The 288358-nt window shown below is 38.9% G+C and overlaps 3 protein-coding genes and 3 long non-coding RNA genes across 11 annotated transcripts; 3 read left to right on the top strand and 3 right to left on the bottom strand.

The window, feature by feature from the left end:
- Positions 1-55653: 55653 nt before the first annotated feature.
- gabra1 (gamma-aminobutyric acid type A receptor subunit alpha1) lies at positions 55654-87971 on the bottom strand. Of its 5 annotated transcripts, none has more exons than XM_078930999.1 (12): positions 87674-87971; positions 86902-87139; positions 85916-86004; positions 85475-85577; positions 81832-81944; positions 80921-80988; positions 75680-75900; positions 74598-74680; positions 73471-73614; positions 71741-71893; positions 60126-60328; positions 55654-59578 (listed from the first exon to the last, which is right to left on the bottom strand). In XM_078930999.1, the coding sequence occupies exons 4-12, from the start codon at positions 85552-85554 to the stop codon at positions 59258-59260; spliced, it is 1386 nt and encodes a 461-aa protein (XP_078787125.1). In that variant the 5' UTR covers positions 85555-85577; positions 85916-86004; positions 86902-87139; positions 87674-87971; the 3' UTR covers positions 55654-59257. The 5 variants fall into 5 exon arrangements, with proteins under 5 accessions (XP_078787125.1, XP_078787126.1, XP_020555276.1 ...); XM_078931000.1 differs by having other exon boundaries at positions 86902-86969; XM_020699617.3 differs by lacking the exon at positions 85916-86004 and having other exon boundaries at positions 87674-87969.
- A 31418-nt stretch (positions 87972-119389) lies between these two features.
- On the bottom strand, positions 119390-120431 carry LOC144983749 (uncharacterized). Its single transcript, XR_013647540.1, has 2 exons — positions 120283-120431; positions 119390-119585 (listed from the first exon to the last, which is right to left on the bottom strand). It is a non-coding gene; the product is annotated as an uncharacterized LOC144983749 (long non-coding RNA).
- Positions 119621-121331, top strand: LOC144983746 (uncharacterized). The gene is made up of 3 exons (XR_013647537.1): positions 119621-120059; positions 120442-120495; positions 121136-121331. It is a non-coding gene; the product is annotated as an uncharacterized LOC144983746 (long non-coding RNA).
- Positions 121332-127944: 6613 nt separating this feature from the next.
- gabra6b (gamma-aminobutyric acid type A receptor subunit alpha6b) lies at positions 127945-171209 on the bottom strand. Of its 2 annotated transcripts, XM_023962604.2 has the most exons (10): positions 170651-171209; positions 170366-170490; positions 169916-169983; positions 168883-169103; positions 160904-160986; positions 160396-160539; positions 159971-160123; positions 150862-151133; positions 138381-138637; positions 127945-133710 (listed from the first exon to the last, which is right to left on the bottom strand). In XM_023962604.2, exons 1-10 carry the CDS (start codon positions 170737-170739, stop codon positions 133698-133700), a joined length of 1425 nt encoding a protein of 474 aa, XP_023818372.1. In that variant the 5' UTR covers positions 170740-171209; the 3' UTR covers positions 127945-133697. The 2 variants fall into 2 exon arrangements, with proteins under 2 accessions (XP_023818372.1, XP_023818373.1); XM_023962605.2 differs by lacking the exon at positions 169916-169983 and having other exon boundaries at positions 170651-171207.
- A 3471-nt stretch (positions 171210-174680) lies between these two features.
- Positions 174681-188425, top strand: LOC144983748 (uncharacterized). Its single transcript, XR_013647539.1, has 3 exons — positions 174681-175085; positions 184494-184607; positions 186452-188425. It is a non-coding gene; the product is annotated as an uncharacterized LOC144983748 (long non-coding RNA).
- Positions 188426-193009: 4584 nt separating this feature from the next.
- On the top strand, positions 193010-251561 carry gabrb2b (gamma-aminobutyric acid type A receptor subunit beta2b). Its single transcript, XM_004084208.5, has 10 exons — positions 193010-193473; positions 193607-193704; positions 194218-194285; positions 224485-224705; positions 235328-235410; positions 241413-241550; positions 242640-242792; positions 243674-243918; positions 245334-245474; positions 245745-251561. The coding sequence occupies exons 1-10, from the start codon at positions 193415-193417 to the stop codon at positions 246090-246092; spliced, it is 1554 nt and encodes a 517-aa protein (XP_004084256.1). The 5' UTR covers positions 193010-193414; the 3' UTR covers positions 246093-251561.
- Positions 251562-288358: the final 36797 nt, after the last annotated feature.

Below are 288358 nucleotides of genomic sequence, written 5' to 3'. Positions count from 1 at the left end.
GACGAGAATGGCTCGAGCAGGGCGTTGTTATGGGGCGGTCGCTCGTGCCATGCGGTCGCACGTGCTCGGGCCCGCTAAATGCTACTTGTAGCTTTAATTATTCTTTTTCTTCCGACGGAAGAGTCGCCTTTTTGAGGCCTTTAACATACCCCAAAACTCACCAAATTTGGCACACACATCAAGAGTCGCGAAAAATTTCGTATTTTACAGGAGATTGGCATGGGCGCACAAAAACGGCTCGACAGCGCCACCTACAGTGACATTTGTCCCGAGCCCCCGCATATGCTTTGACATACAAGCTTGATTTTTTCAGGGCATGTTCATCAGATGGAAACCTACAAAAAAGTCTGTAGGTACCAAGCTGTCAGTCGCACAGGAAGTCTGCTATATTGATGTCAATATGTCATTTTTGCTCTATTTTGGACATTTGCAGGCCTCCTTCTAGAACGAACTCCTCCTAGAGATTTGTGAATAATGACTCCAAACTTTGGTTTTGTAAACTAGACACATGTCCGATGTTAAATTGCAAAGCTTTTAAGTTTTTACAGAAGTTTGTGACCGTGGCGGCGCGTAGAAATTCGACCTTGTTTCGAAAACACGCCATGAAAAGAAAAATGGATATTACTCAGCCATGCATAATCCAATCTGATCAAAAATTGATATGCATGATTGTAGTCTGACTCTGAACACATCTGCAGTGAGAAAATCTGGAAAAAGTGTAGCGCCACCTGCTGGCAAGAGGAAATGACATGTTTTACTTGGAGCATCACTGCTCCGAGTAGGATGAGCCGACACACCTGAAAATGACGTCCACCTGTTGAAAAGCCATTGAAGTTTACCCTGACAAAAAACCATAACTTTCAATGCGGGGGTGTGGTCGTGACAGAGCGGCAAAGTTGGGCGTCTCGCCATGCACACAAAAGTTGCTCTCACGTGCACATTCCTTGTCCAATCTCACTGAAATTCAATGGATATGATGAAGCTTCTATTATGAACCCATGGATATGACAATCTTGGACGAGCTCTATAGCGCCACCTAGTTATTGCATTGGGCACATTCTGCCCTGTATTTTCTCTTTGCTTTGTCCGATGTGCATGAAATTAAAACTGGAGATACTCAGAAGGGTCCTCTCTCATAATCTGAAGTTTCATGGGTGTACACCTGACAGTGCCTGCGTAACAGGAAGTGGTCGATTATGTGCACCCAAATAATAGAAATTTATTATAAATCAGCCGTTTGTCTCAGGAAGCTGAGATTTCAGAATTAGATGCCTTTAATAACCTCCAGCTTTGATATGTAACACAATAGGGTCTATGAGAAACTTCATACCTCTTTTTTTCCTATGCAATTTTGGACTGAACAAAGATTTTTAGCATAAATTCTGTTTAGGTTATCAGCACCAAAGACTACACTTTAATAGGCATTTATGTGCTCCACCTCTTCCTAATTTTTTTCAGAATGATTGAAGTTACAGGTGACATCTTAGAGAGCATTACATCCAAAAAGGTCCGAAAACGTCTTTTTAGGCAAAACTACAAACACCTATTTTTTTTCATAACTTAATCATCATATATCAACACCATTTATTTTTTTAAATGTAGGGATCTGTGTTTGCTGCCTTCCATATTTTTTTCAGAAGTCCAGGTGAAACAGATGATTTTAAAAAAATCCTGATTCATCCCAAAACCTGTGCTTTTTCCGTCTGGACTCCAAACAAGTGTGTTTTAAAATTACTTATGCTTCAATTATCCACACCAAGTTTCACACGCATATAGCTGAACATGTCTAAATGCTTCTTGAATATTCTTTACAGATATAAAATGAACTGGTCAACTGTAGGATGTCATTTCCTCTTACATGCTTCAGTCTTTTCCTCATGCTGCAGCCTGCTCCTCAATCTGCCCTGTTGCTGGAGCCAAATTTCACCCCCCCCCCCCCCCCCCACACACACACACACCAGCTGCCTGTTCATATGCTAACTAACCCAGAGGTGAGGTGACAAGAGTTTAGACACAAGAGGGAGGGCAGACTGCTTTTTCATTTGTTTTGTATGTCTTTCATAGATTTTTATGAATAATCATTGCTTTTCTAGTCATGTAAAATGCAATTAACTTAATATTTTATCTTTTTTTTTTTACAAACAAAACATATGAATGTGCTCCAAAACAAAACCCAACTCTCAGTACAGTTCTACAGATGTAACATAAGACTTAGACAGTAAATGTCTCTTTTATCCTTTTTTAATCAATGCTGCAACTTCTTTTCCTTAATATAAATCCAATGAAATTAAACTACAAAACCAAAAAACACAACGTATAGCAAATTTCTCTAAATAAATTATGTGTATAAACAATATGTAGCACTTTTAAACAAAATAATAACAAATCCTTCCAATACAAGCACAGAAAAATGGAACACAAAATTTAAAACCCAAATTTGAAATGGCAATTTTAAAAAGATAATTTTTTCAGCCTGCTAAAAGTGCACAATTGTAAAAGCTGTTTTATATAGACAACTGTTTGGTTGCTTAGAGCTCTAAATATAAAAACAATGCCTTTATGGACGTGGCACGGATGGCACGGATGTTCAGCAGGGTAAACCCCAGGAAAGCGGCGGGACCTGATGGAGTTCCCGGAAAGGTTCTGCGGGCCTGCGCCGATCAACTCTCCCAGGTCTTCACAAAAATCTTCAACCTGTCGCTAGCTCAGGCTTTCATCCCTGCTTGCCTGAAGTCATCCACTATCATCCCGATACCCAAAAAGTCCTCATCCACAGCCTTCCTCATGGACTTCCGCCCAGTTGCACTCACTGCTGTCATCACAAAGTGTCTGGAGCGGCTGCTCCTGGGACACATCAAAGACTCCCTCCCTCCAATCTTCGTCCCCCACCAGTTTGCTTACAAAGCAAACAGATCAACGGATGATGCCATTTCCATCACCCTCCACACTGCGCTGAGCCACCTGGAACACAGAAACACCTACGCCAGGATGCTCTTTGTGGACTATAGCTCAGCCTTTAACACAATCATTCCTGACATTCTGGTCAACAAACTGTCTGAACTAGGACTCCACCCACTCACCTGCACGTGGATCAAGGACTTCCTGACAAACAGACCACAGACATTCAAACTTGACCCCCACCTCTCCTCCACCCGGACGCTGAGCACAGGCTCCACACAGGGATGTGTGCTGAGTCCTCTGCTGTACACACTGTACACAGCAGACTGCAGACCAGCCCACACCAGCAACACCGTGGTGAAGTTTGCAGACGACACTACTGTGGTGGGGCTGATCTCTGGGGACGACGAGACGGCCTACAGAGACGAAGTCCTGAAACTCTCAAGGTGGTGTCAGGCTAATAACCTCATCCTGAACACCACCAAGACCAAGGAGATCATCCTGGACTTCAGAAAAAACAGAACAGATCCACCCCCACTCTACATCGATGGAAACTGTGTGGAGAGGGTCCACAGCTTCACCCTCCTGGGCACCACCATCTCTGCTGACCTCACATGGTCTAACAACACCATGACTGTCATCAGGAAGGCCCAGCAACGCCTGCACTTCCTGAGAAAACTTAGGAGGAACGACGTCAGCCAGGAGCTGCTGGTAACGTTCTACCGCTCAACCATTGAGAGCATTCTGTCCTATGGCATCACAGTGTGGTTTTCCCACTGCACTGAAGCAGAACGGCAGAGTCTCCAGAGAATGGTAAAGACAGCGCAGAGGATCATCAGCTGCCCCCTCCCCTCACTGAAGGACATTTACCAGTCTCGCTGCCTCAGCAGAGTGACTAGCATCACCACTAACTCCACCCATTCTGCTTTCCCTCTGTTTGAACTGCTGCCCTCTGGAAGGAGGTACAGGTCCATCAGAACCAGGACAAACAGACTAAGAAACAGCTTTTTTCCACAGGCAATTATCATACGGAATGCACATACGTCCACCAACCACACCTCACTCTAATTTTACTACAATGCGTGCAATATCCTGACTGTCTAACCGGGTCACTGTGCAATAACTTGATATTTATTAAGCTGTGCTCACAGCAACTCATGTAATTCCATTCTATTTTATTCACAAATATTTAATATTTAACAGTTTGTGTCCATATTGTTCATTTTTTGTTAAGAGTTGTAAATACAGTATTTCTTTTTCTATTCTATTTATATTTTTATTTTATGTAACTCCTTCACTCCAAGGCTGCTGCAATTTCATTGTATCCCCATGTACAATGACAATAAACGATTCTGATTCTGATTTTATCACTTAGACACAGATGGAGAACCATATCAACTGGATTGGTAACAGCAACAACCACCGACCAAGCCGGCAAGCCCTGGCAGAAAAGATCCCCACAAGAAACACTGCAGGCTGTTCCATAAAAAATATAGTTTTACCATTGCCTTGCAAATCACAGTTGAAGTGGTTTAGTTTTCCTAAAAAAATTCAGAATGATTGAAGTTACAGGTGAACTTTTAGACAACATTTGATCCAAAAAGGTCCGAAAACGTCTTTTTAGGCAAAACTGCAAACACCTATTTTTTTGCATAACTTATCTTTCAAATATCAGCACAAAAAAATTAAAAACGGTAGGGATCTGTGTTTGCTGCCTTCCGTATTTTTTTCAGACTTAAAAGTGTAACAGATGATTTATAAAAAATCCTTTTTCATCCAAAAACCTGTGTTAAATCTGTCTAGACTCCAAACAAACATTTTTTTATGGTAACTTATGTTTCAACAATCGACACCAATTTTCACAGACCTATAGCTGAACATGTCCCATAGCTCCCTGAATATTTTCATAGATATAAAATGAACTGGTCATTCTAACATCTGGCATTCTAACATCTAACATCTTACATGTCAAAGCCTCTCTCAGCCTGGCTCTGCTGAAGGAGTCGTGTTACAACCCCGCCCCCTCCTGCTGGGACCCCTGCTATGTAAATTAGCAAGCAGTGAACAGAGAGATGAGGAGTAAGAATGGCCATTACTCAGGCATGCATAATCCAAAGACAGCCAGTTAAACACTGAAAGACATATTTTTTCGGTATGTCTTTCATACATCTTTAGTATTAAAAACTCTCCAAGATGAATGTGCCTGACTCCACCTGCAGGTGGATCACAGACTTCCTGACGGACAGACAGCAGTATGTGAGGCTGGGGAAGCTCGTCTCAGATACTCGGACCACAAGCACCGGATCCCCCCAGGGCTGTGTCCTTTCACCCCTGTTACTCTCCCTGTACACAAACAGCTGCACAGCTGGTCACCTGTCTGTCAAACTCCTGAAGTTTGCTGACGACACCACACTCATCGGCCTCATCTCTGACGGAGATGAGTCGGCCTACAGGAGTGAAATAGCCAGGCTGGTGTCATAGTGCAGCGCTAACAACCTAGAGCTTAATGCTCTGAAGACAGTGGAGATGACAGTGGACTTCAGGATGGCCCCAGCCCCCCTCCCCCCTGTCATCCTCTGTGACTCCCCGGTGACCTCTGTGGAGTCCTTCTGCTTCCTGGGAACCATCATCAGCCAGGACCTCAAGTGGGAGCAGAACATCAGCTCCATCACTAAGAAGGTCCAGCAGAGGATGTACTTCCTGAGGCAGCTGAAGAAGTTTCACCTCCCTGAAAAGATGCTGGTAGAATTTTACACCGCCATCATCGAATCCACCCTCACGTCCTCCATCACAGTCTGGTTCGCTGCGGCCACGGCCAGAGACAAGGCCAAGCTGCAACGCGTCATCCACTCAGCAGAGAAGGTGATCGGCTGCCACCTCCCGTCTCTCCAGGAGCTGCACATCTCCAGGACCTGGAGGCGGGCAGCCAGGATTGTAGCCAACCCCTCTCATCCAGGACATAATCTCTTTCGGCCCCTCCCTTCTGGCAAGAGGCTCCGGTCCATCAGGACCAGGACCTCGCGCCACAAGAACAGCTTCTTCCCCACTGCAGCCAGCCTGCTGAACAGTACCCCAACTCCCCCAGGTGACCCCCCTCCCCCCCCCGCCCACCAAAGGACTGTCGGTGCCACTTACAGGCCCCACCATCCCAGCCCATCTGTGCTCCCACTTTATTTACCTTACTCTACTGTATATAGTGTGTTGTTGTTGTTAACTTAATTTTTAACTTATTCTTAATTGCACTATACACCAAGTCAAATTCCTCGTTTTGTAAAGTGCGCTCTACTGAACCTGGCAATAAAACTTTTTCTGATTTCTGATTCTGATTCTGATTCTATTAATCATTGTTTTTTATTCATTCAAAATGCAATTAAATCAATATTTTATCTTTTTTCTTTTCCTTTTTCTTTTTTTTTATCTCTTATATCCTTTTTTATAATCAATGTTTGAACTTCTTTTCCTTTCTATTGTCATGGTTTCAGTTTGTTGTCTTGTTTTTCGCTTTAGTTCTTGTTCTGCCTTGTTTGGTTCTGTTTCCTGTTTTATTTTGAAAGGTTTCCTGTCTTGTCATGTTTCTTGAGTTTTACTTCCTTTGGTCCCCATCTGCCCTAATCGTGTTCACCTGTGTCTTGTCTGCCCTGTCTGTATATAAGTCTTGTCTCTGCCTTCCTCCTGTGCTGGTCCATTAACTTCTGCTCATGTTGATCACGTCTTCTTGTCTGGCGTCCATGTCCCTTGCCATGCCACAGTAAGTTTTTGTTTTTAGTTTTGTCATCCTGCTCTGCAGCGCTTTTTGTTAGTTAAATAAACCCACTTGCCCTGAACCCGTTTGCCTCCCGTCTCTGCGCCTGGGTCCTACCTGCTCTCGAGCCTCCCCCCCACACGACATCTATACATCCAATGAAATTAAACTACAAATCAACAAACACAACTGATAAATGTCTCTAAAAAATGATGTGTATATTTGCAGAACCTTAAAAACACCAAACAAATAACAAATGCTTCCCAATTAAAGCACAAAAAATGGAACACAAAATGTAAAACCCAAGTTAGAAATTGCAATTTGAAAAAGATACTTTTTTCAGCAGCTTTTCAAAATCAATCACCAATTCTACTCTTCTGTGGATGAAACAAAGAACTCCAGAACAATGAAGCCATTTCTCTAAGTCTCTCTCACCTTCAGTTTTAAACAAGGTCTGTGAAAATCCACCATACATTGGTCACATGAACTCAGAGACCTGCTAAAAGTGCACAATTGTAAAAGCTCTTTTATATAGACAACTGTTTGTTTGCTTAGAGCTCTAAATATAAAAAAAATGCTTTTCTATCACCTAGACACAGATGGAGAACCATATCAACTGGATTAATAACAGGGTGGCATGTTTAGGTTTAAACTTACATCAATAGACAACATGAAGCTGTCCATCACATTTTTGACCTAAACATGTAAACACACCCTTGGCTCTGCGGTTAGGAAATGGTATTTGGGAATGTCTTTATACCAGGAGCCAGCCTGGCCATTGAAACATCGCCACAGTGCCCATCCAGACTGGGACAGCAACGGGGTCCACTTCAGAGCCGTGAGCTGCTGTGTTTAACTCCAGCTGTCCCAGCAAGGGAGACAACTGCAGCAACATCCACTGACCAAGCTGACAAGCCCTGGCAGAAAAGATCCCCACAAGAAAAACACTGGCTCAGGCAGGCTGGTCAAAAAAAAATAGTTTTGCCATTGTCTTGCAGCTCGCAGATCAAGTGGTTTAGTTTTCCAGTAATGTCAGTCAAGAATGCAAGTTCAGATTCACAATGTTCATATTCACCATATTCAACAGACATCTCCTCCAATAGCACCTTAAAAATCCTGTGCTGTTTTGCTTTGCAGCTGAGGTTGTTTACGATTTTCAGAATAAGAGTCATTATATGTCCAGAGCCAATCACTTCTGCACATAAGGCCTGCTGGTGAATGACGCAGCAGTAATGCAGACATTTTGGAAAGTCTGGGTCAGCTTTACAGTGAGTGATGAAACCTGTTTGTCTATTGATCATAGCAGGAGTCCCATCTGCAGTCACTGCTACCAGCTTTTCTAATTGTACCTTTTTCTGCACAAAAACTCCTTCACCGTGTTATACATTTCAACTCCTCTTGTAGTTGTCTGTTAGGGCAGATGTGTCAGGAGTTCTTCTCTTGTGGAAACCAAAAGCTATGCTGTACTGTTGCCGTCCACAGACTCATTACACTGGACGTTAACCACCTGCACTTTGCAAGATCCCGGTCCAGCTAATTGGCCAAGTTATCAGACATAGCTGACACTCATCCAGACATTGTAGTGGAAATTGAATGAGTTCTATTGTTCTCATCCTTAGGGACAGTGATAGCAATTATCATCATTGCTTGAATTTTTTTCATGCTATATGCAAAAGTCTTTGTCCCTTAAGGCAACAGATTACAGCCCCCCCCCCCCCCCCCCCCCCCCAGGCTGCTGTCGTATTAATATTAGCTTGGAGCTCCAGAATGGACAAGAAAAAACGACGAGAATGGCTCGAGCAGGGCGTTGCTCACGGGGCGGTCGCTCGTGCCAGGCGGTCGCACGTGCTCGGGCCCGCTAAATGCTACTTGTAGCTTTAATTATTATTATTATTATTCTTCCGACTTTTCCGTCGCCTTTTTGAGGCCTTTAACATACCCCAAAACTCACCAAATTTTGTATACACATCAGGAGTCACGAAAAATTTCATATTTTATAGGAGAACGGCATAGGTAAACAAAAATGGCTCGATAGCGCCACCTGCAAAATTTGTTTTCGCGAGCACCTCCATATGCTTTAAAGTACAAACCTGATTTTAACAGGGCATGTTCATCGGATAGAAACCTACAAAAAAGTCTCTTGGGACCAAGCTGTCAGTCGCACAGGAAGTCTGATATTTTGATGACAATATGTCATTTTTGCTGTATTTTGGTCATTCGCAGGCCTCGCTCTAGAACGAACTCCTCCTAGAGATTTGAGAGTAATGACTCCAAACTTTGGTTTTGTAAACTAGGCACATGTCCGATGTTAAATTGCAAAGCTTTTAAGTTTTTATGGATGTTTGTGACCATGGCGGCGCGTCAAAATTGGAGGTCGTTTCGAAAACACGCCATGAAAAGAAAAATGGCCATTACTCAGCCATGCATAATCCAATCTGATCCAAAATTGATGTGCATGATTGTAGTCTGACTCTGAACACATCTGCAGTGAAAAAATCTGGAAAAAGTGTAGCGCCACCTGCTGGCAAGAGGAAATGACATGTTTTACTTGGAGCATCACTACTCCGAGTAGGATGAGCCGACACACCTGAAAATGACGTCCACCTGTTGAAAAGCCATTGAAGTTTACTCTGACAAAAAAACCATAACTTTCAATGCGGGGGTGTGGTCGTGACAGAGCGGCAAAGTTGGGCATCTCGCCATGCACACAAAAGTTGCTCTCACGTGCACATTCCTTGTCCAATCTCACTGAAATTCAATGTATATGATGAAGCTTCTATTCTGAACCCATGGATATGACAATCTTGGACGAGCTCTATAGCGCCACCTAGTTATTGCATTGGGCACATTCTGCCCTGTATTTTCTCTTTGCTATGTCCGATGTGCATGAAATTAAAACTGGAGATACTCAGAAGGGTCCTCTCTCATCATGTAAAGTTTCATGGGTGTACACCTGACGGTGCCTGCGTAACAGGAAGTGGTCGATTATGTGCACCCAAATAATAGAAATTTATTATAAATCGGCCGTTTGTCTCAGGAAGCTGAGATTTCAGAATTAGATGCCTTTAATAACCTCCAGCTTTGATATGTAACACTATAGGGTCTACGAGAAACTTCATCACTTGATTTTTTTTAATGAAATTTTGGACTGAACAAAGATTTTTAGCATAAATTCTGTTTAGGTTATCAGCACCAAGAATTCAACTTTCATAGGCATTTATGTGCTACTGCTTCCTAAAAAAATTCAGAATGATTGAAGTTACAGGTGAACTTTTAGACAACATTTCATCCAAAAAGGTCCGAAAACGTCTTTTTAGGCAAAACTACAAACACCTATTTTTTTTCATAACTTAATCATCATATATCAACACCATTTATTTTTTTAAATGTAGGGATCTGTGTTTGCTGCCTTCCATATTTTTTTCAGAAGTCCAGGTGAAACAGATGATTTTAAAAAAATCCTGATTCATCCCAAAACCTGTGCTTTTTCCGTCTGGACTCCAAACAAGTGTGTTTTAAAATTACTTATGCTTCAAATATCCACACCAAGTTTAACACGCATATAGCTGAACATGTCTAAATGCTTCTTGAATATTCTTTACAGATATAAAATGAACTGGTCAACTGTAGGATGTCATTTCCTCTTACATGCTTCAGTCTTTTCCTCATGCTGCAGCCTGCTCCTCAATCTGCCCTGTTGCTGGAGTCAAATTCCACCCCCCCCCCCCCCCCCACACACACACCAGCTGCCTGTTCATATGCTAACTAACCCAGAAGTGAGGTGACAATAGTTTAGACACAAGAGGGAGGGCAGACTGCTTTTTCATTTGTTTTGTATGTCTTTCATAGATTTTTATGAATAATCATTGCTTTTCTAGTCATGTAAAATGCAATTAACTTAATATTTTATATTTTTTTTTTTTACAAACAAAACATATGAATGTGCTCCAAAACAAAACCCAACTCTCAGTACAGTTCTACAGATGTAACATAAGACTTAGACAGTAAATGTCTCTTTTATCCTTTTTTAATCAATGCTGCAACTTCTTTTCCTTAATATAAATCCAATGAAATTAAACTACAAAACCAAAAAACACAACCTATAGCAAATTTCTCTAAACAAATTATGTGTATATACAATATGTAGCACTTTTAAACAAAATAATAACAAATCCTTCCAATACAAGCACAGAAAAATGGAACACAAAATTTAAAACCCAAATTTGAAATGGCAATTTTAAAAAGATAATTTTTTCAGCCTGCTAAAAGTGCACAATTGTAAAAGTAATTGTAAAACAACTGTTTGGTTGCTTAGAGCTCTAAATATAAAAACAATGCCTTTATGGACGTGGCACGGATGGCACGGATGTTCAGCAGGGTAAACCCCAGGAAAGCGGCGGGACCTGATGGAGTTCCCGGAAAGGTTCTGCGGGCCTGCGCCGATCAACTCTCCCAGGTCTTCACAAAAATCTTCAACCTGTCGCTAGCTCAGGCTTTCATCCCTGCTTGCCTGAAGTCATCCACTATCATCCCGATACCCAAAAAGTCCTCATCCACAGCCTTCCTCATGGACTTCCGCCCAGTTGCACTCACTGCTGTCATCACAAAGTGTCTGGAGCGGCTGCTCCTGGGACACATCAAAGACTCCCTCCCTCCAATCTTCGTCCCCCACCAGTTTGCTTACAAAGCAAACAGATCAACGGATGATGCCATTTCCATCACCCTCCACACTGCGCTGAGCCACCTGGAACACAGAGACACCTACGCCAGGATGCTCTTTGTGGACTATAGCTCAGCCTTTAACACAATCATTCCTGACATTCTGGTCAACAAACTGTCTGAACTAGGACTCCACCCACTCACCTGCACGTGGATCAAGGACTTCCTGACAAACAGACCACAGACAGTCAAACTTGACCCCCACCTCTCCTCCACCCGGACGCTGAGCACAGGCTCCACACAGGGATGTGTGCTGAGTCCTCTGCTGTACACACTGTACACAGCAGACTGCAGACCAGCCCACACCAGCAACACCGTGGTGAAGTTTGCAGACGACACTACTGTGGTGGGGCTGATCTCTGGGGACGACGAGACGGCCTACAGAGACGAAGTCCTGAAACTCTCAAGGTGGTGTCAGGCTAATAACCTCATCCTGAACACCACCAAGACCAAGGAGATCATCCTGGACTTCAGAAAAAACAGAACAGATCCACCCCCACTCTACATCGATGGAAACTGTGTGGAGAGGGTCCACAGCTTCACCCTCCTGGGCACCACCATCTCTGCTGACCTCACATGGTCTAACAACACCATGACTGTCATCAGGAAGGCCCAGCAACGCCTGCACTTCCTGAGAAAACTTAGGAGGAACGACGTCAGCCAGGAGCTGCTGGTAACGTTCTACCGCTCAACCATTGAGAGCATTCTGTCCTATGGCATCACAGTGTGGTTTTCCCACTGCACTGAAGCAGAACGGCAGAGTCTCCAGAGAGTGGTAAAGACAGCGCAGAGGATCATCGGCTGCCCCCTCCCCTCACTGAAGGACATTTACCAGTCTCGCTGCATCAGCAGAGTGACTAGCATCACCACTAACTCCACCCATTCTGCTTTCCCTCTGTTTGAACTGCTGCCCTCTGGAAGGAGGTACAGGTCCATCAGAACCAGGACAAACAGACTAAGAAACAGCTTTTTTCCACAGGCAATTATCATACGGAATGCACATACGTCCACCAACCACACCTCACTCTAATTTTACTACAATGCGTGCAATATCCTGACTGTCTAACCGGGTCACTGTGCAATAACTTGATATTTATTAAGCTGTGCTCACAGCAACTCATGTAATTCCATTCTATTTTATTCACAAATATTTAATATTTAACAGTTTGTGTCCATATTGTTCATTTTTTGTTAAGAGTTGTAAATACAGTATTTCTTTTTCTATTCTATTTTTATTTTATGTAACTCCTTCACTCCAAGGCTGCTGCAATTTCATTGTATCCCCATGTACAATGACAATAAACGATTCTGATTCTGATTATATCACTTAGACACAGATGGAGAACCATATCAACTGGATTGGTAACAGCAACAACCACCGACCAAGCCGGCAAGCCCTGGCAGAAAAGATCCCCACAAGAAACACTGCAGGCTGTTCCATAAAAAATATAGTTTTACCATTGCCTTGCAGATTACAGTTGAAGTGGTTTAGTTTTCCTAAAAAAAATCAGAATGATTGAAGTTACAGGTGAACTTTTAGACAACATTTGATCCAAAAAGGTCCGAAAACGTCTTTTTAGGCAAAACTGCAAACACCTATTTTTTTGCATAACTTATCTTTCAAATATCAGCACAAAAAATTAAAAACGGTAGGGATCTGTGTTTGCTGCCTTCCATATTTTTTTCAGACTTAAAAGTGTAACAGATGATTTATAAAAAATCCTTTTTCATCCAAAAACCTGTGTTAAATCTGTCTAGACTCCAAACAAACATTTTTTTATGGTAACTTATGTTTCAACAATCGACACCAATTTTCACAGACCTATAGCTGAACATGTCCCATAGCTCCCTGAATATTTTCATAGATATAAAATGAACTGGTCATTCTAACATCTGGCATTCTAACATCTAACATCTTACATGTCAAAGCCTCTCTCAGCCTGGCTCTGCTGAAGGAGTCGTGTTACAACCCCGCCCCCTCCTGCTGGGACCCCTGCTATGTAAATTAGCAAGCAGTGAACAGAGAGATGAGGAGTAAGAATGGCCATTACTCAGGCATGCATAATCCAAAGACAGCCAGTTAAACACTGAAAGACATATTTTTTCGGTATGTCTTTCATACATCTTTAGTATTAAAAACTCTCCAAGATGAATGTGCCTGACTCCACCTGCAGGTGGATCACAGACTTCCTGACGGACAGACAGCAGTATGTGAGGCTGGGGAAGCTCGTCTCAGATACTCGGACCACAAGCACCGGATCCCCCCAGGGCTGTGTCCTTTCACCCCTGTTACTCTCCCTGTACACAAACAGCTGCACAGCTGGTCACCTGTCTGTCAAACTCCTGAAGTTTGCTGACGACACCACACTCATCGGCCTCATCTCTGACGGAGATGAGTCGGCCTACAGGAGTGAAATAGCCAGGCTGGTGTCATAGTGCAGCGCTAACAACCTGGAGCTTAATGCTCTGAAGACAGTGGAGATGACAGTGGACTTCAGGAAGGCCCCAGCCCCCCTCCCCCCTGTCATCCTCTGTGACTCCCCGGTGACCTCTGTGGAGTCCTTCTGCTTCCTGGGAACCATCATCAGCCAGGACCTCAAGTGGGAGCAGAACATCAGCTCCATCACTAAGAAGGTCCAGCAGAGGATGTACTTCCTGAGGCAGCTGAAGAAGTTTCACCTCCCTGAAAAGATGCTGGTAGACTTCTACGATGCCATCATCGAATCCACCCTCACGTCCTCCATCACAGTCTGGTTCGCTGCGGCCACGGCCAGAGACAAGGCCAAGCTGCAACGCGTCATCCACTCAGCAGAGAAGGTGATCGGCTGCCACCTCCCGTCTCTCCAGGAGCTGCACATCTCCAGGACCTGGAGGCGGGCAGCCAGGATTGTAGCCAACCCCTCTCATCCAGGACATAATCTCTTTCGGCCCCTCCCTTCTGGCAAGAGGTTCCGGTCCATCAGGACCAGGACCTCGCGCCACAAGAACAGCTTCTTCCCCACTGCAGTCAGCCTGCTGAACAGTACCCCAACTCCCCCAGGTGACCCCCCCTCCCCCCCCGCCCACCAAAGGACTGTCGGTGCCACTTACAGGCCCCACCATCCCAGCCCATCTGTGCTCCCACTTTAATTCACCTTACTCTACTGTATATAGTGTGTTGTTGTTGTTAACTTAATTTTTAACTTATTCTTAATTGCACTATACACCAAGTCAAATTCCTCGTTTTGTAAAGTGCGCTCTACTGAACCTGGCAATAAAACTTTTTCTGATTTCTGATTCTGATTCTGATTCTATTAATCATTGTTTTTTATTCATTCAAAATGCAATTAAATCAATATTTAATCTTTTTTCTTTTCCTTTTTCTTTTTTTTTATCTCTTATATCCTTTTTTATAATCAATGTTTGAACTTCTTTTCCTTTCTATTGTCATGGTTTCAGTTTGTTGTCTTGTTTTTCGCTTTAGTTCTTGTTCTGCCTTGTTTGGTTCTGTTTCCTGTTTTATTTTGAAAGGTTTCCTGTCTTGTCATGTTTCTTGAGTTTTACTTCCTTTGGTCCCCATCTGCCCTAATCGTGTTCACCTGTGTCTTGTCTGCCCTGTCTGTATATAAGTCTTGACTCTGCCTTCCTCCTGTGCTGGTCCATTAACTTCTGCTCATGTTGATCACGTCTTCTTGTCTGGCGTCCATGTCCCTTGCCATGCCACAGTAAGTTTTTGTTTTTAGTTTTGTCATCCTGCTCTGCAGCGCTTTTTGTTAGTTAAATAAACCCACTTGCCCTGAACCCGTTTGCCTCCCGTCTCTGCGCCTGGGTCCTACCTGCTCTCGAGCCTCCCCCCCACACGACATCTATACATCCAATGAAATTAAACTACAAATCAACAAACACAACTGATAACAAATGTCTCTAAAAAATGATGTGTATATTTGCAGAACCTTAAAAACACCAAACAAATAACAAATGCTTCCCAAATAAAGCACAAAAAATGGAACACAAAATGTAAAACCCAAGTTAGAAATTGCAATTTGAAAAAGATACTTTTTTCAGCAGCTTTTCAAAATCAATCACCAATTCTACTCTTCTGTGGATGAAACAAAGAACTCCAGAACAATGAAGCCATTTCTCTAAGTCTCTCTCACCTTCAGTTTTAAACAAGGTCTGTGAAAAGCCACCATACATTGGTCACATGAACTCAGAGACCTGCTAAAAGTGCACAATTGTAAAAGCTCTTTTATATAGACAACTGTTTGTTTGCTTAGAGCTCTAAATATAAAAAAAAAATGCTTTTCTATCACCTAGACACAGATGGAGAACCATATCAACTGGATTAATAACAGGGTGGCATGTTTAGGTTTAAACTTACATCAATAAACAACATGAAGCTGTCCATCACATTTTTGACCTAAACATGTAAACACATCCTTGGCTCTGCGGTTAGGAAATGGTATTTGGGAATCTCTTTATACCAGGAGCCAGCCTGGCCATTGGAACATCGCCACAGTGCCCATCCAGACTGGGACAGCAACGGGGTCCACTTCAGAGCCGTGAGCTGCTGTGTTTAACTCCAGCTGTCCCAGCAAGGGAGACAACTGCAGCAACATCCACTGACCAAGCTGACAAGCCCTGGCAGAAAAGATCCCCACAAGAAAAACACTGGCTCAGGCAGGCTGGTCAAAAAAAATAGTTTTGCCATTGTCTTGCAGCTCGCAGATCAAGTGGTTTAGTTTTCCAGTAATGTCAGTCAAGAATGCAAGTTCAGATTCACAATGTTCATATTCACCATATTCAACAGACATCTCCTCCAATAGCACCTTAAAAATCCTGTGCTGTTTTGCTTTGCAGCTGAGGTTGTTTACGATTTTCAGAATAAGAGTCATTATATGTCCAGAGCCAATCACTTCTGCACATAAGGCCTGCTGGTGAATGAAGCAGCAGTAATGCAGACATTTTGGAAAGTCTGGGTCAGCTTTACAGTGAGTGATGAAACCTGTTTGTCTATTGATCATAGCAGGAGTCCCATCTGCAGTCACTGCTACCAGCTTTTCTAATTGTACCTTTTTCTGCACAAAAACTCCTTCACCGTGTTATACATTTCAACTCCTCTTGTAGTTGTCTGTTAGGGCAGATGTGTCAGGAGTTCTTCTCTTGTGGAAACCAAAAGCTATGCTGTACTGTTGCCGTCCACAGACTCATCACACTGGACGTTAACCACCTGCACTTTGCAAGATCCCGGTCCAGCTAATTGGCCAAGTTATCAGACATAGCTGACACTCATCTAGACATTGTAGTGGAAATTGAATGAGTTCTATTGTTCTCATCCTTAGGGACAGTGATAGCAATTATCATCATTGCTTGAAATTTTTTCATGCTATATGCAAAAGTCTTTGTCCCTTAAGGCAACAGATTACAGCCCCCCCCCCCCCCCCCCCCCCCCAGGCTGCTGTCGTATTAACAATAGCTTGGAGCTCCAGAATGGACAAAAAAAAACGACGAGAATGGCTCGAGCAGGGCGTTGCTCACGGGGCGGTCGCTCGTGCCATGCGGTCGCACGTGCTCGGGCCCGCTAAATGCTACTTGTAGCTTTAATTATTATTATTCTTTTTCTTCCGACGGAAGAGTCGCCTTTTTGAGGCCTTTAACATACCCCAAAACTCACCAAATTTGGCACACACATCAGGAGTCGCGAAAAATTTCGTATTTTACAGGAGATTGGCATGGGCGCACAAAAACGGCTCGACAGCGCCACCTACAGTGACATTTGTCCCGACCCCCCGCATATGCTTTGACATACAAGCTTGATTTTTTCAGGACATGTTCATCAGATGGAAACCTACAAAAAAGTCTCTTGGTACCAAGCTGTCAGTCGCACAGGAAGTCTGCTATATTGGTGTCAATATGTCATTTTTGCTCTATTTTGGACATTTGTAGGCCTCCTTCTAGAACGAACTCCTCCTAGAGATTTATGAATAATGACTCCAAACTTTGGTTTTGTAAACTAGACCCATGTCCGATGTTAAATTGCGAAGCTTTAAAGGTATTACGGATGTTTGTGACCGTGGCGGCGCGTCGAACTTGGAGGTCATTTTGAAAACACGCCATGAAAAGAAAAATGGCCATTACTCAGCCATGCAAAATCCAATCTGATCCAAAGTTGATATGCATGATTGTAGTCTGACTCTGAACACATCTGCAGTGGAAGAATCTGGAACAAGTGTAGCGCCACCTGCTGGCAGCAGGAAATGACATGTTTGACTTGGAGCATCACTGCTCCAAGTAGGATGAGCCGACACACCTCAAAATGATGTCCACCTGTTGAAAAGCCATTGAAGTTTACTCTGATAAAAAGCCATAACTTTCAACGCAGGGGTGTGGTCGTGACAGAGCGGCGAAGTTGGGCGTCTCGCCGTGCACACAAAAGTTGCTCTCACGTGCACATTCCTTGTCCAATCTCACTGAAATTCAATGGAGGTAATGAGGCTTCCATTCTGAACCAATGGATATGACAATCTTGGACGAACTCCACAGCGCCACCTAGATATTGACAAATACATTTTATGTCACATTCTGACCTATCTTTTCTCTGCGCTTCGTCCGACGTGCATGAAATTAAAACTGGAGATACTCAGAAAGGTCCTCTCTCATCATCTAAAATTTCATGGGTGTACATCTGACTGTGCCTTCATAAGGCCCCCCCAAACAGGAAGTGGTCAATTGCACTAACTCATAAAACAAAGCTTCATAGCAAATCAGCCGTTTGTCTCAGGAAGCTGAGATTTCAGAGTTAGATGCCTCTTACAAATCTCCAACTTTGATAGATAGCACTATAGGGTCTACGAGAAACTTCATACCGGTGTTTTTCCTATGCAATTTTGGACTGAACAAAGATTTTTAGCATAAATTCTGTTTAGGTTATCAGCACCAAGAATTCAACTTTCATAGGCATTTATGTGCTACTGCTTCCTAAAAAAATTCAGAATGATTGAAGTTACAGGTGAACTTTTAGACAGCATTTCATCCAAAAAGGTCCGAAAACGTCTTTTTAGGCAAAACTGCAAACATCTATTTTTTTGCATAACTTATCTTTCAAATATCAACACAAAAAAATTAAAAACGGTAGGGATCTGTGTTTGCTGCCTTCCATATTTTTTTTCAGACTTAAAAGTGTAACAGATGATTTATAAAAAATCCTTTTTCATCCAAAAACCTGTGTTAAATCTGTCTAGACTCCAAACAAACATTTTTTTATGGTAACTTATGTTTCAACAATCGACACCAATTTTCACAAACCTATAGCTGAACATGTCCCATAGGTCCCTGAATATTTTCATAGATATAAAATGAACTGGTCATTGTAACATTTAGCATTCTAACATCTAACATCTTACATGTCAAAGCCTCTCTCAGCCTGGCTCTGCTGAAGGAGTCGTGTTACAACCCCGCCCCCTCCTGCTGGGACCCCATCTCCTATGTAAATTAGCAAGCAGTGAACAGAGAGATGAGGAGTAAGAATGGCCATTACTCAGGCATGCATAATCCAAAGACAGCCAGTTAAACACTGAAAGACATATTTTTTCGGTATGTATTTCATACATCTTTAGTATTAAAAACTCTCCCAGATGAATGTGCCTGACTCCACCTGCAGGTGGATCACAGACTTCCTGACGGACAGACAGCAGTATGTGAGGCTGGGGAAGCTCGTCTCAGATACTCGGACCACAAGCACCGGATCCCCCCAGGGCTGTGTCCTTTCACCCCTGTTACTCTCCCTGTACACAAACAGCTGCGCAGCTGGTCACCTGTCTGTCAAACTCCTGAAGTTTGCTGACGACACCACACTCATCGGCCTCATCTCTGACGGAGATGAGTCGGCCTACAGGAGTGAAATAGCCAGGCTGGTGTCATAGTGCAGCGCTAACAACCTGGAGCTTAATGCTCTGAAGACAGTGGAGATGACAGTGGACTTCAGGAAGGCCCCAGCCCCCCTCCCCCCTGTCATCCTCTGTGACTCCCCGGTGACCTCTGTGGAGTCCTTCTGCTTCCTGGGAACCATCATCAGCCAGGACCTCAAGTGGGAGCAGAACATCAGCTCCATCACTAAGAAGGTCCAGCAGAGGATGTACTTCCTGAGGCAGCTGAAGAAGTTTCACCTCCCTGAAAAGATGCTGGTAGACTTCTACACTGCCATCATTGAATCCACCCTCACGTCCTCCATCACAGTCTGGTTCGCTGCGGCCACGGCCAGAGACAAGGCCAAGCTGCGACGCGTCATCCACTCAGCAGAGAAGGTGATCGGCTGCCACCTCCCGTCTCTCCAGGAGCTGCACATCTCCAGGACCTGGAGGCGGTCAGCCAGGATTGTAGCCAACCCCTCTCATCCAGGACATAATCTCTTTCGGCCCCTCCCTTCTGGGAAGAGGCTCCGGTCCATCAGGACCAGGACCTCGCGCCACAAGAACAGCTTCTTCCCCACTGCAGTCAGCCTGCTGAACAGTACCCCAACTCCCCCAGGTGACCCCCCCCCCCCCCGCCCACCAAAGGACTGTCGGTGCCACTTACAGGCCCCACCATCCCAGCCCATCTGTGCTCCCACTTTAATTCACCTTACTCTACTGTATATAGTGTGTTGTTGTTGTTAACTTAATTTTTAACTTATTCTTAATTGCACTATACACCAAGTCAAATTCCTCGTTTTGTAAAGTGCGCTCTACTGAACCTGGCAATAAAACTTTTTCTGATTTCTGATTCTATTAATCATTGTTTTTTATTCATTCAAAATGCAATTAAATCAATATTTTATCTTTTTTCTTTTCCTTTTTCTTTTTTTTTATCTCTTATATCCTTTTTTATAATCAATGTTTGAACTTCTTTTCCTTTCTATTGTCATGGTTTCAGTTTGTTGTCTTGTTTTTCGCTTTAATTCTTGTTCTGTCTTGTTTGGTTCTGTTTCCTGTTTTATTTTGAAAGGTTTCCTGTCTTGTCATGTTTCTTGAGTTTTACTTCCTTTGGTCCCCATCTGCCCTAATCGTGTTCACCTGTGTCTTGTCTGCCCTGTCTGTATATAAGTCTTGTCTCTGCCTTCCTCCTGTGCTGGTCCATTAACTTCTGCTCATGTTGATCACGTCTTCTTGTCTGGCGTCCATGTCCCTTGCCATGCCACAGTAAGTTTTTGTTTTTAGTTTTGTCATCCTGCTCTGCAGCGCTTTTTGTTAGTTAAATAAACCCACTTGCCCTGAACCCGTTTGCCTCCCGTCTCTGCGCCTGGGTCCTACCTGCTCTCGAGCCTCCCCCCCACACGACATCTATACATCCAATGAAATTAAACTACAAATCAACAAACACAACTGATAACAAATGTCTCTAAAAAATGATGTGTATATTTGCAGAACCTTAAAAACACCAAACAAATAACAAATGCTTCCCAATTAAAGCACAAAAAATGGAACACAAAATGTAAAACCCAAGTTAGAAATTGCAATTTGAAAAAGATACTTTTTTCAGCAGCTTTTCAAAATCAATCACCAATTCTACTCTTCTGTGGATGAAACAAAGAACTCCAGAACAATGAAGCCATTTCTCTAAGTCTCTCTCACCTTCAGTTTTAAACAAGGTCTGTGAAAAGCCACCATACATTGGTCACATGAACTCAGAGACCTGCTAAAAGTGCACAATTGTAAAAGCTCTTTTATATAGACAACTGTTTGTTTGCTTAGAGCTCTAAATATAAAAAAAAAATGCTTTTCTATCACCTAGACACAGATGGAGAACCATATCAACTGGATTAATAACAGGGTGGCATGTTTAGGTTTAAACTTACATCAATAGACAACATGAAGCTGTCCATCACATTTTTGACCTAAACATGTAAACACATCCTTGGCTCTGCGGTTAGGAAATGGTATTTGGGAATCTCTTTATACCAGGAGCCAGCCTGGCCATTGGAACATCGCCACAGTGCCCATCCAGACTGGGACAGCAACGGGGTCCACTTCAGAGCCGTGAGCTGCTGTGTTTAACTCCAGCTGTCCCAGCAAGGGAGACAACTGCAGCAACATCCACTGACCAAGCTGACAAGCCCTGGCAGAAAAGATCCCCACAAGAAAAACACTGGCTCAGGCAGGCTGGTCAAAAAAAAATAGTTTTGCCATTGTCTTGCAGCTCGCAGATCAAGTGGTTTAGTTTTCCAGTAATGTCAGTCAAGAATGCAAGTTCAGATTCACAATGTTCATATTCACCATATTCAACAGACATCTCCTCCAATAGCACCTTAAAAATCCTGTGCTGTTTTGCTTTGCAGCTGAGGTTGTTTACGATTTTCAGAATAAGAGTCATTATATGTCCAAAACCAATCACTTCTGCACATAAGGCCTGCTGGTGAATGACGCAGCAGTAATGCAGACATTTTGGAAAGTCTGGGTCAGCTTTACAGTGAGTGATGAAACCTGTTTGTCTATTGATCATAGCAGGAGTCCCATCTGCAGTCACTGCTACCAGCTTTTCTAATTGTACCTTTTTCTGCACAAAAACTCCTTCACCGTGTTATACATTTCAACTCCTCTTGTAGTTGTCTGTTAGGGCAGATGTGTCAGGAGTTCTTCTCTTGTGGATACCAAAAGCTATGCTGTACTGTTGCCGTCCACAGACTCATCACACTGGACGTTAACCACCTGCACTTTGCAAGATCCCGGTCCAGCTAATTGGCCAAGTTATCAGACATAGCTGACACTCATCTAGACATTGTAGTGGAAATTGAATGAGTTCTATTGTTCTCATCCTTAGGGACAGTGATAGCAATTATCATCATTGCTTGAATTTTTTTCATGCTATATGCAAAAGTCTTTGTCCCTTAAGGCAACAGATTACAGGCCCCCCCCCCCCCCCCCCAGGCTGCTGTCGTATTAACAATAGCTTGGAGCTCCAGAATGGACAAGAAAAAACGACGAGAATGGCTCGAGCAGGGCGTTGCTCACGGGGCGGTCGCTCGTGCCATGCGGTCGCACGTGCTCGGGCCCGCTAAATGCTACTTGTAGCTTTAATTATTATTATTCTTTTTCTTCCGACGGAAGAGTCGCCTTTTTGAGGCCTTTAACATACCCCAAAACTCACCAAATTTGGCACACACATCAGGAGTCGCGAAAAATTTCGTATTTTACAGGAGATTGGCATGGGCGCACAAAAACGGCTCGACAGCGCCACCTACAGTGACATTTGTCCCGACCCCCCGCATATGCTTTGACATACAAGCTTGATTTTTTCAGGACATGTTCATCAGATGGAAACCTACAAAAAAGTCTCTTGGTACCAAGCTGTCAGTCGCACAGGAAGTCTGCTATATTGGTGTCAATATGTCATTTTTGCTCTATTTTGGACATTTGTAGGCCTCCTTCTAGAACGAACTCCTCCTAGAGATTTATGAATAATGACTCCAAACTTTGGTTTTGTAAACTAGACCCATGTCCGATGTTAAATTGCGAAGCTTTAAAGGTATTACGGATGTTTGTGACCGTGGCGGCGCGTCGAACTTGGAGGTCATTTTGAAAACACGCCATGAAAAGAAAAATGGCCATTACTCAGCCATGCAAAATCCAATCTGATCCAAAGTTGATATGCATGATTGTAGTCTGACTCTGAACACATCTGCAGTGGAAGAATCTGGAACAAGTGTAGCGCCACCTGCTGGCAGCAGGAAATGACATGTTTGACTTGGAGCATCACTGCTCCAAGTAGGATGAGCCGACACACCTCAAAATGATGTCCACCTGTTGAAAAGCCATTGAAGTTTACTCTGATAAAAAGCCATAACTTTCAACGCAGGGGTGTGGTCGTGACAGAGCGGCGAAGTTGGGCGTCTCGCCGTGCACACAAAAGTTGCTCTCACGTGCACATTCCTTGTCCAATCTCACTGAAATTCAATGGAGGTAATGAGGCTTCCATTCTGAACCAATGGATATGACAATCTTGGACGAACTCCACAGCGCCACCTAGATATTGACAAATACATTTTATGTCACATTCTGACCTATCTTTTCTCTGCGCTTCGTCCGACGTGCATGAAATTAAAACTGGAGATACTCAGAAAGGTCCTCTCTCATCATCTAAAATTTCATGGGTGTACATCTGACTGTGCCTTCATAAGGCCCCCCCAAACAGGAAGTGGTCAATTGCACTTACTCATAAAACAAAGCTTCATAGCAAATCAGCCGTTTGTCTCAGGAAGCTGAGATTTCAGAGTTAGATGCCTCTTACAAATCTCCAACTTTGATAGATAGCACTATAGGGTCTACGAGAAACTTCATACCGGTGTTTTTCCTATGCAATTTTGGACTGAACAAAGATTTTTAGCATAAATTCTGTTTAGGTTATCAGCACCAAGAATTCAACTTTCATAGGCATTTATGTGCTACTGCTTCCTAAAAAAATTCAGAATGATTGAAGTTACAGGTGAACTTTTAGACAGCATTTCATCCAAAAAGGTCCGAAAACGTCTTTTTAGGCAAAACTGCAAACATCTATTTTTTTGCATAACTTATCTTTCAAATATCAACACAAAAAAATTAAAAACGGTAGGGATCTGTGTTTGCTGCCTTCCATATTTTTTTCAGACTTAAAAGTGTAACAGATGATTTATAAAAAATCCTTTTTCATCCAAAAACCTGTGTTAAATCTGTCTAGACTCCAAACAAACATTTTTTTATGGTAACTTATGTTTCAACAATCGACACCAATTTTCACAAACCTATAGCTGAACATGTCCCATAGGTCCCTGAATATTTTCATAGATATAAAATGAACTGGTCATTGTAACATTTAGCATTCTAACATCTAACATCTTACATGTCAAAGCCTCTCTCAGCCTGGCTCTGCTGAAGGAGTCGTGTTACAACCCCGCCCCCTCCTGCTGGGACCCCATCTCCTATGTAAATTAGCAAGCAGTGAACAGAGAGATGAGGAGTAAGAATGGCCATTACTCAGGCATGCATAATCCAAAGACAGCCAGTTAAACACTGAAAGACATATTTTTTCGGTATGTATTTCATACATCTTTAGTATTAAAAACTCTCCCAGATGAATGTGCCTGACTCCACCTGCAGGTGGATCACAGACTTCCTGACGGACAGACAGCAGTATGTGAGGCTGGGGAAGCTCGTCTCAGATACTCGGACCACAAGCACCGGATCCCCCCAGGGCTGTGTCCTTTCACCCCTGTTACTCTCCCTGTACACAAACAGCTGCGCAGCTGGTCACCTGTCTGTCAAACTCCTGAAGTTTGCTGACGACACCACACTCATCGGCCTCATCTCTGACGGAGATGAGTCGGCCTACAGGAGTGAAATAGCCAGGCTGGTGTCATAGTGCAGCGCTAACAACCTGGAGCTTAATGCTCTGAAGACAGTGGAGATGACAGTGGACTTCAGGAAGGCCCCAGCCCCCCTCCCCCCTGTCATCCTCTGTGACTCCCCGGTGACCTCTGTGGAGTCCTTCTGCTTCCTGGGAACCATCATCAGCCAGGACCTCAAGTGGGAGCAGAACATCAGCTCCATCACTAAGAAGGTCCAGCAGAGGATGTACTTCCTGAGGCAGCTGAAGAAGTTTCACCTCCCTGAAAAGATGCTGGTAGACTTCTACACTGCCATCATTGAATCCACCCTCACGTCCTCCATCACAGTCTGGTTCGCTGCGGCCACGGCCAGAGACAAGGCCAAGCTGCGACGCGTCATCCACTCAGCAGAGAAGGTGATCGGCTGCCACCTCCCGTCTCTCCAGGAGCTGCACATCTCCAGGACCTGGAGGCGGGCAGCCAGGATTGTAGCCAACCCCTCTCATCCAGGACATAATCTCTTTCGGCCCCTCCCTTCTGGGAAGAGGCTCCGGTCCATCAGGACCAGGACCTCGCGCCACAAGAACAGCTTCTTCCCCACTGCAGTCAGCCTGCTGAACAGTACCCCAACTCCCCCAGGTGACCCCCCCCCCCCCCCCCCCCGCCCACCAAAGGACTGTCGGTGCCACTTACAGGCCCCACCATCCCAGCCCATCTGTGCTCCCACTTTAATTCACCTTACTCTACTGTATATAGTGTGTTGTTGTTGTTAACTTAATTTTTAACTTATTCTTAATTGCACTATACACCAAGTCAAATTCCTCGTTTTGTAAAGTGCGCTCTACTGAACCTGGCAATAAAACTTTTTCTGATTTCTGATTCTATTAATCATTGTTTTTTATTCATTCAAAATGCAATTAAATCAATATTTTATCTTTTTTCTTTTCCTTTTTCTTTTTTTTTATCTCTTATATCCTTTTTTATAATCAATGTTTGAACTTCTTTTCCTTTCTATTGTCATGGTTTCAGTTTGTTGTCTTGTTTTTCGCTTTAGTTCTTGTTCTGTCTTGTTTGGTTCTGTTTCCTGTTTTATTTTGAAAGGTTTCCTGTCTTGTCATGTTTCTTGAGTTTTACTTCCTTTGGTCCCCATCTGCCCTAATCGTGTTCACCTGTGTCTTGTCTGCCCTGTCTGTATATAAGTCTTGTCTCTGCCTTCCTCCTGTGCTGGTCCATTAACTTCTGCTCATGTTGATCACGTCTTCTTGTCTGGCGTCCATGTCCCTTGCCATGCCACAGTAAGTTTTTGTTTTTAGTTTTGTCATCCTGCTCTGCAGCGCTTTTTGTTAGTTAAATAAACCCACTTGCCCTGAACCCGTTTGCCTCCCGTCTCTGCGCCTGGGTCCTACCTGCTCTCGAGCTTCCCCCCCACACGACATCTATACATCCAATGAAATTAAACTACAAATCAACAAACACAACTGATAACAAATGTCTCTAAAAAATGATGTGTATATTTGCAGAACCTTAAAAACACCAAACAAATAACAAATGCTTCCCAAATAAAGCACAAAAAATGGAACACAAAATGTAAAACCCAAGTTAGAAATTGCAATTTGAAAAAGATACTTTTTTCAGCAGCTTTTCAAAATCAATCACCAATTCTACTCTTCTGTGGATGAAACAAAGAACTCCAGAACAATGAAGCCATTTCTCTAAGTCTCTCTCACCTTCAGTTTTAAACAAGGTCTGTGAAAATCCACCATACATTGGTCACATGAACTCAGAGACCTGCTAAAAGTGCACAATTGTAAAAGCTCTTTTATATAGACAACTGTTTGTTTGCTTAGAGCTCTAAATATAAAAAAAATGCTTTTCTATCACCTAGACACAGATGGAGAACCATATCAACTGGATTAATAACAGGGTGGCATGTTTAGGTTTAAACTTACATCAATAGACAACATGAAGCTGTCCATCACATTTTTGACCTAAACATGTAAACACATCCTTGGCTCTGCGGTTAGGAAATGGTATTTGGGAATCTCTTTATACCAGGAGCCAGCCTGGCCATTGGAACCTCGCCACAGTGCCCATCCAGACTGGGACAGCAACGGGGTCCACTTCAGAGCCGTGAGCTGCTGTGTTTAACTCCAGCTGTCCCAGCAAGGGAGACAACTGCAGCAACATCCACTGACCAAGCTGACAAGCCCCGGCAGAAAAGATCCCCACAAGAAAAACACTGGCTCAGGCAGGCTGGTCAAAAAAAAAATAGTTTTGCCATTGTCTTGCAGCTCGCAGATCAAGTGGTTTAGTTTTCCAGTAATGTCAGTCAAGAATGCAAGTTCAGATTCACAATGTTCATATTCACCATATTCAACAGACATCTCCTCCAATAGCACCTTAAAAATCCTGTGCTGTTTTGCTTTGCAGCTGAGGTTGTTTACGATTTTCAGAATAAGAGTCATTATATGTCCAGAGCCAATCACTTCTGCACATAAGGCCTGCTGGTGAATGAAGCAGCAGTAATGCAGACATTTTGGAAAGTCTGGGTCAGCTTTACAGTGAGTGATGAAACCTGTTTGTCTATTGATCATAGCAGGAGTCCCATCTGCAGTCACTGCTACCAGCTTTTCTAATTGTACCTTTTTCTGCACAAAAACTCCTTCACCGTGTTATACATTTCAACTCCTCTTGTAGTTGTCTGTTAGGGCAGATGTGTCAGGAGTTCTTCTCTTGTGGAAACCAAAAGCTATGCTGTACTGTTGCCGTCCACAGACTCATCACACTGGACGTTAACCACCTGCACTTTGCAAGATCCCGGTCCAGCTAATTGGCCAAGTTATCAGACATAGCTGACACTCATCTAGACATTGTAGTGGAAATTGAATGAGTTCTATTGTTCTCATCCTTAGGGACAGTGATAGCAATTATCATCATTGCTTGAATTTTTTTCATGCTATATGCAAAAGTCTTTGTCCCTTAAGGCAACAGATTACAGCCCCCCCCCCCCCCCCCCAGGCTGCTGTCGTATTAACAATAGATTGGAGCTCCAGAATGGACAAGAAAAAACGACGAGAATGGCTCGAGCAGGGCGTTGCTCACGGGGCGGTCGCTCGTGCCATGCGGTCGCACGTGCTCGGGCCCGCTAAATGCTACTTGTAGCTTTAATTATTATTATTCTTTTTCTTCCGACGGAAGAGTCGCCTTTTTGAGGCCTTTAACATACCCCAAAACTCACCAAATTTGGCACACACATCAGGAGTCGCGAAAAATTTCGTATTTTACAGGAGATTGGCATGGGCGCACAAAAACGGCTCGACAGCGCCACCTACAGTGACATTTGTCCCGAGCCCCCGCATATGCTTTGACATACAAGCTTGATTTTTTCAGGACATGTTCATCAGATGGAAACCTACAAAAAAGTCTCTTGGTACCAAGCTGTCAGTCGCACAGGAAGTCTGCTATATTGGTGTCAATATGTCATTTTTGCTCTATTTTGGACATTTGTAGGCCTCCTTCTAGAACGAACTCCTCCTAGAGATTTATGAATAATGACTCCAAACTTTGGTTTTGTAAACTAGACCCATGTCCGATGTTAAATTGCGAAGCTTTAAAGGTATTACGGATGTTTGTGACCGTGGCGGCGCGTCGAACTTGGAGGTCATTTTGAAAACACGCCATGAAAAGAAAAATGGCCATTACTCAGCCATGCAAAATCCAATCTGATCCAAAGTTGATATGCATGATTGTAGTCTGACTCTGAACACATCTGCAGTGGAAGAATCTGGAACAAGTGTAGCGCCACCTGCTGGCAGCAGGAAATGACATGTTTGACTTGGAGCATCACTGCTCCAAGTAGGATGAGCCGACACACCTCAAAATGATGTCCACCTGTTGAAAAGCCATTGAAGTTTACTCTGATAAAAAGCCATAACTTTCAACGCAGGGGTGTGGTCGTGACAGAGCGGCGAAGTTGGGCGTCTCGCCGTGCACACAAAAGTTGCTCTCACGTGCACATTCCTTGTCCAATCTCACTGAAATTCAATGGAGGTAATGAGGCTTCCATTCTGAACCAATGGATATGACAATCTTGGACGAACTCCACAGCGCCACCTAGATATTGACAAATACATTTTATGTCACATTCTGACCTATCTTTTCTCTGCGCTTCGTCCGACGTGCATGAAATTAAAACTGGAGATACTCAGAAAGGTCCTCTCTCATCATCTAAAATTTCATGGGTGTACATCTGACTGTGCCTTCATAAGGCCCCCCCAAACAGGAAGTGGTCAATTGCACTAACTCATAAAACAAAGCTTCATAGCAAATCAGCCGTTTGTCTCAGGAAGCTGAGATTTCAGAGTTAGATGCCTCTTACAAATCTCCAACTTTGATAGATAGCACTATAGGGTCTACGAGAAACTTCATACCGGTGTTTTTCCTATGCAATTTTGGACTGAACAAAGATTTTTAGCATAAATTCTGTTTAGGTTATCAGCACCAAGAATTCAACTTTCATAGGCATTTATGTGCTACTGCTTCCTAAAAAAATTCAGAATGATTGAAGTTACAGGTGAACTTTTAGACAGCATTTCATCCAAAAAGGTCCGAAAACGTCTTTTTAGGCAAAACTGCAAACATCTATTTTTTTGCATAACTTATCTTTCAAATATCAACACAAAAAAATTAAAAACGGTAGGGATCTGTGTTTGCTGCCTTCCATATTTTTTTCAGACTTAAAAGTGTAACAGATGATTTATAAAAAATCCTTTTTCATCCAAAAACCTGTGTTAAATCTGTCTAGACTCCAAACAAACATTTTTTTATGGTAACTTATGTTTCAACAATCGACACCAATTTTCACAAACCTATAGCTGAACATGTCCCATAGGTCCCTGAATATTTTCATAGATATAAAATGAACTGGTCATTGTAACATTTAGCATTCTAACATCTAACATCTTACATGTCAAAGCCTCTCTCAGCCTGGCTCTGCTGAAGGAGTCGTGTTACAACCCCGCCCCCTCCTGCTGGGACCCCATCTCCTATGTAAATTAGCAAGCAGTGAACAGAGAGATGAGGAGTAAGAATGGCCATTACTCAGGCATGCATAATCCAAAGACAGCCAGTTAAACACTGAAAGACATATTTTTTCGGTATGTCTTTCATACATCTTTAGTATTAAAAACTCTCCCAGATGAATGTGCCTGACTCCACCTGCAGGTGGATCACAGACTTCCTGACGGACAGACAGCAGTATGTGAGGCTGGGGAAGCTCGTCTCAGATACTCGGACCACAAGCACCGGATCCCCCCAGGGCTGTGTCCTTTCACCCCTGTTACTCTCCCTGTACACAAACAGCTGCGCAGCTGGTCACCTGTCTGTCAAACTCCTGAAGTTTGCTGACGACACCACACTCATCGGCCTCATCTCTGACGGAGATGAGTCGGCCTACAGGAGTGAAATAGCCAGGCTGGTGTCATAGTGCAGCGCTAACAACCTGGAGCTTAATGCTCTGAAGACAGTGGAGATGACAGTGGACTTCAGGAAGGCCCCAGCCCCCCTCCCCCCTGTCATCCTCTGTGACTCCCCGGTGACCTCTGTGGAGTCCTTCTGCTTCCTGGGAACCATCATCAGCCAGGACCTCAAGTGGGAGCAGAACATCAGCTCCATCACTAAGAAGGTCCAGCAGAGGATGTACTTCCTGAGGCAGCTGAAGAAGTTTCACCTCCCTGAAAAGATGCTGGTAGACTTCTACACTGCCATCATTGAATCCACCCTCACGTCCTCCATCACAGTCTGGTTCGCTGCGGCCACGGCCAGAGACAAGGCCAAGCTGCGACGCGTCATCCACTCAGCAGAGAAGGTGATCGGCTGCCACCTCCCGTCTCTCCAGGAGCTGCACATCTCCAGGACCTGGAGGCGGTCAGCCAGGATTGTAGCCAACCCCTCTCATCCAGGACATAATCTCTTTCGGCCCCTCCCTTCTGGGAAGAGGCTCCGGTCCATCAGGACCAGGACCTCGCGCCACAAGAACAGCTTCTTCCCCACTGCAGTCAGCCTGCTGAACAGTACCCCAACTCCCCCAGGTGACCCCCCCCCCCCCCGCCCACCAAAGGACTGTCGGTGCCACTTACAGGCCCCACCATCCCAGCCCATCTGTGCTCCCACTTTAATTCACCTTACTCTACTGTATATAGTGTGTTGTTGTTGTTAACTTAATTTTTAACTTATTCTTAATTGCACTATACACCAAGTCAAATTCCTCGTTTTGTAAAGTGCGCTCTACTGAACCTGGCAATAAAACTTTTTCTGATTTCTGATTCTATTAATCATTGTTTTTTATTCATTCAAAATGCAATTAAATCAATATTTTATCTTTTTTCTTTTCCTTTTTCTTTTTTTTTATCTCTTATATCCTTTTTTATAATCAATGTTTGAACTTCTTTTCCTTTCTATTGTCATGGTTTCAGTTTGTTGTCTTGTTTTTCGCTTTAATTCTTGTTCTGTCTTGTTTGGTTCTGTTTCCTGTTTTATTTTGAAAGGTTTCCTGTCTTGTCATGTTTCTTGAGTTTTACTTCCTTTGGTCCCCATCTGCCCTAATCGTGTTCACCTGTGTCTTGTCTGCCCTGTCTGTATATAAGTCTTGTCTCTGCCTTCCTCCTGTGCTGGTCCATTAACTTCTGCTCATGTTGATCACGTCTTCTTGTCTGGCGTCCATGTCCCTTGCCATGCCACAGTAAGTTTTTGTTTTTAGTTTTGTCATCCTGCTCTGCAGCGCTTTTTGTTAGTTAAATAAACCCACTTGCCCTGAACCCGTTTGCCTCCCGTCTCTGCGCCTGGGTCCTACCTGCTCTCGAGCCTCCCCCCCACACGACATCTATACATCCAATGAAATTAAACTACAAATCAACAAACACAACTGATAACAAATGTCTCTAAAAAATGATGTGTATATTTGCAGAACCTTAAAAACACCAAACAAATAACAAATGCTTCCCAATTAAAGCACAAAAAATGGAACACAAAATGTAAAACCCAAGTTAGAAATTGCAATTTGAAAAAGATACTTTTTTCAGCAGCTTTTCAAAATCAATCACCAATTCTACTCTTCTGTGGATGAAACAAAGAACTCCAGAACAATGAAGCCATTTCTCTAAGTCTCTCTCACCTTCAGTTTTAAACAAGGTCTGTGAAAAGCCACCATACATTGGTCACATGAACTCAGAGACCTGCTAAAAGTGCACAATTGTAAAAGCTCTTTTATATAGACAACTGTTTGTTTGCTTAGAGCTCTAAATATAAAAAAAAAATGCTTTTCTATCACCTAGACACAGATGGAGAACCATATCAACTGGATTAATAACAGGGTGGCATGTTTAGGTTTAAACTTACATCAATAGACAACATGAAGCTGTCCATCACATTTTTGACCTAAACATGTAAACACATCCTTGGCTCTGCGGTTAGGAAATGGTATTTGGGAATCTCTTTATACCAGGAGCCAGCCTGGCCATTGGAACATCGCCACAGTGCCCATCCAGACTGGGACAGCAACGGGGTCCACTTCAGAGCCGTGAGCTGCTGTGTTTAACTCCAGCTGTCCCAGCAAGGGAGACAACTGCAGCAACATCCACTGACCAAGCTGACAAGCCCTGGCAGAAAAGATCCCCACAAGAAAAACACTGGCTCAGGCAGGCTGGTCAAAAAAAAATAGTTTTGCCATTGTCTTGCAGCTCGCAGATCAAGTGGTTTAGTTTTCCAGTAATGTCAGTCAAGAATGCAAGTTCAGATTCACAATGTTCATATTCACCATATTCAACAGACATCTCCACCAATAGCACCTTAAAAATCCTGTGCTGTTTTGCTTTGCAGCTGAGGTTGTTTACGATTTTCAGAATAAGAGTCATTATATGTCCAAAACCAATCACTTCTGCACATAAGGCCTGCTGGTGAATGACGCAGCAGTAATGCAGACATTTTGGAAAGTCTGGGTCAGCTTTACAGTGAGTGATGAAACCTGTTTGTCTATTGATCATAGCAGGAGTCCCATCTGCAGTCACTGCTACCAGCTTTTCTAATTGTACCTTTTTCTGCACAAAAACTCCTTCACCGTGTTATACATTTCAACTCCTCTTGTAGTTGTCTGTTAGGGCAGATGTGTCAGGAGTTCTTCTCTTGTGGATACCAAAAGCTATGCTGTACTGTTGCCGTCCACAGACTCATCACACTGGACGTTAACCACCTGCACTTTGCAAGATCCCGGTCCAGCTAATTGGCCAAGTTATCAGACATAGCTGACACTCATCTAGACATTGTAGTGGAAATTGAATGAGTTCTATTGTTCTCATCCTTAGGGACAGTGATAGCAATTATCATCATTGCTTGAATTTTTTTCATGCTATATGCAAAAGTCTTTGTCCCTTAAGGCAACAGATTACAGGCCCCCCCCCCCCCCCCCCCCCCCAGGCTGCTGTCGTATTAACAATAGCTTGGAGCTCCAGAATGGACAAGAAAAAACGACGAGAATGGCTCGAGCAGGGCGTTGCTCACGGGGTGGTCGCTCGTGCCATGCGGTCGCACGTGCTCGGGCCCGCTAAATGCTACTTGTAGCTTTAATTATTATTATTATTATTATTCTACCGGAAGAGTCGCCTTTTTGAGGCCTTTAACATACCCCAAAACTCACCAAATTTGGCACACACATCAGGAGTCGCGAAAAATTTCGTATTTTATAGGAGATTGGCATGGGCGCAGAAAAACGGCTTGATAGCGCCACCTACAGTGACTTTTGTCCCGACGCCCCGCATACGCTTTAACGTACAAGCTTGATTTTTACAGGGCATGTTCTTCAGATGGAGACCTACAAAAAAGTCTGAAAGGACCCACCTGTCACTCGCACAGGAAGTCTGATATATTGAGGTCAATATGTCATTTTTGCTTCATTTTGGACATTTGCAGGCCTCACTCTAGAGCGAACTCCTCCTAGAGATTTGTGAATAATGACTCCAAACTTTGGTTTTGTAAACTAAACACATGTCCGATGTTAAATTGCGAAGCTTTTACGTTTTTACGGTTGTTTGTGACCATGGCGGCGCGTCGAAAATGGAGGTCATTTTGAAAACACGCCATGAAAAGAAAAATGGCCATTACTCAGCCATGCAAAATCCAATATTATCCAAAGTTGATATGCATGATTGTAGTCTGACTTTGAACACATCTGCAGTGGAAGAATCTGGAATAGGTGTAGCGCCACCTGCTGGTAAAAGGAAATGACATGTTTTACTTGGAGCATCACTGCTCCAAGTAGGATGAGCCGACACACCTCAAAATGATGTCCACCTGTTGAAAAGCCATTGATGTTTACTCTGATAAAAAGCCATAACTTTCAATGCGGGGGTGTGGTCGTCACAGAGCGGCGAAGTTGGGCGTCTCGCCATGCACACAAAAGTTGCTCTCACGTGCACATTCCTTGTCCAATCTCACTGAAATTCAATAGAGGTGATGAAGCTTCCATTCTGAAACCATGGATATGACAATCTTGGACGAGCTCCATAGCGCCACCTAGATATTGACAAATACATTTTATGTCACATTCTGACCTATCTTTTCTCTGTGCTTTGTCCGACATTCATAAAATTACAACAGGAGATACTCATAAGGGTCTTCTCTCATCGTCTAAAGTTTAATGGGTGTACACCTGACGGTGCCTGCGCAAGCCACCACCAAACAGGAAGTGGTTGATTGCGTTGCAGTCAGATAATTAGAAATTCATAAAAAATCAGCCGTTTGTATCACGAGGCTGAGATTTCAGAATGAGAGGCCTCTTACATATCTCCAACTTAGATACACAGCACTTGCATGGGTGAACAAAAAACGGCTCAATAGCGCCACCTACCATGTTTGTTTTTGAGAGCCCTGCCATGTTCTTTAACATACAAGCTTGATATTTACAGGACATGTTCATCAGATGGAAACCTACAAAAAAGTCTCTTGGGACCAAGCTGTCAGTCGCACAGGAAGTCTGCTATATTGATGTCAATATGTCAGTTTTGCTCTATTTTGGTCCTTTGCAGGCCTCGTTCTAGAACGAACTCCTCCTAGAGATTTTTGAACAATGACTCCAAACTTTGGTTTTGTAAACTAAACACATGTCCGATCTTAAATTGCGAAGCTTTTAAGTTTTTACGGTTGTTTGTGACCGTGGCGGCGCGTCAAAATTTGAGGTTGTTTCGAAATCACGCCATGAAAAGAAAAATGGCCATTACTCAGCCATAAATAATCTAATCTGATCCAAATTTGTTGTGCATGATTGTAGTCTGACTTTGAACACATCTGCAGTGGAAAAATCCGAAACAGGTGTAGCGCCACCTGTTGGCAACAGGAAATGACATGTTTTACTTGGAGCATCACTGCTCCAAGTAGGATGAGCAAACACACCTCAAAATGACGTCCACCTGTTGAAAAACCATTGAAGTTTACTCTGATAAAAAACAAATCTTTCAACGCGGGGGTGTGGTCGTGACAGAGCAGCGAAGTTGGGTATCTCGCCATGCACAAATGTTGCTCTCACGTTCACATTCTTTGTCTGATCTCACTGAAATTAAATAGATTTGATGAAACTTCCATTCTGAACCCATGGATATGACAATTTTGGACGAGCTATATATGTTCATAAATGATCATGAAGCATGATCATATAATCAAGCTTCATAGGAAATCAGCCGTTTGTCTCAGGAAGCTGAGATTTCAAAATTAGATGCGTCTTACAAAGCTCCACGTTTGAAAAGCAGCACTATACGTAGGAGAAACATTTAACCACTTTAATCACCCTATTGTGCTGAAAGCAAATTTTTGGACATTTTGACTCAAGCAAATATTTTTATCATAACATCTGTTTAGTTTATCAGCACCAAAATAAAAAATATTTACATTTATAAAATGAACTGGTCAACTCTAGGATTTTATTTATTCAATCTTACATCCTCAAGCTTTTCATCAGTCTCCCCTGCTGCAGGAGTGGAGTTAGCCCCCCCCCCCCCCGGCTGTGTTCTCACATGTAAATTAGCCACGAGTGGCAGACAGAAAGTAGAACAGTTAGAAAGCCTAGTTCAACACTAAAATACAGCAATTTCCTTGGTTTTGTTTGTCTTTTATACATCCTTAGCACTAATCATTGCTTTTTTATTCATCCAAAATACAATTAACTTTATATTTTATCTTTTTTTTTTTTTTACAAACAAAATATATGAATGTGCTCCAAAACAAAACCCAGTCTCAGTACACTCCTACAGATGTAACATCAGACAGTAAATGTCTCTTTTATGCTTTTTTAATCAATGCTGCAACTTCTTTTCATTTCCTTTCAATACATCCAAAGAAATTAAACTACAACGACAACAAACACAACATATAGCAAATGTCTCTAAGAAGATTGTGTATATACATTATGTACCACCTTTAAACACCAAATAAATAACAAATCTTTCTAATACAATCACAAAAAATGGAACACAAAATGTAAAACCCAAATTAGAAATTGCAATTTTAAAAAGATACATTTTTCAGCAGCTTTTCAAAATCAATCACATATTTTACTCTTCTGTGGATGAAACAAAGAAGTCCAGAGCAATGTAGCCACTTCTCCAAAGTCTCTGTCACCTTCAGTTTTACACAAAGTCTGTGAAAATCCACCATACATTGGTCACATGTATTCAGAGACCTGCTAAAAGTCCACAATTGTAAAAGCTCTTATATAGACAACTGTTTGTTTGCTTGGAGCTCTAAATATAAAAAAAATGCTTTTCTATCACCTAGACACAGATGGAGAACCATATCAACTGGATTAGTAACAGGGAAACATGTTTAGGTTTAAACTTACATCAATAGACAACATGAAGCTGTTCATCACATTTTTGACCTAAACATGTAAACACATCCTTGGCTCTGCGGTTAGGAAATGGTACTTGGGAATCTCTTCATACCAGGAGCCAGCCTGAACATTGGAACATCGCCACAGTGCCCATCCAGACTGGGACAGCAACGGGGTCCACTTCACAGCCGTGAGGCTGCTATGTTTAACTACAGCTGTCCCAGCAAGGGAGACAACTGCAGCAACATCCACTGACCAAGCTGGCAAGCCCTGGCAGAAAAGATCCCCACAAGAAAAACACTGGCTCAGGCAGGCTGGTCAATAAAAAAATATAGTTTTACCAATGTCTTGCAGCTCGCAGATCAAGTGGTTTAGTTTTCCAGTAATGTCAGTGAAGAATACAAGTTCAGATTCACAATGTTCATATTCACCATATTCAGCAGATATCTCCACCAATAGCACCTTAAAAATCCTGTTCTGTTTTGCTTTGCAGCTGAGGTTTTTTATGATTTTCACAATAGGAGTCATTATATGTCCAGAGCCAATCACTTCTGCACATAAGGCCTACTGGTGAAAGAAGCAGCAGTAATGCAGACATTTTGGAAAGTCTGGGTCAGCTTTACAGTGAGTGATGAAACCTGTTTGTCTATTGATCATAGCAGGAGTCCCATCTGCAGTCACTGCTACCAGCTTTTCTAATTGTACCTTTTTCTGCACAAAAACTCCTTCACCGTGTTATACATTTCAACTCCTCTTGTAGTTGTCTGTTAGGGCAGATGTGTCAGGAATTCTTCTCTTGTGGAAACCAAAAGCTATGCTGTACTGTTGCCGTCCACAGACTCATCACACTGGACGTTAAACCACCTGCACTTTGTAAGATCCCGGTCCAGCTAATTGGCCAAGTTATCAGACATAGCTGACACTCATCTAGACATTGTAGTGAAAATTGAATGAGTTCTATTGTTCTCATCCTTAGGGACAGTGATAGCAATTATCATCATTGCTTGTTTCTTAATCTGATAAAAACCTTCTTCTACTTGATGAGAAAATGAGCAGGTCTAAACGAGGCTTAGATTTAAGAATTTTTTTCATGCTATATGCAAAAGTCTTTGTCCTTTAAGGCAACAGATTATAGTCCCCCCCCCCCCCCCCCCCCCCACACAGGCTGCTGTCATATTAACATTAGCTTGGAGCTCCAGAATGGACAAGAAAAAACGAAGAGAATGGCTCGAGCAGGGCGTTGCTCACGGGGCGGTCGCTCGTGCCAGGCGGTGGCACGTGCTCGGGCCCGCTAAATGCTACTTGTAGCTTTAATTTTTACACGTTTTTTTTTATAAACCAATCTTGAATATCCAGGTTTTGCTTTATAATACAAGTTAGGTCAAAACATGAGAGCAGTTAAAGCTAATTAGATTGTTTTTATCCAAAACTATTTAAATCCATACATTTTTTAATCAGCATCCCTGTTCAAACCCACATCAGTGTAGTACGTGTTTTCAAGTAAAGGGGAAGGAGGCGATTTCAGTGACTCAATCTGTCAACTTCAGCAGAAAGAAAATAACAGAAGAAAAAAAAAATCCTGTTCTCACAAAGGCATAAACGTGCACTTTGTTGCTATCATGTAAAGTTTATTTTGCTTCATTTAGCTGATTTGATTTCAGTGGAAAGCAGGACTCTCAGGACAAACAGCGACGTATGAAAAATTGAAATGCATGAGGTTGGTAGGTGACTTCGGGACCTCATTAAGGAACAGGGAAGAACGCAGAGGACCGCCGGTCTGTGAAGAAACTGTTTTTGTGGCTAAATTTGGAATTCATCATTAAATATTCACGAGTAAGGGAAAGTGTTGATGGGGTAAAAGTCTCAAAGCTGAAGGTGAATTGAAAACTATGAGAACCTATGCAGTTAACTTCTGTGTTTACACTCATTTTTTTTTAACACGTGATACAAAGTTGTGTATTTTTGACAAAATATTTATCATAGTTATTACGGCCGTTATGTATCAAATCTGCCACCGAGCTACACCGGCAGTTGCAGATGTTTTTTAATTTTATTTTATCCATCCTGTTGTACGAGGTTCCAAATGTGCATCATCATCAAACGGGGCAAATGATTTTAAACTAACTTGTGAAGGGTCATTTGAATGCGTACTGAGGACTGACTGCTAAGTAAACTGTCATCTTTATGGTTGAAAAACATTTTCTTTTTTTTGCATTTAAAAAAGGTTTCACTGACTGTCTGGTTTGTAAAAGGGAGAATTCAGAGTCACTAGCAAATGAGCATCTGCCAACAGTCACCTATTTACAGTATATCAAAAAAATATTATTTGGAATATTTGTGGCTTTAAACGTGCTCATCTTGTATTATTCCCTCAAAAATATAGTACATGTGCTCATTTATGGCAGCTGATGTTGGGGATACGTTTGCACACATTCATTTCTCCTTTAGTATTGAAGCACAAAGACATGAGGTCAAGTCCTGCACCTTGAAGAATTTTAGGTTAAGCACATTTTTAAGTTCTGCATTGATAGTTTGTTTCTTTGCTGCTGTTTTCCTGCAAACTATTGTTTTTCTGTTTTCCCCATATTGGCACAAACACACCCTATAGGTAAAATGATAAAGTCCTTACATGGACCTGTTTTTTTAATTTTATTTTGTAATGTAACAGCATACATTATTGTTGCTTTGAAACTTTCTTTAATCTTTTGCCCTCCAAACAATTTCAATAATAGTAGCAATAAATATATATAGATCACGCTGTAATCCAACACATTGACTAAACAATGACTCTCTATTTCATGCTTATTTTCTTCAAAATATTAGTTCTAAGTCCAAACCACACTACAGAAAGTATCTGATCTGAATGTCAGGAGAATTGCACCATCTACTTAGCATGACCGTCACTTATGCTTCAGAATGTTAAATCATAGGTCAAGCTTAAAATATCCAGCTGGCTCAGACAAAAAAATAAATAAAAAGAGTGTAAATACTTTTAAAGACTAAATTCCTGACATAACTCCTAAAATTAAAAACATCAGATTCATACATGCGTGTCATAGTCTTTTCATATGTTTTTGATCATTTTAATTTAAAAATAAACATCTTTCCTCTCGTCTGATATTTTTTCTAAAACCTTGTGTTTCTCTTTCACTCTTCAAGACAAACAAAATGTCAGAACGTCCCAAGTGAGGGGAAGCATTTCATGGTTTTGAGCAGCTCTTTCCCTGCTGTGCTCCACGTGTACCTTCCCTCCATCTAAGTGTCTCCTCTCAATTAGACAAAAGGAGAGGAGACACAGAGGAAATCTCACAGGAGACACACAGTAGGAACTATTTTTTAATCTAATAAGAACATTTTCATGGTTGTCATACACACTCTTAGCTCATTAGAAGTCTAAGTAACGTGCTACAGTTGGTGGGCTTTTGCAGCAGTCAGGACGCAACCAATGGGATACTGCAACACCTCCCCCTACTGGATCTGCTGCAGTGAGATGAGCAGATGAATAATGGAGGCGCTGTCTCCCTGTCAAACTCCTCCACCCTGACATTCCCACAGCCTTTAAAACTTCCCGTTTTTTATTTGTGAGTCTGTCTGAGGCGGTGACACCATGTAAAGCGGTGAGATACGGCTGAAAGGGAAAGATGCAGTGCCTGAGGGTGGAGCACGTGTTAACAATAACAAATTGCATCGGTATCAGCAAAGGTGTGCTTGACAGCGAGTGAAAGGAGTTATGTACACAAATAAATAAGTGAGATCAACAATTGTTCCTGAAGGATTGAAGAAACAAATAAACGTTCATCCATGATTCCCATTTTAGTGGGTGTTGAAAATAATTGCCTTCAGTGCACAGTGCACACACGAGCTGCTCCAATTACAGCGTTTGCTGTTCCAACCATCAACATTTTAACTAAGATTTTTTTAAGACTGAGGTTTGGAGGGAAACAGCTGCAGGCGATACCTCATATGATATATGAAATTGCAGTGATAAACATCTGTGTTTTGGTAAAAGGAGAATGTGTTAGCACAAAGTTTTTTATCCACAGACCGCTGTAACTTCACATCTTTGAATGTGGGAACAACTTCAAAGGGAGCAGCCTCTCTGGAGAGCTGGTTGGAAAAGAGAAGCTCATGAAGCTAATGACATGGCATGGAGCTGGAAAGACCAAAGCCTGCTCGCTTTTATTCCAAAAGAAAAAAAAAAAGAGTGAGCATCGTCGGTAGTTTGCACTCAAATACATATTTAAAAATAAACATGTCCATTGTGTAGGAAAACATACTAGATAGATTACCCCTTGGGATCCATTCACACATTTTTCTCTTTGAATAGAGGAGTATAAGGAAGGCTTTTACCTTGAAATAGTCAGCTGCCTGTAGATTTTGAGTGACCATTTTCAGCTCAGGAGGTCGTATGATGTTTGCTTCCCCGTGCTTCCTTTAATCAATGAAATATCTTGCATGCCTCTGGCTGCAGCACTGGCCCAAAGCAGGATCCAATCATCCAGATTTACAGCTGGAGATGTGCTCTTTCTATGCCATTTCAGATCAATTTTCACACCTTCGAGGCTCATATCTCACCTTTTCCAGAGTCTTCCGAAGATTATTCAATTCACAGATCATCTTAGCTGCTCCTTCATTAACCAAAACAACAAAAAAGCCAGAATGTCCACTACTTTATTCTGACTTTTTCATTTCTTACGGGGTCTTTGGTTTTTAAACAAGCTAATGGCAATTTATTTTTTATTGTTTGAGGATTTTAATACATTTTGATTTTGCTATGGTTTTTCCAAATCAGGATTATTATGACACTTAAGTCAAAGAAACTAATAGAAACATTGGAGCAGAAACAAAGTAGGACTACATAGAAGAAAAAAAGAAAATAAAATCTTCATTTTATTATCTTGCCTGTAGAGCAGCTTTAGGGTCTGTAAAAATCCCAGATCATAAATTTTACACACCAAGGACTTTAGTTTTTTTTTTTTATTTCTAACTCTATACTGTTTATTGTTGCATTGTTTTTTATTTAATTTTCTATCAATCCTTCATTATACAAATACGATCTATATGTATGTCAATTCATCAACTTTAAAGGGATAATCTAAAATATTAATTAACTAAGTAACAAAAAAAATGATTGTTTCAGTCAATTCTTTTTTTCTCTTCCCACCATCTTTTTTGAAATAAGCTTATTTCACTTTTGTCAGTTTTGTTGACAGAAAAAGTTAAAGATTTTGGATCTTTAAAAGTATTTAATGTTAATATTTTGAGTGTTTGAGATTATGTTGATTGAGTGTTGAAACCACAGCTCTAAAAAAGTCATTTTGGATTCGAATCAATTAATCCTGGATGTAAAGGAACCATTTATATGTGGCACTTTTTTAAATGAAAAAAAGATTTTATAAACAATGCAGACAAGAAAAACATAGACAAATATACAGAATTTGTCTGACACTTTGTCACCCATGCTAAACAGCTTTTTTTAAAGACACGCAGGAAGTGAGCACAAGGTAATTTGATTAGCTTCATGTCTGATCAGGATGTTTATACTATCCCTGGCGTTTATCCTCAGCTGCTGATAGATACTTTAGTATTCCAAGCATCCCTCAGGAGGTGATGTGAAATGTGATCAGATTCTCTGTGGCATTCTCCACGCAGCAGTTTTTGCCACCTGTCATTCACACAGGCACAGATTTAGAGCTTAACCATAGATTTAAAGATAAAACTAGGACTAAACACAGGTTGGTGATAACAGGTATTGACTCCAGGAGTCATTTTGTTAAAATATGACAGGAAACGCGTCCATATTTGGTTGTTTTCTTTTATTTGTCTAACATATTAAGGATGTATTATTTCAACTATGTGTCTGATTAATGTTCCACGGTGTGCAGGTTTGCTTACACATCATGTTATCCCTCAAGTTCTTTATTGATTTGTGCTTTTAAGGCTGGAACAGGCAGTCTCAAGAGGACAATAGGATTTTTGTTGTTGTCGTGCTTGTACATGTCATTGCATTTATTAAGGTTGCATCTGGCACAGTGTCAGATTTTTTGGAAGTGAGTTTTGTAGAGTAATCCCATGTGAAAAGAGTAAATCTCTTTTAAAAATCCATGAAGCAGTAATGTGGAAAGGCTATGATTGGAAAAAAAGTAGAGGAAAGTTGTTCTCCACTGAAGGATTAGTTTTACTTCTGGAGTAAGTAGTTTGATTTGGACATCGGATGGTAACATAAAACAAATTAATGTCTCAACAGAAGTGAGTTTATTGACTTTTTTAAGTAAACATCTTTGTCACGAAGCATAATGTTGTTGGTCTGATAAAGCTAGCCACATACAAAAAATAAATAAAAATGAAACAGATGGAGGAAGAAGGGAAAAAATGGAAAAATGAACAAGCTAGATTGTTTAAGAATCCCTAAAGGGGGCCAAACTCTGATGTTGAATGAAGTAGAAAGACAAAGAGAAGGTAAAAAAGGTGAGGCTTTCACTGAGCGTGGTAAATATGGGATCACGCGTTGATTTAAAGAAAGAAAAGCGAAGGCAACATAGCTTCAGGCAAGACTCACACAAGCCAGTGCACTTCTACACAAACAAATGTGTGGAGAACATTTGAGAGCTGGCCAGTATAAAGCATCAGATCTACAGCTGCTGTCTGTTATTTGTGCCTGTCTTCTGGCAAATAAATGTGCTTCATGCTCAATAGCCTTTCAGGGTGTGTCAGGTATGGGATTGTGGCAGAACTGGATCAATACTCTTTATGACTTCGACTGTACAACTGAAAACCCATTGACAGTACCCTTTTAATAACTTTGTGTCCACAAACAAAAAGTAGTTCTGAACAGCCCACATGTTGATTTTTAGAAGTATTTATGCTTTGACCTTCAAGGACGTTTACTGATTGTGTTGCCGACCAGCTTACTAAAGCAGAACTGCAGCTCAGGCCATTGTTTGCATGTAATGCAAAACAGCATGCGGTCAGATTTGTTCCACATAAATCCGGTTGTAATACTGCAGAGAGTGAGTTGTTGGCTGCAAACATGCCTACTGAATCCTGCAGCACTTCCTTAGATTTGCTCCAAATAGAAGTCAAGTCTTAATGAAAGGTGGCCACGCTTGAAAAACGTGTGGAAAAAAAACGTTTGCATGTTTTGGTTCTATTAGACATCAGAAAATGTGCTAATTTAAAATGAAACGCTTTTAGCCTTGTCCATGCCAGAGGTCTGTGGAGAATATTCAAACTGGTTCCATCTGATAGAAAGACAACAGTAACTAAAATAACCACGGGTTCCAACTGAGGTCTGCAGAAGAGCATCTCTGAACACACAACACGTCCAACCTTGAGGCAGATTGGCTGCAAAAGCAGCAGACCAATAAAAACAGGAAACTGAGGCTACAATTTGCACAGACTCACCAAAATTGTACATTAGAAGACTAGAAAAATGTTACCTGGTCTGATAAGTCTAGATTTCTGCTATGACGGTAGGGTCAGAATTTGGCTTCAACAACATGAAAGCATGGATCGATCCAGCCTTGTATCAATGGTTCAGGCTGCTGGTGGTGTAATGGTGTGTGGGATCATTTTTTGGAACACTTTGATGACAATGTCATCACACTGGATTCAAATGGCCTCCACCGTCAACAGATCTTAACCCAATAGAGCACATCTGACATCATGAATGTACAGCCGACAAATCTGCAGCAACTGCATGATGCTACTGTGTCAATATGGACCGAATTCTCAGAGGAATGTTTCCAGTACCTTGTTGGATAGATGCTACAAAGGATCAAGGCAGTTCTGAAGGCAAAAGGGGTCCAACGCGGTACTAGCAAGGTGTACCTAAAAAAGTGGCCAGTGGGTGTATGCGTAACCCTTGTGCTATCCTAGGCACTTTAACGTTGGGAGTTGGGTCATCTAGACCCACTAGATAGTGCGCTGATCCTTTTTTCTTCAATGATTTGTGAACCTCACTGGTGTCCATGGATTACTTGAAATCCATTATATATCCATTATTAATTATATAACTCATAAAATTTAGTATTTCACGACTTCTCCCTCCGTCTGGTTCCCCCATCCCTTTTTTACCCTGTTGTCAACTCCCACATCCCTAAAGTCACCTCCACAAAATCCAAGCTTTTGTTCTTCACTTTCCTTTAAAACTGCTCTCTTTTTTCCTCCATCTCTTCTTGTCCTTGTTCTTCAACTTTCTCAGACTTATTCTCCCCCTGGACCCTCTCTCGTTCTTGTTGATCATCTCATCCTTTTCTTTAATCTATCATCTTAAATACTGTTGTGTGCTCTCGTCCTCTTCCACTCCACCTCCCTTCTTCTGAGCTCCAATTCGATTGCCATTCAGTTCAGTTTCTTTTCTGCTTTCACTTTTTCCTGTGCTTGCTCCAAACTGAGAAGAAACTTGACTTTCTCTAAAGAGCTGAGAGACAAAATGTTACCTGCAACATGAACATTAATGTTGATGCAAATAAATGAAAAAAAAGGATTTGAAAACACACAAATTCTGGGGATGAAAACTGATAAGGATCACTTTTTCTATTAAAAAAAGTGAATTTAAACATAAATGATTGAAGGAGTGAAGAAAAAAAGGAAACCTTTGTTGTTTTATGGAAGGTGGAGGGAAGAAAATATGCTGATGTGATGGCCTGCAGTCTCTCTCTTCCATACTTATCCTTACCATTAAACAGTATTTTTTTAGGACTGACAAGTCTTGCCTACAGCTGCTTCCAGCATCATTATCATGGGCCCCTTCCTCAAGACACAACGACAAGCCCATTTAGATAAACCTGTCACTGTGGTGGCTCTCCAAATGTCATGTTATATGACTAACATTATCCTTATTGCCAAAGAACGGCTTGTGGGCTAAAATCTGCTTCCACTAGTAGACGTGACCAAGTTGTGTTTTTTTTAGAAAGAAATTGGAAAAAAAAGAAGTGAGAAATGGTAATGAAATGGTAAGAAAGCCCCAGGAGAGGCTTCCTCTCTCTTTAATATTTCTATCTAAGCACATTTGAGGTTAATGTTGGATACGTGGCTGCTTTGTGTCATGGTAATTTGTGAAAATCTCATGCCGTGAAGTGGAGCGCCTCTGGGAAGTACTGTCATGCCGTCTGAAAATGAACAAATCACAGATGCAGAGTCAAGTCTGAAGTAAAGATCACAAACTCTGCAATCACTCCAGGTATTTTGATAGATGACTTACATGTCACACAACCATTCCCCGACAATGTTTAAAGGGGCATCAAATCAGTAACATCTGTCGGACAAATTGTCCTTGTAAAACAGAGCAGAGTTGGTCACAAAAACAATGCTGTTTCACTGTGAAATTAACTCTGTAGGAGTAGTTCCACTAACTGGGACATTCTAAAAGAAATGATCCACTGCAATCCAGTGGTTCTACCTTTTCAAAGACTAATTTTTTCAATTCACAGTCCAATATGGTTTACATATTTTTGTCGACTGAAAAAGTAGCTTTTCTGAGACAAATTATGAAGCATTAAAAGGCAGGATTATTCACGCAGTTACAAGCTAATTTCTCACCATTCAATTGTGGATTCGATTTTTCATTCTTTTCAGCAAAGTTTATGCAGTTTAAACTTTTTGTGCAATTTTTAGTTGTCTCTATTTTTAACCCTTGTGCTATCTTAGATGACCCCACCCTTACATTGACGTGTTCTCCCTACCATGACAAAGGTGGATAAAGGTGGAAAGATTTCATGGAATCCATGGACACCAGAGAAGATCACAAATCATTGAAGAAAAAAGGTTCAGCGCACTGTCTAGTGGGTCTAGTTGACCCAACTCCCAATGTTCAAATATCTAGGATAGCACAAGGGATGAAAAAGTTAAATCCTTTTGCATGAAGGTTTTTTTCTGTCCGCATTTCTTCTTTTTTGTTGTTGTTTTTGCGTAAAACCTGCAGCACAAGTTTTGCAACTCACATACTTTTTAAAAAGTAGGTCAAGATGTGCTGAATGGATTTCCTATTTAGAGACTTGCAAATCACAGATGATCTGCATCACACATTTGCAGCACATTGTAGTTTGTCTGCATGAACATTTGTTGAAACCCTGAGGCTTCTACATGGAGTTTTCTGTGACAGATGAAAACTGTCCATTTTAAAACTGACACGCAAAACAGTTTTAAAAGGCAGAAAGTTAGGAAAGTTTGCCTCCCGTCTACCATTGCTATACAGATCCACACATCATCCCCATGCTATAAGGCAGCTAAAGCCATGTGATCAGTTACATCTTTTCAGAAATGAAACTACAAGTCACACTGACCTGATTGCCATCTAATGTAGGTAGTCTATTTATATTCTACAATTGTTGTACAAATAATTTAAAAAAAAGTGTATGTATAGCAGATTACATCATAAATTTGATTTTATATCTATAGTCACAGATACCATAGAAAAAGAACAAGAAAAGAAAACATCAGAAGGATGCAAAAAAGCACAAGAAAATAGTAAGAAAGATGATTCTGTGAGTGATCGAAATATGGGTGGTAATGGTAATATGCTAATAACTAAAATTGTTGTGCGTGTGCCTGTGTGTGTTATAGACAAATACGTATTTCAACATTATTCGTTGGACTAGAATATTTAAAAAATATTTAAAATTTCCGATGTAAAATAAGACTTTCAAATATATTAGTCAGTGGTTTCTGGTTCTTTCAGCCTCCGGTGGTCTCTGGTGGAACTGCAACGTTTGCTGCTTCCTGCTTTGTGTTAAATTATGAAAACAGAATCTCAGCTTAAACGTTTACCAGTTTGATTGCCATTCGATTGTTTTTTTTTTATTACAGCCTTTTTTTAAAGTAATGCCACTAGGTGTATACACATACACTACTTGATTAAAAACAAACATTTGCAAAAAACTTAGCAGTTTTCCACACAATGTTCATGCTGGTCACATGTGCCCATTTTCCAGCCTGAACCCATCTGTTAGAGCAAAGGTAACAAACTGCTGTTTCCATAAAAAAGCAGGCAGATGATCGTGAGATTAAAATTCTCAATGCATCTGTTTTGCACGTTCTGCCCCGTTCATAGGGTCTTTTATATCTTTAGCAAAAACCATAAAAAAAAACCTCCATCTAGACTCTTGATTTTTTAATCTTCACATTTCAATAGGATTTCGGATTTCTCTCAAACCTTTTATCTGTTCTTTCCTTGAGAGAGTATAACTGGAATTGAGGACAATGGTAAAGGCAACGCTGGAAAGTATTCAAGTTTTAAAACATAAAAAAAATTAAACCTTCTCCAATTGAATGGTAGCCATGCTGCCTTAATAATAAACAATATATAGTACATTCAAATGATTAGTTTTAGAATATTTCAAATTTGTCATCAACACTAGTTTTGGACCTCATTCAGAAGTGATGGTGAACTTTAGTTAAAGTAAAAGTAGAAAAACACATCACAGATCCAGATATCTGCCCAAGTAATCAATCGAGTCTTTCAACTTGGGATTGGGTAGAGAGACAGAAAGCAATTGAAGGGAACAAATTCCAGAAGATTTGAGTCTGTGATAAGGCTTCTGCTTGAAAATGTGAAGTCTGAAGAGTTGAGTGTGGCACAGCATACATTGGATAAGACCAACAAAGACAAATTGAATTTGTAGCTAGTCTTCCGTCGTTCTCAAGGCAGAATGAAAACTTTCATTAAAAAAAAGAAAGAAAAAACACAGTGTATTTATTGTCAGAAATCTAGAATAACTCTGACATTTGAATTGCTGTGAAACATAAGTAATTGTTTTTTGACATTGTTGTCCGTCCATTAGGCAAGAAAAGTCAGAATTTTCCTTTTGAAAAAGTTGGAATCTACCTATTGGGAGAAGAAAACATTTTAATTCAACATATTAGGTTCTCTTTTCTTTCATGGAAACTCAATTTTAATTTAACCTTATGTGTAATATTTGAAAAAGAAAATGGGAAATTTAATAAATCAATATTACCAATATTGATTAAATAAAAAATAAATGAATAAATTAAAAAATGTAATAAATAAAAAATGCTTAATCAATTATTGATGATGGTTAAATTGATTGATTACTTATTATATTACTTAACTTGTTCCAAAAACTGAAAATTGATTCATGATTTTTCCTAATGAAACATAATTTGCAGATTTTTAACTTTTGATACTTGATAATTTTTTTGAAACAGTGTCTATTTTACTGATATAGTATTATTTTTTAATCATTTACATGATTTTTATAAGGAACATAATCTGCATATATTTTATATAACTGATGTGCATTTACCATTGTGATTTCTAAAATAGTTATTTTTTACATAATAATTAAGTAATTCATCTTTGTCATGTGCTTTATTGCTACCTAAGGATTCTTAATTCTGTCTGATAAAAGTTAGGAACTGGATATTGATAAATCATGTAAAAAAATGGTTATGGTTGCACAGGGGTGGGATTATATAAATTCGCTTCCTTCCACTCCCTTTCAAGCAATATTTAATTTTATGTTTAATTATCCTAAGTTTGATACGTCATTGTATGAATGCATAAATGCTGATTGTAATGTTTTTGTGTATTATTCTTACTTGATTGCTTGAAATAAACCATTCTAAATCAAATTAAATCCCGCTGCAACAGACTGGTGACCTTTCCAGGATGTACCCCTCCTTTGCCCAACAGAAGGCTCCAGCAACCCCTTGACCCCGTATGGGATAAAGTGGGCTAAATAAAATGGATGGATGAATAAAAAAAAAATATTCTACAAATTTGTGTTTATGTAAATTTAATGTAAAATACTCTCATTTGATATGAGTATAGCAGCAAAGAACAAACAAATAAAAATGTTCAAGACGGAAAAAATAAAATCATGTATATAATGGATATATTTCTTAAATACATTTAGCATTTAGTGTCAAAAACATGGAAAGTTAAACAAGTTGCACCAAAATACAAATTACACAACAACTTTTTTTTTTAAAGTTTCCCTTTGATAAAGTATGTTTTTTTGTTGTTGTTTGTTTTGGATTATTGTTTATTTTAACTACAAAATGCCTATTATTTTATCTTCTGGGCCTCCTCCCTTGCATCGATATTCCTGGAAGACCTCCCCAGGGAGGTGTCAATGAGGTATCGGCTCTACTACAAACTTTTCCAGGGTAACTCCTGGGTTCTTACACCCCCTCTAAGATGAGGCCCCCTGCCGAGGAAACCCATTTCTGCCTCTTATATATGGGATCTTATCCTTCTGGTTATATCTCAAAGCTCATTGCCAGCCATAGGGGAAGTGGGGATTCACTAGAAAATTAGCCCAGCTTAACACACCAAGATACTTGAACTCCCTGTCTTGTGGTAGGATATTTTAATCTACATAGAGTGCAAACCTCCTTTACCGGGTTGAGAACAATGGGCTTTGATTTAAAGGTCCAACTTTTTGTACCAGCTTCTTCAAACTTGACTTGCACACAGCATGTCCTGGTCCAATGAAGCCAGAAGAATATTTGAAAAAAAAATAGGGGGGAGACTCGTAACAGAGCAGACAGGAGTACAGGCAAATACAGCACAAAGTAAAGGTGGAGGTGGCAAAAAGCCCAAACAGAGCAACAGAGATGGATGGGGGTGCAGCCGGTTGTGGAGATCAGACGCAGGGATGGAAAAGTGTTGACAAGTTCCACAAGTGTGATGGAAAGAGTACCAGGAAGAACTTGTGAATGAGAAATGTGCTACATAGAGGAGGTGGCTGTTGAGGAGCAGGAAGTAGCAAAGATCAGTAAAGGAGGGCATTGAGGAAGATGAAGAGGGGGAAGGCATTTGGTCCTGACAACAAACTAGTGGAGGTATCAATGCATTTAGGAGAGATTGAGATAGTTTGAGAGGAGGGACAGTGAAGCCGAGGTAGCTACCAGGAATAAAAGTAGACCATAGAGGTCTGGTCAAAGAGGATATGGAGGTGATTGGTTTGAGCAAGGAAAATGGATAAGTTAGAATTAGATAAAGACAGATGAGTGATGAACCCTGACGGGAGATCAAAATACACAGAATATATACTGATTTCCTGTTTTTATTTGTAAATACAATCACATTAATTTGTAAAACAATCAATGTCCACATACTGTAGATTATGAGAATTGCTTTACCTCACCAAACTCAACAGAGATTCCTCGTGATTTTTTCTCATTTTAAAACTCCATTTTATAATGTATTTATTCACAAGAAACATGAAAATGTCAAGATCCAAGGCCATTGCCTGTCTGAGTAAGACTAGAACCTGCAAGTTGAAAACATGAACATTGACCAGGTCAATAGCCAATCGGATGCAGAACCCAGTGTGATGAAAAAAACAAAAACAAACAAAACAGCGCAACAGCAACAGATGAACTGTAAAACTGTATTTACCTGGGGAAATGTGTCACTGTGTCTGCTTTGCCATTTGTCCTCAGACAGAAAACCTTCTCTGGTCATGGAACTTGTTTTTGTCAATTCATGAAGAAAAACTGCATAAGCAAAACATGCTAAAGCTACCCTTTGAATTGGGAATTGATGTAGATGGCCAGGAGTCTGCATAAAAAAATGCTCAGCCTGTGTATTTTCGAAATGTGTTGGTAACAGTGTTGGATGTGTGTGTGCCTGTTTTTAATTACTTTCTACATTCACATTGCTCTTTTAGTTATGTGTGACATAAGTCCCTATACACATTTGGTATGTTTTATTATTTTTATATCTGTTTTATTTTGATTTTTTGGCCAAAACAGGGAAAAAGGCTAATTCACAGCTTTGTATGCAAGTAAAAAAACAAAAACAAACAAAGCTTCTGAATGTTTGAGCCCAAAATCAAAGTGCAAACACTGCATGTTTATAGGAAGCATCCCCAAACCCAAAAAGGTAAAATATTTAGGGTGAGAAATGACAAAGAGAGGTGAAGAGAAGAATCACAAAGAGACGTTGCAATAAGCTCCTGCCAGAGAGAAGCAGCTTTGTTACATAACACTTTGAGGGAATGGAAGCTCACAAGCTTTCTAAAGGAGAAGCACACGTTCCTCAGCACCTGAAGTCTCATGGCACAGTGGGAGAAGACTTGGATAATGTGGATGCTTTTAAAGCAGAAGCAGCCAGAGCACAGTTGGAGGAATATGAGGAAAAATATGAAGCACAAAACACTGTGCAGATTCTAAACCACTTCAATTATTAACACCAGTCAGCACGCAAACACTCATACTATTTTGCCTTTTGATATATACCGTATATGTATATATATATATATATATGTATATATATATATATACATATATATATATATATAAAATCAGGGACTCAGAGAAGAACTGGAGAAAGCCTGGAAAGTGAAGGTGACAGTGGTGCCTGTGGTAATTGGAGCACTCGGGGCAGTAACCCCCAAGCTGGAGGAGTGGCTACAACAGATACCTGGAAAGACCTCAGACCTCTCAGTCCAGAAAAGCGCAGTGCTAGGAACAGCTAAGATACTGCAGGTTATATATATATATATATATATATATATATATATATATATATATATATATATATATATATATATATATATATATATATATATATATGAAACCCGGGTTCGATTCCCAGGGCGGAACGAACACTTGGAAGTGTAGCAATGGAGCAATTACCATAACAAAGACGGGCAATTACATCACCCAGTGAGGGTCCTTGGGCAAGACCCTTAACGTTAATGCCTACCTCACAATACGAGAGACAATGTACCACATGTCATGCCGGCTCAGACGTCGCCCGGCCAAACAAGGTCTGGGTCTACGCACAGTTACGCACTGCCAGTTATCAGATACCCTGCAGGACCATAACTGAAGTGGCTGATATCAAGAAGTCCTACCAATGGCTAGAAAGGGCTGGCCTACAGGACAGTACTGAAGCGCTCATCCTGGCAGCCCAGGAACAAGCCCTGAGCACCAGAGCAATAGAGGCTCAGATCTACCACACCAGACAAGACCCAAGGTGTAGGCTGTGCAAAGAGGCGCCTGAAACAATCCAGCACATAACTGCAGGGTGTAAGATACTGGCAGGGAAAGCATACATGGAGGGCCACAATCAAGTGGCTGGAATAATATACAGGAACATGTGTGCAGAATATGGACTGGAAACCCCAAGGTCAAAATGGGAAACACCTCCGAAGGTGGTAGAGAATGAGAGGGCAAAGATCCTGTGGGACTTCCAGATCCAGACTAATAGGATGGTAATGGTGAACCAACCAGACATTGTAGTGGTGGATAAAGAACAGAGGAAAGCCGTTGTGGTGGATGTGGCAGTGCCAAGCGATGGGAACATCAGGAAGAAGGAACATGAGAAACTGGAGAAATACCAGGGACTCAGAGAAGAACTGGAGAAAGCCTGGAAAGTGAAGGTGACGGTGGTGCCTGTGGTAATTGGAGCACTCGGGGCAGTAACCCCCAAGCTGGAAGAGTGGCTACAACAGATACCTGGAAAGACCTCAGACCTCTCAGTCCAGAAAAGCGCATTGCTAGAAACAGCTAAGAGACTGCGCAGGACCCTCAATCTCCCATGCCTCTGGTAGAGGACCCAAGCCTGGAGGAGAAACCACCCGCGGAGGGTGAGAGGGGCGTTTTATATATATATATATATATATATATATATATATATATATATATATATATATATATTATGTTTGTGTTAAAATATACTTTACTTTGTCTTGATCAATTCCAATAGTTTTGACTTTTGTTATGTTAAGGTTTCAATAAGACAGGTTTTACAGAAGTTTAGTCCCTAATTCTGATAGAATTTTGAAATAAAAAAAAATCCTGAGATTTGGTGATTGTGAGAGATTTAAAGGATCAAGGAGAAATTAATAAAATACCAAAACCCATTAACATGCCATATAAACGGTTCTGTATTGATCGTAGGTTAACCAAAGATATAAATAATAGCCACTGCTCCTAAATGTTACATTTTGCGTCACATTATGGGATTTAACCTAGATAAGAAGAAAATATATTTACTGAATTGTCAAAAAGGGTAACTGTCTAAAAACAAATTAATCTGAAATGGTTTTTTACAGAAAAAGCAGAGAAAACATAAAAAATTGAATGAAAATCAGTGACAACTGAATAATAACAGGGGAGGCAAATAACAAAATGTAGGTGTTGGCAATTAAGAGGGAGCAAACCTAGATACAAATAAACCTCATCACTATAAAGTAAAAAAAAAAAAAAAGCAAAGGCAGAAAAATGTTCTAAAATAAACAGATAAACATGTGCATTTTTAGGAATACATGTCTGTGAAAATATTTATATAATATACTCATTTAGACATGTTAAAAAGATCAAAACATGAAGGGGAGCTCAAATTATTTAGCCCTCTGAATATTTTTGTGAAATGTGCTTTTTTTTTTTACAGGAGGGGCCAGAGTCGCCTTCACCTGCTGAGGAGACTGAGGTCCTTTGGCGTGTGCAGACAGCTGCTGAGGACCTTTTACGACACTGTGGTGGCCTCAGTGGTCCTTTATGGAATTGTGTGCTGGGCGAGGGGCAGTGCAGGCAGAGACTTGAAGAGGCTTAACAAACTGGTTAGGAGGGCCGGCTCTGTCCTGGGCTGCACACTTGAGTCCATCGAGGAGGTGGCGGACAGGAGGATGTTAGCTAAGCTGACATCCATCATGGATAACCCCTCCCACCCCCTGCACCAAACTGTAGAGGCGCTGACCAGCTCCTTCAGCACAAGACTGTTGCACCCTCAGTGTAGGAAGGAGCGCTACCGCAGGTCATTCCTCCCCACAGCCATCAGACTGTACAACACCGTGTCAAAGTGACACTCCACGGTCCCAGGGGTGTTTTTCTGTTTAGTCATTGATTCATTTACTTTTGTTGTAGTTGTTGTTTTTCAATTTTAAATTGTTTTTTGTTCCTGAACAGTTGTTTGTTTTTGTTCTTGGTGTGAACTTCATTAGCTATTTCTGTATTTTGAAAAAAATTGTAATGTTTTTTTACAGTTTACATGTTTTGCAGACCGCATGTTTTTTACACTTTTGCAGCTGTATTTATTTAATATTTATTTCTTTATTTAATAAGAATCTCATTTTTGATAATAATTTTTCATAATAATTTTAGTAATATTTTTAATTATCTAATATAAATGTAATTTGTGATGTCCTTTATTGATGTTATATTATATAGATTATTTCTGAATGTCGTGTTGCTGCCACAGATAAATGAAATTTCCCCATTGTGGGATTAATAAAGTCATCTATCTATCTATCTATCTAGATACATGCTAAAGAACCACTCTGATGACAATCATGTTTTTGGTGATTTTAACATTTTTATGTGGTCTTTTTCTCATAATAACCTTTGTGCTATCTTAGATGACCCCACCCTAACATTGACGTGTTCTTCCTACCATGACAAAGGTGGATAAAGGTGGAAAGATTTCATGTTATCCATGGACACCAGTGAAGATCACAAATCATGGAAGAAAAAAGCGCACTGTCTAGTGCACATGTGTCAAACTCAAGGCCCGCGGGCCAAATGTGGCCTGCCATGTCAATTTATGTAGCCCGCAAGAGCATAAAAGTTTTTAATTTCTTAAAATAAAAGTTGGTGTGTATTTATTCATATCTAGGGGGAATTGGACTTGAAATATTGGATTGGGTAACTAAACATTAGGACTTAAACACTGTCCATATACACCAACCTGACAGAATCAAATTTAAGAGGATTTATGCTAGAGTAACAAGATCTTGTTTCTTTTTCGGCTGAGGTTTTTCTGTTTCTTTCTTTTTTTATTTTCTCTGTTACGTGGGTGTGGTCGGAGTGTTTGGGCATGTTTGTCTGTCTTTGTCTTGTGTATGTAGTGTGTTAACGTTATAATGTTAAATGTTCAATTTTGTTGTTGTCGGTTATGAGTGGTGTTGAGTGGGGGATTGGATTCCTATAAGCATAAGCTTCTTCCAATCCCCTTTCAAATCAAATTTTCAAAGTCTTGTATTGACTTATTTTATTTTATGTAATTTTTTGTTTTGATTTGAAATAAACAATTGAATTGAACTCTGAGGCAAATTTCTGATGAACTCCAGCCGCCCTGCAGAAACTATAGTCCAGAAAGGGTTCTGGCGTGTTCACAAAAAGACGGACACCCGGTTATTTGTTTCCTTTTTATTTAAAGACTAATGCAGAGTCAGATTTTACAGGGATGTTTCATAACCAAAAGAAACAAACAAAAACATTTACAGAAGGTTTACCAGTTCGTCTACATCAATCACAACCCTTGATCATTAAACTACCAGCATTTGAATGTGGATGTGTGAGCTTGTGTAAATTCTGTCTTTTTTTATGTCCATATGTAGGTTTGTTGTTTCTAATTACCTTTTGTGCTTTAGAAAATATTTTTTTTACATTTTTTTCTGTGAAAATCCGAACATCTTGCTTGATAAAAAATACAAGAAAACGCAGGTAGGTACTGTATGTAGGTATAACCAAAGACTCAGAAAGCTTGGAAAGCAAGTGCTGCTGAGAACTGCAATGGACCTCGCGTCAAATGACAGAAAAGACGGATGTGCCTACATATATGATATTTACATGAATGTCCTGCCTATGGGTGTGTGGGTAGAAGGTGGAAGCTCATGATTGCACTGTGCCTCATTTTTCACATTCTCTCTGTGGAGCAACAAATGTAGCAAAACAAGACCTGGCTCAGAAATATTTGGAAATGGTCTTCAGCCTTTGTTTTGTCCTGCTGGAGGTACAAGATAGAAGCTTAGCAAAGATGCTTCCAACAGAAAACTTCAGTACAAAATTCACGATTTCCTTTGTCAAAGTCCAAACTCCCCCGTGAACCCTTTTGTTGTTGTTTTTTTTAGCATCGACGAGCTGTGGAAAGCAAAGACAAAGCAAAACGGTCTTCACAAATTCACATTTTCACCCACCCTTCAATTCTGTAACAGCAAGTAGGTTCAAAACCCGTAGGTGTCCTTGTTACAGTTTTGCTCTTGATTTCTCTGCCTCCATCTCTTTTATTGCATGTCTCTGGTGAAAAAGTGCAGTCCACGATGAATGACATGGTCGCTCAACCTCTGACAATTCAAATAAAAGAGATAATCCACTGTTTTCTATGATGTCACCCTGTATGGCCATGATTGGTCGGGTCGGTGGGATCAGAGGAGGGGGAAGCTAATGGCTGCACGGTTGATACAAAAAGCAAAGCTATTTTTTTTTTCCTATTTTCTGTTTAAAGTAGCTGAATGGTCGGGGTAGGAAGGTCAGTGGCGTGGTTCAAAGCTGTCTTTGCATAGCACAAAGCTGAACTACATAAATGTCATGTTTATTTTCTCCTAAATGTGCAAAATGCATAACAATAGGTTGATAATAAAAACATGTTTATCATAATCTTAGCTAATATCTTTAGTAATAGAATCAAATACAGTATGCATTATGTATTTTACATATATGTTTTTTCTTCATGATAATAAATATAGATACAATAGCTTAAAATTTAAATATCTTTATACATATCTTTACCCTGATCTTTACTGTTCCTTGACCCTCTGCTTTAGGTTATTTGGCTGTAAGCAGTAGACATCTGCTTCTAGGGAATTGACTTTAGTTAAAATGCAAAAAATAAGAATAGCAACAACCGCTAATCTCTATTTCAGTTATCTTGTGTATTTGCCTGATCTTTTTCTACCAGCGCAGAGAATTCTCCATGTTTCTAATAAGCAGTTTGGTCTGCTCTGTGTCCTGTAAAACAGTTAAAAGACAGAAAACCCATGGAGCAGAGCTTTGCATCTCTACTCCTGACTCTGCTGAAGAAGGTCAGAGTGGGAGATGAAGGCTTTAGAAACCAGAATGTTGACATTGTCCTGCCTGTGGTTTTTAAACCACACTAAAAATCCAGGTACAGCACTCCGATGAAACTACAACAGAGGGGTAAGTGCAAAGCTACAATGGATATCGCCCCCAGACTGAGTGTCAGGTTCAGGTCCCAAGAAAAGCCCTTGCTAACTAATGTATATTGCTACATAAACATAATTTAAAATGGACTGTTCAGAAATCTTTACGCGCCACATAAGAGAAGAAGCGTTGCCGAAAAGAGTTTCAAATGAATAGAATAGGAAGCAAGCAATGTTCAAAAACTAACTTTTCTTTGTTGTTTCTGTTGTTTTTTCTCGGAAGAGAGATTGACATCATGCTACAAAAATATATTCATCTTCGTCACTATCATAGAACAAGACATGTCTTCTGTGCGAAACACAGCGCCGGCTAGCATAAGATCCCAGTGCCACTTCAACTCAGCCTCTACCTCCTCTTTGTCTCCTTCCGTCCTTGTCCCTGTCTCTGGCTGTTGCTCACCAACAAGCAGCAACAGATGACTCCAAACGGGCATGTGATACTGAAGGCAGTGTAGCTGGTACTTTCTGAGTGTTATGTCTCAATTTTTCAACCCAGTGAAGATGGGGGTGTTGGCTATGGTGAACACAGTCAGGGGACACAGTGGGATGGACAATATAGATGCGCCGTCAATCAACAAAGTAAGAGCCATCGCAGCTTCAACTCTGAAAATGGAAAAGGCACTTCTCCTTCGTCTCAGTGTGCCCCGCCCCTTTTGTGATGTGAAAGGAACTGAACCCAAACTGAACCTACAAATCTTGATTTGACAAATAAGGGTCCTTCAATAAATACCCATAATGACACAGATGAGGTGTGAATAAAACCAAATAAAATTAGGTAAACTACACTTTTGATTTTGAATTTAAAACTCGCTCCAGGGTTTGAGATAATACCACATTCTTGCTTGCAGCTAGCCAGTCTTAGTATATGTTACACAGCTGTGTAATTTTCAACTTAACATGGACGTGAACTGGGTAAAAAACAGTCACTTAAGCATGACAAAGCCCAATATATACTATTTTTTATGGAAACTATGCTTAAAAAAAGTGTAAGTTTCCATGAATTTAGATATTATACTCGTTAAATACACTTTGCAAAATTTAAACGTAATATAGACATCTCGAACATTGATAATATTTACAATGCAATAAGAGAAATCAATATGTTTTCAATGCTTAGCACGGGGATAATGGAACTTAGTACTCTGTGATCCCTAAATAAACAGTGTCCACGGAGACATGTTTTATTGCTATTGCAGAAACTATAAAACAACTTGAAGTATGAGATAGCTTCATAAAACATCTACAGAGGATGGAAGAGGTCTTGAAATGACTGAGCACTGCTGATCCCAAAGAAATAAAGCCAGCAGTCCATTGTACTTAGATAAATAAATAAATATGAACAAACAAGATGCCCTGCCCATGCATGTACAGAAGTGCCTTTCAACGTGCCAGTGATTCCACATAAAAAAAAGAAAATTAAATAAAAAACAAACCCAGAAATACCCCGCCCCTCCACCTGTTTGGGCTATGTGCAGTTTAGAATAGCATTCTCTTGGCTAGATATTTATGGTGGCATTGTATGGCATCATCTTAGACCTGACAAACCCCTTTCAGACATTTATACTTTTTGTTATCTTTGTTCTTTTTTCTGTATTGTTCTTTTTTTTTTTTCTTTTTTTTTTCAAACCATCAAAATGTAGATAAACACAGAAGCAATTTCAGAAATGGGAATTCAAACCAGCATTGACACGATATTTATCATTAAAAACAAACAAAAAAAAGAGAATAAGAAAAAAAAAGACATTTTGTAAGAAGAATAAGAAATAAGATGGAATTGAAAAGGGAGGAAACATGGATTAGGTTGGATTCATCCCCTGCAATTTGGGCTTCTTATTCAAGTAGGTTGCCCAGTAGACCAAGTTGAAGGTTCCAAAAAGCAGAGGGAAGGCTATTCTGGCAATCCTGTCAATCTTGCTCACACTGTTAAAGGTCTTCTTGGCCTCTGGGGGTTTGGGTTTTGGCTCCTCCTTGGGCTCATCTGGGGGTGGAGGGGCACTTTTGGCAATGGTGGCCAAGCCTGGGTTCCTGGCAGGGTTGGGAGCGAACGGTGTAGCTGTTGCAGGCGGGTAGGCTGTGGTGTTGTTCTTTTTTAGCAGAGACTCCTTCTTTTTCTTTTGCTGATTATATTGTTGGGAGAAAAAGAACATAGGAAAAATAACATTAGTCTACATTTGTAATGAGATTAGATTGGTTATTAAATGAAGTTTGTTACATGATTATTTTAAAGATACCAGTTGGGCTTTTGTGTGATTACGGCAAAAAAATAAAACAATCTTCTTAGGTTTGTTCAAGAAACGACTGTGGAGCTGCTAAGTGCAGCAAAAAGACAGAAAGCACAGATGAACCTCAAACTATTAATGTTTGTGTCATGTTTTTCAAATAGAATTTTCTTCTACATGAGCTGGAGACACCAAGACAATGTATTCTGCGTGATTCGACGTGTTATATATACGAACACAGCTCTGCTGCAGCACCAGCTAACAACATGACAAATGCATTAAAGATTGGAGTTTTGAATAATATTTGGAAAATAATTTTATATAATCTAGAAACATTTTCTTATCTTATTAGAATGTCAGGTTGTTTGGTCTCTCACTTATCAGAAATAGTCAAACTTTAGTACAATATAGCAGAAAGTTAGGACAGAAAATTGGAGAGGGCTACCTTCTCGGGCACAACGCTTTTTCCGTCCCAAGCATAACCTCTCTTGGTGAAATAGTTAACTGTGGCAAACTCGATGAGTGCTGAGAAAACAAAGGCATAGCAAACGGCGATGAACCAGTCCATAGCTGTGGCGTAGGCCACTTTAGGCAGAGAGTTCCTGGCGCTGATACTCAGAGTGGTCATGGTCAGGACAGTGGTCACACCTGCAGGAGGAGACAGATAAAATAGATATGTGATAATTCTTAGAACACTAACTGTGGTATTCATAGTGATAATCCGGAAGTTGATTTTCAGTCAAATGCATTGGAATTCATTAGAAATATAATCCTTTTTGGTTGATTCAAAACTAAAAAGGCAAATCAGCTGAATTTGGGTACCAACATTCATTTATAGTGGTTTAACATCTTTTGCTGCAAAGAAAGAAATTAAAATAAAATAAAAAGTGAAAAAATAAATTAAACATCAGTAAATTCAAATACTTAAAATTGTGGTCAGGACTTTGATGACAAACCACTTTTTGATATTAAATTTGATATTAATTGATGTCTCAACTACTATTTTTCCCCCATACTAGTCACTGATCAGTTGGGAGTGATGACAGAAAATATTGCAAATGCTGTGTGGGATGGTCATCCCACTTGGATCCTCAGAACAAATGCCACCAACCACCCCCACATTTCTGCCTCTTCAACCATCAAGAATGAGTCTGTAATCCATTGTATGGCACATACACTTATGAGAAAATGTATTTATATGCTTTCAATTTTCTAGATCTATTTATTACTGTTAACAGTAAAAAACCTAAATGTTTTCTGGCAAAAATTCTTTAGCTTGTATTTTGGTAATAAGTTACATGTTTTATGACACCAATAATGGGTGAAATTCTCATTTCTAGGTGCTGTAATATCTCACACATACTTCAGACAGTTAGAATCAATATGCTAAGCTAAAAATTTCATTTATTCTCTCAAAAAAACGTTGGTACTAGTACTAAAATTTAACTTTTTTGAATTTTTTTTTCACATGCAAGAGACCTGAGGGGAAAAAAAAAGAAATCTGATTTTTTTCCTTCCAACCCTTTTTAGTGAAGTGATGAGTCACAGAGTTCCTTCCTTTAACGTACATTTATCACTCGCTGCTGACACCAATAATAGGTGAAGTTCTTATTTCTTGGTGCTGTTATTTAACACACACATACTTAAGACGATTAGCATAAATATCCTGAGTTTTTGCTCATGCAATAGTCCTGACAAAAACAAAAACAAAAATCGGAATTTTCACCTCAAACCCTTTTTAGTGAAGTGATGAGTCACAGAGTTTTCTTCCTCCCACTCTTTTTAACCTGCTTTTATCACTTACTGCTAACTTGAACCCCAAATGCTTTTTTTTACTATTACTTTTGTAATAGGCCAATCATTTATGATTAGTTTATTGCAGGAATAAGAAGTCTATTGTCAAGCATTTCTAGTTATTGAGGACTCTAAGGGGAAAACGCTAATATGTGGGTTAAATGTATTTATTCTGAAGTAATTTGGTGTTAAAATTGACTTTTTCTTCTCATTTACAAGCAAAACAAATGCAGTTCTATTGATTTCCATGTCATTTTCATACAATAAACACCCTGATATACCTTTAAAACATAACTGCTTTGCGTGTGTTTCAATTTGGTTACATTATATCGCTGAATGTGTGTTGTGCACTGCAGCAACTGAGAAGTGGGTCATTGCTTGGTTTTTTGATTTATGTGTATAAAAATGTTTTCCAAGGGAGTATATGAAAACATCAGGTGATGATTTTTCACGTGCAAATATCTCTTTCTGAAAGTATTATGCTAAGCCTGGCTTTACAAAGTGCTTGCCTCCTCGGACTGAGAATAAGAATGCAAAAGAGATGAACGTGTTTCATGTTTTGTTTCTAAATTAGTAAACCCATTGTTGTTGTTTTTTAAGGATATACTATAACTATTTTTGTTAGCGTTAGGGAATTACTTGGAGGTACAATACTGAAATCTGACAGGTAAAAAAACAAAGTGACAGCTACTGAGAGCGAATAATGTAACCTTAAAAACAACATCAATCTGCTATATTTTCAACCAAACATCATATTGTGGACATTTGCACAAATTGATGCATCTTTTGTTTCAGACACTACATTTTCCACACCAAAGATCCATGTGAGTTACTGCGCAGCGGTTGTACAATATGTCCTAGAGCTGATCAGCTGTGACCGACAGTTGCACCAGTGTTATCCTAAAACAGCTAGAGAGGAAAAATGAGTAATTAGGAGCGTTATGACATGTTTCTCTTCTTGAGGAGAAAAGAGGTCATCTGTTTCACTACAATGTGATGGTGAGCCAGCTGTTCAGGGCCAGGATATGTTACACAACCACCACGCAAGGATCCCTTTTTTTAGTAAGAAATTCACATGAGCTATGTCAAAATGGCGTGTGCAAGAATTTGGCTTTTAACAGCTCTTTGATCTTATCTGCAATTCTTATTAGCCATCAGCTTTAGTGGTCTATCTGAAAATTGAAGGCAGAAATAAATTGTCTTTAATCTTATTTGTGAGATCATTTGTCTTATAGTGTCTTGTTTGCAAATATATGTCTAAAAACATTAAATTTAAATTCCCCTCTATGATCCTGGGCTTAAGCTTTACAAGACCCACTCCAATGAAAATGGTGCTTTTGGTGTTCCAACATGTTTTTGTGGCATTTTTCTCATGATGGAGGATATATCCCAACAATAAAGATTAAAATTGGGTATAATTGAGTTTTTCTTTATACAAATCGATGTAAATCAGGAGCAGATCAAATATGGCCTTTGAAAAAGCTTACGTACAAACTACATTCCACAAGCTCCCTGCTCCGCTCCATTCCAATGCATCCACTTGTAGAAGACTAGATCATCCTACGTCACTGTTCTCCTCGTCTGAGCTGGCATCTACAGCTGGATAGCTGCAATATTGCTGACCACTTTCGTTGCACCGGTAATGTTAGTTTGCGGTTGTGGGGGCTGGAAGCTAGCAGGCGAGCGTGGGAACAAAGGCATGATGTGAAAATGAGCACATGCCTACTCTGCGCCAATAGCCCCGCCCACAACTCAGACAAATTTCTGATGAACTCCTGTCCCTCTTAAACCTTGCCCAAGAAAACTGTTGTCTAAAAACAGCATAATAATAATTAAAAGACTACTGGGAACACTTTTAGAATAATTCAAGATGTAAGACTCAGAAGAACTTTAATAAAATGCTTTTTTTTCAAATGGATTTAATGTTAAACGAGATTTTTAGCCTTGTGTACCCCATATTGTGCTATCCTAGAGAAATGAATGTGCAACATTGGAAGAGAGACCAGACTTCTGCAAGCCACATATTTTGTTTACCAGTAAATCAGCTTCTTTTTATGGTGGAGGATTGAGGCGCACCACTGGGTATTACACAAGTCCTCGCAAAAACGCTCTGATGCTTGGTATCCCACATATTTACTGTGTTTGACAAGCTCTGTCGTCATGGAAACAGGGCTTCCATCTTCCGCAGTGTGCTAATACCAGAGGAAAACACATAAATTAATAAATAAAAAAAGAACATGTTTTGAGTTGGCTTTTTTTGGATTTAAGATAATGATTCCTGGACTGGATCATCAATGCAAAAGGGAGAGTCTGCATTAGGTGGTGGCATGTGTGTGTTTACACTCATCTGCATTCATGTGTGAAAGTGTAGCAGATGTTGCATTTCTGCTAAAAAAAAATAAAAAAAACTGCCATTTAAATGCAGTTGGGTTTTCCACCTGCAGGGAGCGTAACCCCGCCTCTGTGACTGCTCGGTGATTGGCCCATTTAGGAATCGTTTAGAACACTAGCAAGCTGATTCATTAGAACACGGCTCCGAAGCTGGTTTTAAATGACTTTATTTGACGTGTTGTAAGTAACACACTTGAGGCTTTGAAGGCTGTTAATGAACAAAGCCATTGATCTGGAAAGTTCTAACTGGATTAATAGTGGCGTAACTCAATTCTTGATGGTTGCTTCTACTTCATTAGCTTTGTGTGGACAAGCGCTGACACATGATATATACGTTACATATTGTCTAACGAGATTTTTGCCTTTATTTACCGAGTGACTTATAAACGCTCTCACACACGCGGCGTAATGGGAAAAAAGAACGTCAAGATGTGGAGAAAGATAAAGCACGTTTGGCGAGTTGGATATTAAAAGGAAAAAACTTGGAGGCAAACGGGCAATCTGCGGTTGGAGGGCTGGTGCAGCAGCCTCAGGCAAAGCTAAAGTTTGAAGTGACGTGAACAGCTCAGAAGTACATTTCTGAGAGACACATGAAGCTCACTTTGTTATTAGGTTTATGGGAGAATAAGATAAGAAAAGTGATTTAACGGCAGTCAGAGCCATCATTCTAGTAGGCCGCTGGTTCTCAGCTGACTGCAAAGGGCTATAGATCAGAAAAGAAAGTCCTCCAGGCATGGCTTAAATTATGGGCTTGTTCAGATCAACTTTTTATACAATGGCTTATTCTTTTTTTATGGACTGCAAGGTTACTGTTGCGATCATTTGGTCATCTGCTCTGATGATACAACCCCTGATTGTCAGCTTTTGCAAAATCCAAGCAATCTTAAGAAAAAACAAGTGAAATGATCATCCTTTTATTACAGATAAACCACAGACTAATCCTGCCTGGCGGGGGTGAATTTTCAGGAAAATTGTCTTCTTTCTGACCTGCTCCAGCATTCTAGCCTTCCTAGCATAGTGCACTATAAATTTTTGATGGTGAAATCATACAAAAAAATCTACTTTGGGTCAAATACCTGGAAGATGTGTCAGTTTAGATGATGTAAATGCATGTTCTTCAAAACTTCAAAAAATGATTCGCAGCATGGCATGCTGGGAAACGTGACGTACTGCTGTTGGTAAATGGTAAATGGCGTATACTTATATAGCGCCTTTCTTCCTACAAGGACAAAGCGCTTTACAGTCACAGACCCATTCACCCAGTCACACACACATTCACACACAGTCTCACACTGGTGGTCGCTGTTGTTGTTATGCTACGAGCTAAAGGTAAGTGCTTTAGGCGAAGCAGCCAGCTTAATATGATATTTTTCAGATTTTCATCGAGACAATAACAGATCGACCATTCTTGCTTTTATTTTTACCCCTATTGAATGCTCACAGAGACACGGAAGTAGCGGCAGGAAGCGGCTTTTGCAGCAAGATGACTGAGGGCGTACCACAGATCATCATCATGTGAATGAACGTGAATACGATGGATGCTTTTGTGCTTTTTGAAATAAATAAATCTGTTCTCTAAACATCCTCCGTGTCTTCAATGCAATGTAATGAGACACACACAGACAGAAATGTGAAGGTATCTGCTGTAAATCTATGACGTAAATTAATAACAGGAAATGATCGGCTAGTCAGTTAGCATGTAGCCTAATAGTAGCCTTCGAATGTAATGCGATTGACTGCTAAAGTTAATAAAAGACAAGTCCTGAATATTATTATTCCTATTCGACCCTAAACTATAATATCAGCTGTCTGTCAACAGACCAGCCAGTTGCCCAAATGCTGGCATACATCAAAGAGCTCTGCGGCGGAGCTAGTAGTAGCCTAGCAGGAGCTATCGTATGACAAAGCAGCCTAGTTATCATAAATCTTTTGATATTTTTCTTATATTCATTGAGACGGTAATAAAGTTATCATTTTTGTTTTTCATGTTCCTTTTTTGAACGAATATGGGTCACAGAGACACGGAAGTTACCGCTGAAAGCGGCTTAGTTTTGCCGGCGTACAGAGGGCATATCCGCGTGAATGACTTATGACGTGAATAATTATTGCGTTCGAACGGATTAATTATTGCGTTCGAACGACATAATTATTGCGTTCGCACAAGTTAATCATTTCGAGGGAACGGAATAGTATTTTGAGGGAACGCAATAGTATCTTGTGGGAACGGAATAGTATCTTGTGGGAACGGAATAGTATTTCGTGCGAACGAGATAATAACCTGTGGGAACAAGATATTAATCAGTGGGAACAAGATATATTTTTATATCTTAATGTCAGGACACGGGCTCCGTACATTTGAATGATTTTTGTTAAAAAAAGTATTTTAATTTACTTTTTGCTCATAAACCATCCATGTTTCTATTATCAGAACACAGTGGATTCACAAATAGTTGTCATAAAATGCTCGTGTTTTTAGGTTCTTTCTTTGGAAAATTGGTGACGTCACATTTACTGATTAAAAAAAAAAAAGGGCAGTGGGCACATGTCCAAATTGCTTTTAAAATCCGGGGCAATAGATAGTCCCGTGCTATTTGTTTTAGAGGTTATGGAGGGAATACAGACATAGCCAGAGCCGGTGGAGAGTGTGGCGTCACCACATAGAAAATAAAAGAAGGGGAGAATTTAAGGATGTGGATCCAAGTTTTGATCAAACCTTTTTTTTTTTCTGTCAAAAAGACTTATTTGCTACTGACTTGGCATCTGCACTACTATTTCATTTTAACACATTTAGTGTCCCTAAAGTATGAAATAAAAATTTATATTTTATGTATTACTTAGAGACCAATTCACAAAGGTTCTTAACGTTTCCTGCTTCTGAAAGAATGAAAAAAAGTCAAATATTCAAAGGACCTGGGTTGAGAGACATTGGTATGGATAATTCTGTCAATAACTCAACTAATCCCAAGGGTTGCATTTCTGTCAACATCCCAACTCAGCTGCAAGTACTCATTTATTTATCCCTAACAAAACCCTCAGAGACTCATCGCCTTCAGCATCACTGCATCAATTTCAATTACATTTATTATCAAATAAACAGACATGTTGATTGACAGGTGATTTAACAACCAAAATTAAATACACGGACAGACCATTGCTTACTATGCTGACAACAAATGCCACTTTGGAGTATTTTACCATCCATCCATCTTCTGAGCCCGTTTTGTTGCTTTCGGGGTCACGGGCCTATACCCGCCACCTGTGGCCAAAGGCAGGCTACATCCTGGACAGGTCGCCAGTCTGACACAGGGTCACAATCACACACCCATGCACACTCGTATTCACACCTATGGCTAATTTAAAGTAACCAATGAACCTATGAAGCATGTCTTTGGATGGTGCAGGGAAGCCGGAGTCCCCGGAGAAAACTCAAACATGCACGGTGAAAACATGCAAACTCCACTAAAACCAGAAACAGAAACCACACAGAAAGGTCCTCCACTGGTGATTCTGTTTCAGGTCCCCCAGCTGGGATTTGAAACAAGGCCTTCTTGCTGTGAGGCAAGAGCCCCGTGCAGGGCTATTTAACATAGAACTCGATTAGGTGGGTTTATATAGGAATAAAGTCTTGTTTAGTTTTTTTTTTTTTTTTTATTAAAGAATAAATAAATAAATACTGCAATAGCCTTGCTAAAAATGCCAAAGGGTGTAAACTGCCTTCCACACTTAAACCACTCACCATCCTAACTATGCAGGTCTAACAGGTCATCGGGAACGTCGGTGTACCCACACAACCATTAAGTCACTTGTTGCAGACCAAACACAGACTAACACCTGATGCATACAGGTGTGTAAGCATCAATGTATCTAAGTTCCAGGGCAAACTGTAGCGCAAGGTGTCACTCTTTAACCACCAAAGCCATTAAAAAGCATGAGAGAGCCAACAAATGCCCACTCTATTGGCTTTTAAAATCAAGAACTAATCCTCTGAGTGCCGCTGTCCCCAACTGATCAAAACAGCAAGAGCTGGGGAGGGAGTAACAAGATTAGTAGTTTGGTGTTAGTTCATTTATTTAGTAAGTAAAAATACAAAACAAACATTAGAAATCAACTGTTTTTTTAATTGCAATAAAACAACTAAATTCCTGTGTATTTTTACTTATAGTGTTGTTTCTCTTTCGGCTTTTCCCATCAGGGGTCGCCACAGCGAACGAGTCGCATGGCAAACTTGGCAATGTTTTACGCCAGATGCCCTTCCTGACGCAACCCTCTCAAAGCAACCGGGCTTGGGACCAGCACAGAAGTAGAGAAGGGAACAGGGAGCAGCCCGGATTCCAACCCTGGTTTCACGGACGGAAGGCGCCGCAAACCAGCACGAGCTAAACCGGCTGTATTTTTACTTATAGTGAAGACTTAAAAATTAATATTAAGTGTAGATTATTTTATCTTTTTTATTTCTCTTATTCCTAAGGGTCATTTCATGTTAGCTTTAAATATCACCACCTGTAGCACTTCTTAAGAACAACAGTTAATTTACTATGACTGCTTGATAAGTCATTTTTAGGACTGGAGTCAAACAATTAATTGATGTCAAATTGTTCTTTACTAAGAAGCTTTTATCAAATTCATAAATGTCTCTTAAAGTAACTATTTTCAAGCAAAACATTAAAACTAACTTTATATGTAAGTAGCCTATTCATAATTTTACTAATGAATGTTCCATTTCTCTTTAGTTTACATTCTTAGTTTTGTGTTTTTTAAAACCAAATTAACCTTTTTGTTTTTAGAATGGAAACTTATAAAATAAAGTGATATCCTAAAGAGTTGAACTGTGCGCTACATCAAATTGTGATCTTGCAAATAAAAATATAATAGATTCTTTTTTTTTGGCATTGACACACATGTTTTAAATTTTAAATTAATATACCACATTTACCTTTAGATCCTCTACTTTAAAGAAAGAAAAAAAAAGATTACCCACTCCGATAAATATCGTGCTTTTCATGTTTATAGCATGTCCTTGTGGCATTACTCTGATGGACGACATATATGGGCCTACTGTACAAGATTTACACATAAGAAAATTAAGATCAAAACTGCATTGTTGAGTCTTTATTCAATTCAATTCCTTGTTAATCAGGAACAGATGAAAAAAGCTAAAACTCGCTGCTCCGGTCCATTCTGATGCATCCACTTGCAGACAAATAGATCCATGTACGTCTTTGTTTTCCTCATCTGAGCTGGTATCTGGCTCAAAACTGGATGGTTAGATAGCTTCAATTTTGTTGACTATGTGTTCCACCTGTAATGTTAGGTTGGGGTTGTGAGGGGCTGTAAGCTAGCAGGAGGGCATCTAAACAGATGGAAGACAGGGAGGAGGAGTGAGCTAATGTTGCATCGTCAGTCCCGCCCACAATTCAGAGGCAAATTTCTAATGAACTCTTGCCGCTCTGCAGAAACCATGTCCTAGAAAACAATATTTTTGGCTAAAAACGGCATTATCATAATTAAAAGACCTCTGGGAATGCTCTTAAATTCATAAAAAGATAATCATATCAATACTGTTATAAAGCAGAATCAAGAGAAGGAAAAAACAAATCTCTTATAAAGCTATCTATGCAATGTTTGCACCTCAATTAAGCCATTAAGTTGCTTTGTCCTCACCAAACAAGGCTGAATGATGAATGAATTTACATCAAACTGTTGTTGATTAAAATTCATCTCCCATTTCAGCTTCCTCGACCCCTGCCTGCCCCCCTCTCACTCTCTTATCATGAAGCTTATGATATGCTCATACTTCAACATGATGCTAGCTCCATTTGCTGGCCTCAGCTAGTAATGTCAAGCATCATTTATTTAATGTCTAACAACATCTTATTTGTATGTCGGAAGCACCAGGTGTTGTGATAAATAGCTGGTGCTCAAAGATTTGGGCTTAAAAAGAATACATTGACATAACTTATCTTCTTTGTTGCATCGGAAGCTATGGAAGTCATTAACGTCCTCTACTAACTTGCTGCATGGCTTTTTCTTCAAAATGTAAGGATGTGACTACCCTCAAACAGGAAAATACACAAGGTCAAATGTTATTTGTGCTGCAGAAACATCCGTTTTCAAAGATCGGGGGATTGAGAAAGCGATGACAGATCTCAAATGCTTGCTGTGTCGCCTTAGTGATTTATTTTATGGTGATATTGACATTATAACCTCTTTGAAAACAGGCTCATTCATCTGCTGTCTGATGATGAGCATTAGTCACACGGATGGCGGTACACTTTGATGCGTGTTACGCTGCCTTTTGCTCACAACGGCGAGCATGTGTGCTCATGTGTGTTTGTATCTCTGTGGGAACATGCATGCATGCACCACACATGCATGTAATCTCATAATGCAGGACCAGAAATGATAGCATGAGGGACACACACATGCCCTAGATAGTTTGAATCTAATCTGGGCCATCCTCATTTCCGCTCGACACGTGACAACTCGGCTTACTGCAGGTAGGCAAGCTGTGGGGAACACAACGCTCACACATGCTAATGCGCAATCATGAAAACACTCACAACCACACACCGACGCTCTGCGGGAATAGTGGGAAACCTGCTGGAGCCTTTACAGCTGCAAAATGGGCTGCCTATGTAATAATTCTGGAGGATCTCAAAGTAGCCGACCAGGGGAGACACAGACACGAGGAGAAGATGAAGAGAGCAAGGGAAGGAAAATGAAGAGTCAGAAGGAAGTGTGTAGGGTGAGGTAACTCAAGGACATTCTGCCTGCTGCTGTGCTGTGCTGCTTCCGAGCATGCTGCGGACTCGCAGGAGCTTTCCTTTTGGGTGGCATTATGTAAGAGCGTGACAGACAGACAGAAACGCACACAGCCGCACGCTAACACACAATGTTGCGCATGCTCACACATAACACTGTCATCACGCTCAGACTTAAAGTCTAACATTCAGAGCACGTAATTCTAAATTCACACTGAGCTGTGCTTAAAATTCTGTCGCAGCTGATGAAAGCTCTTGTTCACCTAATTGCTGCAAAGAGAATAGAGTGTGCCATAAGCTTCAGCTCAATGAACAATTGTCCAGTTAGATGTTCAAATGTCTTTAAAATGTCCTTTACATTCTCAAACCCTCCTCCCATCTTGTTCTTTAAAGATAAACAATTCCCATCGATGCTTGTTGTTTTCTGAGCTTTCAAGGTAATTGGCAGACTCCAGGAAAGCATGCTGAAGCTTGTACTTCTTACATCTCAACACATGAATGAGCTTAGGAGTTTATAGAAAGAGTGACCACTTTCCCGGGCTTCCAGTAACCATGTTGTGCCATGCTAATCCAGGCCTGGCTCCAGCGATTCTTGGCAAGACGGAAAAAAGTCACGCTTTCCACAAATGCTTCACTCTTCTTGTGTATTCTCATTTGTTCACATATCAGAGAGCACCATGCATAATAAAATCTGATGATGGTATGGAGTACCACCCCAGCTTTATGAAAACTGAAAAGGGAATTTTTCTGCTTTATTTCGACAAACTTAAATCTGAATAATTTTTTCAGTATTTTACAGAAACTGAGTTTTCAAACCTCACAAACTCATCCTTCATAGAGATAGGAAGTTAATTAAAAAACAAACAAACAAAAAAACGATGATTTAGTACACAGCTGAAGTCTTTTTGTAGGGTTTTGCCCCTTTCATCATACGATAAGTATACCAGCTGGTTTAGTGCCATACTCTCATCTCCTTTAGTTCTGAGCGAGAGCCAAATGTCTCATCATTGTTTCCTCCATGCTGATTTATCTAACAACAGATTTGAAACCTTCTGGTGAGGGGCTCATTTCTGAAGCCACAGATGTTTAGAAAGGAAACGGGTGCACAACTCACCAAAGACAGTTCTGGCAGGGACGGACTCTCTGTTGAGCCAGAAAGACACCTGGGAGAGGATGACTGTCATGATGCAGGGTAGATATGTCTGGATCACAAAGTAACCAATTTTCCTCTTCAGGTGGAAGTGGGTTGTCATCACCACATACTCTCCTGTGGTTTGCAAGATAAAAGTAACCATCAGACCTCAAAGTATTAGCAGATTTAGGAAGCATTTAGAAACCGCCTGGAAAAACTTGAACCTTTTTTAAAACTTTCTGACGAAATGAGAATGAGAAAACTAATATGGAGCTTGGTATGGACAATTTGATTAGTTATGTCAAACACTGTTCAACAACCACTGAATTATTGTTGACCAAAAGATCTAAATAGAAGACTGAAGACCTATAATAGTCAAATTAAAGTCCCACTCCGATCTTTTTTTTAAGCTCTTTTATTTTAAAAGTATTTCCCAGTGGTCTTGTAATTATGATTATTATTTTTAAAATGGTATTTTTTACAACTGCCCCAGATTCACAACAGTCTGAATAAATACATACTCAGAATTGCGATTTTGGGCTCAATTTACTTCATATATGTCCTCTATCATTAGAAAAATGCCACAAGAACATGTTAAAAACACAATTTTCATTGGAGTGGGTCCTTAATAGATTAAAAAAATATATACATGCCAGAGCTTTTTCTGAAAAGTTTATGTTAATTTCAAGTTTAAAGGTTAATTTTTTTCAAACCTAAATTCTATACTACAATTCAAGTAAACAAAGAATCTATCTTTAGCCAACTATAGACTATGGCAATATTTGGAACTACTTTGTTCTTTCTAATGTTCATGATATCAGCATCCAAACCATTGGAATGTCAAGTTGGATCAACATTATGGAAAATAATAGGAAATGCGGCCTTCTTTCCACATTGTTTAAGAAACTCCAGCATCATCCTTGGACCTGTACCAGCTAGACCAGGGGTCCGCAAATAAGGAGCTTCAATGGCAGGTTTGTTGGAAAATATGTCGGAAATCAGCCCTCAAGGCCTGGATTTGGGGACCCCTGAGCTAGACCATATAATACCTACTCATTTTACACGTAAAGAAGTGAGTGTGTTTTAGGCACACAAACATGGCATTCTTGTTTACGAAAATCAACCAAACAAAGAAAAAACGTTGGAAACTTTAAATAAATAATCTCAAAGGTCTAAAGGAGCATTTTGTAAATTTTGGTAAAGTACAGATGACAACAAACGATCCTAAATATCATTGATGGCACAGACTATTCACTGTAGCTTGTTAAAATTAAATATTAACCTGAATTAGCCTTAGTGCCTGATATGTTGAGGGCCTTGTTTTTTGACACCACAGTGAAATTAAGTCCCTGCTGTTTCTGCTGAGCTTTTGGAAAGAATAACATAAAGATTATTTTCATTAACTTAATTTAATTTAGAATCCATTTGGTTTTCTTATTTTAACCCTTTAACATCTAAGCTTTGGCTTCAGTGTTGACATTCTTTGAATTACTGTAACTATTCAGCCATTCACGCAATTAACATAATGTAGCATTGAATCTGTTGGAATTATGTCAGTTGCGTAAATGGCTGAAGAGCGAGTGTTATTTTTTTGTCAGCGACAGTTCCAGTGTTAAACAGTTAAAGCAACAGTAATTACTGTTCCTGTTTGGGGTATAGGAAGGATGTTAGGCCAAAGTAGTACCGTGTGTCATTTGTGAGCTGAAGCTTACCCGTGCTGGACTGAACCACACCAGAATCTACGCTCTGACCCATCAGGTCATACTGGTTCAACCTGGAGCCATCCTCTGCTACCACCACGGACTGAGCTGCCCCTCTAGTCCACACATACACCACCTCTGCTCGGGTGTAGGCATCTGATAAGAAGGAGCATAAAAACAATATTTGGTTGTTAGGGAGTTTTATTGTTTCTAATACTCTGCCACTGAATACAAATAATTTTCTCTGAATTTATGACTTTTGCGTTACCCCATCCTGTTTCATTTCCTCTAGTCTGCCATCATCTCACTTATGTCCAGCTTCATTTGCAAAGAAGCCTTTTATTGTGCCTTATGTGCCTCATATAATATGATTTTTCACTTTCTTTAAAATCCAATTACCTCCTGTCTTTAGCACATTGTATCTTTTCAAACCTTTCTTTTGTACTATAAAGTTCTTCTAAGAAAATCAGCAAACATCCAAACAGGACAACATGACCTTAAAGCCACCAAGTCTGTCTTTCCTCCCTCTGGCCACTCAACCAGTCATAGCTGCAGTGAGGCTCGACCACTGCAGAGGCAAGGATGGCTCAACTGCAGACTGCAGCATGAGGAAGAGAGCTTATCACTAAAATATTTAGCGAGTGAGTTCAGTTTAAAAACACACAGGGTTCGGCCTGTTCGCTCTCGCCGCCACAGCTGTCCTAAGAATTGGGCAGCTGCAGTGTGACACTTCCTCTCACTTTCCTGTTCGCTTAGTTCCCAAACTCCCCCTGCCACCCCAGCCTTATTACTTCTCCCTTCCAGCATTTCTCCCAGTGCCTATCCGTGTCTTCAACTTCTATCATTGGATTTCTTGTTAAGTCGTCTTAAGAATGGCACAGGGTTGTTGCAGCTGTCAGTGGTGAGCAGCTGGTATGATGCCCTGTCGATATTATGGAGAGTGGGCTGCACTTCTGCCTTCGCCTTGAAGGGTTTTTAGAAGGCTGAAAGAGAGGCCATTATAGTTGGAGCTTTTCCTCAGTGTGCCAGCGGAATTAGGCACTGTGACAGCACATAAGATGTGATGCAAACTAGCATTCATATAAATATACATATTTTCAATATTTTTAAAATGACTAAAAAAAGCAAAAGCTACTTACAGCTGCCAAACTTCAGTGGACAAGCATGGGCATCCATTGGAAAGTCTTCTAAATGCATTGGGCACTCTGCTCTTACAGTAAGCCTAGAGGAAATCATATAGACATATATTATACAAACACATTTTGGACTGAAACATTACTCAAGGAAGATTATATTTTTTCTTTTTTTTCTTTTTTTCTTCTCTACGAATGCAACTGCTCGAGTTCCCCAAGCAGAGAACGTCTGTTTCCCTGCAGCTTGGTGGAGAACAGCACGTCAGGCCACCCGTGACACACTAATCTCCCGTCTCTCCCTCATCTCACTCATCTGTGACACCAATATCAGCTCTGCTCCCCCCCCGATCTTCGTGAACATGTTGAAACAAATGTTTTATGAGCTTTACCTTAGACATGTCACGATAGCATCAGTTCTTGGTGGGCAGCAAGGTTTAAAATGATATTTGCTAGAGCATCATTTTCCCTCCACTAACTTTACTATACTAAACGCTTCTCAATTCAGCTCATTTGCAAATGTCAGATATCATTTTCATTGTGAATACCAGTTTTATTGCCAGGGATAAAAGCATGACTGCTTCTAATGAAAGTGGCATATTTAAAGTGTCTAAAAAGTAAACAACCAATAACTCTTTTAGACCTAACGAAATCTTTGTTTCCTGTTTTGCTTGAATCAAACACTTTTTTTAGTCAACCTTGACCAAAAACTTCAATGGTTTAAGTGTATTAAGCTATGATGAGCAAAAAACAAGCTGGAAATAAGCAAACACACCTGTTAAATTAGTTTATGCGGTTTAGCAATGTGGAAATATTAAAAAATATATTTTAAAATACTCAAATACTTCTCTTTTTTTATGTAAAAGTGACGACGAACCTGCTGACTTGCACTGTTTAGCCCAAAATAAATATCATAGATCAAAACCGACTGTTTTATTTTTTTAACCCCAAAACTTGCAAAAATTATTTACTACTGTTATTCCGATTCCTATAGCCACCATTTGATGCATATCCTACTTGTTTAATTACATAAATATATGAAATATTTGTTCTGGAATCTCATGCTGCACTGCCGCAGTACATCTTCCTACCTCATGGTGTACAGCAGCGTGCCTTCCTCTGTGATCCGCAGCAGCTTGTTGGGCATGGTCATGTTGTGGGCCACCGACTTCTTGCCATTGTGGAAAAACGTATCAGGAGTCCAAATCTTGCTGGCCATCAAGTTGTTCAGACGAAGCACGGCCATGGGGCCTTTGAACTTTAACCTTTCATCCTTCCAACTCTGTCTGAAGAAGACGTCAATGGTGTACTCCTACAGGACGGTGGTGACATTAAGAACAAAAACTAAGTAAAACAAGGCCAGACTTTCTTTATTGCAGCAATTTCCTTTGGAAATTTGTACCAACAGCCCAGAAACAAAATGCCTTGTGGATCTATTGTTAATGTTCCTGCATTTCTACATCCTAATTTTTAAGAAATTTAGACTTTTTCAGGGCCCAATTTATTGCTGGTAAATGTCCCTTGAAGTTAAAGGACTTCATGAAGAGGGAACTTCTGTTCAACTGAACGACATAAGTATGTCTGACTTGTCATTTCTTTTGGATGGACAATCCATATTTGTGGAAACTCTTTTTTTACAAAAACATCTTTGTTCCCATATCCATTTTTCCTCCCCTTTTAGTTGCACGTTTAAAGACTTTTCCTTTCAAACGTACGTATGCAGCAAGAGAATGAGTTGCTAGCTAGTAAATTAGCATCACTTTAGTTACAGAAGTGATGAAAAGAATTATTCTTGAAATTTGATTTTTAGTGGAAAAAAATTCTGGGGCACGAAAAAGGAAGAAGAAAAAACAAAATTTTAAAGATCTATCATTTTCAATTAACTTAATGAGTGTGGCTGAAATGAGCTTTTAATTGTTCCATGTGACTGCTAGACAGAGCAAAGACAGCCTGAAAACTAAAGCACAGCGGGAGGTTTTGTGCTTCCACTTTTCTTTATTTCATTTGGTTCTCATACAATAATTAGTGTGAGCTGAAATACAGCTTTAAGGTAACGGAGAAGAATAAGGAAAGTCTACAGTTGGAAGGAAAATAAAAAAATCCTTGTTTTTTTGACCTAACAGAACAGAAAAGTAGTTCAGGCCTCTGTGTCATCCAATGCAATTATCTGAGATTATGTCAAACAGTATGCACATTTTGATGTGCGCATAAAAGCAGGGAATCACTTGAATGAGATTAATTGCTTTCTGGTGCACAGGCCAAAGATCAAATCTTTGTGTTTGAACAGCCGCAAGAGTTTTAGAGTAAATTGTTACAGACATTGTAAAATAAATCATCTGTCTTTTATGGGTTAGGCCGTTAAGACATGGCAGTTTATTTCTACAAACTCAAAAAAGACTGCTGTGCTTGTGTTTATCTACAGCAGGGGGTACCCATGCTTTTTCAGCAGGTGTGCTACTTTTGTGACAAGCAACTCCAAAGGATCTTAAGTAAGGAAGTAAGTACAAGATTTATTAAAAATCAGATCAAAATATACGTAAAATGAAAAATAAGTCTATAGGAATTGGAAGGGGAATGGAAGAAGTTTATGGTTATAAGAATCCAATCCCCCCTCAGCAACACTCGTAACAACAACACAATAAGATTAAGCAATTCTGACATACGAGAAAACACATGACAAAGACAGACAGACGCGCCAACCACATACCACACCCCTTATAAAAAAGGAAGAAGAAAACAAGATGCCTCAGCTGAAAAAAAGAAACAAAAACCAAAACAAACTCAAAAGAAGAATACACACACTCATCATTGTTACATTGTGTCTTGGTACTTATTCATTATGTATCTTTCAAACATACCTTTAAAATGAACAATATTTTCACAAGTTTTCATTTCATCAGACAGATTTTTCCAGAGTATGACACCCTTTACTGAGATAAAACATCCATTTTAGGAATGTCCTTACTTTAGGTTGATAGAATTTGTTGGTTCCTCTCAATTTATATTTATTAACAGCATCTATGTTTTGAAACATAGATTGAATATTAGTTGGCAGAGATTTATTGATGCTTTATACATAATTTGGGGAGTTTTAAAATCTACCAAATCCTTTAATTTTAAATGAAATATATTAATAAAAGGTGGATTGGTGTGCTCATTATATTTAACTTTATGAACGAATCTGGATCCAAATTTGTTTTGTAACAATTTCCCCACACTTCTATACAGTAATTCAAATATGCCATTTTGAAGGAATGATCAAAAATAAATAAAGCAGATTGATTGAGCATCAAGCTACATCTTTTCATCACTCCAACACATTTAGCCACTTTTGAACGCAAATAATGGACATGGGGTTTCCAACAAAGCTTATCATCAATAAATACACTGCAATGAAACGGTTTCTGTATTTGTCAATGAGCCTTCTGCACCTGTCCACAGGTATTATGGCCCACTCTTCATGAGCAAACTGCTCCAGTTTTCTCAGGTTTGACGGGTGTCTTCTCCAAATGGCATGTTTCAGCTTCTTCCACAGATGTTCAATTGGGTTTCAGATCTGGGCTCATAGAAGGCCACTTCAGAATAGTCCAACGCTTTTCTCTTAGCCATTCTTTGGTGTTTTTGGCTGTGTGTTTTGGATGGTTGTCCTGTTGGAAGACCCATGACCTGCGACTGAGACCAAGCTTTCTGACACTAAGCAGCACATTTCTATCCAGAATGCCTTGATAATCTGGAGATTTCACTTGACCTTGAACAACTTCAAGACACCCTGTGGCAGATGCAGCAAAGCAGCCCCAAAACAGAACTGAGCCTCCTCCATGTTTCACAGTAGGGACAGTGTTCTTTTCGTTGGATGCTTCATTTTTGAGTCTACCAACATAGAGCTGATGTGCCTTACCAGAAACTTCAGTTTTGTCTCATCTGTCCAAAGGACATTTTCCCAGAAGCTTTGTGGCTCGTCAACATGCATTTTTGCAAATTCCAGTCTGGCTTTTTGATGATTTCCTTTCAACGGTGGTGTCCTCCTTGGTTGTCTCCCATGAAGTCCACTCTGGCTCAAACAATGAATGGTGCGATCTGACACTGATGTACCTTGATCTAGGAGTTCACCTTTAATGTCTTTGGAGGTTGGGCTCTTTGGATACAGTTCCAACTATCCGTCTCCTCAATTTGTCATCAATTTTCCTTATCCGGCCACGTCCAGGGAGGTTGGCTTCTGTCCCGTGGGTCTTAAACTTCTGAGTAATATGTGCCACTGTGGTCACAGGAACTTCAAGCTGCTTAGAGATTGTTTTATAGCCTTTACCTTTACCGTGTTTTTCCATAATTTTGTTTCTAATGTCCTGGGACAATTCTGTCCTTGGCTTTCTGTTGTCCATGTTCAGTGTGGTTCACACCTTTTCACCAAACAGCAACGGGACTATTTGACTCCCTTTAAATAGGCAGACTGACTGATTATGGGTTTGAAAACAGCTGTGATGTCAATTAAAGGACATACCCGAGTTCATCATGACCCCCTGGACAATTAGTTCTCCGTCTTTTATGGAGGCACATTCATTTTTGTCCAGCCCTATTTCATTAGTTGTTTTTTTTTTAAATTTATGTTAATCAACAACTCAAAAGTAATGGCTGATTTTGATTCTTTAATTTTCAATAAGTTTTAATTTATTGTTACTTTTGAACGTTTCAAGTAATTTCAGTGAGCATTGTGGACTTTCTTTAACTGAGGGGTACCAACAGTTTTTTCCACCGCTGTATTTTTTGCACTTTCTCAATTGGTGTATTATCAATAATTAATTTGCACTGGCACGTCCTTACTCTCTCTCCTAAACAGCACACATTTAGTCTTTTTTAGATTCAATGATAATTTGTTTCTATTAAAATAATATTTTAACTTGTAAAGTTCCTGAGTTATGTCACTTAGAAGTTTCTCTAAGCTTTCCCCTGAACATAAAATGTTAGTATAATCTGCAAAAAGTATGAATTTCATAATTTGCGATAATTTGCAAATATCATTAATATAAATTAAAAACAGCTTTGGTCCAAGAATTGAACCTTGAAGTACACCGCATATAATATTCCTATTTTTAGATATATTTTTTACTAATTTTGTGTTAATCCTCTAATTCCATACTTTACCGATTTATTCAGTAATAAGGGGTTTGATAATAGCTTTAGCAACATTTTGAATTGTTCTCATATCAACACCATCCGCATCCTGGGACTTTTTATTCCTACATGTCCTGATGGTCTCCAATACCTCTTTCTGTGTGAGAGACATTGTATTTGAATTTGTCTCAATCAAATCACATGGTGGTTCATCAACAGTTTCAATTTTTCTGGCTAGTCCAGGTCCAATATTCACATAAAAACAATGAAATCTGCAATTTCTTCTTGGTCACTAATAACCATGCCATCTTCCACAAAATACTCTGGATTAAGGGTTTTTACTACACCCATTTATATTATTCAATGTCTTCCAGATACCCTGAATGTTGATTTTGTTACTGTTTAGTAATTCATAGTAGTACTCTTTTTCCTTTCTCACAAAATATGTATTAATTTCTTTTTGTATTTCTTATACTTCAGTTCAGCCTCAGTGGTCCTGTATTTCAAAAATTGTTTGTATAGATGATTTTTCTTTTTGCATGCATTTACCAGTCCATTTGTTAACCATGGAGTATTTAAAGGTTTGTTCTTTTGACATTTTCTAATAAGACAATTTTTGTCAAAACATGAAATGAATATTTCTATAAAGGAGTTTTAAGCTGTGTTTACATCTGACTCATAGTAAATGGAATCCCAGTTATAAAAGGATAGGTCACTCTTTAAATGTTTTGGTGACTGTTCTAATTTAATCTCCATCTATATAAAGCATATCTTAATATTATACTTTAAAATATTCTTATGTATATTATTTTTCATTTTAACGCTCACATTTAGGTACTTAAAAACACATGAGAAGCATATTTTAAAGTGAATCAGACAAATATTTAAATTTAATTGATACATTTAACATGCAAGATGAAAACATATATTTCCTTGCCTTTTTTTGTTGCAACATTCACCCAAAAATCATTTAGCCAATTAATGAATATACTTTTATGGTGCAACTTGACAATAACTTGAAATAGCAGTGCTGGAACTTACTGCATATACAGTGGGGAGCACTAGCAAATACAGTAGAGATTTGACCGGTATATTTAAGAAAAACAAGAGGATGTAATAAATCATCAACTCCATAAATATTTTTTTTACAGTTTTAAGGCCTGGCAGGTTAGAAAGGTGGGGAGAAGGGCGAGTGACATTTACAGAGGCAGAAAGAGTCTTACCATGTCATGGTCCGACACTGGTCCGATGCTAGTCACAAAAATGTCAGTCTTGACTTCAGTTACACGCTCTGTTGAAGCAGGAAATTGCCAGAGTGAGTGACTATAAGCACCATTCATTAGCTCCAAACTGCTGGTTAACACAAGAACACCTGGCCTTAGCCTCCCATCAGATCACTTTATTTTGCATTTCTTATATTCCAACACAGAAGAAAAAAGGAAGCAAACAAAAATGTTCACTCTGGATGTTAAAGAAACATTTTTAGCTTTTTGGTCTGTAAGTCACAGAACCACAAATTGAATCATTTTAATAATTTAGCATATTTCCAAAAACAAGGCTAGGACAGGAAATGGGGGAATTTATGTCAGCCCATGAGTGTCAGGTTTAGTTTCTCATGACTGTCAAACTGATGATATCTGAATGATACCCATCATAATCCATAATTTCTTTCCTTTGGCTGCTGAACTTAAGGACAACCCAATTTTATTTGCTTGTCTGTTTGACGCCTTCTGCATCGTTCCACATAAAATCCTCTGCTTCCATCACACTGATTTTTTTCCCAGGATCCTTCTTTTTTTCTTATCCTCCATCTTTATAAAATCTTTTTCGTCTCATTCTCCATTTCCTGGATTTGCTTTTGAGCCTGTTTGTCATTTTGCATCTCCCTCAAACAATGGGTTTTCAACAAAAGAATGACTGAAGTATAAAGCGTTTAAAAAAAAAGATGATAACATGAAGCATGACAACAAGAATGCCTTCATATTTAGCGATGTGGATATTATCTATTTGCAATCATATGAGTAGAAAAGCGTTTATATAAGATGGCCTTTGCATTTTAGAAAAGAAAAAGGAAACTAACCAAATGGGGCAAAAAGTCATTATACAAACAATCTCTATGCATCGGTTTACTGACCTCCCAGTCCCGGCCTTAGGCGATTGTCATAGCCATCCAGAAGGCTGTCCAAGATCTTCGTGAACACTGTAGTGTTATCCTTTTGCTCATCTGTCATGCCGTTCTGCCCAGAGCTGGCAAAGAAGGAGGAAGATTTTAAGTCACAGCTAAAGACCAAAAACCACAGCCAAAAGTGCCAGGAGAATAACAACAAACCCTGCAAATGAATCATATGTCACAGAGGGGAAGCAGGGAGGGTGCGCTGATGCGCATGGGTAGCATCATGAATCACATTTGGAAAACATGTAAATTCCACGACACTGAGTAATTTCTGTCCTAATTTACAATTCAGACAATGTGACAGGGAGCTTTTTAAAATTGACTGATATGAGATGTATAAGTAAAATACTCTGTATTCTGAGGTTTTGCTGTGCTGACCTGTCAGAGATGACATAAATTGAAGCGGTTTTATTTTGAAATAATAACTAAATAAACCTACATTTGTACACAATTTGGAGCATATTGAGCAGTTATAATACATTATTCACAGCCTAATATGGTTTTAAACAACAAGGTTCTTGTTGAATATGCTCTTTGAACAACACTAATTGTTTAAAGCAGTGCCATGAACACTGATCAGTAATTATGAGAACAAAAGTTGCATCTCCACAAGCACAGATTTTAATTGATTCTAAACAGGAAAGAATCATGAGTTGGAATAGCATGAAGGCAGCTCGTGATACGAGTAAAACAGCGTGCAGGTTTGAATATCGGAACATTTTCCTGTTCGGAGGCTATGGTCTTGGATAGGAACTGTCTGGTTCTCTAATCGTCGTTCTGGTGGATTTTGGTTTGATTGGATGCAAAATAAACAGAAAATTCTGGAAAATAAGCTTTGCTAGCTGAAAAGCTCCAAGGAGAGGGAAAGGTCACCAAGATTAGTTAGCAGGGATCTGCAACTGGAGGGAAGGAACATTAGCAGCTCGGAGAGGAGTGAAGAAAAAAATGTGTTTATGCCGAAATAAAAAAGCAGGATAAAGAAAGTATAAAATGAAAAAGGGAGAGAAAAAGGCGGCAACGTTTGGGATGGGTGTACATACTGTTTGGACTAACCATTTTGACAGGAGCGGCTCAATATTGCAGCTACAGGGCTGAAGGGGATCCTGCAGATCTGAACATGATCTCTTAAAAGCAGGGCTCTCTAATCATGCACTGCAATCGTTTGCATAAAGGAGTTAATGCACATCTGCCATGTTTCATAAACATTCTCCTCTGTCAAAGCACAATAAAAAAAAGGAACTCTTTAAAACCGGAACTGCAGAAGCAGAAACTTTGATGAGCAATTTTTCAAAAACAGTAATTAATCTCTCTCAGTCGGGTCTGTGAAGCCAATTATGAATGAAAACAGAAAACACAAATTATATCTATGGGGTGCCAGCTACATCTAGTATAAGTTTTGAGTTCTTTTTATTTCCATTTTGGAAATTTAAGTTGGCAATTTTAAAATTGAAAATAAAAGTAGGATAAAAATCCGTCAAAATCCAGCAGCAAGATTGCAGAAGACTTTATGTGCAAGGGTTTCTGGTCATAACTAATAAGACAAGTATGTTGAATAGTCGGTAAAAAAAAAGTCATGCTTTAAAATTCTTAATAGGTGGAGAAACTGCACATTTCAATAAATGAGACAAATAACAGCCAAAGATGGACACACTGCAATTATTTGACTTCGACATAACATACCAATTTCTAGTTTCATGGAGGATAACATCCTGCACACAATAAACAGAGACCTAAGCACATCTGGAAAAATGTGCAGGACTGCAGTTTAGACAATGGATGTACACCAGGCACAAATAAACATTTTGTGTGAAAAAAAGAGGATGATATGGAAGAATGTATGCTTATCATCCAGGGGCTAGTTTCCTTTAAAACCCTGTACACCATCCCCATCTACAGGTCATCTGAACAGCAACAGTGCTGCTTGCACTCGTGCTGCCTGTGTGCCTTGCTCCCACTCCCTCTGTCCATTTCACCGTAAATCTCATCCCCCTCTCTTTTCTGGCTCTCCTTTCAGCCACATATCTAATTATGAGCCCATCTTTTTCTGTTGGCAACGTACTGCAGCCGAGTTCTCTGTCCCCTTGATGGCTGTGTCTCGCAGAAATCCCCAAAGGTGCACACGTGAACGTGTGATATTTGACTTCAAAAAGAGGGGACTGGATTATACAGTAAATCTTTGGGTGATAATTGCCTTGCAGTTTGTGGTGACGGTCCCTCAGTACTGTCACTGCAGCACTTCAATGCCTTCATATTTTCTCTAATGTGTGGCTCATCAGACCAAGTAAATAAGAGCCTCCATTTGCAGCCAGAAAACCCCAAAGCAAAGATACAGTTGTGATTAATGAGTTAGATCCAATCAATCCACAGTAATGAGCAGTGGATCGTATATTTAATGCAGGATGCACGGGGAGGGTTAATCTGACTCATATCTGACATATATTGTGGCGTTTTTTGTTTTTTTTTCCTGAGTGAGGCTGCTGAAAAAGACAAGCTGGATCCTCTCAAGATATCAACATTTAAGTCAAGTGCCTGTGACAGTTCTGCTGAATTATTCAGCTGTGAAGAAAATCCTGATCCGTTCAATCTCCTCAGGGTTCGGAATTCTCCACAAGAACCTCCGGAGGGACGAAAAGCTTGGGCTCCACAGGACGTCGAAGTTTAAAAAAAATAATTTCCCTTTCATTTACCTGTTCTTACCGATTCTTAAGTTACATTTTTCAAATGAATCAAAAATGTGCAACAATTGAAAAGAACATTTTGTATTTGAATAGAGAGCAGTTCTTTTTACATGACAGTGGATCTTTTTTCTGTCATTTTGAATCCAATTTTCTAGTATTTTTTTTTCTCTGTGCTTTTCTGCTTCTGGGTAGCTGACATCCGACATTTCGGTGTTGACACTGAGGAGAAGTGTCTCCACACTGACCCTGCTATCACTTCAGCTGCTGTCAAAAAACACATGCAAAGTAATCTATGGCAAATCTATCAGCACAGCACTGTCACAGCACACGGTCCAGGTCAGAAAACTGAGAATTGAGATGCTTCTCCTCACAGGGAGCGGTACTGACACGGTGAAGGGGATAAAAGCTTTTGTGGCTCGTCATTTCTCCTCCCTGTGATGCATTACTTATTACCTCTGCAATTACAAGCATGCAAGTTTCCTGAGAGGATGCCCCACTTAAACCCACAGTGGATGTTGGCCTGCAAGACTATAACCCAATCAAGAAAGCACCAGGCAGGAAGACAAAGTATCAGCCCGGCAGGTGTATAACTGTTTGCCTCCTTGGCGGGCTTTCAGATATACAGTCAAATTTACTAGCCATCTGAGCACTTGGCAAGGAGCACTGAGAGGTAAGTATCCTTTTTTTTTGACAACACCGCATCAGTAGTTTCACCAATGCCATCCAGTTCTCCCTCTGAGCTCAATAACTAGAGGTACTCAGAAAGAGCTCGATTATATAGGCATAAATAATGCCTATGGTAATGTCACCTGAACATATTTCCTGGGCTACAAAAAAAAAATATTCAGTTTAAGGTTTTCAGCAATGTCCAGGTACATATGAACATGCATTTAGGGCTTGGTATAGAAGTGGAAATTGGATCTTACCTTTTTCCACCCAGTACGCTGTTGGTGGCAAACAAGTAAGCCCACAGATACAGACACACCACCCTGCTCCGTCCACACATAGTTGCAATATGAGGACCTCTTACTGCAGAAGGTTAAGAACAAAGAAAGCGAATATCATCGTCAGAAGTGCAGTTGTGGATCAATATCGGAAATGCTTCATCAGATCAAAGTGTCATCAAGGCAAGACATGCCAAAACGTTGATGAGGAGGCTGGCTGTGTTCTTGTAGGGGGGGGGGTCTTTATGTCAGATATTTGATGCTGGATCTGAACATTTATCAAAGACTTGACTGACAGCTAACTGACTCCAGCCTAATGGTCATGTCACACGTCCGACTTGAGGCAACACGACCATAAATCATTGCACAATCATCATTTCAAATTAGATGTCACTTTGGCAGAGAGATCTTCGGCACCCTCACCATAAGGGAGATCACATCTAAACGACAGCTTTCCATAATGACAGAGGGGTGTGAGACAGCCAGATCACATGCATATGGTGGGGCTGCATCTGAAACGCATAACAATTTGGAAGAAAAGGCAAAGACATATAATGGACTGTGCAGCGCAGTGTGCAAGCTCATGGCACCTGTGAACGCTCCCATCTAATTCCCCACGGAGTTGAGCGTTGGTACCGCAAGATCAAAAGCAAATCCGCCCAATAAAGGATGCTTGCTTCCTCCCCAAAAAGAAGCTATGTCAGCTGGGTCACAAAGTATGCAAGCAACACCCTGCACTGTTTTGCATGCACATCACATATGCAAAAATCCCATCTTATTTGAAAAGCATGATCTGTCTTCCCAATGTAGGACCACTGCTTCAATATACGATATGATGAGTAAAATGTTCAGAACAACAAAGGAAAATCCCCCCCAACACTTGTTTGTGGTTCTTTGACTAGTCTGACATGAAGTGTTCTGTCCAAATAAAACATGAATACAACAAATCCTGTAGATGACAAGGATTAAAAAAAAGCAAGGATGATGCAGATTAAGAGGGGGGAGAGAAAATCCCGCACCAGCACACTTTCCAAGTTATTCAGAGAAAATGTCACCCTCCTCCCTACAACCTATGGACACAACTGAACTCGACAGAAATGTATCATGCAACTGGCATCCCCGCAAGGCTGGTCAAAATGCATCCATGACGATCAAGAACCGTGCTTAGCTGAGTAATTAAGCAAATGTGCGCCGACGCAGGTTCGTTCGGTGCGCTGTCCGTGGTGCTGAATCCCAAGAACGGTCGTCAAATACGCCCACGGAGGGTGATCATTTCTGTCTCCCATAAGCCCCCCAGTAAAACTCGATTCTGTCCACCAACACAAACCATCTCTGTCAATATGCGACCGTTACTCCCCTGTCCTTCTGTAGAATTAAAAATAGGTAAGAGAATGGAGAATAGCACTTACAGCAGATGGGTATGTTAGGTTCCGCTCACTATATCCTCAAACTTTTGCGAATATCCTTTCTGGCCGGGCTGAATGAGAAGAAAATCCACTGTGATCTGAGATCTGGCGATTTTTTTTTTTTAGCTCGAGTCTGGAGAAGCGGCTGGTGACGATATGCGCAGGTCTCTCTCACTGTTCATTGGTGGTTCTGTGGTGAGTTAAACTCTCAGTCTGTCAGCAACAGAAATGTTCTGCTTAACTAAAAAGAAAAAATACATATATATATTAAAAAAATAATATTGTGGACTCTATATAATCTAAAGGTTCCTGTCCATCGATCGTGCCTCTAGATGAAGGTATTGCCAACAGGGCATGTCCAAGCGCAGCCTGTTTAATTTTAGAATAGGCTGTGCCAACGTAACACAAAGACTAGCCCGCCCATTTTATATGCAGCACAATTTAACTTCCACTGCTGTCGCCCTAATCTCTATTCAGTGGCTGCTAAATAAAAATCCGCTTAGATTTTCAACCGGGTTCCCTTGTTTTACCCCCATCGTGCGTTATCCGTCTGCGTCTCCGACTCCTATGTGATGATTACCAAACAGATACAATTCTCCTTCCTTTCATTTGTCATTTCATCTCATCCAAGACATCTAATGCATCATAAGGACGAGAGTACCAGTCATAAAACGCATACTAAGTAGTTGCGACAAGGAGGAAAAACGGATTCAGAGAAGGGAAACGACACCTCCTGAATTTGAAGAAAACCTTAGATCCCTCTGTAAACACTCACCGTCTCCTAAAAGCCCACAGTTCGCATCGAGAATACAGCTTCCCGTCTCACTGTTTACAGCCAAATATTGTGCTGCCACAGCCGCGCCGCTCCAGACTGAGCACAGAACGACGAGGAGAGGAGCGCGGAGCTGCGTGCATCTGCAAGAATGAGAGAGGGGGGAAAGCCGGCGCTGTGATACGCGGCGGAAATTTTTTCTGTAGTCATCTGCGTTTTGCAACTTAAACTACAAATCAGGGGACATTTTAATCACCAAGGACTGAGGATGAGGGTGGACGTGGGCAATAAGGATAGTCTTATTGACAATTTCCACGTCAAATTAAGGGTCGTTTGTCAGCGCGCAATATTTCCATCACGCTTTTGACGGAGGGGAACGTCGTTCTTACGCCCTGAATTTTGACTGCAGGGGGTTAATTTTCATTAGAACAGGCAGAGGCAGAGTGAGCTGGCAGTGAAGTCACGTCAGTCTGGTCTGCAGTGCAACGTTTCCTGGATGAGCCTGTATGCTGCCTCTTCACGCGTGGTTAAAGTAACGCATGTGCGTGATTAGTTATGAGGACGTCACGGACTTCTGTGCCCCGTATCTTCGGAATGCACAGAGGTCCATCTACTGTTCGTGCATATAGATATCGGTTGATGCAGTCAAGTTTCTATGAACCTGATGCTGCTGCAGGCGCGCGCTCACAATTGAATATGAATATTTATGATAAGAGCTGTTTAGATGCAATTAGTATGGTCAGCCTCTTTTCTCTCGAATCCAGTCGCTGCATGTGACTTGATGCCCGTGCGCGCGTGCACGTGCAGCCGTGCACAAACACGTGCCCGTGTATTTATTTATTTATTTGTAATTTTCAATGGAGGTTTCAAAGTAAAAAATAAAAAAAAAGTAAGAGAGACGGTCGTCCCTAACATCGAGCGTTTGGGTAAACTGGAGTCTTTCCGCGCGCGCCACAGACCTCCTTTTCCAAAAACAATGCAGAAGGACAAACTGGTGAATACAGACAGCAAAGCACAGCTGACTTGCCTGCACAGAGCTCCATCTCTGGGTTGATGAAGGAAAGGAATTTGCGTGCGTGTGTAACCGCTTCTCGTTACACGTGCATGCGTGTCGGTGGGTGGGTATGAGGATAATTTAGGTGGGAAATGAGCAGGTTTGGGGAAATTATCACTCGCTGTGACGGGTTCCTCTAAATTTTGAATAATATGATAGAATAATAGGTTTTCCCCTTTTCTGATTGTGAATGCATCACATTTCTACTTGATGTTTTTTTTTGTTTTTCATTTATCACGAACTTGACCTTCTGGGGTAAATTGACTTTTAGAAGCCACGCGTTGCAGCTTTTCATCAGTGGATCCTGCAACCTGCAGTACACCTTGTCATTTTTTGAATTCCACACAGAATAAGTTCATGTGTGCCTGGTTTGTGATATATTTTTTTTAAAAACAGGGATAGTTTTGGCTCACACTTGAACATCACAGACCACCTTTGTAACTATTTCACAAGTTCTTCAATTGTCTTCAGAAGTTCTTGGAACTACAGTCAGATCTGCCTGTTAACCTGAGGGGAGTTATGATTTACTTGAAATAATTAGCTTTTCAGGGCTAGGCGTTTCAGTCAGAGTTTACTTTAATGATAAACATAATGAAAAGAATTTGAGTTTTAACATGTTCTTGTGGCATTTTTCTAATGATGGAGGACATGTCTGAAGAAAATTAAGCTTAAAATTGTATTTCTGAATATTTCTTTATTCAAATCGTAAATCAGGAGCAGACATACAAATGCCATTTTAAAAAGAAAAGATTTGGCGTATATGCTGGGCGGGCCACAAGCTCCCTGCTCTGCTTCAATTTGATGTTAGACGACTAGATCAATGTATGTCTTTGTTTATCTGGCTCCAAACTGTTGTGCTGGTTGGCTTCAATATTACTCGCCTTTTTTGTTACACCGGTAATGTTTGATTGGGGTTGTAAGGGGCTGTAAGCCAGCAGGACAGGATTGAAACAGAGTGCTCAGTTATGGGTGAAGGTCCACGACACTGGTTCTGCCCACAACTCAGAGGCAAATTTCTAAAGAACACCTACCACTCTGCAGAAACTATGTCCTAGAAAAGGACAGTGTTTTGTTTTGGGTTTTTGTTTCTGTTTTTTTGGGCTAAAAATGGCATAACCTAAATAAAACAGCTCTGGGAAAACTTTTAAATTAAAATCAAATTGTTAAAAAAATCAGAGTGGGACTTTAATATATATTTATTTATTTATATATATATATATATATATATATATATATATATATATATATATATATATTTTTTTTTTTTTTTTCTTCCCCTAGATTTTTTCTTTTCTAGCCAGTTGCTCTTGCAGTCCTTAAGTCACAACTCTGTCCAGCCAGTAGGAACATGCATGGCTCCCATCTGATTAACTTTCCAAGTGTCTCCAGCAGAAAAGAATGGAAGAGATAAACCCAAGTACAGTACCTCAGCTTAATTACAGTACTAAAGCTTGGTTCGCACTTGGCTTTTTCACCTCCTAGGCTTTATATTTTCTAGGTGCCACACGACTGAAATTGCACTGGTGTTCCTTGTTCATGGACTGCTTATGCAGCTATACTCTACAGTGTGGAATTCACTTACTAACGCTCCTCTGGTTTCATCTTTCAGCTCTAAAACACTGTCAGTCAAAGTGTTAAAATCCTCAAAGCGCCTGTAAATGAATAAAGAAATCGTTCAAGTGGACTGGAATGCTCAAGCCAGATGTTAATGTCTTGAAACTGCTGGGCACCTGTCGTTTTGAGTTTTCCTAGTGGACGAAAAGCTACTTTGACTGGAGTCTGTAGTTCCCATCCTGCTGAGCATTAGGAGTGACTTGCCTCAATCAGTCATCCTGAGGAAGAAATCGGGCTGCTGCTGCAGAAGACAAAGGCAGGCTCCCCCTCTGCGAGCTGCTCTCTGCAATCAGCTTCTCTGACTCACTCTTTGAGGTCAAGTCCGGTGTATCGCATGCATGCAAAGGTACACACCAAGTCATACACACTTCTTTGTATAAAATGGTATGCACACTGATAAAGGGCGCATATGCTGTCCATATACTGTACTTCTATAGGTGTGTCAAAAATATAGTGTCAAAACCCCTTTATTGTGCAGAAGGAAGCAAACTGCATGTGAACACCAAGGTCGTACATGCTTATGGCAGTTTATTCAAAATCCACCGCATGGAGAATGTTGATCTGCATTGACCTACTTAAAAAAAGGAGGTTGATAAGATTAGCCTGGTTTGTGCTTTGTTTAAATCTGTTTATTTGAAAGGTGTTTTAGGGATTTATGCAGCTACTTTTAGAAAATATTATATACACAGAAGATAAGAGGCTGAGATGAGGTGTGAGCTGGTACTTATGTTGTAGTACAATGAGGCTGGTTAGCATGAAAAATATTGACAGTCATGTAAAGCAATGCATACAAAGCACTAGCATCCATTTGTGGAGCTGTACAATGCAAGTTTTTAACAAAAAACAACAACACAAAAATGTGCATACTGAGCAACAAGGCAGAGGAAATTAGAGAATAGATTAATATTTAGTGGGTCACAATAAATTTATCTTTAGAAATTAACCAAATAGAAGTGTCTGCTTTTGCAAATGCATGGAAGTGCATCCTATGATGTCCTACACATGTCCTCATATGGCAGTATAATACAACATATGAATTCTAAATTAAAGCTTATTAGTCTCCATATTTTCTTGATTAGGAAAATTTATTCCTGGCATTTCGGCACAGAAGCTGAGCTGCAAAAATTGGATTTTGAAACAAATATAATTACATACCTTCCAAGGAGACCATTATTTGTTTACATGCTGTAAAAGGGTGAATATAAAGTACAGAGTTCAGTTCTTAAAATTAGATCATCTATGTGAACCCACCTAAAATACATAATTTATAAGTCTGCTGCTGTGCACCATCAATACATTCATCATTTCCTTCTTACAAATCAGTTAGAGATCCATTTTGTCAGACATGCATAGCAATAAATGCAGGCATGAAGTTTATTGTAGCTTCTGGAAATGTACAAATGAAGCTAATGAACCAGATGCATTTTTAGCTGCCATTTTTGATCATTTTGAACAAATAATATTCAAATTATTGTTCGTTTATGGTATGCATCAGTTTTTGAAGCTCAATGGTTAGCATGTACACATGTGATGATTATCTGGATTCATATTAAAAACAACTTGAATCTTAGGTTCCTTTTTTATTTCGCCATGCGACGCCAGCTTTGAAGATTGTCTCAAAGTTTTCTTAAGTGTATGTTGTATTCAAGTTTAACTGATTGAAATGCGCCCTCCCACTTTATCCAAGAGCTTTATTCAAGTCGTCAAAGAAATTACTTCCTTTGTCTTTTCCCAATGAGAGGTTGATAGAAAATATAATGAGGTCAGTGAAAGATGAGAGCAGGAATTCTCAAGTGCTTTGGAAAAGAAAGCCTTAATGCAAAAGAAATCCATTTGCACAGATCTGCTGGAGTAAAAAAAGTACTTCACAGATGGATACAAAAATTGTTTCTGCAAATGCATCGGAACCAATAGAGCAACAAGAGTTAAAAATGTATAGACAACAATAAAAACATTTTCTTAAATTAGGAATAAATTGTCACACTATTATTCTTTTATAAATGTATATACCCAAGTTAAAGTATTTTTTGAAGAAAAATTGGCTTCTTTTTTTGTTATATTTCTTATCTCTTAAATAAATGTTACTACAATGTCTCACTCATCTGCACCCAATGCAACTTTCTTTAGCCAGCCTCTGGTGGACAATAAAAGAATTGCATTCTATTGCAGTAAAGTGCTCCGCTGCTTCTTTTTTAATATACATGTGAACATATTAATTAAATGACAATTACGTCTCTACCTTCTACCTCTTATTTTTTTCATCATTCCATCTCATTTGGTCTACATCCACAGTGGCTCTCATCTTTCTGTCCTTTACGCGCTCATGAAAACAAACAATCCCCATACAGGCAGGCAGGACTGTGGAAGCAGGCAAGCAATGCCACGGAGCGGAGGCAGACCAGCAGCAGCAGCAGCAGCAGCACCACCACTCACACTCATCAGTTTACATAACACTGATTATAACCCTCAGATTTAGCCAAGCACAGCAACAGTTTAGTTTGGCCTGGGCATTAAAATTTCACCGGCCATCTGTTCAACTGCTTCCTTGCCTTTCTTCAAATACTTTTCTTGGATGATGATGTTTTTAGCAACTGCTGCCAATCATGTCATGCAGAAAGGTCTTACAGTAAATCACCAGTGTGATGCTCCTTCAGTGACCCTTTCACCCATGCTTGTGTATATCAAATTATACACTGTGATGACAGAACTGTATCTATTAAATACATTTTTAAGTATTCATTCCGAGTTCATTTATTTATTTTTAGAGGCATGTTTTGTTTTTAAAGTCAGCTAGTTTCTTTTTTACTTTGTCAATTTGTTTGTTAGTTATTTGTTCCTCTGAACCACTTGCTACCAATTAACAAGCAGTGTTTTGACAGGAACTGCAACTAGAACATTTTCATAATCACTTCTTGCCAATTTCTTTTCTGCCTCTCATTACTATTTTCAGTTTTAGTGCCACACCTGTTGCATCAGATATTTCAGGTGGATTTAATTACAAAAAACAGCTATATTTACAGAGGATGTGAACCGGCCCTGCGACAGACTGCTGACCTGTCCAGGGTGTTCCGCGCCTTCCCCTAACAATAGCCTGGACAGGCTCCGGCGACCCCCTGACCCTAAAATGGATATAGCTGGTTAAGAAAATGAATGGATGTGAACTGAATGATTCATTCTCCAGTGTAACAGTATGTTAAAATATCTGGTAATGTATTAAAGCAACATATTTGATTTCCAGTATTACAGGATAGTGGCGTTTCCAAATTAAGGGTCAAAGATGAGGAATTAGAAATCTGTATTGAATAAAATGGAAGGTAGGTGGAAGGATACTTTTAGAAACTGTCAGTGCTGTGGTTTAAAAAAAAAAAGAGAATGTGGAATGAAAGTGTGTGGGATTAAGTATCACACTTGTGATTTGGATAAAACATTTAGTTTAAGATAATTGAAAAGCTAACAGAAAAACAATCTATATACAAAAATGAAGTAAATGAACTACACTATTAATCTTTTTGAGATAAAGGGAGACTGTACACTACTAAAAAGCTTTTGCTCATTTAAACTTAAAAAAAGAGAAAAATTAAAATTAATCAAAGCAAATCTGTACTGTTTGTTTCTTTAATTGTGTCTTGCTGCATCCTACCAGCATAGTTTTTTTTTTTTTTTGAGTTATTGTCACTGTTACTACATGAACTACTCCTTATTGTTTCTGCCGATACCTTTAGGGGTTGCCAAATCAAATCATCCACCTCCATCAACCTCTTCATCCTCCCACTCACACCAACTACCCCTGTGTCCTGCTTCACCATGAACTTCCTTCTTATTCTTCCTTTAGGCAGTTTTCCACTGCAGCTCTAACCTATTGCAACTGCAACCATCATGGCCTGAGGAGAATCTTGGCCTCATCCGTCAAGAATCAATGTTATAGACGACCAACAGCTGTAAATAAAGCACATACTGTACAGTAGATTGACAACCTTTCCCTTTCTAAAGAAGAACAGTCTGTCTTGTTTAATGCAGCTCCAGCGTAGCTTTTCCACTCCAGTCACTTGTCTGTGCAAAACCAAGCATCTGTATTTCACCACCTTCTCTTCTTGCCCAGGATGGAAGTAGTCTTCGTTTGGCACACCTCACAAGCACAAGGATGTTGACAGCACCTCAAGTTGTTTTGAACATCTGAGATGTTAGTGAGGAAGGTCAGCCAAAGTCCCCTGTTTTTGTTTTTTTTCTTGCCAGACCATCCTGGCTCCTGAGATGCTACTGTGTGTTCACTTCCTGTGTGTGGGCCTGCAACAGTTTGTTCACCATTTTCACAATGTGGGATGTTAGAGCAACTGTCAGTGAGGGAAAAATGACTGAAATAGTTTTAGAATCCAGCCCATGATATGAATAGGAATAAATAGGCAGAGGAACGGAATAAAAATGCTGGTAATCTCCCCTTCCTGGCCCCTTCCTGTCAAACTGTTTTGTAAAAATGCAGCAGAGATGCTAGCTTTGGTCATTAAAACAATTGAATTACTTAACAAAAAAAGAAAACTCAAAGTTCTGACCTGGACATAGTTCATCCTGACACAGTGTCAGTCTGCTTTTTGCCTTCCTCATTCTTGTCTCTCTGTGCAGGTTGGCTGTGGCGCTCCTGGAGGACTCCGCCCCCTCCCTGGTGGCCCTCCGTGGAGTGGTACACAGCTGCCTGCGCTTTAGGTTAATTTGTTTGAGCTGTATTTAAGTGATTTGTTTGAGCTATATTTAAGTGATTCTGTTTCTGCACTCTGTGTCAGAGTGTAGCTTGTTCAATTCTAGCTCTAGCTCTTTTTGATAATTTTGTAATATGGGTTTTGTTATCAAATACCTTAGTTCTCGCTGTGGCATGTCTTCAGGTCCTGCATCTGGGTCATCCTGATACCCCCGTAACATTAAACTCAGACCATGTCAGACCCAGCAGGACAAAACTGTGCTAGCGAGGTCCTTCCTCCAGCTGAGGAAGTGCACAGATTTTTGATTCTATTAAAGACATATTGATAAGAATGACAGTACCGCGATTTAGCCGCAGCTACAGGTGTATCAGGAAAAGTCCCGCCCCTTTAACTGTCTCCACCAATCATTCTTGGAGGCTTGATCACATGTCATCAGTCTGACCAATCAGAAATGGGTAAAGTCTTCACTTCCTTGTTCAGATTCTGCTCATAAAGTCTCTCAGTTCTAACAAAAATACCAGCTAAAGCTCGTCTTTAGCAGTGCAGCTTTCCACAGAATCCGGGATCAGACTGTGGAACAAGTGAACAAAACAATGAAGCTCAGAGAAACGATTCTGTCTGCGTTCAGCGGCTATTCGCACTACATCTCCCATGATGCATTGGGTTTAAGTGACAGCTTCTCAGCGCACAATGAGTCGTCCTTGTTAAACATCTTGAAACCACAACGAAGACACATAAAACAGTTTTTAAATCTTCTAACTTAACTTTTATTACATCTTTTAGAAAAAACAGCTGCAACTTCCAGCTTTTTCTGCCACAATTATCACAAGAGATTGTGGAGGGACTGTAGATCAATACAGACTAAGAGTTTCTTTTTTTTGGATGCTGGTGTGCTGCAGGATTTTTGTCAAGGTTAAAGTGTGCCGTGGCTCAAAAAAGGTTGAAAAACACTGCTCACAGCTTCTTGACTGGAAGAGCAAAAAAGTGGGGGTTGGCTGAATGGGACAGAGGAGCAGCTCACTGTCGCTCTTTCAGAGAATTTTCTGCCCAGTGTCTCCATGTGTTTGACTCTTCTACGCCTCACCGTGCAGCCGCTTCCCGGCTGCTCCAACTCAAGTAAAGAGCACGCAGCGTTTTGGATCATTCGGTGGAGCTGATCGATTTATCCTTCCGGATTGATCGCAGGAGGAATGAGCGGATACGTTAAGGTTGTGACAGTAAGGACGACCCCGTTCCTATCCCAGGGACTAGTCCTTCATCTCATCTCTGCAGCTCTGGCTCCTCATCTTTCATGTTTCCTCCTAGTCCTGCGCAGCTCGTCATGTGTCGTCTTTCTTCTTCAGAACGACAGAGGCGTTTGCAAGATGGTCTGTGCATTTACTGTGGTCAATCTGGCCACTACATCAGAGACTGTATGGTAAAACTCCAAGTTCTAATAAAAGGACCCTTGGTGAGTCGTTCTTCACTTTTTTCATTGCCCTCTCGTCCTTCAGCCCAACTCCTTTTGACTCATGCTCTGGAGAAGGGTGAGTTTGAGACTCTTATAGACTCTGGATCTTATGATAATGTCATCTCCCAGGAGGTTGTTAACAAACTTAAAATTCCTGTTGAGCCTCTATCATCTACACTTCTAATAAATGCTATAAATGGGACAACAATTTATAAGGTCTCAGCAAGAACTGTACCAGTTACTGTGACTGTGTCTGGTAACCATTCTGAACTTATATCTTTTTTTGTTGTAGAAACTATGAATCCTCCTGTTATCTTAGGTTTTCCTTGGCTTTGTAAACACTCTCCACACGTTGACTGGTCCTCAGGGAGAGTGTTGTCCTGGAGTCCCTTTTGTTTGATGAACTGTTTAATTGCTGTTCCTGTTCGTTCTTCAGTTACTCCTCGTCCGCATCCACTTCCGGACCTGAGCAGGGTTCCTCCTGAGTATCACGATTTTGGAGAGGTGTTTTGTAAGGCTCGTGCAAAATCTCTCCCACCTCATCGGCCGTATGACTGTTCTATTGACCTACTCCTAGGGACACAGCCACCTAGAGGACATATTTACCTTTTGTCCTCCCCTGAGCGAAAGGCTATGGAGGAGTACCTACTGGAAGGTCTCCAAGCCGGCATCATTCGACCCTTCTCTTCTCCTGCTGGGGGAGGGTTCTTCTTTGTATTACAGTGCGCAACACCTACCCCCTTCCACTGATGAACACTGCTTTTGATTTACAGAGGGGTGCTAACATTTTTTCTAAGCTGGATCTCCGTAGTACATATCATTTGGTGCGCATCCGAGAGGGAGATGAGTGGAAGACAGCCTTCAATACCCCTAGTGGACACTTTGAATACCTTGTCATGCCCTTTGGTTTAACAAACGCATGTGGTAACTCCGGGTGCCATTCGAATGGATGACTCCAAGTTCAGGCAGTTCTGGAGTGGCGTGTTCCTACTGGCAGAAGGCAACTACAACGCTTTCTGGGTTTTGCCAATTTCTACAGGCGTTTCATCCAGGGCTTTAGTTGCGTGGCTGCACCTCTCCATAGGCTGTCTTCTGAAAAGGTACGTTTTGTCTGGAATGAAGGGGCCAGCAAAGCGTTTTCAGTAGAGTAGACGGTTCTCAACAGCTCCATTCTGGTTCAACTAGACACCTCAAAACAGTTCACTGTGGAGGTGGATGCATCTGACATTGGAGTGGGAGCTGTGTTTGTCACAGAGAGCAGAGCATCTGATAGTAAGATCCATCCCTGTGCGTACTTCTCCCGCAAGCTCACTCCTGTGGAGGGAAACTACGACATGGGGAACAGAGAACTACTGGCGGTAAAATTGGTCCTCGAGGAATGGCGACATTGGCTGGAGGGGGCTGAACACCCCCTCCTAGTTTGGACTGACATCAAGAACTTGGAATATATCCGTACCGCCAAGAGGCTAAACTCCCGGCAGGTGAGATGGTCCCTATTTTTTGACAGATTCAGGTTCCCCCTATCTTACAGACCGGGCAGTAAGAACCTTAAGCCTGATGCACTCTCTCGCTTGTACCAGAAGGAAGAGGTGGAGGATGGAGTGGGTGGCCCCATCATTCCACACTCTATAGTGTTGGGTACCACATGCTGGGGTCTAGAACGCAAAGTTAAGGCATTGGTAAAGGATGTCTCTGCTATTCCTGCTGGATGTCCTGCAGGCTGTCTGTTTGTCCCCTCCACTCTTCCGGTGCTGAAATGGGGACATTCATCTCGTCTGGCTTGTCACCCAGTTGTTATACGGACTGCTTTTTTGATTGCACAGCGATTTTAGTGGCCTTCTATGTCTTCATAAGAACCTTTGTCTCCTCATGTTCTGTATGTGCCAGTGTGAAGGTTCCATGTAGACCGCCAGCAGGTCTTCTAAGGCCTTTACCTGTGCCCTCTCGTCCTTGGTCACACATTGCAATGGACTTCATAACCTGCCTAACTCCAGAGGTAAAACTGTCATCCTGACTATTGTGGATCCGTTTTCCAAGTTGGTCCATGCTATTCCCCTGCAGAGACTCCCTTCAGCTAAGGAGCTTGCTGTTGTGGTGTCCAGACACATTTTCAGCCTGCATAGTCTACCAGAGGACATAGGGTCTGACAGAGATCCTCAGTTTGTGTCCGGATTCTGGAAGGAATTTTACACGTTGTTGGGTGTCACAGTTAGACTGAGCTCTGGATTTCACCCTCAGACAAATGGCCAGGTGGAGCGCTATAACCAGGATCTGGAAACCACTCATCGAACCATGTGCTCCAGGAATCCCAGTACATGGTCTAACCAATTAACCTGGGCCGAGTACGCCCATTACTCATTGGTTAATTCTTCTGGGTTTTCACCTTTCTAGGCTGCTTACAGATACCAGCTTCCTCTCTTCCCCCATCAGGAGCAGCTGGCATCCACAACTGGTCCAGCGGCATTCGTACGCCGTTGTCAGCGCACCTGGAGGACTTTCAGAACACTGCTGTTGAGGAACCAGGAGAGTTGCTGTTGTTGCCAATCGTAGACGGATTCCTGCTCCTGAGTATAAGGTGTGGGACAGAGTCTGGCTCAACTCCATGGACACCCCCCTCAAGGGTCGCTCTAGGAAGCAGCATCCTCGCTTCATCGGTCCGTTCACCATCAGCAAGATCATCAATCCTGCAGCTGTGAAGCTGGACTTACCGCGCACCCTGAGAGTTCATCCGGTGTTCCATGTCTGCAAACTGAAGCCAGAGAGAGTGAGTACTCTCCACTACGGGTCCTCCTCCTCCCTGTCTTGTTGATGGTGACCCTGTCTACACTATCAATAAGCTTCTTGCTTCGCGGAGAGTGGATCGGGTCGTTCAGTACCTGGTGGACTGGAAGGGTTATAGTCCGGGTAATCGTCAATGGGTCCCTGAACGTCACATCCTGGACAAGGACTTGGTTTCCCGGTTCCACCAGGATCATCTGGACCGCCCGTGTCGTCCGTCTGGTAGCTGGACGTAAGGGGGGAGTTCTGACACAGTGTCAGTCTGCTTTTTGCCTTCCTCATTCTTGTGTCTCTGTGCAGGTTGTCTGTGGCTCTCCTGGAGGACTCTGCCCCCTCCCTGGTGGCCCTCCATGGAGTGGTGTACAGCTGCCTGCACTTTAGGTTAATTTGTTTGAGCTGTATTTAAGTGATTTTGTACATGCGCTATGTGTCGGAGTGTAGCTTGTTCAATTCTAGCTCTAGCTCTTCTTGATGATTTTGTAATATGGGTTTTGTTATTTAATACTTTAGTTCTCACTGTGGCATGTCTTCTGGTCCTGCATCTGGGTCATCCTGATACCCCTGTAACACACCCTGTTGTCTTGGCAACAGAAATAGCTTTTGTGAATAATATTAGGTTATCTGTCACAAATAGATGGAATATTTCTGAGATGTTTTGCTTCAGTATATGTACGACAACTAAATTCCTACATCATCTTTTGAACCATGAGTTAACCTTATAAAAAAAATAATAAATTAAGGTTCTTGTTTTTTTTTGTTTTTTCTGACATAAAAACAAAGTCTTTGCCTAAATTTTATCCTGTTAGGATGTTAATCTCTCCTGTTATCATACAAATTATATAAGATTATACTTAATGTGTCCTCGGTTTTTAAAGTTCTGTTTGTCCACTATTTTTTTTTTCTGGATCAAGTTTACAATTTACGGCACCGATCTAAAAACTCCCTTCATGTCCCAGATGTGAAATTACAGCGTAGCACTATCAATTAAAGCAATTATTTCAAACTGGTGTTTTTTTCTCAAACATCCACTAATCCCAAAATAAAAGCGAAGAAGAGCGATGGAGACAGACAGGGAAGGAAAGATGCTCTGTGATTGTTAGCGCAAGGTAATCAAACACCAAAAAGGTGACATTATCAACACGTGGGCTGAGAGATTCACAGAGACTGTTTCTGCCTCTATTTCTGGAGGTGTGGGAGTATTCGTGTATGCGTTTGTGTCCACGTTTGTGTGTGTCTGTGCGATTGAGAGAAACGGATGGTGCTGTAATGTGCCACCGTGCATGAGATAAAGTGTTGGTGTAAAAAGAGGGAATGGAAAAAAAATGAGCGATTTTTCTTCACACATCTCCTAACTCATTAGAGCCCATCATTTAGTAATTCAACAAAACTGTAAATGTGTATGGAGGCGCTATTGTGGCTACAAGATGCCACAATAAAACCAATACTTTTTTTCCCCCATTATTTAATTTGTTTCATTGGAAACTTAGAAACATATCGCGTTTGTCGAAAAGTTCAAGAAACTGTTAAAATTCCTTGAAAATAAAATATGCATGATGTTAGAAAGCTCTAAAAATGTGCCTCCATGAAACATGAGAGTTTAATGTTGGATTGAAATCCGTTCAACATTTTGGGTTTCTTCTGCCAACAACATTTTTTCCAGGGTCAGAGATCAACTAAAGCATATTTTTAAAGCTTAACAAAAACACTGCAGTGATGCTCGAAGTCGACTGCAAGCAGCAACACAAAAATATCCAATACAGCGAGAGAGAGGGAAAAAAAAGCCAACCATAGATTGTTTGAAAATAAAAAACAAAACTTTCATAAATAACATTAAAGTTTACGGTTTTCGATGCATACAGTACACTGTTGTAGCCCAGGAGTAATTAACTTTTACAATCCCAGTAATAAAGTCAGTAAGTAATAAAAACATTTTTAGTTAACCAGGGACTTTTAGAGGTGGATGGTTTGAATGCAACACGCATTTGATGTACTATGGAGGTGAGGTAGCACAGTGCATCATCGCATCATTTTTTAGCAGAAAATGTAAATCCCACCACAAAAAAAAGAAGAAAAAAATGTGGTCAAACATTTGGAAAATATATTTTATAGCTTTCCAGTTTAGTTTGCAAAGGACTAAAATGACAAAATCCAAATCAATTAAACCTGAGGTAAAATATTAAAATTAAACAAATAGGATAGTTGTCAAAAGTAAAATATAAAAGCAAGCGGTTGGGCAGGACAGGTAAAAAAGTCTGTAGTTTGAAATTAGCAGTGCTAATAATAAGAATGAAAATATTTATTATTTTGTAAAAGTTCTAAAAAGTAATGAAAATGAAACAATACCAAAAACAAAAAAAAAGGGGGGGGGGGATTCTTGATTATTTTAAGTAAAGGGAGACTTTATATCCTTATATTTTATTGTGTCAGTTTTTTAGTTCTGTCTCGCACTATATATACATTTTTCTTTTCGGGTTAAAACAGCAATAAACAAAAGCCCAACTCATTTTAATTTACTGTTTATGAAAGCTAGATTTGTAATACAATTAGAACTAAATGAAAAAACAATAAATAACAGATCACTATTATTACACAATCAGGTAACTTCAAAATAAAGTGTAACCCTTGTGCTATCTTAGATGACCCCACCCTTACATTGACGTGTTATTCCTACCATGACAAATGTGGATAAAGGTGGAAAGATTTCATGTAATCCATGGACACCAGTGAAGATCACAAATCATTGAAGAAAAAAGGTTCAAAGCACTGTCTGGTGGGTCTAGATGACCCAACTCCCCATGTTAAAGTGCCTAGGATAGCACGAGGGTTAATACACAAGAAAATAAGTTAAGGGTTCCTGCTCCTAATTTAATGTTGACAAGTGTCACAAAAAGTCTGTCTTTACCCCAAGTGTTAACTGTCCGGAGGCACATGTGGCTCTTTCATCCCTTCATCGTGTTTCAGGCCCAAACGGCTTTGTAAACGTTAAAGGTTGCAGACCCCTGTGTTTGGTGAAAAACATAGGAGTGAAGTAAGACATCCTTCCCATCATCATGAAAAAGGCCATTAGTGGACCATTACAGTCACTCAAACTAACTCAGAAATGACTTTAGCCATCATACTGCAGGTGCATATGTTCACTCCATTGTTCATGTATTTTTTTTTTTTTTTTGCTATACGTAGCTTAGTGTTAAAAAAAAAAGTCAACACTGCTCTCCTTACTTAGTTTTACTGCCCTCATTTGTGCTTCGTCTCATACAGAATTCAAAGGTTTTGCCAGCTTTCACCTGTAGGCTTTGTGTTGACTTTTCCCTCAGGTGAAGTTTTTATTGTTGCTTCCAATTCCCTGGTGTTACTTTTTCATTAAGGGAGGTCAGAAGTCAGATGTTAGTGATCTGCACACACACTGATCGCAGAATGAGCATTGTTGTTGTAGAACTTATATATAGTAAAGTGAGTCAGTAGAGAAACACTCAATTATGAAACGTAATTCCTATCCTACAAAGTTTAAAGAAAAAAAAGAGACCTGTCTGACTTGAAGGTTGAAAATAGACACGCTTCAATTTTGAGTCACTAACAAAGATAAAAGTTCAGAGCTTCCCAACAATGCCACTCCATAACAATGATGTCGGTGGTATGAGGGAAATGAAAAGCAGCCACAGGCTCCATCTTTAGCCACATCATGGAAAAGTCTCAGCAGTTGGCAGGAGGAGTATTGCTTCCTGTCAAAGAAGTTGCCTTCATCCGTGACCCACAGCAGAGTTTTCTTGAAGCGCAAGAGAAAAGAGACTGATGTGACAAGCATGTCTGAAAACAGCTGGAGGATCTGGAGGCACTTAAGTTTCTCTTACTGTGAAGAGCTTGTTTACAAGTTTGATGTGCCACACATCCCCCCCCCCCCCCCCAAAAAAAAAAAAAAAAAACACAAACTACCTTCAAGGTGATACATAGAGATATAATTTCTTAGAAACCCAAGGCCAGAGTGATGCTTAACTTTAGATTCGTATTCTAGTTTATACTAGTCTCCTCACTCCTCACAAGTGTTTCTTTTATGTGTAATCTGATGTAAATGAGGAAATGAATGGATTACACAGATCTTGAGACTTTTTACCTCATTCAAATTTCACTTCATTCACACAGAAACACTTTGACCTTATAGAACCATTCGTGTCGTATTTGGTTCACACATTTCCGAGACCCCCTATCTCATTAACGTGATCCAAACTTACTTTAAAAACCCATTGTATATAACTTGGTCCATGTTTTCTGCCACGTAGTTCATCATCCTAAAACACTTTTGGTGGTTAAAGTTGCTAAATTTGTACTAAGAATGAGTCATCTTTTGTTATTTACTTTTTAAATGACTACTTGTATTGAAATAATGTAAAATTTGTTAATAGTCAATTATTTATGATACAGTTACACTGTGTTAAAAATGTGTGGATCATATTTGAGACAGTGGGTAAGTAAGGTGCTTTTTTCTTGAGCACACATATTTTGGTATCTTAAACTGACATTGTAACCAGCACCATTTCACCCAATGTAACATTATTGAAAAGAAAAAAAAGAAAAAACAATTTGCAAATAATTTTTTGTTGATTTAATCAAGAAAAACAAAAACAACAAAAAATAAATTTCTGTCCATTCTTTGATATCGTGGGCTTTCCTGGGTTAATTACTACAGCAACAGAATTTCATGTCAGCTGGAAATGAGATGTTTAAACTTTGTGATTAGGAAACAAACCACTCAAACAATTGAGCCACAGTTACCAATAATCAGAGCATCGTTTCCTTTTTTGATTCTGTGTGTCACTGTCATCGGTGTCTTGTAAACAAAGTAGGGATCTGTTCATTTGCCATCTAAGAAGCCTTTATATAAATGCTGCCTGTTCCACATGAAAATTCAATATTTGATCATAATAAAAGATGATTTTGTTTGGTGCTAAGTAATGAAAAACAACTCCTACTGAAGACATCCACTTTCAACAACTAGTCTCAGCTCACTGTGTTGGCGAGTGTCATCCACGTTTTAGAGGTGACACCCAAGGTTGGATGCTTAATGAAAATTGATGTTGGTTTGATGCAGATCTAAACTGACAGCATTGACCATGCAACTTGTGGGTGTGTTCGTGCGCAAGGAATGTCTACAAAACAAAGAAAGAAAAATAACGAAGGAAACAAGCTCTGGGAAAGTAGTTTCAAGAAACATTTATGGCGTTTTTGTAAATTTTCTGTCTCTGCTGTCACATATCTGTCATTACTTGTTAAGTGCAGCATGTTCAGGAAACATTAGTTTGTTCCCAAACGCCTTTCAGTCCCCTGGAACCTCAATTCAGTCTCTGCACAGCTAGTTGACCATGATTGATGGACGGCACCAGACCACACTGTCAAGGGAGAGGTGACCACTGGGAATTATAGAGGTAATAAGGCATGATGTTGACCCGGATAGCTGCAGTGGATGCGTTAATGCCACTTGCAGCCGAATGGGTTTCACAAAATCTTGAGCAAGAATCCTATGTTGGAACGGAATTTTGTAAAAACAAAAACACAAAACTAGAGGTTATGGTACCTTTAATTTCTAATATTTAATTAAGAGCTTCTGTCAACTTAACATATATTCTGTAAAAGATTAACCTGATTTGTCAATTTCTTTCATTTTAACCACCAAAGTTTTATTATTTTAATGAAAAAATGTTCCAGGCGTTGTGAGTCAATTTAAAGATTGCATAACCATTACAGAGGGGTTGTTGTGATTGTATATTATAGTATGGAATTTTTTAGGAAAGAAAAAAGAAGAGCTGGACTGTTGTATTAAAAAAAGTTTTTTTCTACTCTATGGCTGTTATTAATGTACTTACTATTGCTGTTTCAGCAACAACATTTAAACCATTTTTTATTAATTTTCCACAAATAGTCTGCTTTTTGGAATACATACAGTATAGATATTAATATTATTTTATCTTAATAACTTTAATCAAAATACTCAAGTACACTCTTCATAAGAGACAATAACTATAAGATTAAACAGGTTTAAACAAAACAATGGAAGAGTTTTCATTTTACAAATCTTTTCAAAAGAGTTGAGTTCTGAGAGTTGACATACAGACAGGAAGTGAATTAGTGCTTCAGAAAGGAGTGAGTTCTTGAGTATGGAAGCAGAAAGACCCAAATAACTCTGCTCCCCATGGTGCCGAGGCGGACAGAGGGCAGAATGAGGTGGATGGAGGACGAGGATCCGAGGGAGTGGGTGGAAGTTGCAATTTGGAGGAGGACAAACAAATATGGATGGCATGGGGGCAAACAGCCTTGGAAGTGTGCAGAAGGATTTTGAATTGAATTCAAAAATGAATAGGGACTCGGTGCAGTTTTTTTTTTGTGTTTTTCTTAGAATGGGTGATGGGATTGTGGTAAGGAGTCATTCTGGGCCACCTGGAGTTTAAAATTGAGTTTTTTTAAATAAATAAATAAATAGATAAATAAATAAGTAATTAAATAAATTATCAGTAATCGATGCAATGGGGTGACAGGGATGTGGACAGGCATAGAGGCAGAATAGAGGATGAGAGGGGGGAATAGATGGCAAATTTTTGAAGGTGGAAAAATGCTGACAGAGGGAGGTTATTGATTTAGGACTGGAATGATTGAGGGCTATAAGAAATGACACCCAGAGAAGACCCTTCAACCTGGTAGGAACATTTAATACTGACTGAGAAATGTTTAACTTTGAAAAGTGTTGATTTAGTGCAGAGTTTAGTTTTTTTGTCATAGCAGTGGGCCCTGAACTACAAGTTTATTTTTTTTAATGAAATTATGGAAATGAATAAAATTTTCCATTAAATTTAAATTTTTTTGGACATGATCTGTTGATTTGATGCTGATTTACAGACAATGTTACCGTGTGGGATGAGGTATATGATGAGTAAAATCTTGTTTTGGCCTGTCCAATTTTAACTGCGCTAATCGACAAAATGTTTGAGTTTTGCTCATAAGAAGAAACCATAAATGGAGGTTATATTAACAGTGATTCATTTTGTCTTGGAGGTGGCATTCCAATATTGGGTGATATGAAGAAGTTTCCAACATGCCATTGCTCTGATGATTGGCCTGCTCTTTGCAGTCAACGTAGATTATCCCAAGGAGCTATAATACACATTTAACCCTTGTGCTATCTTAGATGACCCCCCCTTACATTGATTGACGTGTTCTCCCCACCATGACAAAGGTGGATAAAGGTGGAAAGATTTCATGTAATCCATGGACACCAGTGAAGATCACAAATCATTGAAGAAAAAAGGTTCAGAGCACTGTCTAGTGGGTCTAGATGACCCAACTCCCAATGTTGAAGTGCCTAGGATAGCACAAGGGTTAAAGTCAGTCAAAAGGTCTTCATGAACATTGGTGGGGTACAGTGCTTCTCGTTGATTAATGGTCTGAGAAACAGATTCCTGCAGAAAACTATCTAGATTTTGCTCAATATTACAATCAGTGTAAGAATTGTCTTATTCTTGTCTTATTCTGGCATTTTATTTTCCTGCTCTTGTGGTTCAGATAATGATGTTTTCAAAATATTTAAACTCATGTTGTTAATTACTGAAGTCCTCTTTGAGGTAATTTTTTATTTCCGTAACCTTATAGAAATGAGTTGGAGTGGAAGCAGGAAAAGTCCTTCCTGATGTTATCTTGCTTGGTTCATTACACCATTAAAAGAATTGCACTTGAAATGTATTGTTTTTCTTCAAATCCAGCTTGTTTTGAACATTTCTCATTTTCTCTTTTAAGGAATCTTTTTGTGTTTAAATATCGCAGTTCTAATTTAAGGTGTTTTAAATTATGTCAGTCTACTTTAGGTCTAATCAATTAAATAAATCAATTCTTTTCACTAAAATTTGGAAGTTCATTTGATTGAAACCCATTGCTTTACATAGATACTTAAAAGAGTTTAATAAACATATTTAAGTTCTAACGACCAAACGAAGTCAAAATTACTTTCAAATCTACATTAGATTGATAAACTAGTAACTTGGTTAAACATTAAACTTTAATTCAATACTACAAAAGGTCATGCAAACAGCATGTTTGTCGTTTTGACTTAAAATTTTAAAGCAGCACTTTAAACTCAATTTTATGTTGCAAAATTACGTTTTGTTGCACAGCATTGGGAAGAGGTTGGAAAGTTTTGCAAAACTGGGAAACTGGAAAAGACGTTTTTAAACCAGAGGACGTTCAGATGCAGAGAGAGACGTGGGTACAGGGCAAAGAAGACAGAAAAACACAGTATTAAGACTTTTTCGTGAGAAGAACAACTGAAAAATATATATATATATATAATACATATATATATTAGTTGACATGGTTGTTGTCAACAAGCACGGAGACCTTGGTGCAAAGCAGTCGACCTCTGATTGAAAGATCTCAGGTTTGGTTCCCGCCTTGTTTGCCCATGTATAGAAGTGTCCATGGGAAACCTCACATTGGTCCTGGAGGTTATCAGTTGGTGAGAGTGTTCGACAGTGGAGATGCCAACAGTCTGAATGTGTGTGAGCATGGGTGAATGGAACTGTGACGGTAAAAAGCTCTGGTCCTTCAAAGAAGGGAGTAAAGCACCATATAAGTATACCTTTTTTTGCAAGTTGTTTTATTTTCTTAAAATATGTTTCATTGACTTCGTGGCATAATTTTTTTCTTTTTTAGAAAATACAATATTAGTGTTTTGAGGAAATCAAGATGAGCCTCTGTGGGTTCTGTGAGGATAACGTTTGTTTTAGAAGTTTAAATAATCCTGGTTGTATTTGAAAAAAATCAAATCTTCACTGCACTTAACCCTTGTCTTCTCTTAGACACTTTAACATTGGGAGTGGGGTCATCTAGACCCACTAGACAGTGCGCTGTACCTTTTTTCTTCAATGATTTGTGATCTTCACTGGTGTCCATGGATTACATGAAATCTTTCCACCTTTATCCACCTTTGTCATGGTAGGGAGAACACGTCAATGAAAGGGTGGGGTCATCTAAGACAACACAAGGGTTAAGGCTCTCCCTGGCACAGGTTCTCATCTGAGCACTGTCAGCATAATGGACCAAACTCAAAATTCTCTGATCTAGAACACAGCTGCAAAAGTCATCTGTGTTTTTCGATGCTCAACAAAAGGCTTTAAGGAGTATACACTTTTTTTAGCCAACTTTTTATTCATTTCTTCAATTCCTATGTCGCCCTAAACTATTAACAAAGTAAATCTACGGTGCATGTTACAATGTCAATAGAAGCCCATTATATTCTATTATATATAAAAAAAAATGTTTAGAATGACTTTAATTCCCTGCATGAAGTCATTTTCTTCTGTGACAAATGCTTTTTTAATCATTTCTGTTTAATGAATGTGCTTTTTTATAAATGTTCTCGTTCAGCTTTACCATTAGTTTAATTTTTATTCAGATGTTCAATATTTATACATTTGACTCTCATTTTAAACAAGTTTTTTTTTATTAAAAAATAAATAAACTTGTGATGTTTATGCTCATCATTATGTAATGACTTCCAAAACAGAAAAATCATTTTTCCTGCAACCTAGTTGAGGAATGATTCATAAATCAACACAAAAGACCTGTTACGAAACCGGAGCTGAAAATTGCAGAAACCCCATCAAAAATGTTCCAGCTGTGCCTACATATAAAGCCTGCATACACAGCCCTGCTGCAGTGCAGGAAAAGATTATGAAAGACAATACAAAAATACAAGATGTAAAAATTAAAGCAAAGCAACAAAAAAAGATATAAAACCTTTAGCCATTTATAACAAATCCCTTTTTATTTATTTATTTATTTTCATGTTCAGCTCTTTAAGACCACCCATTAATGGGAAAATAAGGCTTTTACATAAGCTCAACCATCTTTTATAACTTAAAGATGTCTTGACATAAATCTTGGCAGTGCCAAGCGATGGGAACATCGGGAAGAAGGAACATGAGAAACTGGAGAAATACCAGGGACTCAGAGAAGAACTGGAGAAAGCCTGGAAAGTGAAGGTGACAGTGGTGCCTGTGGTAATTGGAGCACTCGGGGCAGTAACCCCCAAGCTGGAAGAGTGGCTACAACAGATACCTGGAAAGACCTCAGACCTCTCAGTCCAGAAAAGCGCAGTGCTAGGAACAGCTAAGATACTGCAGGACCCTCAAGCTCCCAGGCCTCTGGTAGACGACCCGAGCTTGGAGGAGAAACCACCCGCAGGAGGGTGAGAGGGGCGTTTTTTGGCCTTTATGCCAATGCTTGGTGCATTTCAATATGTTTGCAAAGAAAAGCTATTTTTTTATACACATCCTGAGAACCAGTTTTTCTTCTTAACTCACATTATGTATTTTTTTATCAGAAATACTAGTATATCGTGACACACAAGCATTTGAAAAAGCAAACAGCTTTTGTGTGGTGATTACAAATGCTTAACCCTTGTGCTATCCTAGGCACTTTAACATTGGGAGTTGGGTCATCTAGACCCACTAAACAGTGCTCTGAACCTTTTTTCTTCAATGATTTGTGATCTTCACTGGTGTCCATGGATTACATGAAATCTTTCCACCTTTATCCACCTTTGTCATGGTAGGGAGAACACGTCAATCAATGTAAGGGTGGGGTCATCTAAGATAGCACAAGGGTTATAGTGCATTTTTTAGGTTACCGGTAACCTAACATGGATTTCACTTTTTAGCAATTTATAAAGCTTTTTTTTATATATGAACAATGATAATAAGAGTTATTATTTACAAACCTGTTAACAGCATGGTGTTTAATTTTATTCCATGTTTTGAGTCAGATAGCTATAATATAGTTGGTCATCTGTGATGTCTTTAGATTTTTTTTCACTCTGCCAGCCCTCTTTATTTGACCTCTGATTTGTTATCTTCCTCACTTTTTCCTTTTCCCTCCCACTTCATCCGTTCCAAAGCCCATCCATGTTATGAATGTACTGCTCCAGTGAGCTGTGAGGTTTTTTTTTTGTTTTTTTTTCCCAGGGATCTTCAAGGAGCCAACAACCTTGGCAGAAGACTTTATGTAATCAATTCTTTAGGATCTAAACCCCCTAAGCTCATCCGGAAACTCAGAATGTACAATATAGTCATAAAATACTCAGAGAAATATCAATTTGTTGTGCTCGATCAAAGAACCGGATAACACTGTTTTTCTGTCAGACTTTTGCATTGAAAAGAGGAGCAAGCTGGTTTACAACAGAGGTGTGACATCAGTTTAACCCCTTTAAACTTTTATCTTATCAACGAAATGTATTAAATAAACATTTTTTTTGTTAATGGACTCTTAATTCTGTCACTTTTGATGGTTGTTTCAGCGTCCCCTTATATTCCCTCCAGAACTAAGTATGAAAACTTTTCGATCCTCTGCCTATCACCACCCTTGAGAAGAGGATTAATAGATTGCAAGTTGAGTTTTGACAAAATTGATTTTTATGCTAAATAATTGATAATGAGATTTTGCTCTTTCATTGTTGAGAAACAAATTCCAGATTACATTTTGTAATTACCTACCAGTAGAAAAATGGATTATCAACTGCAAAACCAAATAGTTTTTAAAAGCACAAAGAAACAAGCAAAACAAGGGAAAATACACTGAACTGGAATCAACTCAAAAATGTAATTAAAATAAGGACCATAGAACTGTCACTTCAAATATTCAGTTAAACATGCAAAACTCTTTAAATCACATTTGTCTCTTTTTAAAAAGATGTTTTTTGACATAGCACTTTACAGAAATTGCCAATTGTAATTATGATTGACAAAAAAAAAAAAGATTTTGGCAAGTGCAATTCTTTGGATGACGATTAATCTATTGACTTCATAGTCTCTCACTTTAAATTCACATTCCTTTTTAAGGATTGAATGTATTCTGTCGTTGTTAATATTGTGATTTAGCTTTTGCTACTTGGATCCCTCGAGACAAATAATAATAATAAAACATTAATCTTCTTTAAATTGACTTTTTGCAGCCCCCAATAAAGGAGTAAAATTGAAGAAGAACTAAGTAAATAAGACATGGAAGCTTGAAATTCCCAAATTACACAACTGCATCCCTCAGAATCCCATTCTAGAGATGCTCTTTTCCTCAGGATGTTGCTGCTTGAGTGAACACTTGTTTCTTTTATAACGGCAGCTGGTGTGAGGTGTGGGAGAACCAACTCAAAGTTAGCTGAGGAGCAGATGGCCCAGCTGGTCTCTTCTGGTGGGTTACCATGGTAATATGAATTTGACCTTATTTGTGTCAAATAAATTCTGTTGCTCCTGACAGTATCTCAAAACATTTTAAACCAGTTCCGAAATAGATGTACCTCTGTGTGTGGACTTGCGTAGGAAAAAAATAAAATAAATAAATAACCACAATACCTGTCCGTCAAACATCTCGGCTGAGTTTTTCAGTAGAATCACTGGTTGCCTGCTGTGTGAGAAGTCACTGCTGTCTCTTTAGATTCAACCCGTCTTCTAAACCCAAGGGGAGGCCTCCTGTGCTTCTCATTAGCATAGGTTCTTTCTGCAGCACGACCGCTGTCATCAATCTTTCACTTAACATATGCAAACCAAAAAAAGGGGAACAGATCTAACATGGGGGGGGTTATTCCATTATCATTTAACATTTCTTGTCAGTGCACACCTGCACTTGCAATGAATTGCCATGGGCTGAAGGTACACGTGTCATTTTTTTCAAGAACATCCTTTTTCCTAAAGTACTTTTTTTACTATATTTTATATAACCTTTAAAAATCTTTACCTCGGACTGAAAAGCATTGAATCTTATAATTGAAAAAATAGTTTTTCATTGTAATATTTTGAGTTTTTCATGTTAATTGTTTGTCTGTATCCCTTGTGCCATCGTGTGGCGGTCCAGATGACCCCACCCTTACATTGGCATGTTATCCCTCCGATGACAAAGGTGGACAGGATTTCATGTCTGCCATGGACACCAGTGAAAATACCCAAAATATTTTGGGGGAAAAAAAGAGTTCCGGGCACTGCCTAGTGGGTTCCAGATGACCCCACTCCCAACGTTAACGTGGCTTATTTCTATTGGATACAGTGAGTAGGGAGAACAAAGCAGACTGGCGACATTGTGATGAGCACATGTATAAAACGGACACAGATCATGTCTACGACATGGATATATTGTGCCTTTTTAACTTTTAATTCAGGTCTTCTTATAGTTTTCATGAGCAGATTAGGTTACTGCCCAGCCTGTTTGTAGTTCTTTGCTTAAAAGAATGTGCTGAATCAAAAATTATACCGTAGTCGTTTTCTGGGACACAAATAAAGAAGGTGGTGCATCAGGATTGAATACGTTTGCCCAATTATTTTGCCTGACATTCAGAATTTAGGTCTGAAATATGAGATTAAACCACCAAATGGTTCACAAGTACAGCTGGAGCAGCAGCTCAGCGCTCCCTTCTGTGGTGGGTCAAATGCTCAGAATAGGTTTCACACATAATGGGGACTTTACATTTAATGTTTGTTGTTTTTCTTTTTTAAATTACATAAACCAGACTTCTGATTTTTCTTTTGAAAGCCTGACTTGTTTTTTCCTCTGACTCACACTAAAATACCTGTGTGCAGTGAGAGTTCTGTTGAGAAATAGCAGAATAGTAAATGTGCTAAACTCAGTGAGAAAATCAAATATGTTAAATAGGAAATTTTTCCTACCAATAAAGCTTACTTATGTAGTACTTGGAGCCAAGACTTCCCTTTGATATATAGAGATATTAAAGGCAAAAATCATATGCACCTTATGTAATGCTGGATGATGCATTACTGTTTATTATAAATCTTTCTATTGGATGGGTTACAGGATGTTGGAGAATTACCCATAGCTTTTACAAGCTATGTATCTTAATCTCCTTGCACATATGAAAAAGAAATGTGTACTTCCCACACCATTTAGACTAATATCTTATATTCACAAGTGGTATTGGTTCTTCAGAATATGTATGCAGATAGACTTTCCCCTTCAGAGGACAAATGGTTTCTCATACTTCATCTCACTCCGTCACTTTCACTGTTGTTTTTTCACAAGTGATGTCTTTTGTTCAAAGCACTGAATGTAAGTTGTGAAAGTGAACAAAACTATTCTGGACTAGTTTAATAAATGTTTACATTTTGTCCTGTGCATGGCTTTATCAGTGCTTTTATATATATGACTATATATGAAAACATGAGACGACCTTTCACCTGTCAGCGTGGGAAACCCAGCTGTTCAGCAGACTCCAACTTACTTCTCACAACGAGAAAACTTGGTTGCCATGGTATCAAGATGAATTTTAATGATTTGCTTGGAGGTATTGCTATGTGGGGACTTCATGAAAGCCTTTTAATGCTGAAAAAAGGCCAACATGCCTCCATGCCTGCAATAGCAAAGGGATATTCAAGCTGCTTAAGGGGATGATTATAGCATTGTTGAGTCTTGTACAAACTTTTTCTGCAGAGAAGGGTTCAACAGTGTCAAATGAGCTTAAGCTTAGAGATTTGTTTTTCTCCATAATAATTCATAAAATATTTCCATAAATGTAATTTTTGGTTTAGTTATTATTTGGTTATTATTGGTTTGGTTGCAAGTTTTGTTCTCTATCAAAATACTCTTCTAAGTGCAAAATCAAACATGATAATGTAGAGCTACATCAAAAAAGGGGAAAAAAATCCTTTATTTAAAATGTCATTAAATTATCTTTTTTTTTTCCATGTAATATTTAGCAAAGTATAACACTTTTTTTTTGTCTTTCCAAAGTGTAACTAATTAAATCCATTTTTGTGGAGACACAATTTACAAATTGTAGGATCATATTGAAATCTGACATACTGACTCTTTCTGACGTCAAATTGAACTGTTCATTAAAATTAAGCATCTGTTGCTCATTTGTCCAGTGTCATGTTTTGATCCATAAGTGAGTGAGCACTGGAGTCCACAGAAGGAGGTCGTTTGTCACCAGTTCGGCAGTTATTTTTAACCGTCCCCCATGTCCGGGTCTAATCAGAACAGGATGTTCCTCGTCAAATTACCCAGGAAATATATTTTCATAAAATTAGACTACATCTCCACAATTTTCCCCTTTCCATGATGTAGCAAACCAAGTGCAATTTCAGACAGAGGTCACTGGGGCTAAATGCAGTTCAAGGCCTGCTTTTGCAAGATCGTCACTAATTAAATAGATTCAAATGAGTTTAAATATGTTGATTTATTTTCTGTGGTGCACTGATCCCAAACGGAAGTCTTCTAAATCACTTCTATGTCAATGTGCGTATAGTTCAATTACCTTTGCACTGCTTCATTATCATTTTGAATTATAGTTGATTAGTTGTAAAACACATAAATACAAAAATGTGTGTGTTTTTAAGGTCAAAAGCACATGAGTTCTTTGTTAAACAAATATGATCTGTTAGTATATTCTAAAAAATCAAGATGTAAAATTAAAATGGGACAAAACAGTTCAATCCATGGAGCTACATAAATGTAAAAAATCAACAGCAGCTTGTGTTTGCACTCATCCACAAACATATTGTTTAACTATAATTAAAGCACCTTAATTGGAAGCTGTTTTAATTAGCTTATCATGAGAGCAGTGAATGCTCCCAAGCTTGAGTTCTTTGTTTCTTGGTTATTTGTGCAACATCAGACACCGAAAGCATCAGACACCAAAACACAGCTGGTAAACACGTCCTCACTCTCTCCTCTCCTCACTGTGGTTGATCTCTGGGGGAACACGAAACGTGTGACGCTGTGTCTGAAACTGCTGCGTTGAAAAGGCAGATCCATAATGCAAGAACTTCACCAAAAGACAACCAATTTTTAACTCTTGCTGTGTAATATTTGACATACATATTGTGCAACAAACAAAAGCTTCTCGCTGTTTTTAAACAAAATAATGTTATAATGAGCTAATTTATTAAAAGTTATTTTAGAAATTTACAATGTAACCCTTGTGCTATCTTAGATGACCCCACCCTTGCATTGACGTGTTCTCCCCACCATGACAAAGGTGGATAAAGGTGGAAAGATTTCATGTAATCCATGGACACCAGTGAAGATCACAAATCATTGAAGAAAAAAGGTTCAGAGCACTGTCTAGTGGGTCTAGATGACCCAACTCCCAATGGTAAAGTGCCTAGGATAGCGCAAGCGTTAAAAAGTGTCAAGTGCTGTTGTGTAAACTGTAATTACTTGCAAACTGTAACATTATGCAAAAATACAATAAATAAAAGTCATCCCTTACCTAACAATACAACTGCCTCAGAGTTGTCATGCCAGTGTGGGTCCTGGGGCAAGACCCTTGTGCTGCTATGCAGCTACATGGGGGCCAAATTTGAGCCTCCTTGTGCTGGTCCCCAGCCCGAATAAAATACAGGGTTGTGTCAGGAAGAGCATCCAGCGTAAAAATCTCTGCCAAAAACCCACCTGTGTGCATCAGTGAAAGCTGATACGCTGGGGCGACCCCTGAGGGGATAATATGCAGACAGGTGAACAACAACAACCTGAAAAATGAAGGAAAAAATTACTTCCTCTGGCTGGCTTACAACAACAGAACCAACAACTAAATGTGCATTAAAAAAGAAAAAAAGATAAATAAGAAAACTAAAAACACTTATTAAGGTGGAGAACATTTTAAGGTAAAATGTTTGGCTCTATAAAGTGGAACTGTGCATTTAGCAAATCAATTAAGGTTAAAAGGAAAAAGCTTAAAGTGACTGAAAACAGATAGGAAAAGATTTTGTAGGTTAACTTTTTTATTCATTTATTTATTTTTTACTTTGTTAATGTCTCATAATCTCACTGCTTCGAGGAATTATTTTGGGAGTTGAGCTGTTGTGTTACTCAAGTTATGGAAGATGTGATTTATAAAATAGGACAAAAAATCCAATAGCAATTCCTTACACTACTGAGTTACAGCACAAAGTACAATGCGACTGTCACACATTACTTTTTTAATGAGTTACTCCAAGCACTGAGCATGAAACGTTCGACCTTACAAGCAATGGGATGTCTGTTTTTGGGTATGAATTTCTACCTCTCACTGGTAACATGTTATTGCACAGCTGTAGCACAGCTGCTGCATAATCTTTTTTTGTGCTGTTTTTGTAAACAAGACACTGTTAGTACAGAATTTTCTGCTATATTTAGTTACACAATTTTAAAAGTTGAGGGTGATTAAACTTAAAACTAAAAATGAAAATACCTGAAGCACTCCATTGTGATAGAGGAAGAGATGGTGGCTGTGGTGAAGCAGTAGGGCGGTCGACCCATGATCGTAAGGTTGCAGGTTCGATTCCCGCCTTGCATTTATTTTATAAATAAAGTTTGATTTGATTTGATTTGATTTGCATGCCCATGAATCGAAGTGTCCTTGGGCAAGACACTGAACTCCACCTTGCCTCTGGTGGTAGGCGGGTGCCTGTGTTTGGCAGCGGCGCGGCCACCAGTGTGTGAGTGTGTGTGTGACTGGGTGAATGCGTCTGTGACTGTAAAAGCGCTTTGTCCTTGTAGGTAGAAAAGCGCTATACAAGTATATGCCATTTACCAACACAAATTCCTCAATTTACTAGTAAATTTATTTTGATGCCTTCACCTGTGGTGATGGGCTGTGAACTGCGGCCAAGCAATCGTGATAAAAAACAAAAATCAGGGGGCTGTAATGGCTTTCCTTTTCTGTTTGAACATCTGAAGAAAGTGGCAACTGTATCCCATCATGGAAAGGCGGTAAAAGCATGTACATGACCTGCCGCTGGGTGTTGTTTTTGAAAAGCTAGAGGAGGCTGCCGGGGAGAAGGAGGTATGGAAGAACTTGCTGAGACGTTGCATAGGTGGGAAAACATCTCAGGAGAAGTCTACTGCCTACCCAGATAGGAGGTGGGGATCATGGATGGTGCAGGATCATGGATGAGTGAAGATAAAATCATTATTGATAATCATCAATAAATAATATATTATTTAAAATTTGCATATGCACTGGCAAAGATGGCTTATTAATGCCTACTAAATTTGCTGACTGCAGCATGGCTCATGTTGAACCCATTTTGCAGCCAATGTGTTCGCATTTAGTTAATATTAGCACTAATCTGTCCTGAATCACCCAGATAAATGATACTTGTTACAGTAGAAGAAATGACAAGTTGGGGTTTCTTAGCCACTGCTGTAAGATCTGTGGATGAATGAATGAAGCTATGTACACACCGGAAATCTGTGTCACTAAACGTGGGGCTTAAAAACTTGCGTACCAGTGCATGAACGCAACTGTTCTATATGCGGAAGCCTGAAACGCAGGTTTATGCACATTTATATAAAACTTTTTATTGATAGTGGCCACTTGAACGCAAGTCGATGCAGCCGGTGTGAATGTACGTTGAAGCGGTTACTCGTTTCTGAGACCAGCGTGAATGCAGCATGAGGGCGAAGATGGTTTGGTTTAAACTGGAGTTTGAGGACTTACCAAAGCACTTATCAATGATTTAATTTAGAAGAATTATAATAATAATAATAATCAAAACACTCCAAAACTTAGTGTTACTTTACTGCCATTGGCAAAGGGTTGTATTAAATAAGTTTGTCTAAACGTAACAGAAAATCCCTAACCAGCAATGGACTCATTTGTGTTTTTGGAATACATTTTTATAAAGACTAAATTAAAGTCTTTATGACCATTTAAAAGCACAAATTGCAGTGATGGTATTTATTTAGTCACTAAATTATTCTTTTCTCTGTTTCTTTCTTACAATAATCTTTTTTCAACATAGCTCAGCAAAATGTATCCTATTACTTTTCAGATTGCTCTGGATGTAATACCAAGTTTGTTAATGATGCATTAAATAGTAGCAGTAATAAAACCTTCTAAAATCTGGTTTCTCAAAACAATAAAACAAACAAAACAAAACAGAGGACCTTATATTGACAATCGGTAACACTTCCTTTTACAGTACAGTACTTACAGTGTACTTAAGTGGTATTTACATGGTACTTATAGTGTAACTACTGGGTACTTTCAGGGTACTTACATGGTACTTTTTATGGAATTTACTGGGTACTTACAGTGTGTTTACATGGTACTTTCTATGGGACTTTACTAGGTACTTACATGGTACTTTTTGTTGGGACTTTACTAGGTACTTACATGGTACTTTTTGTGTCTACTCTGTACTTACATGGTACATACTGTGTATTTATATGGTACTATTTGGTTCATACCTATGTGGTACATACTGGGCATTTATAATATTCTTACTGGGTATTTACATGTTGTGCAAAGGTGTCTTTTATGGTACTTACCACATGTAAGAACAAGGTAAGTACAAATAAAGTACTTTGACCTTTAGGTCTGCACTCGCTGCATGTTTCATGGTATTTACCATGAATTTACCACAGAAACTACCCCTTAAGTACACTGAAACTGTAACTGTAAAAGAAAGTCAGCCCTATTTCCACTCAGCTACATGGTACTTTCATTACTAAATACCGGGTATGTTCACTTGAATATTACTTGGTACTTACCCCTTAAGTACACTGAAACTGTAACTGTAAAAGAAAGTCAGCCCTATTTCCACTCTATTACATGGTACTTTCAGTAGTAAGTGCTGGGTATGTTCACTTGAATATTACTTGGTACTTACCCCTTAAGTACACTGAAACTGTAACTGTAAAAGAAAGTCAGCCCTATTTCCACTCTATTACATAGTACTTTCAGTAGTAAGTGCTGGGTATGTTCACTTGAATATTACTTGGTACTTACCCCTTAAGTACAATGAAACTGTAACTGTAAAAGAAAGTCAGCCCTATTTCCACTCTATTACATGGTACTTTCAGTAGTAAGTGCTGGGTATGTTCACTTGAATATTACTTGGTACTTACCCCTTAAGTACAATGAAACTGTAACTGTAAAAGAAAGTCAGCCCTATTTCCACTCTATTACATGGTACTTTCAGTAGTAAATGCTGGGTATGTACACGTATTACCTTCCCGTACAGTGTACATACACACTTGGTCTTCTGACCTCACCAAATGAGACAATGCTAACCTGTTGGTAAGGGTAAAGTAACTACATTGTAAAAACATATTCTGGCCTGATTACTTCTTGTAACATGAGGCAAGTTTAAAGAGAAACAAGACAGCAGTGAAAACAACAATCTTTAATATGATACATGTCTGCAGCATACAAAGTGTCATCACAATGAAATAGGTTTTAAGTACAAAACAGTGCAAAGGAGAATTCTAAAAAACACATTATTGGCCTGAGGGTCGTGCTTTTTGTCCGTCAAAATTTCTTCAGCAGAGTTTGGTAACAGTGCAGGACTTCTTCAGGGTTTGTAACTGCAAGAAAATTCACAATATGAGCTCAAGTGAACATAAAAAGCAGAACGACTTTGATGAAGTACAAAATATATTTTACTTATTTAATCATTTCTGTAATGAGTTTGATAAATCTCTATGATTTTTTTATCGCTTTGACTGTAATGCTTGAAATTAATCAATTATCCTCATTTAAAAACATGATAATAAATTATTCAAAACTTAACTTTTTTTTAAATATTGTTCTAAAAATGAACTTGTTTTAATATATATTATATAATGTCAGGAAAATATGTAAAACAACAAGGCTAAATATTTACTTTTAATACTAAAAACACCCCGAGTGTGTGTTTTTGTTAACTAGGTCGGGGCAAGTAACGTTGCAAATTCCCAGCGCACTTGAATGCAGCACAACTACCCCCAAAGTGAACGTGCAGATTAATCCGGAGAGCCTCGAGGCGCGCGCAACAGTTTGAATTTCTCTTCATCTGGCAGGTAAGCCAGTGTTTTTGTATTTTTAAAATATTGGATAAATTACATACAAATATTTAAACTGATCAAACTTTATAAAGAAGCTAACCTCGTGATTTCAAGCCACTATCTCTGTGTTTGAAACGTGACGTAAGAGCATGTCTACCTTACTCCAATAATTTCAGTTATTTCATGTATACATTTTCAAAGTTTGTAATGAAAATCTACAAACATTGTTGTTACTTACCAGGAGAGAGGCACCTGTAAAACAAACACGTAGCCTAAATGATAAAGTCTGTTGTTCTGTGCTCGTTTGACTGAGCGCACGTCTTTCTGGGAAAATCAAAGAAAGGCGTTTATTTAAAATAATGATGACGTACTTCCGTCTTTTTACCGCTTTAGTTAGATCAGCTATGGTGAAGAAGACATTCCAGACGAATCCACAGAAGAGTAAGCTAAAGTAAGTTAAATCCACCAAGTGGACATATTATTTACATTAATGAAGAGTTTAACTGCATTTTCCCCATTTTCTTTTCTTTCGCCGTTTTTATTTTATTTTTATTTATTTATTTTCAAATATGAGAGAGATACAATACCACCCAACACAGTGAATGTAACTGTTTGAAAATTAAAACATATTTTTGTGAATAACTGTGTTGAATTTGAAATTGCCTATTTATTTCTTTTTTCCTTTTCTTTTACACTGCAATGTTTTTCATGCTAATGCAAATAGTAGGTGCGAATAATATTTATAAAGAAGAAATACACACAGCAATTGCCAATTAAAACATTGCTTTTGTCATTCTTTGTCTAAACAAATTAGATTTTTTTATGGCAATTTTGATTTTTTTTCTTTGATTTCTTTTTTGTTGTTCTTGTTTATGTAACTAAAATATAAAGTTGTGAATAATTTATTGTCATGTTCATAAATGAGGATAATTGATTAATTTCAAGCATTACAGTCAAAGCGAAAAATAATTCACAGAAATTTATCAAACTCATTACAGAAATGATTAAATAAGTAAAATATATTTTGTACTTCATCAAAGCCGTTCTGCTTTTTATGTTCACTTGAGCTCATATTGTGAATTTTCTTGCAGTTACAAACCCTGAAGAAGTCCTGCACCGTTACCAAACTCTGCTGAAAGAATTTTGATGGACAAAAAGCACGACCCTCAGGCCAATAATGTGTTTTTTAGAATTCTCCTTTGCACTGTTTTGTACTTAAAACCTATTTCATTGTGATGACACTTTGTATGCTGCAGACATGTATCATATTAAAGATTGTTGTTTTCACTGCTGTCTTGTTTCTCTTTAAACTTGCCTCATGTTACAAGAAGTAATCAGGCCAGAATATGTTTTTACAATGTAGTTACTTTACCTTTACCAACAGGTTAGCATTGTCTCATGTGGTGAGGTCAGAAGACCAAGTGTGTATGTACACTGTACGGGATGGTAATACGTGTACATACCCAGCATTTACTACTGAAAGTACCATGTAATAGAGTGGAAATAGGGCTGACTTTCTTTTACAGTACAGTTTCATTGTACTTAAGGGGTAAGTACCAAGTAATATTCAAGTGAACATACCCAGCATTTACTACTGAATGTACCATGTAATAGAGTGGAAATAGGGCTGACTTTCTTTTACAGTTACAGTTTCATTGTACTTAAGGGGTATGTACCAAGTAATATTCAAGTGAACGTACCCAGCATTTACTACTGAAAGTACCATGTAATAGAGTGGAAATAGGGCTGACTTTCTTTTACAGTTACAGTTTCATTGTACTTAAGGGGTAAGTACCAAGTAATATTCAAGTGAACATACCCAGTATTTAGGAATGAAAGTACCATGTAGTTGAGTGGAAGTAGGGCTGACTTTCTTTTACAGTTACAGTTTCAGTGTACTTAAGGGGTAGTTTCTGTGGTAAATTCATGGTAAATACCATGAAACATGCAGCGAGTGCAGACCTAAAGGTCAAAGTACTTTATTTGTACTTACCTTGTTCTTACATGTGGTAAGTACCATAAAAGACACCTTTGCACAACATGTAAATACCCAGTAAGAATATTATAAATACCCAGTATGTACCACATAGGTATGAACCAAATAGTACCATATAAATACACAGTATGTACCATGTAAGTACAGAGTAGACACAAAAAGTACCATGAAAGTACCCAGTAAAGTACCATAGAAAGTACCATGTAAACACACTGTAAGTACCCAGTAAATTCCATAAAAAGTACCATGTAAGTACCCTGAAAGTACCCAGTAGTTACACTATAAGTACCATGTAAATACCAATTAAGTACACTGTAAGTACTGTACTGTAAAAGGAAGCGTTACCTGACAATCTATGTAACAGTTGAAAAGACCAACCAATCCAAAAGCCAGCCTATCAACACGTATCTCCTGTCAACAGCTATTTTATATAATTTACTGGAGATCTTTGTGCGTGAAACATTACATCCTTCAGGGGGAAAAAAGAGATGGAACAAAATCTGATTCAGCTGCCACATCCACACAAAACAAAGCTGCAGGTGTTTCCATGGCTCTATGAGGTGAGGAAGAGGGAGCCTGGTACTGTTTCTTCTCTGAATGATATTCAATGATCCTGGGTTATTGACTGGAGAGTGCCATTATATTTCTTCTTGAGGACCAGGTTGGCATGTCAGCACGAGAAAGCTGAGGTTTTGCTCGGGTACTCCTGTTATCTATTCATCATTTATCTAAATCCAATGACACCTTCTCCTCTCTGTTTATCATACCACAGTATATCTCACTCCTACTGGGCTCCCCCACTATTCACCTCTCAATTTATACCTAATTTTCCTCTAACCTCCCCATCTTTGTAGCTGACTGCTCACTTTCCTCCTCCTTTTTTATATGCTCCCTTTGTCCCTCTCCTACTTATTCTTTTCCCAGGTTGTCTATGCACTTCTGTAAAAAGTTGATGAATCCTTCTACTTGTCACACTTAGACACTTTGCCGCTCGATCCTCCATTGTGAAACTCTTCACATTGGAGGATCATTTTAAACAGATGCGCATCTTAGAATAATTTGCTCACTCGTGCTACTTCCAATGCGCATGTAAATGCTACCTTGTATGCATAAATCGTTTTAGAAAGTTCCACTCCAGTCATCTTTTGATCAATGTAAAAGAGTTACCAGTGGTCTTTTAATTATGATTATATTGTTTTTAGCCAAAATTAAAAATACTGAGTAAGTTGCATTATCCAGCTAATTACCCGTATATTTTCTGCTGCTAGCTTACAGCCCCTCAAAGTTTGGACACACCTTCCCATTCAAATGAATGGGAAGGTTGGTCCAAACTTTTGTTCTGTACTGTATGTCATTGTTCAAAGACAATGCCACTACTTCCTACAAAGCAATCTTACTGTCTGTCCTAACTTTTTAAGTCATCATTATATGAAAAAGAAAAAAAAACATTGCAGCATACCAGGAATTAGGATACATAACAAAAACATGATTTCTGTTTTCTCATCTGTTGATAAAGTCACGTGCATTTCTAAATTATTATAAATTAGTTTTAAAGAACAGTTAGTTACTAGAAAAATCAAACTTTATTTTTACAGTTTCACTCATGCTATTTCATTTAGCACAATAAATCAGCAAAACTGTTTTTATGAGCCTAACAAATTCTCAGCAGATTCTGCAACACATAGGAAATGACACTATGATCTTCATATGAATCCCTATCAGTGATAGGTGTATGAATGTACACCTATTGTTGCTTATTCCATTATATTGGACATATCTTTGAAATTGGAGGAGGATCAGATGACATGGGTTGCAACATTACAGGCTCAAGTGATCTCTCAAAGTTGTACATTTAATTTACACAGAAGCTTTGAAGTGAAATTTGTGAAACCATTATCACAGTTATGACTGTAATTAAAACACATTTAGGCACTCTCAGAAGGGTCTTCGGCACCTAAATGTTTTTCGATAATTTGAGACAATTTCATTCAGAACCAACAGAGGACACTGAGGAAGAACCTCTTTGTCATTCTACTTTTTATTTTCTGAAGCAGCAACAAGATACTATTAAAAATAGAGACGACTAAAAATTGCACAAAAAGTTTAAGCTGCATAAACTTTGCTGAAAAGAATGAAAAATCGAATCCACAACTGAATGGTGAGAAATTAGCTTGTAACTGCGTGACCAAACCTCAACCTAACAGAAACTCAAATATTCCATCTTTAAATAAAAACCTCTCTTTACCTTCACAATCCATGTGAACTACTGGTAGATTGATACACGGTGCAAAATGTAATTAAATTGTTGATGTATTGGACATTGTATTGGTGACATAATTAACCAATCAAATATTAGCTATAGCTCATTTCCCAAGCTCAAGGTTTATCAATCATAGATACGAAAAAGGCAACCTTTATTAAACTTTTTATTAAATCTTTTTTCATTTATTCCCTTCGGGGTCACGGGGCTGCCGGAGTCTATCCCGGCCACTTAATCTGTCGCAGGGTAGAGTGTCCACATTCACACACCCACGCATGCACTCTCACATTCACACCTAGGGACAATTAAGAGTAACCAATTAACTTTCAAAGCATGTTTTTGGATGGTGGGAGGACGCCAGAGTCCCCGGAGAAAACCTACGCATGCACAGGAGAACATGCAAACTCCACACAGAAAGGTCCCCCATTGATGTTCAGGTTCAGGTCCCCATGCCAGAACCTGAACCGGAGGTCTTCTTGCAGGGAGGCAAGAGCGCTAACCACTGTTCCACCTTGCAGCCCTACTAATCATTTATATTTTAGATTTGTCAAATCCAAAGAATTTGTACTTTTTTGTTTAGTTTTCATTTTTAAATGTCTTCTTTAGAGGATAAAATGCTTTAAAAGAACAAAAGTATTGTTAAAGTGAATCTGCTGTAAATGTTAAACTGTACAAATCCAACACTAATAGAAATAATCCTTGAGAAGATTTTATTTCATTACCAATATACTATTATTATTACTAATAAAAATGACTGTTTGAGAAAATTGTGCTTTTTATTTTTGTTACTATTAAAACTTTTTTAAGACATACAAAATTCTATTAGACAACATCCTGCACCAAAGAAGGATTGTTTTTTTAAAGACCACATATTCTGGATTCTGGGATTCCAGTCATTTCTTTGGGCACACACAAAATATTGGTTGAAGATTTTCTGCACATCACTTTAATATTTTATTTACTGTTTCATCATCATCCCCAATAGGGGTTGATTTTGGCATGTGCTGGAGAACACAGTAGTTCTACAGTTTAACTATCAGGATAATAAACAAAACCTTAGATTTTTGGAAAAAGAAAAAAAAAACACACCATAAAAGGCTGTGGAGGTAATGCCACAATGCAACAGAAAATGTAATAAGTCAAAGCTCATCAGTCTGCCTTTTAAAAAATACAATTAAAAAATGATTTCAGTCACAGGACGTCTTGTGTTTGCAGTGTGTTCTGCTCAAACCGTCTATGTTGCTGTACATGTGTAAAACCATATGGTAAATCAGTGTGTAGGAGTTGTGCGCCAGTGGATCTGTGGGGGTGAGGGAGAGGTAGTCAATAGGAGGCTACAGGGATGAGAGTGGATTCAAATTATGCACCAACAGATGGCACTGTACCCTTTTGTGATTGGCTATAGTGGCTCACATGAGGCAACATTTACAGTCTTCTGCCGCCACCCAATTCACCAGCCCAAATGCAGGCAAAACTGTCCATTGTTTTTTTTCCAGACTGATATCAAAACCACCAAAGAACTTGATCTATTACACTAATATCATTCTAATTAGCAGAATTCCATTAAACAAAATTAATACAAATACCTAATATATTTAAACTGATGTCTATGTAGACATTTGTGTTTTCTGTTACCATACTCTTGAAATAAAAAAAAGAGAAAAAAATAGGTGGTGTCACCTTTGCATTTGAACACCTGTGCATTTATCTGTGAATGTAAACATGGTAATGCTTTCCATCACTGCCTTGCAACACCAACAGTACGCTAAACACTGTAAATAATTTTAAAAAATACCTTAAAAAACTGTAAATAAGTAATTAAATTGAACATCTTGCATTGACGTCTCTGTGATGCAAGAGGCCAATTAATTAGTATAGTTAGTATTAGTATTAGTATAATTTGCAACTTTAAAGATACCTTCTTACCTATAGAATTGATTTAGTTAACTAAGCAGCGAATGAAATTAACTAAATAACAAATCCTAACAAAAATAATTGAAAAGTATTATTTAGATTTTTTTATTTGCTTTGTATTTTTTTGAATTTTTACAGAAAACACAGGCACTGGAAAACAGATTTGACAATAACTTGTGCAAATTGCAGTTTTCTTTTGGGGAGATCTGCATTTGACAGAGAATAGTTAATCCCTAATTTGGAGACAGCAAAGACCAGGTCTTGCTCCTAAATCAAATCCAAGTTGTTTTCTCTTCCCCACTGGGCATAAGAGATGGTGCAAGTTTAATGTGCTTCTGTGGCAAATGTGTTAAAGACGCGTTAATCAGAGATTAACTCTTACTTTAAAGAAAATTCAAATTATTCAATAATATATTTAAATATATATATATATATATATATATATATATATATATATATATATATATATTTAAATATATATATATATATATATATATATATATATATATATATATATATATATATTTTTTTTTTTTTTTTTTTAAAGTGCCTAGGATAGCACAAGGGTTATGGAGATCCAGCTCCAGCATTCATTGCCAGTTTGTTGCCCTGTATGGTGCTTGACCTGGTCGCTCTAGTTTTAGTCTCCATGTTCGTGAACCCTCACTTTTTACTCATCTTGTATCTCTGCCTCGCCTACAGGACCATAGACCACAAGTGTTCGCCTGAGTCTCAATTTACCAAGAGCAATCTGATCCACGTCACACTCCAGCCAAGCCACGCTTCCAGCCACGCCAAGACTTCAACCTCACCTTGGCCTCAAGCCTTAGCCTCACTACCTAACCACCATTGATGCCATACCTGTGCTCCTTCAGCTACTTACCTACGAATGCCATTCAGGAATTCAACTCTTTACTCACCATCTCAATGTCCTGTGTTCCTTCCGGGTTCCAGCGTCTGGGTCTGTCCAGAATAGCGAGTCATGACAATCAGAGCTGCAACTGTTTTGTGCTTTTGCATTTTTTTTTTGCACATGTCTTGATGGTTGAGAATTTTTAAGTTAGTCATTTATTTATTTTTTGGTAGAATCTTTTTTTGATTACATATAACAAGTTGGCAGCCATATCTTTGCCTTCTTACTGCTATGTTGCCAAAATGTGTATGAACATCAGAAATTGGTGGATTGTTCAAGATCGTACCATATTTCATGAGATCTTTCTACTTTAACAGGAAGGAAAGGATGCAAGAATAAATTAAGTCAAAGCAAAATCAACAAACATGAAACTTTGTCCTTAAAACCAGTCCGACCAACTTACTTTGGATAGAAATCCAATGTAATCAAAATTCTAACAAACACCTGAGTGCTGGAAAAATAGTGTAACCATAACATTTTGGCAAATAACAAGTGACAGATTTGTTGGTAAAATTATCCCTTCATAATAAAAATTATTGATGAACAATTACCGGCACTGCACTTTTGGTCATTTGTGTGCCCTGTTTTCTTATTTTGAGAGATCCTTTTTTTAATTTATCAAACAACCTGCTTACATTCATAAACAGATTTCAAAATAACAAGTCTGAAAACAGAAAACAGTTTCTCCAGTGCATGGAGCCATCATTAGTTCTTTGTGGGTGGACTGTGGTAGAACCACCAGCTTAGAAGATGTGTGTGTTTATAGGCTTTCTAATGTCACACAGGAGGATACAGAACCTCAATGACAATGCAAGAAAACAAGAAACTTGGAAACTTTATTTTGATACCAACATTCTTTCTGGTCTTTTTTATGCACGTTAAAGAAAAAAAAAGAGTACATCCAACAAGTGGTCTTCTATAATCTTTTGTACAACATAAGGTTATAGTGACACAATTCAATGTCCACTGAAGAAGCACAAAAGCCCAAGTTAAATTTGCATTTAGACTTTGTTCTGTGTGTTTTCAAATAAGCTTCAACTTAAAAAAAACGTTTTTTATTAATACATAGATCAACTAGGATCTCTCTTGTCATGCATATTAAAACATACGTTGTATTTAGATAACATGAAATCAGTTTTAAAACATTGTTGCATATACTGATGCTATACAGCTGCTAATGTACAGAAAGTTAGTCAAAGCTATGCTTCCCCCTAATTGCACTGCATTCTGATTTTATTGCATATTTCTTAAATTTATTCAGTCGTTTCATTTTGGTATCTAGTTGCATGGTAACTAAACCAAAGTATCCCATTCTGTTAAGACTTTAAAAATATATACTATGTAAATATATTAAACAATGATTTTGTTGCGAAGACAACAGCTAAGCTACTCTGAACTTGTTCCTATTTTCTATTCAAGATGGTGCTTTTCTTATATAGAAAAAAACATCCTTTAATGAGAACATGCTCCTCTATGATGGATGACACCAAGAAGTAAACACACTACCTTATTTTTAGAAACCACATGGGCTTCACATGTTATCCTTCTCACTTAAATGGAAACTGTTTATAATCCTATGCAAATCCGCACAAACTGGATTATAAATGATTTTGGCTTTCTTTGTTATTGACAATGATGGATTCAATTTTGGGTTTTCGGTTTTTAATGAAAACTGCTAGGATTGCCCGTTATCTCAAAAAATAATTGGCAACCAGCGCAGGAATCCTTTAACTTCAATTAAAAATGCCACAATAAATAGAAACAATAAAAATGATTTTGGTCTATAAAGACAAATCTTCCCTGGAGAAAAGAAGTTATTGCCAGGCTTCATAAATTCAATATAGTGGAAGGAAGCAAAAAAGTAGCTTATGGGGTGACTGGCTTTCTTTGTTGCTTCCCTTCCTTCCTTCCTTTAACATAGGATGTTCATGGTTGCAGTAGAAGCAGGTCTTTCTATAAAATGGAAGGTCAGTGGTTTGAGTCCCGATGTCAGGTGAGCACATTTGTTGTCTGTTTCTGTGATTCAACATATAAGACTTTTGCTTGAAATGAACCAGTCACCATTACACTGGAGCCCTCTATACCCTAAAACACTTAGAAAAAGAGTACAAAAATGGAAAGATGTTATAAAAAAAAAATGAGTCTGAACAAAGCAATTTTCACTTGATAAGTTAAACTCATCACAATTAGGACTCATGGGAACTTATCAAAAACACAAACATGTTTCTTTGTTCTTGTCTACAATATTGTTTTAACCCTTGTGCTATCTTAGATGACCCCACCCTTACTTTGACGTGTTATTCCTACCATGACAAAGGTGGATAAAGGTGGAAAGATTTCATGTAATCCATGGACACCAGTGAAGATCACAAATCATTGAAGAAAAAAGATTCAGAGCACTGTCTAGTGGGTCTAGATCAGTGTTTTTCAACCAGTGTGCCGCGGCACACTAGTGTGCCGTGGGAGATGGTCAAGTGTGCCGTGGGAAATTGCCCTCATTAACTGCACTAACAACATTTCCCATCTCCAGGATTTCAGCTCTTTGATCATCCAAACAGGCCCTGATAAAACACTGAGTAATTAGGAATATAAAAGATCTTAAAATTACTTTTTCTTTGTGTTTATTTAATTCTATTAAAGACATTTTGATAATTATGACGGTACCGCGATGTACCTGCAGCTATAGCAGTTTGCGGAAAAGTCCCCGCCCCTTTAATTGTCTCCGCCAATCATTCTTGAAGGCTTAATCACATGTCATCAGTCTGACCAATCAGAAGTGCTTAAAGTCTTCACTTCCTTGTTCTTAATTCTGCTGATAAAGTCGCTCAGTTCTAACATAAATACCAGCTAAAGCTCGTCTTTAGCGGTGTAGCTTTCCACAGAATCCGGTATCAGACCGTGGATAAGTGAACAAAACAATGAAGCTCAGAGACGCAAGTCTTTCTGCCCTTTTTCTGCCGTTTTCACACTACATCTCCCATGATGCATTGGCTTAAAGGGACAGCGCATACTGAGTCGACCTTGTGAAACGTCTTGAAACCACAACAAACAAACAGTTTCTAAATTTTCTAATTTAACTTTTATTTCATGTCTTAGAAAAAACAGCCGCAACTTCTACTTCTACAATTATCATAAAAATCCACGTGAGATTGCGGCGGGGGGGGGGGCTGTCGATCAATACAGACCATGAATTTCTGCTTCTTTTTTTTTTGGGATGCTGGTGTGCCGCGGGATTTTTGTCAAGGTTAAAGTGTGCCGTGGCTCAATAAAAGTTGAAAAACACTGGTCTAGATGACCCAACTCCCAATGTTAAAGTGCCTAGGATAGCACAAGGGATAAGTAGCTGCATATGGTTGGATAAGGTTATCAACCAAGTCATCAACTGAAACCATATAACCAAATGATTTTCCAATTGCTAGCTACACTATGACAAGAGCATCATCCAACCCAACCATTCCGCTGTGGTGCTTCAATAAAATGTTGAAGCATTTTCCAAAGTTTCCATCTTGGATTTTTAGACTCGCCAATCAACTGTGAGTTTGAGGGGTTCAAAGGTAAAATGGCTAATAATATTTTGATACATATCATAATTTGTGGTTGCCAGTTGTAGTCAATATTGATTCATTTTAAACTGTCCCATTTGGTTCGATTCACGGACCTAAAATCGATACAGGACATCTTCAGCCAAAAATTCAACCAGTGTGACTCAGACAATTTCAAAACTACCTTTTTTGGCTAAGATCCTGGAAAAGCTAGTAGCTGAGCAGGTAATTTCCTTTTTAAATAAAAATAAATTATTTGAGACCCTTCAATCTGGGTTTAAGGCCAACCACAGCACAGAGACTGCCTTGCTGAGAGTAATGAATGACCTTTTAATGGCTGCAGACTCAGGAAAAATATCGATTTTAGTTCTTTTAGATCTCAGTGCAGCATTTGATACAGTGGACCACTCCATTTTACTACAACGTTTAAAATATTGGGTTGGTTTTTCTGGCACAGTTTTTAACTGGTTTTATTCTTATTTATCGGACAGGTTTTTTAATGTTTTCATCGGCAATTCTTGCTCATCCAAGGTGAAAATGACATGTGGCGTTCCCCAGGGTTCGGTACTGGGACCTCTGCTATTTTCAATTTACATGTTACCACTGGGGGAGATAATACGCCAACATAACCTTAATTTTCATTTTTATGCCGATGATACTCAACTGTACTTATCTTTTAAACCTGGTGACCTTGGTCTTTTAAATAATCTCAACAGCCGCATTGCTGATATTAAAACCTGGATGGCCCAAAATTTTCTGCAGTTGAACATGGACAAAACTGACGTGATTATTTTTGGTTCAGTTGAGGCCCGACATGGTGTGGCTTCGAAATTGGAGTCTCTATCGAACAATGTTTCTTCAAGCTGCAGAAATCTGGGGGTGATTTTTGATACTGATCTTAATCTGGAGACACATGTTAAATCAGTGGTCAAATCTTGTTTCTGGCAACTACATAGGTTATACAGGATAACCCCCCTCCTATCAAAAAAATGTCTTGAGATGGTGATTCATGCTTTCATTTTTTCCCGTTTGGACTATTGTAACGCACTCTACACATGCCTTTCACAGCAGAGTGTGTATCAACTCCAGTTAGTCCAAAATGCTGCCACCAGACTCATAACTGGAACCAGAATGAGAGACCATATCACTCCAGTTTTAGCGTCTTTGCACTGGCTCCCAGTCCGTTTTAGAATAGATTTTAAGATTTTATTGATTGCTTTTAAAGCACTCTGTGGTCTGGCCCCTAAATATATAGCCGATCTCCTCACTCCTTACGTACCTGGTCGCAATCTTAGATCTTTGGCAAAAGGCCTTTTAACAGTCCCACAATCTAGATTGAAGACCAGGGGAGATAGGGCCTTTGCTGTAAGAGCCCCAACACTCTGGAACAGTCTCCCTGAAGAGATCAGGCTCGCTGGGTCCCTACCAGTATTTAAATCTCTTTTAAAAACCTACCTCTATAGGCGTGCTTTTAATGATTTTATTGGTTCTTAAATCTAAACATTGTATTTTATTGATTTTATTGATTTTATCGATTTCATTGTTTTCTTGATTTTATTGATTTGACTGATTTATCTATTTTATTGATTCTAACCACTATCACCATCTCATATGTGTGCTGGTTTTATTTCTCCATACTGGAAAATGTTTTTAACACTGATTTTGTCTCATATTAACTGTACAGCACTTTGTAATCTGGATTTCGAAAAGTGCTATATAAATAAAGTTTATTATTATTATTATTATAAATACCTGGGTAATAAAACAGTGGGGGTGAAGTTTTCCAGATTCCTTGTACTTGTTCCAAGATAAACAAGTGTAAATTAAATGTGTACAAACAAACATGTAAACAAGATTAACAACTTGCCTCAGACAGATCTGGTTGGATTGTGGGAATTTAATTGGATTCATCCATTAAGTCGTTTCACCCCTATTGGGCCAAGACCATGAAAGAAAAACATAGATTTTGTCTGTCCTCCGATGTTAACGACTACATACCTGTCCATTCTCAGCCAACAATAATTTTTTAAGTAGTGTTTACCATTTAGGATTACCTTTTGTGTATTTCTGCTCAGGTTGTACTTGATAACATGAACTGACACGAAGCCAACATGATCAGTTGACGTCAGTTTCAATGTAGAAAAGTGCACGTCTGAAAGAGGCTTAAGTTTATTTCTGTCTTTAGGACATCTGGGACATATATGTTAATCCCTTCATCATGAAAATCTCCAATCTTTAAAGACTTGTATGCACATGTTTCAGCTTTTACATGTAAATATTTGCATATACATGTGAAAGGAAATGTTCCTGCAGGCCACAGTTTTTTGTGAAATTTACTATAAAAAACATGTACACATTCCCACTCTGTAAACTCCAAACAAAATGTACGTTACTACAGAGCCTAAACAAATAATAAAAAAAAGGTTAAAAACAAATACAAATTTGATAATACATTTTTGCAGAACCTTTCGTTACTGAGCTTCAACAGATGCAGCCGCAACACAGTTTCCTTATTCATGTTCTACCTAAAAAAAGGGAATGCACCATGTCCAGTGCACATGCAAGTCACACTAATGCCTGAAAATGCATGCTCACATTACAGTTGAAGGAAACAAAGAAAAAGAGAACATACAACCTGACAGGCAATGTCCCATTCACCAAGAAAACATACTGAAAACACAAGATAGACACAATTTTAAATAGCTATAAAAAATAAGAAGGTCCTCAAATGTAGGTCCTCTTTCTCAACAGTGCAGAAGTGTAATTAATAAAAGTACTGGTTGTTTGAAGTTCTTCCAAAGTTGGAGACTTGCATGGATTTGAGCTCCCTGGTCAAATTGGCAGCAGGAGCTACTCCCTTTTGTGGGACAACTTAAAAAGAAATTCAGTACACCAAGGCAGCACAAAAATAGTGCCTGGCAAACACCTCTCTGCTATTTTAATTTGTGAATATATAGCATAAAGGTGACTGTATGTGTTTTTTGTATTCATAAGAGTTCGTATAAACATTTTCCAGGAAGACAATTTCTTAGATGGTGTCCCTGCAATGCAAGAAGAAAAAGAAAAAGGTTAATTAGTAAATAAAGTTAAGACACATTTCCCTTGTTATTTTAAGGCATAATGCATATGAAAGTATTCTTCCCACACATGCACACCTACTACATGTCTTAGGCTTCAACATCTGCCAGCTCATTTAAACAAACATACATTTGTGTGATATAACTACTATTATATAGCTACTTTCAGAGTTGCTCTTCCAGGCTTTATTTTGTTTACAGCTAATACCGTCCACACACACACATGCACACAAAAAAAAGAACTAAGTTAAAAGGCTGGCATGAACTTCACCAAGGTGGTTCACACCTCCACATCCTGATGTGTTAAAAGAGGAGACGCTCCTGACAGCACTGACAGTCATTTCCTGTTACTGAGTTTACATGGCTGCTGGCAGAAACATGCAGGGTGCTTCTCTATTTTGGATGGTAGAAAGGTGAGCAGGTATTTGGGTTGAGAGTTGACACTGTGCAAACATGTGAAATGCAAACAAGGCTATCATTTGTGTTAATCAAAATTTAATATCAAGACCTTTTTACTGACAAAGTGTGGTATCCAAATCAGTGTTTGTGTTTGGATGTAGTACAAGAGAGATTAAGGGAAAATATTTATGTTGGCAATGACATGATGACATTTAAGATTTAGTCCTTTAAATGCACAGCTTGTGGTTTTATCAAGCTGATGATTCACTAAAAGAACAAATGTGACATTTTATTGGTCACATCCCTTCTTATTGGACAGGTTTCCTATTTCTGTAATGCTGCAATTGTTCAAGTGTCTGTAGAAATCCACAGAGTCCATGTAGTTTCTTCCAGCTTTGTTGAAGGACAAAACCTTTGGTCTGTACAATTTGGATGACTAATACAAAAAGCTTGGCTAGTTAGACTCCACTAAGCCTGTTGATCTGTTCCTCCTTGTCCAAACAGAAACAGAGAGCATGCATTGCACCATGGAGAGAGCAATTTGGAAGGGACTTGATAAGGAAATTTAGTATAAGGGCAAGTATGTAAAGGTAGCCCATTGATGTGGTAGACTGCACTTCCACCTCATAGCAAAATGGTTTTCAGAATCAATGGGTAAAGGTTAAGGACTTTGCAATCAGACGGAATGCCTTGGTTTGAATGCATAACTTAAACACAAGCGTGTTAGCTTGAGTTTCTTGTGTTGCACTTCTGGTGTCACCAGAAAAGATTTGAGCCAGTCCCCATCCCCAGAAGACTCTAATGAAGGCATATAAAAAGGATGGAACGGTGGCGTAATATTGCACAGAACACAGTTGGAACAAGAACTCTGAAACCATTTTCCAGGTTCAACATATTTTTTCTTAAATGTTTCTCAATAGTGTGGGGACACAAGCAGGATGTGAGCATAGATGGATGTTTGTTAAATGCATTCATGCAAGCACAAACAAACAAGGTGACACAGGGAGATGTAGCAATCCCCACAAAGCCCAGGAGGGATATATGATAGATAGGGAATCACTGTTTCAATTGGTCTTCTTCACCCCCTGTCTGAGTGGCCTGTAATTGAATGATCATTACACAAAAGTTACTGTTTTGGCCCCGCAGTCAAAAACAGGAGTCACGCTGGAAACTGCATTTGGTGAATTTGATTTATGAGGAACAAAGACAAAGTTGTTTTTCAAAACCAGCCTGATAGCAAACAGAGCGAAGTAAAGCTCATCGTCTTCTGCCTAAACACTAACACCAGTCGGCCTGCGACACGACCAGCAACCACTCAGCAAAACAGCTAGGACCTCTCATGGTGGAGACATTTTTAACAAATCTGTTTCCTTTATGTCTGTTCCTGAATGGCTCTATTCATTAAAATAACCTGCAGTCAATGGACTCTGCTGGCACGGCACATTTATACTCTTGTGTATCCGTGGCCTTCCAGATGCACAGGCATACTCATTGTCACTGACAAGAAACAAAGCATTCTGTTTGGTTTAGCTCATCTATAAAGGAGGACCATCTAATATAAATGAGTTCACGTAGTATTTTGCAATGGCAATGCGTTTCTTGTGCTCAGCCACCAAAAAAACAATGTATAATAAGCAATGTCCATCAGCATAAATACTAAAATGGTTACTACATATCAAAAAGATATTTCCATTCTGTAATAAAACTTAATATTTCAATTTACAATATATATAACACTTTAAGCAAACAAGCACCACAATCCACAATGAACAATTTAAATGTTAACTACTCTCTTGCAAAGAATAAGGTAACAAAGCACAATAAAAATTCTATAAATCACCTTTTGTAACAGCATTGTGTAAGGGCCGACCTTTTAGCAGCATTTCAGCGAAAACTTTTAGGAGTTTTTTAATACGATACAATGTCAAGCAGAAAAAAAGGATTGTCAACTATTTTAGAGGAACAACTGTTGCTAACCATCATTCTCAGAAGGGGCAAGAGGAAAACAACTCTGAAACATGCAATTTATATTGGCAACATTAAAAAAACAAAGGATACTCGTGCTTCAAATAAAAGAAAGGATTTACCACAAGATTTACAATAAACCTCACTTACTAGAACCTCCAGGAGACATTTGGATAATCTCAAACCCTTTAGGCACGGTGGTGGAAGGATAATGATGTGGGATTGCTTAGTACCATACATCTATATATTTTTTCTGTTTCATGCATACTTATGATAAAGAAATCCCTCAACGGAATAATTTAAATAAACTTCTAAGATTGTTTTACTTAAAGCTAAATGAAGAATAAATCAATATTTGTTATTTATCTGGAATAAAAAGTAAATCAATATATTTCAGATTATTAAAAGAACATCAATTACTATACAAACTTCAAAAGTAGAAATGCAAATAAATTTAAAACAGCTTAGAAAATGTGCTTATTTAATATAAAATCAATTAAAAAATAAAAGTCTTTGTCTTTTATTTTCACATAGAAAAGCATGTTGATGGAAATCTGATGAAAGATTATAAAAGATGCTGGACTCCAGGGTCACCTTGCCAAATTCTCCTCTAATATCAAAGCTCTAACATGCCAAGCTGTGTGTTGAGAGATGGCCTCAATATTTTTGGTAGGGAGCCATTTTGAAGGCTTACGCAAACTCATTTTCTATAGTTTTTGACACTAGTTGTCTATCCTAAGATTGGATGTTAATTCATCAAGCGTCTCAGAAAACAGAGTCATACTAGACTTCATAAATGTTTGAATGTACATCTCAGTACAATTTGACGGTTTTTGTTCTCAACACGTTTTCTTGGATTTTTGGCAGCATGTACAATAGATGTGAACACATGATAGCCAACCCTCAAAAGTGTGGTGATGTGCAATCAGGTATACACTTTTGTTCAGTGGCTCTTCTAAACAAATCAACAGACATTATCTTAACACTTCATAAATTGCACTTTTCTTATGAGCTGAACCGTATTTGATTCTCATGTTTATTAGAAATGAACAAATTAGAGGAATCTTTCTATATTTTAAGCTTATTTTGAAAACAACACTTGTAAAACGGTAATTATAAATCTTGAATACCCTAAATTACCATGAAAACACTGGTAGCTTGTTAGTTTATTGATTTGCTTCATAATATACTCATTATGTAATGTTTTGAATGAAACAAAAATGTTTTGCAGATCCAGTATTGCTTAAAGACAAAGAAGTTTAAATTAAGATCAGTTTGTGTTGTTTTGATGTGTTAATAGTTTCATTAAACAACGATTTAACATGTTAGGTGCATTTAGGGTCTCATACTTTTTCTATAACACTAAAATAGGAGGTGGGGGGAGTTGTCTCTAAATGACACTGAATAAACATTCTCTGAACTAGACTGGAAGTCTACAACAAATTTGCCAGGAAGAATCTATTTTATTTATTTGTTTGTTTATTTATTGAAACAGCATCTTGTATCTTTAAAATGTTTTTTTTATTTTGGTCTGCAGTAAGACGTTTGCAATGACTTTAAATGCACATTGCAACTGCTTAAATGGCTTATTTATTCCAATATTTTTAATGATGTATCTCATTTGATTACATGTGGGTTTAAAACATGAAAACAACCTCTGAGTTTGATCCCTAATGCAACACTTTTATTGATGTGTGACTTTTTTTTAATTGCTCATTTCCTTTTGACCGCTTTGCGTTTCTCCTACAACAGTAAGGGGTCGTTGTCTTCCCATTTGTTGAGTCCAAATCTCTATCAGGGGCAGGTCAGCACTGCAGGCTACCTGCTCCAGTACCCGTAACCACTTCCTTTCTGCAGCCACGCTTTTGTATGCGTGCTGAATATAGATTTGCATTTTCCTACATTAAATCACAAGAAAAGATGTTGCCTTGAAGGCAGCACATGCTGCTTTCACAGCGACAGTATACTGTTTTGAGTTAATGCTGCCATCCGAGGAAAAATATACCTTTACTTAGGCCACTATAGCATCTATATTCAAAAAGAAATCATATCATTTTGTCTTAAAAGTTTTCTTTAGCACTTAACTGTTAATTTATTCTAAGAATTATGCTTTTTCTCTGTGACTAAAAAATCCCGAACTAAAAATACTTAGTAAAGAAAAGAATAACAATTAATAAAAATTAAATACAGCCACTCTCTTTGTCATGCAAAAATCTATGAAGAGAAAACAAATGCTGGAATGTTTTGTAACAGTCATGCCATCTGTTCACCTGGACGTCTCCATAGTGTCCTTGGTGAGATATACAATCCAGTAGACCAGGTTGAAGGCGCCAAATGAAAGAGGAAAGAGGATGCGGGAATATTTGTCAATGATGCTGGTGCCAGTCAGAACATTGTTGGCCGGGACTGCTGAACCTTGCTGCAGGAAAGCTTGAGCATTGACAGGTGGGTTTGGAAATGTTTTGGCAGGACGCTCAAACAGTGGGGTGGAGTTCATTCTCTTCTTCAGCACACTACTGGCATCCACCTACATGAAGCAAACAGGAGAGATAAGCAGGTTAAACAAAGTTTCTCCAGTGTAAAATGTAGCATGATGCCATTTTTTCAAGACAAGAAATAATTAAAAAAAATAGACTGTAATTATCACAACAATGTTAACAATTACAACTCATATTTATTTCTTAGAAACTTATCATTTCAGCAATGTTAGGTATGTCAGGACCACAGGCTTTGGAGCCTCATGCAGTTCTGTGCTCTTTAGCTTCATGCATTAATGATTTAATGAGACAAAGGTAAAGTACCATATTAGAGTCTTTGGTATTACCCGAGCCCTGACACTCTACTATTACTACTCTACTATTACTACTATTAATGCATCAGGACCACCAAGAATATGATCAATGTCTTCAATCAAAATATGATTTAATGGCTACATTTCTGGTACTTTTTGTTACTGAAACAGAAAGAAAAACCTTACAGGTAGTTTAGAAATATACTGTATTCAAGAATGCCAATGTTGTTTTGTGACTATATTTAACAATGTGTTGTACTTATTTTAAAGCCCCCTAAAAGTTAATTATTGGTTGTCTTAAAAACAACTACAACAATTCTCTTCATGCGACCTTTTAGTCTCATAATGAAATATCACAGCACCAACTTCTAACAACTGGCACTGAGCATTTTTATGACCTTTTATATTCATCAACCAGATTTTCTTTATCTATTCCATATCAGCTTTGCTTTTAATAAGAGAGCAAGCCATGTTGGTAAATGTACATATAAACTTTTAAAAAATAAATGACACCATCTGGACCTTTTAATGTGCATCATAATTCAGCTTTTCAAATACTGGGCATTAAGCTGTATTCAGGCTTTGCACACATGTGCCTGTGGCACACAATCAGGACGAAAACGATTGTTTGGTTTAATTTTAACCGAAGCTGTTCTTTTCTTCTAGAGATGAGTGAGAAAATGTGTTGATGAATCACATGAAGTGGGAACACATTGTAAGAAACATATAGTTGTACACTCCACTTCAATTTTACATTAGGTCTGAATAACACGGTGAAGCCCCTGTGAGTGAGTATCACAGCACAAGTTTAGATTACATGTACTGCCTTCTGACTGAGTGCTGCATGCACGGTAAGCACAGCTGATCCAAATGACAAGCTATTTTCGATGATGACAACAGGCTTGCTTGGCTTCTTGGTGGTCAAATCCCAAAGGGATCCGCTTCTCTTTCCTTTCATCTACTGCTCTAATTTCCATCACTTTGACAGAGGGAGGATAAACATTGACAGATGCATGTATAAATGTGCAGCTATAGGGCTGCACACCATTGTGTCTGTTTGCTTTTCATCGCATGTGTAGGTGTTCATTTGAAATAAGGTCATGCCACGTGTGTACTACATCGTATTAAGTGGACAGAGGTTCATTTATGTGGGAGCTTGGTCGGCGTATGTTTGTGCATCACTTTTGGAGGTTGTTGGTGATATAGATCTGTACTTACTTTGTATGTGCTGTTAAAAAAAAGGTAGTAGGATTCTTTCACTTGTGAAGTATGAGAATAACATGCTCCTCACTAAAGATTCACTCTCAGTTTAAAATACTAAGTTGGATAGAAAAAGTTTCTATTTGACATCTTTATAAACGTGTGTGTGTTGTGCATTAGTATGTGGGAAACGTGACGTCAAGCAGAGTTGTCATTAATTAATGACTTTCATGAAAAGGGGCTTCACAAGATCCTACTTTTTTCTTTATTGACCCGCTGCTTGAAGTAAAGATAAAATGAAAACATGAAAGCCTTTTGGTATATTTTGATGTAAAACATCTGCAATGACAAAAAATGTAGATAAATAGGATAATAACATAGTATAATATAATAATATATTCATAGATAAGGAGTTTATTCAACATACCCTTTTGGTTTTCAGCCTTTAAAACCTATGGCAATGTCCAAATTCCCTCCCTACTAGCTAATTAATAAAAATCTATACAGTGTGGGACTATCTAGTGCCCTGGTTTTTAAAAGCAATTTGGATACTACTTTTTTAATTTTTTTAAAACAGGAAATACGACGACACTGATTGCATGAAAGAAAATCTTATTGATACAAGCATTTAATGATGACTATTTATGAATCCACTGTGTTCTGAAGATGAAAACGTAGATGGTTTCATTAAAAAAACACATCTACACACATATGTGTCACAAAATAGTTCAACAGCAATGCATCGTTGTCTATATTTCCCTAGTGGGCATCGATGTGCACTGGTTTTTTGCAGAGACTTCTGGGAAACTTCTAGGGCACTCAATTTTGAAATTGTAGGCTATGTCTGCCCTAATCCCAAACTATGAAAAAATTATATAGTGTGTGTATACCTAGTGCCCTGAATTTTAAAAACAATTTCGACAAAATGATCACTGCTTCTTTAAACGGCGAATATGACATCGCTGATTTCACGAAGTGAAAATCGACGATACCATCGTCCATCGTGATTGGTGACTGACCTCACGATGGAGAGACACCATCGTAATGCCACGCCCCCGCCAGGCTGCGAGTACCCAACATAAACCGCGCTTACGTGTGCAAATATCTTGATCGGATCAATGGTCGGATTAGAATTCAACCGTGTACATGGGCTCAGAATTTAACAAACGTTCACATGGGGTCACACTTTCGGTCGGGATAAATCATTCGCACATGCGCAGTAGTGTTTGAAATACAGGAAGAAGAAATTAGTTTTGGCCGAGCGGCTATCTACATAGATAGATCAGCTTGGTAATATACAAGATGATCTTCTAAACGTGCTTTTATTAATGTTACGGTTATTATGAAGCGCCTGTTAGCTCATCATTTTAATTTTAATCAGTGTAGTCAGTGCTTTTTCTGTTGAAGAACGGAGCCGGAAAGAAGCCAGGGTGCAGTATGCTAACACTGGCTAACAACATTTGCTTTGGAGGAACATAAAATACATTCTGCAATCTGCATCTTGGCTGCACGTAAATATGTGGGAATAACATCAGCCTTTATTTTGTCTTGACACGACTGGAAACACAAATCCACGTGATTGTTTACGGTTTCAAAGGAATGAGCGACATTTCTGCTTTGAACAGCTCACACACCGTCCCAAAGCCGCTGTGTGTGCTGACGGTCCGAGCTCTGCCCGGATACACACTTTCAGACCGGTTCTCCTAGCTCGTTCACCTAGAGCTGTGAGACGGATCGCAGTCCTAAGTCTCCCACACATAGCGCACACGTAACAAAGCATCCCCCCTTCCCCTCAAACACAAAGCTGTAAGTCCGCGCTCCACCGGTACACTTGACTAATTCAGTGCGGGAACGGACAACTTCTTTCCTATTTTTTATTTATTTATTTATTTTTTGTTAAAGACACTTCCCTCAGTTTATACTGGATCATCGCGGATGAGTCATTAGTTGGGAAATAAAACATAGAAAGTAAAATAACGAATAATAATTATATAATATTTATAATAACGAAAAATTACCCCCCCCCCCGACGGTATCATCGTCCATCCCGATGGTTTACTGCAAACATCGTCAACTGCCAGTTTAAGGGACATCGCCCAACCCTAGCACAATGCATTGCGGCCTAGCATCGCCAATCTATTGAGTGTCATTAAACACTGGATTTTCGCAGATAATTCTAGAAAATTTCTAGGGCACTCGACTTTGGAATTGTAGCTTCGGACAGCACTACAAAATAGTGAACGCACTATATAGTGCATTATGTAGTGCACTATGTAGTGAGTACTAATGGAATTCGGACATAGCCTATGACAAACACTATGGATCAGGCGTGATCAGTCAGTCAGAATGTGGAAAGACATGTTGTAGCTATTCTGCAGCAAGCTAGGTGATATACTTTTTGAGGTTGATAATAAAATTATGAAGAAGAAAAAACATCCACTATGACATTTGTAAACATGGTCACATTGGATTCTAAACACTATATGTTAAAAGCCATGTTCAAGAATCTGCGTTCCTGAACACACATCCCCTGTGTGAACATGGCATAAAAAAGATTTATTGTGTAGGTTGAATTACATACTGTAGGTTTTCTGAACATGCTTCAAATTCCAGGCACAATGTCACAAGGTGCTGTGACTCAAGAAAAGAGACAGAAAACCCCCAAAAATGTCCCAAGACATAGACTCTTCTACCAAAGTTGTCAAAGGTTGTTGAAGGTCAATGAAATACAAACGAAACTCTTTGAATAAAAGTTAAGCATCACACCCCCTCTATCAAACTGGCATATGCAGTTTTGCCCAAATAAACTTATTTTACCTTTTTTTCTGGTAATGAAATAGTGTTTTCTTAATGACTCCCTGAATCTCATATAGCTATCTCAGTCACTGCAAGTAAAGCACCTTTTCTAATTTCTTTGTAAATGTATTATTTTTATGTCTAACACATATTATATTTCATCTCCTGAAGCCCATAGTTTCAATACAGCTCAACTGACCTCAGTTACAGGTTACAGCCATGCATAGCAGACTATTCCTGCTCCAAATGTCTACCTTTCTCTGTCCTGTGTGTGGTGAAGAGTCTCCCGATGCATCTCTTCCTTTCCATCTTTCCCTTAACCCACTCCCACACCACAACCGCAAACACATGCTTGTCCCTCGCATCAATCTATCCACCTTCTCCTTCAAAGTGGCCTGGTTTTTCAGGCCCCTCTCTGCTTCATTGTGGTGCCTGCCCTCCTTTTAGTGAGCCTGCAGTGATCTGCTGGCTATTCCCTTAATCTATGGCTCTTACATAATCTGCTGCAACATCGTTCACAGAGCCACTGGCTGTTCCCTCATGTCAGTCTCTGTGGTTATCACACAGTTACAGGGATGAGCGGAGGACTGGGAGAGAGGAATGGATGGATGATATAATGGCACTAGATGGTTGGATAATACTTTTTTTCTACAATTGATGAGCAAACTGGATGTGGTTAGATATAATTTACTTCAGATTAGGCACATAGATGTAAAAACTTTGATTGTGTTCAGTCTTTTTTGTTAATGTGAGGAGGTAGCTGTGGATAAAGTGGAGATTGTATTGTTCATTTATTTAGACCAGGGGTCGGGAACCTATGGCTCGCGAGCCATATATGACTCTTTTGATGGTCACATGTGGCTCGCAGACAAATCCTTAATTATATTTTTTTTTCATTAGACCAGTCCTTCTCGGGCGCGATGCGATGCCAGAAGCGCGCAGTCGTAGCGGTGCTTAGAGAGAAAAATCTGCGCCAGCGCTATCAGTTTACTATTATCTATTATTTCACAGAGTTTGTACCACCTGGAAACCTGTGAATTGCCGTGCCTAAAACTGCGCCCTCCCGTCTCTGAGAAAGAGCGCGCAGTTGCGGGGACGGGATGTGTGAGGAAGAAAGCAGAGGGTGGGGGTGAGGTGTGTGGGCACGGCCAGTAGGTGAATCGCGCAGGGATTGTAAAAACGTAAAACCCACTGCCCGTCACTCACTGCAGTGTGTGAGTGTGTGTTTGGTTCCATGTCTGTCTCACATCTACAGAACATTCAGACCTACGATCACGTTTAAAGTCTCAACGCCTGCATGAAGCAGAAACTCACCACGTATCAACCAGACCAGACCATCAGAACTACCACGAGAAATACTCATCATTTATAAGCAACAGCATAACAATGTTATTAAAAAGAATCCACAGACTTATTGTCCTTTAAAAATGTTGAAATTAAATAAAATGCACACATTCATTTGTATTTTTAGTTTTAAACATATTGTCGCGGACTGAGCGGCTGTTGGGCCGCGTTGAAAGTTCTGAAGTTCATTGAACGCATCTGATTGGCTCTCAGTTCTGTCGCTCAGCCTGTTATTAGGTAGTTTGGACCAATGGTGTTCAGCCATGGGCCAAATAAGGGAAATGGGAGGGCTGGAGCAGGAGGGGGGAATATAAAGTTGGGAGAAGCGCTCTCGTCTCGGCGGGAGAGATTCAGGAGTTGCTGAATTAATTTACGGCATTTGTTACAGCCTGCATTAACCAGAATAAAGAACCTTAAAAGAGGTTAAGTCTCAGTGTGGGAAAAGGACACTACATTATTGTATGGCTCTTTCGAAATTACATTTCAAAATATGTGGCGTTTATGGCTCTCTTGGCCAAAAAGGTTCCCGACCCCTGATTTAGACCAAAACAAAAACAAAAGAATGATTGGCAATGGAGGAATGGCAATACTTGTTCATATGTGCACAACAGAACCTCTCGCTTACACCATTAATCTTTCATTAACACATAGCAAAGTCCCAAAAATGACTAAAACAGCTCAAATAATACCCATATATAAGTCTGGGGACAAATATGATATTAAAAATTATAGACCCACATTAATACTGCCAATTCTTTCCAAAGTATTTGAGCGAGTTGTGTACTCAAGATTATCAGACTATTTTGTAAAACACAATGTACTAGTGTCTCAACAATATGGCTTTAGGAAAAACAGCACCACGGGTATGGCTATCTTAGATCTTGTAGAAAAAATTAATGACGCCTTTGAAAGAGGTGAATATGGTATTGGGGTTTTTCTGGATCTTTCAAAGGCATTTGACACTAGATCATGAAATACTACTCAGCAAATTAAGGCATTACGGGGTCAGGGGATTAGTGCTTCAATGGTTCAGGAGTTATATCTGTGGAAGAGAGCAATATGTAAAAGTTGATGAACTAAAATCACAGAAACTCAACATTCAAACGGGTGTACCACAAGGATCCATATTGGGACCACTTCTCTTCATAATTTATATAAATGATTGCGTTTACTGTTACGGCGCCATCCACAAAATACTTTTGCAGACGATACTAGTTTATTCATATCACATAGAAATATGGACCTATTAGAAAAACTCCTAAATGAAAAAATAGTAAAAGTAGATACTTGGTTCAAATGCAATAACTTGTCATTAAACACTAGCAAAACCTTTTTTATCATATTCCACACATCCAGACACAAATCCACCTACAGGAAATTAAACATAAATATAGATGGGCGATCTTTACAACAGGTGGACTCAATAAAATTTCTTGGAATCCATATAGATCAATTTATAAATTTTAAAAAACAGATAGAAGAACTAGTTAAAAAATTATCTAAATTTGTTGGTTTATTCTATAAGATTCGGCACATGCTCTCATCAGATGCATTGCTAACATTATACAGATCCCTGTTTGAGCCTCACCTGAATTACTGTAACATCATATGGAATAACACATTCTCTACCTACACGACAAAACTCCAGATTACACAAAAAAAGCAATAAGAGCAATAACCTGGTCCACGCCAAATTCTCCAACGGATCCACTCTTCCACAGATACAGCCTTCTGAAGTTACCGGAACTTAACACGTATCATGACGCACGCACAATGTACAGTGTAGTTAATAAATTAGTCGTTTGTGTGACCTCATGCCACTTTTTTTGCCCTCTTATCACCATGACACCAGGGGAAAGCATATGCTAAAAGGCAAAAACAGAAAGTTACAATGTACAAGCTTCTCTGTTTGTACTAGAGGTCCACAAAATTGGAATATATTAGACAATGATGTTAAACAGTCTGCTACAATATACATGTTTAAAAGGAAACTGGAATTGCTATTACTGCCAACATACTGTACAAATGCTGCTCCGACCGAAGCCACCTATTAACGTGTGTGATTTCTCCTTTGTTGATACTTATATGGCCACACGCCTCAGTTTATGTTGGACAATAGGGACAATGAATTTGAACAACACTTTCCACTATATTACCATCATTTTCTCATACTATTATTGTATTTTATTTATTTAATTATTTTCTTTTCTTTTTTCTTTTTCTTTTCCTTCCGCCTCTAATCTTCTGTACTTTTATGCTTGTATAAAATGCTGGACCCCTAATAATAAGCAGCTGCTTCAGGGATCTCCATTTTTTCCACATTCTGTACTGTAAGGGGATTTTTTGCTTTGACATATTGTGGAAAACTAAACTAAACTAAACTAAACTAAACTAAACTAAACTAAACTAAACTAAACTAAACTAAACTAAACTAAACTAAACTAAACTGGGAGAATTGAGTTTTTTTGTTATGAGTAGTGGAGTATAGTTAACATGGATTTCTTAAAAATGGCATGTGAAATGGTCCTTCTGGGAGCCGAACTGAAGTCACTTCTTCAAATAGATTTTTCATATTCATGAGCTGCTCATTAACAGCCTGAATGTGTCATTCTACCACATCCCACTTTGAAAAAGACCGTCACTCCATCCAAGAAGTAAGCACCGCAACATGTGTTAACTGTTCTGGGTCAACCACTACTAAAAAGTGAGCAACACAAACATTCACCATACCAACAGTAGTATGGACCGCTAAGACAAAGCAGGTTGGATGTAGTGAGTCACAATGGTGATGCCAAATATCTCTCTGGCATCCCGCCTCAGCAGAAACAGATTCATCAGCTTTACAGCCTCTCTCTGTAAAATTATCAGGTTCAACAGCGACCTCTGACACCTGCTCTTGTCTGATAAGAGTGAAGCTTGGCGTAACGTCTGCATTAAGGGTGACATTCCGTGTGGGAAACTTCAAAATGTCCGATATGTGTTTCATCAAGTCATGTAATAGACAAAATCCTTAATATAAATTCATGTCAACAATAAGCAGCTAAACCGGAGTGGTAAAACCTTTACCTTTAGATAATTTGTCAAGAAGAGACTTTGGAGAGTATTTACAAATGTAGATTGCCATAATTGATCATATTTAGAAACAAATAAAGCCCCACAATGTGCAAGATAAGTCTCAAAGTTAATTTGACTTTCAAAGCCCAGTGTGACTGGCAGCTTCAAGCATTGCAACCCTCACTTAGGCGCAGTCAAGAAACCACAGCTGACCTGAGCAGGTGGACTCTAGTCCAAAATACATCTGATGTGATTGATAAACATGCAGTGGTGCAATAAATCAAAAATATTGCACTATTTACTATTCTTTATGCAGAAGGCCCTGCTGCAAACTAAGTTTTGTTCTACAAGACTGACCACAGATTCATTAATTCATTCATTCAGCTGTTTGTTCCCTTTCGGGGTCACGAGGCTGCCGGAGCCTATCCCAGCCACTAGTGGACGAAGGCAGGGGACATCCTGGACAGGTAGCCAGTCTGTCGCAGGGCCTGACCAAAGGTACAGTTTGCATTTGTATTTCATAAAGGTTTATGAAACAAACTGTGCAGTGTGAGGATGCTTTAAGTACAGTAAAAAAAAAAAAAAAGGTGTTGGTAGGGTGATAGTTTCTGACCCATAAACATTTTACTTGGCATCGAGTTGTAATTCTACTACTGGGTAAATATGCGGAACAATACAAAGAGGATGTGTTGTAAGTGCCACTCCACTTAAGAATGCCACTCCACACCATTTTAGAATTTCACTGACCAACTGTCAATGCATAAGTAAGATTAATAAGTATATCCAGTGAAAGAAAATACACAGTTATTTATCCCAACAATGTATCATAACAAATAAGAGTATTCTGAATTTTTAATGAGATTTTAAGCATAAGGAAAATGACCCTTACTGAAGGAGGTTCAGTTTAAAAACCAGACTTCTTCAACATGGAGTCTCTCTTTATTTTTATATGTTTGAGAATTAAACCAGAAATAGTGGCAACTCTACTGTAGACACACCAGATTTTTGACCACTTGATTGTGACAGTCAGATTGTGACAGACAAGTCAAACTCTAAAGTTATGTTCACACTGCCTTCAGCAATGCACGTTCAAGCGGCCATTTCCAATGAAAAGTCTATGTAAACACATGTTTTGGGCATTCAAAATTCTTGCATTCACGTGTAGCTATGCGAGTTTTTACAACCATTTTTGGGCTGTACGTACAAAACAAGTGATCATTGAACACAAGTTGAAAGTTAAACCTAGTTGAATTTTGACCAATCAGGGACTTAGATTTGGTAGTGGGGCATGGATGGCAGTGCAAACCATTTGAAAATTGATCATGGAGAAATTAATAATTGCAAATTTTTCCCAGAGAGAAATACAGTATGACACCAAGCCTTTCATATAATGGAATAGAGCTGTAAAAGAAAAAGCCTGTAGCAGGATTCGCAAAATTTGTTCTGCTTCGACATTTTGCACCAAGCCTCTTCCAATTGTAGGTGGCAGACATGCATTGGCAAGCACTTGGCAAGTGAAAGAAGAAACCCCTCCCTCCTCGTCCAGAATGAACACTATGGGCTATACCCGCTAAACGCAGGTTCTTGGACGGGTCCTGTGTGTCTGTATCTTAAGTGCAAAAACTAACCAAGCCACTATCAGAGAAACAACATTTTTCATGCACAGATGGAATGAAAACCTTAACAAAATAAACGCAGCCTTTACAAACCATCTAATCTTTGTTTGTGCTATTATTTCTGATGTTTCACTTCTGTAAAAAAAATATTCCAAATCTTTCTTTTGACTGTTTGAATTAAATAAACTGACAGAAAACACAAACAACCTGTCAAACATCTGTCCTTCTCAAAAAATGCAGTAAATAGACACTTCTATGCCATATGGAGCATCTAATCTGACTGTTGTCACAGTCTTGACTCATTCATACAGTGCTTCTTATCCTACGTAAACTTTCAATAAAGACAAAAAACTGGAAATTCTTTTTAAATTAATCAAAACATGGTCGGAGTGAGATTTTAACAGAAGCTGACTATATTCACTGTCAAGTTATTTTGCCCCACTTGAAGGGGAAATCGTCAAATGGAGGAAATGCCAGCAGGACTCCACTCATGAATCAAGAACTCCATGAACGTGTCTCTTTTCTTTATTTGTATTTGACTTTAGACGGACACCTTTTCCAGTGTTAATGAGTAGAAGAAACCAAGCAAGGTGAAAAACCTGTACAGAAATAATACTTGTGAAAATATATTCTGTTTTACAATCAAATTACAAATAACTATAATTTAATTTCAAATACCAAAATATCATATTTCAAATGATCAAGTTTCACACAACAATGCACCGTGATCAATTAATCAAACAGGCATAGAAAATACATTTCAAACAATTCACGTCTAAAGCGCACCGATAACGCGATAGACAGCTGATCTCTAAAGGCGCCCCTGAAACAGCTCATCAACCCCCGATCACTTCCGCATCTTACCGGCTGCCTCTCCACTTTTTTAGGTGCCTTGTTCGGGATTTTTCTTTAATCTGATGGTTGGCCCAAACGTCTGCTTCCTTCAGTTCGCTGTTCACTGTCTGACCAGTGATCACCGCTTTTGCACGACACGTAAATCACCATGCGCGCACAGGCGTGCGGATGCAGGTTTAATCAATCTCACCTGTTGCGGATGACCTACTTTTGGAATCTTGTTTTTCATTTTAAATATTTTTCTTAAATTTTATAATTCACTTTCCAAATATTCAATTTCCACCCTGTTTTATCTTTCTTCAACCATTTTAATTTACATATACACACGCTTTTTTTTTTTCGAGCATTAAGTGAGTTTTGAGCTAACATTCACATATCTTGACAAAATAGAAAAGAAAAACTAAACATAAGAGGTTTTTACTGAAAATACCATTGTTCTGGGTTATAGATGGCTCCCAAAACAACAATAATGTTTCAAAAGGTCAAGCCTGTTTTTTCAACTATTGAGTACACAAGTCTTTTTGGTTTACTCGGTCTTCAAACATTAAACTTAAAACGTTCAGGTGCTTTTATTAGCTAAGATTTCAGACCACGAAGTCGTTTTCTAACTAACATTACATAAAAAATGTTTTAAGCATCTAAAGAAAAATCCCTGAAAGCACAAGATGTAAATCCAATTTTACTGCCTTTTAGATAATGAATTGTCATTTTTCAGAAAAAAAAACACAACATACCATTACGTGATGAGTGACTGCATGCAATCTGTTTGCCTCAACTCAGCAGTTTATACGGCCTGTCCAAGTACAACAGCAGTAATCTCTGGATACTTTTATTTTTAAGGCATTACATGGATTGGGGATTTATAACTTCCAGCTATATTTAGAAACGTGTTTACATCTTGAGTAGTTCCACAGTAAGTATTTTAGATTAGAAATATTTTGCCATTCAAACAAATGAGTAAAAATGTATGTAGAAATGTATTTATTAAGGCAACCATAAGACCCGCCTACCATCCTCAGCTTGTTCATTTTAAACTATGGGAATCACATGTGATGTTACTGCATGGCGTGTGTTAACACAGGGAGAAAGACTCACTGATGAAACCTCGCCATCGTTTCCAGTGGCCGCAGCTGCGGCCACAGCTGCTGCCTCTTGAGCTGCCGCCCTCATGGCTGCTGCTTTCCGCAGTTCCCGATTGGCCTGAAGCGTGGAGAAGTAGTTGACAGCCGCAAACTCAATAAGAGCAGAGAAGACAAAGGCAAAGCAAACGGCTATGAACCAATCCATTGCTGTAGCATAAGAAACTTTTGGAAGGGAGTGGCGGGCGCTGATGCTGAGGGTCGTCATGGTCAGGACGGTTGTGATACCTGGAAGCAGGGAGAATGACACATTTAACCTGGGGTTTTCATTTCAATGCACATGTACCTTGTATTTGTGCTTAAGCACCCATGCTATTTCCAAATAGTGGAACAGTGTGATCATCCAAAACATAGTTGTATTCAAAGTGTATTATCTTATTAGGAGAAACCGAGTTGAAACGATCCTGAGCCACAGTACGTTTTTTACCAGGAGCCATGGTAAAGTGCAATGAACTGACACTGATTCCAATACAGGGGAAACAATAGAACTGGTCGTGAAACGTTCGGGATTCATTTGTACTTATAGAGAATAACGCGCCCAACTGTTCAAACACAAGTGACATCTGAACCGTGGTTCGACTAAACAATGTATTTGGCACTTCATACGTCATCAACCATGTGATCTGCGCTAGTTGACACTCGCCCGGAAACATTGTGCCGAGAACCACTCTGTTTCATGAAGGTGAGCGTCCGTGTCAAACGGGCCATCCTATATAGTTTGGTGTGCCTTATATATGACACAAGTTTGAAAATAAAACCTTCATTGCACCCTGCAGTGCATTAAATATGATAGCTATCACCAAATTGTTGATACAGCAATAGCAGGCACAATGAAATTAGTTTTTGGTGTGTATATATTTAAGGGATAAGGGCCAACGAGTTGTCCATTATCAGAAATTAACGAACAACGTGGAAGCCTGCTTCCATGAAGTCCATTAATTTATGATATCTAAGGTGTCAGTTATCATACACGTTGAAGGCCATTATCCCGGTTATACCATGGTCATTTACAAAAGAAAAACATTCAATCAATTTTTAGTACTTTATTCTTGATAATTCTTCTGGTTTGAATCACTTTTTCAAAAAAGCTGACTATTTTATGGGGCATGTTGTCATGGTAATATCTGAGCAGGCACTGACCTCGACTGCAGCGGCAAAGGAAAGTGATATATATGCTGATCGTCATGATAGGTTAGATAAAGCATCAGTTCAGAGAGAAAGTTCACCTCCCATCACTTGTTTTTGTCCAGAAGATGAAGCAAAAATTTGTTTCAAAGAAGCCACCGCAGTGATAGAGAACATTTGTCTATGTGACCGGAACGTATGCATTATTACTGTCCATTATCTCTTTTTAATCCACACCCAGAAGCCAATCAGAATCAAGTATTCACAAGTATTAAGTATTTTTAACCAGAACACTGTAACGCCCCAGTAATTCATAACTCTACTACGAAGTTCCGAATAATCAATGGGACGTTTTTCTTCATGTTAGGCGTTTACTCCCAAATGTAGCCAGAGTCATAACATTGAGGATCCTCTCAAGGCTCATATGAAGTTGCTGCATTTAGAATTCAACCTGATTTTTTCTAGAACACTGCAAAAAGGTGCAGCCCCACAGATAACCATTATTTTAAAGTGGCAGAAATCACAGCCTTCCATTTGCTGCAACCAAATGGAAGTCAAAATCAACAACTGCTCGCAGAGGTTGTAAAAATGATACTTCTAATTCTCCTTCTCATCTTCAGCTCAGGTGGAGCTTAAAACACCAACTCCACTGCTGAATATAGATCAGAGAACGCATAGACCCTTTTCATGATGTTCATTAGATGTAAAAGACTATTTAGGGGGCTGGTTCCAGCATTGCTTCTGCTTCTCCATTTTCTTTTTCTTTCCAATAATTAAAAAGATAATGGCAGGCAAAAGCATCCTTCAAGCTAGATTGAATTGATTTTATTTTATTTTAAAATGATATATATTTTCATGTCATGCTTTAAAAGCTAGGACATCTTCTGAAGGCCATGTGGTGAGCTCCAGCAGGCTGAAGATGAACCCTGGTGAGTGTTTATGCTCTAGCACAACAACCACATGCAATCTCTCTCCATTCACACATTTTGATATAGATATGTCACGTTTTTGGTTTCTTTGCTTTTGTGTTCTAGTTGTTTTTTGCTCTGTGATGCTTTGAGTTAACTCCCTGTTTTATTTTGTAGAATTTCCTGCTTTCTGTTGGTTGCGAGTTTTTCCTTTTCCCCATCTGTCCTGATTGTGTTCACCTGTGTCTCGTCTTGGCTGTGTGTATTTAAATCTTGTCTTTCCCTTCCTCCTGTGCTGGTCCATAGTTTGTCGTTTTGATGTTCCACGTTTTCAGTGTCTTTCTAGTGTTTCAAGTTTTCGAGTGTTTCAGTCCTGCTCAGCAGTGGTACTTTGGTTTGTTTAGTTTAGTTATTAAAGCTCCTGTTTCCTGGGACCTCCTGCCTCCTCCTCCTCTTTGTGCCTGGGTGCTTCCCTCATTTCCCCTTATAACAAGATACCCTACCATTAAGTGAACCTGCTTACCTTGCCTATGCTTAAAGACCCACTCCAAAAGAAATTTTCTTTAATTTTTTTTAACATGTTCTTGTGGCATTTTACTGATGAAGGATATGTAGACCAGTGTTTTTCAACCTTTTCTGAGCCACGGCACACTTTAACCTTAAAAAAAATCCCGCGGCACACCAGGATCCAAAAATTTAAAAAAACAAAAAAAACGGAGAAACTCAGTCTGTATTGATCTACAGCCCCTCCACAATCTCACATGCATTTTTGAGATAATTGTGGCAGAAAAAGCTTGAAACTGCAGCTGTTTTTTTCTAAAAGATGCAATAAAAGTTAAGTTAGAAGATGTAAAAACAGTTTGATGTGTGTTCGTTGATTTCAAGACGTTTAACAACAGATCTCCTTGAGCGCTGTCACTCTCACAACCCAATGCATCATGGGAGATGTAGTGCATTAAACGGCCGGCAAAGATCGCGTCTCTGAGCTTCCTTGTTTTGTTCACTTGTTCCACGGTCTGACATCGGATTCTGTGGAAAGCTGCACCGATAAAGACGAGCTTTAGCTGGTATTTTTGTTAGAACTGAGCGACTTTACGAGCTAAATCGGGACAAGGAAGTGAAGACTTTAACCACTTCTGATTGGTCAGACTGATGACATGTGATTAAGCTCCCCAAGAATGATTGGTGGAGACAGTTAAAAGGACGGGACTTTTCCAAAATACAGCCGGAGTTGCAGCTGAATCGCGGTACGTCATTCTTATCAAAATGTCTTTAATAAAATAAAATAAACGCAAAGAAAAAGTATTTTACGATCTTTTATATTCCTAACTCCTCAGTGTTTTATCAGGGCCTGTTTGGATGAACAGAGAGCTGAAATCCTGGAGATGGGAAATGTTTAGTTTTTCAGTTAATGAGGGCAATTTCCCACGGCACACTTGACCATCTCCCACGGCACACTAGTGTGCCGCGGCACACTGGTTGAAAAACACTGATGTAGACTATGAAGAAATTCAAGCCTAAAATTGCATTTTTGATTTTTTTTTATTTTATTTTAGTATTCAAATCATTGTGAATCGGTAGCAGACAAAAACAAGATTAAAAGATTTCAAGTACAATTGAAAAAGATTGTACTTGGGATGTTGCAGATACAATGGGTGTGCCACAATCTCCCTGTTCTGCCCCAATTCCATTGCATCCACTTGCAGACAAATGAATCCATATACGTCTTTGTTTACCTCGTCTGAACTGGCATCTGGCTCAAAACTGAAAAGCTGGATGGCTCTGATATCACTCACCATTTTTGTTGCACCTGTAATTTCAGGTTGTGGTTGAGAGGGGCTGTAAACTAGCAAGATAGCATGTAAACAGAGAGCTTTCAGCAACAGGGAAGGCGGGGGTAGTCCCACCCACACCTCAGAACTCATGTCTCATAAAGCATAAATCTTAAATTCCTGCTAATGCTACTATCTAATGATCCACTAATTAATCACATGCTCACTAGAATATCTACAGTACAATGTTTTTAACTTAAAGTCCCACTCCAACACTATTTTTACCTATTGTGAAAGCGTTCCCGGTGGTCTTTTAAATATGATTATGCAAAAACTGTGTTGTTTTCAAGGACATAGTTTCTGCTGAGTGGCAGGAATTCATTCAAAATTTGCTTTAAAGTTGCAGACAAGACCGTTGGCACGGAAGTAACCCTCTGCTGATATCCCTTTATTTATACTCGCTTACTCTAGCTTACAGCCCCTGACAACCACAACCTAACATTAGCAGTGCAACAAAAGTGTCGAGAAATATTAAAGCTATTCAATTGTACAGTTTAGAGCCAGAAGCCAGCTCAGACTATGGAAGAAAAGACAAACATGGATCAATTTATCTTTAAGTGGATGCAACAAAACGGAGATGGGAGGCTCCATTCCTCAGCATCAGTTTTGAAAAAGTTGCTGCAACCCAACTGAGAACTTTTTTTTCAAACTACGAGTTATTACGTGCTTCTGATTCATGAAGATTTGAAAAAAGAAATACTAAAAAACACACATTTAATATATATAATATATATAATCCTCCATCATGCAGAAAATGCTAAAAAAAACTATTAAAAACACAGAAAAACACCAGTTTAGTTGGAGTGGGTTTTTGAGGTAAATCCTACACCCACATAGCATTTAAAAATATATATTTTTTTGCTTGTGTTGCACAATTTTTTTCTGTTCTTTTCTCCAAATAAAGGCATCAAAATGTACTTTGGCATTAGATTTCTTTTCTAAATGATAAAATCTTACTCTTGAAGTAAAAAAACCAATGTATTCCATTAGCAAAGTGTCAATCTATTCTAGGAAAAATGGCCCTTGAACAACGCTTTGTCAAAAGTGTTTTGTAGCTGTGCATTGATAATGTTGAAGCCTACAGAGAGATTTAATGCACCAAATAAAGTCTCAAAAGCTTTTCCAAAGCACTCCAATACTTAAAAGTATTTAGATGCCACGTTTACAGCCTCCTCCAACAGCGAACTGACACTGACTGTCACAGTCACAAGAACAAGATGAATGATTGCAAAAAGATGGGAGGTATGTAGGAAAAAAACAGCTGTCAAAGTAAAAAAGGAGAGGCAGGAGAATGGGAAAAGAGTGTAGGAGAGAGGGGGATGAAGTCTAAAGACAGGACAGAAATTGAATGCTTGGGGCATGTGCTTTTATAGGAAAAAAGTAAGATACAAATTAGGCCACTCTCAATTAAGCTTGTAAGACCTGTGCTCAGGGGACTCAACTCTTACAGGGGCTGTTGACAAGCCAGCACACAAAACACTATAACTTAATGTAGAACATCTTTTTTTTCTTTTCTCTTTACATGCATCCTCCACAGAATCTAGGTTATATTTTCCTAATCAGATATCGCGAATCTTAGAAACTCATGAAATAGATTTTAGAATACATGTTCCTCCAAGCTTGTAGGGCCAATGACTCACATCTGAACCAAAAAGGTCTAAACAATAACCTGTTTTAGCTCTCTTTTCACATTCATGAAAACAGAATGAGAAATTATATTAATGTGCATGCACTTTCACACATTTTCTTGTCATTTTGCTTCCCTGCATCGCCTCCCTCAGTTCCTCTTATTCCTTTCTTCCTGTCTCTAAACATCTCTTCTCCCGAGGCTAGCGCTTGGTGGCAAATGTAGCGTAATGTGATGTGAACAAGCATAACCTGTGAGTGCTCGGAAGAGGTCCAAGTAAATAGCATCAACCTCTTAGTCCTTGCATGACCACATATATATGTAATCTGTGCAACTTTACCCAAATGAAAGAGGAACAAGTCTCGGAATGTTAAAACAAACTGACTACTTTTTTTTGTTACAATAGGATCAAAGTTAAAAAGTGGATATTAAAGCAACACAAGTACATCATGTGTTAGTGTTTAGCCTGGTAAGTCGTATTTTATTACAAATAACTTTTATTGAAATGCACATCACAAAAGCCTACTCCAGTATTGGATTCGGGATTAAAGAGGAACACGTCAAAACCAAAACTTATTTATAAAGAAAAAGTTGTGCACAAAATTAATAATTCTTGCACAACTTTGCAAAAAAATATGAATACAACATTTAGTTTAATGTTTAACTTTTCTGTTGTTGAATACTTTTGGTCCATAGCTCTGTTGAAAATTGAATAAAACAGATACCAACACAGCAAACTCACTGTATTTCGTCAAAGCAAGGCATCAACAGCTGATTGTCTAAACAACGCACCAGCTGATAGGTTCAGACTCAAAAGTGGCGAAAAATAGCTCTGAAAGCAGTAGCAGAAATGCCACTCTGCTTATTAGCTATAAAATAAATAAATAATTTAACAAGGTGCATGTCTGTCAAAATTGGTTAACACTAATAGCATACAAAAACAAAAACAGCTTAGCTAACTCTGAGCTAATTAGGCTAAATGGCAGTCAACCGTTACTGCAGGAAAAAATATCAAATGAAATAAATACATTAAAAACGTGAGTAGCATCAGAAAACCTACATTTCTGTCTTTTTTTAAAAAATTGTTTTCTTTTTAACTTTCACTACAGTCTGCCACCAGTAAGCCTACTTTAGCTCCGAGTTACATTTCTTGATTTTGTTATTTTTCACCTATTTTCTTAACCCATCGTTTCCCTTTCAGGGTCTTGATGCTGCTGGAGCTTGTCCCGGCTACTGTTGGGCCAATCTGGACAGGTCGATGGGCTGGAATGAACGCACCCGCCTGCTGGGAACAAACTGGCTGGCATAGCAGGGAGTTCCCCAAGCTACCCTGTCGCTGCCCGCCGGCGGGCAGACGGGGGAGCAATGGCAGCAGGGAAGCGGGGATCCCGCTGCCTGTTCGGGTTTTTCTAATTATATTTCACCATTCTCTTATTATTTTTTTGATGACCATGGACCTTTTCTAAACCTAAGAGAGATGTTTGCTGCTCTTTTTATCCACCACTTCCGGGTCCGGTGCATTGTTCATTCTCGCTAAACAACAGAAAATGAAGCAGGACATCGTTATAATCTGTGTTTTTTTGTTCAACTGAGCTATGGTATCAAGATAATTTCCCTACCAAGGGATCAATAACATTCTAAAAAGTTAAATTCCTTCAAAGCTTAATAAATGAGGCCCAAAGCGCATGCTCACTCAGTTGAATCAATGTTTCGGGAGTCAAATTGCCTGTGACCGACGCTGTGATGTATTTGGTAACATGAAATTTCGTATTCAGGACTAGAATGAGTCGTATTCTAAACCAGTGTTTTTGAAAAAAATTTTATCCACGGCACACTTTAACCTTGACAAAAATCCCGCGGCACACCAGCATCCAAAAATTAAAAAAGGAAAAACTCATAGTCTGTAGTGATCTACAGTCCCTCCGCAATCTCACATGCATTTTTGTGATAAATGTGGCAGAAAAAGCTGGAAGTTGCAGCTGTTTTTTTCTAAAAGATGTAATAAAAGTTAAGTTAGAAGATTTAAAAACTGTTTGTTGTGTGTTCGTTGTGGTTTCAAGACGTTTAACAAAAAAAGGCCCATTGTTCGCTGAGACGATGTCATTGTTTTGTTCACTTGTTCCACGGTCTGATACCGGATCCCACTGAAAGCTACACCGCTGAAGACGAGCTTTAGCTGATATTTTTGTTGGAACTGAGAGACTTTATGAGCTAAATCGGAACAAGGAAGTGAAGACTTTAACCACTTCTGATTGGTCAGACTGATGACATGTGATTAAGCCTCCAAGAATGATTGGTGGAGACAGTTAAAGGGGCGGGACTTTTCCGAAAACAGCTGAAGCTGCGGCTAAATCGTGGTACCGTCATTTTTATCAAAATGTCTTTAATAGAATCAAATAAACACAAAAAAAAGTATTTTACGATCTTTCATATTCCTAAGTACTCAGTGTTTTATCATGGGCTGTTTGAAAGAACAAAGAGCTGATATCCTGGAGATGGGAAATGTTTTTAGATCAGTTAATGAGGCCAATTTCCCACGGCACACTGGTTGAAAAACACTGCTCTAAACACACATGTCAAACGTAAAACTAAATGTTGTATTAATTTTTTTTGTTGCATTTTTTTCCACAATTTTGTATTTATGCATACGTGTTTTATTGACAGATATCTTACCCCATAGGTTTCATAGTTCTGGAAAGTACGAGTGCAAACATGAACTACTTGTAGTTTTCTCATTCTTAAGCAGAAAGATTCAATAACCATTTTGTCTGCTTGTGCAGCCATGAGCATTTTTGTTGTTTCCTTGCTCTCCAGATGCAGTCATATAACTTGTCCCAAAAATCATCTTTGTGATTCCCATCCGTGAGGTTTAGTCTGTGTGGTTTAGTTTAGCAATCAGCTTTTGTATTTTCTAACTGATTTTATGTTATGTACAGTTAGTGAAGCCCGTTGAGACAACTGTGTTGTAATATAGCACTATATAAATAAAACTGAATTGAATTGAATTTCTATTTCAAGCCTCTGTTTCTTAGCTGTTAGAAGCTCTCTGCACACACTTTGACTTATGTCTTAACTTACACAAATGCAACAATAAATAAACTCACCCAGAACAACAACCAATAAAATAACTACCCCAACCTGGAGCAATACTGTTAATTTGTACATCAGAGACCAAACTTTCTACATCAGTTTCAGCTGTTCATGATGAAAAAAATGAATCAAAAATGCTTTCATTTTTACTCTGATTCTAATCTTGATTTTTCTTTAGTCAACATTTAATCTTCTTAGAGCCAATTAGGTGGAATGATTTGTGTTTTTCCAATGACAGAGTCTCCATCAATGGTTTTGCAGTGCTTCATAAATGATAACGTAATTATCTGAAAGAACATTTGGTTGCAATTTTTTGGCAAAAGGCACAAAGATTGCTTTTGAATACTGTAAATTATTTTTCTTCCAAGATAAAATAATGATGTTAAACATTTTTTTATCAGTTTGAACCCCTTTGTTTACCAGTAAATATAGTATGAAAGCAATCAATTTTAATGAGTTTTACACATTCATAAGAGTACTTACCGAAAACAGTTCGAGCAGGAACCGATTCCTTATTAATCCAAAAGGAAACTTGAGCCAGAATGACAGTCATTATGCAGGGAATGTACGTCTGAATCAGGAAAAATCCCATTTTTCTTTGGAGATGAAAGTGAACGGTCATGATGGCATATTCACCTGCAAGAGATGCAACATAAAATGTCACTTTCCTTAAAGGAAAAATCTTAACCTTTTACAAAATGAAAAACAAAAGTGGAAAAAAGCGGAACCTTTAATCACAAAGTATATTGCATTAAAATGCAACATTTAACAAAATGCATAAGTTATAAAACATCAAGTCAGTTAAAGTTATAATTATTAAATAAAATATATTATTATTATTAATATATTAATATATTATCAATATGGATTGAACAAATTGTTAAAAAGTTTAGTAAATTTCTAATTACCTGTGTTTGATTTCAATCTCTCACTCGATACAGTCTGACCTATTAGGTCATACTGTAACAAACTGGAAGACTCCTGTGGAACTTCAACAGACGACGAAGGTCCCTTCTTCCATGTGTACACAATCTCGCTGATTGGGTAAGCATCTAAACACAAACAAGCAAGACCTTTGTGGACGCCCCTCATTTTCCAAACAGATTTAATTTAGATAGACATTCAGAAATTCATTTTGCCACTTGAGGCTTCTACGTGTTAAACTTTTATGTGTTTCCGAGCTTTATAAATAAGAAACCAAATAAATAAACAAACATTCGAATAAATAAGTCAACATGCTGTTGAAGCAGCGTGTTTACTGTATTTTTAAATCCCCAAAGTGCTGCATTCTTGATTTCAAGCTTTAAAACACGTCGAAGATGTCTTGTCAGATGGTCAGTTAAAGTGTGACACAGTGATGACTTGAGAGTGACACCATCTGTCAACGCAGCGCGGCTTAAGAGAAAACACACTCACAGCTCCCAAACTTGAGTGGGCAGGCATGTCCATCCATCGGGAAGTTCATCAGACGCATAGGACACTCTGCATTTATAGTTAATCTGACAGAATGAAGAAGAGGAGATATAAGGGCTAGCTTTAGATACTGACTCTAGCTTAGTAATGGCTGCAAGTGATAGCATTTATCTTTTTAAAGATCCATATGGGGGATTTCTTAAAACAAACAAAATGTCAATGTTTCAAAGGTTTTGACATATTATTTCTTCTTTTATAAAGCACAATATATCAACTTTAAGGCCTTCAAAGCTAAACTCCTACTTTACCACACCTGAAAACTATTTATTTACATGGCTATTCTTTAGTTATTTTTATATGCTGTTGTTTTTTTTGTTTTTTTTTCAGAGGGAATATTTTGAAAACCTTTCTTGAATTTAAGGCAAAACCAAAAGCACAGACAAAATCTATTTTCTCAAAAACCCACGCCAATTAAAATGGTGTTTTTAACATGAATGTATTGCATTTTTCTCTTGGAGAACATTTACAAAGAAAATTTAGATTAAAACTGCATTTCTGACTGTTTCTTTATTTAAATTGTTGTGAATCAGGAGTGGATGGAAAAATGCCATTTAGAAAAGCTTGTATCTGTAACATTAAATCTCAATCAACGGGACATAAGCTCCCCGCTCCGCTCCATTCTGATTCATCCACTTGTAGACAAATAGATCCGTGTTCGTCTTTGTTTTTCTCCTCTTAGCTGGAATCTGGCTCCAAACTGTACGACTGGTTAGCACCAAGATTGCTCGCCATTTTGGGTTGGAGTTGTAAGAGGCTGTATATTAGTGGGAAAGAGTGTGATTAATGGGATGATGAAAATTGGAAGCGGGCTCATTCCACGCCAACAGTCCAACCCACAATTCAAAGTTGAATTTCTAATGAAGTCCTGCCACGCAGCAGAAACTAAGTCCTAGAAAATGACGAAGGTTATATTTTAATTTTGTCTAAAAATGTCATAAACATAATGAAAAGACCACTGGGAACACTTTTAAAATAAATAAATAATCGGAGTGGGTCTTTAACAAATACACAAATATTTTTGTGAGCAGGTCTGAACCAGGAGCAGGTCTGAACCAGGAGCAGGTCTGAACCAGGAGCAGGTCTGAACCAGGAGCAGATCTGAACCAGGAGCAGGTCTGAACCAGGAGCAGGTCTGAACCAGGAGCAGGTCTGAACCAGGAGCAGGTCTGAACCAGGAGCAGGTCTGAACCAGGAGCAGGTCTGAACCAGGAGCAGGTCTGAACCAGGAGCAGATCTGAACCAGGAGCAGGTCTGAACCAGGAGCAGGTCTGAACCAGGAGCAGGTCTGAACCAGGCGAGCTGCCCGTCCTTGGAGCTGCCCCTCTGTGATGACGACTACGGTCGGCAAGCAGTAAACAGGAAAGGTTCTTAAAAATAATTATAAACAAAACAAAAAACTAACGGGCTGAGTATTAGGTTTAAAAAATAAAAAACATCTAAATGTAGACATTCTCTAAGTAAAGTTCTATGTGACTGTCGACCTGTGTCACCGCCACGACACGGCGTGTAATTCCAACAATGTTCCGACCCAGGTGGGACAACGATTGAGGATTTTGAGAAAACTGAAGTTCCTGAAGACAACAGTACGTTTAATGGCAACTGAGCAGATTTGTTTGCTTTTAACAACTTTACCAGTATCGTCAATATGTAATGAGGAATTAGCAAACAACAAAGTCTCAAATGTGGCGAGACATCCCAGAATAAACACGCAGCTTTGCCCAAAAACATCCTGATCCAGATGAGAAAAAAAAATGTTTGTTGACAAAAAATCTTTTGGAGAAGTGGATTAACTGCTGATTAATTATGACATATTTGTTAGTTTTGTGGCCTCTTGGGAAATAGTTCTCATCGGAACCCATTAAATAATTTATTTATATCTATTCACAAACTTTAAAAACGAGTGAAATTATGCCATTCACTGGAAACACCGGGTTTTCCAAAGGCTGTTGCGGCTCCCTGTGTATTAATTTCTTTGGGAAACAGATTCAAATGGCTCTTTGAGTGGTAAAGGTTGCCAACTCCTAGTTTAGACTCTAAACTAAACATGTTATGCATTTAAATCCAACGTTTTAGTTTTGTTTTAGTTAGGTAGATTTTCAACACTTTTTTGGTTTATTCTTTGGGTATACGGGTGGGTGTGGCGACATGAACAAGATCTGATAGATATAAGGGGAGCAAGGTTGTGGATGGATTTAAAAGTCAGGAGAAGTATTTTGTATGTAATTCGGCCTGTGATTGGTAGCCAATGGAGCTGCTGCAGAACAGGTGTGAAGTGTTGGATGGAAGGTGTTTGACAGATAATTCTGGCAGCTGAATTCTGAAGATGTTGTAGTTTTCGTGGAGTTTGTTGTGGTAAACCAAAAAGAAGGAGTTGCAGTAATCCAGGTGGGAAGTGACAAGACTGTGCACCAGGACGGCTGTGGAATGAGGACTGAGGAAAGGGCGAAGACAACGGATGCTGCGAAGGTGAAAATAGGCAGATCGGATGATGTTATTGATGTATGATGTGAAGGAGAGGGTGCTGTCGAAGATGAGGGGAGGGGGAAATGGAGGAGTTTTCAAAGGGAATGAATGGAGAAGTTCTGGACGCTTATTTAAAATGGATTTAGTGCCAATCAGGAGTAGTTTAGTTTTATCATTGTTTAGTTTTAGGAAACTAAACAATGCATTTAGTGTCGTCTGCATAACAATGCAAGTGAATCTTGTATTTACGGAGGATCTGACCAAGAGGGAGAAGGTAAATGATAAATAACAGGGGTCCAAGGACACTGCCCTGGGGCACACCTGTGTTGACAGGAGCTGTGTGGGAAGTGAATATTTTTAATTGAATACATTGGGTGCAACCAGATAGGTAAGAGTGGAACCAGTTGAGGGGTATGCTACTGACACCTATGGCGGACAGTCTGTCTAGGACAGAGGTGGGCACTGAGGGCCGCATTCCTGCATGTTTTCCAGCATACCCTGCTCTGGCATGTTCTAATTGGCTGGACACACCTGAACCAGGTAATCAGCCATGAGTAGGGCAAGATTATTGGCTGGACACACCTGAACCAGGTAATCAGCCATGAGTAGGGCAAGACTATCTGGAAATCATGCAGACACACCGGCCCTCGAGGCCTGGAATTGCCCACCCCTGGTCTAGGAGGATGGTGTGAGAGATTGTATCGAAGGCTGAGCTCAAATCAGGTAGGTGGAGGATGGAGAGTAGGCCGGAGTCAGCAGCAAGGAGGGGATCATTGGAGATTTTGAGGAGAGCCGTTTTTCTGTGCTGTGAAGGGGACGGAAGCCAGACTGGAATTGTTCATATAGGTTATTCTGAGAGAGATGCATGCGAAGTTGTTCTGCAACAGTTTTTTCAAGGATTTGGGAGATGAATGGAAGACTAGAAATGGGGTGGAAATTGTTGAGGTGGGAGGGGTCTAATCCCTTTTTATTTTGAGAATAGGAGTGACAGCAGCCTTTGTGAGAGGAGAGGGAACAATTCCAGTGGTGAGCGAAGACTGAATAACATTGGTGATAAGAGGGGACAGGGAGGGAGGAGTAGCTTTGACCAGAACTGTAGGAAGTGGATCAAGTTGACTGGTAGAGGATTTAGAATGTTTAATTAGCTCAGCAATTTCGTTGACTGATGGTAGAGAAAATTATGAAAATGAGTGATGTGGGTCCAACAGGAATGAGGGAGCTGGATCAGAGCCAGGATTTACTAATAGTTCCTGATGGATGTTCTCTATTTTTGCGCTGAACAAGGAAGCCAAGGTGTCATAGAAGTCCGAGGTGTACAGATGGGTTGGTAGTTGGTTCGTAGGCTGTGTGATTTTTGGAAAAGAGAGAAAAGAGGGCCTTAGAATTCCCTTCACATGTGTTTATTAAAGTGGAGTAGTATGCTGAATTGGGTTTAGAGATGGAGTCCTTATAGTGGGAGAGGTGACTGATGTACATGTCCGTGTGTATGGAGAGACCAGTTTTTTGTACAGTCTTTCCAGTCCACGTCCTTTAACTTTTAGTTGTCTGAGGGAGGGGGTAAACCAGGTGGAGCATGGATATCCAGGATGCTTTGAAGATTGTCATTATAATGTGAGACAAGTTCATCAGGTGTGTGGAGGGGTGATCCAGTGGATGCAATATTGACATTGAAGGTTACTAGGGAGTGGTCAGAGAGAGGAAGGGCATCCACTTTGCAGGCATTTGGCAAGACACCAGAGCAGCAGACAAGGTCCAAAATATGTCCTTTGGTGTGGGTGGGAATTGATGTGTTGATGAATACCAAAACTGTCCAAACAGGATATGACATCTTTGGTAGTTGAATTGTTGGTTTTGTCCATGTGGATATTAAAGTTACCCAGAAGTGTTATGTTTGTTGAGAGTAGGGAGAGGTGTGTCAAAAAATCTTAAAAGTTAGAGATAAACTCCTTTTTGGGTTTAGGTGGGCGATAGATGGTGGCAACGATAGCTGAAGTTGATCCAGAGAATTGACAGACTAATGATTCAAAGAATCCAAGCACAGGTGCAGTCACAGTCGCTATCCTCCAGTTCTCACGATAGATCATTGCTAGACCGCCTCGCGGCCCGAATCACTTGGTTCGGCAATGTAAACAAACCTCGACGGAGTGGCTTCATTTAGTGGAGTAAAAACCATTTAATAGGACCAGGTGACCGGGTGAAAAGGACTGCAGGATAGGCTTAAAGACCCACTTTGATGAAATTGCTTTTGGTGTTTTTTTTTTAACACTTTCTTGTGGCATTTTTCTGATGATGGAGGATATAAATAAAGAATATTAAGATCAAAATTGCATTTTTGAGTATTTTTTAATCCACATAGCTGTGAATCAGGAGCAGATGAAAAAACGCTGTTTGAAAAAATGTATTTATGTAATATTTCTTTAAAATAAAAAAAAAAAAACGTTTTGATTCTGGCTAAAACGGCATAATCATCATTAAAAGACCATCTGGATGAAGCTCGTCTGCTGGACTTTAAATATGCAGTTGTAGAGTTTGATAAGGTAATTCTTCTCTATGGCTACGTTCACACTGCAGGCTGAAACAACCCAATTCCGATTTTTTTGCCCCTATGCAACCCAAATCCGATCTTTTCATGACAGTCTTAACAACACAGATCCAATCTTTTCAAATGCGACCAGGGCCACTTGGGTATGCCATCCTGAATCCGAAACGTATCCGATCTTTTCAATTGCGACCGCCGTCTGACCGGCCAGGCCACCTGAATCCGAATCGTACGTCATCGATACGCAACAGACGTCATCATTCTGCGTTGAAATAGGCGGGAACGAGAACATAAACAGCAACCATGGCGGACGAGGCTGCTGAGATCAGTCAGTGGAAGGGAAGCGAGCTCACCGATTGGATTATTATTTGGGGTGACAGCTCTATTCAGGCCAAACTCCAGGGCTCTTATCGCAACCAGGCGGTTTTTGAAAAAATTTCCAGCTAAATGGCCGAGCATGGTGTTGAACATTTCCCGCGATTACTTTTTTTTTTCTTTCTCCCCTTTCCGACCGTGGTCAGAAGCGCGGGGGGCTCAAGGCGGATCCTCCGCCTCCCCCTCCTTGTTCTGATCCTTAGATTCTCCAGGATTCTCCAGAACGGGTTAATAAAGAGTCCATAGCATTTATTTTGGGGGAAACCTTCTTTTATTACCGTTGTCCTTCCTCCGTAACACACAACATGAATGCGCGCCCACACTCCCCCCCCCCCCCCCCCATTCTCTCCCGCTGCACGCGCTCTTCTCTCTCTTACACAAACGCGCGTGCGCGTGGCCCTAACACATACACATTCCCATTCCACAACAGTGGGTACAGATGATCCCGGCTCCAATGCCTTCTTAAAAATGAGAAGATTGTTATTGTGCTGGCTCCTTTGTGAAATAAATTTATTAATGAAAAAAGAGCTCCGCTGTTGACAACACTGTTGTTGACATCCATGTTAATGTTAGCTATTTCCGCAAACAACGAGTGACGTCGTTCACTGTTGAGTACTCTTCTGCGCATGCGGGTCAACTCTGCGTCGTTTCACGGTCACACTGTAGATCACAAAAGTTCTTGCAAAAAAATCGGATTTTTTCAAAAATTCCGAATTGAGCATTAAGCCCTGCAGTGTGAACGTAGCCTATGAGTTCTTGCATCGCCTGTCCATCCTGGGGGAGGATCCCTCCTTCATGTGGACACCCCTGAGGTTTCTTTGTTTTTTCCGGTATCCGTTTTTTTTTTAGTTTTTTCTTACCGCGAAGGGGGGTCTAAGGGCAGGGATGCCCAGTTTAGTTTAGTTAGTTCAGTTTAGAATTTTTCTATTGAATTGTATGTATTCATGATCATTTTTATTTTATGTTTACCCTATATTTATCCACACAAAGCCCATCGAGACGACTGTTGTTGTGATTTTGGGCTATACAAATAAAATTGAATTTAATTGAATTGAAAAGACCACTGTAAACACTTAAAATAGATCAAAAGTTGATCAGAGCAGATCTTTAACAGCGAGTGTATTTAGTTTATGTACTGATGTTTTTATTTGTTTAAAAAAAAGTAAATATTGATTTAATTTAGCTGTGTTAAACCTATGATAAATTTCTCTTTAAAGTTCTATCACTGCTTTTTTTTTTAAAATTGGACCCCCACCAACATTCTGTATAATCTAAATATTCTTAAATATATTGGTGTACATATATCATTTATAAGTTATTTAAAAAAAAATTGTTTTTGTTTGGGGGGGAGTCTCAAAAACGTGATCCACCTACACTCAAAAAAAGGAAATTACCAGCCAATTAAGTTAACGAAAAAGTAACTTGTCATTTCAACCAGAAAATTTTATGTTTGTAAATCTTACGTGAATGAATCATGTCGATTGTACATAAAAATAATCCATTTAAAAGTTACTAATTTCAATCACGTTGATCCAACATGATACCATTACATTGGATGCATTAGTAATCGCAAGGAATTGTGGGATACCATTTTCTTTGTCTATCTGGGCAGATTGGGGTCTAAGTGTGAGTTTTTGTCCATGGGTTTTATTGTCTAGCTGTTTTACTCTGTTTTAACTAGTGATTTAACCTGTTATGTTTATTTTTTTTTGCACCATGAGTTAAAGTTTGGTAGAGGATGATGACCAACCCCCTTGTGTGGCAAACTGTTAATGTTCCAATACTTAACACAGAGTTCGCGGTAATTGAGCTCCTGTCTTGTGATGGACTTTGCTGGGTAATTCATGTCTTTGATGTGAAAATTAAAAGACCCATTGGTTGTAACTTTGGAACAACATATCAATTACAGATGAATAAATAAAATTAAAGAAATAAATAGAAATTCAACTTAAATAAACTTAATTTACTTAGGTGTGACCAATTGAAGTGATTCAATTAAATTGGATCAACTTTTTTCTTTTTAGAGTGAGCAACAATATCAATTTAAAGTTGGGTGCAACTGCTCTATTTAAATTGAATCAACTTAAATTTATTAGTTTGAACCTAAATACATTAAGTTGACCCAACCTAATTACATTAAGTTGAGCCAACCTAAATAAATTAAGTAGGACCAACATGATTCATTTTTGTTCACGTAACGCAATCTAATCATGTGGAAATCCTTTCCATAATTTTTTTATGTTCATTCAAAGTGAACGTTTTTTGAGTGTATAGAATCTTGTATTAAAAATTAATGATTTATGTGTTTCCTCTTTTTTCCTCATTGTCTTATTTTGGAACAGAGCAGGAGTACAGTTGGTTTGAATTCTTTTCAAGGCCTTTTTTCAACAACACATGGCATTTTTCTATGTTTCTGGAATGGTTCTCTGCATTTCTTTTCACGTCTGTGCACAATCTTGGATGGATATTTATCAGATTTGCTTTCCAGGTCTGTGCTCTATTCTCGTCTTGGCTGGGTTTGGACCTGTGTGTCCAGCAGTGTTACCTCATGGTGTAGAGGATTGTTCCGTTCTGCATAATGCGAAACAGCTTGTTGGGGGTGGTCATGTTGTGAGAAATCGACCTCTTGCCATTCCGGAAAAAGGTGTCAGGGGTCCAGATCTTGCTGACCATCAGGTTGTTGAGCCGCAAGATCTCGATTGGACCATCAAATTTTAGCCGTTCATCGATCCATGTTTGACGAAAGAACACATCCATGGTATATTCCTGCAAAGAGAAGCTTTGGTCAAAAGTCGACTTACTGAATCTATCAGATGTCTCTGCTCCTGATCTGCCTTCATCATCTAGTACCCCTGGAGAGACCAGCAGATGGGTTTTTGAGCTATGATTTTGATGGAACATTGTTGTGTTTGGCCAATACAAGGTGTTCTGTGGGTATTTTGGGTTTGTTTGTGTTTGTAATTTTTTTCCCCAAGTTTCTCTGCCGACTATTCCACAATGGCTTTCACTGCACAGAAGTTCTACTTTTATTGATCACAAGAGAAAAATAAAGTAATTCCACCATCAAGCCTGAATATGTTATAAATTCACACAACAGCTAAAAGACAAAGAAATAAGTGAATTCAACTAAAGCTGATTTTTTTTTACGGTTTAAAATAAAGCCTGTCATGCTTCAACTCTGACTTCTCATCAAACTGATGGACTTTAAGGGCTGTTTACATGCTTATCAACACAACTGCAATCAGTATAACAGAGTTTTTGCAGGCTGTCAAACAATATCTAAAGCCTTCACAGTGCAGAGCTCAAAAGGCATACATCAATCAGCCTATCCCATGGCAGGAATAACCAGCCCATCCCAACATCATCCTTATTCCTCTCTCTCTCATGGTCGAGGATTGTCAACCAGATTAAAGTCCTAAGCTGTACTAATGACATCCTGCCCAAACGTTGGAATAATGAAGGCAAAGAGAAGCATGAGTTAAATACTATGTTTGCACTGCTTTCCTGGGAAATCATACATTATTTTTCCTCATCATTGCATCATTTCTCAAGCCAGTTATAAAGCATGGACAACATACCATCTCCACATCTGATACAGGTCCAAAGCTGGTGACAAATATGTCTGTTTTAACCTCTGTGACAGGCCCTGCAGGAGAGCAATAAGTACATTTTCTATAATCAAAAAATGGATTATGAAAGGCAGTGTGCTCAAAAAATATATATATAAAAAAGATGTAATCCATTTAATGCAATAATGCACTAAATGATCATGTAACTAGATTACTAAAAACAAATAAAAATGACTTTAGTTAGCTGAGGATTTTTGGAAAAGAAGAATGTGTGTTTTATTTTTTAAATTATCTATTTTGAATGCTTTTTCTTTCAGTTGCAGCGCAGAGAATACATGAAAAAAGACGCGCGCATGTACCAGAGGAAAACTATTTCTCCGTCGGAAAGGATTCCAAATATAGTTGTTTAAAAAAAGTGGGGATAAATGTATGTTCAAAAACTCAGTTATTAACATATACCTCCAAATCCAGGTCGGAGACGGTTGTCATACCCATCCAGCAGTCTATCCAGGATCCGCGTGATGTTATCCAAGTAGATACTGGTGTCACTGTTCTGATTTCCCCAAACACTGATCGTGCTGTAACTAATCACACAAACACCAGTCACATGTTTTGTTTGTTTCTTTTTTCAACAAAACAAATGGTTAAAAGAAAGGCAGAGTTTTCCATAAATGGTTCTATGTGCGCGAGCCGCTTTTGCCGTGCGTAAAGTGCGAGCGCGTGCAGAGAAGAAGAGTTACTCACCAAAACAGGAATGAGCAAGTTAAAAGGAAAGCCATGCCTCGCAAAGAGCCGAAAACTAACAATCCAGAGTCAACTTTAGCGATCAACATATTCCATCATGGAGACGCATGATTTAGTGCAAATCAGGTGTTCCTTTAGTTGCAACCGGTTATCACGCCAGTCCAGCACGACTTGACTTCCACTCTAGTGCGGTTGCGCCCGCCTCAGCCTGAATCGCTCAGCTGGAAAAGCCTAAAGAGTTTTCAAGAGAGTGAAGAGGAGGCGGGAGGGGGTAGGGGGGCTTCAATGTTGGCTTTATAAACATTTTTTTTCTTTTTTCTTTTTCTTTTAGAAAACAAATATTTGAAGTGCGATTGGAACAACTTCATGTGATTCTGTGGAATGGGAATAACAACGATTACGGGGCTGATTTGTCTAAGACAGCAAGAATAGAAACAGAGGGGAAGGGAGAAGTCGACAAGAGCTTGCACAAATACATCACATTAATGGACAGTGTAGTCAGGGATTCTTCTGCGTGCCGTGGAAATTCTAGCAAATGCATCAAATACTTCCCACTCAGCTGTTGCTGCATGTGTGTGTTTGCATGTGTGAAGCCAACGGGGCACAGGCAAACAAAAAAATGAAAATTGGTACTAAAGATAAAGCATGATTCACATAGTGGTTCGGTGGTTGAGTGGAGTGGGTGGAAGGCACATTTAGTGTACCTTCAGACTCCATAGACAAAGAGCAAGAGGGGGATAAAACACTGCCGGTCAGTCAGTTATGCCTTTCAAAACACTTTTGCCCTTTTTTTTCATTTTCTCTTAGCTGCATAAACAGACAAAAAGGAGGGAAAAGAAAATGTGTGCTGGAGCAGGAGGTGGTTTAGATTGTGCTCAACTGCGATTTTTAGCAAATCAAGTGCAAAACCCAACTTTCCAATCATTGAAACAACCTTATTAATCTTTAAAAAGGTAAATGATTCAAAAGGCAAAGGCTATCCAGGGGCGAAACTGTATTTACTGTAACAGATCCCACACTGTTAAAAAAAAAAAAAGGTTAATCATAAATTCTGCAGGCAAACCAGCAGGAGTTGAACCTTGATAAAAATTCCATCCTGTAAGGGAAAAAAAAATATCTAAAGTGTTCTGACCAGCATCAGCAAGTGTCTGTAGTTTTAGGTCTTGTGATCAATGCGCTAAAATGCTTTATTCAAGAGTAGTATTACTTTTTCATTATAAGTGGTATCATACTCACAGTATCAATAATTCATGCATGAGAGGGAAAAAATATAGGATTTGCTTCTGACAGCATTTAATGTGAAGTCTGATTGCGCAACATAATCTCTTCAACCCTGGTCTCTTTGTGCTTAAAAAAACAGTTATATAATGACCTCAAAATATGATTTAAAACATATGCAAAGAAGAAAGGTAGCTCGGAGATCAATGGCATTTTCAGTTGTCTTTTTTTTTATGAAGATTAGATTTTGTTAAAATGCATCTAATCATCATCACTGGATTTTGCTTTGTAGTCAAAGAAAACAAAGGAAATATTGTTTTCTGTGAAAAAAAAAAAAGATTGTTCAGATCTTCAAAGAAACCCTGTCTCTACAGAAGGCATTTGATTAGAGATCTTTGTGAGGACAATGCTGTAAGGAAACAAACATGTGCTGGCCATCTGGAAACTGGACTCCTTGTTGGTCCTATGAACATTTACAGAGTAGGAGTGCAAAAGCAGGAGACGCACCATAGTAGAACTGTATTGGAGGCAATCTCACAAGCAATCCCAGTTCAGTTGTCTCGTACACAATGTCATCTCACCCTAGTGTCATGATCAACTTGATCCCATCGAGTCATCTGACCAACTGTGGTGCAATGACCATGAGAGGCTTCTGACCTCATTTGATTTGTTGGCACAGGCCACGACTCTGGATGAGCCCGGACGAAGGGGAAAGGATTCAGTTTCTCGTTGGAGTGAATTTGGGTGGAGCTCCCAGCTCACATGCATGTTGCAAACAAACACATACTTGCAGGGCACAGACCTATCACAGTTATTTAATCCAACTGTGCAGATGGTTGATATAAGTAGCACGAGATATAGCCAGGCAGGCACAGCTAATCTCTATTTCTTACATATTATAAGCAGCACAAGTTTAGCACAAGATGATGTAGGTGCACAGATCCATTAATCTCAGAAGAGACAACTGTCATGAACTGGATCTGTATGGGAAATCAGCACTCACTTATGTGATATATGCTGTACATATGAGCCTATTAGTCGTTATTGTTTCCTCTGCTATTAGAGCAGTCATTTTAATGCACATCATAGCCCGCTGGCTGGTTAAGTGTTACACTGGCTTTTAGAAGCTGACTGGTAGATTGATTTGAAAAATGTGTTTTGTAATTGACCAAAAAAAACAAAACAAACACTGACTTGCAAACACAAAATGAACCGTCAGCCTTGGATTACTAACTGAAAGCTCCACTCTAAACCCCACAGTACAACACAGATGTTTGTTGTAGAACATGAAGGTTAATAGTGGTTAGAAACACCTCGGTATGACGCCAAAGTGTTCGAAAATCAATAGTTTTTTTTGTCATTTCCTATTAAAGCGAATGTCAACTGAACAATCTTAAATAATAGGAAGTAATTATATCTATCAGACAAAATTTCAACCAAATATAATCACTTCCAAATTTGTTAGACTCCCGCTTTATACGGAGATGATAAAGACGCAGTGAGTTTGATGGATTGCAATTAGGTATGCTTCGTTCCATGAGAACAATGCATCTCAACGCTTTGGTGGGAAGCAAATTCAATTATGCCAGTTTAGGAAGTACAATTACTTGGAAGATAAGCGAACATGCTTCAAAATCCAGTGTCTCTTGATGAGAAGTTAAAAAAAACAAAAAAAAAACGCAGTTGGAGTTTGTTAATGAGTTCATTATTCAACAAAATAGGATTCAATTAAGTGTGTCATGATATGCACTTTTACGTCCTGTGAAGAGTTTGTAACAAAGAGCTGAATGCAGTGACAGCAGATCCCACAGACATGTTGACCCTCTGTGAGCTCACAGATTAGAACCAGAACCATTTGGTTAGGTGGTATTCTTATCTTTGTCAAATATGTTCTTAAAAAGTAAACCTGGTGACTTTCCCTTAATATATATATATATATATATAAAGAAATCAGAGCATATAGACAAAGACAATAAAAAGACAGGAATCCAGATCTACTTCAAGATAAGAACGCACTGCCACTGTACTTTTGTTCCACGCAGTAGTCAGTTCTCCCTCTGAGCATGTTTTATTAAACAAAAGTACAAATCCAAAGTCATAGCCACATTTGCACACTCTCCCTTGCAGTCCCTCTTTAACGCTTCACTTCATCTCTTAGTAATTAAAAAGTGCATTGTTTAAAGTAATTTCTGGCCACACCACAATGTTTCTATAAATATATGAATTTCTCCCACGTGAGATGGACCCACTGTACTTCATGATCCTCACCATGTGGTATCTATGGTAACCACTTAGAGTAGAAGAAACTCAGCATGTGCAGAACAATGTCAGTGTATGTGTGTTCAGAGGCAATTGAGAGCTAAATGTGCTTCATTTTGAGGAGAGCGATGGCATTTCTTGTCATATTGTACAAAGGTAACAGTGTCTGCATAGATTCAGTTCAAAGTTGGAGTAAAGTTCATGTAACTTACAGTTTTAATCAGCATTTGGTGCCAGAAAGGTACAAAGTCAAAAACTTCTGAACTTATTTAAAGAGTCAGTTTAATGTTAGGCATCAAAAATTAATGTTTGCACTAGTTAGTTAAAAGTGTTTGTCGTATAGCATAAGCTGAAGTCGGTTGTTTGAGAACTTAAGGACGCATACCTACTGAATCGTCTTCCTTTTACTCTAAAATCCTGAGACATGATGTGCTGCAGCATCTTAAGTGGATGCAACACCAGAAAAAAAACACAAAAAAAATAACTGCAGTTTCCATGGAAACCAAACCATACCATAGTAGGATTAAATATGATTTTCGGAGAAAAAGTGTTGACCTCTTGCTTGATTGCTGCCAAATTCTTCACAGCAGAGCTGGACAAGCACCAAACACCATCTGTGGAGCCAATAAATAAAATGAAAACACACGGGTTCATTTTCATTGATTAAGAGTAAAAGCACAAGTGTTAAAAAAAACGGTTTTCTGGATTTTTTTTGTCATGGCAAGCTAGCGAGACAGACCCAGGCGCTGGAACCCGGAAGGAAAACGCAGGGGAGTAAGATGGTAAGTAATGTTTTAATCTTATTCAGAGTTCCTTGAGATCTTGATGTGGCTGGAGGCTGGAGAGGGACAGGTGACGTCGCTGGAGGTTGCAATGCCTCGTGGCGTGGCTGGAGGTCTGAGTTGGCTCGTGGCATGGCTTGAGGGTTCTTGGGTTCCCAAGAGGATCTTCGGAGCCGGTAAACGGGAGACTCGGATGTTCACTCGTGGCAGGAATGTCCTGAAGGCGAGGCATAAAAGACATTAGCCAAGAACTTGAATACATGGACTAGAAAATACATGAGACCAGACTATGCACCATCTGGGGCAACGACCTGGCGATGAACACTGGTTCAGGATCTCTTTATGAAGGTCTGGTGGTTGATGAGGTGAGTGGACACAGCTGAGACGAATCAGGAACCAGGCAGAGAGGGGAAGGAGGGAAGAGCTGACAGAGGCACCATGACATTTTTCTATTTAAAAATTGCAAATACAGGGTAAAAAAAAAAAAAATAACAACAAAAAACTTAAAATAAACACATAACATTAGAGAGCCCGTTGTCATGATTTCAAGGCAGGGCGAACCCAGATGCTGGAACCCAGTAAGAGGTCCGGGACGTGGCAGGTAAGAAGGATTTATTATTTTCTTTGAGGCTGGCAAAGAGGGTTGGCGAGAGGTGATCCAGATGGATAGTCTGTGGCACGGCTGGAGGTGCGGACGCGGCAGTTCACTGATCCCTCCCGACAGCAGGCTGGAGACTGTGCTGACGTCACTCTTGGACCGGTTTCCTGGGACAAGGAAACAAGATTTAGTGCTAGAACTAGAAATTCAACAAGATGTGCTAGAGCTAGACAAGACCAGGCTAGTCACCAAAATGGGCAACGATCTGGCGCTGATTATTGGCATTGGGTCTCCTTTTAAGCAGTAGAGGTTGATGAGTTGAGTGACGGCAGCTGGAGAATAATCAGGAGCAGAGTGGAGCCAAGCTGGAGGGGGAGGAGTCTGACAGAGGCACCATGACACCCGTTCTGTGTTGTTTTTATGGCTTTCCAATGCACTATTTACATATATTTACTTTTACATTGATTAAAACTGAGACGATGTCCGATGGCAGCCCGTGATGGCGAAACACGTTGTGAACCAGAGCGTCAGCAGTTTCAGTGGCTGTAGGCAACTGAGGGAGGGGAATGAAATGCACGAACTTGGAGAAACGATCAATGACAGTCAAGATTACAGTGTTACCCTGAGAGACGGGAAGGCCAGTGACAAAGTCGACAGCTATGTGAGACCAAGGACGGCTGGGAGTGGACAGTGGATGGAGCAAACCGGATGGAGGACGGTTGGAAGTTTTGGAGCGGGCGCAGGTCGAACAGGCAGCCACGTACTCTTTGACGTCTTTGGCCATCGAAGGCCAGTAGAAGCGTCGACGGAGAAGATGTAGAGTTCTGGCTACACCACCATGACAGGCGATGCGAGACGCATGAGCCCAGGTAATAGCGTCTCACCTTAAAGATCGAGGCACATACAAGGTACCAGGAGGAGGATCAGGATGGTCGGTGTCCTCACCTTGAGCCTGAATGACTTTAGTCTCGATGTCCCAGGTGAGTGCCCCAATTATGCATGTGGAGGGGATGATGTTGGTAGCGGAGTCAGGATCGTCGGAGGAGCTGTATTGGCGGGAAAGGGCGTCTGGTTTTATGTTGCGACTGCCTGGTCTGTAGGTAATGGAAAAATTAAAACGGTCAAAAAACAAACACCAGCGGGCTTGACGAGAGTTCAATCTTTTAGCAGTACGGAGGTATGCAAGGTTCTTGTGATCCGTCCAGACTATAAATGGTTGTGCCGCTCCCTCCAGCCAGTGCCGCCACTCCTCCAGAGCAAGTTTGATGGCGAGTAGTTCACGGTTTCCCACGTCGTAATTTCTTTCTGTGGGAGTGAGTTTCTTAGAATAAAAAGCACAGGGTTTGAGCTTCCCGGTTTTCTCCTCCCGCTGGGGAAGGACCGCCCCAACCCCAGTGTCCGGACCAGATGATAAGCGTTACGTAAGTCAAGTTTGGAAAAGATGCGGGCCTCCTGGATGGAGTCGAAAACGGAACTAATGAGAGGGAGAGAGTACTTGTCTTTGATGGTTATTTGATTAAGTTCGCGATAGTCGATACAGGGCCTGAGAGATTTGTCTTTTTTCTGTACGAAAAAAAACCCGGCACCGACGGGGGAAGATGAGGGACGAATGTGACCGGAGGTGAGGGCCTCCTGTATGTAACTCTCCATGGCGGCCTTTTCGGGCCCGGAAAGATTAAATAGTCGACCCTTAGGAAGGGGGGCGCCTTCCAGTAAGTTGATGGTACAGTCATACGGCCTGTGGGGGGGAAGCGAACTGGCTTTGGATTTGCTAAAGACAGTGCGTAAATCGTGGTAACATTCAGGGACGTTAGAAAGATCAATCTGCTCAGGAGTAATCACCGGGGTGACGTCCACTGAAGGAATGGCAGAGAGCATACAGTTAGCGAGGCAGAATTTGCTCCAATCAGTAAGCCGGTGATTACTCCAATCAAACTGAGGATTATGACGATGTAACCACGAAAACCCCAATACGACTGGGTTCTGAGGGGAGTGGGTAACAAAAAACCGGGTGGACTCACGATGGTTGCCGGAGGTGACGAGAAGAACGGGTTTGGTACGGTGAGTGATGATAGACAGATGCTGACCACCCAAACCAGCGGTTTTGACCGGGACTTGAAGTTCTTCTGTGGGCAGAGACAGCCGAGAAACAAGGCTTTGGTCTATGAGACTCTGTTCAGCTCCAGAGTCAATGAGGGCCTGGGACTCAACAATCTTGGATGCATGACATAACTTGACAGGAACATAGAGGAAGTGCTTGGAAACAGGGGATCTATCACCTATCAAGAAACCTCAGGGGTGCCCACATGAAGGAGGGATCCTCCCCCAGGACGGACAGGCGATTTACCAGAACTCAAAGAGAAGAATTTACTTATCTAAATCTACAACTACACATTTAAAGTCCAGCAGACGAGCTTCATCCAGCCGTGGTTGGGGGGACAGTCAAAGGCGCGGGTCGAGCCGGAGACAGGAACCACAGCCAGGTGTAGGAGCAGGAGTAGAGACGAAGTACTCGGTCAGGTACAGAGCAGAGACGAGCCAGAGATGAGCCAGAGGCAGGATCCACAGCCAGGTGTAGGAGCGGGAGCAAAGGCGAGGTAAACGGTCAGGAACTGGAGCACGGATGAAACAACAGGAGTCTGGAAGCACTCCCACTCCCCAGGAGGGTAAAGGAAAAGAGGGACAATACATGAATCGCACTGCACCAAACAGAGGCATGGAGAACTAAATGATAAATTATGATCAAGAATAGAGAAGAGGAAGGGTAGAAGTAAAAACAGGAAAGAGGACAGAACCCCAGTGCACCATAGTTACCCCAGCTTCAACTTCTAGCAGCCTTTTAAAAGAAATAGTTATTAAGTTTAATTTAAACAAATTAACATTAATTTAAATAATCTCTGAATGCTAAGTAGTCTGACAATAAGCCTGTCCAAAGAGGAATGTTTTAAGTCTAACTTTGAATGTAGAAACTGAATCGGCCTCTCTTACATGAGCTGGGAGCTTATTCCATAAAACAGGGGCTTGGTGGCTAAACGCTCTACCTCCAACCGTACTTTTACTAATTCTAGGAACCACAAGCAGTCCTGCGTTTTGCGAACGAAGTGTTCTTATTGGATGGTAAGGGACTATGAAGTCCTTAATATAGGACGGGGCCATACCATGTAAGGCCTTATAGGTTAACAGGAGGATCTTGAACTTGATTCTATAATCAACTGGGAGCCAATGCAGCGAAACTAACACAGGAGTGATGTGATCTCTTCTGCTAGTTCCAGCTAACAATCTAGCTGCTGCGTTCTGAACAAGCTGGAGACTTCTTAAGGAACTCTTAGGACACGCTGCTAACAAGGAGTTACAGTAATCCAGCCTCGACGTAACAAATGCATGGATGAGTTTTTCAGCATCACTCTTAGAAAGTATATTTCTGATCTTAGCAATATTTCCCAGGTGAAAAAAGGCAGTTCTACACGCCTGAGATATATGAGCCTTAAATGATAAATCCTGGTCAAGTAAAACCCCAAGGTTTCTAACTGTGGAATTGGGGGCTATGCTTATGCCATCCAAGGAGACTATCTGAGCAGACAGAGCATCTCTGAGGTTTTTAGGACCAAGTATAATGACCTCAGTTTTTTCTGGGTTCAAGAGGAGGTAATTGATTGTCATCCAGGTCTTGATGTCACTGATGCAGGCGTTCACTTTCTCTATCTGGTCATTCTGGTCAGGCTTCATGGATAAATACAACTGCGTATTGTCGGCATAACAATGGAAATTAATGCTGTGTTTCCTGATTATGTTTCCTTGGGGTAGCATATAAAGCGTAAACAGGATCGGTCCCAAGACTGAGCCCTGTGGGACTCCATAGTTGACTCGAGTGCACTGAGAGGAATGGCCATTTACATTAACGATCTGATACCTATCGGACAGATAGGATTTAAACCAGTGGAGAGCAGATCCTCTGATCCCTATGTCCTGCTCTAGTCTATGGAGTAAAATACTGTGGTCGATACTGTCAAAGGCAGCACTGAGGTCTAACAGGACCAGAATAGAAAGTAGACCCTTTTCTGAGGCCAATAACAAGTCATTAGAGACTCTAACTAGTGCAGTTTCCGTACTGTGGTGGGGTCTAAACCCCGACTGAAAGTCTTCAAAGTGGCTGTTGTCCTGTAGGTGGCAGTAAAGCTGCTTAACTACAACTCTTTCTAGGATTTTAGAAATAAAGGGCAGGTTTGATATCGGTCTATAGTTGGCCAAGATGCGAGGATCCAAACTGGGCTTTTTCAGAAGAGGTTTAACAACTGCATATTTAAAAGACTGTGGCACGTAACCCGTTTCCAGAGAGGTATTTATCATTGTTAATATGGGATCATTAATTAGGGGAAAAGTTTCTTTAAAAAGTCTAGTGGGAATTGGGTCTAACAGACACGTTGAAGATTTGGAGGACGTAATAATTGATGCTATTTCCACTTGATCCACAATAGTGAAGCAGTCTAATGTTACAGAGGTTTCTATGGATGCCTCCATTTCTACCGCTTCAGCCTGTTCCAAGTCTAACACAAGACTACACTTAACACACCTACCGCTATCTTTACTAAAGGAGGCAGGATCGTCACTAAACATATGGCACATGGGGCAGGAGAAAGGGGAAAAGGCGGAAGCAGTGGTGGCCATGCTAGGTTCTAAGCTAAGGCTAGCGGTGTTTAGGTAAAGAGAAGTGGTTTATTTATCAAAATGAGAAAAGTGAACAGCAAGCGGTTTAACAGTAGTGAATTCGCTACTAAAAGGTGCTAAATGTGAATATTAACCCAGATAACCCTTAGAGTAAGCAATAGTAGTCAGGCTAATGCCAAACAAGAGGACAGCAGTCACACACGACTAGAACTAGGAAAGGCTCACCCGGAAATGACGTCACAGGAAAACTCCCTGTGACGTTTCAAGTGATGCCCGTCAGAGTTGAGGTCTCTTCTGATTGGTTGTTAAAGGCCTCCTGCTTCGAACATTGTTCTTGTGTTTGAGCTGGAGTGGGTGTGTATTGTCATGGATGGCTACAGAACCCTTTTCGACCCAGACGCTGAAACCCGGAAGAAACAGAGGAGGACGAGAGTGGCAGGTCAGAAGTTTTAATAAGGAGGTCTGCAATGGAGGGAGAGCAGGATACGTGGCTTCCAGAATGCGGAACGTAGTCTTCGGTGGCGTCACTGGTGGATCCCTTCGCAGGCTTACAGAGTGAGTTGTCGTCGGCGGGGGTCCCGGGGGGACAGAGGAAACGGCAGAGGCTCGAGGTGTAACCAAGGAGTGAAGTCAGGAGGAAGGTTCTTCAGCTGAGACAGCTTCAGGCGACCACTTGCGGCAATGGATTCCCGAGGGTAAGTACAAATAGGTATTAGACGTGGAACAAACGTAGAGTGAGAGCATGAACTAGACTTGAGGACCAACTATGCACCATCAGGGGCAACGGACAGGCGAGGAGTGATGATCCTGGAGTTCCTTATGAAGGCAGAAGAGACGATGAGGTAAGTGGTCGCAGCTGGGCTGAATCAGGAACCAAGCGGAGAGGAAGGGGGGAGGAGTCTGACAGAGGCACCATATCATGTATGTTCCTGTAGGAGGCCCAGCAAGGATCTGCACTAGGGCTGGGAATCACTGGGTACCTCACGATACAATACGATTTGCGATACATTGCTCACGATAACGATACTATCACGATATGGCGATATTATAATAATCTATATATCTCGTCTCTAACAACTCTCGATATATCAAACTTTAAGAAAGAAGAACTTGAAAAACTGTTTTTTGGAAAATATTTACCCAATTATTTTTTAAACACCATGATAATAAACAACTTGTGTCCTATTTGGTGTAATGAATAACAGACTTTTGTGTAACATTGCTGAAATCAGTAATACTCTGTCTTTGACCAACAATGACAATTTTCATTTGGAAATATTTGTAAAATTTGGTTTAAACAATAGTGAATATGAACAGCAGCCATTATTTAGTACAAAATTGCTGTAAACAGGATAAAAATGAATACCGTACTTTCCGGACTGTAAGCCGCTACTTTTGTTTAGCGCGTACAGTCCTGCGGCTTATTCAGTGACGCGGCTAATTTGTGGATTTATTTGGCGGCCGCCTTGAACTTGCTTCCGGTCTTAGTGCATGGGTTGATTGCGTAATCCAACTCCAAGCAACTAGCCAACTATTTTTCAATACACCTCTAAGCAGCCAAACAGCATGCACCTCAATTCAGGTATTAGACACTTCAATCATGGTTCAACAAAAAGAAACACGCATGCCCAGCTGCATCCCAGAATCCTTTGGTGCCATTAGACTCAACGTGCACGTGATTGCCACTACAATATGATGCAGCTGTCAAGTTAAAAACAATCATAAAAGCAGCGTGAAAAAATCTACCATCACCAACGGGTTTGGAAAAGCCGGTCAGCTGCATGACGGACAGAACAGCGCATGCTCAGGAGTGAATTTATCTCAGAGTCATAGTGACACTAGCCCATCTATTAGCAGCTCCGTAATATACAAGATGATCTTTTAAATGTACTTTTATTATTGTTATGTTATGGTTATTATGAAGCAGTGTCGGCTTCAGGCCAGCAACAGCTCACTTCTCACACAACTCCGGGTGATGCAGCTTCAATGCTGTCGGCGCGTCTTTTAAGTTGCAGCTCTCGCTTCTTATCGTTTTTCCCCTCCGCCATCTTTGTTTGAATGTGTATTCTTCTTCGTCCGCCCGCAACGAGCGCCCCCTATCGACCCTCCGAAGAATTGTCTTACCAAAGGATGGTTAATATAACATTTTACAGGGTCTTTAAACGTAAATAAAAGTTCGATACTTGATGAAGACGTATCGAGAATCTATCGCGGGACTAAATATCACGATATATCGCCATATCGATATTTTGGCACACCCCTAATCTACACGCTGCCTGACCTCACATTCTGCATTTTTGATTAAGGCTTCCCTCACGCCAGCTGATGACAGAAGTCCTGGATTTTCTTGAAAGTGCTGGCAAAGCCAGTCATAAGCAGTGGCTCATTTTTGGACAGCACATTGCGTTCATTCTGCCCTCTGGTTCACGTCTTTTCACTTCATTGCTCATTAAAGCCTTAGTTACAATTGCCTTTAGGAGTGTCAACTGCTCCCCCAGGGGGAGCTGTGAGCTACAGACACACACACTCTTGGGAATCATGACATGGGAAACTAGTTTAACCCTCAAAATCAATCCCTTAAGGCTGAGTGTCAAGCACGGAGGTATTTGGTCCAATTTTTTAGAGTCTTTGGTATGACTTGACCATGGTTTTGAACTCACAACCTCTCAGACTCGGGGCGGACACTGAACCACAAGGCCTGACGTTTTGTTAGTGTAAAGAAAAATTAAAAACAGTGGAATCAAGTTCATTCATCCTCACACTTTCTTTACACATGGAACCATGTACATGACATGATGTTCCAAACATATGTAACACATGCAGATTCACACTTTTCAATCAACTGATTCCCTAATATATACAAAAAACAAAAGAAAATGCCCCTCTCACCCTCCGCGGGTGGCTTGTCACCCAAGCTCGGGTCCTCTACCAGAGGCCTGGGAGCTTGAAGATCATGCGCAGTATAGCTGTTCCTAGCACTGCGCTTTTCTGGACTGAGAGGTCTGAGGTCTGATGTGTGTATATATATATATATATACATATATATACACACATATATATATATACACACATATATACACACACACATATATACATACATATATATATATATACATATATATATATATATATATATATATATATATATATATATATATATATATATATATATATATATATATATATATATATACACATATATACATATATATATATATATATATATACATATATATATATATATATATATATACACATATATACATATATACATATATATATATATATATATATACACATATATACATATATATATATATATACATATATACATATATACATATATATGTATATACACATATATACATATATACATATATATATATATACACATATATACATATATATATATATATATATATATATATATATATATATATATATATATATATATATATATATATATATACGTATATATATATATTTCCAAGTCAGAATGGATTTTGCACAAAAAGTTTAGGTGTGAAAAAAAAGGAAAAGACAATGCCTCTATTTGACCATTGGGATACATTTTAAAATTGATCACAGAAGGGAATTAATGTTTTAGGTTTCTTCTTTTTTATAAAAATGTTATGGTCACCTGTTCTTTATTAATCCTCCCAAACGTCCTGTAGGCCCTGTGTTATTTAGGTAAAATTAAATCTAAAGACCTTATGTCCTCTAATGTTTCCCTTTTTTATTTTCTTTAGAGTCAGAGAGCAGCTATTTTGGATTCAACACATAGTGAACACAAATGTATGCTCTGTAAAACCAAATGTCCTAAAAATAACAGCAAAAAGTATTCAACTCACAATATTTAAAGTTCTAAAAAATTCTTTGGATTTTTGGATGGTTTCACCAAACAGTTAGGTATTTTTTTTATCAGATTTTCATTTATTTCTATTCTCTTGTTTTGCTATATGTTGTTTGAACTTGTGCAGTAAAGGATTTATAGGAATAGCTTTTCCTTTATTTTATGTCGTGTATCTGTATTATGAAGCAAGACTTTGGTGTTTGTATGCTGTTACAAAAGGTGTGCCTTTTAGATGACATCCAGCTTCAGCGCTGTGCAAACCTCTTGATCTTTTTAATCTGCAGGTGGCTTGGTAGAGCTGCAAAACCAGAGGATAACTGCTGTGTTATCATCCCATGTTACAGTATAATCACTACTTTTGATGCCAAGACTCAAAGAAAAAGGGGTTTTGGCAGAGCGTGTCAAGTAATCACTCTTTCCTTCTCTCCTTCCATCCCTCTCTCCATCGTTCCACTCATCCAACTGTAGCTAAAGCTGACTCCTACCCTGGACTCCTGTCAGCAGTTCTGGCAGCGATGACAAACTTCTGTCAGGGGCAGGTTGAAACACTGAGAATGAGATGAAGAGGAGCAGAGTGTGGAGGTCAGCATGCAATGGGCCAACTATCTGCTGTTTTGGTGTTAAACAGGCAGAGAAGGACACTGCAACCTTGAAGGGGGAGCAGGTGGCGCCTCCTCTGGTAGCAGCAATGTAATGAGGCATAAAGGTTGCCTGATGTACTCCGTTTGTCGTGGTTATCTAAACTTCACAGGTCAAAACCCACTGCCAAGATATATTGCTTGAAAAAGGTGCACTTGCATTGTACTGAGGTTTGCAATGAAAGTCTGCATTCCATGAAACGTCTAGAGAAATGCCAGAGCTGTTCTAATGGGTTTAATGCCCTCTGTCGGGTCACGGCTGGGAATGAAAGGAAAAATGCATCCTATTAGGACCTATCATACTCTTAATTTTGTGTTTATATTTATATATTTGTGTTTGGATGAAGTGTTTGGAAAGTTCAATGCCAGCCAATGGATAGTAAAAAAGCAGGCAAAACAATATTAAATAAAAAAAGCCTTCTCATCCATTCTCAAAACAAATAATGAAAGCTAGATGAATAAAATGAGTTAAAATTGGCACAGTTATTTTTAAACCATTGAATAATTTGCTACAGTAAAGCAGTCAACCATGCAGCGTTCAGATAGAGACTAAACCAAACATTGACAATAATGTGTCTTTAGCACGGAATTGACCATTTTAGACATTTAATTCTCAATGGTTCATATCACTGAGGAGACAGTTGCTGAAATCATAATTTCTTTCAGATACAACTAGTATATAGTAAAGAAAAACAGGAAAAATGGAAATCCAGCCATCACAGACAAATAGAGAAACACCATCAGTTCCATTAAAGCAGGGGTCACCAACCCTGTGCCCGCGGGCGCCAGTGCGCCCGCGAGCACCCCTTGTGGCGCCCGCAGGGAATGCACCCAAAAAAAATCTTTTTTTTTTTTTTTATTGAAGCAAATATTCAACAAACAACCACGGCATGTCTGTCAATGACAACAATATCAATTCTGAGATAAAGGTAGACAAAGAAAACCCAAATATGTAAACAAATATAACTTAAAAAATAATCACTAAAAGTAAGGGTCTATTACAAAAGTTTAAATAGATCAAATAAATTACACAATTTCTGGACATTCTTATGATTCATGTAATGTAAAGATTTTGAGAATAGGTTGAGGTGGTTGAGTAATCCATTAATGTGAGGATTAATATTCCTGTCTGTTTTTATTTACATTTATGTTTAAAAAGTTAAAATTAAGTTAAAGTTTTAAAGGTTTAAAAGTTTAGCTTTAGTGTGTTCAATAAATATTTATCTTGTTCGGCTGCAACCTAAAGTCTGTTTTGAAAATTAGGCTCCCTCTGCAACTGAGTTTGACCCCCCCCTGTAATACGAGTCTAGAAAATTCATGCATGTTTTTGTGTGTAAAATGAGCAAATAAAAATAGGGCACACAAAAGGAAGTCCTCAAATTGTGTTGTTTTTTTTTTTTGGGGGGGGGGGGGCTAGGAGGTTTTTAGTGGTGCCCTTCATACCACTTGGTGCCCATGAAATAGCCCTCGGTCTCAAAAAGGTTGGTGAACCCTGCATTAAAGTAACCTGTTTTCTTCTTCTTCTAGTTTTAATCAGGAAATAACATTTCATCTTTTTTTTAACTGTTGCTGTTTACAATAGGTAACTTTTTTAAGCTCCACTTAAGTTTAAAATAAACGTCTCTAACAGAACTTCTACAGCCTAGGCTGATGAGTTAGTCTTCCTAAAATAAAAACAAGAGACAAACGTATGTGGGTAAGGTGGAGTGCATTTAACAATGCTGGCTAACAGATTGTATGTATGTCTAAATATATGAAGTTCTGGGTCATTTCTTCTTAATCTTGCAGATTATTTAGCACTAAGGGAGATGCAAGACGTTGCAACCACCACGCTTCAAGGAACCACCATGTACTTTGGTAAATTTCCAATGCGTCACTGCAGGGATGGCTGGACATCAGGTTGTCAATCCACAGGAGGTGTTCCCTGCTGGGAACAGACCAGGTGCAGACTCCACAGTGAAACCACAAGCAGGAGAATGTTATCAGGCCTCAAATGCTGATCCACACTAATCTTGCTTTAGATGTTAGAATGAGTAAAAAAAATGTTGTCTTTAAAAATTGGGTCAATATTCTTTCTTTCTTTATTCTTTATTGATCCCACGTTGGGGAAATTCAATTGTTACAGCAGTTCAGTGCAAAATAGAGAAAAAAAAGAGAAAGAAAAAGAAGAACAACAGCAATGTGCAAAAAGAATGAAAGGGTATTTCAAATGTGCAAAAATGCATTAGATTTAGAAGGATTTTTTGGTGGATTTAATAAAAGAGATATCAAATCAAGAAAATATTGAGCATATAGAGAATGCGGACATAAACCACATGCTTGAAATGTGAATTTGTTTTTTTTACAAGGGAAGTGGAGGCAAAAGTCATTCAAAAACTTGTGACAGTGAACTAATGTTCATGTCATCCCAAGGTTTAGGGTTGTAAAGGTCGTCTCTTTGGGCTTTAAAGAATAAAGCCACTTTAAAACTGAGTTTATTTCCATCTAAACCATGTAGTTACCCTCTTGTCATGATAGAAATTTTAAAAATGTGATAAAAATCAAATGTCAAGGTCATAGCAGCTGATATTGAGATGTAGCATCTGTGTGTCTCACGTATGCACAAACAAATGCATAAATCAAGATCAGCAGGTGCTTCCTGTTTTTTTAGCATTCTGTAGATACTCCAACAATCCAGCCAAAATAAACAGCAAAAGGCATCCTTTGACAGACATTGGAGACAACAATTTTTATTCATTAGAATGGGAAATCATTAACACAGCTCAGGCAGAAATGCAGAGCTGGGTAAAAGGGGTCAAAAAGCAGTCATTATTTTTCCTTTAGTGTAAAGAAGCAAGGGAAATAGATGCAGAGAAAAAATGAAAGAGCTGCAGCCCCTTTGGGAATGTTAAACTGTTTAGCAAATCAGACATTAACAGCTGAGCAGGTCAAAACAATTCTTTTCTTGCCTCAGTCCCAGTTTTTAATTGATGTTAACAATCCCACACACTGACATTTGAAGGTTATGGAACAACTGGGCCTTCTTTTGTACCAATGTCATTGACAAAGTCCTACATCATAATAACACACAACTCCACCATCTGTTCTTGCTTTGATGAATATTAAGGAAAAATGAAAAGAAGTGGAATGAGCAAAGTGATTTTATGCCTCGAAACCTGGGACAATAATACTTACTGGAACTGCTTGTACAAGCAACACACCAACTTATGTAATAATATAAAAAACAGGTTGGTTCATGTAAGAATCTGACTTGCAGTAAATGGTAAAGTTTGTGCTTAACATAAACAACAATATTCATTTGTTGGATTTTATAATGTCTTGAAGTAAATCAAGTTGTAGGAAGAAATATGATCTACAAATGGATGGCAGAGTAACTATAAGCAGTCTCTCTACCATTGGCTGCTGGAACTCTTCATGGTGACGCAATTGTTATCTTTCACTTCCCTGATCGATGAAAAAGGAGAAGAATAAGTAACAAAGAATTTAGAAACCGGGATGGTTAAAAAAATGGCAGCATTATATTAAGTTTAAACTAATAAACACAAATGACTGGGACAAAAGAAAGTGTGGCATCGTCTGACTTAACATGAATTCTCAGGTTTTCCAGCAGATACAAAACTGATACAGCCCCAAAATGGGGTTATATCTTGTATCTTCGCCCAGCAGTTGCTCGGTTAAGCTCTGGCAGCACTGTGACCATAAAAGAGAAATTGTGGGTTAAGTGGATGGATGGATGGATGGATGGATGGATGGATGGATGGATGGATGGATGGATGGATGGATGATCCCAAATCACAACAACAATCGATGTACTAAATAAATGTTTTTCAACCTTTTTTGAGCCTTGGTACACTTTTTCCTTGACAAAAATCAGAAGGCACACCAGCAACCAAAAATGAATAAATAAAATGAAACCCTTGCTCCTACCTGGACCAACCGTGGGCCGGGTGGGTGGCTGCCTGGAGTGCGGAGCGGGTCTCCCTTGGGGGGTCCTGGCTCGTACCTGGGGTCGGGGCGGGGGGATGCCCGGAACTCCTGGGTGGTGGTGGGGTGCTCGTCTGGGGCTGTGGGCGTCCCTCTCCGGTGGGGCCCTGCGTTGGGCTCTTCTGGCGCGGCGGGGGGCTGCTTTCCTGGCTGGGCTGGGGCGGCGCTCTCTTTCCCTCTGCGCCTCCCTGCTCTCTGGCTCTGGGGGCCTCGCGGCGGTCCGGCTGGCCCTGGCCTGGGTGGCGGTCTTGGTCGCCCGGGGGGCGGTTGTTCCCTGCCTGTTCCCGTGTGGCGTTGGGGGAATTCCGGCTGCCGCTGCTGCTGCGGCGGGGGTATGGGTGTGGGGGTGGCTGGGCGCTCCTCCTCCTTCTTTTCACATTCCACCATCTATTTTAGAAGAACATAAACACTCACCTGAGCACAGGTGTTAGCTCACCTTTGCACTAATAGTTTGCATGATTGAATGAATGAAAGATTTCACACTAGTTGGTTTAAAGGCATAGGTATGCGTTCGTGAACACTATCTGTTTTGTGTGCATGTTGACATGTGGACATTTTTGCGGCTAGCAGGTGTGTTGATAATATTTGAGTGTGTGTGAACAGGCCCCGCCCTTTTTGTACTTCATTTGAACCGTACCGTAACGATAAACAACCAGTAAACCTGTCTGCTCTATGCTGCTTCATGGTCTTACCCCCCTTCCCCTCCTATTATCACCCTCCTACCCCCCCCCCCCCCTCTCTCTAACGTCCCTCTCTCTTCTTCCCCTCTTTCCTTTTCCGTCCGGTCCAACACCAAAGATTTTCAAACATGATTGAAATTAATAAATTTTGGCCTCAATTACAAAAGGGGTTTATTCAGACATACCTTTGGTTTGTCTGAAGATGAATAACCCCTCTTGTTAAAATAAAATATGTCCAACACAAGAGGCCCTCAGCTCTCATCTGTTTGCCTAGCTGTTGGACAGGACAAGTTAAAAAAAAAAAAAAAAATAAATAAATAAAATGAAACCCTATAGCTTGTATTGATGTACAGTCTCCACAATCCTGCATGCATTTTTTTGTGATAGTTGAGGCACAGAAAATGTTTTTTGCTATAGTTTTCAATAGTTTTAACTAGATCAGTAGAAAACTTTCCCAGGTAGTTGTTTTCCCTCCAGTTTATTAAAATGGAATTTCATGTAACTTGTTAGAAGAGTGTGGTTGAGGACCTGGAATGTGACTTTTGGCTTAGACTGGGGTCAAGAGCTTGAACTGGGACATAGGATAGCTAGCAGGTAAACCACTGGAACACTGGCATTGGAGACATTAAAGGCCATGTATGCAGGGAAAAGCAGGTAAACAAATGAACCTGATTGCATCTCCAGGAGGTGGAGACACAAAAGGGTTACTGAAGGCTGCATGGTGAGGGAGCAAGACTAATTAACCTTAAAAAACATACATTCTGTCAAAGTCCCTATGCTTTATCTTTTTTTCTTTCACTAAAATTCAATTCAATTCCATTTTATTCATATAGCCCAATTTTACAACAATTTGGGGCTATGGCAGTAATTGTATGATAAACGTGAAATCATAAAGAGCATAAGGTCATAAAATCCAAAAGTTATTGGCTAAACTAAACTAAACTAAACAGACTAGGCTAAGATGGAAGGCTTAGACCTTCCTTCTTGTTCAGGAAAAAATCCTAAAATAAAACGGATTCCGGAAAAAGAAGTAGAAACCTCAGGGGTGTCCACATGAGGACGGATCCTCCCCAGGACAGACAGGTGATGTACCAGAACTCTTAGAGAAGAATTAGCTTATCTAACTCTACAACTACATATTTAAAGTCCAGCAAATGATGGGCCAATCCAGATGAGTTGGGGGATGGCTGGGAGCACAGACGAGCCAGAGGAGAGGTCCACAGCCTGGAATCACTCCCACTTCCCTCTGGGGGACAACACATAAATTGAACCGCACCAAGCAGAGACACGGAGAACTGAATGATAATAATAATAATAATAATAATAATGGATTCGATTTATCTGCGCTTTTCAAGTCACTCAAAGCGCTTACATTGTGTCCATTATTCATTCACTCCTCATTTATACTTGGTGATGGTAAGCCACAGATGTAGCCACAGCTGCCCTGGGGCAGACTGACAGAGGCGTGGCTGCCAGTTCAGGCCTACGGCCCCTCTGACCATCACTGGGATCATTCATGCACATTCACACACCAGTGGAGCCACACTGGAGGCAAGGAGGACGAAGTGTCTTGCCCAAGGACACAACGACAGTTGGCTGGGGGGAGCAGGGATCGAACTGCCAACCGTTTAATCATTGGACAACCTGCTCAACCGCCTGAGCCACTGTCGCCCCGAATGATAAATTAATGATCAAGAATAGAGGAGGAGAGAAGGAGATGAAAGTTGAGAATAGAACCCCGGTGCACCATACTTTCCCCATCTCCAAACTTATAGCAGCCTACAAACAACTGTTATTGTTATTAAGTTGAATTCAAACATGTTAACAGTAAGTTAAATAATCTCTGAATACTAGCTAGTCTGACAACAAGCCTGTCCACAAAGGAATGTTTTGAGCCTAACTTTGAATGTAGAAACTGTGTCGGCCTCTCTTACATGAGCTGCGAGCTTATTCCATAAGACAGGGGCTTGGTGTTTAAAGGCTCTACCTCCAACTGTACTATAATAGAGTTAATACTATTGCCTTGTTTGCAGTGGGGTGTCCCTCAAGGAAAAACATCACAGGAGTTCAATATTCTTTCTTCTCCTGAAGTATGAAATTGTCAGAGATGGTGAAGGCTGATTTTAGCAGACCTGGTCATCTTGCATTTAATAAAATAACAATGAAAACATTTAAACACTAGAATTTGTTGGAAACCAATAGAAAAATGTGCTAATCATATACAGTTAGGTCATACAACATGTATAACAAAACAGCAAAAAATAATTGAAAAAATAAAAAATAAAATAAATGATTTAATCTAAACCTGAAATGGTTTGTGGAGCACCTGTATAAGCCGTAAATAAGGACATTTTTTATTAATTCCTTTTCTGCAAAAATTGTAGAACCTATACATACAGCATTCCTTGATGTCTTACAGCAAAAAAGGAGCACAATGGATCTGCAGTGTCTAAAATTGCCCATATATCCATTGGGATTTACATTGCAAAGTTTTTTTTTTATTGTATGTTTTGTAAATACTATAGAATACTTCAGTTTCAGTTTATTTATTTAAAACAAAAATGAAAAATAAACATTGTTTAAAATAAATAGAGAAAGCAAAACAGTGTGCTTGAAGAGAAATCTTGTCTGATCCCACCCCTTTGTTTTTGAGTCACTGCAAAAGTATAATAGCATCACAAATTAAAATAAATGATTTAAAAAAAATTAAAAGAAATTTGGTTGTCATTTTTTTAAATAGGAGTAATAAATATGATGTAAAGTATGTTTAGAGTTTGATTGTGTAAACCTTTATTTATACATATTTGAAATACAGCGCCACCTTCAGGTGCGATAGTTATGTTCATCTAAGTGTGTTATAAAGTGGTGGTTTATTCCCCACATGAACAATGGGTTCAACAAAGAAATTTAAAGCAGAGTAAAAACTTCCCCTCTGTGGGATGGTCTAAATCATGTCCCTTTAGATGAAGGGGTCGCTGTGGGACCCCCACACGGGCCTTACCTCAGCAAACGGCCCTCATCCCCACATCTGCTCACTCATTCAGAGCTTTGCTGTGCGTGGAGATGGCCACTAGCGTGCAGAGCTCTCATGTTGCTGAAAATAGTCTTCAGAGCAGCCAGCTCTGCTCCATGCAACCCCGAGGCGCTGCTTGGCCAACGCGTCTCTCAGGGTGTAATGCAACGCTTACGTCAGGAGCACGAATGAGTTGAGATCGATGCGTGAGCAACTGTTGGTGCAATGATACATGCCTGGCACAGAGCTCCCCAGCGGAGGAAGAGAAAAGGAGAGAACACATCACGCAGTGTCAAGGAACGGGTGGGACCACTTTCAGCACCTTGGAGAGAGACAGTGCCAAAACGCACTTCGAGGTTTTATTGAGGGCATCTGTTTTGTAGCCGCTACACATGAATGTATTTGTTTAAGATTGTACAATAAACACACATTAATCTCTATTATTTACAATAAACACTATTTAATAGTGTGAACTGTCTGTCCAACTTACTTATTCAGAAAAAAAATATGTTTATAGGGCTTGATCAAATTAAAACCGAATTCAAAGCAGCACTTATGCACGAATTTTATTAGGTTTTATTCATTTATTTAATTACTACGTAGTGAAAGCTGCCTGTTCCAAATTTCAGCTGGGATTCCCCACCCCCTGAGCTGCCATGCTGGAGCAGCGGAGTTAAGAGCGTTGCTCAACGACAGCTTGACCAGTTCTCCGACAGATCTTTAAAGAGCCACTGGAAAAAGACACGACTCCACCCACATTTTTTCCTGACTCTTTGCAACCGTTTGCTTTTGAATGGTGACCCTCTCCGCACTGTCACATTTTAACAAACACGCCGAAATCTGGGGAAACCCCTCCCGTGTGCTCCCGAGTCTCTCGAAGTCACGAGTCTCCTTTAAATTTCCTCCGAGTCTGGATCTGCCATCAGCAGTGCTCCTTCTTGATGTTGTGGGGAATACGCATGCGCTCGGTTTTGGAATTACTGCACTGGCAAGAATAAGTTAGACCCCGCTTGTCTTGAAGGAAGAAAAAAGAACTATATCATTTTAAATGTCGTAGTGTTCCTAAGAAGAAGCATGAGGACACTTTGCGTCTGTTTCTTCCTCGTAGTAGCAGCGGTGGCGCGCACTCAAAGGTAAGTGGAGAGGTAAAAACGATCCTTCACTCATTTTGCGAAGTGTGAAGGTGTTGCAGATGGCATGGAAAATACGTGATACCATTGATACAGGCATGTGCACCCCCTTTTTATCTTTTCTCCCCTTCCATAGTGTCGGTGTCAATGACCCCAGCAACATGCCTTTGGTCAAACAGACGGTGGATAGGCTGTTGAAAGGTTATGATATACGATTGAGGCCAGATTTCGGAGGTAATATATCACCAACTCTGCTTCAGATTGTGCGCTGACACCCGGTAACGTTTGATTGAACAAAGATTTGTTCTAATTTGATTTCTTAAAAAGTGAAGAACTAGGGGATGGTGATTGACGTGTGCAGCCGTCTCTGACTTCTATGGGATCAAAACAATAAGAATATTGTGACTCCAAGATGAATTTGCGCACCATAAAAAAGAAGAAAAATCCAGCCATTCATTTATCTACGAGTTACTGTCATGAAAATGTGTGAGATGTTTCGTGAAGAAGAAAAAAATCAATTAAAAAATGTTGGATTTCTTTTGTGTCAACAACTCTTAAAAGAGAAATTACATTTTACTGCAGGTCGGAGTTTCTAATCTAATCTAATCCTGGTTGACAGCAACATTTTTTTTATTAATCTGTCCTCCAATCAACGGACCCATTAATGAGAAAGTGGTTCCTGTGAACCAGAAATGACACGAGCTGCTTCTGACCTGATGTGCTTCTCTTGTTTTCCGTCCATTGCAGGTCCACCAGTTCGAGTGGGAATGAATATAGACATAGCAAGCATAGACATGGTGTCAGAAGTCAATATGGTAAGTGGGCCATTTTTTTTCTCCTGTTTTTGAAAACCTTGTGTTATGCATTTCACTGAAAGGAGAAATACCCTCCAAGAGCATAGGGGATACCCCCGTTTTTAAACTTTGGGATTAAACTAAACTCTGTAATGAAATGCATCCAGGATCATATCCATATGTATTTCAGAAACTTTACTGCTATTTATTTATAAGACAAAGTGCTCACATATACCTACTTTATTCCTTTTCGGATTCAGATATGTAACTTCATGTTTGATTTTGATGCTTTTTAAGAGCTTTGCAAGAAATGATGGCACCAGAAGAATTAAAAACTGTGCATTATAAAGAGTGCAGATTAAGTTACATACAAGTGCACCTCTCAGTGATGAGATTGCGGAACTGCACCTCACAGAAAGGCTGAATGTAATCACAGTGGAAGGTCACTCTGACAGTTGTGATGAAATGGCAAATGGTGAAGAAAAAGCATATGTGGTAAAATGAATAAACATTCTACAGTCTCACTTTACCATTTGCATTTCATTTGAAGGATCTGTTTACATGAATGGGATTCACTCTGGCAGGCACCACATTTTCTAAAAGCTGCATCATTTATCAGGTGTCCTTTAACTGAACTCATTTCAGTGTTTCAGAGATAAGGAGGTAAATGACAGGCTTTTTACATCAAATGGTATAAAAGAAGTGCTCGACATCGAATATGTTTCTTAATAACACACAAATGTAGGTACTCTGCACCTGCATTTGCTTTGAAATAAAAAAAAAAAAACATTTTGAAAAGGCAACATTAAAAGCTGTGTACAGCTCCAGGTAAAGAGACAAGGCTGTGCTGCTTTTGCTATGAGCTGAGGGAACTGGATGGTTTACCTTACATCTGAGAGTGGTTAGGCTTTTCCCTGAGGGCCAAACTTTTACTTGGAGGTTTATAGTTGGTAGGAGATATGTAAGGAAATAAAACACAACCCACTTGTCTTGTTTGAGCCCTAAACCTGAAAAAAGGGTGAAATTTATCTGATTGAGCCATAACAACCAAGCAGATCCGGCGACAACTCGTTTCTGATTTGAATACTTTGTGTTTCAACAGACATGACTCCAGAAAACTCACAAACAGAAAACTATAACGTTGGCAGCATGAAGACTAACTATTCAAAATAAACAAAAAGTTATGTTCAGACTAAAACATAAAACATCTTATGTAAAACAAGGATCTGCTGCAGACAGTCTGAAACCAAGATAGTGTGTAAAAAGCTCTAGACTAAAAAAAGAAAGGTGCAGATGTTTGAATTACATTCAAATCTGTCTTTAAGCAATTTCGTGGAAAATAAGGAAACAGCGGCATAAACGTTTCATGTGGGACCGTGTTTAATGGAGCAGATTCAGTTTGGTTGGGCAAAGAGTTGAAAATGTTCAACTCTTTATTGAAATATTTCTGCTTTCAGATGAGAATCATGAGAAAGGAAAATCATGTATTCTAAAATAATGTGCAGTTACAACAACAACAAGTTTGGGGGCACTATTGTCTGAAACTCACTACAAAAATGAAAAAAAAAAGAAGAAAATTAGCATTGAACAAATGAAGTGCTAGTTATTGGATTATTTATTACACGAAATTAACCCTTGTGCTATCTTAGATGACCCCACCCTTACATTGACGTGTTATTCCTACCATGACAAAGGTGGATAAAGGTGGAAAGATTTCATGTAATCCATGGACACCAGTGAAGATCACAAATCATTGAAGAAAAAAGGTTCAGCGCACTGTCTAGTGGGTCTAGATGACCCAACTCCCAATGTTAAAGTGCCAACGATAGCACAAGGGTTAAACGGATTTCTCCCTTCAATGCTTAAGAAATCTGTCTTTTTCTCCCAATGCAAAACTCGTATGTCACTTACTCTTTTTGTTTGTTTGTTTTTCTCTCCTTGGTTCACTTGATGGTCCATCTGCATGCAAACTGGCATGAGTGGGATATTTTCCTCTTAAATTGTAAACTGGATAGCTAAATTTAACAAATCTTTGTTCTCTAATTTTTTCTCAAAACTAAATATTTTCAGTATTAATTTTTAAAGATGGCATTAAAATCATCCACATTCATTCCAAGTGATCTTATGCTTAGATACATGTGATTGTTGTCTGCACTCTTTATCTACACTAGTTCCTTCAAAAGGTTTCAATGCCAAAAAGTTGGATTTAGCAGGTTTAGTAAGTTTAGTGAATGTCCTTTATGGACCTTATCATTGGCTCTCCCACTTCCATGGAGTGTGTGTTTGCAGTGGCCCAGAAAAAACCCCTCAAACTTTCATATGCATACACACACCCACACATATGGTCAAAGAGACAAAACATTATTTTCTTCCAAACCCACAATGCCAGTGCCGCACAGCTTCTTTGATCATCCCATTCCTTTGTGCAGCTGGCCATCTAAACACTCTCTAATGTGAAAGGGGACTCATTACTGCCTGACCCATTGGAGTCTCATAAAAGGAAGAGGCTACATGTGTGTTTGTAATGGTGTCAGCATCTTTGATCTGCTCTCTTTCCTAATAGAAATGTAACCACTTTTCAGGATAGCAGCTGGTGTAGAAGCCCTTCCGTTATTCCATTTCCTCTACACCATCTGGCTCTCTGTCAGCCACTTATTTTGGTGCATGGGCAGAAACACCCAGCGCTCCGTCTTTAGAGAGTGAATGGGGCTCAAAGTTGAGGGTAATGGAGAGATGTCACAAAGGGATGCGTCTAACAGCCACCTTTTCTATCTTAACATTAGATAGAGCCGGACATGAATGCTTTGCTTCATATTACCAGTATCACTGTTTATTTCTCATCTATAGTGCTTGTTTGGTGCTTCACTTAGGAACTGTTGGCACAGTTTGATGGACACAAAATGTCCAAAGATATGAGAGAAAAAGCCATTTGAGCTCAGTGTGATCTCCAGTCTTTCCGTCATCATACAACTAAAGTACTTATTAAAAATAACTGGGTAACATTAACTTTTAGTATTTTTAAAGACCTACTCTATGGCATTTGTGTTTTTGGTATTAAACATGTTCTTGTGGCATTTTTCTCATGATAGAGGACATTTAAGAAAACGAAGCTTAAAATTGCATTTCTGAGTATTTCTTTACTCAAATCAGTGTTAATCAGGAGCAGACAAGAAAACCACTCTAGCAAAAAGCTTGTAAGTGTGACTTAGAAGCTACTACAGCAAACCAAAAGCTCCCTGCTCTGCTCCATTCTGATGCATCCGCTTGTGGAAATGTACATCTTGGTTTTCCTCGTGCGAGCTGGTTTCAGGCTTTAAAACTGTACGGCTGGATAGCTTAGATATTGCTCACCAATTTTTGTTACACTGGTAATGTTAGTTTGTGGTTGTAAAGGGCTGTAAGCTAGTGGAAGAGTGTGTAAACAGATGGACGATGGAAAATAAAGAAAGGATCACTCCATGCCCCCACAACGCGGTAGCAAATTTCTAATTAACTACTGCCGCTCTGCAGAAACCATGTCCTAGCAAACAACAGGCTTTTTTTTGGTTTTGGCTAAAAACGGAAAAATCATAATTAAGAGAGCACTGGAACCACTTTTAAAATAGATTAAAAGAGGATTGGAGTAGGACTTTAAAGTCTTTAGACTCCAAGTTGTGTAGTTTGTCTCCAGCTTGACTAAACAAACCAGCACACCAGCAAAGACAGCATGTTATGTTAAGCTCACTGGATTGCCTGATTTAGAAACTCTTTATTACACTTTATTTGCAGGAAGTGTAAAAAAATGTATATATGTGTTTTACCGAGCCAAGCAGGGAGCTTTTGAAAATTCCATTACACGCCAATTAAGCCTGACATTGAAGAAAGACAGTGTGGCTGAGGTTTTTTAGAGGCTCACAAAAGGTCACTGCTTTCTGAATGTCGGAAGCCAACATCTCAGGCCTGCCAGGGTGAAAAGGGATAGATTGTGTGAGACCCACGGGTCAAAATGTTCACTGCAGTGTGTGTGACATGAGGAGAAGAGTGAACGATGGTTAGAGAGAGGAGGGAGAGCTTTGACATTAACACATTGCCATGTGGAGAGTGAGAAGCAGCAATGGTGTTGGAGGGAAGGTCATGCACCTAAAACCTCTGGGGTCCTCCGTCTCCATGCCTCAGAGGTGGACGTTCCAGGGCAGGAGGCACACACGGAATACCAATACCCCGCTAGACCTCTGACCCCAGGCAAACATTCAGTCATGCACTGATTAAAGATAATGTTAAGTACTGTATTGGCAGCTCCAGATGTAATTTTCTTTTTCGCATTCCTCTCTGCAATTTTCTTTGGAGCTTCTACACTTCAGTGCCTTTAAACTTTCAGTATTTGATAATAGACAAGCTTCTAACTCTTGAATAATATGCTACGTTTTCACAAAAGAGAAATACTGCTGTCTGAGGATGAACTATAGTTCTCGTCCTCCTCCAGAAGGCAGAAATACTAATATTGATACACATAAAGGTCAAGAGGAGCTTTATTGATTGTTAGAGGATGGCAAAACTCAAAGACCCTCATTTTGGTACATTATGTTTTTCACCTCTCAGCGTTTCTGCTCAAAAAGTATTACTAATATTCTGTAGGCCATACTGCGAAGTACTGCATGCTGGCTATGAGGTAACTTGATACTACCACATGTAAGGAAGGATGTTTGGGAAAGCACTTACAGGATACAATTTAAAATCTTGGCCCAGCCTATGAGATGATGAAGAATCTAAAGTCTGCATTCGTGTTTATGCCTTAATCTATTTTATAGCCACCAGCTATATGTTCCATTGCTGAGATAGACAAAACTTGAAACTGTTTTGATATTGGCTTCAGCTGAAAAGTTAACTTTTGAATAGATTTTCCCTACAGGGAAACAATGAAGTATCAGCTGTGATGAAATGATCATCCTAATAAGATCAAAACAATGCTAACGATATGCGTTGTTTAATGAATCCAACAGCTAATCTATGAGGATAATGAAAAGAATTTTCTATTTTATTTTTAACTAAAACAATTGGAGAAAACGCAAGAATGTGTTAAGCCTCAGAGACATAGGAGAGAATGTGAAAAGTTTCACAGTATGGAACGCTTTCAGAACACTGAGACGTGCTCAGGTCAGTTAAAATGGAGTTTACACATTTTGATAACATATCTATCGTATGGATGATCCTAACTCTAAACTTTGCTTGATGCACAAATCTTTGTTTGGTTTAGATTCTCAATCCCCTCAACCGTTGGGAGTGAGACTGGGCCTGATTTGCTGTAATGTGCGTCAAATCTGCCAAAGATGTAGGGAATTATTTTGCATCAAATTAAATGCAGGGATAATCTGTTTTAAGAAATTGATGAGAATTTTTATTTTTTAACAAATTAATCAACATTTGCTCTTCAGCTTCTTGTAATTACCATTATTGATGATGACAGCTTGATATTAAAAAATACTCAGACGCTTTCCTCTTAATTTGAAAGTGTCGAATTTTTTTATTGAGTCTCTGTTACCTAACCTTGTTTTCTTACATGACAACCTTGTTAACAACTTGCGTCAAATTACTAAGACAAAGCAGGTCCTCCTAAAAAAACCTTGTATGCATTACAAATAGTATAGCTGAAGTGCTCATGTATCTAGTCAAGTCACAAGGGAGGTGGAAGGGGTGATGAAAGAAAAGTGTGAGTAGTGTAAAAATGACCCACTCTCAAACGTACATTATTGATGCGGTGGGGGGGGGTTGATATACATGTCTCCCTGTAGAGCTGTGGAAACCCATTTGGATCACACTCATGAGCTTTTTAAATGGGTTGAAAAGACAAACCTTGGCTTTTTCATGAACAGATGAAGGAACTATTTGGAATTATATTGTTGATCAGATTATCTGGCTCATAAACTCAAATAAGAGAGACACACACAAATGAGAGTCTAGTTTGCACTGTGCACTCAAAAACAAAATGTGAAATAGAATTAGGATATTTATAAAAGCTATTACAGTTTTGACATTTTTTCTTTCATGACAACCATTCACCTCTCTGTAGATCACTCTGAAACACGCCTCCACCATTCAAATGTTGATAAGTTCTAACAATAGTCACTGCACAATCAATTTTAGCTGAATTCTTTGACTTTTATGAGTTCAGTATCGTCAAATGTCAATTTAGAATGTTAGCACAAAGCATGACTCTTTAGTCTGTCAAACTCATTCTTCAGGGTTTCATGAAAGCAATGCACTAAGATGATCTTTGCTTGGCTGCAGCAGTTTAGTAGTGTTAAAAATTCACATTGAAGGCGCTACCAGAGCCAATAAAAAAAAAGATTCCTGAGCACATCCTTTGAATTTAAACTCTTATATTCGTGAACACAAATAACTGCGAGTAAATCATGCATGAAATTCAACCCCTGAAAAACAGGAAGTAAAGAAGAGAATACAAAGGAAACAAAACAAATGTAGAAGCTTTGATCCTTACAGACTTCTAACAGGTTTTTGTGCCATTTTAATCCAAAAAGAAAATCTATTGGGGGTGTAATGGTTTATTTTATCAAAGATTTGATTCATGTCATAATTTGTGGTTGATGATCTAATTCAAAGTCAATATCGGTTCATTTTGAACGATCCGATTCACTGACCTAAAATGGATCTAGGATATCTTTAGCCAGAAATTCAACCAGTGTGACTCAGAGATAAATACCTGATATTTAACAGTACAGGGGAGGTTTTTCAGATTCTTTGTATTTCTTGCAAGATAATCAAGTGTAATTTAAATGTGTAGAAACAAACCAGTAAACAATAATTTAAGGCAAATCCATTCACATTTTTCTTTCATAAAGTTCAGCCCACTAGTTTTTAATACATAGAAATAATACAAAGGGAACAGTATTAGAACATTCTACAACACTGTATGGTGAGTGTTTCCACACAGTGGACTGACAGCTTGATCATTTTGGGTTGTCATCACATGTTGATTCATCCAGGTGATGGTGTTTTGCAGTTGAATCATTGCATCAGGATCTAACAAAAATAATGCATTTTATTTAAAGCGCCTTTCAGAACAAAGGACACTGCACAAGTGAGTTAAAACACAAATAAAATTGTAAATTGAATAAAAATAGAATTAAGAAACAGCGATGTAAAACTATGATAAGTATGACAGTTTAAACAGATGGGTTTGGAGTTGTGATTTAAAACTGGAAAAGTCATCTGTGTTTCTGATGGGGGGGGGGTAGTGAGTTCCCGATTTAAAGTCTTTTTTTATGTTTCTTTGAAATGTTTCACCACTTATACAATTCGCTTCATTGGAGACTGACGAAACCATGATTCAACTTTGAGTTAATTTAAAAGTTTTGTTTTGTTTTGTAACAGCTTGGTGTGTGGGTCTAGTGATTAGACTAAACTGTGTTACAAAGCAAAAACAGAAAGTCTAGAATCAGCTTGCTGTTTGTGCTTTTTACATCTTATCAGGAGTTGGGAGCCGGTTTAGCTCGTGCTGGTTTGCGGCGCCTTCCGTCCGTGAAACCAGGGTTCAACTCCGGGCTGCTCCCTGTTCCCTTCTCTGCCCCTGTGCCGGTTGCAAGCCCAGTTTGAGAAGGTTGCGTCAGGAAGGGCATCCGGCGTAAAACTTGCCAAGTTTACCATGCGACTTGTTCGCTGTGGCGACCCCTGATGGGAAAAGCCAAAAGAGGAAGAAGACATCTTATCAGGAGTTATTATTGTTCTAGATCTCATCAAATAGGCCTACTTGTGGTTGGACGTTACTTTCAACCATGTGTTTATAGCTTTTCTAACTGTGGTGCACACATTGTATGGCTTGATTTTCCATTCATGTTGGATTTTACTGTTTAATGACTTGCACAAACACAATGTAAAAAGACAAACGGGGGAGGGGAAGAAACAAAAGTATGAAATATAAATGAAAACTCATCTATTATGTGATAGCATGCTCATTCTTTGATCCTACAGACAAAGTTCTTCTTAAGGAGTCTTATTCAAACAACATCTATCAAACTTTGGCTTCAAGCCTCCTAAATGTATTTTAGAAGATTTCAAAGGTTTTTTTTGAGAAAACATTGCTTTATTATTAATCTTTTCTGCCATATATCCCATGACTACTTACCCTTTTTCCTCGTTAATGTGTTATCTGGCTTCAAAGGGTCAAATGTTTTAAATCTAAATCTATTGGTGCTTTGCCAATATTATATAGTGCATATCATTATGTGACTGTTTCTTTTACAATTGGAGCACCAGCTCTAAATGTCAAGGGACACAAGGCATGTAATAGTTGCCTCAGGTTAAACAAGCTTACTAGTAAGGCATCTGATTCATTGCTGTAATGGTGAATGATAGGTTGGATGTCTAGATAACAGCTCTACCCTCCAGCAGTTAGCTGTAGCAGAATGTTTACTTTTTCTTCTTGTTAGCAGACAGACGTCTAGGCATAACCAATATAAAGCTACTCTGGTGTCCCATGCTCTTATGTCCTCCATCTGTCCACGGTCCTGCATATTTTCATGGTTTTGCTGCCTGTTTGTCCATCGCACAGCACCAGGGCCCCGCTGCAGGGAGGATTAGACAGAGTTACAAAGTCAAAGTGGGTTAATCGGCTAGGGTACCATTTCAGGAGGCATCTCGCAGCTCACTGGCCACTTGATTGGTTTGAGTGTTCCTGCCCAAACTCAGAAGCTTGAAGATTGGCTGTTGCAACAATGTTTGTATTCAGCAACTATTTTTGTAGAATAATTATTATTAAAGAAGTAAACATTACAACAGAAAGTAAATAAGCAATACCTTAAAACCTATGATGTACGTATATTGTTCCTCACATCCACCGTTGTACAGACACATTTTTTTAAGTCCACTAAAAACTACATACCCCAGAGACCTGGCATTTGGTACCATTGAAAAGCCCCAAATGTCCTCTGTTGATAACCAAAAGAAGGCAATTCAGTAGTACGCAGTGTTTGATAAACTCCTGGATTAGTTGACGACATGCTTTGCCTCCTATGTGAAAAAGCTGAAGGGCACTCCAGATGTCATGCAAGCCAAAAAATTGGATATGACGGATGTTATCAATCTTGGATCAATTATGTGGCATGATTGAACACAAAGACAGTCAAACTGCACAATTAGACAAAAATTTAAGATGCATGTCCAAAGCAGAACTCATTTCCACATAGGTTGATCAAACTTCAAACAAAAAATGAAGCCTTTGGATTATTTTAAGGGCTATATTTGAAAACCAGCTTCATAGATGTTTAAAGATAGTCTTCAAGGAAATGGATATGAGATCTGAGTTCTTCTAATCAAATGAGGTGTTAAAAAAAAGATGAGTCCACTGAAAATGTAGGTACTTTTATTTTATCAGAGTGATGGCTGATGTCTCTGCAGGATATTGGAATCTATTGACTATAAATAAGCAAGAAACAAGTGCTTGGTGGTGTTCTGCAGGTGTAAAAGCCCTGTTGCAGCATGAAGAGCAGACTGGAATAGATCTGACTCATTCTGGTTAATGAGTGTGATCCAAGCCTCTAAACTCTTGATTGAAGCACAACGTAAAATAAAGCAAGTGAGGTGGTCTCATTTATTCCAGTTTAAAATAGCTTAACTTGAAAACATAAACAATTATTGCCTGGTTCAAAACGTTTGCTTTTTTTTTAAATCTAAGAATACTACTGATAGCAGCAGTGCTGAGGAAGTTCTGATTGTACCCCTTTGTTTTTTTTTACATTTAACCTGAAATTGTAGTAATTTGATTGAGATATATGTGCTTAGCTATTTGTAGCTTGTGAATTTGTCTAAAGCAGGGGTCCCCAAACTTTTTCCAGTGAGGGCAACTTGACGTTTCCGTTTTCTGATCGGGGGCCAGGGTCAGTTTGAAACAGAAAAAGTGTGACAGCCACAGGGTTGCCTAAATGTAAATATTTATTGTTTCCCAGAAAGCCACACATAACCAAATATAAATAACCTGATCTGATATCAAAAAATCCTCTCTGGGTTCTTCACCAAAAAAAGAAAATAATAAGAATCAGCAAACATTTAATAACTTAATTGCTTAATAGCTATAGCTTTGAGAGTTTGTCTTCTCGCATTTGCAAGCTATCATAGTTCTCTTTGTGACGGGATTCAATGTGAGGTTGCAGTAGCAACATTTTTAGGTTGGCTGACATTTCAATTCAAATAAGCTTTATTGACATGAGGAAACAAGTCCAGGAATTCTGTTGGGCAGGCCCTGTTCACCACGCTTCACTTTTCCATGCTTTCATGAGTCTCGATCACGTGGCCATGCTAAAAAACAAACAAAAATGGAACAAAAAGAAAAGAAAAAGGGTCCCTCTCTGGTATCATTCAGGGGGCCGGGTCAAATGCATGGGCTTGTCAGGACCCAAAATGCAGCAGAGCATTATGGCAGAAACTTAAACCTCTAATGCACAAACTCAGCTGAGAAAACATTGAGCTCACAAAACAGAAAAGCTGAAAACCACATACCTAAATACGCTAAGGAAGATTAGCTTAAATGAAGACACCTGTGGCTGATTATTAATGTGAACCTGGTGTGACTGACAGGAGCCAACTCAAACCAGATCACGACAAGAAGCAAGAAAACACAAATGAGTATATTTGAGAATAGCAAGTATACTACAGACCGACCTAATTTCCCCATCGCATGATAATAAAGTCTAATTCATTGTAGTAGGTTTAGGGGATGTCATCTGGACTTGGTTTTAAAGTTAGAAGACGTTTCGCCTCTTATTTTAAAACCTAAACAAACCAAACCAGTTCCACCTGAGTCGTCAACCGCTGATAGAGAGGACCAATCTGGAGAGTGAGTCACTGGCTCTCCAACCCCCAGCTGAGGACAAAGGACTATTAACGACCCGAAACCATGTAGGCTAAGTGGACAATACCTCCAGTTTCAGGTCTGACTCCTCCCCCATGGATGCATATATATACCAGCTCTTAGACCAGCTAATTCAGAATTGACAAAGCCTCTTGGATAAGAGGCGAAACGTCTTCTAACTTTAAAACCAAGTCCAGATGACATCCCCTAAACCTACTACAATGGAACCATCCTGGATGAATGAGAGTCTTCATAGACAAAAGTCTAATTCAATTCAATGTACGTGTAATGTAAGAACCATACCAACTGAATACTTCCTCAGACTAAATTGAAACATTTTAAAGTTAATATTCCAGTATATATATTGTATATAAAAAGTAAGCTTCAAGTATAATGCCTGGCTTTAAAAATAGACTAGCTATACTTGTAGTGCATTTAAATAGACTACTTTTTGCCAAAGCAAAGGGTGTTTTAGGAGCCTTCCAAATGAAGAACTTTAGTTTATTTTGGAACATGGTTTTTACCAAAATGCATCAATATCTATAAATAAATGGTGTTTATCATTGACTGAACTCACAATTATACCAAATTCTGATGATCGAACATAGCTCTGGATAGCTACTCCCAGAAGTCCGCTGGGGCGTGACACCTCTTGCAAATGGGAACTAAAATACCTCCACCTGTACCGCTTTTTATGTTCAGACAGGAATGTGCAGTCGTTCTGTTTTTTTTGAATTTTTTGAAAAAAATAGTCAAAAACAAGTATCAGTAGAAACTGTTTGTCTATCGCTCAAACTAAACATTTTATATATATATTCTGCAAAAGTTTCACATTAGCATCAAATTATTTTATAATACTAACATTAACAGCTATTTTGGATTAATGAGAAAAAAATGTCCACATTTACCATCGATTCATATAGTCTGTGCTGCAGAAAACGTCTTTAGAAAGGTAAATGTCTTCTAGTTATAATGGAACACATAAAAAAACCTTTAAACAGTCAATTATTGTCTTACATGGTGTGACATTTCCTCTTGGACACCAATTCCTTGTCTACAAGAGGAAAACCTGTTTAGGAAAGCTGGTGGGTGGAGCATTGGCTCAAAATCTCTTTTAGAGTGAGAGACTCTATCACAATGCCAACACCAAGAGAAATACACACATTTTAGAACAGACAATCAAGCTGACGTCTTTACCTTTCAAATACAATTAGAATACAGAAAAAATCGCACAATGCGCATATCAACTAAATGCAAAGTGAGCACAGATTGTTTAAAGCTCGCTCTTATTAAAACTTTGAATCAGAGCACGGGGTTATTTTTTTGTATAATCTCTCCTCTCATTTTTTGTTTTTTGTCTATATCAATGCTGGTTGACAGTCATTTTGCCTTTAATAAGTGTTGACTGGAATATTTTTCAGCCATATGCTTCAAATTCCATGCCAGGTGCTTCCATATGGTCAGAGCATAACTATACTCAGAAACTCAAATTGCTGCACTCACATTTCTCCAAAAATAACAATTATGTAATTTGTCATGATATCAATTGTGGTGCATGTGAAAATGATGCGCTTCATAACAGCTGCTGAAGCACTTTACACATAAAAACAACATGTCTCTGTGAACAAATGCACTGGTCCAACTGAAAGGATGCATCGGGGTTGGATGTTAATAGTAAGCCTGAGAGTGAATCTAAGCCTCTTTGGGTTGTTTATTGGGGAACACCCATCACTGCAAAAACCTATTTTTAGATTGTTAATCAAGGTAACATGCTCAGATTGATGCACTCAGTATGATATTCTATAAACTAAGAGCAGATTGAGATTGCTTTTTTTCACCCACATGTTGTGACCTAGCAAAGGTCAATGTGACGAGCAAATGGTTGTAAATGCAAGTCTTTATCTAAAGTCCCACTTTCTCACCGGCATTAAAAATAATGCAGTTTGTCTGGTGCTCCTTGAAGCGCCTTCTTTTTCTTTACAATATAAGTATTGCATAAAAAATGGCTGTTTTGATCTGTATTGACATTTGTTTGATACCGTGGCCGACAGGGCTCACACTACATACAAAAGAAACAAACGCAACGACATTAGCAGAAGCACAACGAAATTACCCGCAACACAACGACATAACCGCAGCAATAGCAATAACCTAAGCACAACGGAAATGAGGACTTACATTCAGTTTTAACCTATTCGGTGCAACAGAGTTTTAGGGCCACCAAAAAAAAAGTAAAATTAGGAGAGTTTTGAACTGTAAAATTACGATTTTTTTTCTCGTAAATTTACGAGATTAAAGTGGAGGTGAGCATACAGTGCAGCAGCAAGTGAACGCCGCGCAGCAGCAGAGCAGACCGACTAAACTTAGTTGAACAGGTGAGCTGAATGTTTATTGATAACATTCCAAATGTTTGGAAGCTTATTTGTTTGATTTACGATTTATTAATTTTTTATATATTGATAGGTGGTTTGCAGGATATCTGCAGCCCGATGAAGCTGTCGCCGATGGTGTCGGTATCCCTGCACCTGTCCACTTGAATCCTTTCTTCCTCCATCAAAGACAAGATCTCTACGTCTGTGTGACGCTTCCGTCTGAGGAGGAGGAGCTGTTTTTGGCATTTTCAATGTTCTAATGCTTATATAACAGACTATTTCCATTCCTCTTTATTGTTTTATGTTGAAACGGGGACGTTTCATTTGGAGGAGGGGGCGTATGTAACACTGTTTAATTCCGCGTTGGTGTTCGGATGACAGCTTCATGACGTAAGGTGACAAATGAATTCAGGGTGTGTGAATGAAAAGGAGAATAAAGGCTGCAGCGGTCCTCTACACCCAAACGTGTCTCTGAGCTCCTTATTTTACATATGTATTTTTTCCTCGTTAATCTATGACTTTTTTTCGTAAATTTACGAGATTTTAAGTCGTAAATATATTAAATAAAAACTTGTAAAGAGCCTTAGATGCAGATGTCACTATGTGGAGAGCTGGGTAAAGTTATATTTTTAGACAAATGTATATTTGTAAGAAATTACGTTATCTAGTAAGAAAACATTCTAATCATGTAGCTCTCAGGAGCGCCGAATAGTTTGAAACTGAATTGTATTTTTTCCACCGGTAGGAAAAAAAAAGTCCTTATTTACGTTGTGCTGAGGTTAATGCTCTTGCTGCGGTTATGTCGTTGTGTTGCAGGTAATTTCGTTGTGCTTCAGGTAATGCAGTTGCATTTTTTCTTTTGTATGTAGTGTGAGCCCTGTCGGCCACCGTAGTTTGAGGTAAAATAAGCGATAAAAACAAAGTTGAAAACACAGTTTAGGTAATTATTCCTGATGAGGCTGTTGATTATCAAGGTAATGCCTCAGTAAAAACTGTCCTTCTTGGTTGATACGGGCTGTCTGCAGGCAAAAAATAGGCAAACCTGTAAGGGACACGCAGGTGGCCCGCACAAAATCTTCAAATTGTTGACTGCTTGGTGGGCTCAAAGTGTGTCCAAACTTTTGGTCTGTACTGTAGTCACTTGGTTTTATATAGATACTTGGATTTTTCTTGTGGCTACCATGATTTTCTGAAAGAGGGGATCCTAAGGTGCATCCATGCGAAATTTGGTGCTTTTATCAGAAAATGCAAGATTTCTCTAACCAAATCAGCTCCGCTATTAGTGCTGTTCAAGTGATAAGTGCGCACTCATTGCACGCTTGATTCTTATCAGATGATAAGAATGTAGTTTGGGTGGACGTCCTACAGCACTTGCATATCACAGGCATACCCTGTGCTCCACTATTGAGCCGTCAGTAAGGAGCCGTAGGTTCGTCTTACAAATGACTAGAGTAGGTTGGAAAGGCACTGCACAACACCATCACCCATACGTCATGGAATGACTGTAAATTACTTAAGGATACATTTACCACATGCATAGCAATGGTATGCTCCTATTTTAAGGACATCGCTTTTATTTATTTATTTATTTATTTTTTAAACTTGTCCTGTCCAACAGCTGGGCAGACAGATGAGAGCTGAGGGCCTCTTGTTTTGGACATGTTTTACTTTAGAAATAGGGGTTATTAATCTTCAGACAAACCAAAGGCATGACTGAATAAACCCCTTTTGTAATTGAGGCCAAACTTTATTAATTTCAATTATGTTTGAAAATCTTTGGTGTTGGACCGGACGGAAAAGGAAAGAGGGGAAGAAGAGAGAGGGACGTTAGAGAGGGGGGGTGATAGTGGGAGGGGGGGGATAAGACCATGAAGCAGCATAGAGCAGACAAGTTTACTGGTTGTTTATCATTACGGCAAGGCTCAAATGTAGTACAAAAAGGGCGGGGCCTGTCCACACACACACTGAAATGTCATCAACACACCTGCTAGCTGCAAAAATGTTCACATGTCCACATGTACACAAAACAGATAGTGTTCACACACGCATACCTATGCCTTTAAACCAACTAGTGTGAGATCTTTCATTCATTCAATCATGCAAACTATAAGTGCAAAGGTGAGCTAACACCTGTGCTCAGGTGAGTGTTTATGTTCTTCTAAAATGGATGGTGGAACGTGGAAAGAAGGAGGGAGAGCGCCCAGCCATCCCCACACCCAGACCCCTGCCGCAGCAGCAGCGGCAGCCGGAATTCCCCCAACGCCACACGGCAGCAAGCAGGGGACAACCGCCCCCCGGGCGACCAAATCCACCACCCAGGCCAGGACCAGCAGGACCGCTGCGAGGCCCCCAGAGCCAGAGAGCAGGGAAGCAAGGGGGAAAGAGAGCGGCGCCCCAGCCCAACCAGGAGAACAGCCCCCCTGCCGCACCGGAAGAGCCCAACGCAGGGCCCCACCCGAGAAGGGCACCCACAGCCCCAGACGAGCACCCCATCACCACCCAGGAGTTCCAGGCATCCCCCCGCCCCAACCCCAGGTACGAGTCAGGACCCCCCAAGGGAGACCCGCTCCGCGCTCCAGGCAGCCACCCACCCGGCCCACGGTTGGTCCAGGGAGGAGCAAGGCAGGGGCCAGCCCCCCCCATCGCTTTAGATGTCATCAAAATGCACATTGCAAGAGACAGCAGCACCTGTCTACAATCCTCCATGGGTCCAGACAACCCAAAAACCCACAGCATTGCTACAGCTCAACCTCTGTACAGGTGCATGTGACCAAGGCATCAGGTGTGTTCTGTCAGTCAGATTTGAGACTCATGTAATCTAGTTAATCAACAATAAATATGAGCGAAAGAGCTGAAAAGAAGTGGGACGGTAGATCTGAAGTACGGGATGGGGTAGCCCTGTTGGGCTGCATCTTTTTGGGGAAACGGATATGCCAAAATGTAGAAATATTTCTACAAATTAAATGTAGTTCTTAAAAGTAAAACACGCATCATAAAAATTGCAACATAAGTTGTTCAAAAGTTTGAGGCATGATTGAAAGAAATGGAAATGAAGGGGGATTTGTTATTAACAATCAAAATTCATTCACAATTTATAGAGTATTATATAGTCATCCATGTCAAGCAAACGTCTTATCTCCTGATACGAATTAATCAGTGGCTCAGGAGGTTGAGCAGGTCATCCAATGATTGAAGGGTCGGCGGTTCGATCCCCGCTCCCCAGGTCAACTGTCGTCGTGTCGAGACTCTTCACCCTCCCTGCCTCCAGTGTGGCTTCACTGGTGTGTGAATGCGTATGAATGTCCCGGTGATGGTCAGAGGGACTGTAGGTGCGAGCTGGCAGCCACTATCATCACCAAGTATACATGACGAGTGAATGAATAATGGACACATTGTATTAATCAAAGACAAGGGGAGGTCTCATCCTCTTTCTCAGCTACAAAAATATGCTGATCGATTGATTGATTGATTCTCTGTGACATTTATTACTAAAGCTTTTTCATATAGTTTATTGTTTTTCATAAATAGACAAACCTACATTTTGTTGGTGACATCTTTAGCCCTTGTGCTATCCTAGGCATTTTAACATTGGGAGTTGGGTCATCTAGACCCACTAGTCAGTGCTCTGAACCTTTTTTCTTCAATGATTTGTGATCCTCACTGGTGTCCATGGATTACATGAAATCTTTCCACCTTTATCCACCTTTGTCATGGTAAGGAGAACACGTCAATGTAAGGGTGGGGTCATCTAAGATAGCACAAGGGTTAATCTGAAACAAAATTTGGTAAACACCATAAATTCATGGATTTTCCTTTTTTATGTTTTGATTGTAGATTTAAATGGGGGGAAAAATATTTCCTTTTTGAAATGTCATGTAAAGTTTTTTTTTTCTGTGCAAATAGACTTGTTAGTACAGGTATTGATGGGAGGTTTCCTGTGCAGATTCAGTCAGATGGTTCCAGCCCTCCCTCTTGTCATCACAGCTCTATAATTGGTCTTTTGGGTCAATGTAATTTGGTCCACAAGTTTCCTGTCTGACACCAATACAGGCTTAACAACATGTGTAAACTCATACCACCAGCTGTCAAGCAGTGCACTGGGCTAGTTTCTGCTTTATCACAGCTTGTCAAAATATACAAACTTGATAATGGCCAAATGGGAGAGACAGTGAGTGTGGATTGGTTTTCACAGCAGCTGAACATGACACTGAAAGCTGATAATGGGATAGTGTAAAGCTGGATGATACAAAACTTGCTTTCAGCTGAAGAGACACTTTTTTCCCCGTACAACTTCCTTCACCATCTATTGAGCAGTGATTTAGTTTTGTTAATTTTTAGAAGTTCTAATTTATTTTTATTTGTTTTAATACTTTACGATGCAAAATGATTAACAAGTTGAATTGATTTTAATTCAAAATTGAATGCAATTTAAAAATCCCAATGTTTTGTGTTTGTCTTTAGGTTGCAGAAAATTCCTGTGCATTTACATGGATTTACAGACTTCATGTATACACTTTGCCAGTGAGGATGTACCATGTTTATTTATATAAATAGTGGAAATAGCTTATTGGAACAAGTCTAGAAGGAATAGTTTTTCACAAGCTTTGCAGAGGGAAAAATTCTACCCCAACACTAGATGACTCCCTCAAAAAGCTGCCTGCTAGAAGTGTGCTTTCAGTGTGAGAAATGAGAACAATGAGGCTGGTGGTGTCAAACTCACCACCCTTATCACACCATTTGGAGGGTGTTGTTTTCAAAGTCTTTCACTTAAAAAAATAATGTGATAAGGAAGTATTTCAGCCTCCTGGAAAGGAGCAGAATTGAAGAATACAATTCTTATTATAATTGTCTGCTCCCTTTTAAACATTGCATCATATTTACATTTCTCAAACCATCACCTGTCCTCAGATTTCACCATATACAGTTCAAATTAACACAGTAAATACAGTCCATTCATTTAGGACATACATTCCAAACATTCAACAATCAAGTCTGTACAATCTAATTTGTTTAGCTTTATACATCCGGTTAAATTGAATAATATTTCGACAACTTTTTAACTGATTCTCTTGGGAATTCCACATTTTTACCCCTGCTACAGACAAAAACCTTTGCTTTAGTGTTGTTCGAGCAAACTGTTGTTTGAAATCAAATTTTCTGCTTTTGTAAGTCTTCAGGTAAATCTCTGTTTCTGGTTTTAAACATGACTAATAAGGTCTGCAATTCTATTACTTCTTTAAGTTTTAATAAACCTGACTTAATAAAAATTTCATTTGTGTGATCTCTAAATTTAGCTTTGTGAATAATTCCAGTTACAAACATACCTGTTCATCTGAGGCAGAAAACCTATAAAAAGTGTCAGAAGTGCAATTCTGGAATAAACAGATCTTCATAGCTGTTTTCAGAAATAAAGTATTGCAAGTTTGATCAACAGGATCCAATACTAGCTAGGAAACAACTGACTGAAATCTTTACCAAAGAGGCTTTCTTGACTAAGAAAATGAATATTGAGTCCATGATAGCTCCCCTCTGGTTAGATATAATGTTATACTCTGACAAAGTTGCTATTACATCTTAGGGAATTCAAATATAGATACAATTTATTTAAACCATTATAGTTAAAGCGAAAATTGCAAAGTTCACACTATTTTTTCCTGCAAATGCATTTTTAAATAATTTGTGTTTTGCCCAAACTCTTTGCAGAAATCCAAGAATCCAAAATTAAAGCAGACACTGTGTTTTTGTTTCTTTTCAGTTGAAAGATATCATTATGTCTGCAGTACTCAAATAGAATTACTTCATGGCTAAACATCCATTTTATTCAAATTAAAATGTGGCTCTTTGTGAGTTTGGTAGATAGGAAAAGAATAAATCAGTCTTCGCAATGATAAGTCTGTGGTGTGGTGTTATCAGTCATAATGCCCCCCAACACATACGCACACCTGCACACACCCAGTGGACCGATGTGTCTCTTATAGGTCACTCCAACTGTGAGAAGATATTGCTTCTTCAAGGGTGTTCTTGCTCAAAGAGATTCCCGTATGCACGCCATCAAATCTGGACTCCCACAACTCTGCTTCTTTGTTTGCTTGTCTTTTCTCAGACCACCCACAGAGAAGTGTGTAAACTGGATTTGTGCTTGTTGATAACTTGTTTTGTATTTGCTCAGGCTCTTGTTATGTTTCGAATCCAAAGACATATTTATATATTACATTATCTCCTTGCTGGCTTTGTGCACACGTAATGTGTGCTTATACTCTCTCTGAATGCCAAGCGCTTCTTCCCGGTTCCCCAGATCTCCATAATGCATGAGGTGTGGGAATTTGCTTTGTGCATAGCAGATAGTCAAAGGACTGCCAATGTAAGGCTTTAGCGCATCAGAAAAAAGGAAATGTGTTTTTAAAAAAAAAAAAAACTGCACGATGCATGCAGATCTTAAGTCACGCGTATCTAAATAAAATACACAGTCGTTTTGGATTCAACAACCATCCCTCTATGCCCTCAATTCATCTTATTATACCCCACCCCACCCCCCACAAATACTTTTAAAGCAGGTGAAGCAATAAGTGGGACAAATGACGTGCTCTGAAGTTGTTTCCTCCGTCTCTTTGGCCAGCTAGCATGAATGACAGCTATAACTGAAAACTCCACAGGCTTTTCTATCCACCCAATCTCCCCAGCTTTCACTGGAATTCAAAAGCATGCTAATAATGTCCTCCCCCTTTACCAGCATCCATTGCTCACCCTCTTTAAATTGGTACTCAACTCTGTACTCATCTCCTGGCTGGGGCTTACAGATTCCTATATCAACTGTGGTACATTGGATGCAATCAGTTTTGTTTCATGACTGTCAGCAACCAGAAGCTATTAGTCTATGTTTGGAAAAGTGAGTAAATAAATTGATTTTACCCTTCGTTTTCATTAGTGTCAGTGATACAAGAATGTAGGGGAAAAATATGTTTTAAGTCTGAGGACTTTGACTTTTGAAAAGAAGCCTTGTAATACATAATAACAGTAAATAAAGTAGAAGTCAGCAAACATCAGTCTGGTCTTTTTAGTGGAACTTGTAATGCAGCTTTGAATAGGCCATTAAACCAACAAAACTGCTTAGAGGGATGAATATTTCAAATAGAGTCAGGCTGAGGACTTTATTACCATCATAGTAATTTCATTTAAAGGCTGGAAGAACACACAAAACTGAACACACACTTTTCATCCAACTGACAAACATTCCTGTCACCTCCCAAAGCAACACAGACTGAACTTGAGCAATTGTGCCAGTTATGAATGACTGAAACTGATTATCTCTTTTTATTTTCTGTCTAACATATCATTCTCTCTGTAATAAATACCAAAAGTACTTTGTCTGGAGCAAATGGGCCACATAAAACACACACAGCAGCTCCTGTAAGAATTCCCATTGCCAATTTGCAGCCCGCTGTGCACGAGCTGTTCTACATACAGAGGCTAATCCTGTGGAAGTTACACGCACATCTCCACAGACTGTGGAATATACAGTATGTCACTCTGCTCTGAGTGTTAAATATTAGATCTTTTTTTGGAAACGTTGTGACTTCTGCCAGGTTCCCCATACCCTGTTGCTGAAGTCATTAAGGCCATGCTAGACAGGATATTACTAAACACTTGTTAGAGGGTTTCTCGAATGAATTAAAGCAGGTGGTTGATAAAGGGATTGCATTTATGTCCTGTAAAAGTGTTTTAAAGAGAGACAAGGGAGTTTTAGGCTGGGGCGTAAAAGTTGGCACTCCACAGGGTTTAGCAAAAAAATGCTCTCTGGAGATTCTGTGGGGCTCAGTAGAAATGATTATCAAAAATATTTAAGTCACATCTGTTTGCCTTTTTTTAAATTATAAATCTGCACTGTTATACTCAATGTTTTGAAATATTTGAATGTTTTCTATTTTTTGGGGGGGGTCTGTTCTAAAACCTCAGCAGGTAGGTGTAATAATATAAGTCCTTTACCTTTGCTTTAACACTTTACTACCAGTGCAAAAATAACCCCCAAGACAACAAATCAGTGTTGAAGCTGTAGAGGAAAGAAGAGATAACATGAGATGAGAGATGAAAGAGGAGGGGAAGAAAGTGAACCTGGGGAGGTCATTGATGGTGCTGGAATTAGGGACCGAAAGTGAGGAGCTGTGAGAATAAAAAGTAATTTGCATCCCTGTCCCACTGAGCTTTTGAGTGTCTTTCATTTACCCCCACATGAAACCCTTCTTCATCTCTTCATCTTTTGTGGCGATTTCTCCATCCCTTTTCGTGTTTTTTAAAAGGACGGCAAGCTTAAGTGGTGGCATGAAGAAAGGCATAACCTCTGCTCGCTATTTAGTCATCCTCATTCTGATCCTCTGCTTGGGTCTCCCTGTGGACTTAAGCCCTCATTCCTCTTTGTTTAACCTTGTCTTCCTATAATGAAAGCACAATATAACAGCTCGGAGACTTTCTTTGCACTTTTTACTGGGCTGTTGTCGGTTTATAGCATGTTTTCTACCATTTTTTTGTCCTAGATACAGTGTACTTTGTGTCATCTCTTAAAGAAACATACAAACTGTTAAAGCTAAATGATGACATAGCCTATTTTTTTCTTTTAACCCATTTGGATTTTATTCCATGGACACAAAATTTTATGCTTCTTTTTTTTTTAAATAAATGTAAACATTAACATGTTAAATTTTATACCCAAATTTAAACATTTTGGGTATAAAACTATTTACCAACATAATGTTATCTAGGTTGTATTTGGGCAGTAGCCCAACACTATGCATAACAGTGAAAAATAAAATTGGTACAACTAAACAGTGGTAAAGAAAGAGAAATTCTGAATTATAAGAGTACACACTAAAATTTGAAGGTTTGTTTTTCTACTTTACCAAAAAAGAAAGTGCAAAACACATATAAATAGGCAACAGTTTTCATTGGAACTACTATAAAGTGGTGTTTTGCCAATGTCTTGACTAGAATTTGCGAAGTAGAACAACCAGGTAAATAATGGATGAGTCACTGAACCATTAGTAATGACTGCACTTTATATTTGTCTCAATTTATTCACAATAATTTGGTTTCTTTAGGTCATAAGTTCCTCAGAAAGTATCACTTTTTTATTTTTGGAAGCCTAATTGAGAAGATACCCAAACTAGTTCAAAATAATTTAAAAAAAGTCATTGTGGGAAATGTTCCCATTATGTTATAATTTTAATTGATAAGTAAGCAATACCTCTAAATTTCGTCATCAAAGTAACTTTTATGTCTCCTTTGAGCTTCAGTTACAGCCTGACAGCAACATCTCATGCTGTACACAAGCAGACTTGCTGTCGCCTGAGTCATGGCTTTCCACCCAGACAAAACAATTTCAAATTGATTCATGGTGCAGACACGAGTTAAGATGGGAAATATCCTTGTTAGAGAACAGTATGTTGTGCAGAAAATTTGGATAAAGTTTTAAGAGGTGGACATGTGTATTCAAAGATTTGCTGTGAACGTTTTAGTGCAGGTAAATCCAGATTTTTCATCCGAAATCTTCGTACCCATCACTTCTTGTGAGGTATTGGGTGCACAAACACAATACTTCAAATGTATTCCACCTCTGGTATCTGAAACTTACATTTTTATAAATGCATGAAGTCAAATCTGTTGAAGTTCAGACACATCCAAACTCTTTCTACATTACTTACATAGTCACTAAATAAACTAAGCAATGCATAGTTTCTTAACTGACCATAATACATTCCTTTTTTTGGTCAGTCAGTGCAGGTACTATAAATGTTTCCATTCAAATAAAAATATCCCAATTTTACAAAACAGGTCATATGCAGTTTGATTGTTAATGTTGTTAACACAAAAGGATTGAAGTTTTTGAGAAATGAGCAAAGTGGAATGCACTGAAAAAAAATCAACATTAAGAAACCCATTAACACAGTGGGAGACACATCAGGAGAACTTCATATTGTTTAATGGTTATAATGGATTCTCTAATGGCTGTAATGACTCTTTTCATAATCCTCTCCTGTAGCTTCAGAGCCTAGCATGTTCTCCTCTCATAAATTCAACATCTTTAGTCTATTTTCAGATTCCCACAACCTTCCCTTCCCTATTTATTTTGATGTTCATGGTGAGATCAATGAAAAGCTCCTCAGTAGCTAACATTCTCTGTCGAGTCTGGTTGAACATCACCAGAGACCATGCAGTTCCTCTGGTGATGTACACCACCACCGTTTTCCCTTCAAAGAGATCACAGAGAGACAAAACAAAGCTTTTTTGGTTTTGAGTTTTTAGGTTTCCAGCAATGTAGTCACACCAACACTTAAATGGCCTCATCATCACACAAAGCAGAGCACAACAGGCTGTCCACTCTTCACAAAAAATATTTTCCCAATAATGTCAGAAATAAAACGACTTCAAAGTCAAAACATGGAGGTTTACAGTAGAGGAAGATTACACGAAAGTCATGGGTGCCAGGACCTAAAACAGTTGAAGCTCTTTTTAAAGCATCGTTGCAGTTTCAAAGAACACTGAGAATCTATAGATTATGACTGCACTCATTAGCGTTGCCAAAATGTTAACAGTCTTATAGCTCAACTGCACATAAAAGCAGACGGTTGCACGTGTCACGTCTTGATGCTGCTGTGATAATCCAGGACAGAATGCAGATGTCATTTCCAGTGCTCACACTTCCACATTCAACAAGGAGAGAAAGGGAGTTTGTGTTAGGAGGCTCTCCTGTGGTTTCATACATCACAGCGAACCCTCCTGATTGATGGTGTGTACTGACGAGAGCAGAAAAGATTGCTTCAGAGGAAGACATGGCAACAAGCATCTCTTCAGCTGCACGTGCTGTGGTCTACAGCATGCCAGGAAGAGTAAAATGTGAGCTCTTACATAAGCGCCAAGCGGGGATTGAAGAGTTGAGAAAGCAGCACGTGCAGTCGGGGATCTGTTGCTGCAAGCCTTAGGCTACTCAAAGCAGCCAACTTCAGCACTTTTCTTTCACATACATGCAGAGGGCATAGTAAACATAGATATTTGAAAATCTTTTTTTCTGTAGCAACTCTACAACATACCAGAGACTCACCCGGAAGAGGGAACTGTAACCCAGTCAAGCCCACATCTAAGAATTGACCAAAAATTGCAATATCATTTTTATAGGATAAAGATTATATCAATTTGGATACATTGGGTGATTTGATATGTTTTTGCTCACAACCATTTTAGTTTAAGACCTTACTTACTGTCTCAAATTTGATTTACACATTTTAACATGGTGTAACTGTATTACAAAAAAATTCATTATCAGGAAATGTTTCATTCTTTCAAAATTAGCAAAACATTTCTCACCAAAAGTGTTTGACATTTCATGACAGCCCTTTGTAAACTGACCAGGGAAAGCCCTTCTACTGCCTCTAATGGAATGATGATGAACTGCAGGGCAGAAAACAGTTTTATGTAACATTTTTAAAGAATGTTTTGATCATGCTAATGAGATAGCGCGTCTCAGAAATGCACGTATCAAATATGATAAACACTGTTATAGAGGGTTAAAGTTTTCCCGATTTTTGGTCCAGATTTACATAAAACCCTTCTTTTCTAAAAGTCCTATCATTGTGCTCCATGGTGCTGTTGCCACTGTGCTATTTATGTCTTCTGGAAGAACTCATCTCACAAACTCGTTCAAAATGGCTGTCAGCCGCCACCACCCCACCCCCCAAGCCAAACATCGCACAAATAACAACAACAAAAACAGGACAAAACCTATTTAAGTCAATCAAAGACTTTAGTGAGGAATGCTGCTCCCTTTTTCTTGACTCCATGCAGTCGATGTTCATGCATCCAGTTCCCAAGGTGCTGTGGGATGTCAGATCCGTAGCCAACAGGCATATTCAAAAATGCATGTTCAGCCTCTTTGCCGGGAAGTGGATATGCCAGTCATGACAAAAAGTTCCCTGAGACAGCAAGTTTTTAACTTTGTTTTTCATGGATGATTGGTGAGCTTCTTAGTTCGCAAAGCAACATGAGCATCTGACTGCTGGCTTGACTGTTTTACCATGTCCTAGATTTATCGTTCTGGGATTCTACTGCAAATCATCAAATCCAGCTTCTTGTTCATAAAATATTAACATCCTGTAAAGGTTTCAGATGTGTCTGAAAGTAAGTTTATTCTTCTATGTGGCCCGAATGTAAATGTCAGTGCAATCAGTATTTTTTGGTGCATTCATATATTTTGATAATTTTATTTTCTTTAACTAAAAAAATCTCTAAAGGCATTTAAACCACCCATGGTAAAAACATTTTTTTTCAACTCTCAACATGTTTCAGAGAACACGCTTAGTCAGCAACCTTTGTGTCCATTGATAAAAAAGAAAAAAAGATGTCAACTCAGTGTATCGACCATCATTTTCCAACTCACAGCAAACAGTTCAGAAGCAGAGTCATATTTTCTGCAGAGAACATTGCACCAACCCAGGGCTCCAGACTAACTTTTTTCACTAGGAGCACAGTGGCCCCTAACTGAAAATTTTAGGGGCACAACCAGAAAATTTAGGGGCGCATACCGTAAATCAACATTCTAACAAAATCTATTAATTTCCACTGTATTACTAATAAATACTTTAATAATAGATGCAGAAATTACAATGTGCTGTTTCTAATTCAGTGTCACATTTTATTCTGCACTTTTGAAGATGCAACAAGAAGGTAAACTGACAGCAGCATCGCTGTCATGACAGTACAAATAAGTAAAGAAAATGGATGGAAATTTATCTTTGTGACACCAAATAGGTGCAGCCAAGATGGACAATAAGCGTGTTTGAGATCACCCAGGTGAACTCAACGCTGCGCAGATCACCTGGTGTGTGACATATATTTTTGTTTTTGCTCCAACATTAACTGTCAATCATCACAAAAATATCGCGAGAAAGGGGTGGGAGCAAGGGGCAAACCTACCCGGACACAACTGGAAATTTAGTACTGAACTGACTGAAAGCTGCCCTACAGACTACAAAACAATGCATTATGGGACATCTGTCCTGATGGTTTTTGTAGTGGAGTGATTAATTAAAATAATTTAAAATACCAATTCATTAAAAAAGGCTACATACATTACAAAATATTAAAATAATCATAAAATATATAATAACACAGATCATACTAAGGGGGAGAGGAATATTAAAACTAAATTGAATGTTAAGGACTCCAATTTCCTGTTCTCCTTCAGTCTTGCTGCAGATTCGCTTTCATCTCACAGCCCCCCCCCCCCCCCCCCCGGTCTCCCCAACGATCCAGGCGAGGTGCTGGTTCAACTCAAACACGTCTATCGTTGCATTTTCCCCAAGTATTTTCAGTGTGTCTACAACTAATGTTGTTTTTGCTCGAGCGTGTTTAAAGTTCAAGCCCCGTTAGCTGTCACGCATGTAGGTGTGGGACATTTATTCTCCTCAGCTGACCCGACTCCCGCGGGACGGGGGCGGTCGGTGTGCTGCCGTAACCCGTATGATGCGCCGCCGTAACCGTAACCAAAACCTAAACCTTCCTCCGGGTCTGTGTGACCCAGAGAAAAGTACAGCACGGACTGCATGTATTTAGAAAATTACGAGCAAAAAAATACGTTCTAAAGGAAAGTAAGGAACTCCTTAATGTGGTCCGGGGAAGGGGGCTGTCAGGTTTCCTGCTTGCAAAACCCTGTCATTGTCACGCCCCCAAGAGTCATATACCCCACTGTGATTGGTTGGCCAGCTCTAGGCCCCTCCCCCTACACGCATTTTAGCCACTCACAGTGACTTTCCCTATTCTTCTCACACGCAGTGGCCGCCTCACACACAGGCATCACGCGAGTGTGTGCTCGCGTTTCATGAGTATGTGCGCGAGTGTGTGTGTCTGCCTGCGTGCGTGTGCGCTCGCGTCTCATTGATTATTTCATTGATCATTGACGTGCCCCTTCCACGTTTAATGTATAAAAAAATACAAAGGGTGGGGGAGGCAAATTTACTGCTCGCACATGTGCGACTGGATGTAAAATTTAGTCGCACACTCTCAAATTTTGGTCGCAAAATGCGACCAATTGCTCGCAGTCTGGAGCCCTGCACCAACCCTTGTTAAATACCATTTATTAGTATTTGCTTCAAAGTAAAAAAAAAACACAGAAATGTTGGAGGCCACAGAAAAAGAGTTAGACAGACTCCCCTGCAACTAAACACAGAACAAGCTCAAGTCCAGTTGGCTCGTCAGTGCTCCTGTACCTGACCATGTACCTCGCCTCTGGCTCACCTCTACTACTGCTCCTACACATAGCTGTGGATCCTGCTTCCGGCTCATCTCGCGCCCCGAGCTGTCCCCCGACTCCATCTGGACGAAGATCATCTGTTGGACTTTACATATGTACTGTAGTTGTAGAGTAAGATAAATTAATTCCTCTTCATGGGTTCTGGTAAATTGCCTGTCCGTCCTGGGGGAGGATCCCTCCTTCATGTGGGCACCCCTGAGATTTCTTTGTTTTTTCCGGAATCCGTTTTTTTTAGGAGTTTTACCTTACTGCGTAGGAGGGTGTAACCCTTGAGCTATCCTAGGCACTTTAACATTGGGAGTTGGGTCATCTAGACCCACTAGACAGTGCTCTGAACCTTTTTTCTTCAATGATTTGTGATCTTCACTGGTGTCCATGGATTACATGAAATCTTTCCACCTTTATCCACCTTTGTCATGGTAGGAATAACACGTCAATGTAAGGGTGGGGTCATCTAAGATAGCACAAGGGCTAAGGGCAGGGACGTATAGTTTAGTAGGTTCAGTTTAGAATTTTTCTATTGAATTGTATGTATTTATGATACTTTTTATTTTATGTTTTACCCTACATTTATCCGCACAAAGCCCATAGAGATGACTGTTGTTGTGAGTTTGGACTAAACAAATAAAATTAATTAGAATCGAATAAAGTCCAACTATAATAGTAATTGCTGTGTTTAGCATTTTCAATAATGTATGTGATTTTTGTCATTCTGAAAGAGTAACTTCCCAGTGCAGTGAATAAAAAAATTCTACTTGGATGTAGGAATTGATGTTTTTCTCTTGTAGAATGCTACTTTTTTAATGGGGGGGGTAAGGAAACTATAATTTTTAATTAAACTACAGCTAGAAGGCAGTCATTTGACTGAAACATCATAACTTGTGGGGGGGGGGGGGGGGGGGGGGGGACTATGAACCAATAGGACCCTGCCTTCCTCAATGTGTGTATTTTTTTATTGTGACATTGTTATACCGATAATATTTTAAAGCACTGAGGAGGTCTGAATATTGAGTTCCGTAAATGACCATTGCAGTGAATTTGACTGATTGCTTTGTAATGGGGCTTTTATAGTTTTTGTTCATTTTCCTGATCTTTCTCCTGCTCCATAGTTTTTTTTTTGTGTGTGCTGTATGAAGCTAATATCAATCTATAGTGTCATTTTAAACTCAAATCCAAAAAAAAAGGCTACTATGCAGGTTGCCATGAATTGGATTATTCTATTAAATAAAGCTAATTAGGTTATAGTGTTTCTGTAACAGCAAAACAATTAATTATTATAGCTTTCATTTAGTGTCCTGGTTTGTTTTTACCCGTTCTACCACATATAATAAGATATTTTAAAAATAACCCAAATTATATACAAATCATGTTTGAACCGTCAAAATAACTGTTTCCGATCTAACGCTCGGTAAGGACGGCAGTGTGGCACAAACAATACTTCATACTGAGCTTCGCTCAGTGCAGAGCTTAAGTATTGGTTGATGAATGAATGAGAGTCAGCTGTGCGGCATCCAGGACGTGTGTGCTGGGGGTTTCTGGGAGATGTAGTGTGGCTAGAAATCTGGGTACGCTTCTCGCGATCAGAGGGGGAGAGAGGACTCTTACTTCTGACAACTTTAGACACGAGATACATTTGATTCATTAAATATAAATTAGAGTAACATAGAGATTGATTTGTTGCTTGAAAAGGAGTGTTAAGAAGAGAACTTATATCCCATCCCCATTGTTAAACTCAAAACAATCGGAGCTGCAGATGTTGAAGACATTTGTGAAAACTTCCTTTTCAATTTGGAGAATAATCTTTTTTTTCCTTCCACTAAATACAAAAGAACTCCACAGTAAATAATTTCCTGCCCACTGAGTATTTTACTCAATGAAATTATTTATGCTACTAAAAGTAAAAAAGACAAATAAGGAGAGCACAATTACTTCTCTCTTCTTTATAAGACTGAAACACAGCTCCAGTCTTCGGTCCCCTGAAGGATGCTTGAAATAATAAGAGAGCATCGTCTTCTGTTTGGCTCTGCGGAAAATGGATACGACCAAAATTGATGAACGTGTTGTGTGCATACGACAAAGTAAATTTATTTCATGCACAAATGGTATTCTTAGATAAATGGCGGTCATCAAAGGAAATTGAGCAAAGTTATATTTTAGTGAAACAGATTTAGAGGTTGCTTGGAGATAATCTTCTTTGTCTGGAACATGTGGTTTCTCTTGCTCCCTTTCTGTCTCATCTGACTGGATGTTTGTGAATCAAATGCACACAAGCACAAGCAATAAACCAACTCAAGAAGACTCCCACATATGCTCCCCTTTGACACAAATTAATCGACCAAATCTGTTGAATACACGCAAACTGTGTACACACTAAGAGCTAGCCATCTGCCCTTGTTTCCCCCTCTCTGCTACATGCACACTCTTGCCTGTTTTCACTTCCTGTTTCATTGAACTGGAGAAATTCCCTGTTGCTCTGTGCTAAGTCTTTTCTGATCTCCACTTGTGTTCTGTCTGCTATAAATAGAAATTCATCCAATATTGACACCACGTCTCATTTAATCCAAACGGTTTTGGTGACTTCTGTGTGAAATACTTATCTTTAAGGTTAACCACCTTCATCTTCACTCTGTTTTTGTTCCTCTCACATCTGTCTTCCTCCTCCCCCATTTATTCCCTTCTTTCTGTCCTCTTTTGTCCCTCTTTCTGCACTTTCAGGACTACACACTTACGATGTACTTCCAGCAGGCCTGGCGAGACAAGCGGCTGTCCTACTCTGAGATCCCACTTAACCTGACCTTAGATAACCGTGTGGCCGACCAGCTTTGGGTCCCCGACACCTACTTCCTCAATGACAAGAAATCGTTTGTCCATGGCGTCACAGTTAAAAACAGAATGATTCGACTGCATCCGGATGGTACTGTTCTGTATGGTCTAAGGTGAGATTTTTATCTTTTGAACCAACTTTGACTAAACTGAAACCTCCACTTTTCATCTATCTGTAAAGAAAGAGTGTAATCCTGGGAAACTATGAACACATTTTGTACTTTCAAAAGACAGATTCTATTTTAAGACCACACAAGCAACCTGAGAGCCAAAAAAAAAAAAAAAGTAGCTTACATGTAACAATGAGTCAACGATTGCTAATTTAAACCAAGACAGTAATTAGCTCATTAGAACCAGATGAACAAAATTACTGATGTGAAGTGCAATATTGCCCCTGAGTGCAAACCATAATGCAGATGACCTACTTGTGTCCTGCTTTGCTGAATCATGTCCACATCACCAACAAAAGCTCTTTTGCAACAATTTAGCTTACTTTTCACAGATCCCACTTTACATAAAATTGTTTTTTTTGACGCCATAAAACGGTAAACCTGCAAATTGGAAATGAGATGAAGCACTATTTATTTGGTGCTGCACCAGGAATGCCTTCACTAACAATTGCTTTGCATCCTGAGGGCTGGTCCAGTTGTATCACATTTAACTCTTCAAAAAGCAGGTTGAATGTTTCTTTTTCAGTTTCGATGTGGATGAGATTTTTCAGTAACATTACCAACAAAACACTGTCTGTTCCAAGCTAGCACTATTCTGAGCGTGTTTGTTTACCTTTTCACACCATTTGCCCCACATTATTTAGCTTGTCAGCCCCATGTCCATCAAATGTTCACACATTCAAGTCCTGTGAGGATTGAAGGGAGAACAGGGTACTCTTTTTCAAACAAAAAAACTCCACCATCCTTATTTTTGCATTCATCCACAAGATGGATTGGTGACTGATGGAACATCAGATGTACATATTATCCTTAGGCTGAATTATTTAAGCATAAAGTGCTCATTTTACAATGCGAGTGCTCGTTTTTTTCCCCTTTCTTTGAGTGATTTGTGCTTTTTTTTCAACGAAAAACATCTTTCACAAACTAAATTTAAGTTGGAAAATTTCTTCTGCAAGTTTTAGATGTTTTAGTAAGACATTGGTGTTTTTATCCACATTCTCAAAACCCCTGTGGTTTTGTAATTATACATTGCGAATTTTAGTACAAAGGGAAACCTAAGCTACATAAAGTTATAACAAACAAGAAAAACATAAAAGTGAAATATTTCAATGAAAACTGCTGTTGTAGGACGAGATTTGCTTAAAATGCATGTGCCTCAATCAAATACCAGGGTACGTCTTTTTTTCAATTACTTTAAAAATAAAGTAAATCAATGCCAATATTTGGGATCTGGAACACAAAGTAGGTAAAAAAAAATGGGATTAATGAAAGGTCAGAAACTGCAACAATAGCATTTTGAAAGTTGATCAGGAAAGGGTGCATTCACAATGGACTATGTACTTTGGAGTTAATTTCCATGGTTCCAGCAGGTGCAAAGGATCATGTGAACTTTGCTTGGTTGTGTAATGTTTCCAGGAAGTTTGATTGGCTATAAACTATTGAAACAAGTCTAATTTGAAAATAGTACCATGCAAAAAGGCACGAATAGAATGGAGAGAATAAAAAGGCAAAATAACAAACAACCAACCATCTGTCATGTTATAAAGCAAGTTTCTTCTTGCAGATTCCATAGGGAAAAGGCATAATCCACCGGCAGACAAAATATTAACTTTGTGGATTTCTTTTTAATAACTCGTAACCTAATTAGATCTGCTGTGCAAAACAAATACATCAAAATGTAGCTCATGATCTCTAGGAAACGGCGTTTGACTGTTCCTTTGGACTGTAAAGCCTGTGGCAGATATGTGGTGCAAATATTATTTTGGATGAAGTGGGATTATACTTAAATTGGGAGAAAAAATCCATCACCCTTTGGACTTCATACCATTTAAGTAGGATGACCAGATTTCTATAAATTCCAAACTAGGTCATTGGCTCAGTTAGAGCTAAAAAAAAAAATCCACATTTCTTCTCCTTTTAGACGGAATGTTTTTGTTATAAGTGCTGGAATTGTGTTAAAAAATATAGAGCCATAGCCTTAGAGCCATTGGTAAACTGTGGCTGCCCAAGGCTTCATTAAAGCCTAAAAACACACATTTTGCATCGATCAGGGTGTTTTAAAGTGGCTTCGTCCTGATTGTCTCATAACGTCTGTGTGGCTATTTGACGGACTGACTGTTCACCGATCAAGCTGGTGTACTGCCTCTTTTCTGGTGGATGCTCTGAATAATGAGGCCTTGGGGTCCATGTTTTATTATGTACGGGTACTTATTTCCTGAAGTGATGATTGTTCTCATCTGTAGTTGTACACAAGTAGACATCTATATTTCAACAATCTGTATTTTTATTGACATTTTAAAACAACAGCATTTATTAGCATAAGTCACAGAGCATTTGAAATACATTTCAAGAGTAGTAATATTTATTTTTTCATATACTTTTATTTTTAATGTTTTCGTTTTTGGCAGTAGCTGGGAGGCAGCTGTTTGTGGTCACACAGTTGTCTTCATATTTTCCATGAAAAGTGATGCATCTCTGTTAGTCACACCTAATGTGTCTTAAAACTATTATTAAAGCCTTCCTATTAAACATTATCCTCACTTAGCCTGATAATCATTTAGATTTTTAACCTATTTATAGAAAATATGATAAAGTCGACAGCATTAAGTAAAAACCAAGCTTATTTTAATGGTTTGGTAGAAGGAAATTCTTTCCCTCAAAAAAGAAAACAGCTTTTAAAACATCAGCAAACAAAAAATCAAATACACCACAAGGCCTTCAAGCAGCCTGTCCAGAATGGCAGTGGGGAAAGGTAACATTGAATTTACAGGATTTGTATTGTATTGTTTAGCATTGGTGCAATAGCTAATATTTTGAGTATTGTAAGGCCAATAAAGCTCCAAAATTTTCCTAATTTCATAAATTTATTGACTAAAACCAAACCACGAACCATTTTTGGACTAACTATTTTTTTAAAAACTTGATTAAAATCTAAGACACATTATTTAACATGATAAATATTAGTTTACTTTTTTTTCATATTATTACCAAGAGTAGGGGTTCTGCTATTTCTAAGGTGTGTTTTATTAAAAACTACTTTGGTGCCTCAACCTTTGAGCTTCTTTAATGATAATGAAAAACACAGTCTCCCCTAAACCTCAAGCAGTTTATGTTTTCATAAAAAACATTCTTTTCTCTATTCCTTTTAAACTATTTCACTCAAATGCAAAAAAGGAAATGGCAGCTTTTGAAGACAAAAGGGACAAAAATGAAAAACTTAAACTTTATTTTTTTGTTAAGCGCCTTTCATTTTGATTAAAAACACAAAAGAAAAGAAAATAGTCATAAAGAAAATTAATTCAAACAGAAACACAGGATAATCACACAAAATTGGCACCCCTCTCGCTCCAGATTCCTCCCTCCACCCACCCAGTTCCCCCAATATAACCCTGAACAGAAACCAGGAACCGCAGCTTCAAGACGAAGTTTGACTTGGTTCTGCTGTAAGGCAAACGGCATTTTAAAGCAGTACAATAACATGGTAAACCAGAAATTAGAATTAGAACAAAACTAATAGGCAACAACCATCACAAAGTGAAAAGAAAATTAAAATAAATAAAAACTGTTTTTGTAGTTAAATAAATAGATGAAGGTAAAATTTTACAATATAATATGAAAAAAAAGCAACATTTGATTGATACAAATGAAAAAGTTTAGTTAACAGTTAAGTGAAGGAGCATGCAAACACCAGGAAATCAAAGAGAATCTCACAAAACCAAAGCAGAAATATGAAGAAAATGTAGGAATATGCTCCTGGAAAACTTAGCAGTTTCTTGCACTTCAGTATTTCTCCATCATTTAAGCTTTTTTTCCGGGAAACAGTGTCACTGGGTGTATGCACCATGAGCAAGTTCTGAATCTCAGTTAGGGTGACCTTTCAAAATGGAGAAAGAAAACAGAGAGAAAAGGAAAAGTAACAGGGTAGTGATTATCTCTGCTGTGGAACAGAGGATTGTAGGTAAGATGATTCTCTCATTTGGCACATTTTTATCTGTGTTGTCAGGTGTGCCTAGCCGATTATCCACCATGCTGTGCTGGTCTGTGGCAGCTCGCTCATTGGAGTAAAGATTTTCCTCAAGACTAGAGCTGAGAAAGGAATGGCAGCCTAATATTCACAGCCTCATCCTTAGATACACTTTCTTATCTACAAACAAAGAGTCAGCAGTAGACCCCCATCTTTGTCTTTTTAACCAGAAAGTTAAATATCTGTGAAGCATTGTGATACGTTCCAGGCAAGAATTGTGAGAAGAGGCAAACCTTCTCTGCAATTACCTTTTTTGTAACTTCTTGTTTAAAATATATTTTTCTGACATTTTTGTTGTTGAGTTCTCAAAAAGGAATCCTGATTTTGATTAAAAAAAAGCTTCTAAGGGGGAGTAAATTTGAGCCTAGAACAACAGTTTTGTACACTCATTGCACTTGTGTTAGACTTGAGATTCACATTTTTTCTGGTTAAGCTCAACAAAAGACAAATAATTTCTGTAGGAACTCATTAATTGATTGAAATTTGGTAAAGAAGAAATATTTGTGTTATTTACTTAAATGTACCTGATGTGAATTTAACATTAAAACATTAATTTGTTTTAATTTTTTAATTGGGAAGCTTTTATTGTAGTTCAAAAACATTAGTTCACTAAAGTTTTAACCGTTCTTAAAGTGCCTTCCCAGAAAAAAAATCATTGAATTTGACACATTTAAAGCCATTTCTGTCTTGTTAAGAAAAATAACTCAAAGAAATTGGCTGCTGAAAAGCAGCAGGTTTGATCCAGTTTCTTCCCAATTCCAGAGTTTTTTAAATCTGACATATCTGAATCAGAATTGGTGTCAACAGCATTAGAAAATGATTCCCAGCTTTGCCTTATGGGTTTTTGGATTTCTAGTCTCACTTGAAGGCATTGCAGCTGATGGACAGATTAAAATCTCCCACAGTGATGCTCTGTGAAGTTGATTTGACTCACTTTAGTTGTTGGAGATGGAACCTTGACCCCTCAACTCTGCAAATCTTTGATTGATAATTCCAAAAAAAGAAGCTATTTAGGAATAAAATGTAACATTTTGGGTTTATATAGAAAAAGGGTCTTGAAATCTTGTTGTTTAGTTAAATGTCAGGCTTGTTTTTGTTCATCAGAATGTAAATTAGTTTCTGTAGAATCTGTGGTTACTGAGCTCCACAGGTGTCCTGCAATGCAGTGGGGATATTGAATGAATGATTTAAAGATCAATGTCTTGTTCGTGTTTTGTTTTTTGATGTGATTTTCCATTAACTTAATTTTTAAGTCAGGAAAAAAAAGGTTTGAATCTAAATAAAGCTGAAATGAAAGACAAAGTCTGACAGTTTATTTTTGAAGCTCAAAGGAGCAGAACTTAACACTGACCATGAGGCTTTTAAGCAGACATGTGACTGAAGAAGTATAATCACACTAAATAAAAATAGGTTTATGGAATTTAACTACTAAAATGAGAAGCAATAGTGTGTATGGATGTGTGTGTGTGTTCATATATACACTCCGTCTTCTCCTGTGTAGATCTCATGCTGACTAATGTTTCTCTTCCCAACTCTCCCACTTTCATTTTTTAATCACTTTTTAAAAAATCTCTTTACTTGGTTTAAAGAAGATAAAAAACATCTTTCTTATTTTATTTTTATTTGATCCGACTATAATAACAGTCACAAATTTGGACAATCTGAACCGAGCACAGTTCTCCATACTTTTAAAAGTAAAAGTTTTGCCAGCTTAACATCTAGAAGTGCATTTTTAAGTATTAAATACAAAGATTAATATTGAACTTTTGTGTATCACTGAGACATACTTTGGTGTTAGGGATGAGGATCGACAGTTTATTGCCATGATTACTCTTGCATGCAACGATTGACATTCCCCTTGATCCAGTTCAAACCTTTATTTCTTGGTTATGCTTTTGTTTCAGTTCAATATATGATTTGTGTATAACAAAACAACAATAAACAACTAAAAAATTCAGAAAAAAGTATTTTTCAAATTTGCTAATAATCAAGTAACGATGAAGAAAAACCTTTCAGTTGGCTCATACTAAACCTGGTGTAATGGAACGAAACAAATACTAAATATTTCTTAATTTAGCTCAACAACTGTTTTTCAAAAATTTCAACTTGAACATACTGGTAAGCAGTAGGGATGCAACCATTCACTTTTCCTTTGATTTGGTTTAATGATGTAATGTATGGTTCAGTTTTTGTTCATTCTGGCCTCCCTAGCATTTGCCTGCCATCAGTTAAACATCTGGACATTTGCTGATTACCCTGAAGCAAATTCTTGTATAAATTATAAAAGAATAAAAGCTCAAACAACTAAACTCACAAAAAAGCCTTGGTCATGTCAGACAGGAACAGTCAAAAATCACACTCTTCAAAGACTGAAGAGCAAGTTTCTATTAGTTAACTCCACAGTTTAGAGTTCACATAGCTTTGATAACTCTACAGTCAAACATTTATGAGCAAGTCCATCTTTTCTCAGGATTGTTATGACCTTTGCCTTAGTCTAAGACTTCTGCAGTACCACAGAGCCTCTTGGACTCACAGAGCTCCACTGCTCCCGCAGTGCTGGGAACAATGGAGAGATGGATTTGTTATTTGTAAGATTATAATTAAAGACTTTTTTTGGAAGCCAGTGATTAACTTCCTTCATTGTGACGGTTGATCTGCTAGCTTGGGTTCTTTTGTCCTCATTATGCAAATGATCCCAGCCCTTAGACATCAGCTCGTCTATCTGGTGTATCCTCGTGGATAAAGGAGTCCCTCTTTGATTTAATCTGGCCAAGAAAGAGCGTTTGGTTTTCTGGCCAACCAATCTACAAACAAAAATATCAGATTCCTTAACCGTCATCCTTTCCAAGACAGTGAAGGATGGGAAGGTCATGATGATGACATTTTCTAACAAGCAGGAAATTAGTAGTCACCTGAACCACAGTTAAGTCTCACCAAAGAAATCACTGCAATGCACTCCTGGATTATCTCACTGCATCTGCATCTATTTAAAAAAATGACTCATAACCATTAACTGTATATGAGAACTGGAACAAGTAAGTGTGACATCAACCATAAAAAATGGCTTACTTTTGGCTCCAATGAAATGAAGTCAATTAAGTCACCATTTTAGCTTTTGGAGGAGTAAAACATCAACCTAACTCATATATGTACATGTACAAAACCCCTATTTGTTCCAATTAACTACAAAAGTAAATTAACATATTTTTTTCAAAATAAAGTTTTTACATTTTAAAAGTAGGAGCAAAATTAAATCAATTTAAATAAAAGGTTATACTTTAGGATGATATTGTGAACTGATAGTTTTTTCCTGAGGAAGCATATAGACAGTTGCCACACTGGCCCCCCCTCACACACACACACACCACCACTGTCACTGCTGTCCCACAGAGGTTGATCCCTGCCATCACTCACATCTCAGGTGGGGCCAGACAGAGGCCACACAGGATTATCTAACCCTGTTCAAACTGGGGCAGGAGGATCAGCTGACGCTGTAATCAGGTGTGGTTCTTTCCACTATCAGTAACATCATGACAGTGGCAAAACATTTACATCCTTGGGTCCAAGGATGATCCCTTTGAAAGGAGTTTTTTTTTTTTTTTGAACTCTCCTCACCTTAATGTCAAATGTTTGATCTGGCTCAATTGCTGAAATTAAAAAAATATATATTTCCGTAAAAATGTTTTTATCTTTGTATTTAATACTTTATTTTTCAAAAAAAATCTGTTAATCCTTTCTTTTACAGTACAGTACTTACAGTGTACTTAGGTGGTATTTACATAGTACTTATTGTGTAACTACTGGGTACTTTCAGGGTATATACACGGTACTTTTAATGGAATTTACTGGGTACTTGCAGGGTGTTTACATGGTACTTTTTATGGGACTTACTGGGTATTTACATGGTACTTTTTGTGTCTACTCGGTACTTACATGGTACTTGCTGTCTATTTACGTGGTACTATTTAGTTCATACTGATGTGGTACATATTGGGTATTTATAGTATACTTACTGGGTATTTACATGTTGTGCAAAGTTGTCTTTTGTGGGGCGGCCGTGGTGCAGCGGTAGGGCAGTCGACTCATGATCGTAAGATTGCAGGTTCGATTCCCGCCTTCCACGCCCATGTGTCGCAGTGTCCTTGGGCAAGACACTGAACCCCACCTTGCCTCTGGTGGGAGGTTGGCGCCAGTGTTCGGCAGCGGAGCTGCCATCAGTGTGTGTATGTGTGTGTGAATGTGTGTGTGCATGGGTGAATGGGACTGTGACTGTAAAGCGCTTTGGGCCTTCGAAAGAAGGTAGAAGGCGCTATATAAGTATACGCCATTTATCAAGTATACGCCATTTATCATTTACTTACAACATGTAAGAACAAGGTAAGTACCAAGAAAGTACCTTGAATTTGAGTCTGCACTCGTATGTTTCATGGTTTTTCCCATGAATTTACCACAGAAACTACCCCTTAAGTACAATGAAACTGGACTGTAAAAGAAAGTCAGCCCTATTTCCACTCTATTACTTGGTACTTTCAGTAGTAAATGCTGGGTATGTTTACATATTACCTTCCCGTACAGTATATACACATGTGGCCTTCTGACCTCACCAAATGAGACAATGCTTACTTGTTGGTAAAGGTGAAGTAACTGCATTGTAAAAACATATTCTGGTCTGATTACTTCTTGTAACATGTGGCAAATGTAAAGAGAAACAAGACAGCAGTGAAAACAACAATCTTTAATATGAAACACTTCTGCAGCATACAAAGTGTCATCACAATGAAATTTGTTTTAAGTTCTCAACAAAACAGTAAAAAGAAGCATTGCAAAGAACAGATAATTTTTAATATTATTTATCTTTTCTTCCAGAGTTTTGTCTTGTTCCAGGAATGATTCGCAGTCCTTTGCATAGCTCATGAGTTTGTCACCCATTATGAAAACAGGAAATGGCCCCAGATCCTCACCTTTTCCAGCCAAAGTAATTTCTGCAATAATTGCAGTCAAAGCTATTTTATTTATGTCTATATTACACTGGCGACACGTGAGGGTCTTGCTTTTTGTCCGCCATAATTCCTTATCGGTATCGGTGCAGGACTTCTTCAGGATTTGTGACTACAGGAAAAATCACAATACAAGTTTAAATGAACATAAAAAGCATAACGACTTTGATGAAGTACAAAGTATATTTTAGTTATTTAATCATTTCTGTAATGAGTTTGATAAATCTCTGTGAATTCTTTATTGCTTAAACTGCTGAAGAAAGTGTATCATATTAAAGATTGTTGTTTTAGCTGCTGTCTTATTGCATTGTCTCATTTGGTAAGGTAAGAAGTAATCAGTCCAGAATATGTTTTTACAATGCAGTTACTTCACCTTTACCAACAAGTTAGCATTTTCTCATTTGGTAAGGTCAGAAGGCCACATGTGTATATACTGTACGGGAAGGTAATATGTAAACATACCCAGCATTTACTACTGAAAGTACCAAGTAATAGAGTGGAAATAGGGCTGACTTTCTTTTACAGTCCAGTTTCATTGTACTTAAGGGGTAAGTACCAAGTAATATTCAAGTGAACATACTCAGCATTTACTACTGAAAGTACTATGTAGTTGAGTGGAAATAGGGCTGACTTTCTTTTACAGTCCAGTTTATTGTACTTAAGGGGTAAGTACCAAGTAATATTCAAGTGAACATACTCAGCATTTACTACTGAAAGTACTATGTAGTTGAGTGGAAATAGGGCTGACTTTCTTTTACAGTCCAGTTTATTGTACTTAAGCAGTAGTTTCTGTGGTAAATTCATGGTAAATACCATGAAACATACGAGTGCAGACTTAAATTCAAGGTACTATATTTGTACTTACCTCTTTCTTACATGTAGTGAGTACCACAAAAGACACATTTGCAGAACATGTAAATACCCAGTAAGTATATTATAAATACCCAGTACCACATAAGTATGAACCAAATATTACAGCATAAATACACAGTAAGTACCATGTAAGTACCGAGTAGACACAAAAAAGTACCATGCAAGTACCAAGTAAGTCTCATGAAAAGTACCATGTAAACACCCTGTAAGTACCCAGTAAATTCCATAAAAAGTACCATGTAAATACCCTGTAAGTACCCAGTAGTTACACAATAAGTACCATGTAAATTGTAAGTACTGTACTGTAAAAGAAAGCGTTACCAAAAATCTCATGGTTGACTAGTTTTCAAGTTGATCACTCCATTATGGACTACTGGAAGAGAAAGAATTGTGTAAAATGAAATCATGTTTCCTTGTGGTTGTAGTTGTACTTGCATGCTAAATACCAGACACTTAAATGTTGAGATGCATTTCCTTGAAATAGAATATAATAGTTTTGGACAAACAGAGCAATGGTCAAAATGCACCTAGCTCCTGGTCGTATCAGCACTTTTAACAACTGAGTTGCCATATGCTTTTTCTGCACTTTAATAAAACTGCTTAAAAATGTGATTTTTGGTACAGCCATTCATACTTTACTGAGTCTAGCTTTTTTTTTTTTTTTTTTGCAGAATAACAACTACAGCTGCTTGCATGATGGACCTGAGAAGATATCCACTAGATGAGCAAAACTGCACACTGGAAATAGAGAGTTGTGAGTAATTATGTCCTTTTGATTTTCAGTCAAATGCAAGTTTGATTGTGCTTTATCATTTGAATACATCATCTGCCTCAAAAATGATAGAATAAAAAAATAAAATGATAGGCCGGTCTATTGTTTTGCTTTGTTTTGTTTTTTCTTTACTTGGAAACATCACAAAAGAAAGCATTTTGTTAAAATTCTTTATTTTACTTCTTTAAATCTGAGCAGTAATTGGGTAACTTTTATAACAGTGAGAACTCATTACATTAAAGTTCCTCAAAATGTGCTGTGCTTATGTAGCAGAAGAGGCAAAGAACCTGGTATTTTACTCTTACGAATAACCAGTGAGCCAAAGGGCTTACATGACCCACATTTCATTTGGTTTTTAGAAAAATCTGAACAATCCCTGAAAAATAACTTCTCTCCTACAAGTCAAGCTGGAGAGATCTATTGTTGCTATGGGCTGTTCTTGCACACGACTCCTAGTTACAACAGCAGTTCAAACTACTCACATTTAAATTGTCTAAAACATTTGTATCGTCTAAAGAATGTACAAGCCTGGTATCCTAACCATGTAGTCTTCCATATAAAATATAGATTTCTTTGGAAAAACAACGTTTTCCAATATGCATTTTTCTTTTTGTGGTATCAGTCCGGGGGGAAATGAATGGCTTTTTTTAATGGACATCTGCAGAAAACTCGAACATACTGTTAGTTTACATGAAAATACAACTACAAAAAATTGAATTTTCCTACTAACTGCTGGCAACTGCTGATCCACCGGAAAAAGTTCAGATGCTTTCTAGTTAAGGAGTGAAAAAGAAAAGGATCAGTGGAAAACAACGGGTGACTATAATGTGGATTCACAACTATTCTTCCAAATAAATAAAAATTCTCAAGCTTGCACATACTTCACACAGAGCTCAGCTTGATAACGGTGAGTAGACCTGAATTCCCAAAACATATAGACATTTCTAAAATGAACAGCATTTAATTGAACCACTGAGCTGGAGGGCTAACAGCTGGTGCGGGTAAAAGAGACAGAAGAGCTTTTGTAAAGTCAAGATCCCAACACTTACAGCAAGTTTTAGGGGAAAATGTAGCAGAGCCTTGATTAACAAATCTGCTTGCACTGCAGTAAAAGTCCTGTCACTGTGATATAAACCTCCTCATTTTCCACTACAGCTCAGCTGTGTGTAAAAAGCCGATGTTACTATAAAAAGTCTCCTGAGAACGCTGTGTCTAAGAGAATAGACTCCAACATTGTCATTGTCCCAAGTAATCTCTTTCCATACACAGGCAATATGTCTTTCCATCATAGAATGTCAAGTAAGTTTTATTTGTGAGCTAATATTCTGTAGGGAGGAAAAAACAAAACCAGTAAAAAGGAAAGGAGAAGCAAAAATTGCATTAGAAGAACTAAAACAAACTATACTGCAGCTCCAGAACTACCTTATTTTTTGGAGTATAAGTCACAGTTTTTTGCATAGCTTTGCCAGGGGAGCGACTTATGCTTAGAAGCGACTTATAAGTGATTGTTGTTTTTTTTTTTTTACATAAATAGGCTCATATGTTTGTTAGGTTGCAAATGTTGTTTCCCACTAACAACAGCTAGAGGGCACTGTAGGTGTGTCTTTCAATATTTGCTGCTAATAGAAGCGCAGAAGAAGAAGCACTGTCCAAAACAAACAGAGGAAAATATTATTGTTCAAATGTACCATGTAAATACCACTTAAGTACACTGTAAGTAATGTACTGTAAAAGAAAGCGTTACCATATAATTTATCAAATGAACTTCATCACAAAAACAAGCTAAACAGTTAAGACTATGCAGGTGTGTCAATATCTCTAAACATGTCAGTCATTTCTTCTGATTACAGATGGCAGGGTTGATAGCAACCAAGTAAAAAGAAGAACAAAAGAACTGCTTTTTAAAGGAGATTCAATGTTGGTGAACAGGATGTAAAGGGCAAGTAATTGTAGAGGGGAGCAAACCAATTAAATTGGCTTTCCAGTTGGTTTGATAAGGTGACCTCAGGCCAGGAACAAAGGCCTCCCACCGTCCTTCAGTAATAACACATGGCATGGTGTAATTTCTTACAAATCGGCAAAATTACTCTCTTCTCCTCTCACTGTTTCCATCAGTGTTGTTTCTGAAGTTTAACCCATAGACTCCAATGACTAAAGAATGACACCAATGCCCTTATTAGTAAAGTTGGTATTCAACATTCAACTTGACCATTAAAAAAAAAGAGGTTTTTATCTTTCAATGTTTGGATTAAAACAAACAAAAGAAAAGTTATGTAAGACCTCAACAAGGAAATTCTTGAAACAAAGAAGTGGACTTCGTATGTTGTTTTTTTCCACATTTGGCTTTACATATTTTTACTTTGTGTGTACACATTTGATCGTTGTGACACATCAGGAAAACGTTAAAAATGTTAGAAATTATTTTTTTTCCAAAATGTAATTTTAAAAAAATTAGGTTGTACTTAAAATATGGATATGAAGCATTTCCACAAAAGCAGATTTAAAAATTAAATAACAGAACCAATGGGTCAAATTTTATCACACTAATCATAACAATTCGATTTGATTAAAGTTAGAGTTGTTTAAAAGCAGACTGTTTGGATGCATTTACGTTGGATTCATTTTCCATTTTGCTATTATTGTAACATTAAAATATTTAGATTTTTGGCCGGAATAAAATTTTTAAACTTGCACATTTTGCTCATTTTCCATCATTCTCCCTCTATCTTTCGCCTCTGAACTGTATACTGTTTGTGAGTTGCGTAACACGAGAACTCCCCTGTTGTGAGATCAATAAAGTTAGGTCCTATCTTATCTGGGATCTCACCTGAACACAGTTCAGAGTATGACAGTGAGCAACAGAGAGGAATGAGCCAGGCACTGACTGGGTGCAAAGAATGACGTGTCACATCGACCTCAGCGCGCCCCAAGCATGCATCTCTGTCTTTTAGTTTGGTGTCGTGCTTATTTGACAAAAGGTAGTACCTGATTATGTGTTTATATATTTATACAGATACACACTGCAGTTTAAAATCCACTTCTTCACAGTCCACTCATTGGGTTTGAAGGTTGATTTAACATGCACCTCGAAACTCCCGAGTGTGCTTGCTCTCACCGTCTCAAGCACGTCTTCTGCTTCTCTTATCACTCTTAACATGCCTCTACTGTCACGATTTGGTTGTTGGTGTGGGCCTCAGAGGCAGCAGGCTGAAAGTAGGGTGGTGAAAACAAGCAAATGTGTTGGATGAATAGAAAAAAAAAACATGAAATGCCGGGTAAAACAGGCATAAAATACCCAGAAAATAGCAACAAAAAAAAGAAATAAGGAAGAACTAGAAGACATAACCATTCTGATATATATATTTTTTCTTTTGTTTCACAAAGATCTTCTTGGTGACTTAAAATAAATAAGGTCCCATATATATAAAAAAAATACTGACGTCCGTTCATTTTCATAAACAGTGGTTCATTTATTGTGAGAAAAGGCTAAACTATGGTAGTATAATTGGTTTACGCTAATTATTATTTTTTTATTTAATGTGTTAATTTTTACTAGAAAATGTTTAGTTAACACACAAATACTTGCCACTTATTTTACATTACGTTAGTAGTGTCAGTTACATGTGCATTAGTTAAAAGTTTAAAGACGCTTATTGAGATGTCAGTTTTTGAAACTGCACTCCTCCATCTCTCTTTTGGTGTTTTAGCTGAAGCTATATTTAGAAAAACCCTCTAGGGTATGAATTATTACCACACTCTGGGCTGGTGTTGTTTATTTAACTCATCTTCAGATGTTCCAACGCTGTCTGGGCATAAAGTCAGCTGCTGTTTGCTGAGTACTGCCAAACTCTGAAGACATTTTTAATTACACCAGGAACACCTTTAAAGTTGCTTTGATCTGTGCAAAATCTTCTGAGAGACACATAAGACTGGAGTGGCTTACCCAGTCTATAAAGGCTTATATCCTCTAAAAAAGGGTATGAGAAGAAAGAACATAAAGGAAAAATAATAATTTGAAGTGTCAATTGGTGTCATTTTGAGGTCTTCATGCTTCTGATCAGTTTATAATAAGCAAATTACCTGCCTTTTAGTTTGCTAATTGACTCACTTGTTTAAACTCATTAAACTTTTAATATTGTGCAGATAGAGATGCTTTGGACCAATCTAAAGCTTGGCGTTTTAGGGATTGACAATAAATCACGTGACTCTCAAGACTGAGCAGCGATACATTTTTAAGGCAGTGCTCTTTTGTTCTGATACATAGATGTATCTCCTCCTCACAAAAAACCTCCCAGATTACTTTTTTTTATTCTTTGGCAATAAAAAGCTGTTTTTTTTTAATCTTTTTCCAAAACCATATTCCCATTAAAACTAAATCAAATTGGAGATTTTTTTTCATAAACTTGATAAAATATGGCTTGCGGTCACATTTGGTCAAGGTGATAATGCCAAAGTCATCACTAAAAAGCTTTAGAATTGTGGTTTTATCTTCTCTGATTGTATCAAGAACCATTTCAGTTATTTTTGTCCATTTATTTTGCACTGAAGGATTACAGAATCTAGAAACCTATTGAGCATTTATTTATGCAAAAAAAAGGCACTCTATAGCCTTTCTTGTTTTGCTGTATTTTGCTCCTTAACAGCTCAAAATACATTGAAATACATATCACTTTTGTATTTGTTTCCTTACAATCTATTTTATTCATCCATTTATTTATTCTTTTTAACATCTTTATGGTGGTAGATAAAAGAAGTCTGTCCCAGCTGTCACTGTGTGAAAGCAGAATCCTATTAGTTCAAATTAATATGACTGGAAATGAGAATAAAGGCTGTCTATCAGTGCCAATCCCCCTGACATGTTAATTTATGCACGGCAGCAAAAATAAGGAAGAGCTTCTAAATGTGGTCGGTGCCGTCAGGTGGTTGAGTTATAAGAGGAAGTGTGGTTTCAGAGCTGGAAAACTGTTGATTGCTCTCCTTTTCATGTCACTCTCTGGTGTTGTGGCTTTAATTAGAGGGGACAATCACTTTCCTTTTTGTCACTGAAGAAATGAAAAACAATAAAAAATCTTTGAATTCCTTTTTTCTCCCCTACCATTCATTTACATCCGACTTCCCAAAGAATTCATTATGTCTCATAGACAATCATAACCGCTATGACCCATCGTGCATTGTTCTTTGATGCTGTGGATAAGCAGCTGAAGTCACTCAGCTCTGAATTCATCAAATAGAAAATAGATGTGGGAGTTTGGATGAACCAACACAGAGACTTCCTGATAGTATACATTAGCTGTAAGTGGGATGATTATTAAATATAAAGGTGGAGAATGGGGGAATGCATTTCAGTAAGTATATAGATACCTGCTTAATGTCCCAGTGATACCCCCCTTTCGTATACTTCTTTTACACAGACAAATTGGTTTATATCAAAATTATTAAACATATGTACTACATTGTATCATTGTTCCATGTTGACAAACAAAAACATACTTATGTCTGTTGAAATAACTAAACAATTTTGAAAGTTGAGAGTTCACAGTGGAATAAAATATGAAACATCAAAGACCCACTCCAATGATATTTGTGTTTTTCATGTATTTGAGGCCTTTTTTGATGATGGAGGACACATTTAACAATAATTAGGCTTAATATTGCCTTTCTGAGTATTTATTTAGTCAAATTGTTGTGAATCAGGAGCATTTGGAACTTATTTCTTACCACATTTTGACCAAGCACATCTGAAAATGAATGTGGGATCAGTGTAATTATGCCTTCAGGGTACAGGAGATTTTCACTCAATTGTGATTTTATTTTAATGAGTGATCTAAAATGCAAAGTCAGTTGTCAGTATGACAGAGAACGTTGACAAATACTGACCTAAATATGCTAAATGATTAATTTGCAGGCTTACACAAGAAGCAGATGGGACATAATTATGAGCACATGCCTCAGCAATCCCCACTGACACCTGTTCTTTTTTTCAGATGGTTATACCACAGATGACATTGAATTCTACTGGCGAGGAGGAGTCGGTGCTGTGACAGGGGTGGAAAGGATTGAACTGCCCCAGTTTTCCATTGTGGATCATAAACTCATCTCAAAGAATGTTGTGTTCTCCACGGGTAATGGAAATTGAAGCTTACAAGTACATTTTAGTCTTAAAGATACAGCATTTAATTTGAATTAAAAATTATGCATGAAAGCAACAACTATCATCTAAAAAAATGCAGCAGCATCTCTGGGGGTTGGTGAGCACTGTAACCTATTTAACATCTGTAAACAAAGAGAACATTGTTTGATGCACTAAAATATTCATTTCTTTGGCGTTTCCATAGTCATAAATGTGTCATGCAACTCAGCTTGTGTAACTGTGACAATAGTTGTTCTGAACGCACAAGATGCTGAACAAAATCACAGTCTAAAGAATGTAGAGAGATCCATTTTTGTCCGTAAGGTCTACAAATTTAGGGCAAACTCATTCATAATATAAAACCAGCTTTGTGTAGCATTAAAGTTCCAGTATGTTTACCCAACTTTGTCTTTGTTACAAACCTGATGCCATTACTTTATTTAGAGACTATTCAGACAAGGGATTCCCTTCAAACATGCCGCTGACTTATACGGTGAAACAGACCTCAATGTCACTCAGAAATGCAAACACAGCAGATGTGCTTGGGCATTGTTCCATCTCAGACTCAACTCCAAGGATGAACAATGTCATTGTTGACCTTATAAATAAATAAAATATTTACCATGAGATGTCCTGTTGCTGTCTGCCCAAAGCAGTTTCAAGAGAAATTATTTACAGGCTCAACTGTATGAAAAAGAGGAAAAATAAAGCAAATCACACACTTTTGCAAGTGGTGCCTAGTATCGGTTTTCTTTATTCATTTCTGCAAGAATTTACTAGTCTATATCATATTATAATGCAATAATATAGTCTATATTATAATACAGTATATTTTGGGAGCGGTATGTAGAACATGCTACTCCAAATAAAAACATATTATAGCGTTTTGGACTATTTAAAAATGTTTGAGTGCCATACTTTCTATTCTTTTAACATTTTTGCATTATTATTTTTAGAAATAGGCTCCATAAAGTTTATTGTAAGGTTCTCTTCACTTAATAACATCTAGCTTTTAACCCACATGAAAATTCAAACCCACTCATTTCCATAATTTTTTTTATCCTCTTGTCTCTCTTCACAGGTGCTTATCCCCGGCTGTCCCTAAGTTTTAAGCTGAAGAGAAACATCGGGTACTTTATCCTGCAGACATATATGCCTTCTATCCTGATCACCATTCTCTCCTGGGTCTCCTTCTGGATCAATTATGATGCCTCTGCTGCTAGAGTAGCTCTAGGTGAGCACCAAGTTCACATCCATAAATAGAAGTGTAAAAAAAAGATAGATCACTTGAATGCACCATTTTTGATTTTTTGGGTTTGTGATCATTCTGCATTAGACTATCCTGGAATAATTAGCGGCCTTTTTTTAACATCCCACTCAATGACTCCTCCATTAGGTTATTTCACAGATGAAGAGCTGAGACCAGAGAACAGAGCATGTGTAGGAAGTCGTGAAAAATAGATAAACAAAAGAAAATAATCCAAAACTGGGAGAGGGCATTGCTGTTTGGAAATCTCTGCTCACATTGCCTTCTACACAAGATTTAAAAACCACTTTCCTTTGACCTGGTTTTGGATCATTACACTTGTTCTGTGATGGCTCAGTCTGTCTCTGTGCAAAGAAAGATATGGCTGTGAAGCTCTTGCATAAGACTGGATACAAAATGGTTTTCTGAAAGCCTTGACGCAGCACAAGACAACAAAAAAGAGAGAGTAACAGGTAGAAAGAAACTGACGAAATGTGTGGTTTGTAAGTAAAACACAGTTTCAATTCAGGGGATTAATGGCTATATGAGGAGCTATAAGTACAATTATTGCATCATGCATGAACCTGATGCAAGCCAAAAGAAAACATTTATGTGATGCAAATATGCACACCTTTGGAAGTCACCTCTGATCCTCTGATAGTACGCTTCCCTTCAAAAAGTAAGAAAGCTTAGTTAAGATAGGCTAAATAAATAAAATACAAGTATAACTTGCTACTAAATTAGAATAAAAGCAAAATAAAGGTTAGATATTCCATTATTATGTTTTGACAATTTTTCAGTTGTTTATTGGTTTCATCATTCTTTATTTTCAGAATAGTATTCTTATTTCCATCTTTTTCTTCCTCTAGGTATTACCACTGTGCTCACTATGACAACCATCAACACCCACCTGAGAGAGACCCTTCCCAAAATCCCATACGTCAAGGCCATAGATGTGTACCTCATGGGCTGCTTCGTCTTTGTCTTTTTGGCCCTGTTGGAATACGCATTTGTCAACTATATTTTCTTTGGCCGAGGCCCACAGCGACAGAAAAGGGCAGCTGAGAAGACAGCCTTAGCCAACAATGAAAAGATGAGGATGGATCCAAACAAGGTAATACAGGCAGCTTTAATATCTGTGGTACGTTTACTTCCTAGAAAATCCCTAATGTAACAAAATTAGATTATGTACAATAAATTAAAAAGCAGAAACAAGAAAATACATTTTATATAACTATGACTTCTGATTAAACTGAAGAATAAGAGCATAAAAAAGTATTCTTAACTGAAAATGTAAAGATTGCATCAAACCAGATACTTAAATTCAGTATTTATATTTATTTTTCTTCTCTAGTGATCGTAAAATATTGGCAAATCTTTAAAGTCCTACTTAAATCATAGTTTAATTATTTTAATAGCATACCTAAAGTACTTTTAATTATGATTATGATATTATTAGGCAAAATAAAAAAATAAAAAAATCTCATCTTTTTTAGAACATAGTCTCTACAGAGCATCAGTAGTTCATCCGAAATTTGCCTCTGCATTGTGTGTGGGACTGTTGGTGTGGGGTTGTCCTGCCCTCATTTCATAGATTACATGGATCTAGTTGTCTACAAACAGATGCATCAGAAAGGAGCAGAACAGGGTACTTGTGGCCCGCCGACTGTTGAACCTACATCACTGCTACAAACATTTTCATACAGCAGCTTTTCCATCTGCTCCTGATTTACAACAGTTGGAATAAAGAGACTTAGAAATGCAATTTTAAACTTAATTTCTTTATATATGCCCTCCATCGTGAGAAAAATGCCACAACAGAATGTTAAAAACACAAAAAACATGATTTTTATTGGAGTGGGTCTGTAACGTGACAGGTATTATTCTTCTCACCTAATGCATTTCCTGTGATCTTTTCCATTTGTTGATGAATGAAAAGACTTACTTTCCATGAAGGAAATGTCAAATTTAATTCAAAACAAAGTATTCAAATGGAAACTTCAATAAACACTGGCACTACTCTAATAATCAACAATGGAAAGCCAGTGTTGTGAAACCAGAGAAGCCTTTAAAAGCTGGCTAAGGGAGCTTAAATTACACCACTTTCCAGTCATCAAAGCAAGGAAATAATAACATTATTTCAGTTTCCAGAACAGAAAAGAGCTGTCACTCCTTCAGTTGGAGGTGTGCCAAACATCTTCTGTCCTCAAGTTGCAAATAAAACCAGCCAACAAGCTTGAGCTGAAGGCAGGAAGTGACACAATGACAGCGGGATTACAAAGAAAAAGGGATGGTTTCGACTTGCCTGCTTTCTCCTCGAGCTTTGTCTTTCAAGGCAAACATGTTAGAAGAAGGCTGAAGAAAAGTGGTGAATTGTGTGGTGAATGGAAAATCCAACACAACCCTAGGGGTTTGATGGAATAAAAATCACCACAATAAGTCAGAATTAGCAGCTGTGAAAACTAATTTAGACATATATATCCACTTGAAGTAAACTACAAAATGTGTTTGTTTATTTTTGCTTTGCAGTGGCTTGTGGGAAATGTTGTTGGTAGAGACGATACCCTGTATGCTAGAATGAAACAACGAGATCTGGATGGTCATGATTCCATGTGGGAGCCATTTTTTGTAGATGATGCAGCGATTGGACTTGGCGATCAGAAGAATAAGGTAGAAAAAAAAACATTAATTATTGATTTATTTTTAAAAAATACAATCATGTTTAAATCATAAATGTTTTATATGTCAAATAAAAGAACTATAGTTGAAAATAAAACTAAACAAGTAATCTGAACAGGATTTAGGTTGGGCAAATTGCCGGTAAAGAAATGTGCTCTGGAGAAAGAATTATTTTAGGTGTTTTGGAATGCTGATTTTTGTTTAGCCTGGAGCCAGTAAATGTTAGTTCACCAGACACATCTAACTCTTTTCCTTGTGCAGATGGACCCACATGAAAACATCCTGTTGGGTACCCTGGATATCAAGAACGACATGGGTGTTACAGAGCTGGCTTTGGGCCTCAATGACCCAAGAAATACCATGTTAACTTATGACAGCTCAAATCTGCAGTACCGCAAAGCGGGCTTAGCCAGGCACAACTTTGGCCGGAACGCGCTGGACCGCCATATGACTCAGAAGAAGAGCCGGCTACGGAGGCGGGCTTCTCAGTTAAAAATCACAATACCTGACCTCACTGATGTAAACTCTATTGACAAATGGTCACGGATCATCTTTCCAACAGTTTTTTCTTTTTTCAACATTGTTTATTGGCTTTATTATGTAAATTAAGAGGAAAAGCGTCATCAGCCAGGGTAGGAACAAACAGCAACATGTATCGCTTCTTTCTTCATCCTCTTTGTTTTATTTTTATATTTACGTTACTCTGATACACTAAACTCAGTTGTTATATTCCAAACTGGAGCCAGGATGTAATGGAATTGAACATTTACCTGCTAACATGAAAAAGAGACTTTCCACATAAAAGGTGCCTGTTCCAAAAAAATTATAAATATTGCATATTTTGTGTATCTCGTAATCTTTTGTTGTTTGAATTTTTATGTTAGTCTTTTATTTTCTTTTTACATACTTACAAAATACTTAATTGCCAAACTCTAAGAAACATGAATTAATTGACATTAATCTTACTCACTGAAACTGAAATAGAAAAACTGTCAGAGTTTTCAGGACATTAACTCTTTTCTAAAAGAAATTTGACAAAAATTGTAAAGTTTTTGCATTTGTTTAACTTTATGCTACTAATGTATATTATAACATGTAATGGCCTGAAATACACTTTTACTGTGTCAAGTTGTATAAAAAAGTTAAAACTTTTTAAAGTGAATTCTCTTTTACTATATTACCTTTGAGGTTGTATCTAATAATATCCAAATACTATTTACCATTGTATTGAACAGAAGCAACAGTCTACATCCAAATATTGACACCAGGTAAAGAATAAAACTTTTCCTGAAAAGTGAAAGAAAAAAAAAAGTTTTCATATGTGAAATATTCATTTTAGCTATTCATTTTTTTCATTTGCAACATTTGATTTTACATCAGTGCACATGTATACAATAGAAGTATCTACATAAAGAGGAAAAATCCTGAAAGTTTATATGAAAATATCCCTGTAAAGCATTTACTACAAAAAAAAAGAGAAATGTACTTGTTTTTTTAGATTTACTCTTTTTTTAATTTAAAACACAAAAAACAGATTCGTATCTACTAAAACAGTACTTTAAAAATGTGAAAATATTTTATTGTAACAATAAAACACGGTGCTGAAAGTATACAAATACAAAAGGGCAATGGAGAATAGAAAGATCAAAATGTCAGAAAGCACAAAAAAACAGTCATTGTACATTTTCTTTATCTTATCTGTAACAAGTATCAGTAATATTTAAATTGTTCTTCTTTCCAAGGATCTTTTTGGGATATATTTAATTTATCTTCCTATCCAGATCCCACAATAGGAGAGCATTAACCTAAAACATCATCTTAAACAATAGATTAAAACTTTCCACTTTATGGTAGCACCACCCACCATCTCAGCATCTATGAGATTCTGTTGGTCCACAGCCCACAATCTCACACTTTTACAACAACAAATATCACCATGGCTGCATTTTTTCATTCTTTTATTGATTTATTTTATTTAAAACAATAAATATTCTAATGTTCTAGCATCAGGTGAGTGTAAGGCGACATACAGTTGAAAGGAAGAGAGCAACTTTATATCAATTGAGCTCAGTAGTGTAATGTTAATTATCTGATTTATTTTAGACAATATATGTTTGTCTTTCAGTGTAGATATTCTTTTCAATAAGTTCATTTTTCTTTCTCTCTTTCTCCTACAGAAGCTAATTTAAGCCCCTCTTCATTGTTCAATTTCAAAATAGTAAAATATACAGATTTTTTGCTTTTGCAATTCTATCCAGTAAGTTTGGAATCACAAACTTTTTCAAATGTGTACCCATGTAGTTTTTGATTTTCCTATGAGAGCAGTAAAATCCTGAGGATGTTAAGCCTGGTAGTTTGCCAGAAAAGTGATCTAAAGCCATATAGACTGGACAATACCTCCTCTCATGTCTGGTGCTAATTGGACTTCAGATAATGTTTTGCATTTGCAAAGAAAAAAAAATGTACTTGTGAAGAAACAGAAATACTGTAACATATTCAAAACATCCCAAAGGGTATTTTCTTGTGTGTATCTAAAGCATCAACTTTGTCTTGTTTATTGTTTTAGAACCCACAACACATGAAACTAGCCGGATAACCTTTAAAGGGGAATATTCTTGTTTTTAGCTACAGCTGCCTTAAAAATACTAGTTTAAAAACTTCTAAACTGACAAAATTTTTCACAACAGATTTTAACAAAGTACAAAAACTGTTTCCAGAGGACATTGGTCCATATCGACATGATGGCTGGCAGACTCATTGACATTTTCTTTGAATGATGGTATCATTCAGCTGTCAAGGGCACAACCATGGTAGAAAAGTATTGTTTTTAGACCCAAGTCCATGCCTTTTAATCCCCAATTGGACAATCCTAAAAAAAAAACTTTTGAATATCCCGGTTCTTCAAAGGTCAACTTGGAGTTTCCCAAGGAAAAAAATATGATTTTACACCCAAATAAATGTAGGTACAGTCAAACATTTTAAAGGCTTTTGTTTTATTTTTTAATGATACTACCTGTGTTGGCTGTTTTAATCAATCTTTTCGATTTGAGTTTTAATTTTTGCCTAATTAGGGGCATTGTGTTTGTGCTTGGAAGGTAGTGGATTCAACAAAACGATTGGTCTTGCCCAGTCCAACTTTTTCAGCTTACTGTTAAACTGGGGTCAATGTACTTCAGGCTTTTAGACTAAAACAAAAAAATCCCAACAGATTGACTTCAAAGTCACTGCATTGTGCATTGAAAAGCACCAAAATTGCCTAGAAATCTCAGAAGGTGTAACAGCCGCCTTCTGACCAAATAGATGCAGTAATGCACAAAGTAGAAAACTGGCTATCCCTTTAAGTCACTTTTACATTCTGTACATGCTTTCTTGGTTGCAGTATCTTAGGTCTATACTTCTACTGTAGGCTAACCCAGGCCAAAGTTTACTTGCTACTGAAGCAAGGAAATCTACTGTAGAGATGATTATCTATTGAAGAAATATTGACTATATTGACTTCATTCAAAACGCCTTTACTAACAAAACTAATATTTTTTTCTCATTTAACCAGACCTTAAAGTTCACAAGAGTCCCAGTGAATCTGTTATTGCTGAACAATTCAGACAAGCTTGTCTGGCATCAACAACTACACAACACAGACTCATAAGTCTTCCCATCTCCTTCTGCAGTGCTTTGTTTCACCATTTTTTCATTTTAAGTTTAATTTTAGTTTTTATTAGAACGTTTATTTAAATCCTTAGCTGCGTACTGAAGTAGCAGCATGCTGCTGCCATGATTAATGTTAAAGCACAACAGCACTGATGGTGCAGCCTGTAGGATATGACCTCTTTTACAAAGATGTATTTAACCTTTTATCCCTGGAGAACATTGTTAAAAGGCAAAAAAATAGTCTCTTTTTAAAGATATAAAGAATTACAGGATAACGTGATGGTAAAATGTCCAAAGCAATCCCTGAGATCTAAAACCAAACTTTGATCAAATGTGTGAGATTTTTCAAATTAATTTCACTGATTTCAAATTAGTGCATTAGCCTTTTGTTTTTAACTTACATTTCTTTTTAATTTAAATATATTTTGATAGAAAATGCTTTTAGACAAAAAATACTCTAACTTCACATACATAAATATCAATATTTTTAGTTAAATTTGATGAGCTTGGAAAGTAAGAAAATAATTTATAGAAAGATTCTGCCAATTTTGTTGATTTTGGCGAGGTTGTTTTCTTCTTAAACTTATTTTTTAAAGCTTATTTAAGTACAACAAATCTTACTTGACAACTTTAGAATAGAAAGATATAATTCAAAATAAACAAAAGCGTTTAATGGATTAGTCAACATGTTCAAAATCCAGCTCTATCAAAAAGAATACATTACATTAAATATTGCTTTACTCTATAATTTTGTTCTGTAACGCAATATTTATTTATTACAACGCGCCCTACAGTTAGGTTTCTGACTAAATCTTTTACGTATTTTCCCAAATGGATCATGTAAATAAATCAAAAGAGAAACCCTCATTTTTGAACTTTAAAAACTGCGTCTGGTGTGTGATGTCAGTGCAATACTTGAGTCTTCCAACTTTTTGATTTATGCATTTATTTTTTTCAGATTTAGGTACTTATGTCCATGAGAACATATTGATTTTAACAATGTTTTAAATTTGTTCTAAGAATAATGTTTTGTTTCGTTTAGATCATTGGATCGAAACTGATAGGTGTAAGAAAGCTAACTAAATAGGGTACCTAAGATAAGAGCATAATTAATGTGAAAAATAAGAAGGAAGAGAAGCCAAACTAAGAATCGTAGAAAACAAGAAGAGAATCCATCTTAAATATGTATATATTAGGTTGATTAACAGCCATAAACTGGAATTTATTCCCCAAAAAATGAAGAAAAGATAAAAATCATTTAATATAATTTTTGTTTTAATGCAAATAATGATGTGAATCTCTGTAAATAGTTTATTTTTGAAGGCTAAACTGTATTTTTCTTTGTTTTTTTGCTATTGCTTAAGTCTTTTTTCTCCAAAGAATAAACAAGTATTCTTGAATGTAGGTGATTACTTTGCAGGATACATTCGGGTTGGCACAGTTATGACCTTGCACCAACAATTAGCTGAAGAAATGTATGCCATCTGTATTTCAAACACCCATGCAGACACTAAGCCACATAAAAGGGGAAAGTAAAAAAAATAGTCTCTCACACTTTTATAACTAAAAAGAAGAATTTTCATTTTCCTTTTTTCCCCAAACTCTTAGTCTATTAGCTTGTTTTCACTGTTTTTTAACACACTGAAATGACATGAACTTGGTTTTAAGCACAGTCATAACATCCTAGTCTTTAACCCACTGCTGCCAAAGTTCAATCAAAAACAGCTCCAAACAGGTCTATTTCTTAACCTTTACAAAAATATTCTGTTTGGTATTTTAAAGTCTATCTGAGTGTGAGTGTCCACAAGTGAATGTTGGCCAGACGTTTCCAAAGCAGTTCTGCAAGTTCTGCTCCATGAGTTCAACACTTTGTATGTTTTTGTATATCACAGTGCTCTTTTTGTTGCATATATTTTTATACTTCTATATATGTGTGTTAAAAAAAAAATCACTGTTGTTAGGGAAAGCCTCCTGGATTCATTTTCTTTCTTTTTTTGCCATTACATTGTTTTTCAAGGACACAAAACCTTTTATGACGTATTAGAAAATATTTCCATGTCTACTGTGTGAAAAGTTTGTCTGATTGGTTTTGAACAGATTTTCTCCCCCCCCCCCCCCCCTTGGAACGTTGCGGTTTATATCAAGGTTTGATGATTTCAGAAGAGAAACGTTTAAACGGATAGACTGACCAACAAGACACATCTCAGTGACTGTACGTTTGCACACATTTACAGAACAAGCCTTAGACTCCTCTACTGGACCTCACCTGAAGCAGTTTTTTACCCTTTCAGAACCCATCACCTTGAAAAAAAATAATAATGTGCCACTCACAAGAACATCCCCAGAAAAGCTGAAAAAGCTGTATGTTTTTATTATGGAAAAATACTGGGAATTCCTGGATTGTCAATAAATATTGAATACACTTCTGAATCTGTGTGTTTATTATTTATGATTAGAATGGTATAAAATCTGCATAAATTATATGTTTTTATTCTATGCCAAACAGATTTATGGCTATATATATTAATTCCAAAATATTTATACACCCTTTCAGTGCTGAAAACACAGACATGTATTAATTTAATACACAGAAGTGTATTACATTTGTTCTTTGGTCATGCAGTTTATAAATACACTTCAGAAATTACTGCACGGTTAATCTCTGTCCAATATTAGGTCTACTGAATATTTTGAACATTCCAAGGTGTTTTGGTGTTAATAAGCAGCACAGTAGATGCATCTACAAATTTCACTGAATTAAAGTCAAGAAAAAAAGCCGACTGCTATCCTGCCATCCCTCTAGCCTATGACAAATAGCTTTGGTTAAAAAATTAAGCCTGTTTTTAATATCAAGTAGGATGAACTTCCCACATTCTCAAATGTGTATTTCAGAATGCAAAAACAATTTAGGAATTTCAGTTTGTCCAGATTTTCTAGATATACACGGTAGTATTAAAAAAGGGAACAACAATCTGTTGTACCTTAAAGTACTTTAGAAAGCCTTTATAGCTAACCGTATTGTTGGACTACAAGGCGCACCAAATTCTAAGGCTTACAATATGAATTAGCAGAGAATGAACACTCTTTTTATACATAATGCACAGCAGATTATAGGGCAAATGTAGCAAATCAAAAAGGATATATAATGGGGTATTTCTCAAAGGTTCCAAGAGGTGGAAGCCAATTGAGTTGATGGGAAGTTTTTAGTTCTAGCAAGGTTGCGTCAGGAAGGGCATCCGGCGTAAAACATTGCCAAATATACCATGCGACTTGTTCGCTGTGGCGACCCCTGATGGGAGAAGCCGAAAGAGGAAGAAGGAGGAGTTGTTACACATGTACAAATCTTTATCTGCAACAACCAGCCTTTGCAGACACAGAGTACACAGAGAGTCAAATTTATTCAGCTCACTATCAATAATTCTCATAATTATTTAGTTGTAACACATAAAATATAAAACTATACATTTGCTTTATCTGTTCATGATGTTATAGCACAGTACCCATCACTCTGTCAGGCTCCTAACTGCAGTTTACTTAAGGCTTGAGAATCTATAGTGTTGCAGCTTTGTAGTTTACCATAGTTGTATTAAAGCAATTGACAGATTTGAGTACCACAAAAAAAAAAAAAATTAGTTCATGGTCAGCAAGTCAAAATTTATGACTTGCTGCTTAGTGAATTATAAGGCGCACAATTTTTGAGATTAAATGGTTTTAGGCACAACTTTTATCCAAAAAAAATACAGTACATGGTGTGGGAATTTTATATTTTTTTATTTGTTTCCCAAATGTTCAATATTTAACAAAAAAAAAAAAAAAGGTGACACATTTTATGTTAAGATTCCTTAAAAAGCTCTGTTAACGCATTAACAAGCATTATAATAGAATTTTAAGGGTGTTAGTAAGACATTTATTAGTACAATAAGTCTAACATGGTTAATTAAATTACTACACATTTACAAGCATTATTAATAGGATGTTTTTAAGATGGTAATGATACATTTATTGGAATTATAGTTGCCTAACAAATGTGTCAGTGTTAATAAGGTTGATAAGATTTATAACAACCTTTGTTAACAAATTAAGAAGTATTATTATTGTTTGGAGTTATAGTAAGACATTTATTAGCATTATAGATGTCTCACACAAGCCAAAGTGTTTATAAGCTTATAAGTTTTATTAACTAACTTAACAAATTAATAGGCTTTATTAATGTGTAATATGCTAGTAAGATATTTATTAGCATTATAGATGTCTTGCAAATGCCTAAAAGCATTAATACGTTTTTTTAACATCTGAGTCAGTGTTAAGGAATCTTAATATAAAGTGCTACCAAAAAAAACAAAAGCGCCTTCAAAGTAATGATGCAACTCTTTCCTGGAATAAAATCCATCGTACAATTTTCTTTTTTAAATACACTGTCTAATTATAAACTGTCTAAATCTAAACATTAGCCATTTATTCAATTGTATACATAATATTCAATGTCTGAGATCTAAACATATTTTCAACATCAACTGAAGTAGAAAGAGTTGGACCTTTGTCAGTCCCCCTTTTCATGTCCCTTTAATGATAACCTATGGAGACAGTCAGAGGACACACACTCCTTCAGCATTCTAGACAGGCATCCCATAAGCCAAATCATCTGTACAGACATCTTTCTCTGGGATAGAGACTTGCACGTAAACATACAGTACTTGAAGCCAAGTTGGCCTGAGCTCAGCATCTTAAAAATAAATGATCAGTTTTTTTTACCAAGACATTTTCATCTTTTTAGCTTGTGTAGGTGTAGGTTTTCCGTAAGCGTGTTCAGTAGAATCAATACATGTTTAGTGCTTTTAATTCTATTTTCCTTTTGCATAAAATATTTACAACAATTTTAAGGCTCATTAATTTATATCTAGATCAAGTTTATTTCATATTAAAAACGTATTGCATTGCTGACTAGTTATTTATCAGTATATGATGTGCTGGTACCTCTGCCATCACTTCTTCCAAACATACCGTAAAGACTCCAGGGATTTTTATCACATTCTCCTGTCCACTCCATACTGAAGGAATCGACAGATTTCTCTTTTCTTCAATACTCATGTGGTATTGCTGCATATCAGCATTAAGTGAATATAATTTGATTTTCCTGTATTTAGAATGTGTAATATTCTGTTTAAAATGAAACTGATTACTTTGACAACCAAAACAATTACTTTTCATTCATGTCAGAAAGGCTCCATAAATGTCACGATAACTGAAGATAGATTTTCTGTAGACGTGCCTGAAAACTGTCACATTGTCTCATTATGCAAATGCTCCACTAATCTTTGCTTATATTTATAAGAAAAATCCTCCAAATCAGATTTTAGCAAAAATACAAAATAATATTATATCAGCATCCAGTAGTAGTGGATCAGAAAATCCAGGAGTTTGGGGCAGAAGAAATCTAATGCATCAGAACAAAAACAGACAGATTTAAAGAAAAAAAAAAAAAGGTCCTCTTAAACTCCGGGATGTCCTGATTAAACTCTACTGTCGCATTCTTGTGTATTTTTGTATACATATTTATTTTGGTATTTAGTATTAATTTATTATATGTTTTTATTTTCTAACTTCAAAATTTTTAACCCCCTATCATCAAATGGCTTTAATTCCCTTAAGGTTTTTTGTCTGCAAAATACATTTTATAGCTAATCACTGAATACACTTACATATTTTAACACTTAACATTAATGGTTGCACTTTTTATTTTATTTTACAAATCATCTATTTTGCCTGGTTTCAATCTCATTGTACACACAGGTATTAACATCAGAGGTATTTTTTTTCCTCTGATCTCATCTTAAAACTTTGATAAAGGAAGTCAGAACATCACAACCCCATGAAAAACAGGAGCAACACAAAGGAAAAACAGCCAGTGTACACTTCAATACACTAAGGATGATCAACTCAACTAACTACAGCTGTGAATAACTCAACTTTGGCAACACACCTGGTGTGACTGACATGGGGAACATAAAGTCAGAAAACAGAAGATAATTCTAGAAAACCTGATGGAAAAATAAACCAAACAAGAGAACAATTGTCATTTGTATTATTGGTGCTAAAGTGCATTTTTCTACAGTCAAATGAGACCATAAAAACATCAGTGAAATAAAATAACACATGGCTTTTTTTTAAGACTAGAATCTCAAACTGGACTTTAAGGCACAGCAGTGAAAGTGCCACGGTTTGATGTTTCTGAGCAGCATTAAGACTCAAGAGTTATCTTGAATATATTTTTTAAATCCACAGTTAACAACAAACAACATATAGGAAGACAATTAAAACATATAAATGTATGACCTAATTAGTAAGAAATACCCCCTTCAGAGACCAGAGATTAGTTTTTGCAGAGATTTTTGTTTAATAGTTGCTGTCTTTTTATTTAAGAGGATTAAAAGCTTCTGATGACTGAATAACAGTATAAAGTAGATACCTAGATCCTCTGAGTGAGGAAATTTTGAGCAAATTTGCACAGACTTTACATAGAGCCATTATAGCATAAAAATAGATCCGCGAGTGCACGGCATGATGTATGACACAGAACTGGAGGCAGGCCTGGCATAGCTATAAAGACATTAGAGTCTAATGCAGGAGAAACCTTTTCATCTTTCACCCACAACACCCTTTTTAGTCAAAAGCCACTGTCTTCCTTTTCAAATGAAACTGTAGAAAGGGAAGTGCTGTTTGCTCAGCCATGAATTCAGACAAATAGCGTTGGGAGGGTTGCCTCACTCTTGACCATTTACTGAATATGATAAAGTCTCTATTTCTGCATGTTTGTTTTTTTTAAACCCAACATTCCTTGTGTCATTTTGTACAAAACACACTTTAACGTAAATTATTTTGGGAAGAATGACACATTTTTTTTCAGCTCCATTTCTCCATAATCTAATCAAACATGCATAGATTGAGACCGTACATTCCTTTTCGTGCTCTGATTCTCTGTTATGCAGTAGTTACATTTTAAGAAACCCTTTTTCTGACTTAATGAGATGTGAGGATACAGAAATGTCATGTAGATAAGATAAAAAAAAATCAACTCAAGCACCCCAAAATCTTAAGGTGTGTCTTGCAACTCTCTTTGACACTGGTAAGTCATGAAAATGGAATGTACCATTGCCTACCATGTACCATGCATGTGGTAAGTGTATCGTAAAGTTTCATGGACTTACGATGTACGGGTGCTGTCTTACAGTATTTTTACACTATGCTCTAAGCTAAGCGTTAGTGAGATGCATGTACTTGGTCCTTACTGACCGTTTGCTGGTGATTTGTAATTGTCTGTTGGACTCCTAGAGGATGACTACGTGAAGTATGCTCTGATTGTGAAATTTCCTTGACATTAAAATGACCACAAGGTTGTGGAAGGTTTCCTGAAAAGGCTGTGGGGGTTAAATGTGGGGTTGAATTTTGTTTTTTTTAATTGATACGGTGTGCCTGCATCTAACGTTTTTGCACAATACGGACTGTGGACCACCTGTGTACCCCATGCAGGTTTGCCCATTTTTCAACTGCAAACTGCCCAGTCCACTTGTAAGGGCAGTTGTGACTAAGACATTAGTTGCACATTAGGGTGAAAAAAGCTGCAAAATTTGATTCATGAATCATCTTTACACCCACCCGTTAAAATCATTATCTCTGACAAAGTCTGACCTTTATTTTCTTGAATTTCAGTTTCTTTTTCAGTCCTTTCAGTGTGGGAACAATGCTTAGCCACATAACAAGGCTGTCTGACAAGGTTACAAGAATTACTTAAGAGTAGCACACAGAGAGTTTTAATGGATGCACCTAACTTGTGTTTTATTTAATTTGACAGTCTTCTCCACTGGAGCTGGGGTGCTGAACTGAGCTATTTCTGTGAGCGATGCAGAACCAGGCTAAAGATGGCAGATTAAAGCTTTGTTCCTCTTTCTTAATTTACTTTTCTCTTTCAGAAAACCTCAAGAAACGTCTTTAATTTCTCTGTCTCTGCCTCTCTCTTCCCCTGTATATGTGTGTCTCTGGTTAATTAGAGGGAATATATGTTAATAGGACGCTGCTAGCAGACTAATTAAGATTCTGATTAGAGCAAAGATATTGTCAGCCAGTCTCAGTGTGTGCAGCTGCACGGTTTTTGAGTCTGCGTGTCTGAGGGTGTGCGTGCCTTGCCGTTGGCACACAATCACCCGAGCTTTAACAACAGGAACAGATTATACGACGCAGTGCATCTGCTTTGTTTTCTGCTGAGCAAATGTGACAGATTTTTTCCAGGGTTGGTGCTTTATTAGCGTTATTGCTATTATACTATAATAACATGACATTTTTCTAATTATCCAAAGGATAGGAGTTTATTTTCAAACAAGCTGGCAAAACAACATTAAAAGTCTGGATTTGCTTGGATTTTAATATGATTGTGAAAGATTTTATTTTTTCAGTCATCGTTTCCTTTTAAGTCTGTGTGTATTTGTGCTTTTCAGTTGGTTTCTTTTTGTCCCCTGACCACCTGTCATGTTGACCACTGGATGCTAATGTGTAAGGATGAATAAAAGAAGATTGGATATTGTTTGTGCCAATGATATAAAAAAAACCAGGTCATCCACTGTTCCTATTTAATACCAGTAAATTGGAATAAAAACTGCATATGAGCAAACTACTAATTTGAGACGTGGATTGGTCACAGGTTGGTTGATCTGAAAAGGCATCTGGCATAAAAAGTGTCTCATTCTCCCCATTCTGTTAACCTCTAGATTGAATAGGACATAGACAAATGAAAAAAACTTTTAGTGGATAAAATAAGGACAATGGGGAAACCTTTTCGGACACGCATAACTGAAACAAATATTTATGTATGATTTGGTTTGTTTCTCTACACATTTCTCTTGAGTAGACCAGCTGGTATATGGTCTGCTAAACATCTGCTTAAGTATTTAAAGCCTCAGTCACATGCCTTCGTAAGGGCTTGACCCATTCGGGCGCTGCAGGTTTTCGAGTTATCCTGGAGGAGCAGCCGTATCCTAAAGGGAGCGCAGGTGTGTCTTGCAATGCCCTTGAGGCTCATGCAGCCACCCTAAGAGATGTCATCAAAATGAAACATACAGTTATCATGGATGTGGTAAGTCTATTGTGTAGTATTTATAAGGATAATGTAAGTTGCACGTTCTTATGAAAAATGGGTGATTCTAGTCATTAGTGTCTACTGGGTCCTTACCGACCATGTGGGAATATGCATGCACAGAGTTTGCACATGATACGCAAATGGCTGTAGGATGCCTGTAGTACGCTGACACAAACTACACGCTGATTGTCTTACTCCAAACAACACGCCGGTGTCTCGCCTACTTTACCCCTTACTTGCCCTTGCATGTTGTTGAAGTGTTCAGTACGACCCGCAGCATGCCTCTAGTAAAAAAATATAAACGTGAACATTTTTGTTCCACTGACTCACTGAGCGGTCAATGATTTTGATATTTTGTTCAAGCTATCTACAAGCCCTGCACATGTTTTTCCCATTTTTCACCCTCAAACAGCCCATTTTCACCTTTAAGGGCAGTTGGGACTGAGGCCTTTTTTTATTCATCTGATGTGCTAATAGCTTTGCCATCGTTCAACTGAATGGATGAATTACTGCATTTAACAAATTCAATATTTTTTATAAAATTGCCATCTCATTGGTTTAGTACACAATTACCTTTTTAGCTGTTCATTTAGAAACTGTCCACCTCAGTGTCAAACATTGAACCAATATTTATCCCATGAAAGTAGCAGTATCTCATTTTTTCTGCATTATCTCAAACCAAAAGGACATTAAAAGAATATTAGTTAGGAAATTTGTTGTTTTTTTATTAATTCAATCATGAGTTTTACATTTTTCTGTACACTAGCTGTTGTACACAACTTGTTTGTGTGGGTGCGTTTTATAAGTGACACCAAAATAAATCAAATGTACCAGACACTCTAAACCTTTGATTGCAGTCTGCAGACATATCCGATCCGAATAATCCTTGCCAGCAAATTGCACTGCATTTTTTTCGGACAAAGAGCTTATTGTGCTGCCCAGTGAGTGACCAAAGAACAAAATGGCTGCTGTGAGAAAAATGGGAGTAATGTTAGTTTGAGAGCAGCGAGCCAAACCTTTACAAAAGACTACCCGACTACACTCTCAGCCTTGCCTTTCAAAGCTTTTTCCTTTGGAGTGTTGCAGACCTCCCACTGTCCAATCTCCTGTCATTTTACCCTCTCTGTCAAAATCACATGTCCACAACCCAATGAACCTATCTTTAATGTCTCTAGTATTGGTTTCCTTCTGTTTAATCCCACCTACGACACAATGTCAGGTCATGCCTGCTGTCTCCAGGAGGCTTTCAATGGCCTTTCAAATCTTCAGTTTATAGCTCATTCTGTTGTTCATCAAAAAGGGTTTTCAAACCTTTACTGGAATAGAAAAATTGGCTTGAACGGAAAAATTCAAATCCCAGGAAGAGTAAAAAATAAGAGATGTTCCATTTTAACGCATCCACTGTAAACAGAGTGAACCATCAAAACATACAAGGTAAGCTGGGCCAAAAACATTGACAAACTCAATTTATTAGACAATTTATTAGAATTTCTTCAGTTTCCAGGAAATTCTGGACCTGTTTGGTCATGCATATGAATCAAGTGCCCTCCGATGTTAAACATTTATCACACAAGCATAACCGCAATAGCATGCTCAGTTTGATAAATGTGGTTCCAACCGAGCATGAAAGATGGTTGCTTACAGTTTTAATGTAAATGGGTCATTCCTCATAAAGTGAATGAGGCGGTGTTTATGGGAAAAAAAAGGAGTCAACCGTTCCCTGAAGAGTAACATTACATAAACAAAACAGCAAAACATGTCAGACAGGTTCATTGGGTCTGTTTTTATCTAAAAGTGCTATTTTCTCAAATGTTTCTTTGTTCTTTTTTTTTCTTTTTTCAAAAATCCCTCAAAACCAAACATTTCTGTTTTTAGAGTTAAAAAACATTTGAATGCCATTTCAAGCCAACAGAAGATGTTATTCAGTTTACAACTGATTTAAAGCAATTAAAACAGTAAATGTGAAGAACATTTCAAAACAGAAAGTTTAGATACAGTAACAACTTAGCTTCTCACAGATTTGGAAGGACCAGAAGGTTCCAAACTCAAAAAGTAAAAAAGCATGACAAAAAAAAATGTCCCTTTAAACATTTGATCCAAAAGATGTGAATAATTGCATTATATCCCCTTATAAATGTAAATAAAAATACACATTTCACCTATGGTATGAAGATTTATTCTTTAACATTTATAGCGGTAACATATTACGAAGAATACAGTTACAAAAAGATGTAAAATTGCAGCAAAAGGTTAAAAATGTATGGAAGCTGCAAATTTACCCATTTTCTCATGGTAACATCTATCACGGCATCTCAAAAAAACTGTTTTTTTTTTTTCTTTTTCTCATGTCATTATGACAAGATAATAAGTTTTGTTATTTCAGTATACGAAGATGACGAAGAATTTAATTTTTTCATTATTCTACAATCCGCAGCAAAGTAAAGCAGTTTGTCATCGAAAAGATCAAAAACCAGAAGAACTGATCAATTTATGATTGATTACATTAATCGTTATCTAACTCAAATGGAGATTGTGATGATGTTGTCAGTCCTAAACAACGTCCAAATCCATTATTGTCAATTGAGAAGAGTGTTGGTGCCGCTACGCCTGTGCAGACGACTTTCAGTCCAGTCATCCTCCAGTTGTTGTCAATTTCACTGGTGACCAGAAGAGACGAACAGATCGTCTACGTGGCAACAAAGTGATGCATGAGAGGGGAAGGCTGGAAAGACTGCATATTACTCAGGGATTTGTCCACGAGATTCAGTCGTCTCTTATTGCTTTATACAAATTGTGAAAAGATGATCAAGAAAAATCAAGTTTTCAGCGTTCTAATGTTAAGAAAAGTAGTATTTCTTAGTCTTCTGATCACAAGAAAAAAACGTGTTTTCTTGTGATAACAAGAGGATTGATGTTTTAATGAGAAAACTGAAAAAAGAAATGTTAATGTTGCTATCAACAGTGTTGTTGTTATAATAGGAAAACAGGCAATATCTGTGACCTCCATAGACATCAAATTTCCAGGGTGGTATTATTTTAATATAAGGCTTTGCAAAGAATTTGACCTCAATTAAAAACATTCAAATCAAAACCATAAAGTAATTTACAAGTCATTAAACACTGAGATACTGCCTATAAGAAATCCGGCATTACTATAAAGTGGGTATATTGACATCTCTGAAAGCCAAAAAATGTCAAATAAGTCTGAATGTGACAGTCGTCAAGTGGAATTGGGAAGCTTGCTGCAGAGGTTGCAAAACGTATCCAAGAATAACAGGCCGTTAAATAGACTTTCACTGCACGTGTAATGTGTTTGTTCAGCTGCTCTGTGGGCAAACAATGGCTTGGGATTGCACCAACACAAATGTAGAAAGTATTCTGGGCTGTTCCCTGGTCTTTGTGTCTATATTGCATTTAAAGGCATTCATGGAGTAATTCAGGACAAACGTGCAAATCAATACACTTTAGCACACATCAAAGGGAAATTTAAAAATCAATTAACAACTACCATATTTTCCGGGCTATAAAGCACACCTGTGTACAAGCCGCACCCACCCAATTACAGGAGGTGTGTTTATTTCTTGCATACATAAGCCGCACCAGTGTACAAGCTGCATGTTGCAGCTGAATGTCCGGACTCTGAAAATTGAGACACCTTACAGTCTCGCAGTGGGAGGAGTCAGCATTGCATCAGCCCAAGCAATTAATCATACCCACATCTGCCAAATAGCATACACCTCACTTCTGTTTACAGGTTCCTCAGTTATGGTTTTATTTTATTTTTTTTTACTTATTGACAATTGAGGTATCATACATAAAATAACAGTAGTAAATAACAGTAACCAAATAATCAACGTTACATCCCTCAGTTATGATGAGGACATTTACACCCGCAATTCCCCATTTCCCATGACTTTTAGGGGCTTAAGGCGGGGCTAACCTCCAGGTCGCTACACTTTTGTGCTTCTTTAAGAAGGAGCAGCAGTGGAAGGAGTGGAGAACGGGAGAGCAGCTCTCCTCTCCTTCCGCCTGTGTCGCGGCAGCAATATGGTAGTAACAGGGCTGGTTAAAAAAACATACCATTAAAAGACAGGAGCGGCGACTGAAAAGCGCGCGCCTCTGCGCAGCGCCTGCACCAGAAGTTTCCTTCCACAACAGTGCCACGCTATTGCTCCACGGACACCTCTGCGCTCCGCCCTTGCCCGCGGGCTCCTTGTCTCTCCCTTCCGATCTTCTCCGACACCCCTTTGCAAGGGGGGCTCCAGGGAGGAGCGCTTCGTGCCCCCTGACGTCCGTTCCCTGCACGCGGGGCGCGGCTGCCGGGGGACGGAGCAAACCGTGTCCGTGCAGAGCAATCGGACTTAATAAGTTTTGTGTTTGAGGGGAGGATGCTTTGTTATGTGTGGGAGCCTTCAGACTGCCATCTGTCCCGCAGCTCTATGTGAACGAACAGCCGAATTCAGGACAACATGTCTCCATCTCACACAGCGGCTTTGTGGCGGTCACATGCACATTGGGTCTAATGGCACCTAAGGATTGTGGGATGCGGCTGGGCATGGGTGTTTCTTTTTGTTGAACCATGACTGAAGTGTCTAAGACCTGAAGTGAGGTCCATGCTGTTTGGCTGCTTACAGGTGCATAAAATACAAATTGGCTTGCTGCTTCAAGATTGATCAAGCAGTCGACCTCCGCTACTATGCAGACAGAGCGGTCAAGGCGGTTGCCAGAAAAATGTATAAATTAGCCGCATCACTAAATAAGCCGCAGGGCTGTAAGCGTTTGAAAAAAGTAGCGGCTTGTAGTCCGGAAAATACGGTAATCGACACACAACAAAAACAGGCCCCTTGGAAATAAGTCAAAATTTCTTACAACATTGACAGATTTTCTTTAAAATGACAACAAAGAATCTTCCGATGGTGTATAAAAAATAATCATATCAAGAATTTTGTATTTTCAGAAAAACAATTTCTAGTTATTAAGACATGTTTTCTCAAACTAAGATTATTTTGCATTTGAAAAACATTGATTAGATTAGATTATTTTTCTTGACAAACAGAGAAGAAGACCATTTTTCTTGAAGCAAGTGTCTTTTTACCTTTATCTGATTCCGTTTTTTAAGTGCAAATATTTAGTGTGGTGGAGCATTACATTAAATGATTCATTGGCGCAGCTCTATTCCCTTCACAGTTTGAAGTAAAACATATTAAAACTCCTTAAACTACTGAAAGGATGATGCAATTAATAACTTGACCCACACTTCCTCCGAACAGCATGTGAGGAGGAAGGACGGTGCTGTGAAGGCTATGCTGAAGGCTGTCACTGCCAGGTGGATCTCATAGGGCACACTGGCTCTGTAGAAATGCTGTATAATTAACTTTTAATTTGCTCTCTGTGAACAGAGAGGACAAGTTGAATAACAAGGATAACCTAACAGACCGCAGTGTCCTCCTTTTGCAGGAGAAATGGCCCATTAACAATTTGAACAAAATTACATGGCTTGTGATGTCCAAAATAGTTCAATCTCCTTTTAAAAGCACAGACACACTTTCATTTACACAAGAATGCAGGCATAGAAGACTCAGTATTTCTGTCTGATTTCAAAAGCAAATGAGCAAAAAGATGAAAAACATTTCAATGTTTTGTGAGAATAAACCAGTGTCTTTGCAGAGGTGCATGTTAATCAATTTGGAATGAAGGCTTTTATGTGAGACTTAAAGACGAAAACACGTGTAAATATTACTTATACAAAAATTGAAGTTTGTTACAGCGCTGGAAGCATTAGGAGACCAGAAAATAAATAAATAAAAGAAATGTCCATGAAAGAAAAACCTTTTTTTAAACATAATTTTACCTAAAAGTTTCTCTTTGTTACTAAAAAGTGGAGTAAAATGACAACAATAATAATATCATAAATATATACACTTAGAAATGATCAAACCGTGATGTTAAAAGGCAAAAAAGATTTTAACAAACACATTCAAATGAAAAAAAAATTAAATGTGTATGTTACAAAATAGTTTTATTGAACACATGAAAAAACAAAAAAACTTGTCATGATTTGTATGACGTAGCAGACCCAGATGCTGGAACCCGGAAGAAAACTCTAACGAAGAATGAATACTAACGTTTTTATTTTTCCGGCTAGAAAAATCAGTGGTCTTTGGAGTTCATTTCCTTTCGGCTGGTGATCAAAAGAGGCAGTGGCCTTGCCATAATAGGAGTTCTCTTCGTGGTGTGGCTGGAGTAGGGCGTGGCAAGAGACGAGGTGGAGGGGAGGGGAGGGGGAGGAGATACTGCCATATAGACACCATGACAAAACTGATATTGACGGGTGGATAAGGGCAAATTTACACGGGGCACAGAGGTGGCCCGCACAAAAATCTTAGCTCATAGACCTCTCGGTGAACCAGTAGTACAGAAGAGGATTATTAGAGCGATGGAGAAAGAAAGAAAAAAGGATTCTGATTTTAATCTCAGAATTGTGACTTTAAGTTTAGAATTCTAATGTTATATTAGAGAAAAAAAGTCATAATTCTGAGAAAAAAGTTAGAATTCTGAGATTAAAGTTAGAATTCTTGGATACAAGTCAGAATTGTTCTTCTTTCTCCATGACCCTAATCCTCTTCCATACAGTAGAGTGAAAATGTTCATGCACTTTTTTTCTATGGACATGCTGTGAGTGACATGTTGTAATGAACACGTAAGCTTAGGTAAGTTAGACACAGGCACGTCATACAGAAATTTTTTACAATCCCTACAAATCAGCATATTGCACAAGGAGCCCGTTAGTGCTGTTTACGTGATAAGTGCCCGCTCCCTGCATGCCCATTAATGCTCCAAAGCTTTCATCCTGACTGTTAGAAATGAGGACATCATACAATCTGTCTAGTTTGTGTGGGCATCCTACAGGCCCTTATGAATCATCTGCACACACTGTGGCTGCAGTATCTGAGCGCAGTCAGTAAGAGGCCAATACGCACATGTTATTAACAACGAGTGTGGTGTAAGGGCACCCGTACAACAGCATCACCATCATCATTCATGTAACTTACATTACCCTTAAAAATACTTTGCGATACAGTAAACGCTTGTTTTTCACGGGGGTTACGTTCCAAAAATAACCCGTGATAGGCAAAATCCTTGAAGTAGAAACCTCTATTTATTTTAAATAATTTTTAATACTCTACTGTACATCGAAAATAAAGAACAAACCATTTTACAGGCTCAAGCATTTGTTCCACAAATAAAAGTACTTTAGAAACGTTTTTTTCAACAAATAACTTCTGTACTGTACTGTCAAATAATAATTTTAATCATCAATGTGAACAGAAGGCTTCAAATTGCTGAGATTAGCCCCGCCCACCGTGACCCGAGTAATTGGATTAAACGGGAGAAAATTTAAAATGATCATGAAAAAAATACAAAGTACAGTCGTACAAATAGTGACTCAGGTGTATTTCACTGCTCTTCAGACTGAACCGCTGCATCCAGACTCCGCTCTGCAGTGTTTTTCTTCTTTTGCAGGTTTGTTTGTTCGGAAGAAGAACATAGTGATAGGCAGTTGTTGTCGCTCTTTTTTCCTCTTTGCAAAAAGATCCTTATACACCGACATGCCACCATCTGTTATGTTGGAGAACTGTAATGAACGGCTCATCAAAGGGTCCCATTCTTGAGCTACTCGCTGAAGTTCAGTGGCCGTTCCCACCATGGTTGCTAAGCGACCCAGTGTTAGTCCTTCCTCCTCATCTTTAGCCACACTTGTGTCCTCTTCTTCCTCTTGTCTTTCATTTTACGTACGTGTACATATTAAACTGCAACTTTATTGACGCACAGGTAGAGAAGAAGCGGAGTGACTTTTTAGGCAATCAGAAAGCAGAACACAATGCACGATGCAAATCCGTGAAGTAGCGAAACCGTGAAAAGCAAACCGCGTTATAGCGAGGGATCACTGTACATACCCCGCACACAACAACGATACATTTTATTTTCATGACATCCCTTAAGGGACAAGCCTCAGGGGAGCTGCAAGACACTGTTCTCCCCTTATACACATCCCGGACAGATGCATGTGACTGAGGGATTAATTATGCAGCAGCACTAAGAAAACCTGAGAGAAAGTCACAGTGACTGTGTTAAAATAGTAATATTTTAACCTCCTCTAGATTTTAGAACAACTTTGAAAGTTGGAGTTGGAGTTCTAGCAAAAAACACTACAGCAGGTACTTTCTTTGCAATTATTTCACATTTATACATAGTTCACTGAGTGACAAGCGTATTTCCCTTTTGTTTCACGTTTTTCCCTTTACACAACATTAAAAAACTCCTTGACAGACATTCACAGGCGATACCCAGCCGTGTTGTTTGTTATGTCTTAATTCTTACCGATGGTTCAACTAGACTTGTGTTGAGGTTTGTTTGGTGAAACAAAGTGCATGAATCTGGAACCAAATAAAAAAAAAAATACAGGAATTAACCTTAAAACGACACTACAGGATGACTTTATAACATTACACTGAAGCACAAAAAAATGTATTACGAAATGTGAAATTCCCCAAAAAATCCTAAATTAAAGGAAGAATCTGGCAAAATTATAAAAACAGTCATGTTCATTAGATATAAGAGCTGGTGATTTTATAACTTAATTGTGAACAATTACAAAGCCAAAACTAATTACTAAGTCTTTGAAATTTAAAAGAAACCACAACCAATAGCTATGATATAGATCTATATAGATCTAAAGGATAAAACCCTACAAAACAAATAGATATATTCTTATAAAAAGGTAAAGTTGTCATCAACTTTCATCATAAAGTTATCAACTTCTCGACCAGAGAAAGATAGATTGCCTTCTCTGGGTGGGTGGAGTGTTCCTGTACCAGGTGGAGGAGTTTAAATATCTTGGGGTCTTGTGCACAAGTGAAGAAAGATCAGAGCCTGAGATTGACAGGCGGATCGGAGCGGCATCCACTGATCGGTTGTACCGATCCGTTGTTGTGAAGAGAGAGCTGAACCAGAAAGTGAATCCCTTAATTTACCGGTCGACCTTCGTTCCAATACTCACTTCATGTGCTCTGGGTCATGACCGAAAGAACGAGGTCCCGAATACAAGCGGGTGAAAAGAGCTTCCTCTGTATGGTGGCAGGGAGCCCCCTATAGATAGGCTGAGGAGCTCGGCCACCCAGAGAGAATACAACCGTTGCTCCTCCACATCGAGAGGAGCCAGCTGAGTGACACGGGCATCTGATCTGGATGCCTCCTAGACAAATATTTGTTGGCGTTTGCGCTTTTTTTCCTTCTGCGTGACTGTCAGCATCTGTGCTGATTTAAATATTAAAATCTAAGTTAGTCAACAATAACTGCCAAGATTCACAAAAAAAAACAGGTTTTGTTCAGTAAACCAGAATATATTGTCAGACAATGTCACTGATTGCCTGCATGAGTTAAGCTAATAGCAGTCTGTGTCTCTCTGGGTACAAATCTTCTCGTGTCATCCAGCTCAACTTCTGTAACCTTTTTATGTGCAAAACTTTGGATCAAGCGACCAGCTGCTCTGGATCAGAATTCAATCCATAGTCCACTCAACATAATTGTCATCAGTAGCAATAAAGAAGTTAAAATGTCCTACTTATGGAGTCCAGCTGGTTACCCAAAAGTACACTCAGTTCCTGAAGTGGACAAAAGTGGTCATGTCTGCAGTCTTGATTGATTATTAAACCCAGAAAACAAGCCAATTATTTAAAGCAACACTTCATACTAATCAATTGCTGGCAATTGCTAGTTATTTTTAACCATAGAAAGTGCTAAATAAAGCTCTAAAATAAACCTGTTAATCTTTATGTTTTGGAAATGTAAATTAAATCAGATTCTATTGCACTTTTTCTTTAAATCTCCCTTTTTTTCACTTACATGCACATAAAAATATTTACACTTTTATATAACACAATAGTAAACACATTTTAGCCATTCTGATTTCCTACTTTCTTAAAAAAAAAAGCAAAAATCGCGAATATTGATGTGCATCCAGCGCTGTGTTTGTGTGCTCTGTGATTAAACCATGTGGCTGTGAAGAATGAGTCACGCACTCAGTCAGTTAGCCACCCCCTCTTGGCACTTTCTGAAGGCCATTTGGTTAGTATATGCCTGGTCATTTAACTGACTGGTGCCTCATTGGTACCATAGCACAGATGGTCCCTGCTGTGTACCTACTATTAGCCCATCATTATCAGCAGGTTCCCATCAGCTATTGGTTCCATGCTTAATCTCAACACCACCACCCTTTGAATGTCACTCATTGCTCATTTAAGATAGAATTTAAGATATAAAACAGCATTGCCAACTATAATTTGTGAGTTTGGATTTCTCCACCTAAGTAAGTTAAATGTAAATGTTTAATCACCATATTATTTGTTTTATTACTATTTCAGGGATCAATTGTAAAAAACAAAAAAACACAAAAACAAAACACATAAATTAAAGAGAATTATTATATAAAATGTGCATTTCAGAGGAAAAGGTTTCCATATTTGTATCCATTACCCTGTGTTGTTTTCTCACTCAGATTTTGTCTGGGACCATTGTTTCTTCCTCCTACTGTCCACAACATGTCTGTTAGGTGGTGAGTCAAAATTCCTCACAGGACTGAGAGTGATCATGTTTGCCTGTTAACCTTGTTTACCTCTGCGTGGTCCTGTTATGGCATGGCCAGCTGTGCATGATGCACGTTGCTTGATGCCACCTGGAAGAGATCCTGCAACCCTGAATGAAAGGAAGCAAGCATGAAAGGTAAACCTAAAACAACAAGAACTTTGTTAATATCTTGTTGGAAAAAAAAAGGAACACCAGAAATGTTGCAACATATAAACAAGCGTGCTTCGAAAATATGTAAGTGGTCACACTGGACTGCTGCCACCCCAGTATAGCGCATGTAGTCACAGTAAGGAGAGGCTTGGTGCAAAATGTCGAAGCAGTGTAAATCCCTTTCACTGCTCTATTCTGATATATAAAAGACTTGGTGTCATATAATTCCAACTGGGCACAAACTGCTGAAATTGGTTTTCTCCTCCATGACGAATTTACAAACGGTTGGTACTTCCGTGATTTGAAAAGGATCCTACCCATACTTCACTACAAAGTGGAGCCTGAAAACGGACTTAAAAACTTGTCTAGCGACGAGGGAATGTGAGAGTTTTAAACGTAGAAGCCTGAAATGCGCATACACATTTACTGAAGCTACATTCTCACCAGGCCTGTGTTGCACTTTTAATAACGATAAGCGGTTTAATGATGCATTCAGCCGGTGAAGAGGGGCTTCTTCTTCTTATATTTTTTTACTGTTTGCTAGCACTTGTCTGCCACCAACAATTGGTTGAGTTTCAGTGTGAAATGTCAACGGGCAAATCACGGAAATCTTGCTGCAGGCTTTTTTTTCTTCTCACAGATCTATTCTGATAAATGAAAGTCTTTTCATCTAATTCTGGCGGGGTACAAACCAGGGTTGGCACCCACACGTCACTACCAAATCAGAGTCCCTCGCTGGTCAAAGTTCAGCATTTTCACAATTTAGAAGTCAAAAGTTAGCTGGCTGAACTTCAGCGCAATCAATGAATGCCAAATTTGTACATAGAGCCAGAGAAGGACTTAAAAACTTGCGTAGTGACGCGTTAAGGCAAGAAGTTCGGACGCAGAAATCCAAAACGAGGGTGTACGTGCATTTACATAGACATTGGAAGCGGTTGCTTGAACACGAATTGCTGCGACCTGTGTGAACAGCTTTAGACCTTTCATTGGAACTGGTCGCTTGAACGTGCGTGTCCAAGCCCGTGGGAACCTAATATAAATGTCATTCAGAATACAAGTTTCCCCTCTTCTTATCTTTCAAAAAAAAAAATTGAAATCACATTTTATATTTAAAAATGCCCAGTTTTGCATCTGATAGTGTTGAATGTTTTTTGAACGCATGAATGGACAGCATTTGCAAATTGATCTATTAAAGTGGTGATGACACGTTGTTCGGTGTACGTCTTCACTGTTCTGGCATAAATATTTTTACGTTTTTTTTTAATTATACCCCTTTATTCACAGCTTTGTACCCCTTTTACCAACAGCTTTGCTGCTTTCAGCCTCTTAAATCTCTAACTTTTGTTAAGTTATCATATGAAAAAAATGCATATTTAAGTTACCAATTGTGTTTACAATTTAATGCTGAAAATTCCCCTTTTACACAAACTCGTGATTATCCAGAGTCAAAAACACAGCAGGTCTATAACTTGACTTACAACTAAGCCAGATCACTTATAAGGAACAGGCTTGTCTCCAAGCTTCTTTTCATTATGCCAGTATACGTACCTTCTATAGTGTCACAAAGACAAACTATAAAGGCACACAGGTGCCCTGCAATGCATAACAGATGTTAGTTTTTCTAGGTCAGGTGCTTAAAAGGGAACCATTAGCTGCTGCCAATGAGAATCACAGGTCGCTGCAACATTACAGGGGGAAATAACGTGTCACCAGAATGTATGGACTACATAAAGCGTAATTGAGACCCCGCCATTCATGCATCCTGGAAGAAGAGATTTTAAGTTTGATGTGTCACCCCATTTTTTAGGATGCAAAGAAGGAACAGATGATGAAATATTACCAACAACGAAAAAAAATGTTGCCATCACCCCAGTGTCTTTTATGTTCCCCAAAACAGGAGAAATAACAGGAAACCATTGTCTTGATTCATCCGCCGATTTCTTTGAATTGCTCATACTATAAGGCCGTGTGTTGGCAATTTTGTGTCACATAGGAGGGTGAAATGGGATGTCGGGAGAAAAGCTTTCAATAAGACATCTTGTACGGAGTAAATCCCAAATGTGAATTGTCAGAAAATTGAATCAGGGCTCACATTTCTGGGTTGGCACAGCTGAAACATTGAAAGCATAATATATTTCTAGCTGCATTTAAAATGCAATGGGGGCATAGATGCTTTTCTCTGAAGGCTAAGGTGGAGAACTACTTAAGGGATCTTTGGGTTTTAATGGGATCTGTCACATCCATCTGCTGTTATTTATGTAAGCAGCAACAAAACGGGTTTGATGCACGATGACAGCCAAATGCTTTCTGGTGGATCTTATAATATCACCTCAAATACACACAAGAGAACCACATGCACTGTAAAAGAGCATATCTCTTTTATTAGCAAATCATATCTATGATTAGTAGTGAGAACTTAATGGATAAAGGATTTTTAAAAGGATCCAAAGTGACAGATACTACTTCTGCTTCACAGGCGGTGTGCTGTTCTCAGACATCCAACTGCAGGGAATATTACTATTTTCTGTCATCTGTTGAGTTGGATGACCGGCAGAAAGCCTTAGAGCCACAGCATTAATACATCATTGCTACCAAAACAGATGAAGAACATTTAAATAAATAAAAAAGTAAGAATAAATAATTTTTGACATTTTGAAGATGTTGATATTAAACAATATTTATTCATATTCACTGCTTGAGATGAAAACATAAAAATAAAAAGAGAGAAAGATGATGGGATAGCAATATTTTTTTTTACTGACTCAGGAGCAGACAAAAAAATGAGGGGTGTTATACAGATATATCCCAATGTTTTTTTGGACCAAAGCACTCCCTTTCTCTTTGATTTTTTATCATTAAATTTAGAACAACATCACTAATAATGTGTCAAGCTGAAGTGAAGTCAAGACCTTCTATCAAACACTGGTAAACTGAACTATCATTGCTGTAAATTACACACTTGCACTTTTAAACATTTGCATTCATTTGTAATAATCATTTCTAAGCTAAAAAATTGACATTCAGACAGAACAAATAGATTAAATTGTTATAAATAAATAATTAATAAGTGTCTTAAATAAAAACAAACAAAGATAACATTTGACTTAACAGACTTCTGCTACTTTTTTTTCCCCATAGTTTTACCCTGTAGAGCCCCACTGAAGCATTTTCCTCTGTTTTTTGCTGCAGGCAGTGCATCAGGGCACCAATCCCAGAGGATATGGAGTGTGTATCGCTGAAAAGCCTGAGGCTTTGACAAAACAGCAGTACTTGATGTCCTGGGATGAAGACAAGTTTAACTTGGATAAAAACAGTCACCCTTCTTTGTTGTATTTTGACACTCGCTAAATTAAACCCAAGAGATTTGAGGAGAAGGCCAAGCTCGTTACTGTTAAACTCACTTAATATTAAAGTTGGTGTTTGGTTAAGTTTTGTTAATACACAATGTGAAACTGAAATTTTTAAGACAGGAATAAGCATACCTTTCAACAATTAAGGCTCCTCTATGCTGCAACATTTAACAAGATGGCTACCGCTCAACCAGACAGATTTTCCTGCAGTACCGTGTTTGACAACTGCAGCCCAGGGCACTGCCGACTTCAGGAAACCATTCAGAAGCTTAGACTGGAGCTCAGAGAAAAACATCACCTGATAGAGAAAATGTTCTTAGTATGTGCATCCTAGTCCTGTCTAAGTATATTCAACAACTGCAGCATTCCATCAACCACTAAAGCCCATTCCACTGCCACAGACAGCAACAACATCCATATACCGTATTTTCCGGACTATAAGTCGCCCTTTTTTTCATAGTTTGGCAAGGGGTGCAACTTATACTCCGCAGCGACTTATATTAGAAATAAATTGAAATAAATACATCGTTAACCCTCCTGTTATGTTCATTTGTGAGGAACAGAGATGATGTTCCTGAGTCAATTTGATGTATGAGGTATGTTAAGTGTAAAGAGTATGTTAAGTGACTCAGAGAATCAGCAAACCTTTTTTTACAACAAGATCTTGAAGGCTAACAACATAGTATTCTATTTTCCAATGATTTCATAGATTCAGAAATGCAATTAAAACTACAACTGTTTCTACAAATACAGGATGAAACAGAGTATTAGTTGGCCAATGATGCTTCATTAAAGGAATAAATAAATATGAGAAAGAATTACTGTGAAATTATGAGATAAACAGTCTGCTATGATTGTGTCATTTGAGGTTGTGCAAGTTATTAGTTCTTGGTCTCAGATTTTGTCAAATAAATTTCTCATCAAAATGCGACTTATAGTCCAGTGCGACTTATCTATGTTTTTTTCTACTTTATAATGCATTTTTGGGCTGGTGCGACTTATACTCCGGAGCGACTTATAGTCCGGAAAATACGGTAAGTGGCCGTAAAAAAACAGGTGGGAGGGGATGGACGGGGCTCCGAGCACCAACACCAGCTCCGCAGAGGAGGCCAGGAGTCCACAGGACCTCCATGGAGACCAGGTCGAGCCTGGACGCAGGGCTACAGCACTGCACCCAGGCAGTCGTGGGCTGAGGTGACACGACACAGCCTGACACTGCCAACTCTGAAACCCTAGCACTGACCAACCACTTTGCCCCACTGGTTGATGGCCTTACTGCGGCGTTAGTGACCTGGGCTGGCTCACCGGGGCCGACATCGGGCAGAACTCCTACTGTGACTTCTGGTTCCGCTGCTGGTCTTAGCTAGGCGACAGCTCCCGCTTCCACCTCTATGGGTCCAACAACGTCTGCTGCTGCTTCGGGGCCCGCTTTGCTAGGGCCTGACTGGCTCGTGCTTCTTCCTAGAGACGCCTGGGGCCTCCACTGTTCCGGTGGCGCCTGCCACGACGGGGAAACTCCGCTGTCTGCTGCGAGGGGGAGTGGCCTGATGCTCGGGCGAGCTTTCCCAGGGCTCGTGCACCATATCCTCTGTTTCACTGGCTTCCGGGATCCACTCTTCACAACAGAACCAAGTATTCATGTTGGATTCCTGTTTGGCAGGAAACATCGCTCTAGAGCTCCAATTTCTCCGCCTGAGCCCACTGAAGTAGAGGCTGCTGTTCGTCACCCCGCTGGGGACCCACGGGGAGACCCATACCAGCAGCCAGTGCCCACCGTGGGAGACTCTATTGTGCAGCATGTCCAGGTTCGCAGGTGCCACACACACTCACTCTCTGGAACAGTTGTGAATGACACTAATTACTCTACCCACCAACTCTCTGTTAAACAGCCCTCTGCAGAGGCATTCATCACACATGCAGGCACCAACAACCTGAAACTACAGCAACCTGAGACTCTAAAAATGGACTTTATTAACTTGATTCATACCATCCAAGTGATAAACATAAACTGTATCATATCTCAACCACTACCTGCACCCCGTTATGGAGACATCATGTTCTCACGTATCCTTCAGCTTCATATTTAGTTAAACACATTCTGTCATTCTATACGTTGATAATTTCACAACCTTTTAAAATAGACCATACCTCTTCAAAACAGACTGTTTCAATCCAAACAATGGTGGTTCCCGTCTTCTCGGCATGAATCTCACCCTCCATTTTTTCAAAGCCATTTTTAGATGACGGTTGAACCAGGAAACCCACACCCCAGATTTATCTTTCTCTGCCACACAGCCTCATATACCAGTCCGCATTACCAATAGATATTCAAATCATTTCCATTCATATCCACGTGTCTCATATGTTAGATGTCCCCGCCCAATTCACACGACAGTCACAAAACCCATGTCATGTTCACATCAGATTTTACCCACAAAATGAAGATGGCTCTTTTAAATGTCCAATCCCTTTTAAATAAGTCTTTTATTGTTAATCGTCTGATTTAAGACGATGATTTAACCTGTATTTTTTTAACTGAAACCTGGCTTGGCACTGACGCACCAACAATTCTCACTGAGGCGTCTCCAATTTATTTTAACTTTTTATTTTCAATTAGGGGGGAAAAAAGGTGGTAGTACTGCATCAATTGCTTACAAAAAAAATAACATCTGAAAATATTTTATTCAGTAAATACTCTTCCTTTGAGCAACATGCTTTTCTTTTTGGTGACCCACCTGTTTTAACAATGTGCAGACCACCAACCCCTCCTTTCTGTTTAATTGAAGAATTTTCTCAATTGTTATCATATCTTCACATTAGGTATAATAGGATTTTAATAACTGGATATTTTATTCACATGTTGACAAAAATGAAGATATATATATGCCTGTGAGTTTTTAAATATTCTGAGCAGCATAGATTTTCAGCAACATGCCACATAACCAACTGACAACCGAGGACACATCCGGGACCTGGTCATTACCTATGGGCTGTCCGCCAGGGTGTCCTCTGTTGTTTACTTGGCCCTATCGGACCATTACTGTGTGTTTTTACTGACACCAGTGAAATCCAGCAGTGAGCCTCGTGAGAACTGTGAGGAAACGGTATATAACTCCTGAAGTGGCTGCAAGTTTTATTGATATCTTTAAACAAACTCCTGCTCAGATTTCACCTGCACCCTGTGATGATAATGTTGATGGTTTTATTAACAGACTTCAGTCTTCCATAGATGCAGTGGCTCCATTCAAGACAAGAACATTAAGAACCACTCCTAAAATGCCATGAAAGACTGATGACATTAAGTGCCTGAAACAGAATTAAAGGAGAGCAGAGAGAAGATACAGGAAGAGGGAATTAATAATTTATCAAGAAATTTCGAAAAAACAACTTAAAATTTACAGTAAGTCAATTTAATAGGCCAGAATTTACAATTTTTCCTAAATATTTTAGAAAATAAAATAAAAAAAAATGTATTTTTAAAACAATTGATATTTTAATACACAAAGGTTTCAACAAGTCCTCCATGCCATCATCTAATGCTGCATGTGATGACTTTGGAGACCATTTCATGGGTAAAATCAATGCCATTAGATCTAATGTTTCAACTATGAAATACACTGGCTTTAACAGATCAGAAGAAACACTGGGGAGTTTTGTCCTGGTTGATGCGGAGGTGCTTGGTCGAGTTTAAACACCACAACCTGCCTTTTAGATGCAATTCCCACTTTACTTTTTTAAAACATTTTATGGATTCTTTGAATCAGAATTTTTAAACATGGTAAACTTCTCTCTTCAGACGGGTGTCTTCCCCTCTGACCACAACTTTTCTCACTTTTCCACGTTTATTCACAAATTTCCAATTCTCATCCTGTGTAATATGTGCAAACTGTACATAGTGGCTGTGTGACATGGCCTTTAGACAGACCAGCATCCCACCTATTTTGCACTTCCAGGGTCAATTTAGATTTTAACTTACATCGGGGATGTATCAAAGCTTGGAAATTCTGTCTCTGTTGCTACATACGTTTCATCACAGATTTCCATGTTTGGTTTGGTTTTTGTAACCCTTGTGCTATCCTAGGCACTTTAACATTGGGAGTTGGGTCATGTAGACCCACTAGACAGTGCTCTGAACCTTTTTTTTCAATGATTTGTGATCTTCACTGGTGTCCATGGATTACATGAAATCTTTCCACCTTTATCCACCTTTGTCATGGAAGGGAGAACACGTCAATGTAAGGGTGGGGTCATCTAAGATAGCACAAAGGTTAAACCCATATTAAAATTTGTTTTTGACATCACCAAGACATTTGTCGATTGCTTTCATTTTATCTTTTAATTGTTGTTTTATGAATAAACTATTTTTTTCCACAACATTGTTTTCCAGGAAAGCACTTTAGTTCAACATTTATTCTACAGAGCCACAGAAATAAAGTTTGATCAGGTTTGGAGTTTGGTCAAGAGAAGAAGTTGGATCCTCAGAAAACGAATCGATAAGCAGAAATCTAAACATGCCTCTGTAAATTTAAACTGCTCTCCACAATGTCACACGCAAACATGACAGCCATCGAAATCATGGCGAGACTACAAGCCCAATGTTCTGACACCATGACAACAGCAATGCCTCACTAGAATGGATACTAATAGGAAGCCAGGAAAGTAATTTGAGGGTGGGACCCAAGAGAGTGGCAAAAGTCATTTTGACCCATTTGAGCTTCGAGAATCATTTTTAGCCTTTGGAGCCTGATGTGTTCTCCAATAGTAATTATTCTAGCGGCCTTTAACAGAGTGAACATGACAAGCCTCTTGGTGTTTGACAGCCAGGTAGAGGCAAATTGTCTGAGAAATATGTTGTCGCCTGTTATTTACTTATTCTACTTAGTTTGTGTCTTCAAAACATCTTACTTTATAAAAAAAAGTCATTTTAGTGTATTTATTTTTGACATTTAGAAGCCTTAAATGATCTGTTTTATGAAGATAATTTTGTTTCCAGTGGGAAAACACTCCTCGAGTCTGAATGAGAAGCACCTTTTTCTCCAACAAGATGACTTGCTGTTAGCATTTAAAATCTTTTCCAATGAGTTTTATTTGACTTCCATAAATGTGTGATGACAGTCAATATTCAAGGTGTGATTATCTGCTTTACGCAATGAGGAAAAGGGCTTTTGTCATGTTTAACACTATTTTTGTCTTGCACCCACATGCTTACTGGTTAAACCTTGGTCATGCATCACTTTGGATTTAAAAGTGTGAGCACCACTGGAAATTCTCATGAGCATTTGGTTCACAAAGCACTTCAGGGCAAAACTGCAAATTTGCACATTTCAGGTTGGGTTATTTTTCATGCAAAGCTGATTTGAAAATGTTGTATAACATTTGTATTTATTTATTTTTTTGTGCCCAAAGCAATTCATCCGACTCGGGAAGGAAACTCTGATATAGGCATGTTTTCAGCATGAAGTGTACACAGCAAACATTCATTATACAAGTGTAAGTCCTTAACGTTTTGGTGTAAAGGACTCCCTGAACAGAACACAGTAAGTGCCTACTATCAAGGAAAACAAGCAGATGGAAACGTCTATGAATTGATTTTACAAGTTTTGACGCATTGCTTTACGTATGTTTACTCTAAGGGGAGGTCTTCTATGAGGAAGTATGAGTATGAGTATGAGCTTATGGTAAAGGGTGTTCTATCTTAGTTTTAATGATCATGACCAGTGTAATTTGCATGCATTGAACATGGCTCGTAATAGCTTCTATCCCATTTATCCTGTCAGTGAAGCTTGTTCCTAATAAATTATTAACCATTTTACTGTTGTTAATTAAATTTCCTGGGAGTTCTTCCGTTTTTTTTATATAAAACACTAGGTACTTTACACAGTGTTATGCTGCAAATGTACTAAATAAACTGAATCAGGGGAAGAAAAACATGTCCTTTAAAGTTTCCAGCAATCAACATCTTGGTTGTATTGTTCACTTATGGACATTCAGATGATTGTGTTTTAGTTAGATTAGTCTGGTGTTAAACATTATCAGTACACTGGTAAACAGCTGTTTCCTAATCCATTTAAGTCCCATTCCGATCATCTATTGTAAAAGTGTTACTAGTTGTCTTTTAACTGTGATTATGCTGTTTTAAGCCAAAATAATTTTCCAAGACATTGTTTCTGCAAAATGCAAACCAATGGGTCATGTGACCATGCACTTATCTAAACATTCAGTCTTGATTCCTGATGGGTGTCACTCACTACTGATTCAATTCATGTGAGGGTTAATGGCCGACAAGGTATGCGTTATTACTTTTTAACGCACGCCGTGGAAGCCTGAACCGTCCGACGCAAAAGTAATAACGCACACTCAGAAGGCCACTAACCCGCTTATACCATGTTCACTTATAAAAGCAATCCATATTAACCAGATTTTAGTCCTTAATTCTTGTTTTTTTTCCAATTTGGATCGCTTTTCTCACAAAAGGCGGACTATTTGTTACGCCGCATCAGGTAACAAATACGTCGCGTCGCCCCGCACCACCGCTGAAGTCAAGATTCGGCGATATATATATGTTGATCTTTCTGATGGGTTGAATAAAGCATCAGTTCAGAGAGAAAGTTCACCTCTTACCGCTTGTTTTTGTCAAAAATGATGAAGCAAAAGGTTGTTGTAACCCTTGTGCTATCCTAGGCACTTTAACATTGGGAGTTGGGTCATCTAGACCCACTAGACAGTGCGCTGAACCTTTTTTCTTCAATGATTTGTGAACCTCACTGGTGTCCATGAAATCTTTCCACCTTTATCCACCTTTGTTATGGTAGGGAGAACACGTCAATGTAAGGGTGGGGTCATCTAAGATAGCACAAGGGTTGAAGAAGCTGGCGCAATGATACAAAACATTTAAACTAGGTGACCGGAGCTTCTTTTTTTACCGTGCGGTTATCAGGTTTTAACACATACCCAGCAGCCAATCAGAATCAAGTATTCACCCGGACCATGGTATAATATAAATTAATGGTGTGAGATCTAAACTCTTATTTTATAATACATACATACATACATACATACATACATAAATACACACACACACTGGAGAAACTGGAGAAATACCAGGGACTCAGAGAAGAACTGGAGAAAGCCTGGAAAGTGAAGGTGACAGTGGTGCCTGTGGTAATTGGAGCACTCGGGGCAGTAACCCCCAAGCTGGAGGAGTGGCTACAACAGATACCTGGAAAGACCTCAGACCTCTCAGTCCAGAAAAGCGCAGTGCTAGGAACAGCTAAGATACTGCAGGACCCTCAAGCTCCCAGGCCTCTGGTAGAGGACCCGAGCTTGGAGAAGAAACCACCCGCGGAGGGTGAGAGGGGCGTTTGTGTATATGTAAAAACGTTTTTCCATAAAACCCTTAAAAAAATTCAATTTTTTTTTTTAATTAATGGATTCATTTTCAGTCTGCTGTGCATCCTTTGCATCTATTTTTGTTTTTTTAATTTTTGACATCTTTATTGAGATTAGAAATGGTTCCCAAGCAGGGAGGAGTTCCTTTAAATGAGATGGAATGAAGCTCTACTAAACTATTCATCAGATGAGACTGTGTTGAGAATAAGTAAGTGAACAGACATGCATACACAGAACAAACAGAAAATCTAAGTGCACTATTCTCCCCCGTATCCCTTGACTCAGCATGTCAGCCTTCCAAATTAAGGCAGTGGTGTCTGAGTAACCAGAAAACTTGAGATTGCTACTTTGACTTCCTGAGATGAGTCATGCTCTTAAGACATTTTTTTCTACAGAGTTGATGGAGGAGAAGCTGCAATCTATGTCAATGTCTCACCTTCCTCTAACCCGTTTTGCTGCACGCATTTTATTATTTAGAGATGCTGTACGATTCAAAAGAAGGCTCAGTCCATCACAGTTCTACATGAAATCCAATGTGTTCTGGGTCAGAATTAAATCCCTCAGTTTCTGGATTATCGGTTTTCCAAGTAAGAATAGAAGCTTTCTGTTTATATTTCTTTAGCCTTATGGCAAGGCAAGGCAAGTTTATTTGTATAGCACAATTCGTACACAATGTAATTCAAGGTGCTTCACAAAACAGAAAAATGCATTAAAATCACAATACATCATAGAAATAATCAACGTAAAATTTACTTTAAAAGAAAAGAAAAATAATTGAAAATTGATTTAAAAATAAAGGAAGGAAAGGAAAGAAAGGTGCAGATAGGACCTTTCAGTCATATACACGGCTAAACAGAAATGTTTTAAGTCTAGATTTGAACATGAACACAGAAGAGGCCTGTCTTACGCCTTCAGGGAGGCTGTTCCAGATTTTAGCTGCAGAATATTGAAACGCTGATTCCCCTTGTTTAGTTCTGACTCTGGGAATCAACAGGAGGCCGGCCCCTGAGGTCCTCAGAGTACGAGATGGTTCATATGGCACAAACATGTCAGAGATGTACTTTGGTGCTCGGCCATGGAGAGACTTGTACACAAGCAGAGCTGCTTTGAAGTCTATTCTTTGAGGTACAGGGAGCCAGTGCAGAGACCTGAGCACAGGACTAATGTGATCATACTTCCTGGTTCTGGTCAGGACTCGAGCAGCAGCATTCTGGATGTACTGAAGCTGTTTTACAGCTCGTTTGGAGAGGCCGGTGAGCAGGCCGTTACAGTAGTCTAACCTACTGGAGACAAATGCATGAATAAGTATCTCCAGGTCTGGCTTTGACATTATGTTTTTGATTTTGGCAATTTGTTTCAGATGGTAAAATGCCGCTGATGTTACTGACTTGATATGGCTGTTAAAGTTCAGGTCAGAGTCCATGATTACCCCTAGATTTCTGACTTGATTTGAGGGTTTAAGAGACAGAGAATGGAGGTAGCTGCTGACACTCTCTCTTTGTCTTTTATATTTTGTTTGTTGCATTTATGTGCACTAAATGTGAAAGAAACTATTATATATGAATGAAGATGAAAGCTTTGATTTACAGGCCACATTTGAAGGGAATGAAAAGTTGACTACTTTCCGCAAATGTCTTTGCAGATGATTGGTGTGGATCCATCACCAGGCCTTTAGTATTCTACTATATGATTGTAAATTTGTTAGTTACGAGTTCACACTTCATTTAAGTCAGTTTTCTGCAATAAAAAAAATGTTTAGTAGGCTTACTTTAGACCCAAATGGTCGTTGAAGGGGTCCTTGGCAAGGCACTGACCCCATCTTGCCCTTGATGCTTTCATGTGTGGGTGTGATTTTATGTATGATTGAGAAAGCCAATTTATGCGATGCAAAGCTCTGTGTGAATGTGTTTATGACTGCATGAATGTGACTCGTGGTGAAAAGCACTTTTAGATGTCAGCGAGATTAGAAAGGTGCTATATTGGTGCAGTGAATTGACTATTTTCCCTTTCATTGCCTCTCCTTGTTCCTGCCTGCTAAACATCTCTGGTTCCTTCAGGAACACCACTGAGGCATGCAATGAGGAGCTCAAAATGTACAAGGATTTCCATTTGAACATTTCCTTTTTGGGAATGAGACATCCTAAAAATCATGTAAGAACTTCAACTGATTAATGACAAACAGGCTGAACAACCTTGGTTAAAAAGAACTCGTTTAAAGAGGAAAAAAGCTTCATGTGAATTTTTTATATTTAAGAAAAGGGGAAAAAAAAGAACTTTGAAGTCAGAATATTTGGAATTTATTTCAATGTTCTCCAGATGTAAAATGACCAGATTGGTGCACTGAGTTGAGACGTCCTCCACTTGTTAGGAACTGTGAGCAAGAAGGCAATGAGTGAAACGGTAATGAGACAGTGAGACAGATGGAGTGACTGAGAGGATTGCTAATGGCAGATGGAATAACTGAGAGTAGGCACATCTTGGTGATCAAGGATTAGAAAGATTGCTGTAAAATGAGCTGTGCATGTGGTTGTGAGCATGTCAGTGGTGGAATGGGGCGTTCAGTAAGTGTTTAACTTCTAGGTCCTAAATTTAAATTTCATTGGTCTGAAGTAGTTCCATTAGGATGACCTTCTGTTAAACAGAACCTGTTTTTCCAGGAAAGGGCCGTAGGGAGCTCCAGGAGGAGCAAACTAAACACAGCCCTTAAGGTTACACTTAAAGCACTAAGCAATGTCCTCCAAGTCTCCTGATGGAAAATATCCTGAAGCTGTTTGCAATTAGGCTTCTTTGGGTCACCTCCTCTCTGACATCTCCATGTTTTCTGTTTAAGTTTCATTGTGGAACTCCTATGAATGTCTGCAACTGTGAAAGACGACTCTCAATATGCAAATATAGAGGTACTAACTAATGCAATATACATTGACAGTACCTGATGCAATAAAACCTGATAAAAGCTATTGAAAAAGCATCACTGTGCCTGAGGAAATCATTTTCAAGTCTCATTATGACTTTTACTTAGATAACCTTCTAGCTGTTTTACAAGAGAATAGAAGTTAAGATTGAAAAGATAGCTCAGTGTTTAACCTTTTAACTCTGGTCGGGTCGCCAACGGTACCTAAGAAACGCACGCTTTGGTTTAATGTGTTTTTTTGACAATTTATGTGATCACTGAATTGGCCGAGTCTGACACAGAGGAGAGCGGTTTTCATATCGTCTCTGTGTTGGTGTGCTCTTTATAAACGTTAAGTGTTGCATAACGGCCAATGACTGTATATATAGAGAACTGGAAAAAAGGAGGTAAAACATCACCCATAGAAAATGATTTACTTCTGGTTCCAACCAAATGAAGTCAATTCATTTCTCTGCTATAAGTCCGTCAACCTTGATGGAAACCGGGTCTCTTCAGTAAGCCGTGGTTGGTCAGTCATAATCTACCCCTTTAGGGCAACCATTATCTCCAATGAGTGGCAAGTATTTTAAAAGGTCACACCCTTCCACTTAGAGTGGGCTCAGGAGAATTTGTTAAACTCTATCACAAAAATATCATAAATATTTCCAGCAAGGATTCCGCACAGTCTCGGATTATGCGTGGAGTTCCGGACTCTGGCTGCCAGCACCCGCTGGTCGGACAACGCGCTGGTGGACTTCCATCAAGGTCTCTCCAGCGCACTCAAGGATGACCTGGCGGTGAGGGAGGTTCCGGAGGAATTGGAGGAGCTTATCGATCTGGCTGTTTGCATCGATTGGAGCATAAGAGAACGGGGTCAAGAGCAATGTAGCAACACAAGCCTTTGTCTGCCGCTTTCTGTGGTTGGTACACCACTCGGTTCCAGCGCTTACTCTCCTCATCTGAAGCTCATGTAGCACAGGTTCTGGACGTATAAATCCTGCAGAGCGACGGAAATGCATGAGAGATGGTCTGTGCATTTATTGTGGGCAACCAGGACACTACTTCAGAAATTGCCCAAAAAAACCCAAGTCACTAGTAGGAGGACATCTGGTGAGTCAATCTTTGAATTATGCTTCATCCTCATGTCCTCCTACCCGAATCCTGGTCACTGAGTCTAAGCACCAGGGTGAGTTTGAAACCCTTATCGACTCTGGATCTAATGGAGACTTCATTTCGACAGGAAGTTGTGAATAAACTGAACATACCAGTTGAACCTCTTAGCACTAAATTACAGATTAATGCTATTAATGGTCTACTATTCACAAGTGTTCTGATAAAACTCTACCAGTTAAAGTAACTGTGTCCGGCAATCACTCATTGCTTGTAGCAACTATGAAAACTTCTATTATTTTAGGTTTTTCCTGGCTCTGTAAGTACTCTCCTCACATTGACTGGGTTTCTGGAAAGGTGCTCTCCTGGAGCTCATTTTGTTTAATAAACTGTTTAAATGCTGCTGCTGTTCATTCTTTTGTTCCTCCTTCTCTGACTCCGCCCCCTGACCTGAGCAGGTTCCCTCAGAATTTCATGACGTGGGAGCAGTTTTCTGCAAAACTCGGGCTACATCTCTACCACCTCACCACCCATACGATTGTGCTGTTGAGCTGCTTCCAGGGACGCAACCACCCAGAGGACACGTATATCCCCTGTCCCCTCCTGAGCGGGAGGCTATGGAGCAGTACCTAGAAGAGAGTCTTCAGGCTGGCATCATCCATCCCTTTTCTTCTCCTTCGGGGGCGGGGTTTTTCTTCATTGGGAAACGAAATGGTGGATTACGACCCTGCATGGACTATAGAGGGTTAAACAGCATCACCATCCGCAACACGTATCCCCTGCCACTAATGCAAAAGCCTTTTGATCTGTTAAAAGGTGCTAATGTTTTTTCCAAGCTTGGTGAGTTGGTGACTTGGTGACCTCATTTGTGAGGGGGATGAATGGGAGATGGCCTTCAATACCCCCACAGGACATTTCGAGTATCATGTCATGCTTTTTGGTTTAAACAATGCCCCTGCAGTATTCCAGAGCCTGATCCACGATGTTCTAAAAGACATGATAAATAAGTTACTTTTTGTATACTTGAATGACATAGTGATTTTTTTCACCAGACCCTACCACCCATGTGCAGCATGTCAGAGGCGTCCTACAGCGCCTGCTGGAGAACCAGCTTTTCTGCAAAGCAGAGAAGTGCAATTTCCACACCACTAGAAGTAAGGGCATGTGGTCACTCCTGGTGCTGTTCGGATGGATGACTCCAAGGATCAAGCTGTCTTGGAGTGGCCTGTTCCAACTGGCAAGAAACGGCTTTAACGCTTTCTGGGTTTTGCCAGCTTTTACAGGCGCTTCATTAGGGGCTTCAGTGGCGTTGATGCACCTCTCCACAAGCTGTCATCAGGAAAGGTACTTTTTTTTTGGGATGAGGGGGCAAACAAAGCGTTATATGATCATAAAAGACCCTTCTCTACAGTTCCCATTCTGATTCAGCCTGAGTCCTCCAAACAATTCATCGTGGAGGTGGATGCGTCTGACTCTGGAGTGGGAGCAGTTTTGTCACAGAGAGCGTTTGATAATAAAATCCATGCCTGCGCGTATTTCTCCCGCAAGCTTTCTCCTGCGGAAAGGAACTACGTTATAGGGGACAGAGAATTGCTGGTGGTTAAGATGGCTCTTGAAGAATTGCGGCATTGGCTGGAGGGGGCTGAACATCCTTTCATTGTGTGGACAGATCATAAGAACCTGGTGTACATCCGCACTGCCAGGAGACTCAACTCTCGGCAGGCTAGGTGGTCCCTGTTTTTTGAAAGGTTCAAGGTCACCCTGTCGTACAGACCTGGCAGCAAGAACCTCAAGCCTGATGCTCTCTCTCTGCAGTTCCAGAAGGAGGAGGTCGTTGACCGTGGGAGTGATCCCATTATACCACGCCATCGTGTTGGGGACAACCTGCTGGGCCTTGGAATGCAAGGTTAAGGCTTCCGTGAGAGACAAGTCTGCTATTTCTGCGGCATGCCCTGCTGGTTGTTTGTTTGTCCCCTCAAGTGTTCGCCCCCAGGTGCTGAAATGGCAACACTCGTGTCGTCTGGCTTGCCCCCCTGGTTTTATTAGGACTGCCTTCCTGGTGGCACAGCGCTTCTGGTGGCCTTCCATGTCCTCGGACATTAAGGTCTTCGTCTCTTCGTGTCCCGTTTGCGCCAGTGTAAAGGTGCCACTAAGACCTCCAGCCAGATTCCTTCAGCCTCTACCTGTGCCTTCTTGACCTTGGTCCCATATAGCCACGGACTTCATCACCGGCCTCCCCAACTCTAGAGGAAAAATAGTCATCTTGACCATAGTGGACCGGTTCTCTAAGTTGGTCCATGCCATCCCACTGCAGAGACTTCCCTGAGCCAGAGAGCTAGCTATGGTGGTGCCTAGACACGTCTTCCGCCTGCACAGCCTACCTGAAGACCTTGTGTCTGACAGAGGTCCTAAGTTCATGTCTAGCTTTTGGAGAGAGTTCTGCAGGCTTTTGGGGGTCAGGGTCAGTCTGAGCTCGGGCTTCCATCCACAGACCAACGGCCAGGTAGAGCACTGCAACCAGTACCTAGAGACCACACTACGCGCCATGTGCCCCAGAAACCCTAGTACATGGTCCACCTAGTTAACTTGGGTGGAGTATGCACATAACACTCTGATAAACTCCTCTGGGCTTATGGATACCAGTCACCTCTCCTCCCCCACCTTTTGTAAGTCGTTGCTTACGCACATGGAGGACAGGAGTCAACTGTTGACAAACCAAGAGAGGTTCACGGCTGTGGCTAACCGTCAACTGACCTCCCCTCCAGAGTATAAGGTGGGAGACAGGGTCTGGCTGAACTTCAAGGACATCCCAAAAAGCTGCATCCTCGCTTCATTGGCCCCTTCACCGTCAGCAGATTCATCAACCCTGTGGCCGTGAAGCTGGACCTCCCTCGCACCTTGAGAGGGAGGTCCAGGTTGGGTTGGCCTGTTATGTTTGATGTGGAACATGTGGACAAATTTAAAAATTTCACTTTACTCCTCTTGCCTCTTCATTCCTGCAATTGGGTCATCCAGATACCCCCGTAACAGTGACAGAATCAGGTTATTCATGTTCATAGCGTAAGCACTTTACCACTGTAAAATTTTGCAAATCAGTGCAAGGCTGCTTTTTTTCCGCCTTTGAATTAGCTGGAATGTTGTTATCTGTGTCAATGGTTGAACAGTTACGGTAGTTGAAATGCAGTCAACAACAAACCCAGTAAAACAACCTTTTAAATTATGTTCCCAATTCATTTATTTAGTGATGCAAAAGCAACACATGCACTTTGTCAGCATATGTCTGAACTCCTTTTGACAAAATGCACTTATGATGCCCTGTGCTTCTACTTCACCTTAAAGCGTACCGTTTGTGAAGGGCAAAAAAATGTTCTGCCTGCAATCAGAAGAGATGGGTTACTCTCATCATCTTTGATTCATGAGTATAGATAGTATAGAAGTAGTGTGCACCTTCAGAAACTGGGGCAAAATTGAATCTAGGTAAGTGGCGTCGACTGTAGGGAGAAGTGCACTCACATACACATGGATGCTCCTCTCAGAGCAACAAAGATGGCATTGTTTTTGGAGCCGATTGGCTGCCATTGCCCTTGACAAAGAGTTGCATTTCTTAAACAAAAAATAAATCATGTTAAAAGACAATTAGTGGCCTGTTGGAAAAAACAACCACTTTTCATTTTGTGACTTCACCCTTTTCTCTTCGCTCTTCTGTCATTGCCTCTTTATCTATGGAAAATAATGCTTGAAAGTCATGCTGCAAAGTCAAAGGTTTTTATAGGAATAAACCCACCGTCTGACGTACTTCAATTTGATTTAGATCAGGATTCTGACAGCCTTAATGACATTTTCAGAGCCTGAAGAGCATAAAAGTTAGGAGATTCACTTAAGAATAATTGTGGAAAACACATTAGTCATTAGCTGTATTTAATTTGCACATATGTCTAGTTTAATAGCTGACTACCTGAACTATCAAACTGCAGCATATCGTTTGGCCTTGTGGTGAAAGACAGTATTGACATTGGTCCATAAAAGCAATTATAAGTAAGCAATAGAATTTTGAATTAAAAACATTTCAAAGATGTGGATCTCACCTGGTTCTGTGAGTAAATGGCATTTTGGAAAACCTCTGTAATGAAAGACCCACTTCAATCATCCTTTGATCCATTTTAAAAATGTTACCATTAGTCTTCTAATTGAACAAATTATGATTATGAATAAGCTGGATTTTTTTAAAGAGAAAAAAAGGGAAAAAAACAAGGATTCTGTCACTCATCTTGACTCTGGGTGTTGGCAGACAGCAAAAAGTCTATTCAAGGTTGTGGAAAATGGACAAAAGGTCAAAGGAAACAGCAGGTACCCCATTCAGAAACTAAAACTCACTAGGTGCCCAATAAGACCACATTTACAGTTTGACAAGTAAAATTGACCAGAACTATTTTTTTCATAATTGGTGTCAGGGCTGTATTCAGCTCAAGAAAAAGATAAAATAAAAATAATGTGGCAGCTTTTAGCAGAGCCAGCCAGCCTTCGAATAGAAAACACAAGCTGTTGCATGTTAAGTGTAAAAAAA

Source organism: Oryzias latipes, chromosome 14 (assembly GCF_053564925.1).
Source record: "Oryzias latipes strain Hd-rR chromosome 14, Olatipes_Hd-rR_3.1".
Lineage (NCBI taxonomy): Eukaryota > Metazoa > Chordata > Actinopteri > Beloniformes > Adrianichthyidae > Oryzias > Oryzias latipes.
This window is presented reverse-complemented; position numbering and strand designations above follow the sequence as displayed.

Coding starts and splice junctions, on each gene's coding strand:
- gabra6b (XM_023962604.2), bottom strand. CDS start 170,739: ATGTTGATCGCTAAAGTTGACTCTGGATTGTTAGTTTTCGGCTCTTTG. Junction 170,491..170,650: donor ACTTGCTCATTCCTGTTTTG/GTGAGTAACTCT, acceptor TTGTGTGATTAG/TTACAGCACGATCAGTGTTT. Junction 160,540..160,903: donor CCCACTCAAGTTTGGGAGCT/GTGAGTGTGTTT, acceptor GTTTGTGTTTAG/ATGCTTACCCAATCAGCGAG.
- gabra1 (XM_078930999.1), bottom strand. CDS start 85,554: ATGTGTGGACGGAGCAGGGTGGTGTGTCTGTATCTGTGGGCTTACTTG. Junction 75,901..80,920: donor CAGTGTCGGACCATGACATG/GTAAGACTCTTT, acceptor ACCGTCCTGTAG/GAGTACACCATTGACGTCTT. Junction 60,329..71,740: donor CCCTGCCAGAACTGTCTTTG/GTGAGTTGTGCA, acceptor CTCCTCCTGCAG/GTGTGACCACTGTCCTGACC.
- gabrb2b (XM_004084208.5), top strand. CDS start 193,415: ATGAGGACACTTTGCGTCTGTTTCTTCCTCGTAGTAGCAGCGGTGGCG. Junction 194,286..224,484: donor TGGTGTCAGAAGTCAATATG/GTAAGTGGGCCA, acceptor CTGCACTTTCAG/GACTACACACTTACGATGTA. Junction 224,706..235,327: donor ACTGTTCTGTATGGTCTAAG/GTGAGATTTTTA, acceptor TTTTTTTTGCAG/AATAACAACTACAGCTGCTT.